Source organism: Crassostrea angulata, chromosome 9 (assembly GCF_025612915.1).
Source record: "Crassostrea angulata isolate pt1a10 chromosome 9, ASM2561291v2, whole genome shotgun sequence".
NCBI classification, from domain to species: Eukaryota; Metazoa; Mollusca; class Bivalvia; order Ostreida; family Ostreidae; genus Magallana; species Magallana angulata.
Window position 1 is genome coordinate 3,348,387 of NC_069119.1, and position 239,578 is coordinate 3,587,964.

Genomic DNA, 239,578 nt, shown 5'->3' on the forward strand with positions numbered 1-239,578 from the left:
ATAAGCATCAGTCAAAAAATGTTATTTATAAAGTTAGCAATGCAGAATCGACCTTTGTAAAGACTAACGAAATTTTAAATGAACTATGTAAGCTCTATGAAAATCTTTATTCCTAAAAAAAATATACCGGTAATTGAAATTGAATCATATCTTTCCCAAATTAATACATCCGCGTTGTTGTCAGAAAATGATAAAAAATTATGTGAAAATTTTCCAACATTACAAGAATGTGCTGAAGCTGTAAATGGAATGAAAAATGATAAGTCACCTGGAATAGACGGTTTACCTGCTGAAGATGTTTTGGAAAAATCTTCCGGAATTTTCTATTTGAAGCTATATCCCAAATTTATATCGAAGAAGAATTAACTTCTACACAAAAATGTTCAGTTCTGTCACTTACCTGTATACATAAAAAAGGGGAATTAGATAAGTTAGAAAATTACAGGCCAATAAGTCTAACTAATTGTGACTATAAAATAATTGCATTAATTTATATTCGCAGAGATTACAAAAATTAATTGATAGGTTAATAAGTAGAAATCAATCTTGTTATATAAAAGGAAGACATATTGGCAATAATGCTAGGCTTATTCTGGATATTTTCGAGTATTGCGAAAATACAAATAAAGGAGGAATTCTCTTATTTGCTTACTTCCAAAAAGCGTTCGATTCAGTTGAATGGAACGTTTTAATAAAATCACTAGAACAATTCAATTTTGGGAATAACTTTATTAAATGGATACAAATTTTGTATACCAACCCAAATTTCTGTATCAAAAATAATGGTTGGATTTCTAAAAAATGTAAAATGCACAGAGGAATACGACAAGGATGTCCCGTATCAGCAATTTTATTTTTTATTTGTAATGGAAATCCTGAATGAAAAAATTAATAGCTCAAATTCAATTCGAGGCTTAGAAAATATGGAAAAAGAAATAAAATGTATTCAACATGCCGATGATAGCACCTTACCTTTAAAGGACATAACCTCTTTAGAAAAAGCAATCCAAATCATAGAAAATTTTGGAAATGTTTCAGGAACAAAATTAAACTTATCAAAACTGAATGTATAGTATTGGGAGAACTTAGAAACATTCTTAAGGAGGATACAGCCATGAAAAAATATAAAAATAAACATAAATGCAGTAAAATGTCTAGGTATTTACACAAGGCATAATAAAAAAGAGTGTAATGACAAAAAACTGGCTATGTAAGCTGAGAGAGATCGAAAAAATATTGGACTCTTAGCGAACAAGAAAGCTAACTCTTCTCGGAAAATGCCAGATAATTAATTCTTTAATTGTTTCAAAGCTTCTTTATGTCGCAACAATATTTGAAAACCCTGATCAAAGTATATTTAAACAAGTAAACAAAATTATTTTCTCGTTTCTATGGGGGAAAAGATAAAGAATAAAGCGTAAAACTCTAATAAGACATATATCAGATAGAGGGGTTGGTATACCTGATTTTGAAGCTAAGGTCAAAGCGTTAAAAGCATCATGGGTTTTAAAACTTATTCATTCTAACAATGATTTAAATCAACTCTTGAACGCTTGTATAGAAAGATATAATTTAGATATCTCTTATCTTTTAAACACTTATATTACAAGACCTAATTATCAAATACCTCCCAAATTTTTATAAGGAAGTAATATGCGCTTTTAATGAGTGTAAAAACACTGATCGAGAAAATATACAGCTTCAGAATATATGGTTCAATAGAAATATAACATATAAAGGAAAAACAGTGTTTTTTTCCAAATTGTATTAAAAGCGGTTTTAAGTACGTGAGTGATTTATTCAATTCAAATGAATTCAAACCAATAAACGAAATCAAAGAGAGTCTGATATCTACAAACAATTACCTATGTGAATATATAACTCTAAAAAGTGCCTTTAGAAAATATGCCGCTAAAATAAACTTACAGAATATAACACATAATAGAAATACAAAGTTGTTTTTCAATTTTCATGGCTATTTCGAACATGTTGAAGGAAAAAAATCTAATTTTTTTTTTACCATATCTTACTACAAAAAAACTCAAAAGAGTCTAGAATGGAAAATGTTTGGTCCAAACTGTTTTGTATTGATGACCGTCAATTATGGGGTTAAATCTACCAAGAAAAGGTGAAAAAGATATTTGATAAAAATGTATCAGAATTTAATTACAAATTAATACACAATATTTTATCTTGTAATAAATGTGTAGGTAAATGGAAAGAAATTTTGACAAAAACTGTCTGAACTGTAATGTAAAAGAAGACATGAAACATCTAATTTTTTATTGTTGTATATCTAACCCCATTTGGACGAAAGTATCTGATATCTTAAATATAAATGTTACATGGAAAGTTATTGTTATTGGTTTTCCAGCATATTGAAACAAAACACTTTTATCTTAATAATGTTCTATCTGTTGTGGCTTATAAAATATACAAATATAAAATGAAATACAGAGTTTTGAACGACATTGTAACATTTAATGGTTTATTATGTTTTTTTAAAAGTGCACTGACACAGTTTTATATGACAGTTAAATCAGCAAAAAACATTATGTTTAATTTTGATATTCTTAATAGATTGAATGAAAAATTGTAATTATATTTCAAATTATGTTTGTCTAAAGGTGACCTGGCCTTTAGATTATTAAACTGGTAGGGGGAGTCATTGGACATTTATACTGATGTCACAGTTCATATTAATTTATTTATTTAATGTTCATCAGCGCGCATTGCCGATAGAACGCATTGCTGTATGTATGAATGAGTGCATGTGTGAATGTTGTGATAAGACACGTGGTTTTTCCATTTTTAGGATTTAGTGACCAGGTACATGTATATAAGTCTTATTGACCAATGACAGACGACTTTTAGCTCATTAATATGCATGTTTTACTAACTTCGTTCACTATATAAGCGCAAGTCCCGCCAAATCCAGTACCCACAGATTCTACCCTTTACGGCGCTAGTATCATTTACTGTTATATTCCATTCATGATCTTCAAAGATCCAGTTATTTATTTATTATTTAAAGTCCTGGATACCTGGTAAGATCACTGTTAAACATATTATTGTAACATCATATTCAGTGATATTGTCGGTAAATCACCGGTATTATAATTGAGAAAACCATTGTGTTTGTAATTTAATTTAATATGTAGTACATGTAATTGTCTTTCGTCAACGTGTGTGTGTTGTGTTGTGAATGTGTTTTCTGTGTTTTCTAGGTTTCTTTGCATATATAATATAAAAGCAAAGTACGAATCCAAGTCTTTGATCGTTATTTATTTAACGACCCTGTGACAATGGCGCCCACGTTGGTTATGCTTTGAAGGAAACCAGGGTCCAGATTCCAGCTCCAGGGACAAGGTTCCAACACCAGGGCCAGACATGTTCGAGGCGGCTGTGTGAAAGTGCCAATATCCTTGTGAAAAGTAGGCCTACAACTTCAGTTTATAAGTGAGCGAGCTCCGTCGACCACTACTACTATTCATCTGTTCATACCATGGCTAGCTATTGTTCATACTCGGAGATGAGTTCAATTCAGGACACCGTCCAGTGATCCGATCATTTGTGGAGATCTCTTGATCTAGTGCGGGAACAGGTGTATTCGCGTCGAAAACTGCGCGCAGTGATAGCATCGATTACAGAATTTCCATCTGTGAAAAATTCCAATTAAATGTGAAAAAGTGCTATCCATTCATTTATATGTTCTATGTTTTGTAAATGTCTCAATTGTTTGTAATGTCAATTGTCTCTGTTGTTTACATGTCGTATGTGTTATGTTGAATGAGAGTAAAGCCGGCTGTGTGCAAGGTGCGTGCTATTCAAGCGTGAAAGTGATCGGGCTCGAGATTCTTTATTTCACGTATTTTGATTTTGTACTTCCGGAAGTGTAAAAACGTGTTTTCCCAAGGTATAATTTCAGTCTGAATCGCGATTGTGAACGATATTTACACTGAAAATATGTACACGTTTACTCAATGATTTGTTTAGCACATGTTGATGTTGTCATATGTGTTTTGTGAACTGTCAATGTGTCTGTCTTAGATTTTTTTTTGTGTTTTCGTGAACAATTTTCCCCACCCCTGCCCACCCCAGCCTATGATCCAAATATTACTGGTCAACTGTGCGCGTTGCATTTCACGATATTTATTTGCAGCCTTGACTAACCCAGAATATAGGACACAAGGACGTTTGGACAAAGAAGATTGACAATCGGGTATTTATTATTGGTATAATGACATAGTGAATACAGTAACTGTTGTCATCAGATATACTTCAAGTCGTGTGTGCATTTGATTTAGTGTGTATGCTTCATGTCTGTATGGTAGAACAAATGCGCATTGCGATAATTATTTTCAATTTGCTTTTGTGTCTGTCTCAGTGTCTGAGGGAAGTAAGTGTCACTATGGCGAGTAATGATGAAACGTCATTGGAAGATCTTATCAGTCAGATAAATTCAGAAAATCATTACAGGGTTATTCCAAAGGAAGAATATCAAATGTTACTGAAGTGTAAAGCTGATAGTGTCAAACAAACTCCTTCTTGTAATCCCAGGTTACCATTTGCTTCTGCAGATGAGGGTGCTAGGCCAAAGTTTAGTCCAAGGGTGAGTTTGCCCTCCCCCAGGTTATTTAACTCTACTATGACTAGTGCTCTGTGTCAGAACTCCAACCCAAATCCAGTCAAACTGCCATCTTTTAGTGGTAGTGAAACATTACAAAAAGGGGATGTCAGTTTTGAAGTTTGGTCTTATGAGGTTAGATGCCTTAAGAGCCAATTATCAGAAAATGCTTTATTACAGCTTGTTCGTAGTTCTTTGAAGGGCCAAGCGCGTGAAATCTTAATCCCTCTTGGTGAAGATGCCACGATTGACAACATTCTCGGGAAATTGGAAGACTTTTATGGGAATGTCTGCACACCTGAAAATATCATGCAGAATTTCTATGCAGATCATCAAAAAGAAGGTGAGACAATTGTTACCTATGGTTCTAGATTGGAACAATGTATATCAAAAGCTGTAAGATTAGGTCACATTGACTCTAGTGCTAAAGACGCAATGTTAAGGTCAAAGTTCTGGTCTGGATTGAGAAGCGCTCAATTAAGAAATGCTACCAGACATAAGTATGAATCAGTTAAAGAGTTTTATTCACTGCTGAGAGAAGTGAGACAGATAGAACAAGAGGAAAATAATTTAAAATCTGTCAATGCAGTTACAAAGCCTAGTGTTTCCATGTTGACAAATATTGATTCTCTCACTATTCAGAATTCAGAATTTGAACAAATGCAGAAACAACTCTCAGATCTACTTGGTCACATGAAAAAGCTTGATGATCGCATGGGTAAATTAGAGCAAAATGTTTCATCAAACAATTATAATCCACAAAATGCTTACAGATCAGACTCCTTTCAGGGTAGACAAAGATATTACCCAAGAGCCAGTGGAAACTACTCACAGCAACATAGGAGACAATTCCAACAGCAGAATCAGTCGCGCAATCAACAGACTAAAAGTGGTAACTCTGGTCAGGTTGGAGGTAACAATTTAAACTAATATCATCTTCTGTTGTGGGGCAAACAGAGGATGCAATTAATGAAAGCCCTATCAGAACAACAAATCAACAAAATACTGACAGTTTATTTTCTAGATTAGTTGGTGAATCCAATGATACTGAAATATTTATCAATGGTGTCAAGACCAAAGCACTGATTGATTCAGGCTCTATGGTAACATGCATTTCAGAAGAATTTTTCAAATGCTTGAATCCAATGCCAACTTTGCATGATATGTCAGAACTTGGACTGAATGTTCAAAGTGCCAATGGCAGTTTGCTACCTTACAGTGGTTATGTAGAGTTAGAAATTTGTGTACCCTGTTTTGGTAACTCATCTTATGCTATACCTGCTCTTGTAGATCCTCAGACTAATTATTCAAAAATTGTGCCTGTTATTGTAGGAACTAATTTCATTCGTATTTGCAGGAATACTTATGAACAGACATTAGATGAAGATGTCCCAGATGAGTGGAGAGTAGCATTTAACAGCTTGAAAGATGAAAGGCCAGTGAAGACAACGAACAAGTATGCCATCCAGATAGCACCAAATGAAACCAAAGTCATAAGAGGTTTAGTAAGAAATGTCAGAAACATTGAATCAACTGTGACTGAACAAGTCAATACTTCTCTCTCAGGTGGTCTTGTTATTTGTCCAAGAGTTGTTTCCCTTACCAAGTGTAAGAATAATGTTGCCATACCTGTTAGAGTGTGTAATATATCTGCTTCCATTGTACATGTTCCTCCTAGATCACTTTTATGTGCATTACATGAGGTTAAAGTCATTGATACTTGGAACCCAGACTCTTCTGAATTGGGTATTAGCAGTAAATCTAAGAAATCTCTACAGGACTTGGATATTAAGATTTCAGAGGACAACCTTACTGCTGCACAAGCAAGTCAGGTAAGACAGTTTCTGTCAAGTTGGACACATCTTTTCTCTGAAGGTCCAACAGATATTGGGAAGACAGATTTACTCAGGCACCAAATTAAATTGACAGATGACACACCTTTTAAGGAACCATATCGGCGTATTCCCCCAGGTATGTATGACGAAGTTAGACAACACGTTAAGGAGATGTTAGACGTGGAAGCCATACAACCTTCCAAGAGTCCCTACTCCTCCAATATTGTGCTAGTGAGGAAAAAGGATGGAACCTTGAGGTTCTGCATTGATTACAGAAAACTGAACTCCAGAACTGTAAAGGATGCTTACAACCTCCCACGCATTGACGATACCATTGACAGGTTGGTTGGTTCCAGGTACTTTACCAAATTAGATCTCACAAGCTCCTACTGGCAAGTGGAAATAGACGAAAAAGACAGAGAAAAAACAGCTTTCTCGGTAAGTGGTGTAGGTCTCTTTGAATGCAATAGAATGGGTTTTGGACTGACGAATGCCCCAGCCACATTCCAAAGGATTATGGAAAGTTGTATGGGTAAGTTGAACTTAACGAAATGTTTAGTTTTTCTTGACGACATTTTGATTTACTCACAGACATTCGACGAACATATGGACCGACTAACAGCTGTGTTTCAGAGACTTGAAAAGCATAACTTAAAACTCAAAGCTAAGAAGTGTGAATTTTTTAAGGACAGAGTGACATATTTAGGACATGTAGTTAGTGAGAAGGGCATAGAGACAGATCCAGAAAAGACTAAGGCAATTTCAACTTGGCCAGTTCCCAGTAATATCAAGACTCTTAGAACATTTTTAGGTTTTTCTGGATATTACAGAAGGTATGTTCGGGACTATTAAAAAATTGTAAAGCCTCTTAATGATCTACTGAAGGGTCATTCTACAAACAAAGGTAAGTCTGGAAAGAAGAAACCAATAGCATGGAAATGGGGCGATGAGGAATCCAAGGCGTTTGAGTGCATCAAGGAGAAATTGATGTCACCACCTATCCTTGCCTATGCTGACTTTGACCAGCCTTTTATCCTTCACACAGATGCATCTAGTAATGGTTTGGGTGCTGTGTTGTACCAGAGACAGAATGGTGAGAAGAGAGTAATTGCTTATGCAAGTCGTGGGTTGCGGAACAGTGAAAGACATTATCCAGCTCATAAGCTAGAATTCCTTGCGCTAAAATGGGCTGTCACCGATAAATTTCACGACTATCTCTATGGCAACAAGTTTGATGTGGTAACTGACAACAACCCACTCACCTATGTCTTAACCACCGCGAAGCTTGATGCTACAGGCCACCGTTGGTTAGCAGCCCTCAGTAACTTCCAGTTTTCAATCTACTACAGGAAGGGTACAAACAACGCTGATGCAGACGGCCTGTCTAGACGACCAACAGAGGAAGTAGAAGTCAGTCCCAAGGTCATCCAGTCCATTTGCAGTGCTTATATGGCAGACCGTGAAAGTTGCCCTTATTTTGAGAATGTATTCCTTTCAGAGGAGGAGGAACCATCATCATGTATGACTGCAAGTACTAACATGCTTATAGGGGTAGATGTTTCAAGTAAATCAGATTTTTTTTTCTGTTGAACCAAATGAATCTCATTCTGAAAACTCGTGTGTCTTCTCCAATATTGACTGGGTAAAAGAACAGTCCTCTGATAGGGAAATAAAGAGAGTTATTGAGCTTGTTCAGTACGGGTTTGCAAAGTCAGATCTGAAAGCAGAGTCAGATGGTGTTTGTAGATATTTGAGAGAGATAGAGAAATTGTTTTTAGATAAGGGTGTACTGTACAGAAGAGCTATTTTACAGAATGAAAAGATTAATCAGTTGGTTTTACCAAGTCATTTCAGAGATACAGCATTTAAACTCCTGCATACCAACCTTGGTCATCACGGACGAGACAGAACCATCCAACTCATGAAAGAAAGGTTTTTCTGGCCAGGAATGTTTTTAGAAATCACAGAAAGAGTAAAAAATTGTGAACGTTGTATTAAGTTCAAAACTCCTGAAAAAAATTCTGCAGAACTTGTTTCTATAGAGAGTTATCAACCATTAGATCTTGTTTGTATGGATTATTTATCACTGGAAAAAAGTAAGGGTGGTTTTGAAAACATCCTGGTCATAACAGATCATTTTACTCGTTACTCACAAGCTTTTCCTTCCAGAAACCAAACAGCGAAAACCACTGCAAAGATTTTGTTTGAAAATTTTATAGTTCATTATGGCTTTCCAAACAGGTTGCATAGTGACCAAGGTAGAAATTTTACTAGCAATGTTATTAAGGAGCTGTGCAGATTAGCAGGAGTGCAGCAATCAAGAACGACGCCCTATCACCCGATGGGTAACGGGATGGTTGAAAGATTCAACCAAACTTTAAAAAAAATGCTAGGTACTCTAGAAGATAAGCAAAAAGAAGATTGGAAAGCATATGTAAGTACTCTTGTGCATGCATACAATGCTACAAGACATGATAGTACAGGTTATACGCCATTTTTTCTCATGTTTGGCAGGCATCCGCGTCTTGCAATCGATGCCTACCTCGGGTTAGACTCTAACGCGGAAAAAATTCGTAGTCATGACAACTATGCGAAAAAACTCCAAAAGCGGTTAGATTTCTCATACAAGATAGCTTCCCGTGAAGCAGATAAAAGTGCTCACCGCTATAAATCGCACTACGACTCGAAGGTAAGAGAGGCTACTGTACATGTCGGAGACCGTGTTCTCATAAGAAATGTTGGCTTAAAGGGCAAAAACAAACTGGCAGATAAGTGGGCCAGAGATACACATATAGTTATAAATCAGCCCAATTCCGACATCCCAGTGTTTCAGGTTAGGAAAGAGTTTGGGAATGAAAAAACTAAGACATTGCATAGAAATATGCTACTCCCCATTTCCTATATTCCCAAATTATCTGACCAGAGCAAACCTAGCCCAACTTTGCCCAAACACAGTAATCAATCTAAAGCTTGTCAACAACCAGAGAACCTCACAAGCAAATCTTCTAGGGTTGATGATGTTGTTTCTCTTCAGTCTAGTTCTGAGTCTGAGTCGGAGGATTCAGATTCTGTATCATCTGATGGTGGTAATGTTTATGTTATACCCCAGAGACGGGTAAATGCTGCACCAGGTGTTGATAGGTATTCACCCCTTAGTTCTATTTATTCTCAAAATCAGAACTATTCCAGTACTCCTAGATCCATATTAGATGCAGGTAATTCTTACAGTCCTTCTACGATGAATCGTAATGTGTCTGTTCACTCTCCTTCTGTAAGAGAATCACCAATTCTCCGAAGGTCCACCAGACAGATTAGGCCACCAAATAGGTATGGTGAGTGGGTGAGTCATCAAATAACTCCTGTGTATTTTGTGTAGTGTATTCAGGGGAGATTGTCACATACAGTTTGATTTCAGTTTTATGAAGTCTGATTTCAGGTGTAACTTTGATCATATTGCGTGTAGTTTGTTGTTGTTATAAATTGTGATTCAATGATTTATTGTATAAAATGTCAGGAGCCATTTTCCTTAGCAGGGGAGATTGTCACAGTTCATATTAATTTATTTATTTAATGTTCATCAGCGCGCATTGCCGATAGAACGCATTGCTGTATGTATGAATGAGTGCATGTGTGAATGTTGTGATAAGACACGTGGTTTTTCCATTTTTAGGATTTAGTGACCAGGTACATGTATATAAGTCTTATTGACCAATGACAGACGACTTTTAGCTCATTAATATGCATGTTTTACTAACTTCGTTCACTATATAAGCGCAAGTCCCGCCAAATCCAGTACCCACAGATTCTACCCTTTACGGCGCTAGTATCATTTACTGTTATATTCCATTCCTGATCTTCAAAGATCCAGTTATTTATTTATTATTTAAAGTCCTGGATACCTGGTAAGATCACTGTTAAACATATTATTGTAACATCATATTCAGTGATATTGTCGGTAAATCACCGGTATTATAATTGAGAAAACCATTGTGTTTGTAATTTAATTTAATATGTAGTACATGTAATTGTCTTTCGTCAACGTGTGTGTGTTGTGTTGTGAATGTGTTTTCTGTGTTTTCTAGGTTTCTTTGCATATATAATATAAAAGCAAAGTACGAATCCAAGTCTTTGATCGTTATTTATTTAACGACCCTGTGACACTGATTTACCCTACACATATCTACCAGAAAAATGTATTGCTGTTACATGTATTAGCTATATTTATGTACAAATCTAAATATTATGATGTTTTGTCTCCATTTTTACATCACCAGAGAGAGCTTATAGTTGAAAATGTACTTGTAAATGAATGCCATTTTGTCTAAAATATTTTGTAACGGAAAAATATAACTCTTAAGGTGACCAGACCTTTAGATTGTAAAACTGGTAGGGGGATTCTCTGGACACTTATACTGTTATTCCCCCTACGCATCTAACAGAGAAATACATGTATACTGTTACATAAACCCGCAAAATACATATGTACAAATCTAGATATATGTATCATGGAGTGAAATTTCAATGAACTATAATTCAAGACATTTTGTATTAAACTTCAAATTCACATTGCTTTATTTGTTAACAATTTGCTATAATATCTTTATCGCATTTTGTCTTTCAAAACATTAATCCCAAAACATTTGTTTACGTAATGCGTAATTGCTTAATCGTTTTAAATTAACTCTTAACTTTGCGGACTTGACATAATTGACTTACTCAATTTGAAGTTTTACTCCTTGTCATCTTTCACTCATGCTTATAGTGCTAATTACTATTGTTTACTATTCTTATTTATATCATTTGATCATTATTATCACCAGTCAAGAATTAGGCTTCGGATTGTTCGGGTGTAGTTTTTGGATTTCCAGAATTCACCCTACCGACCTAAAGTTCAAATAAAGTGCTTTTTAACATCTAGAGCATTTTAGTCTTATTGTCTCCGGATATATAGAAACACACCTTAATTTCCCCGGTGATATATGTATGATATCTATATTTTTTCATGTAGCAACCTGGTTATTTTTTTTTCATTCTATCTTTGCTGAATTAATGACAAACTTAGCCTGAAACATTTCATATGCGAAAAATACTTGTAAATGAATATTTTTCTCCTTTTTCTTCGTGCTAAATTGTAGTACAAAAATTTCCAAAATGTATGTTGCACTAAGCCTTTGCGCAGGCCCACTACCTTCTGTTTTGTTACATATATATGATTGAATAAATGTTTGGAAATAAAAATCGGCTCTGGAGAGAAATACAATTCAAAGTTTAAAAAAAAAATGTAAATAACAAGAAATTGTACTGTGAGATGTATTTCTTAGAGACAAATGAGCAACAGATGTACATAATTAATCAATAAGGGAGGCCAAAATTGACTTTAATTTATATTGGTTTCTAAAATTGATTTACGCATTCAAACCGTTTGAATACACCAGCTTTGTATTAGGAGCTAAGGAACTGAGTGATAAGTGATCATATTCAGCTCGAATACAATCTCTTAAAACTCTGTTGGTATTGTTAACGGGTTTTACTTTGCTTCCGGAAAAGTGTCCAGAACCTGTTCCAATGTTTGTGGAAATAGAATCTGCTTTCGAATTATTGTAACCTTCAATGTGAAATGTTTTGACATGTAAATTATGTAGCATTGCGATTAGAACTATAGGGCGAACCAATTGCATCACTTGTTTTGATTTTGAATACATTTTGTTAAGAATCTCAAATTCCGACCTGTTGTCAGTATGGAAATGTAATGTCAGTTAATAAAGAAAGCCAATTTTCTGGCGAACCAAAGTAAACCCAGTGACCTTGTATATATACACTGCAAGCTGTATTTTTATTACCCTACTATCTGTATATAAATTTTGATCCTGATTTAAACCACTTAAATTTCATAAAATTCTATGTTCCTTTGGACAGTTCTATTAAAATCCAGAAGCAAAAACTTTTCAAGTCCATCCTCAATTCAAGTGCAAAAATTGAAAATGAAAACATAGATATATGAAATATTTTCGTTTCTTTGGTTTGAGTGTGAGTGTAATTAAAAAAATGAAATTAAAACTTGGTCTATTTAATGCATTGAATATGAATTTGATTAAATTTACAAGTGACCTAGTTCATAAAGTTGGATGCTTATTTTTTGCATTACTCTTAGTGATATCATATATATTGTTATCGCTGAATCACAAAGGCGTGCAGGGTGATCCATTTTTGTTTTACTTTTAAAAGTGAATCAAAGAAATGTGGCAAGCGTTATTTTATAGCATAATAAATATGACAAAAAATGATAGTAAGGTACACACCCTAATGAAATGTATGATTTTATCACATTTCGAGGAGAGAACTAAAAGACACTTAGAATTGTATTAATCCTTTTCACATCAGGTTTGAAGATCTGAATAAAGATCACGCCATGCATGACTTGAGATTGCCGCATTCTTTTAACTTTTTAAAACCCGATAGGTTTTTTTTATGCAGCCACGTATAAAAGTTATTGACAGTGATCGGAAAACTAACGGAAGCAACAAGAGCTAAAAATTGTTTTATAAAAAAACAGGCCAGACAAACTGTTGTCAGTTGCATTTTGGTACACTACAGCTTTTAAAGAGCTTTTTAGAGTGCAATTTATATCACAACGACTGAATATATTTAGTAATAATAAAACATTTACATTTTAATTTCATATTTTGATACAACCTATGATCTTAAAAAATTTTAACAGTGCAGAAAAGATGATAAAGTGCAAACATCAAAACATGCTTTTAGATTTAATTAATTGGCTTCAAAATATTTACCTGTTAATCTAATTGAAATTATTTAGCTTGAAAAAAAATTATTGTTGATCTGATATTTTAGATAACATTGACGTATACCAACAATATACAAAACACCCGCTCGACGAGGTCACCATATTTTTTTTTAATTTTTCATTAAAAGTACTGGCATTCTTTTTTGGAAATGCATTAAACTTACCAGTAAAACAAACAAATATTTCTATTGTAACATTTTTATTCTCCACCTACTTTTTAAATGGGTGCAAAGCAAGAACCTACCAGATGCAGCACTTTTCTTGGTACAGTGAATTCTTAGTACAATGATACATATAAAGCTTAGTAAGACATCTCAATCAAATCAACTTATAAACACTTTGAAAGTTATCACAGATTTTTTTTTCATTTGTTTAAGGAATCACATTAAAACTATTTCAGTAAATGTTAAATCAAATATTTGAGTATCTGTTACTATGACATGAAAAACTGGTTTAAAAAAAATTGCAATTCATTTGGTTTCATTTTTCATTATAGCAATATCAAAGAAACATTTTAAACTTCTTTTTGAAGACAACCTAGTCCAGTTTTTACATATGTTGCGCGGGTAGGTTAAGGCAACACAAAGTTTAATGATTGTCGATGTTATTGTCAATTTTATTTTCATTTTTTTAAACAGAGCTGAATATTAATATCAAGTGAATAAATTCAGTTAAATATTATATTTCTACTTCGGGCTCGAGTCTATCTTTGGAGCTGCCATGCATGGTATCACATGACAGTTAAAAGAAGATAATTTTTTTACCTAAACAAAAAGTCAAAGTGTAACACTACTCCGAAGTTTTTTTGTATGTATGATATAATAATTCGATCAACAATTAGTTCATGTTTCTTAGTGTTCTGATAGAATCCTATTGTTAATCGCATAAAAGAGATATTGTCATTGTTTTTCAGAAACCCTCTCAACTTCCTTAATTTAATTTAAAAATACTACGTATTTTTCATTTACATCAACAAAGCAAACGGTTCTAGCAACGCTTTTAATGTATTCGAGGTCATATCCTTATGTAACTTGCCAAATTCATCTTTCGTTAAGTTCGGGGTAGTGTTACACTATTGTCTTTTTTGTACACTCTGATAGAGTAGAGGCTGGTCAAGCCATATAAATCTTTATCGGCTTACCTTATAACAGTCGCTGATAAAAAAATTTAAAAAAAATGTTAAATTTTTCTTATTTTGGCATTGTTTAAAAACTGCATTTCGATGACTTTCCTCCTGACATTGATCTAATCTATTAAACATACTTATGACGTCATCAATGTAAATGAGACGTAATAAAGAAAAATCGAAGATATATTCAAATAAAAGAGTTCAAAGTGACATTTATTATCTGTATTTTTATAATTCAGACCAGAGATAAAGTCAAAATTGACAGGTTTCATAAGTAAAATATGACATCATGCCGCTTACTGTGACGTTATATCAATCAGGAGAATTGTTACTCGATCGATCGCTGAGAGTTGCCTTATCACACCCGCGTGTGAGATGCATCAAAGAGCTTAGAGGAACATAACTCTTACCCGACACAGGACTGCCAACGCTAACGCCCGTTCCCCACCTTTATTTTACATTCAAACATATTTCGAAATCTCTGTCAGATATTCGAAAACAAAGTTATTTACTAAAATGTATTATTTATTCCTCGTGTGATTTATAATACAATAAAATTTGTAGTCAAAATTCTTTTTAAACGAACGTTTCGTTCAGGTGGGGAAGGGGGGGGGGGTCTGAAACTGTTTAAAATGAAATCAGTTTCTATGACTGAGGAAAATGTTTTTAGCGGACGAAATGTGCATAATTTCTTAATCCATATATTTTTGAAACGTTACAATTCAAAAGGCATTTTTTGGAGTGTATTTTGGACTGTAAGCACATGCCCCCCCCCCCCCCCCCCCCCCGGTGAAACAAAAAAAAAACCTTTGTTAGGAATATGCTTGATAACAAGATATAAAACACCTAGAAAGGAATTTTTGTTTCACGAGTAGTGGATGTTTTTTTTTTAATTCAGTTTTCCGTTATTTTTTTTTAAATGATCTATTTTAACCAAAAATTTAAGGTTAGCTTTCTTTTTTTGACAAAGTCATTGATATTTTATCTATCTAATTGAAATATAGATAAATGTTTTCATTATTAAAAAAAACAACAAATATGACAATTATTTAAAATTACTTTTAGTTAGGCGACTAGACAATGCTATCATTCGCAGGCCTTGGCTGTAAGTACACGGACCAAAAATCCGCAAATATTTAGCCAATTTATAAAAAAAATCTTTTTCTCTACTTTTGTACATTTATTACAGAAAATTACTAAATTCATAGCCATGTCGAAGTCGACTGACCTTTTTAGAATTGATAATCTGGTGTATCCTAATGTTAGAATTCTTTACTTTAAGAGCGAGGAAAAATGTTGAAAGAACAAATGCATATAGTTTTTAAAATTTGTTTTGACTGTTTCTGGTACGATTTAAAAACTAACAGTATTTAAGACGACAGTTGGATCTTCTACCAAGCTTGTAAATTTCATGTCCCCGCGAAAGTGATTTTTACTCTAAGGCAGGATTAAAATGGTCTTATACAATTGGTTTAAAAATAAATGATGAATTTCATATTGGTTAGAGGCGAATAGGATCTGTTGAGAATGATTCTTGTTTGTTTGTTCTCCCTTCATTAATCGTAATTTACCTGCATCTATTTTTTAACGCGTTATCGTCATCAAAACATCATCACTTAAACTGTCGATTTTCAATGGATAACTGAGATTTACATGAATTTTCATGAAAAAGGGTTTTGTTTGAGTTTTATCGGCATCGTGGAAATATTTATTTTCTTTATGGTTCATGTAAGTGTATGTATCTTTGTTATTTTGAAAAAAAATTATCTTATGATGTGTTGTTGTTTATAATGATTAACTACATGCACATACTCTAATCTGATCGTTGTTGTTCAATTTGATATGTTTAAGCGCCTTCACGCAAATTGTGTACGGTCGGTATTTGATGTTATGTAACCTTTCAACCAACTCTTACAAATAATTGTTTTATGCACATGTCGGAAAATAATCAGCAAACGTACACGTGCTGTTATTTTCGTGCTCTCAGGCACAAACTTAAATACAGTGTACCTTTAAAAAAGGAACTGTTCATAAGATTTATTTCAATTCAACAGCAACAACCATATACAAATTAATTTAGCTTAGCATGATTATTTCTTAATGTTTATGCGTATATCCATATAATTGTGTTACAAAAAAGTACGTTTTGGACTTGTTTCAGCATTAAAACTAGTTGAAACATGTTTCCATTTAGTAGAAGTGTTCAAATTATGCCACACCCTTTCGACATTGTCACACTCAAAAATAAAATATTAAATATCTTCATATCAGATAACCCAATAGCACATAAACACAATTTGTTTTTATTAATAATCACATAACTTAATAATCACTATCTTTAAGTTCTCCTTAAAGGTGGCTTAAAGATGCTTAAAGGTAGCTCAAAGACGGTCTTTAGGCCACATTCAATCTACCTTTAAGTTTTGATATGGCTCGAAGGTGGCTTTAAGACGGCTGCTAGGTCCTTAAAGGCGGCTTAAAGACGTTCTTTAAGCCACCTTTAAGCCACATTTAAGGAGAACTCAGAGGTCCTTAATGTCCAAACTTCTTCAAGCACCTTTAAGCCATTAAAACAATTCTTTTTTTCAATATTTTGCTTTATTTACCGACAAAATGTATAAACTTTATGTCAATTTAATCAGTTGTGATCAATTGACAAATATATAATCAGCTGCGATCAATGGACAAATATTATTCAACCTATATGCGAAGTATTTATTTTAAAAAAGCATAGCTGTGCGTCTGAACAAAAAACACACCTGTTGTGTATATCCTGTATCTTCTGTGTTAGTTCTAGGGTTTTTCTGGAGTTTATCAAACGATAGATTTCAGTTAGATATCCACAAAGAAATAAAAGCATGTCTAGACACAACACAGCGAGTGAAAAATAAACTGAAAAAAAAAATTCATAACGCCCAATCGAGGATTGAACCCGGGATCGTTCGTTAACTAGCATTACCTCACTCCCTCTGGCCACAGCAGCTCATATCATATAGGCGGTTTTTATATCCAATAAATCGGTGGGTATTGTATCAGTGTAATAGTGTATTTTTTACTTCAAAGATTTTGACTTCCATTAAGTTTGTAACAATCAATCAATTAATTATATCTAATTCATGCATGCACGTATTTAGAATGAAATACGGTACTTATTCTTAAGTGAAAAAAAAATATCATAGCTGAATGGAAACTGTAAGGCTTACTATTACTTTGTTAATAAATGTAAACCGGATAGATAAACGTTCATAACTAATTGGAACGCAAGGAAGAAAATAAAACTGTTTTAAAAATGCATTGTAACTATTATGGTATTAGTTCTACGCATTTTCCTGGTTTTCATGACCACGATGCCGTTTCAGCAAGTATGATTAAAAAAAATATAGATTATTATACATTTACAACAGATCTAGAATAACAAATAAAATTATTTATGTTTAAATATTTAGTAGTATACATGATATTCTATAACAAGCAATATTACCAATTGCCAGTGACTATTAACTGTATTGTAAATGATGTATACATGTACCCGGCTGGGCTTATGACATATTAACCTTTATTAATATATTTAATTAATTAACGATCTCCGATCCTCAGCAAAGTTCGATAACTCTATTCGTACCATAAACCTGACTTTCATACAGACAATTTTTAATTTGTTTAGTATTCTACTGCTAGTATAACCTTTAGTTACACAACTGCATGCTTGGCGTTGTGGATCCACAGGGCACTCCCACTATGCATCTTGGTATAGAGTGCAAGCCAATCGATGCACCGGATTTTTTTAAAACTCAACTAGTTTCTTTATTCTATAATATCCATAGTAGGCAAATTTACAATAACTTTATAAATGCATTGCTACTCTCTAAAAAAATCATTTTATATCATTTTATTTATAAAGGTTGAAAGAAAAATATCATTCTTAAGATGAAAAAATACTTTGAGACTCATGAGGATCGGAGAACCTTCACCCTCTATTTATGATCACCGGTACAGTAATTGATTAGCCTCTATATTTTACTCTTACAAACATGTATCTTAAATTTGTAGACGTAACATTTTTAAAACCCAGATATAAGAAATAATACATTGAGAATGAATTACAACTGTAAATAAACTTTCATTCACTAGACTTATCGTATACATGTACATAGTAACCCTGATGTGCACTTGGACACACAACACACCTGTTGTGTAGGTTACCGTATTGTATATCTTGTATATTCTGTGTTAATTCCAAAAAGAGAGAGAGAGAGAGAGAGAGAGAGAGAGAGAGAAAGAGAGAGAGAGAGCTCACCGATTAACTTATAATAGGAAACGAACATACTTTGATATAATTTCATGCGTTATCATGATTTAGATACAGAAACTGCACTCGTCCCTACAATGATAAGACCAAAAATATTTTTTTTAAAAATCGAAAAAATTTTATATCGGAAATAGCGATCTGTGTTCAATGGAGCGGCTATGTGTTTACACAAAACTTGGGTGTAGATACCTGTTTCTACATGGTGTGTGACAATTAAAACTGCCTGGAACACCCCCCCCCCACCTTGGAAATAATATCATCACTTGGATCATCCCCTCCCATCCTTATAAAAGAGTTTTCATTGCATTTAATTTATATATTTAAAATGAACCTGTTCAGCTTGATCAAACTTGACCTAAGGGAACTTAAAGATGGTGTAAAGACCACTTAAAGGGAGCGTTAGTGCCAGTTTAAGATGCTTAAAGGTGGCTTAAAGATGGATTAAAGGTGACTTGAAGAAGATTGGACATTAAGGTCATATAAGCTTAGCTTAAAGTTGACTTAAAGGTGGCTTAAAGAGTGTATATCATTAAAGCCACCTTTACCTCATCTTTAAGCCACCTTTATGGACTTGTCAAACTCACAGGCAAAATACTGTAAAAAAGTACTCGTCATTTATATTGAGCCTCTACCGACTAAAATTTAATACATGTGCAGGTCTTCGTTGTAAAATATTGCATTTTGGCCAGCCAAAGAACATCCACATACTTCGATGCACAAATTGTTGGAAAACAGGTTATATTAAAAACAATATGTAAGAAAAATTCTTGCTGTAAAGTATGTCAAAACCCTTGTCATTTACGGGACAGAAAGAATGTCCACATTATGAAGTCCAGAAGCGTATTACTCCATTCAGAGAATCACAAGACGTTCTGTGTTTTTATTCGTGCGAATAAGATATCTACGGCATGAAAACATAAATCTGCCGAAAATGAGTTTCAATATACCAAAGCAATTCGCTGTGGTAATATAGATGCTGCGAGTAAAACAGCTGCGGAAGACACTCTTTCAGAAAAAAGAAAATTAAAACGAACGAGCAATAAAACGCCACTAAGGAGGCAGTGTTGGAAACCTCTCAAAGTCTGAACGAATATGTAAAGAATTATTTAATAGGAGATATGAATTTCATTACAATGTACTTAAAATACTTAAAAGACCATGTGATGGACTGTATGTAGATGAGTTTGTTCTTCGAAACTTATAAAAGAAAACAATTTAAAGAATCCCAATGAACATAAATAAAGGCGATAATTAAATAATGAAAAAGGATGAATTAAATCTGATATGAAAAAGCGTGTCTATAAGTAAAAAGAAATTGTTACAACACTCTTGGTTATTCATTCCTTGGAGTGTTTATAATTGGGAAATTTCAGCGACAAGAACTTACATTTCCGAAAAAAATGATACTTGGACCAATTCATTGCATCAAGCATCTAGAATTAATGGATTGGCATGCAGTGGTACAGAAAATGACTGACAGTTTCGTTTTAAGGGCCATGGTCACGATTTTGGTCAAAAATTATTTTGTTCGATTTTATCGTTTACAATGCTTCAGTGAGGCATTTGTAATAGGCAACCAAAATTTGAGCGTCATTTGTTGAGATATAAACGAGTTACAGGGTTTATAATTCTCTGCTATATAAACAAAGCTTTTGTTTACATTTTGAATGTTGAAGTGAAAATTCCAGTTTTAGATCTCAACTGAATGTGTTAATCGTTAGGGACTGTTTATTTATATATGCTTAAGATGAATAAGAAAATAGACAAATCAGCTTAAAAAAGATTTTTTACTGGTATATTGAACCTATGTAAACAAAAAACAGGACACGAGCCTTGTTTACATGACGAAGAATTGTATGCTCTGTATCTTGCTTAAAACTCGTCGACTGACACCCAAATCTAATTTGATAAGAAGAAATACATTTTTAAAGCATTATAAATAATAAAAACAGAAAAATAAAATTTGACCACAATTGTGACCATGCGTGTTTTCTTGAATCGGAGCTTCCAATCGCGATAGCTTTAATGTAACGCAGATTAATGCTTTGCATTTATACATGTTGCAGCGTAGGTTTTGCAATATTAATCTTGGTACTGTCCTTTCTTATATGACTTGTTTCAACAAATAAACTATACCACTATTCAACTATTGTCATGTTGTATAGTTTATTTGTTGAAAAGAATTTTATCAGAGAGGACAATGCAACCCTGTTCCTCATGTTTCATGGCTTTACAAGTAATATCCCGAGTACATCATGGTATATTCATGAGTACGCCCCTGTAGATTTCGCATGTTTATCGGGATTGAGTGGCTATATGTCGTTGTTGTAGATTATTACATCTAACAATTTTACAATGAAACAAAAAAAAATAATAATCAGTCGTCGTTAGAATCCAAAACATGATGAAGATGGCTCATCTTGGACCAAATCATATTTCACGGTACCATTATAGAAATATGTCAAATACTTGAAGAGCTGCAAAAATATTATCATAAAACACATGTACACACTATTGTGACAGATTCCTTTGATGTGTCATTTTGTTGTGCATGATTTTTTTTTTTCAATACTGTTTTGTTTTTAAAAATTTTTAGAATCTTATATTAATGAAAAAATGAAACAAAGATGGGCCATTTAATTAGCTTTTTTATGAAGAAATTAATAGTTTGCTCTTTTAATTTTTATTTATATAATAATTTGCGGATTTTAGAGTTTTATGAGTTTGTTATGAATTCTATTGTCATTCACAGGGATGAACCTCTGCCGTTCAGACAACTTAGAAATACTGAAAATTCTTCAAAAGGTTTGCTTTCCATTGCTTTTTAGTTGACTGCATGGTTTCACCTGTAAATACCAATAATATTAATAAAAATGCCATTAAACTCTAAAATCAGAAAAGTATTATGTAATAGGAGATGCCTGGCCCATCCCTATTTCTTTTTCTAATCTTAGTGTTTATTCACCAGAGAGAGAGAGAGAGAGAGAGAGAGAGCGAGAGAGAGAGAGAGAGAGCGAGCGAGCGAGCGAGCGAGCGAGCGAGAGAGAGAGAGAGAGAGAGAGAGAGAGAGAGAGAGAGAGAGAGAGAGAGAGAGAGACTTTCGATTAAAAGGCAAGCGCAGGGTTATGCCATAAACAACAGGGTTTATTATTGACAGACAGGGTATGTGTACTGTGAATTAGATTGCATGCATTGTGTAAAAAATGAATGTGTACAGAGGGTGACAAAGTCATCACGCGAGGTTACACATGCATAGGAGAAGGCAGAATATATAAAGATGAATTAAGTGTAACATGTAAAAATAATTACATAGCTTGAAATAAATCAAATGTTCATGGGAGTCAATCATCATTAAAGAAGTGTTGACACAGTGATAAAGAAATAAGCGTAATAATTTGAAAAAGAGCAAATTCAAAACCTCGTTTTAAAACATTTGATTAATGATATTAAAGCATCATTTTTTTAAATAAAATCAACAATATATTCACAGATTGATATTTCGGTTTTATTGATAATTCCAATAATCAGAGTCTTTGACAAATATACAATTCCAAAAGCGAGCTGATGTACACACAAGAGCAATTATAATATCAGTCTGTATGAACCTATGCTCATCTCCACAGGGCAAAATTTATTTTCGGAAATTGCCTGCAGCTTTGCCAGTTATTACTGAAATGACAAGAAGAATGTTTGTACAATACACCTTTATGTTTCTTCGTCAGGTGATGTACATATATGGCTTACATTTTGAATGCTCTAAGACAATTATTTTGAATTCTGAAAGTGAAGTCGACAAAGAATAAATAATACACCCCCACATTTACCAAAAGAAACCAAAAAAAACAAAAACAAAATCAGCACAAAAAAAAAAAAAAACAATTAATATAATTTTTTTTTATCTTTTAAGAATCATTTTTCTTATTCTCAAAGCCCTTCTGATCATAAAAAACAACACTGGTAAAGGACGCACAAATACTCATTTAATTTTAATCCAACTTTAAACGATTTTAACACAAAAACCAATGAAAACTGAACAAAAATGTTACATACATGTACTCATTCATTGTTTTGCATTGTATATAAGCGCAAAATAGTTCAACGTAGTAACATTTCATGTACATGTATTTACCTTTGACTGCATAGGTACGTAATGGATTGTTTCCAGGAATTATTGATTTAGCTTTTGTGTTGTCAAAATTGCACAAAATGAAGGCAATGTTTCCCAGACAACTAATTATTAACAACCCAAGTGATGATAAAGGTAAACTATAGACATGTGCGTGATAATGAAGTTAAAGTTACAAACATACTGACCTTGGGCTAAGAACATCGAACACATCAGGTTGGATGGGATCCACTCCTAAGTTTGTACATACAATCTTTGCCAGTCTGACTTTCCTTATTTCTCGTAGTTGAGCTATTAAATCATAATAATTATGTAATAAGAACGAGTATTAATACTTTGAAAAAAACTTGATTCCCTTTGGAAATACTTGTTCTTTGTTTTTACTTAGTTAAAACATTTTATGTCGTGTTTTTTTATGTTATTTTTACAAAGATGTTTTAAAAGCAAGATTGTTCATAGTTATTGCCTAAATGACTTTTTTAATATAAGATAATACGGCGAATCATGGCACCCTCAGTTTTTAGAAGAAAGATAATTTACATAAGTTATTGAAAATTGGACTTTAATATGAAAAAAAGGAGTGCCACTTTTTTTCGGTCAACTTAGTTACAATTGTGTTTCAAACTGTACCTCATTTTGAAAAAAAATAATTGTGCTGTCATACTATATTTGTCATACCACCTATAATTGCCTCTATCGTTCTTTTTTTCTATGAATAATCTAACCCTTCGTGTTTTAATTACTCACCCTGTGTAAAGCCCTCTACTCCTCGGTTCTCCTACCAGTATCTGTCTCCATCTTTAAGGTCTCGGAACTGGTTACCTATGATACAGGAGAACAAGGGACCGACAGCAGCGCCGTCCAGTGGTATTTCAGATACTCCTCCAGCAAATACATCAATGTCATCAACGTTTCTAAATAAAAGTAATGACGATGATAATGAAATATAATATAAATGTGATTAATCGGCGGTCATTATCAGGAGTTATCTTGGTTTCCTTGCTTCAAGAACATATTTTTCTCATGAAAAAAGCAAATACTTCAGTTTGCAGAATTATATTATGTGACACCTTAAAAATAAAAAAAAAACCATATGGATTCATACCTTTGGCATGAATGAAATACATTGGTAATTTGGAATCAAATACTTAGATATCTTTACTAAATCGATATTGTTAGTAGTAACAGAGACTAGATTTGGCTAGCAACTAAACGCTGACAGTACACACGATACGTAGAATATTGCAGAGGAATTCCAAAACCTATAAATACCTCTAGATCTCGGCAAACACCGCTTTTTTTCCCTTACTTATGTCCGGTAGATCGGAAAAGGATGTGCCCACCGGAAGTCCACACCACTGTCGCCACGAGTTATACGGCGGGAGTCCGTGATCTCGTCCTCTTTGTAAATTGAGGGAGGCAAGGTCAAAAGCTCCACCATCCGCATTTTCAAAAAGATGGTCTAAAACAGCACCCTGTATTTGACTAATCTAATGTAGAAAAAAACTAGTGTTATTACGGGTTACTTTGACTCAAGTTAACAATTATATCAAACCCCTTAACTTTGTTTGACTTATGTTAAACATGTAATACTTGTCAAATTTCATGACATTTGCAGTGACGACAAATCGGGTCAGATCGGCCACTCTCCGACCACCCTTTGTAATCAGCATGTGTGGATCTAGGATTGTGGACTCAGTCGGGGTGGAGTTCGCGTTTTAAAGTCATGAAGTAGGTAAGCCATTTTGGGTGGAATCTGTCAAGATTGTCGAAAAAGGATATTGCAATTATGTTTTACTAAATCAATTTACGTGTAAGTCTTTTTATTTTTGAATTCATTAGCATGCGATCAATGATCAATATTTCTTAATCGAGTACTATAACGTTCTTTGATTATTTTCTTTGTAAAACAAGAAGAGACGAACCACACCAGACTGATGGTGATTGGTAATGGAATACACTTCACGTACCATAATAAGTTGTAATTTAATAAATTTTCACTTCTCTTATAAGTTTTTTATTAATATTATTAGTATTATGAACACTGATTATCCCTTTCTCATTATTGTTTTCTGTTATTGGTTGGTTTGGCCAGCATAGTTTCATTCTACTGAACATTTTTTAAAGCAATAGGAGTAAGAAACGTTTTTTTTTTTTAAAGAATTATGAATAACAAAATAATTGTAGCCAAACCTGTGTTTTTGTCCCAGAGCTTTTCCATCTGTTCGTAGGTGTTTCCATAAACTGATCCGCCATCAATTAATGATGTTATATCGGTGATCTGTTCTCTAGTACCTAGGTAAATAGAAAAAAGACGTACAAAAAATAAACTTATAAAAGATTATTAAAAAAAAGATGAATAAACATATGCATACAATGTAAAAATATATTATTATTTGAAATCCAAAATATTAACCGAACCTATCTGACAATCAGACGAAGCAGGGACGGATCTGACAAATTCCATGCAGGTGTCTTTAAAATGGGGGTCGTCAGACGGAATTCGTATAGGAAAACAAGCAGGGCTGAATAATGAAAGAAAAAGGACATTTTATTATACATGCACTTTTATGTATTTTTTTCGTAAAATTACGACAAACAAGCATGCTACTTTATCTAGGAAACATTATATTGTAAATCAGTTTCAATGACATCTTTCCTAGTTAATAGTAATTAATACGGTATACCATAGATAGCATTCAATGTCCATGGTACTTGGTTCCTTTGCTGTAAGAATTGCTGCAGCTAATTGAAAGTTATCTTTTTTACTACTGCATTCCAAATAACTAACCATTCGGACAAGTTCATCGTTCTCCTTGTCGCCATATGAAATAGTTTGATGTGTTGAAGGCAACTACATGTAATAATTCCACTAATCTTATATAAATTAATACACCTTATTTTAACGCAACAGTGAATATGAGAAAACACACGGAGCGTCTATAATTTCATAATGTTCTATGTAATAATATTAAAATCCTGAAATTGTACAATGTATTTGGATTTAAACTTTGTCGGCAAATAAATGAAAAGTATTACGCTCTCTTCTAGAAACGCACAAGTATCCCAAATTAATTAGTTTGTAAATATTGTACTTGTTGTATAGCAGATAATGCAATCACAGTGTAAGTACATTGGCAAAAAAGTAAATATGTTATAGTTTAATATTGCTTCCATGCACAAATTTTATATAAGCTTTGGGGTTAAATAGAACAGCTGTCTAGATGACCAACTTTGTCTCACCAGAAAAAAATGTTCGACAGGAATTCTGAGCTGTTAGCAGAATGGAAATCAAGTTAATGTAATATTGGAAATTGAAGGATCAATCTCCTAGGTCTCAAAATTTTGTTTGGAACATAAAAGTGTTTTGCTAACACTACGGCTTTTTTTTCCAGAAAATAATACGTTTTTCGACCTATGAGGGTATCCTGTTTTCATAAGAATACCTTTTCTGTGCTTCCATACCGCAACATGTTATACGAACCCCTTCCTTGCCTGAAAAAAGGACACATTTATGCACATCCAAGAGAAATGCATCTGGTATGAATGTTGTTTCTAAAGCATGCATGAAAAACATTCAACAATGATGTACTTTTTTTCAAATCGAAGACTGTTGCAAGTTAATCGCATTGACCTAGACAATGGCATTTTATCTATTTTTTTTTAATTTTAATTTTGTTTTCATTTAATTTGTTATGATTTTGCTCCGGTATATATGTTTCAATCTTGTTCTTAAATAAAGTTTTTCCAACTAGAAAATCACCTAAAGTGGGAAGGGTTGAAGATATGTCATGGTCAGTGAACTGTCCCCAGGCCATCACCATCAGGGTACGGGCGTGGTCCGTCTCTGTACAGTCTCCTGGGGCACGGAAAAGTTTGTTACTGATAAGTCGTGGGCTGGGAAGTGTGCTGCCATCTTTTCCGGTCGTTCGTGAAGAATTTACTCCTACCAGGAATAGAAACTATGTGACTTTTTCGGCGCTTAATTTGGAGTTAAAATTACAAAACAAATCAGTGCATTCAAGTGGTAATGAAAATGAAAATTTAAAATAACACGACTGTGTTGCCTGTAAAAAAAAAATATATAAAAAAAAAACACTAGATACCATCGTCATATTGCGCAGGTTGGTAACGAGGCTGAGGTGAGAAAATCGTTCCCCTGTTTTGATGATTTAAGTTGTTGCAACTCCCGTTAATGGATCGATATGGGCTATATTTTGCGTCGTCACAACTTATCTGCGTTGGACAATTTACAAATCGGGCATCATCTTGTACTTCTGCGTTAGAGGCAACATTAGACCTTAACATAGATCTACAAAATATCCAAAAAACCAAAAATGTTTCTTTACTAATGTGAAAAAAAAATTAATTTGTCTTGAAAAAAAAATTCAGAAATTGTTTTGAAAACATTTATTTCTGAAAACAGGACACCTTGCTAGTTCGGAAGAAACTACTCCCATTTTCGGCTGTCTTTCAGTTTCTTTTTGAGGATCTGTCAACATGCTTTTACTGGTTTCAGTTTCTGTTCTCTTGAAGTCAATTCCTGAAAAATAGAGATAATGTGAGTTTTTGCAGTTTAAAAGGAACTACCTCTTACAATAAGATTGAATAATTAGAAAATTTCAAGGATGACTTGGGGAAAATATAAAACAAAAACAAAGAGGAAACAGTAAGAGAAGAAATAACCTATTTCAGCAATACGCGCCTATGGTGGACTTACTTAATCAAAGTACTGAAGAACTGACGGGAGTTGATTTTGTCGATGTTTGTTTATCTTAAATTCAATGATATGTTATTTTGCATGACAAGTACATGTAGTTTCTAATTTGTATTTGAATTACGCACATTTTTATATTAATATGAATTTTTGGACTTTTTCGACAAGAATGTCGAGAAACCCCCATATGAATCATGGTAAATATAATATTTAGAGTAAAATTAAATCAATCAAACTATGTATCAGTAATACAAAATATTTCTCGAAAATTGTATGGATCCAAGCAATGTTGAACACTAGTCTCGTTCAACCAAACGCTCGGCTGACACTGTAAATCTCCGACAAGCATTTACGGAGACAGCCGAGCGTCGAGTTGAACGAGACTATATTGAACTCTGGCGTAGGAATACATACGACTACAAAAAATATTCAAATTGTTCGAACCATTTAAAATCTGACTATTTTCAAGGTATTTATGAATACGATTCCTTGAAAAACAATGCTTTAGCATACATTACATCGAATTCATCAATCATTTTCAAGAACTAAGTCTTGTCAGCAGCAATGATTTGTGCTGAGGTCCAAACACCGTTTCACTTTCGGTTTGTCTGCGTGACTGCATAGGAGAGTTGATTAAAATCAACTCCCAAAAATTATGTTTATGGCAAAATGATTTTCATTCCTCGTTGATTTAAAATATTTTGGGAACCTAACAGATATAGAAAATTACGTTTATAACGAAGCAAACTTGTCCTTTCATTGCACTTTGTAATAAGCGTGCTTTCCTGTACCAAATGTTTGGGAATGTTATTATTCTTACCTTCAACTGGGTACAATAAGAAAAATATCAGGACTACAAGCGAACCGACACGTGAAAAATCTTAAGAAAGTTTTGAAATCAGTGAATATTGAGAAAGCCAACGTCATACTGAGGGTACTGCAAACAAGATTAATCGCAAACATCTCTCATAAGCTGTTCCATATCTGTATTTGTGAAGTCTACAGCGTTTTAAGCACAATAACAGGTCATTGTTCTTGTTTTAATAAACTTGAGTTGTTTATACTGGATGAACAAAATAAATTTGTTTCAATATAACATTCACTTTGATATCTAAAACATTATTCAGCTCTAGTATATGAAATCATTGACAAGTAATGGGGAATACCAACAGCGCTCTCTCTCTCTCTCTCTCTCTCTCTCTCTCTCTCTTATATATATCCGATGTTTCCTTGAACACCTGCATCCCTGCCAAATCTAATGCTAATGAGTCCACATTCAAAAATAAAAATCTGAACTTGTACTTCATCAGAAATAACACAGTTGACTTTAAGAACAAGTGTTTTAAGAGTACTTTATTTCAGGGTTTTTTTTACTGTTTATTCATGGAATTGTCGTGCATTTCAGGTTAAAAACTCTTAATGCATTTATTTTGAATTAAGACTCAACACTTATATATTGATTTTTATGAATCAAAATACTTGTGTAGAAAATAAATTTATCTCCCTAAGCTTTAAACATTATTTAAATAAAATCTGTCTTTCATCAGTGAATTTTATGTCCTCTTTCCCGTATAGACATGTTTTGTTTACACCTGGACATCTCACATGTGTTTTCAGTGTTTTGTTTTAGAATTTGATTTAAAACGGTAATTTACTTTGAAACTTGTTTGATTTGAGACAAATAAGATATGAAGAGATGTATGCATCATTTACATCTTTTAAGGATCTAAGTTTCCTCCCTTTTGTCATACTTATTTTCGCCAGCAAACTGTGTTCAACAGAGTTTTTATATCATAAAAAATATTATGCACTTTAGGTGGTGAGTGACAGTTTTAGGTCTCACCTTGGAAGATAGTACGTTATATTTAGATTTTAATCATACATCCTTTTGAAATTTTAACATTGAACATCTGATGACCTTTAGATGCATTTTAATTTTGCGCTCAAAACTATATTACATAATTCAGTTTAACCAATTGAAATACATTTGAGTAAATAAGAAATTCAAATCATAGCCTCCCTGAAACACAGGGGTTAAGGTGTATAGTTTTTTTTCAGTAGAACTGTCTGTCAGATTAGCATAGATATAAAGTTCCAAATATTTTGCCTCCAAGTGTTTTGGATAAATTATAATGCATAACGTCATACATGTACCCATTTAACATTTAGTTCACTGAATGGCAAATGTTTATCCTGTGACTGGTAAAGTTCTTCATCTTTCAAATAAATTTTTTTCATACAATGTTTTTTTTTAAACGAACTTAGGATCCGTTTATGAAATTGTTGATAATTTTATTAATTCACCTCCTGAAATTCCTAACGTTACAGAGCAAAACAACTTCCACAAAAATTGAACCACCACGATGTATAATGATTCTACAGTAGTCACTTTACCAGACCTTTGAGTTGACTGAAAGGCACGAAGTTAGCCTATGTAGCAGAAAGCTTAATCTATAAATACGTAGAACTGTCTGTCAGATTAGCATAGATATAAAGTTCCCAATATATTGCCTCCAAGTATTTTGGATAAATTCTGATGCATAAGGTCATACCCAGTCACATGTGGTCTCTCATTGGAAACAAGTCATTGAAAATGATTAAAAGTTGCACTTGAAAGAGTGTTTCTTCATATGGTTATAAAGTACATGTATCACCTTTAATCAATCATTTTATCAAGTATTCAAATCTTCCAATATATGAATGAATATTAAGGAGATAATGTCACCCAAAATAAAACCCATATTTTTTTTCTTGTCAAATAAAACGTCTATTTGACCCCTATGTGTACTTTTAAAATTTTACTTGCTTTGCTCATTCTATACGCCACCCTACCGCACTTTATGCAGAGAGATGGATCTCGGGACAGGTTGCAATCTGTAGTCTAACATGTCCCCTATACCTACCAGTCTGTAAAATGTATCGCACCACCTCTCATCCATTTCATTTTCACATTATCTCAGTATAGCCTGCCCTACTTTCTTAATACATGAACAGTGAGCTAACCTGTAAATAGCCACCGTTCTGCATCTGATTCCCACGCACTTTTTTATAACACCATGTGACATACATGCTTTACATCAAAAACAAGGATCTTTATAGATTTTAATTTTTTTGGAGGTTGATATTAAACAACTCACTACTGCATTTTAAATAGATTTTAAATAGATTTTAAAGTCGTGTGCAGGTCTTATTACATGGGTTACAGGGTTTAACATTGACAAAAAGGGAAAATGTACAGTGGATGAGATGGCGTGTACTCTGTATATAGATGAGGGGTACAAAGGGTGACAAAAGAATGACACAGGGCTACAGATATACAGGAGAAGACATATTGTTTAAGGCAAATTCGTGTAACATGTAGAAATAATGAAATATAGAGGAATACAATTTCGAAGTGGTTATTTCCTGTGTAGACATGTATGAGAACATGTACTTTTATTGATAATGCATGAAATACGATTGAAATATGTGCGATGAATTTATTCTTTTCATATATAAAAAATATCTACAGCAAACCTTTTTTGCAAATGTTCTTACACTTCATTTGCGATAATAAACAAGTTAAAAATATTGGTGCAATTTTTAAATAATAATCAAAATACCAAATGTTGGTTGTTATAAATGTCCAATTATAAGCAGAAGACAAACAACAATGCTGTTTCAACGACATGCGGATTTGGCTTATAAATAAGACCTATTAGCTGCTTTTATGAGAATAATTTTAAATCAGAAGATGAATCTCTGCCATTCAGTTAACTGAAATGTGACTGATTGGTAACTGAAAAGTGACTGATTGGCATAGCTATGCAGTCACCTTTCCAGACCATTCAGTTAACATTTAGTTCACTGAATGGCAAATGTTTATCCTGTGACTGGTAAAGTTCTTCATCTTTCAAATTAAATTTTTTCATACAATTTTTTTTTTAAACGAACTTAAGATCCGTTTATGAAATTGTTGATAATTTTATTAATTCACCTCCTGAAATTCCTAACGTTACAGAGCAAAACAACTTCCACAAAAATTGAACCACCACGATTTATAATGATTCTACAGTAGTCACTTTACCAGACCTTTGAGTTGACTGAAAGGCACGAAGTTAGCCTATGTAGCAGAAAGCTTAATCTATAAATACGTAGAACTGTCTGTCAGATTAGCATAGATATAAAGTTCCCAATATATTGCCTCCAAGTATTTTGGATAAATTCTGATGCATAAGGTCATACCCAGTCACATGTGGTCTCTCATTGGAAACAAGTCTTAGACAATGATTAAAAGTTGCACTTTTAATAGTGTTCCTTTATATGGTTATAAAGTACATGTATCACCTTTGATTAATTATTTTATTAAGTATTCAAATCTTCCAATATATGAATGGATATTAAGAATATAATGTCACCCATATTTTTTTTCTCAAAAAAAAAAACCCGTCTATTTGACCCCATGTGTACTTTTAAAATTTCACTTACTTTGCCCATTCTATACGCCACCCTAACACGCTTCATGCAAGGAATTGGCCCTCGGGACAGGTTGAAATCTGTAGTCTAACATGTCCCCTACCTACCAGTCTGAACAATGTACCGCCCCACCTTCTATCAATGTCATTTTAACATAGATTCCCACACATTCCCTTCTTAAAACACTATGTAACATACATGCTTTACATCAAAAACAAGGATCTTTTTATAGATTTTAATTTTTATGTAATTACCCATTTTTGGAGCTTGCTATTAAACAACTCACTACTGCATTTTCTTTCTCTAAACGAATGTGAACCATGTTTGGACAAGCACAACCATTAACCGCTGAATAAATTGATACTTAAAGGTAATCGGGAAATTTGATGTAGTTTATTCAGAAGCATTGATTTACAAGGAAAGTTATTTGAAATACCTTGAATATATTAAGTATTGAAATGGTTCGAACAAATTAGATATTGTTTGTTATTGTACATGTATGTATTTATACGCAAAAGTTCAATAAGACTGGTTTGCTGTCAATTAATCGATGCACCATATTTAAAGCGGTAGCGTTAGAAATTAACGGCAGACTATCCACTCTAAAAATAGAACTAGTACGGGCATATACTAGACTTTAATATTATATATTTGATAACAAATGTTTAGATATATTTTAGAAATATATTAATTGTACATGTAATATTAATCAGTCTTTGTTGCAGGAAAAATGTTTTTTCCTTACAACAGGTGAACATTCTTTGTTTATGGACCGTCACATCCTGTCAGTGTGTACCGCAATGTATGTCGTTACTCTGAGCTTTCTAAAAAATGTAACAAAATAATCAATTTACCACTGTACATGTTAAACATTATTGTATATTTGTAGATACACTAAGCATGGCTATAGTTCATAACACATTAGCAATGGATATTGTGAATAAATACATAGGAAAACCATGTATATTTGTACAAAACCAGGTCATAAATGTAATTTAACTTTTTTTCATATTAAAAAGCACACATTGCAATAATATTCCTCAATTAAATTGTATAGCTTGACTCACAATCTCATAATACACTTTATTTTACTCAAATATCAGAAAAAGCTCTAAATAAACTCTTGGGTTTTTTTTTTTTTTATCATATTCTATGTTTGAAAAGCATTTTTATTCGTACATTGCACAACCTAAATACAAATATTTGGAATAAATAATTTTAATGAATTCATGACTGAATCCAATTTGAAGAAAATTGTATAATGTCGCTTTTTAATTCTCTATGCAATGGCAACATTTATTTGATGCATCAAAATTCATTACTAATGACAAACATAACTGGCAGTTGAATTTTCTGTATATATACACTCAAGCAACTACACTAAATTATTTTAAATCAGACAAATTAAAAGTATGTCACTAAAACACAAATAAACATAACTGATTTCAGAGCCATGTATAGTATAACAGAACGACCCCATAAACATTTTAAATCTACCGTGTTTCAATGGTAGGGTTTTTCACTTTTGGAGCGAAGAAAAATGTTTTTCAAAGTATAAAAGTATATAGTGTTGACAAACTAACAACGTATGTATGAAGACAATTTAGACCAAACTTGTAAATTCAATGTCCCTACCAGAAGGGATTTTTAATTTTGAAGTCAGGCTAAAAATGGTCGTATAGAATTGGTTCGGAAGAAAAAAAATATAATTTTGTTTGATACGTTGTAAATTATTTTTATTGGAAAACACTATTTACAAAATTTTGTCCTCAGAATATTAATAAACCTGTTGACAAATATAGGATTGGTTAAAGACAAATAGGATCTGTTGTGAATGGTTATTGGTTGTTTTACCTCTATTTATTGTAATCTTACATCTAAATTTGTTTTGCTTCATACCAACGCGTTGTCGTCATCAAGATATCATCACTTAAACAGTCGATATTCAATAGTTGACCGAGTAATACCTAACCCTTTTGAATGGTTTTATGTTTTATTAGCGTCTTCATGTCTGTGTATGTATCTTTTATGAAGGGTAATTGCTTGAAATACTATCTATAATTGTAAAATGTACGCTAATAGGAAAAGTTTATTTTAAAATGGGTTGTCTAAAATAGTACCTAAACAACGAGCACCATTGTTGGTAACACTTATATTAAACACTTTTCTACAACTCTCTTTGATATATTTTTCTGAGATTATATACTGTATTTTTTATGATAATTAAAAGCAGCTGAAGTACTTGCGCTGTTATTCACGTGGCATTAATTCAAATATATTGAAAGAGCAACAAGATGAATTAAAGGCACAAAAATACACTACGCTAATTATATTGATCTCCCAAAAATGTATTTTAGTAAAAAAAAAACCAAAAATGGGTCATTTGATTACGTTGGCTATTCGAACAATATTTAAAAAACAAAAAGATGAACAGATACACAATTCTTAAAATCAAGTCAAAAGACTTTCAAACATAATTTCTAACAAAACATCTTTTTTATTATAGAATTGTATGAGTTTTAATGAATTCCATTAACATTTACGTTATGAAGCCATGTAATCAACGTAAAGATAGTTGAAATGTCTTGAAAGGTAAGCTTTCTGTTATTTTAGTTGCCAAAATTGTCAGAGAGTGATTTTTGTTTTGTTTTTAAAGATAAATGTTAAAACCAATGTTTCTAACCAGTCAGAGTCTATGATATAGATTTTAAAGTCGTGTGCAGGTCTTATTACATGGGTTACAGGGTTTAACATTGACAGAAAGGGAATATGTACAGTGGATGAGATGGCGTGTACTCTGTATATAGATGAGGGGTACAAAGGGTGACAAAGAAATCACACAGGGCTACAGATATACAGGATAAGACATATTGTTTTAGGCAAATTCGTGTAACATGTAGAAATAATGAAATATAAAGGAATACAATTTCGAAGTGGTTCTGATCTATGTATAGAAACAATCAAACATTACTAAAGAACTGGTGGCGCAGTGATAAATAATAAGAGTTAAAACAGATTTCAAATTCATTTTTTTTCACTCAGTCTAGTCTATGAAATAAAACAATTATTATTTTGAGTTATGGAACTTTAACAAATTTTGATTAAACCTAATAATCTGAGTTTTAAATAAAACATTTCCATAACAGAACACAAGTACACAAGCATCACTCTTAGTGATATCAAATATATTGATTTCGCTGAGTTACAAAGGCGTGCAAGATGATGTACTTTTGTTTTACTTTTAAAATTGAATCATATAAATGCATTTCGCGTTATTTTATAGCATAATGAATATGACCAAAAAATGTCAGAATTGTACATACCTTGATGAAATGTATGATTTTTTTTTATTTTTTGAGGAGAGAACTAAAAGACACTAAGAATTGTATTAATCCTTTTCACGTCATGCTTGAAGACCTGGATAAAGATTTCGCCATGCACGGCTAGAGATTGCCACGGTTTTTTTTTCATTTTTATACAGCCACTATCATAAATCACTAAAGGGCTGTTGACGCAGGGATAAAAAAAAATCAGACTAAAACAAATTACAAATTCATTTTTTCACTCACTACAATCTATAAAATTAAAGAATCATTCGTTTAAAATATTAATCGAACATTAACAAATTTAGATTCAATTCAATAATCAGTCTTTAACAAAACAATTTCATAAGAGAACTCAAGTACACACTAATGCAATAATGTCAATATGTATGGACATCTGCTCATCTCCATCTGGCGAAGTCTATTTCCGGAAATTGACTACAGCTTTGCCAGTTATTACTGTAATGAAAAAAACCTTTGATTTTATGTTTCGTCGTTAATTTAAAGAGATACATATGTTTTATATTTCGTGAACATTCATTTCACGCACCCCCCCCCCCCCCAAGTTTTTTTTTTTCTAATCTTTGAGAATTTTTTTTGTTTTGTATTCTCAAAGCCCCATCGAGTATACAAAAAACTCCTTTAGTTATTCATTTTTCTTCTCAAGCTTTAAACAACAATTGATAAAATCTAATGAGAATTAAGGGAAAAAATGTTAAACACGTTCATTCATCAACTGTTTCGCATAAACGTTAAAGTATTCAACCTAGTTAAATCGAATACTTGATACTGGATTCCTTTCATAAAATTATTTATTCGAGGTGCAAACTTTTCTGATATGTTCTCATTATTGAACACTACCAAGGTAATGTTTACCAGACAATTCATCATTAAACATTCAAGTGATAACAAAGATAAAACTATAGACACCAAACTGATGATAAAGATAAAACTATAGACACTAAACTGATCATACAGATGGAAATATATACACCAAACTGATGATATAAAGTTTAGGACATACTGACCTTGGGCTAGGAACATGGAACACATCAGGTTGGATGGGATCCACTCCTAAGTTTGTACATACGATCTTGGCAAGTTTGACTTTCCTGATTTCTCGTAGTTGCGCTAGTAAATTAAAATAATTATTATTGTTATACACAAAATTGTTATTAATCTTTGGAACTTATGATATTAATATAACCCAGAAAAAATAAAAAAAATATTTGAAAGTTAAAAAAAATCAAAGTCAACTTATAACAACAATGCAAAAATTGCCTTTGATTACAATCATTAGCATGTAATGTCACACATTGTTGATTTAACAGTTAACATGAAAGGCTTTATCATTCTTATTTTTGTTTATTTCAGAGCTAACGGATAGTTTTCGTATTTCAGAGCTAATGGATTGCTGATTTAGTGATCTCTCTAATAAAATGAAAGTACCTGTTTGAAAGAAATTTAAGATGTTATAAATATTAGAGGGAGCTGGAGTGGAAAACCGACTTTTTCTAGAAATAAAATATAAAAAATAATATAAATTTTGTTAACAAAATATTCCTATACTTTTTCGGGGTTAAACTAAAGGGAAAGTATAAATACCGTCAATATGAAAAGAAACATGTACGAGACCCCCCCCCCCCCCCCCCAACTTTACGGATTGGGATTATGTCAATTTTTGAAGTGATATAACCTAAATCTTTAATCTTTTATAGTTGTTCGACCAGATTTGTGGTCGGTCTGCCGCACCCCATTTTTCTCTCCCCACACATAAAATACGATGTTTGCACAAGCCAGTTGTCCAACCTTCTTTCGAAATAGCATACGTTCATGAAAAAAATATAAACAGGCACGGATAGTCAACAAATCAGACAGCTATACCCTGTCATGCCGGATTTTTAATTGATGACAACCATTTCAATATTTCAAGAAAACAGATTCATTGTATATTAAAGAAATATTATAAGGTAAAGAGGAGAGACAGCTTTGAAACTCGGCGCTTTTAAATAGATTTCATCAAAAAAGTTTTTATTTTTGGTTTAAGAAAATGAAATACTTTTTTTTTCTTTTAAAGCCTCTTAAAAGACGGCTTTTAATAGACATTTGTTTCATAGTGTGTTTCTTTGGTTTTTTACATCATTTATCTTATTGGCCTTTATATAATTGTATTGTAATTTACGTACATACCAACTTTAGCAAATAAATGGCAAAGTACGTGGGAGAGTATTAAAGTAAATCTGAATTTAAACAGAAATACACGAGGATCACATAAATTTAATTCATCCAGCCATGCACATCAAGCCCATGTATTTTGAATAAAATATTAAACAAGAACATTTAATAGAATAGAATGCACTTTATAAATATAAACATGCAAGATGTCGATAACAATCGTAACACAACTTTAAATTATTAAAAAAACATGATTGAAAGCCATACGCTAAAATTCATGCGGAAAAACCTATGTTGCATAGCAAAAATGGTTTTATTCATTATCTCTTAAATTTCCATAAAATTAAAAGTAGTGACTTTTTATCTAAATGAAAGCAGTCAAGAAGTATATGGTAGCTTCCACCAATGATCAGAGCTGGTACGTACGTAGGTATAATGCCGATCTTAATTTAATTGTAGATCGACTAATGATATAATGTAATATTATCTTTCGAGAGAGTTGGACAGAAAATACAAACATCAATGAAACATTCACCTTCCTTGTGATGGCTATTTCTGTCCAGTTTATCAGATAATACTATGTACATGTACTAGCGGCGTTCTCCTGAAACCATGCATTTCAAAGTCAGCAACTGTACTAATTAGTGGTGAATGGTACAATTAAACACGCTCGTCAGATCGCCAAATTTCTTTTGTAGTATTTTAACAGCAAATGTATCTTTGCACATTGCTGCCAACAACCAATTATATAAGACAAAGACATCCCTTTCATCAAGATGTTTACACTGGTACGTAGCGCTATACCTGCTCTTATGGAGAGATAACTCGTGTAACGAACGATAACTCCAGGTTACCAAAAATCCGAAAATGAAGGTTATACATTACATTGAAGAAAAGATAAAAAGTTCACTTGTACTCGCTCAGCTTTGTTAAATATTAAATTTTTATTATTGATTTTTTTACACTGTACCTCATTTTCAAACAAAACGCTGTCAGAAAAATAATGTTTTATGCATAGAGATGAAGATCATACAAGTAAACAATGATGATCGTAGGTGATATTTGTCATGCATGTGAAAGCACAAAAACACCCTGCCATTTATTTGTATGAACACCTTTTCTTATGAATAATTTAGCCTTCGATGTTTTAATCACTCACCCTGTTTAAAGCCCTCCACCCCTCGGTTTTCGTACCAGTATCTGTCTCCATCTTTAAGGTCTCGGAACTGGTTCCCTATGATACAGGAGAACAAAGGACCGACAGCAGCTCCGTCCAGAGGGGTTTCTGCTACTCCACCAGCAAACAGGTCAATGTCATCTACCCCACTGTTATAAAATACAACAGTTTTCTCTGACGATCAAATGTCATGTTTCTCTCAAGACGATCATGTTTTTTTTATTATTCTGAATGAAATTAATTGCTTCTGACAACGACACTCATTTTTGTTTCTAAAATAATAATCTTTATCGCAAAAAATTACAGTGGCGGAAAATTGAAACATTTTAAATGCATGCATACTTTGAAACAATTTATAACATAATTATATCAAGGAAACATTGCATTTTGTAATGATAGCTGGATTTCAACAACAACGATTTAGTTGCGTCTTTGCGGACATGATATCCAATACATGTACCTGTAGAGGTCAGCAAGGACAGCTTTCTTTTCATCAGTAATGTCTGGTAAATTTGAGAAAGAGGTGGCTACCGTAAGTCCACACCATTTGCGCCATGCATTATACGGAGGAAGTCCATGATCACGACCTCTTTGCAAATTAAGAGCCCCAAGGTCCATTCCTTTACCATGCGCGTTTTCAAAAAGATGGTCTCGCACCGCACCTTCTAGTTGACTAAAATGGTACACATGTGTCACATAGTAATATTCAAAGTAGCCTTGATTAAAATAAAATATGATAATTCTGATTTACTCAAACCTATGCCTCTTTATTCGGACTTACTTGTCAACCTTCATGGAATTCGATGTAACAATAAAGCGCGCCAAATCCGACACCCTTCTTCCACCTTCTGTAATCAATAGGTGCGGATTAAAGAATATGGACTCAATTGTAGTGGAGTTGACGCGTGACATAAAGTCATAAAGAAGGTAGGCGAGGTTTGGCGGAATCTGTCAAGAGGCAACAAAAAGATGTAATTGATAATTTTACCATTTTTTTAAAGTATACGTAATGTTTTGCTTAAATTTAAACTCACACTTAAACAATGAGGGTATGGAATATTAAAAGAACAAGGAGTATACGATTAAAGCTAGTTTAAATATTACAAAAACATTTAAGTTTATTATCTATCATTAATTGATCATTGTCTGAACTATAACCAATTCAAGCTTTAATGTTCGATAAGATACTTACCAAGGAATGACCAAATCGAAAAACAGCAGCGTTAAAAGCGTTTTTGGTTGCTGGATTTCTACTGCTATCATAATTGTTGCTGAATCCCGAGTTCCGCAGCTTTAGCTTATGATTCTCAAGATCCTGTTTGCTCAAGATGCTTGGAAGGAACTCTCCGTACGTCACTTGCTGCAGAAGGGCTCCGATTATCTTACGCGCCTCCTGATATAATTTTAAAGAACTCCATTTTGGTTGGACTTTTCGGAGTTCCCCAACAATTCTGTTGTGCTCTCTGACAAACAGCAGGTGGTTTCCACCAAGGGAAGGAATCTCGTTAACCCTTAAGTCGCCTAAAATTGTGTTTTATTATCTTCAATACTAACACTGTGACTTCCATGCATGTCGTTGATTTCAATAAACTTTCTTTCAGACATGAATTGTAACCTCGTTTGGTTAAATATGATTTTAAAATCGGGATATTTTGTTACTGCAGTCAAAAAAAGAAAACATACTCACCTGCATGTTTTTATGTTGCAGCTATATAATAATGATATACTCACCGGCATTTTGACAGAAGTCTGTCTCAGCAGAAGATTCACAAGTGTCATCGACTGCTGGAGGCAACAAATCCCCGGGGGAAGTTCTCATCTGTCCTGAAAAAAAATTAAACATACGCATATAGCTCCATTTATTATTCTGATATATTCCTAAACAATTTTTATTCATTTTTTTTAAATCTGTCCATTATATTTGATCTTTGAATTCCAATTACTCATTACAAACCACCAGAAGGTAGTTGGTTAGATGTAGTTAAAGCAAAAAGTAGTATGCATTTTTCTGAGCAATAATGAGCTTTCTAAAAGGAAGAACTGAAGACTTTAGTAGTGATTTGTGTAGATAAATTGTTATGTTGAACTTAAAGTGCATAATAGATCAACAGAAACATATAATTATGGTATATAAAAGAAATGTAAATTGTGTATTAAAATTCATATTTGTCGACTTTTCCTTTAAATTCATTTTTCTAGATTCTAAAATTTTAGTTAATATAATTGGATTTAATCTGTACAAAAATACAGTAATCTTCGCCAGAAAAATGTATTCTGCTAGCACTTCCTATTGCCATGTAAACCAAGATATAAATGTGATTTGTCAGTTTTGTAAAGTGTTACAGGAGAAGCAATATTGGCCATTCGCAATTGTCAATATTCTAAATTGGCTAAGACTTTATCCCCTTTATAAGTAAAAAGTCACATACTAGTAGTAAATGAGATGATAAAATTGAAATGAGAATATGAGCTTATCATTTTGAACTAACTTTTTAGATATCTGAAGCATTAAAGTGTAATTTTCCAATTATAAAATAATTTGTAAGCTGAACCTGTGTCTGTGTTTTTAAGCTCTTCCATTTTCTCTTTAGAGCTTCCATACACTGAACCGCCATCAATGAATGATGTGATCTGGTTGATTTGTTCTTGAGGACCTAGGTGAATCAAAAATTCATTATGAGAAACAAATCCAAAAATACAGTACCGTTAATACCAACCTAACAGAAAGTATATCCCTACTATATCATGGGTTTATTTTAGATTAATCCTGGATTTACTCTACCTTTTTTAGAGTAGATCTAGATTTAAATAGGCATGGTCACGATTCTGGTTCATTTTTTTCAATTTTGATATTTACAATGCTTCAGTAAGTCATTTTTAACAGGCAATAAAAATGTGTGTGCCATTCGTTGAGTTTTAAGCGAGTTAAAAAGCTTACAATTCGTTGCTATGTAAACATAGCTTTCGTTTGCATTTTGAATGTTTAAGTTAAATCCAGTTTTAGACCTAAATGAATGTATCAATCATTAGAAACTGTTTATTTATGCTTAAGAAGAATAAGAAGATAGACCAAAAAGGTTGAATTTTTTTTTACTGGTTTATTTAATCTATGTAAACAAAAATTTGGCAAAGGATGGTACAGTGTTTGATAAAATACGGTTCTGCTTTAGTGCGTTAAGTGAACCTTAAAAGCAAACCCAAAGTAAAACCAAAATGAAAGCCCGAGTGAAGCCAAAGTAAACCCGGAGTGGACGCATTCTTTTAAAAAATAGATCCAAAGAAAACCCCAAAATAAGCCCTAAAAGTAAACCTTGGGATATACTCTGGTGTTAGGTTGGTTTGATTTGCACTGTATCCAATAAAAGTCGTTTTGCATACAGAAAAAATATATATTTTTGCAAAATGTATTTATCAATTTAATGTTACTTAATGATTTCGAGAAAAAATCAAAATTAAATAAAGATCATAGAATTCATGTTGTCCTAAAAATATATAAGGACTCAAAATCTATACCAAGTTGACATCCATCCCCTGGAGGAGAGGGGGCTGATCTGACGAATTCCATGCAAGAGTCATCGAAATGGGGATCATCAGACGGGATAGATATTGGGAAACACTGAGGTCTGAATCAATAAAGAAAAAACCCAATAGCAATAACAGTAATGGAATAGTGCCATCATACTTGTATCCATAAACTTTTTTGTTAAAGTTCAATTCTTTTACAGATATAAAAGTAATATAATTATTTTTTTACTTTTAAATGTGTTATAAAGAAAAAATATTTTCTAGATTTACTTTTCATTACAATCGGCGTTTTTATATTATACTTAAAGTACAAAAATGTGAAGAAAATGTAATCGTTTTCATGAATTTCTGAGATAAATGAAGATACATATGTATGTTAAATTTGTTTCTCGGCATCAAAGGACTATGTGCAGTATTATGAATGTTTGCCCCCAAAGTACTTTAAATGAGCTTTAAAAATAAGTGGAAGATAGATAAAGCATATTTAAAATACGTGTGTAAAATGTTATTTCAACAGTGACGTCATTATGTATAAATTATATCATGAAGAATGTCTTAATTTGATGAATGTTGTTTAGTAGCAAAATATCAATGGTTTCCGATGGTTTTTCAAAAGGAAAACATCCAGTGAAGGACTCCTCAAGAACAGATTTTAGTATGATGTGTATATTTATATGAAAACAATATGTTGAAATCGTATTAGCAGACCTGCGCTCTAGACTTCCGAATGCATGATATAAAGAAAAAATATTTTCATTAGCCTGTAAAATCGCAGAGGTCTGGGTTATTAAGGTGACAGCATAGATAAACAGCAAATAAACAATGATGACTAAAATCAAAATTAGGTGACAGCATAGATAAACAGCAAATAAACAATGATGACTAAAATCAAAATTAGGTGACAGCATAGATAAACAGCAAATAAACAATGATGACTAAAATCAAAATTAGGTGACAACATAGATAAACAGCGAATAAACAATGATGACTAAAATCAAAATTAAAGAGATAGGCATTTACGATGATTTATGAAGATTTGATTTTCATAGTGATACCACACGATTAAAAAAATTGTTAAAGTTGATGGCAGATATTTGACCATACCAAACATAGTGACTGTCCTTTTAACAAAATTTCTTAGTCTAATGGTATACATCTATCAACGATTATACCTGTTCTGTACGTTCTCGCCGCAACAAGTTATAGGAACCTCACCATCACCTGTAAAAATAAGAATGTGATTAAAAAAAATATTTAATGATAAAGGTTACTTGAACTAAAAAAAATACTTTTAATCACAATAGACACCCTACGGTAATGATAAATTGATTTTAACCTGGTAAAATAATTTGTACTTTGTAGGATATTTGACCGTTTAATTGATTTTAGAATTCTATTTTTTCTCGCTTTTTTCGTTCGATTTTGTCTAGAGCGTGTCAAGGAATATTACATACCGTTCAACATTCGTATAAAGAGAAAAGGAAGGTGCGGGTAAAATTTTACTTTGCAAATTGTGACTTAAATAATGTTGAAATCGTTTAACAAAAATTACATCATATTTCATACATTACTAAACGATTTTAACGAATTTCCTTATGCTCACTTAATGCAAACATTGGATCATTAAACATTTGAATGTCTGTTAAAGCTCATTCCTACCTAAACTTGAATGTTAAAAATAGAAGTTCGTCATATTGGGGTAGCAAAAATCCCCTCTATACCTTAAAGGAAATCAAAAGTCGGTTAAATAGTAACAGTTTGGGCTGCGTTTAGTTCTAAAAATATGGGCCTTATGGCTTAGTGGTCATAGTGTGGAGAAGGTTGCAACGTTAGGCATTAAATCGAAAGGTTGGTAGTTCAAAACCTCCTGTTGTCTGTGGATTTTTGTACAGTGCCGTTTGATAAGACATTTTATCTATATTGTCTCAGCCCACCTACTTGAAATTAGGTACTGGATTACGCTGGCAGTTAAAATGCCATGGACTGGTGTCTTACAAGAACTATTGAATTGAAATCGGTATTGTAATAAATTATTTCAATAGTGATTGGGGATGTATTTTATGATATGACTTACTTTGCACCACTGTTAAATAAATATTTCACAAGTAGTTGGGGATGTATTTAATTATAATAGTCACTTTGCAACCACTGTTCAAATATTCTTTTTTTTAAAATCAAATAAGACTAATAAACTGTCTGTTTACAAAGTGGTAATTATAGTGAAATAATATCGTCAATAGTATTTATATTTCAATAGTAGTTACAGAGTGTTTATTATGATGAAATAAACTGGCCAAATTTTCTAACGTCTCACTTTTATATTTTTATTATTTGCCATTTTAGTCGTTGCCACTGTCGACTGTTGTTTAAAACGATGAACTGTTCATGTCAAAAAATTGTGATCGAGTATGTAATAACTCGACCATGACTTTTTTTGTTGAAAAGCGGGAAACATGAGTTTTTCCCGGATGTTTTGTTTTTTTAAAGTGCTCAATTCGATGGATTTATTATCTTTAACTGATTGTAAAAAACATAAAATCAATGAATATAAATGCGGCGCATGCCTAAGGACCTTCAAGATCAATTGGCGTGGCCAGAGCTGAGCTCAGTTCACAATTCGTTTGTTCCCTTTCACGCTTTTGGCTGTATTTACTTTTAACCTTAACAAATGACATCCAAAACAATAAAACAGCTTCTCCTTATACACAATTTTCAAAACAAAACGCTAGATGTTTTACAACACAGACACCATTAAATCATTCTAAGTCTTGACCGGAATTAAATGCACCCGGAAGTGTTGAAGACTCACCATGAAGGTCAAACGCTGTGTAACGACACGTTAACGTTACTGCTGCATTAGGGTAACTCAACTTTCTGATAGAAACTGTACAGCAAGCGCAACTGCACGGCATATTTTAGACCACATCAATGGCCTTTATGGGTGGGGCAATATAAACCACGGAGTGAGAAAATACCTCAGCATCCAAATTTCGCAGAACTAGACCTTATAAACATGTGAATTTTATTTTATTCAATCATGGGATCTCTATGAGATGCTGTTATTAGTGCAAATATGGAACGCATGATTTGTATATCTAAGGGTACCTGTACCTTCTTTATTTTTGACATAAGCCCTTAAGTAAATTTTGATTTAGTTTAAAAAAAAACACGCTCTCATTTCTTAATTTTCACATTTGATCATTGTCCTTGTCCAAATAATCGGAATTACGAACAGTATGATACAAACACTTGTCTGAGGCGTTAGACATTTTGACTAGTAAATATCCCCAGAGCTCTACTATTGAAATATTTTTTTCAACAGTGGTTGTATTTAGATAATGGTTTCAACACTGGTGTCCCATCGAACGGGAATCAATGGCAGCTATCCTCTTTGCACCACGGGAACTGGGGATAGGCACAGGCCCTATAAATCACCTTGGCTTTTTATCTTAAATTCAACAATGATATTTGTACCTATTTCATAAATACATTATAAGATAGGTCAAACGAAGTCAGTTAATAGTATTTGTTACTTGGAATACCTAAAATGCAAATTGTCCGTTACACGGCACAGGTGTTTGAGGACAGGACCGTGCACTAAATCCCCCTTTCAATTATTTTTAATTTCTTTTTCGTTTTTTTTTTTATTTATTATCGTTAACAACCCCCTATAAATGTCTCAAGTGGAAAAATTACAGAAATATCACGACTCTGTGGCATTTTTATAAGGGTAACGAGTGCGAATACAAAATGCCACAGAGTCGTGATATTTCTGGGTGTTTTCCACTTGAGACATATATAAGGGGTTGTTAACGATAATAAATTTTTGAAAAATAACGAAAATAGGATCAGAGGATAGTGCACGGTCTTGTCTACAAGCACCCGTGGTATACGGAAGTAAAACCAGAATAATAAAGGATTTAAAAGAACAAAAACAGGTTTCAACAGGATAGAACCCAACTTACAGCCCTTGCCCTAGCCCCAAACCCATACTACCAATCTTGTCATCCAATCACTGTATCGTACATTTGATCGAAAGTTCATTTTTTTAAATATTCAATTGGTTGGCCCTGTTATTTTCTTGACCTGAGACCTTTTCTATTAGTAGTATTGTTACACCATAAGGAGCATTTATACAATCGACAATCAGAGTCTGATGCAAAACAAAATGTCTCAATTCGGAGAACAATTTAGATCTTTACAGCTGAGACATGCGCTTCTGTTGCGATGAATTTTAACCACTGCCTTGACTTTGTAATTTATCATAAATGATGTGTTTTAAAGCTTAAACTTTGAATTTGATAAGTTTCGAAAACAAAGTTCAAATTATTTATTGCTTAAAAAATGAAATTTTGTAGAGTAAACATTTTACAAATTAATAAAACTGCTTTTTTGTAAGAAAATTAAAATTTAACATTATTCAAAGTGAGAAATAGTCATACACGTTTGGATTAGATTTTTATCAATCATGTTTAAATCATTTACATGTATAGCAGTACCAATCACCTTTCATGGTTGGGGTATGAGTTAAGTCATGGTCGATGAACTGTCCCCAGGCCATCACCATCAGGGTACGGGCGTGGTCCGTCTCTGTACAGTCTCCTGGGGAACGGAAAAGGTTGTTACTGATGAGTCGTGGGCTGGGAAGGGGGCTGCCGTCTTTTGCCCTGTTACGAGGTGTAGAGATACCTGTATGCAAAACACATGTTCGAATTATTTAAATATGGTCACACAAATATCTTTATCAAGAATTGAGCCAAACAAGTTATAAATACATTTTTAATAGTATTCACAAAGAAGACAGTTTATGTTTTATGCTTTATTAATAGATAATTAAATTATTAATTGGTCGTCAGAAAAACAATTAGTAAAATTTGAATTCTATTCATTGATTGCATATTTACTAATATATACTATATAGTAAAAGAACGACGGCTCTTTTATAGCATATGTTTTTATGCTAATATAAATTACTTATGCCTATTTATAATCGGAATCGGGTGATACAGATACGATTCAGTTATGTACATGTGACTAAATACGAAAATAAAACGTCGCCCGTGAATTGAAATGATGAAGCTTAAATAAGATAAAAAGGTGAAAAAAAATGTATCTTTCCTTGGATGTAACACTGTTTGATAATGCCTGGTACATCGAATGAATACATTTACCAATTTTCAAACAAATACGTTTTTTAAACTATTTAAAACAATAATAAGTCTACTGGGATTACACGTTACTGAAAAGTTTAACATCTACCGGGTTGTGTTTCTCTATATTTTTCGAAACCCGATTATGACTCATATCTCTATGGACACTAACAGGACTAAAATCTACACAATCCATTTCTAACCAGTTTACTGATCGAACTGATCGTCACGAACAGCACGAAATAAAAACGATGATGCCAGACCCAGATTCTTATTTAGCCATGGGTATTTCTTGTATTTAAGATACTCATGTACATTTAAAAATAATGTATGTATTTTACTCTTTACGATCAATTAATTAATTTGTTAAAGAAAGTTGAATATTGAAATATTATTTTATATCAAAAATGACTATAAAGGTAGCGATCACTGCCAAAAAAAATATGTGTTTTATTCCTGAAATTTCGCTTCTTTTTATATCTGCATTAATCTCGAAAGAAAGCATTATATTGTTTCAGCCAGATTGGTGCATAATCATACTATACCGTCGTCATACTCAGCTGGTAGGTATCGTGGCTGTGGCGTAACGGCGGCCCCCCAGGATGGATGGATTAGATTATTACAGCGTCCGTCAATCGATCGGTAAGGGCTTTTACTGGCCGAACCACAGTCTATATCCGTAGGGCAGAATTGGGATCTTACTTTATTTTGAATTTGATCGTTATCCTGAATGTCAGATAAAGTCATTCCAAATCTGATAAGGATGAAGAGATATGATTGCATTTCTATTAAAAATATGTTAAAGTGAGACGACTCACAGTTTAGAACTATGTCTCAAGTATGAGGTTTGATATTTTGAAATCAATTACTCATATATTGCACAGAGAGAGAGAGAGAGAGAGAGAGAGAGAGAGAGAGAGAGAGAGAGAGAGAGAGAGAGAGAAATGACTTACTCGTCATGGAGCGTTTTTAACACTTCGATGTTGATGATACCACATTCCGTCAAATGCTTTGACTCATTTTTATTATAGGTTAACATAAAATGTTTATTCCTCGGAGAATGTGGGACGTTTCTGTCAGTTCCTGCAACACAGTGTTTCAATTTGATACATGTACCAGTGTTTTTAACAAAGATTACTTTATGTATTCTAAACTAAACTATTTTACATATAATAGCATATAATGTTTACCTTTAATGGTTTTTAAACAATATTTGCTTTTTTGTCTATAAATAATTTTTGGTTAGTTCAGTAATTTCGAAAAAAAAAGTGGAGAAGAAAAAATTTCACAACGGAAACTAAAAAAAGTACGGACAGACTCCGAAAAGTAAACATAACATGTGGATAAATCTGTTACCGTTCATTCGGAATTGACGGAGTTCTTCCTTGTGCTGTTGTAAACTATTCTCCCCCTTCAAAAGGGATGATCTCACTGCTTTGTCTATTTCATTTTTGCTCATTGCGACCACGGCCAAAATATTCACCATTACCAGCCAGACGCAATATTGGGCTTTCCCTGCACAACACATGATTGAAAACCATTAAATCAACATGCCACACAGAATGGGTACATTAATGCAACGTAGATTTTAAAAAAAAAACAATTATGCTTACTTTGTTTAAAATGTTTTTTTCTTGCCTTGACCCTTGTATATCTATATTTTCATGAAAGGGTACAATAATGCAACGTAGATTGTAAAAAAAGAACAAAGCAAAACAATTATGCTAATTTTGTTGAAAAAGTGTTTTTTCCTTGACCTACTTATATATTTTCAGGATATTTTATACAACAATAATTGTGCACCTCTTTAATTTAAGTTGCAATCAAAGAATGTTTAAACAATTGATAATAAATTCGCATTCTTGCATAATTTTATTTTAATATTGTTGATAGAAATGTCACGCAAATTAAGTTTTATTATCAAAATTTGATTTGGAGAATAAAAAAATACTTTATTTGAATTTAAGTATAAAGAAATTGATTTTATCAACCATCGTTTGATTTTTACAAAAAGTCATTTAGAATATGTTGCTCACACATATTTTATAAAAAATATTTAGGAAATTTAGATTATTTGTATCGAGGAACATGATATAAAAATGCACAATTCATATTTACCCATGCTTGTGAAGTCTTGTACAATCTATCTCTATGTCACAGGGTATGCGCACACCTTTATACCTTCGCTATAAAAAGATACAGCTAAAAAATGACATAATTTTACCAAGTATGTTTTATTCTCAGTACTGCAGTTTTTTTTCCGGAAAATCCAAGTGGTTTTTTTTTTCATTTAAATACCGAAAAGAATTGGTGAGAGGGACCTTTTCATAATACAAATGAAAAGAAATATCCTATTTCAGATATTCAGTTTACAAATCTTGACTTCCTCCTTCGCGGAAAGAATCAAAGTAAACTCTGAATTTTTTTATTATTTGGATTGAGATTTGGAGAAAACGCCAGGAATGAGCTCTTTTGTGACAATAGGGCATGAGTTGTGAATTATATTGACTGCTCGAACAACGTATCACTTCCTTGTCTGTTCAACTTTTCATAGATCAATAATGAAAGATACCAATACCACTGTTGGATACCCTTACAATTATCATTACTGTACCTACGTTCAGTGGTTTTTTTTACTTTCATAAGACATCAGTTTATTACATACTAGGCATTATATAAGTCTAAAGCGGGTACATACAATAGAGTTACTACTTTCCGGAAGGATACTCATTTCAAACGGATATCTGTAATTTGTCATAGGTGAACTTTATTTTTGAAAGTCTACCTGACTGCAAAATTGCCACATGTGGTCAGTGTACAGTACTGTTTTTCTCTCAGCAAAGGGTGATGTGCACGACTTTTTGTTTCGCTTTTTTTGGTAAACCCTGGTGAGGTGGATTTTTTTTGGGGTTTATTTAAATACCGTGAATGAATGAAATGAATATGGGACATGTGAATGTAACACAATTATAACAATGGTTGAGTGGTTGTCGTTTCGGTTTAGTTGGAAAGGAAGACATTGAATGCTCTGCTATTTAAAGGGCTTAGTAAAACGGGAATACCAGAATATATAGTTTCTGTTTAGAAAAAAAAGGTTCTTATTATTCATGCAAGGATTGCGGAGGTTACAGTACTATATATAAAATGTTTATTTCATCGTGAACAAAACCCATTGCATTTTTTTTTTAACAGGTGTTAGTGAAAGTTATTTTCCTTTTAGTTCGTATGCTTAGCCTGTTTATAAATGGTTAATAAACTTAATTATTAAATTAAATGGTTATTCGTTTTACCAGTGTCATTTCCGTAACTTCAAATTAAACTAGAATAAAAAAAAAGTGCGGAAGTAAATTAAATCAAATGCAAACAATAAAAAAAAATCAACAACAATACAATGTCAAAAAGGGATGTGTTCGGGACTTGCTTTTACAATTCAATATCAGATACGTTATTAACGTATCTGACAATAATTTGAATATCATTTTGTGATAATTGTAAATTCATGAATAGAATCTCTATGATGCTACAATTACTTTTAATTAGCGATGGCAAGATTTTATTAGTTAACCGATTTATCGGTTCGAACGATTGTAACGGATCACAAAATCAGGTTTGACCTATAAAATAATAAGGAGAATATTTTATTTAATTTCAAAGGAAATTTCATTCTATTGTCCTTAGAGTCTATAATTAAATCAATTTAATCTTGAGACGGTGCGAACCCCAGGGCTGATTTCTTGAACGCAAAAGGTCAGTAGGTGTAAGTTATTATGACTGTTAAAACAATATATCACTGCCTTGTCTGTTCAACGTTTCATATCCTTTGCGAGAGATAGCAATATCACTGTAGTCTGTGGCTCCCGGTCTGAAAAAAAAATCGGATGGACGACCAAGGAGCTACAGTGAAAAAATGCATAATTATTGCGCCCAAAAATCTGCACTGTATTTGGACTGATCTTTATCTGGGTCGCATGTTGACTGACGCATGGAAACAATACTTTATGAAATGTTTAAAGTTAACTTTTTGAAAGAAACCAGACACTATCTTTGCAATCTAATCATTTTAAAGTTTTTTTCGCTCAAGCCAGTTTTAATGACTCATACTGGTTTAAACGTTTATTTCAATATAGTAAAATTCCAAGTATTTATTTAAGGAGAATAACGAGAGACGCGTTGCCGCTAAGTCTTGTATTCGCTTATTTGTTCGTTTCTCTTGGTTTTCCTGTTTTAAAATAGACATGATTACATAGTATAGAAATGTTTAAGCATTCATATTTATTGCAGAATCGAGAAATAAAAAAAAGAAAATCAGAAGAATTTGTCTTCATTATTCTTTTTAACGTTTACACATTTGTTTTATGAGTGTATGCAGCATGACTACCTCTTCTAGTAACTAAAAACAATTATCATTATGATATTCTATCTCTTGAATTTTCAGGGTGAAACTTCAATAAAAAAATTAACAATACAATGAAGTAAAATTTTCTTGTAGGAAGCTTCAATAAAAAAATAATATTACTTCTACTGCATATATTAAACGGTGAATAATAGAAAACAGAGTTTCATTATATGTAAACAAAACATATTGATGAAAAGTAGGAAAAATCAAAAACTTTGGTATTTGAAAAATATGATAAAAAACTAAACTAATGTTAATTGTGTCTTCATTTCTTAATATGCAACAACTTAAAAATGTTGTTTCAACTTTGGTCGGATATTAAAAACCTACGCAATCGAACTCATCACGTGAGACATATGCATTTAAAGTTTGCGTTAATTGTCAATGGTTTTTGAGATTTCTTTTTGATAGATTAAACGGTAAATTCAATAAAAAGACATTTTTAATAAAAAAATTATAGAAATTTTTTTAAATATTTGACCATCTATTTATCATTTGTCCGTCTGTCTGTTTATGTTTATGTCTTTCTATTTTTTATACATGTACTTTAAAGAACAAAAAATGGCAATATGCTTACATAAGAAATAGCTTCATGAAAGACACCGACATATAAAGAATAGCTGCACAAATTACACCAACATATAAGGGATAGGTGAAAATATTTTTCTCACAATTTTTTGGTGTGCGTCCTGGTTGACGCCTTTTAAAAAAAAATGTTAAACGTAAACCAACCTGTTCGTTACTTGAATATTTTTTAGCATATCAGATATTGCTGGTCTCTTTCTTTCATGTTCCAGTCAAAAATTCATGGTTGAATTGTATTTATCAACGTTCAGGATTTTGTTTGTGATCCACCTTGTGTTCGGTATCAACACAAGACTTGCTATTACCATCTACCACGATAACCATTCTCATCATGGAATACAATTTTCACTAGAACAGTGTCAACATGTGGCGTCGGTAGGCGAGTGGTTAAGGTGCATGACTCATGACCAGAGGTTGTGGGTTCAAATCCTGGCCGCGGCAGGTCCACGTTGAGTCCTTAAGAAAGACACTTTACATGATTTTCCTCACTCCACCCAAGTGTAAAACGGGTACCTGGCTATAGACAGTGAAAGATATTGCCAGATCGTGAGTGTTTGAGCGCTTTAACGGCTGCCGCACCGAGAAGGCTCTGGAATGCTATAAAGTCTGCCGGGGTGATAATTGTATAAGCGCTTTGAGAATGCTCCGGCATTATAAAAGCACTATAGAAAAATTGCAATTATTTACTGTCGCCAACTACCAGGAGAGTAATCCCCATCGTGGAATTCATTTTGTGCACACCGCATACACAAATCTACCATGATGCCTATTATCACCAGGGCTTATTTAACATCTTTTTTTCCTGGGCTCCAATTTTGGCTACCAAACAAATTGGCTATTTAAAGTCTAGAAAGTTTTTCGCAATATGGAACATGATAGGGATTCTTAGATCTTTGATGAAGGCAACTGTTTCCAGGGCCTGCTTAAAGCTTGTGAATAGGTGAATCACTGCTCCCAAGGTCTACCTAGCCATTAACCCGCTTTAAGCAAAACACTTTATTCAGTATTTGTTCCATTGATTATTTTTTGACTCAGTTTAACAATCAACAATAATGATAATTGGTATTAATAGATAGTTTGAATGATTATCGATTAATTGATAATTAAAAATCCTATTGCTAATGTCATTGATTTATTTTGATTGATTAAACAATTTCATTGATTGATTTTTTATAGATTGATTGCTTGAACAATCCTTTTGCTGATGTAATTGATTTATATTTATTGATTGAACAATTGATTGTGTATGTGGTGATTGATTGTTTGATTTAATGTGCAGCAATATATCTGGAAACCAATTTGGTTTACCTGGCAGTTCGATTGTTAAAATGCATGCTCAATTTCAATAAATAACCCACGACCAAAAACGCCAGTGCTGTTTTTAATAATCGATTATCCAGTAGAATTAGCCAGCCCTTTATATATTTTTACTTGTACATGTGTGTAAGTATATGCTAAACGATCTCAATATTTACAGAACACTTACTTTCAAATATAAAATGCATGTGTGCAGTTTTCACTGATAGCAATCGCATACAAGTAAATGCGTACAGCATTGTTGTTAAATGTACCATTGTGTTTTAACGAAATTTACACAGTACCAAAACTGAGTCTAAACGAATGATAAAGAGGTAAACAAAGTGTCGCAGTAAATATCATAAGACATCGAATAGAAAAAAGCATAGATATCGAGCAGTATATTTCATCGCACTGCAATCGGTATATTTACCGCAAAAAAGGTTTACAATGGGAATCTTTACATTATGTATAAAGTCAACGAAAATGTATATGCATTGAAATCAATCTATAAGATTGAAAAATATAATACAGTCTTGTCAACTGACTTCCATGAATGAAATTCATATTTGCATTAATGGATCATACCTAGATCTCTCATGTTTTGGCTAGTAAGGCAAATACTCATTTATTATTGCTTCCTTAATTTTTTTTTATAAATATGCATGTTTCCTTTGTCTCTATTTACTTATTTTACCCAAGGTATCTTTTTAGTTAGGTTTAATAGATTAGTAAAAAAGAAACCTCTTTGTTCTCAAAAGCGATTTTCTAAAAAAAAAAATTAGTTTACATATCATAAATTTTCTTTAAGGCAATTCAAAAATAATAGAAAGGATCTTTCAAAATGTTAAAAAAGCTTTAGCAAAGAACTGGCTTTTTTGTTAATAAACCCAGGCAAACTTTTTTTTTAATTCAGAAGTTTACATATCATAGCTCTTTCAACATTTTTAAGTTTAACACTGAAAACATTTTGTTGATTAGGTCAGTTTTTTAAAATAAGATTGTTTAAACATTTTTTTTTATTAATCCATACCATTGTGATCCCTACTCAACAATTAGTAAAATGTTGACCCCTTATTGTGGCTCCACCCTAATCCCAGGGATCATGGTTTTTAAATTTGGATTCTATACTTCCTGAGGATGCCTGGAGATATGTTTCAGATTTCCTAGCCAAAAGGTTTTTGCGAAGATGATTTTTGAAAAGTTCCCAAGCATTTTTGATAATTCCTTATCATCTCCCTTCAAAAATGGGCATGGTCGTTATTATTCACAACACTGAATCCATATACCTAAGAATGTATTGTGTCAAGTTTGGTTGAAATTTGCACTGTTGGTCTAGAAAGGATGTTGAGAATGTAAAAAGTTTACGGACAAACGAACAGACGGATAGACGGACACAGAAAGACGACAGAATATGATCAGAAAGTTCACTTGAGCTATCAGCTCATGCAAGCTAAAAATGCTATTTTAAAGATCATTGCAAAACCGATTAAAATCCAAAACTTGAAATATTTTCGTTTATAAGAATTTGAATTAAATCAACATTTATAATTGAAATGTTATTATCATTTATGTTAAGATCAAACAATAAAATACAATTTAGTGATGAATCCATGGATTGTCAGTTAATATGTATAAAATTTACAGCATAACGTGAAGAATTAAGAAAAACAAACATTTTTTGTCAATGCAATGTACACTGAACATGAAGAATGATATAAATCAATCATGCTGAAGGAAATTAAGTAAAAGTCTTTGTCTATAGAATATTAATAAGTTTGGTTCAAAATAGAGCTAGAAGGTATATCATGTCAGTGATAGAATATTTTACATGCATATTTGTGGAAACCAATCCAAATAATGTAGGACTTATCATATGTTTTATATATATATATATATATATATATATATATATATATATATATATATATATATATATATATATATATATATATATATATATATATATATATATATATAAGAAGCACTAGCAAACCAACAACACTCGTTATCTAAAGTGTCGGATCAAAAGATACAAGGTTATAAGATGAGATATAAAAAAGCACTAAAAATAAATGTTCGTGTCGTTGGTTATTTTTAGTGCTTTTATATATATATATATATATATATATATATATATATATATATATATATATATATATATATATATATATATATATATATATATATATATATTCAAAAACATTTTTGGAGGATTAGGAATTAACGAATTTATCAATCATACATGGTTATATTGTGGTATATTCATACTTAAGTAAGCGTGTTTGTAACTTTTAAACAGTATTCTAGTTCATGTTAAAAAGCTAAAGACATATAACTCGGTCGAAAATGCCATTCAGTTATAAACATCATGCTTAAATAACAGCATGCTATGTCAGTATCATCAGTCATATTTGTACACACAAAAAAATCAAATAATGATACAATATATTTTGTCTTGGGTTTCTTTTTCGACATAGCTCAGCGACTTTTCAAACCATTGTTTGCAATAAATATATATCATATTCTTATGTAAAAAAGCGAAATTGTTATTCATTTCACTGTCCCTTGTGATATCGTAAATTGTTATTTTTGATCATCAGCAAAGTGAACCGATTTAGCTTTTCTGTCCAAAAGCTGACCCAGATCGTCTGAAAAAATATCATTAATTCCGATATCCTCGAGTCCCTGGGGATTTGTGTCCGCGATAAAGTCTAACGGCGTGTTATCGATTTTGTTTTGATATTTTTGAATATCTGGGTAAAGGTTGTTGCTCAGGTCACTCATCGGGTTGTGTACCGTTGTGATACACCCGTGGTAGATAGGACTATCAGACTGAAAGATAAAGACAAGCACTGGTTATATCTGAAACACAAATATACAGCTGCTCCTCCAGTTATAGATAATGAGTGAAACTAAACTTGATTAAAGAGTCTTACTTTACCATTACTGTTATATTCATAATTTTGAACATGTACAGTTAACCAATTATTAACATAGAAGTTAAAACGGTTATTGAAATGTATTGCAAACCCTTGCAGAATACACATCACATATTATTAAACATCACAATGTGAATTCTCTATAGCATATACATGTGAGAGACGAGACGCACATCTGATGTAAATATGATATTTAAAAAAGGCACATTGAAATATATTGCTGTCTTTTATAGTATATGATATCGACTGTATTAATACATGTATTTGTTCTCTGCAGTTGTGTCACCCTGCTTTTCATTTGTTTGTTTGTTCATCGATAGGCTAAAACACTATATAATTTTAAGCATAGGCTGAACTGTGTTATAATGATATCAATAGTTTAACAAAAGTCCAATTCTATCTAATTGTTCTTTTTTCTTCAAATTGCCAATTTCTATAAACATTTAACCCTTGTGGTGGAAAGTTGTTACCTTTTCCCAAACTGGATCTTTGATTTCAGCCTCAAACTTTGAATATTCAGCTCTGTCGTAAATTAAGATTAGAATCTTCCATATCACAATAATAATTAATCCAGCAAGGAAGACGGCCCCGGAAATCCCTATTCCTATAGTAAGGGGGTCCATTGGTTTCGGTGAACATCCTTAAACGGGAGTTAAATATCCTCATGTATTATTACATATAATATGATAATGAAAATTGAGAGACTTAAAATTGAAAAATCCTTTTTCGGATTCTTGTTTGTTACTCTGTTAATAAAACTTTAAATATAGCAAAGCCAACGTCAACATTTTTGGAATCATACTTTAAGCTTCCAATTAGCTCTTCTCATTTTGAATATTTCTTTAGAATTTTATTGTTATATTTTTAAAAATAAAATCATTTATTGTGACTATTTTACATTGTCGTTGTTAACGTAAAAGATATATTATAGCGAGTTAATTCTGTGAATTTCTTTTTTAAATTAGTAGACTGTACACAGCTACATTGTGTCAATAATCCATTGTTTCTTACGTTTTGAGGACTTTACATGAACTGTTGTTACTTCATCGGAATCATCTAAATTTTAATATAAAGTATATATATATCAGTAATACAGTTCACTCTGCAAGTTTTGCCAGCCATGAATAATACAGAACACAATTGATTTAAGGAATAAGGAATAAATCATTATTTGAGTATAACGAAGTGATAATTTTTATCGGAGCAGGATTGAATCAAATTAAGTATGATGAGCCTAATGCTAGATTCGATCACGCCCCGACCGAAATGGACACCTCATGATATTCAGAAAATGATTCCTTTTTTTCCTTAGATTTAAATAATATTCATTACTTGTTTGATTGAATACTGTAGATTCCTTATTTCACGCGAGTACTTAATTCCCTGATTCAGATCGCGGGAACATAAAATTGCGAATGCCGATTATTTTCATAGTTTCATGTTGTTTACATATGTCCGAAAATTAAAAGCGATATTTTGAAATTCGCGAGACGGGCTTCTCGCGATTTTGCGCGGATATCAATTTCTCGCGTTTAATTAGAAATTTACAGTATCATATTATTGACACTTTAAGGCAATATCCTTTTTTATGATTATGTAGAACCCGCATGCGCTAATACGTCAGTTGTGTCGTTGATGATATTATTGAATTATTTGTTTAGTAGTCTAATCACAGAAAAAAAGTCAACTCAATAATGTAAATCTATCCGCGTATCATTGACTGGTCTCATAGGTGTATGTCCAAGAATACTCACACACGTCAAAGAATAAAAGACATCCGTACATATCCTTACGAAAGCAAGATATATGGTTTCTTGTGAAATTTGAATCCAAATCTGAAAAAAGTGAATTACCATGTAAACGTTGCCTTGACTATGTGTAACAAAGCGTTTCATTTCAATTGCTTTGTCTTTAGACAATTATTACAAGTAGACACTACTTAAACAGCGTAAATGATTCATCAAGTCCTCTTTTAATAAGACAGATAATTGTCAAAATTCAATTTTATATTTTGAATTAATCGTTTACCTTCACTGTTTAATAAAGGGACTATAGCAACATTTTTGCATCTCTTGCTGCACATCGTACTGTTGAATGGTCCCTGGTTGAATCCAACACACTGTGCACAGTTGAAGTTTTTCTCACAAGAGATTGGGCAAGCCTAAAATTGATCTTGAAAATCAAATAATTAAAAAAAATATCGGCAATAATAAATGAATAAATTGCCATCTTCTCTAAGTTGAATAGTCTTTATCCCTATGGATATTACTTTTAATATGATTTAAATTAGTAGATTTTGGTGAAAATGTGGGATATTTTTTTCCTTTTTTTAAGTCTTTTTTGTCACCCTTCAAAATAAGCTTTCAAAAAACAAAAAAACAAAACATGTGCATTTCCCTATTGTTAATAGTCGTTTCATGTTTCATGTGTCACCCACATCCTATCCCATCCCAACCCCACCCCCAAAAAATCCCGCACCAATTTACTTGTTTACGCCACTAGAAGTATTATTTTAGAGAAATAATGGGATATGCAGAAATTGATCTCATTTTTAATTCGAGTGTATATGTTACGTTTTTCAAACTAAGAACTCTAAACAAGGACTGAATATACATCCCAATTATTATAGAGTATGTTAATAGTAATATCTATGTAAATCATCTACTAATAATTGATAATGCCCGCTGCTGATTCAAATTGTTTTTCAAAACACCGATTATTAGTATGCATTTCTGCTTCATCTTTCAAACTGTGTTATTATTGTCAGGAACAATTAGGTCTCATTTAGACAGTATTCTAAAATATTCTTACAAGACATGTGTCACACAGTGTTCCACGGAAACCTACGTCACAGCGGCACCTCCCACACTCACACACCCCATGGTTTGAGCACATCGTCTACAAAAAAAACTTTTAGAATAAAAAGAAATCTTTAAACTGTGTAACTCTAATATTCTTATATCCAAATAAATCTTCTAACACTCTGCATATATCAGCCCTACGAAAACATCTACAAAGCACTCCGTTATAAACACTATGTTTGTAAAAACAAAACAACAAAATCAAATACTAGTTAGTTAGACAGTTCTGTTGGGTTTTTTATGTAAACATATTAGGTATTCAATAACTCATCTACCTACCCCGTTATGATCCCTGCAACTTTCTTTAGACGTTTGGCAGTCACAAGAAGCTCCGGAGAACTCAGAAGTACACAAACATTTTCCACAAGAGCAGTTCCCATGATCCGGGCCTTTCATTTGATATATAACACATATATAAATAACTTAAGTTACACTGAGAAAACTAGTGAAATACCTGACAATACTTCTATTTGAAACTTTTGTTTTTCAAATAATACAGCATTAACACGAGCTACTTGATATATTTTGAATACACGTCAAGTGAAGTTAAATCTATATATATATATAAAAACAAATGAAATGTTCATTTATACAGACCCTGAAACGTACTACTACACCACACGCTCGCTGCACGCTCGCTACATGCTCGCTAAACGGTTCACACGAAACGCTGCCCGCTTTGCCCGAAACGCTAAACGATTTACACGAAACGCTGAACGGTTTACACGAAACGATTCTCGCACGAAACGATTTGCTCGCTTATCACACGCTTTGGACACACTTTTATTCTGATCGATTCGGGTCCTCTCGGATTTTTACCCTGTTTCTGTTAGTAAGAATTAATTCTAAGAAAACACGAATTAATAGAAATACTGATATTAAAAACATATATGTACATAAGTATTGAATCGATTAATTCAATTAATTTGGTACTTATATTAAAATCAAAAAATTATTTTTTCACAGAATTAGCCAAAAATATTACTTCAATAATTAAAATATATTTATTGCTAAAAAGAAATATCCATGATTCTTATTAGTGCCGTAAATAATAAAAATTCCAAAGAAAAAAAGTAACATAATATTCAATACCAAAAATAAACTCCGCTTGATTCAACGTGAAATCGGTTTTTTATTATTCGGCGGGATTTATTTTTTCTTCTCACATTAATATTTTTATTGGTTTCAGAGAATACGATGTAAGAATACTAACAGTAAATAAACCCGTAATTATTTACATTGATAATTTTGAAAGTTATGTAAAATAAAATTAGTCACATAAGTTAGAAAATGCTATAAAACAACCGATTAATTTTTTTCTTATGTCGAATCATTCGCGTAAATAAATGTTCCGTACATGATATCACAGAAAAAAATCAATCGATTAAACAATAAAGAAAGATGTCATTACTATTTCGGATTTCGGAAAGAACAAAAAACAATAAAAATGATTTAAATTTTTGTCTCAATATTCGTATACAGAACCGGCGCCCCGCATAACGGCGTAAAATATTTCTATCATAATCTATTTGAATTAAGTACCATGCAAGCCAAATAGATTCCCATAATAATTAATTGCATGTTTACATTTTAGGAAAATTTCAGTGTGTTAATTACTTGTTGTTTTCCGTAATCAGTGTTTAAATAATTAAAATTATAATAACTTGTAGAAATATTTTTAATCGGGATTCAGAAGAATTTACTCCCCCCATTTCATAGAAATGAACAGTATATTTTTTTTTCTATGTTTACATTTAATTTTGTTCAAATTAATGTTAAATAATCTATCATTGAAATTGTGTGCATCATCAAATACTGATTACGACTACCTTGAAGTCATTAAATTTCTATTGGCTATTGACAAAAAAAGAGACGCGTGACTATCCAATGAAAAAGTTTGATTGACAGGTTCAGCCAGGTGCAGGTCTTACCAGATGTCGGAGGTTATGTGTACTGGTTGTACACAGCCAAATAGTCTCATGAACTAGTCTTCTTTCAATACGCGTACTTTTCTTTTGTTTGTTAAAAATTAATTCAATTTTGTAAAAAGATACTTAAGTATATCATTTATAGATTTTTTAACGAGAATATCTCAAAGGAGTTTTGCCAATCACAAAGAGTTTAAAGTAATGGTTAACACGAGCGCTATTTTGAAACAATTAAATTGTCAGAGAGTTCCGAATGAAATCAGATGAACGTTTCACACGGTTCTCGCACGCTTTGCCCGAAACGATTTACACGCTTTGCCCGAAACGCTGCACGCTTTTCCCGAAATGCTAAACGGTTTACACGAAACGCTTCACGATTCACACGAAACGCTAAACGGTTTGCACGAAACGCTAAACGGTTTACACGAAACGTTTCTCGCACGAAAGTCGCACGCTTTTTTGGTGCAGTAGTACGTTTCAGGGTCTGTAGCTGCACTACTGAATATCACTTGTTTTTTGCAAAAGACATTTGACCACATATAACTATGCTTGTTATGCCTTGTTGTAACTTGTTTGGTGAATCATCGAATACTTCGGTATCAGCTCACAGATAACATACACGCTGTTTATATCTACCAAATTGTAATCATCTCTTTGTCGACGTCCGGTTAATGTTTTGCCGTTATATTAACTACTGTGTATATTACTTAAAGCCACATTACATAAAGCAATATGATCTATCAATAACGGTTGCATTTATATATCGGTCCGTATGTATCTTTCTATTCTTTCATCAACTGGATATATCCCAGTGAACTTGAAATAAAAGATACAACAGGATGTGAGTTATTTATTTTATATATTAAATAGTTTACTAGCAAAATACATTATTGGTAACCTAACACCAACACTTTATGATAAACGTGTTGACTTTAATTTTCTATTGTCAACTGTTCTTACTTATGTAGCAATTAACCTCCATAAACCAGCAAATAATATTTTCGATTTTCAGTTAATTCAATATTCAAGGTTATGCTCTACAAAAACGAACAATTTCTAAAACGAGACAAGCTACTGACAAGTAACTTTGAATTTTTCTGTTTTTCTGGATGTGAAAATGGGCGTACGGCAGATGTGAATGTTCAGCAGAAGATTCTTACTCTTCTATTGCACCTGATCCTACCACTGATTTTTGTAGAGGTCCGTGTTTGCTCTGCTTCTGTTTTGTGTTTTTCCTTTAATTTTGAACACTGTTCGTTACCGTATTTTTTGCTGTAATTTTGAACACTGTCCGTTATCATATTTACATTCTCAACATGTATTTATAAGACATCAGCTGATAAAGCTGAGTGAGCTACGATACATTGACTACCACTTATACATATGCTTATAATTTAAATGACTAACCGCCACATAGGCTTCCGTTGTGGTAAGGGCAGTTCCTATCGTTGCATTCACACATTTCACCACTGTATCCCTCATAACATTGACATTTACTGCACGTACAATTTCCCACATTGTTACATATTCTATAAAATAAACGGTTGAGAGAACACTTAAATTTTGACGAATAACATACAAATACCTAGTAAAACGGTTAGTTCATTTAATGTATAACCAGTAAATGTTTGTGTAAGTATTTTCATCAATGTACAACACGAATAGAGTATAGTAATTTCTGTTGATCAGATTAACTAAACATTATCTTAAAACTTGTCAATGTTATGATCAGAGACGTTTCTTTATCAACACATATCGTCAAAAGAATGTTAAATGTCTTGGGTTTTTTTTTTTTTGTATATTCAAAAAATTAATTTCCAAAATCTTGTAGATGGAATAACACACGCACACTTTTGAGAATCTTTTTTTTTTTTTATCTCTAATAGTTTTTTACTATATACATATGTTTGTATTTTAATACATTTGCGTATAATTAATTCCCATTGAGATTTACAATGTATGCATTTTTTCTGACTTACCCCGCCTCTGTTCCACAGACCTCCGCCTCTGGCAATCTCTCGTCACACTCACAGCTGTCACCTGACCACCCCTTATTACAGTGACACACCCCGCACTCGTAGGTCCCTCTCTGGTTACAGTTCGTACTATTAGGTTCCTATGTAGATGAAAACACATGCATAGATATATGTAGATTGCTTATTTTATCGAACCTAGCAAAAATACGATTTGCTCTTTAATATGATTTCATTATATAATTGTATATTTCAATCAAAGAAAACCAACAAAAAGACTGATGCACAGGCAGATAGATAGATAGATAGATAGATAGATAGATACCGCCTCTGGCTCCCGCTGACAGTCACATTCACACTCATGTTCAACTTCTATCCGTACCCGATCCTCCAGGCCCTCGGGGAATATTGTCATGTTAAAGGATCTCTGTGACGGACAGGTGGTCATATTCGATTGAAAAGCTATTGTAAAATTAACCTATAAACGAACAACGAAAAAAGTGTCATCTATTTACCGCAGACTTTGCACCTGCTTTTACAATTTGAATAATCTTTAAAAGGCTTCGATATGCAACAATTGCACAACCTTTTTATATGATGATTCCATCAGAAATGTTACTCAAATCATACATATTTCTATAGTTTAGAAGTATTTTATATATTTATAAAAATAACATAATAAATAAGAGGATAAATAAATGGATGGTCATTTAGTGCCACTGTCTGTTAGAGAACATGTTATGCTTCATGTGAAAAATACATAGAGTATTGTAACGTTTTAGTGTTTTAGCACTCACGGATTATAAAAAATATAATTGTGGGACAAAAGATAAACATACGGAGATCAGAATATTGTTAAACAAATTACGTTGAAAAGATAGGTATTTTACTGCTTACCCATGTTTCAAAATTAAGCCTCTCACACATGTTAGTCTGATCAATCTGTCTCCTGTAAAGATTTGAGCATTAAGTTTAAAATAAATTTCAATGAACATCAAAATACCGATATACTTTTTTGTGATTCTGGAATATGACACAAAAGTCACATAGTTACTATAATTTTTAACGGTGTGACTGATGGATTTCTAACTTAAAACGCTCAAAAATGATTATACATGTAATTAAACTCAACATTTATCAGCCGTTTTTCTTTCCTGTGCAGAGTAAAAGTAATCACGAAAATGAAATTGAATGATTTAAACATTACAAAGAAAGATTAAAAAACGCCCGAAAACTGTTTCTGTAACCTAATGACAACCTTTTAAAACTTGCTCTTGGACCAGACAGCAATACGATGCTTACCCCGTTCCACAATTACTGTAAAATCCTAGAACAAGTTCTTCAGGAACTCCGTCGGTCGATAGTTTCACGGTTTCACGCAATTTCTAAAAGAAAAGAGACAGAAAAAACAACATACATATGCAACAGAATTTCTGTTTCATAGTTCAAGAATGCCCTAACATCATTAACATGATATATATAGTGCATCATAGAATCTACAATCAAAGTTCTCTGGTAATGTAATGGTTATGGTGCAATGTAATCTTTACAAACATAGTTCAAGAATGGTACATATACTAGAAGAGTTTTTACATGAAATTGCATTACATCATTAGGATAGAAATAATTATGGATTTACTAAAATACCCGATAATTCTCACGAATGATATCCAGTATGTTGTTTGAGTCGTTAGACAAAGCCGAGGCATTGTGGATGTTGCCTGGTAAATGTCTGGCCAGTTCATCGTAATAGTAAGACCTCATTATACCACTTTCCTTCCCTCCAATCACAAATATAACATTGACGTTGTTATCCCGGGCCTTCTGAATGATTTGGCCGACAGAGGGATAATCCTGTTTTTATAGATAATAGATCTATGGTGAAGTGAATGTACGACATACTCTAAAACCTGACAAGACCCCATTAGCCTGGCCTGGCCTCAAAGTTGGCCTGGCCTCACTTTTGGCCTCAGATTTGGCTTGGCCCCGATGTTTGGCCTGGCCTCAAAAATTGGCCTGGCCTTAAATTTGGCGTTTACAAAAATGTTTGCCCTCAAATTTGTTTTTATATTTTCTTTACATATTTGATGATTTTATTGATTTTTTTTTTATTAATTTATTTCCAATGCACATTAAACATCCTACTTGGTGGCTTTAGTATCTTATAGTGATAGTCTTTTAAAAATAATAGTTACAATTGAAAATATAGTACTCACAATGTATATTTATGACTACAGGTATGTCAAGTAGTCCATTATAATAGATTTTTATACAATCTGTTTTAAATTCATTAGAATGTGATTTTCGCTCTGCCATTGTGTAACTTAGTCATGTTTTTGCAATGTATTTAGATCAAACTGTTCTCAGGATCGGACAAAATTTATGTAAAACTTCTTTTACCAACGAATTGTTTGAGAAAAAAAAAATGAAATAAGCCTATATTTGTTCTAACCAACACTAAAGGTCACAAAATGTTTTGCTTTGTTCAAATGTTGATGAAAATTCCCCGTAGGAAAATAATTGTTTCATATATATACAAGGAGGTGATGATTAAAATCAATCGCTGAGTCGAGTTATCGAAGGATGCAATGTTGCAGTCATCTACAAATGTCATTTATTAAATTAGACCGTGTGAAATATAAAATGACAGGAAAGGCATCTCGCCAACTTTGAGACCAGGCCAGGCCAACGGGGACAGGCCAGGCTAGGTTTTAGAGTGCGTCTGGATATACATGTTATACTAAAAATTGCTTTATTCTACGTTATACTGGGGAAGTTTGTTCCTGATAACCGGAACCCACTATATCAAACCAACACTATAATAGTTTTATTAATTTACCTAATCAAAGTATGTATTGCTGCCTTAAACTATAACTATTCTATGTTGCATATCACTGTTTTTACCATGGAAAAAATGATAGCTTTAATATTTACGATCAGAAAATAAGAGACCGTTTTATGTTCCATAGATTAATTGTACTGTAAATAATATAATTATGTAAAAAAATCTTGAAGTACCTGTATTTCTGCCTTTGTATAGTATCCTTTATCGTCAAGATGACATAAACCATCGTTTGGTTCCAATATCCCTGCTGTCTACAAAATGAATCGTCTTACATAATATGTTATTCTATGAAATAATGAAAATACTTTATGTATTTTTAGATTTCTTAAATAAGATATATCTGTGATAAACAATGCACAGTTATACATGGAACCTACAGAATGCACAAGCTATTGAAATTCTATTTTGAGAGAACCCTTCAGTCCTTTTCTATCATAATTAGATTATAACTAATGTAGATCACCATACCCGACCGTCCCCCGCCTGGTGGAAGTTAACATCTGTCGCGTACACAACCATCCGTCTAGCTTTTCTTCTCCAGCCTATCTTATCCTAAACAATTCGAGAAAATATTTAGGCCAGTCGTTTTAAATGCTTTTATACATGACAATATTCTTTTCAAAGAACTGGGTACGCTAAGTATAACATATCGGCCCTGTCGAAATTTGAAAAATCAAACACATGATATCTTTAAAATGTTCGCCGGAATAATTCATGTAGGACACCCCATGCATGAAAGTAACATTCGTTTGCTAAAATTCACGTGCGTTTGGTAATTGTAAACTCCGAAACCGGACCTTGTTTACGGATTTTGTAAAATATATGGGTTTTTGTAATGTTTGATCTGATATTTCTATAAGGCCGCATTCGAGTACATACACCAATATTTCAGAATAGCACAATTTTAGACTGCTTATTAACATAGAAACGGAAAAAAATATGTACAAGACTGCGGCCACTTTCGTTTTTTATTTTTTTTTCTATTTTCAAGATGCACAAAAAATGAATATTTCATTGGTTAGCTAAGGCGTAAGATGAGTTTCTTTAATATGACAATGCCTAAATAAATACTTAACTGTAAAAATAGACTTATCTTTCAAGCTTACATGCAATTATTTGATACATGTACACTTCAAAATAATTTGAAATAATGAAATAAATAATTTCAAATAATATACATGTACATGCTCCAGGTATTATGGTGTTCCGATGGGGCCACTTCGACTTTCGCCTTGAGGGCGAAGATGCAAGAGTGTGAAGTTGCGAAGGCGAAATTGCGAAGGCGAAGGAGCGAAGGCGAAATTGCGCAGGTGCGAAGGCGAAGGAGCGAAAGTGCAAAGATGCGAAGGCGAGAGTGCGAAGGCGAAGGAGCAATAATACTATCGCTCTTTCGCCCATGCAACTTCGCACTCTCGCCTTCGCAACTTCGCACTTTTGCCTTCGTCTTTTTTTTCTATTGCATTCAGCATGAGGTATCGGTCGATTCCAATGGAATCGAATTTGTTGCAGGCACCGTACTCGCCCGAGGTTTGCCGATTAATCTCAGATGTTATTGATAACCATGCGCTATAGACCATCGTGCTTACTATGAAAGTTAATTAATATTTTGCTGTGTTATGTGACATATATGTTTACCGGTGCTCACTATGCCTAATCATTATATACTCCTCATAAAATGTAATGTCCGCAATAATGTGTACACATACACTTCCAGACTCCCGTCACTTATCAGCTGTCTGTTTACCTTAAACCAACATCGTGGTTCAAACACATTACCATTTTAATTTAATTATGCGACATTCCTTTTTCATGCACGGATGAGCTGGAGAGGGGCCCGGACCCCCCCCCCCTTTTCCCCCACGGAAAATTAATTTCACACAGTAATGGAGAGAGGGTCGGACACCCCCCCCCCCTCCACCCCTGGAAAATTTAGTATTATTGATTTCACACAGTAAAATTACCAAAAATATGCCTCGGACCTCCCCCCCCCCCCCCGACTAGTACAATAGTACAATTATCCCCCTGATCCCCCCCCCCTCCTCCCCTCTAGAAATAATAAAAAAAATATTGATCTGGGCGGGGTGTTGAAAATAAATTCTCAAAAGTTATTCTTCTGCCAAATATGTTATTTTATACAGCTAAAAATATCTTTAAACGATAGAGAGCTCCAAAAACATAAAAAGGCGAAGGTAAAAGTGCGAAGGCGAGAATGCGAAGTTGCGAGGGCGAAAGAGTGATAGTAGTATCGCTCCTTTGCCCTCGCAACTTCGCACTTTCGCCTTCGCATCTACGCGCTTCGCCGTCGCATCTTCGCACTTTCGCTCCTTCGCCTTCGCAACCTCGCATCTTCGCCCGAAATTGCAAAGGTCGAAGTGGCCCTATCGGAACACCATAAGCTATATATCGAAGAAAAAGACTGAATTTTCTACTTCCGTTTTTGAATTTATGAACAACAGCGAAAATTAAAATTCATGTCATAAGATACGGTAGCTCTTGAATTATTTTGTTTAGTCGAGCAAGCTTTTTGGAAGGCTATAACTTGTACAGCTTACACTTCTGTCAACACTGGAGAAATAGTATGTCACATGCTCAAAACAAGGATGACAGGCACGTGTTATTGCTGTTTTCATTCTCTTGTCTAATCATCTTAAAGAGAGGACAAGCATTGTGGGCAAGTTTATAAGATTATAGGAGTTGACACTGCTGCTGATTTCTATAAAACCAGCGATCAATCTGGAGCGGGCAAAACCTGCACTTTCAATTTTTCAAAAATCCGTCAAACTAGATAATGTAATCATGCAGTTTTTAATTTTTACCTCGGCTAAAAAGCTCTTACAGTAACTTTGAAAGAAAGATGGTCACATGCATTAGACATTTAAATTGATTTTAGATTAAAAAAACAAAACAACAAACAAACAAACAAAAAAACTACATTGATATTAAATACATTTTGCCGATCGTCTCAATTTGTACATTAATCTTGTACATTGGGCGTTGTCATAGGTGCAAGCGAAAGTTGCGTAACACGACCTCTGGTGAGAGAATGCAAACTATTATGATGATGATGTATAAATTTATATAACATGAAACATAATTAATTCCTTACTGCAAAAGGCAAAGAAATAATGGATTAAATATGTCTTTATTTACATTATATACCAGAATATCCTTTCTATAATTATTATTTGAAGAACGTTGTCAATACATTTCATGACGTCGTGACGTTTTTGGTTAACTGAATAGCTATAAACAATGCTATGTTTAGATAACTATTATATGGAAACCGGAAAAGATATTTTCAAAAATCAAACTGTTTTGAAACCGGTTAATTCTCCAAATATTTTACTCAAAATTTCATTAACTTTGAAAACAGGGCCGATTTTGCTGCTTACTGTACCCAGTTCTTACCTATATCGTTAATACATGTATTTATACTATTAGGAAGTGTATCTAGTACATTAATACTTACCCCACATACCATGACCTGCATCAGCCCGTCAAAAAGACCCTCTACTATATCTTGATTGCCAGTGCGATTTACTTTACCTAATGCAGCCTGTAATTTGAACAAAAGGAGAAAAGCATAAACACAAAAATTATAATGAATAAATTTGTTTCTTTAAGACCGTAGGCTTAAATGTTATAATCTTCATCTCAACCATTAAATTAATAATTTTCTTTTGACTACTTTTGACAGCATACTCGTATAATACTTTTGGGCTGCATAAATACATATACAAGAAATTCAAAATAAATGTGGTCTTTTTCATGAAGTTAGCGACTTATTTAATATTTTCGATGAGTGTTAGAAAGCCACTGAAAACTGGCAAATTTGTATAAAATAAGTTATTACCTTAAACGCATCTGTATCAGCTGTGAGAGACTGTCGATGTAAAAAGGAATACGGATGGTCGCAATAAATGTGTGGTGTACCGCAGGGATCGATTAAACTACAAATGCATTTGAGAACAGAAACCCAGAATGTTCAGTCATATTAACTAATCGGATATATACAAAATTCATAAAATAAGGAATGTTAAAATCTGAAACCTTTTAAGATTATTTAAACTTTTTTTCCCCAAGATTTGACAATATATCACACACCCTATAGAAAGAGGCCTACTTTTATTGGACAACATATCTAAAGTATCGTATGATCTAAAATGCATTAAATGGCCAATCTGATCATTTTTTGGACTCGACGTATTTAAGATAACAAGATTATAAGATAGATTAAACACATATATTAAAAAAAATAGTTATAAAAGGTGAAACAAAGTGACCTTGATATACATGTAAATATATGAAGATTTGCAAATGCTTATCCATATTTTATAATTATTAAGCGTACTAGTGTTGCATATTATAACAGTTTAGTTCTCGAGAAGGTGATTTTTAATGTATTCCCTAAATTGTTTTTTGTTAAACTTTGATCCTCTTTTTGGGCTCAGTATTTTCCTTGAAATCTTGATTAAACAATATAGAATTTACACAATTTAATTTTTTTTTTTCATTGTAATCTCACAAATTGAAGCATATTATTTCTTCAGACTGATATTTTTCTCCATTCCTCTTAATTCCTATGTCGAACTATGAAACGACTTTTGGGGCTTACATGATATTCCAGGAGTCATGGTTTGACCAATAAGAATAAAAAAAGCATTATAAAGTAATATCAAAATATTTAAAATTGATTTATGAATTTAATTTTTTTTAACTACACAAAGTAGATTATTTCACAGTTTGTTATCATGTATACATATATGTATACATGATAGCAAACTGTGAAATAATCTACTTTGTGTAGTTAAAAAAAATTAAATTCATAAATCAATTTTAAATATTTTGATACTTACTACTTAGGGTCTCTGCGAACAAAGGGACTAATAACTTTGTCCATGGCAGTTCCGAGTCCAAACCTAAAATCTGTTGTGATATTTGATATTTCATTTGCTGAAAAAAAGAAAATGATTTCTTTAGAATTTCTAGCATGAATAAACGGACAATAAGTTTAAATCTCCATGTTCTACAACATGTTCTGAAGTTGTAAGCCATTAATAAAAAACTTCAGAATTTAGATGATACACCATTTACTTAATTTTAAACCCTGCCATCTATCTTTGTTTTTTAACTTGTCTAATATTTCAATAAAAATATACTTTAGGAATTTGTAACAATAAAAAACAATGACATAGGAGTCTATAGTTAATAATTGCTTTGGTTTATCTGAAAAAAAAAATGTAAAAGGTCATGCTTTTGAATATTCCCAGGAACGACAAATTATAACAAAGTCAACATAAAATATTTTTATAAATATATCTGTATATCATCAAATTAATTGGTTTAAATGTAAAATCTATAGATACCTATATCATTTGTTAATTGAGTGAGGCTTGTTATTAGATTCTCCATTGATTTAGAAGGATCGTGAAGAAAGTAAAGATCAAGTGGAAAGTTTCGTGCAACCTTGTAATGTAACATCACATAATGGCGTACACTGTCTGAAATGAAAAAAACCCTGAAGCATATAAAGGCAAACTTTAATCAAACCTTATATTGAAGTTATAAAGTTCATGGTTTTCCAAAAGGCATTATGGTGATTGGCATTATTTTGAGGGATAATCTTTTACCCTTGGTACACCCAAGCCCCATAATCATCAACGCATAATAAGTCTGCCTTTAAATGAATAAAAAAATCATTTCTAAAATGAAAAAAAATCAACTTGTGCCCTAAATCTTTAAAAGAATAAAGATATTTCACAGCAATATTACTCATTCCCGAAGTCATGTAATTGTTTATTCTGCAGGTGAAAGGACAATGTGCAGTATTATGCATAGTTTGCTCCCAAAATTGAAATTTTTAAAGACCTTTAAAAATAAAGTGAAAGATATCTAAAATCATATTGAAAATAAGGATGTAAAAGGTTATCACCACAGTGACGTCATAATGTAGAAATGACGTCAGTAGGATTGCCTAATTTTGATAAATTGATGTTTTGTAGCAAAATATGGGTGTTTTCCGATGGTTTTTCCACTGGGAAACGACGAGCGCAGACTTGCTCAAGTACCATTTTTTAGTATAATATGTATAACTATCTGAGGAAAAACATATGTAAATATCTTACTTAAGCAGACATGGGGTGCGTTTTACAAAAGAACTCACGACAAAGTCATAAATATTTTCAGTCTCATGGAATATTAAATGATATATAATTAAAGAAAAAAAACTTAGACAGAGCTTTATTTAAACAACTACTCTAATGTCCATAATGATATTATACAGCCATAAGAATAAAACATTGATTAGTTTATGATTAATTAGCATTCATTAATTTAGTCGTAAGTTCTTTTATAAAACGCAGCTCTGCACTTTACACTTCCGAATGCAAAATATAAAGCAAACATGATAATATTCTCATTTGTTCGCAAATTTGTGGGAATTAAGTCATTTAGGTGATGCCATAGATAAACAGCGAATGAGTAATGATGACTAAAATCAAGATTGAAGTGATAGGCATCCTCTGTACAATGATCTATGAAGATTTGAGTTTTATACGATACTATTTTAAAATTAGTTGAAATCGGGGGGAGATATTTGGCTCTGCCGCACATAGTCCTTTCTAAAACAGTAATGTATGAATGAACCTATTTCTGAAACTTTTAGGGTTTTTTAACAATAGTCTATCAAATGTATGTTAAATTTGATCACTCTCAATAGTTTTTGATCAACTTTTGATGTTCAAAAGAGTTGTTATTCCTTTATCGTAAAATTACAAACCTGATATAAATACCAAATGTAGAATTTATAAATGCTGACTTACTTGGTACCAGTCTGATTTTAATTCTTTGTGGTTTTATTTGAATTGGATCAAGTCCCGGACCCCCATCAGAAAATTCTTTGTTCTATTAACAAACATAGTTCATTTTAATATTGTCAGCATGCAAACAAATCGCAAGTATACAACTGAACCTAAATATAGTTTACTTAAAAAAGACAAAACGACTCAATATGAATGAACAAGTCAACTTAAACACAGTTTTAAAAGAGCAATGTATTTCAAATAAAAATGAAACAAATAAGATTATGTTCATTGATATCGTATTATCCTAGGTTGTCATTTTATATACAAATTCATTATTGCTGGCATAATATTGTTCTGGGTGCATTTTACATCGTTTTTGTAATATAACATCAATATTTTCTGTCAAATGTTTTGCTTATTACAAATATACGCTATGCGATACAGCTTGTGATTTGTTATAAGTATTTCAATTGTAAGAGGATAGACGGGCTCGAGATTCTAGAAATTATTTAATTTTTTTTTTAAATTTGTAAAATAAATTTATTTATATACATGTATCTTTATTTAATAATTACATCAATGTTAGATTTTGGCAAGAAGTAATTTTGATAATTTTACACACTTGTGACTCTGATTGATGATTGTTTTACGGAAATGAACAGAAGGGATTACTGCGTTTTCGGCTGTATGTTGAAAAGACGTATTGTCAGTTGCAGCTTTGTCTGATAATTGTATGTAAGGATATTTTTTTCTGTCTTGCATACATATTGAGTTAGGCATTTATAACACAAGTAAATGTTTATTTTGATACACATAGAAACATACAAAAAAGTAAATCACCGCTAAAGTTTTTTTTTATTTCTAGTGGGTTTTCTGATGTTATCAGCTGGTCATATATTTATAAATATAACAGACGCCCTGTTATGATTGATTTTAGGATTGCTTGATATTTTCACGTGTGTATAGTTTGAAGAGTAACAACATATTTATTTTTATTGTGCACAATCAAGGCTCTCACTTGGTTAAATATCTACGTATATTGTATTCTTCACCTAGGACCACTGTCAATATGCCAACTTATCAATTTGTAAACTTGTCAACTAACAACTGGATTGATAAATAAACTACCACAAAGACATCACTGTGTTACACAATAATCAGAGATAAGATTTATTTTTATTGTCTTGTATCATATATATGCTACTTTTTCGATATATACATGCATACATATTTTTACCTCAAGTATCTCAACTGTGTGGGATTTTCTTTGTACAACTTCTTTACAACCGGAAACATTTAACTCCAAATAACTTCCACAACGTTGAGCATAAAAAACCTTGTTGCGAAAAAAAATAATAATAACTAGACCACTGTCAAGTGTAAATGAGGAAAATATTAACTTTTGTACATGTGACGATATATGAGTCATTAAACTCTTAGGTTGTTTCAATTTATAAGCAAACAAAGCAAGAAATCTAAAGAAAAACATGTGCTGCGGCTCATAATTAATATTAGCTTATCATATATTGTGTATCAAATGACAATCACTTTCAAATAAACATATTAAATTCCTGTAGTCGTTATTTTTCTACAGCAACACTACAATAAGTATTAAATATCGTGCATAATCCTACAAATGAAATATTTAAAATATGATATTATTTCATTATACCAACGTATTACATTTTTAACACTGTCTTCGGATTTAAACTCGATTGAAAAGCATAATACATATGCGTACTTAAGGAGCGTATATCTTTAATTTTTCATCTTAATTATTGACGCTATTGCATTTTTACACATCCCTACCTGGTCCTTGCACCACAAACACCGTTCATTCATCAAGCAATCACCACACCTCGATCCAAAACATCGCTGACCTTCAATAACTTCATCTGCTACAACTAGAAGTAACACAGAAATTTGTAAAAGTCATCGCGGGGGTGGTAAGGAAGCATATGGAATCTGAGTTACATGTAATTCCGTGAAATCACAAATCTGAGTTATTATGTACATTTTTAAATATCTAAGCAACGAAACGTAGACTAAAACAAATAAAAAATACTGAAGACAATTTTCTTTTCATAAATTAGTTTGTATTACGTAGATTTACACATTGATGACGTAATGACTAAAAGTCGAATGTCGTGTGAATTTGATCGGAAAGCTTTGTAAACTTATTCAAAATATAACTAATCTAATAAAGTATTGTGATGTGATTTATTGAAAATTGAACATAGGAATACTGGGAGAGATGTTAGTTTTATCAATCATTCGCTAAAAGGTATGTAAACTTGTTTTTATTTCTCGGCCAGGCTTTCCTCTGTCGTTGTTTACGATATAGAAATCAGACCAGAACAACACTACCCCGTTTAAATTGAACTAAAAAAAATTTACGTTTCGTTAGTTTGATTAATGCTTAAATTGGAAAGTGCTGCTAGAATCTCATGTTGTGTGTTGTTTTGATGCAACATACCGTTTTCCGTACAAACTTTATAAAAGTTGTGAAGGTTTTACGAGAGCTGAATGAAAAACTATTTAATTAAGAAGAACATAGAATTCTAGCAGCGGTTTTGATTAAACTGAGATGGTTTGCCTTCACTTGGGGTATGTTTATTTTAAAAAACTGCGGGGTAGTGTTGTTCCATATCATTTTTTGTAAAGGAATATACGTAAGCTATTTATAGTTGTCACGTGATAATGCACCAATGTGGCAGTTATGTACTACCCGATTTTATTGCACTGCCGTCTATTTTAAAGGATAATACACATGTACTAAGTTTTTGATTTTTTTTTAAATGGTTATTTAATTTCACGATTTTGAATATAACAGTCAAAATAAGAGGATTAATTGTCCACATGCTTCCTTAACACTCAAAGATAATACATGTTTTAATATTTTTTGTCAAAAAATATTATCTTTAAGCTTTCCCGTGTTGAATCTCAAAAGGGTAACATAATTGTATGGAATTTCGTAGCAAAGAAATGTAATGATTAAACAAGCATTAAAACGTCAATTACATTTGATACAATGGATTTTTAACTGTAGGCAGTGTGCGGGTATTTATAAAATATTTACAAAACTTTTTTGCAATCTAATAGCACTGCGTCCTTAAATCTTCCTGTCTCTTTTTGATATGATGAAGGCTGAATACTGCCCTTTTGAATAACAATACAGCTTTAGAAAATTGCGGGAAAGAAATATCAAGTCAGAATACGTAATACCGTGTATGTATAGTAAGTGCCCGGTAAACATCCGTAATGAAACACACAGTTTATCATTATTTCCCTCTCATATTTAATTACATACACAAATCATATTTTTTAATGAGGTAATATTGCAACAGGTACATGACTCAACATATCAATATCGATATTTTATTTCAGATTTATAGTTTTCCGTCGAAATAATTCTACACATTTATGTAATAAAACCTGTCTTGAAGTAATTAAATATCTTAATTATAGCAAGAAAACCACAATTCAAATGAAATATATGTCTTCCTTTGTCAGACTATTAAAATACAGTTCTGAGCCGTCATCGGAAGTATTGAAGGCTTATTTATACTGATTCTTTAATCAAGTTTTTTCATTTCTGAATATATCTCAAAAGAAACGTTTATCAAAATATGTAAATACCTGTTAGATACACATGTACATTGTAACAAGCTGCTTTGAAAGATGCTTTATATTTAACATATGAACGTTTACTCAAGAATTATATAGCTTTTTTCATAACCACTACAAACCCCATTTCCTTCATAAAAATAAACAACACAACAGACATATAAAAACAATGTAAAAATTTTGATATAAAATGTACTTACACAACGTTGCTATGACAATCCATATATCAAACATTTTGTTTTCGGGAAGGTGTCGGTGTTTAAATGATCGGGTGTTACAAGTACTGAGTCAATATCTACGTTAATTTGCCAGACGAATTTCCTTACAACAAGAAAATCAACACCACCTTCCGCATCAGATGTCTTACTTTTTTGTCACTCGAGCAATTGACCTTCCAAATTGGACTGAAGAAACTGATTCATAATCAGTCAATAGTGTACGTAAATATCTGTTGATAAGGCGATCTAGCAACTTATGTACGTCTCTATAATTTACCATGTCTACCTGAAAAAAAAATTGCTTAGTTAAACTTTGTTGTTTTTCTTTTAAATGGAAATGGTGGCCCTAAATGGAATCTAAATTTTCTGCTGTATACACTTCTTTGAATATCACTTCCAACAATTACAGAGTGTCTTAATTATGTCAATTTAACTAGTAATCCAAACTAAGCAGAAGTAAATCATTCGACTGAAAGCGAAGCCTTTATTGAAATTTAACAACGGTTATAATTTGTTATTATGCTATTATATTTTATTAAAATTTTTGATATTATGGAAATCTATTTGGAAAAACGTTATTTTGAAAATGTACAGCAATTACAGATTTTTGAATGAAGCCAATATGTCGTGAGATGAAGGTTGACGTCACGGGGTCAACACCGCTGAAAAAGAAACAAGACAATCGTACGAAAACTGTTTTGTTTTCTTGCATTTATTATAATTATATGGACAGTTTTAATTTATTTTTAGTTCCTTATCAACTATCAATTACTATATATATGTTTTTTCTTTAAGTTTACATATGTAATTTGAAGTTTGTCTCGTATTCTTCTAACCCCCCCCCCCCCACCTCCTACCTCTATCTATTTGGAGGTCTGTATAGCTCTGCTTTGAATTTGTATTTCGTTTTATGGATTTTTGAAATGGTTCATGGTTCGTTATTGTCATTTTTTGATTTATACAAGTAATTGAAACACGATACTGACATTTTGTTAATTTTTGATTTTTTTTTTTGTAATCAAAAAGTATTCAAAACCAAGAACCACAAATCTGCTTCTGCCAATGTTTAAAGATAAAGTAGTCATCGTTTAAAATGCAATTTGATTTTTAAAATCCTTCAAAGAAAAACTCTGACTCGAACAAAATGTGTGTGGACTCAAAGGATCTATTGCAAATAACAAAAGAATTTACCTATAGAAGAGATGGATTTCCCGGAAAAAATCACTTTTGGAAATCTTGGCTTTTTTTCTGGTAATTTTTTATTGAAGACTGAAGTGCCAGACATATTTCCTTAATAGAAGATATCAATCACACATTTCGCATCAGATGTCTTAACAAACTCCTGTCAATCAACTTATTTATTCATATTCAACTTTCAGATTGGATGTTATATATAAACGAATCATAACTACACACATAAGTAATTTTTGTCCAAACCCTGTTTGTTAAAAAAAACAATCAAGCACAAAATGACATTTTTTTTTCGCTATCATATTTAATGAATAAATTATTGTTTATATTTACTTTGTTTGTGGAGAAATACTCAGCTATGTTAAGGAAGGTCTAAGAATTTTACCACGTGTGATTTAGAAAAATTTGCATAAGCCCCGCCCCTTATTCATGAGATTTTACGAGATATGGGTATTTCGGTAATTAACAAACATCTACCAAAATGAATATGATTAATTATTGGGTTTGAATGGTTCAAGAAAGGTGTACTGAAATAAAATCATAAACTATTTTTTATGTCTCGCGAAATCATGAAATTCCTAAGTCGTCTGATGACGTGTCGAGGCTGACTACGTCACATCGGCGCTTGCAGCTGTGATCAGAATAAACATGTGGACTTCAGTGATATATCTCGGAATTAAACTCGTTTACAACCAGCGTGGACAGAAATCGGCATAGGATTCAACTGAACAAGGTAAGATTAATCTGTACTTCCCCTAGATATTGTTTTATATTATTTAATATTGTTGGATGGAGCGGAAACGAAGTGAAATTCCTCGGCTTCGATTTTGTTTACTTGTTTACATTTGTTTTTTATGTAATATTGTGTTCAAACATCAGTTTGGTGACTCAGTCAGGCAAAGTAATTGTTCTGCGTTTCGGTAGTCTTGATCATAAAGAGCATTGAGGATCATTGTAGCTTTTTACTGGTCTCATATCGCAATAATATTAGATCGCATTTCCTCCAAGTTCAAAGTACACAATAAAAAGTCCATGGCCAAACACTGTATGTGCTAGCACTACAAAGATTACTGTGAGGATCTGGAATGATTATAGACAAGATTGTAATGTTGTTTAAGTAAATCGAAATGTGTTATTTTATTAAGCCTTCTTTTATGAAGATCTAATTAGGCCTAATTTTATTTAAGACAAAATTAAAGTGTCTTCAAACTGAATTTCAACACATTTTAAAGAATAAACATTTGATTATGCCTGTTGTAATATCACTGAAATTGAAACCGCCATTAATATGCCCAATTATAGAGTAATGTTTCATTTTCATGTTATCTTTAACACAATAGCTTGCTAATTATGACACATTATTCATTTTCAGGGTTACTTAGGCAGTAGATGGTCCACTGAAAACACTTCTTGGGATGTTGATAAAAAGTAGGTACTATATATAAATATTTCTTTTACTCACTAACTTCAACTTCATGTATAGTTTGTTGTTTTTTAATATCATATTGATAATGACACTAATGTAACCTATTGTAAAAATTTGCATTGATATCTATTGAAATGAAATTTGAAATTGATATATATTCATCATTTCAGGTATTGGTTTTCTTATCAACTGGACTACCTCCTAATATAAAAAAGACAGAAGAGAAGAACATGTAGTGTGCAAGAAGAATTGTCAATTTCCATAAATTCCACATTATGACTGAAAAATACTAAAAATCAGAAAACACTAGTCTTGTTGAACAGTTTGTCACAGAAAAGCAATCTCTATAGTATTTGTAAAGTTGATTATTAAAAAAAATTCTTGATAATATTGATATATTGTTTCTTCTTGCTTTCTTTAATTAGTATTGAAATATCAATTATGATTACAAGTAGACCTGATTATACATTAAAAGAATTTATTCACCAGCAAAGTAACATAAATTTTTATGAAACATAAATGTGTAAATTACAAACTCAACACTTACACCCCCATCCCCCCCCTACCCCCCCCCCCCCCCCCCCAAATAAAGGCAACTGATGAAATTATTTTGTTCCAATTTCAACAATTTTGTAATGATGATTGGTGTGAACAGAAACAACATTTTAACATTATTTTAGTTAAATTCACAGCGTTTAATTGTTTTAAGAATGAAAATTAAAATCATGATCTTAGTCAGTGTTGCGTTTGAATTTCACGCAAATCACGCTGAAAGTGAAATGGGTCAGATAAAATGCAGTAGTGCAAGGGCATACACTTGATCAAATATATTGAAAATTTCCATGTCTTACCATTGTATCCCCATTATGTCAAAAAGTGCTGGGAGCTGTATGAAGTCGCTACGCATTTCATAAAAATAAGCGTTAAATGCGGGAAATCCCAGTAAATTGCTGTTCATACACTGTTTACATTGAATTTAATAATTGTTCTTACTTGAATATTTTAAGCTCCCAGCACTTTTTGAAATTTTGAAGGTTCATTTTACAAGTTAGAAACAGAAATAACTATATTTGTTTATGTTTTGCCCTTGCACTTTGTATTTTTTCGTATTATTCCTGGTTCATCTATTTTTAGCAGTATCACGTGACAGGGTATCCCCAAGAGACTAAAAAATTGCTCATGCGATAACAAATTATTTAATTTTTATAATCGATAAAATATCACTTTGTTTAACAATTTTTTGGAGTAGAATATCAAGATTGTTCAAAGGCTAACATTTTATGTGATAAATATCGCTATTTTTTTATGGACGCCCTTAACATAGCTGAGTAACATGGAGATAGTCGCAAAGTATGGCATCTAAATCATACGTATATCATATTTTAGTTATCAAACGAACTCCCAGGAATAACAATTGTGTTGAGTTTTGTTGATTGAATGTGAGCTTCTAATCTAAACTAATTATGGGTAATTTATTTTAATGGAAGCCAAACCCTTAATGATATTCAACACATTAATGTTCTGTAAAAAAAAAAGTACGTCATATTCCACTAAATATTTTGCTTTTCTTCTCATTGTAGGTATAACAAATACAGAGCTTTACATTTTATATGTAAACAGAGAATAGGAAATTCATAATCTCAAACAAATTATGAAATTGAAAAATAAGATCAAACTAGATCTCGTTACGAGTAACGAGTAGGTCTTCCGTCCGATTTTGTTTTATGTGATACAATGAAATGTCGATACTCTCTGCCAAATCTGAGATACTGGTGAAACTAGGTTTTTTGTCTCGAGACCGGAAACGGACGAACGGAAGTGATTAATGAAAATAAAAGCTAGGGTTTTTTTATACATTTGCCTAGTGTTAATCACTGTTTATTATCCTAGATGAAACACCAAAGACAATCAGTTAAACTTGTTAAAAACATGAATTGTATGAACTCTTGTCGTGAGTACCGGAAGTGACGGTTGACAAAAGAAACCCGTCAAACACATCTTCAATCAATTGTTTATCATTCACAAATGTTCGTGTCTCAATCACGTACAGTGACTGAAATCTCGCGGGTTTCAAATTTGTAAAAAGGATAGGTACCTGAGATATTTCATATAACTCACCGGAAGTAGAATATGTTTGCTTATTTAACATATATAAATTTTCAAGAATATGTTTGCTTATTTAACATATATAAGATCGTGTAACGATATACCGGTATTCATTCCATGTAAAAAAAAAAAATAAGGAAAAAAATATTTTTAAGTGCTTTCGGTGACGACCAGAAGTGACGACAATTCAAACAAAATAATGTAAACATGGATACATACTTAGGGCTATCATCCCACACAGTCTGGTTGTTCAGGCGATCACTGTTTTTGATATCTCGTGGAGTCATTGTTTTGTTGTCTCTTGACAGGAAACGGACAAACGGAAATGCTCAGTGAAAAAAAAACATTAGACACTTGTACTTTATTGTTTATTAATTGAACTAAAATTGTCAAAGAAAAACAGTTAAACTTTCAAACAGCTTGATTTGTTTTAACCCTTCCGGTGAGAACTGGAAGTGACGGTTGACAAAATGAATACGATTAAACGCATTTTCTATCGAATGTCTATTATCAATATAAGTTTCGTGTATTGATCACTTGACTTTCTGAGATTTCGTGGGTGAAACATTCATTTAAAAAACGCTTTCTGAGATATTTGAGATATCTCACCAGAAGTCGAGTTTTTTGTTTTTATTTAACATCGGATACATCACATATGTAAGGATCATTACTTATATTTCAATTCTATATGAAACAAATTAAATGCAAAATTAAAAAAAAAATTAAAGTGCTTCCGGTGACGACCGGAAGTTATGACGAACAAAACAAAATAGTTGAAGGGCATCTACAACTATAGTTCTATAATCCTTCAAAGTCTGAATGCTCAAGTCCTTATCATTTTTGGAATCTCAATGTCACAAGCTTTTTGTCGCGGGAAAGGAAACGGACGACGGGAAATGCACTTTGAAAAAATTAAAATTTGGATACTTGAGATATAATTTATTTCTATCACTCCTTAAAATTTCAAGAAAATCTATCGAGCCGTCTCTGAGAAATGTTTACAAAGAAGGGGAACAAAATTCGTACCCAATTTTCGAGCCATAGTGAGCTCTTAAGAACGGCGTAAAACAAAAACAATAGGCACAAGTTCAGACTAAGGTCTTCCTATCCTGCAAATTTCATATTCATATCTCAGTTTTCGAGATGAAGCGTCCAAAAAATGGATCGAAAAAGTGACAAAATCAGCAATAAATCGGCACCGAGAGTGACGACGGCAAAAATAATACAAACACAATAAATTCAGATCACTCTCTATCACTTGTAAAAAAAAATGTGTAAATCGGTTGGATAGTTTTCGAGAAATCGCGTGCATAAAATTTGTGGAAAAAAAAATAATAAATAGATACGACCTCGTTACGAGTAACGAGTAGGTCTTCCGTCCGATTTTTTTTTTTTATTTCTTTTTAATGATACCATAAAATATCGATACAATTTAAAAATTAACACCCCCCCCCCAAATTTTAAGATAATGAATAAAAATCCCATATTACGTCAAACATGGGCCTGACGATGACTTCTTCAAATAGATATTGTAACGATCAACAACTTTGATTTCATAATTCATAACAAAATATTTATCGTTTTTAAGTTATTCGTAATAGACTTTATGAGTCTTTTGATCCCTAAATAAACGTGCCAGCCCCTTTTCTTAATTTTGTTGGATAGAACTTTTGATTCGCTACTACTTGTGTTCTATATGTCTTAAAAAAATATCAACTAATAAAAAGATACTGATCAAAACGTATGAAAATTTTGATTAAAAATCGGTACCCCCATTTTCGTGCCTAAGCGAGATCCAAGGAATAGCGCCACTGGTGCAAAACAACTGTATAGTGCACAACTTCAAACCATGGTCTAAGAGAGCTCCAAGAAATAGCGCCACTGGTGCAAAACAACTATATAGTGCACAAGTTCAAACCATGGTCTACCTATCCTGAAAATTTCAAAGTCATATCTCTAATAGTTTCTGAGATCAGCTCTGCACAAAATTGGTCGTAAAAAATTACAAAATCTACCGTTAATCCGGATCGGAAGTTATGACGACAAAAATTTCAAAAACGTATAAAATTCAGATAATGTCCCATCATCTTTGAAAAAATTGTTGAGATCGGTTGAGTAGTTTTTGAGAAATCGCGTGCACAAAATTTGGGGAAAAAATAATAATAAACAGTACAAAAACAATAAGGTCTTCCGTTAGAAACGGAAGACCTTAACTAGATGCGATTTCGTTACGAGTAACGAGTAGGTTTTCCGTTCAATTTTTAAACGATACGATTAAAATATCAATGAAATTTCAGAATTCCCCCTCAACCACTCCCATTCAGAAAATGTATACGATTGTCAACATCCTTTAAAATGCTTCACAAAGTGTTTTGCTTTCTCTCATACAGCACATTAAAGATGAAAGATTTCAGTCCCCTAAAATCCCTTATTACGCCATCAATGGGTTTGGAAATGAGTTTTACAAACTGATATTGTTACGATCAATAACTTTGTTTCTACAATGCATTACAAAATATGTATCGTTTTTAAGTTATCTGTAATAGAGTTTACGAGAGTCTTGGCCCCTAAATAAAGGGGCCAGACCCCTTTTTTTGAGTTCATTCGAAAGGTCTCACGAATAATAACTTTTTTTTTGCTCTTTGACCTATCAGATATTGTTGTTCATTTTTTAGATACAAATGATAGAATATTTTAGGGGCCAGCCCTGTAGATCCTTAAGGGAGTTATTTACTCAGGGTTTGAGTTTTCAAATTCCGATTGTTAGAAAGTTCAATGTAATGAGTAAAATTTGTTCTAAACACAAAAAGTATTTATAAAATGAAATATTAGTGACAAAACATTCAATAGTTTTACTTCATTATGAAATTAGGCTCAAACAAAAATTGACTTTTAGCAAAACAGAGGAAATTCGGACTAAATTTTGCAGATTTTGTTTTCTGCTATAAGTTTTTTGGCAGTAGTCTAATATTAAAAGTTAGGATTTTATATTTAAGTGTATGTAATTTTGCATATTTTCCGTTGGTTTTACCTCACTTATTCATTAAAATAATCTTATGGCACGTATAATAAAAATATTGAAAAATACTTAAAAACAATAAAAGACACCATATCTCAAAATTTTGATCATTGACCTCATATAAATTTTACGCCAACAGAATAAGGTTAATATAAGTAGTTCAATACCATAAATGTTTTTGTATTATCATCATTCAATTTTTTGTAAAATTGAATCAAAAATGGGTAGGGATTTGAAAACTGATAGAGGAAATTCGGACTGAATTATTTTTAAAATTGATGCTGAAATCTTAATGTTGTGTACTTATTTAGTGCCACTACCATTTATAAAATGTATCTTATTTTTAAAAATGTGTAATTATTTGTAATATTTTTATAATTAAGAAATCTCAATCGTAGTGTAAAATTTTAAGGGATTTTTCTTGATTTTTCAATAAATATTCACTGGCCATTAACTCAAAAAGTAGGTCATTGACCTACTTTCCTGAAAGTGAAAAATAACAATACAAGCAAAGGTCTATAACACACAATAGATGGTTTTTCATTATCATCAGTGGATTTTTTTTTCATTCTGAGTAAACGTCATCCTTAATGGGGACAGACATTGGTGTTTTGATTAATGAAATCGATTAGAATCATCAACACAGATATTTTCTCTTCTACAATGCTTAACAATCCTTCTCTAGATATATTGTGTTAAAATTTAAGTACTTTGGCCCCTAAAATCCCTAATTACGTTATAAATGGGCGTGGCAATAATTTTTTCTGATAGATATTGTAGCGATTTACAACTTTTGCTTCTATAATGCATAACAAAATCTGTATCGTTTTTAAGTTATCTGTAATAGATTTAACGAGTGTCTTGGCCCCTAAATAAAGGGGCCAACCCCTTTTTCTTGATTTTGTTGAAAAGAACATTTGATTGTCTACTACTTTCGTTATATATGTCTTAATAAAATATCAACTGATAAAAAGATAGATCAAAACGCTTGAAACATTAGCTTAAAATTTCGTACCCAATTTTCGTGCCTAGGTGAGCTCAAAGAAATGGCGCACTGGTGTAAAGCAATATAATAGTGCACAACTTTAAACTATAGACTACCTATCCTGAAAGTTTCATAGTCATATTTCTGATAGTTTTTTTCTGAGATCAGCTCTGCACAAAATAGGTCGTAAAAATGAACAAAATGGCCGATAAATGGGTACCGAATGTGCCGACAACAAACATTTCAAAAACATATAAAATTCAGATTACATCTCATCATCTGTGAGAAAATGGTTGAAATCAGTCCAATAGTTTTTGAGAAATCGCGTGCACAAAATTTGGGAAAAAAATAATAATAAGAAAAAGTACGAAAACGATAAGGTCTTCCGTTGGAAACGGAAGACCTTAATAATAAGAAACTGTACGTAAACTATATGGTCTTCCCTTGGAAACGGAAGACCTCAATAAAAGATTGCTCATTGCAATTTCAAGGCATACAATTTAATCATACATGTATCTTAGTTGAAATGCAAGTAACAATTATCTTTACAGAGGTAAAACTATACCTAAGTTTATTTTTCAGATCGTATCCATTTCAACAAAGCGAATTTTTTTTCATCTAATATGAACGGGATTTTTTTTTGTTCAGTTACTTTTTAAACGTAATTATTCTTTATCATCATTACGAGAAAACATTATATAATTACGAAATGATTACTCGCAATTTTTCTAGATAATCACGATTCAACTTTTATACTATAGTATAAATGTTATGATGATAGTGTTTAGTTTCTTACAAAATCTGAGTTTAACCCAATCCCCCCCCCCCCCCTTCACCTTTTTCCCAAATTGGATCTCTTATAACCGCCTTATATCTTGAGTACTCAATAGTGTCATAAATAAAAGAGAGTGTTTTCCAAAAAAAAGATGAGGATTAATCCGACTATTACAACGACCCCAGAAATACCAAGTCCTGATATGATGGAATCAATCGGTCTTTGTGGACATCCTACATGTAAATAAACAATAGGCATAAAAATACTGTACAGTGATCAAATTAGAATTAAATTTGTATTTATTATTGTTTTTAAAGATTAGTGCCGGTACACCAAGCAAACCAAGACTTCACAATTTCTACTGTTTTATTTCATTAACAATCTTTTGTCACTTCTATTTATCTTGTATTTTAATAGATTGAGTATTCATTGTTGACCTAAAATTAGTATTCCACTGGCTGTAGCTAACCTTGTAAGTAAATTAAGTTGCATTACAACCTCATACTGTAAAACGAGAAAATATGGCGCACTACAAATTTTAGCGCCTTTGGCGCAACTGCCTCTGAGCGCTAAAATTAATAGTGCGCCAACGATTTCCCATATGTAGTAAATTTCTTCGAGTTGCAAATCAATAATGTCAGTCCATTTTTAATGCTATATAGAAGTGTTCGTATACGTAATATCAGATGCCGTCGATTCTAACAATTACACAGGTAAACGGTATGGGTTATCGGGTATAAGTGCCTAAACATGGATTAATTAATTCAATTTTAATTGCTTTTTAATATCTCTCATTAGCACCTTGAAAACTGGGCTTCTCCCCATGCCACTTCCATTTAGCGCCTCGAGGTGAAAATGTGATTAAGCATGGCAATCGTTAACGCTGACAATACATGATTGATAAAAATTTCTTTGATCTCTGATTAGCGGATATAAAGATAACAAGACGATACCTCTTTCTGTGTTATTTTGATGTAAAATTAATGTAAAAAAGATTCGCTCATGGTGATCGAAACTCATTGTAAATGTAGCATTCGATTTCACTTTTAGTTTCGGGACTCTTCTAGTGTTATCCAAGTCGACACGTTGAATTTAATGTCCGATAACTCAAAATTGTTTACCAACAAAATTTACACATCATCGCCAATAAATGAAGTTTTCATATCTATCTACTGACGATTTCCACAAAAGTAAGTGTATTGTTCATGTAAGATAAAAATCAAAGTCGTTGTGTTCACGTGCTTGAGTGAACGCAGAACTAAATTTGGGCGTGATCGTTTATCAAACAACAACATTTTTGTATTCTTTTTTAAAGAAAACTGACGTGCGCTAAAATATAATTGCGCCAATGTACTAGCACTTGCGTTTGCGCTAAAATAAGTATGCGCCAAATTTTCTCGTTTTACAGTAACACACAACTTCAATAAAACTTCTTTTTATAGAAATTTTCATATAATTAGCAATAACGAAAATCCCCAAGATCACATGTCCATCTCACTGAAGTGTAACCTTGAGAAGGGCATACTTTTTTGGAGGCAGATTTGTCGTTATATTATAGTCTGTAAGTCAAGTGAACTATCATGGTCTTTCAAAGAAATTACAAATCTGTCGGCACTTGCATTACTTTGATGATTTCTATGGCGACCGACTGCATAGCATAATGTAGTTGTATTTCATAACTTCTAATCCCAAGAACAAATTACCTTTGACTTAAAACTTTTAATTATATATTATTGTTTTCATAACTATAGGAGTTCAGCGTGTCCAACAGGTTAATTTATTATAGTCATGTAGTGTCTCGGAATTATTAATTCCGGATTTGTTTGTTTTCACCTTACATTTATTGACTGTATTCCGGATGCGATCTAAGGCATCAGTGCCAACCTCGTGGGTTCCAGAACCAAGCTTATTTTTTCGTCTTTAAAGCCACCTATGAAGTAAGTTTTGTGCCTTTTCATGTATTACGATGTGTAAACATTGCATTACACTCGTTTTCTAGTCATATATAATTTTTTAACTGTCATATTGAGTCAATGAGCATTTGATGCGTTTTTGCCTTTCTATGTTTTGGTCGTTAAATTTGCTTGCAAGTTTTTTTGCTGTTTTTTAATAAGCCGAAATAGGAAACTGTTAAATTTTTACATCAATATCAATGTCCATGCTATATATTTTTTTTTTATGAAAATTGACATCCGTTGCTATGGCAACAAGGCCAAAAAATAGGAAAAACTGAGAAACTGAAGATGTTTTTGGTATGCTTTAATTCCCGATTTTAGAATCGATTTTAGAATTTTTTTGCAACTGTTTTTGTTGGAACTTGTAAAAATTATCTAGATTTTTATTATATACCACACACAGCTTTGCTATGCAACAGTGAAATTTCAGATTTCAGAGAAGTGTCAGTATCGTAAAGGACATACTTTATTTTCTCTCACCATTTGATTTCATATATTTATTCATTATTAGTGAATAATATCGATTCAAAGATGTCTAAACATATTATAATTGTCCTTATTTTTAAGCTTGTTACAATAGCAACGGTTCTCAATTTTCATATTTTAATTCTTAATTGCACAATTATAATAGTGTTTACCAAAAAATCCATTATGAGCACTTTTTATTCAAACTAAATGAAAAAACAGATTTTAGAATTTCGGTTTAGTAACCATGGAAACGCTTTAAAAATATGCCCTTAATTTAGAAGGCCAGCCCTTTTTATTGGTTATAAATGAAAGCCCTTGATATTCTGCACAACTATTATTCTACATGTCTAACAAAATAGTTTTCGTTTAAAGAAATAAAGGAAAATACGTCTAAATTTTCGCACTTTTCGGAATCCTGTTTTTGACCCTCTACCTTTTCCTAAATAAAAAACGCAATCCAAAAACAAAAACCCCAAGAAATCCGATGTGCACAACTACAATGTCTCTGTTGTTAAAATTCGTTAAATTCCCATTCTCTGCTATCATAGTCTCGGAGCCTTCGTCTGGAAACCAAAGGCCCTAATTTTTTTAAAAGGATAATAACTAGTTAACGGAAGAGGATTTCAAAAATGTATGAATTGAATAAGAAGGTGTTTTGTATAATCTATTAGCCCTTAAAATTTGAGCAAAAACCGTTTAGAAATGAGTACAATATGAGGCCTCAAAGTTCGCGTCTAGAAAGAAAAAAAAAGAAAAATAAGAATAATTTCAACCAGCACAATAATAGTAAGGTCTTCGGCTGGAACGGAATACCTTAAATATTCTAGATATAATTTCCAATTGAAAATATATCCAATAGAGTGTATTACAAGAGCTTGATAAAAGTGTTCATATCGATAAAACCATATAGCATTTTCAGTATGTTGAGTTGAAAAAAAGGCAGAATGTTTAAGTACCACTCTGTATTTCTTAAAAATAAAAAGCGATATACGTAACAAACAAGAAATGAGCGTTACATAAATTCATCAATAAAAACTCCTAATAAGTGTGGTAAGTTTTAGACGTTAGTCATTTGCTCTGACCTTAAACAGAAGTTAACGTCTACTAAATGCTGACGTCTACAAAGCATAAATTCAAAAACCAAACTAGCAATAAATGAACAAAATTTAACACACAAAAAAAGCACACAACAGATATGATTAAATATTTATAAAATTTCAGACTTGATGATTAATTGTAATCAAAGATTGCTAGATTGAAACAAATACACTTTAACACTTTACAACGGTAAGCGTGATGACAATTATGTGTTTTGGTGGGTGTGTGAGAGTGTGACTTTGTGCTCGCTACCATGAGGGTAAGTAAGTAAGCGTCGCTTGTTTCTGGCACTGCATCATTTGTTGAAGTAGATGTTTTTCACGTGAAAACCGATCGAATATATTAAACTATTGGTTAAGTTTCCTTTCCTAAATTTGTGAAATTTCCATGTAATGATCTGCCGCAATCTGTCCCTCGTTGATTTCATCGTAATTGTCGGTGATATCAAGTTCAATTTCCTCCGCTTCATCGAGTTCTGTGTATTTGTGAACATCAGCTTGAGATTGATCAATTTTATCATATTTTTTCAATTTTTCCGGAGTATCGGTAGTATCATGATTCGCTTCCTTCATTTCTTCTTCTATTTCCAAATATTCGTGAGAGCTGACTCGTGTCTGTTTCATTTTATCACGTTTATTTTGTGTTTCTGGGATATTAGATTCTTTTCTTTCAAATTCTTCGAGTTTCTTGTATTCATGAACGTCAATCTTTGTTTTCCCGATACCCTCGTATTTGTTCTGATTTTCGGGGTTTATAAGTCTGCTGTAGTTACTAGTTGGATTTTGTGCCGTCGTGGTGCAATCTTTGTAAATGGGATTCCCAGGCTGAAAGTTTCGAAAAAAAAAAACTGTAAATGTTAAGTTACAATGACAATTTGTGCTTTACAATAAGTATCATTTTTTTTTGGTTAAAGCAAATATTCTCATCCTAAATAGACATGGTTACACAAAAAGCCACAATTTACTTAGCAACGTATTTTTACACGATTTCCATATTTTCAGTGTGTCAATCTCACTGTGACTAATTTCAGACAGCAATTGCAACCACATAACTCTCAAATGTGTTCACATTTTTAGCCCACCTGAGCTGAAAGCTCAAGTGAGCTTTTCTGATCACATTTTGTCCGTCGTCCGTCTGTCCGTCCGTCTGTCTGTCTGTCTGTCCGTCTGTAAACTTTTTACATTTTGAACTTCTTCTCTTAAACCGCTTATCCAATTTCAACCAAATTTGGCACAAAGCATCCTTATGGGAGGGCGAATATAAAGTCCGATCTGTATTTAAAGCAGAGAAAACCTTGAAACTGTAGAAAAAGGGGGGTGCATTTTTAAAAATCTTCTTCTCAAGAACTACCGAGTTCAATTCAACGTAGTTTAGCATAATTTATCCTTATGGGAAAGAAAATATAAATTGCAAAAATTAAGTTCTAATTCTGTTTCAAATCTGAGTTATTACGAAAATAATAATAAAGAAAAGGTGTGTTTCAATCAGTTTAATAGCTTCGGGCTCGGCATACGGTAAAATGGGTAGGCAAGACTTGGCCTGAGCAAATCAAAAGATTGGCAGGTATTAATCTGCCAATCTCATTAAAATTTCGGGATATCTGATGGACCAGTATATTTGTATTCGCTGTAAATATTGGTGCAAAATAATGCGTATTTGGAATTGACGATTGCCGATCTGCCCCGGCTTTTATTTTGCCACGGCCCGGGTTTGCATACCCATTTTAACAAGACTCGTATTCCATACTTCTAAAACGAGGTTCTTTGTTTAAAGCAGCCATGACATTATACGAAAAAGGGTCGATCTGACTATGATGAATTTGCTTGCTATGCAACCGTCACGTATGAAGGGAAATTTTTGAAACATGCAAAATATATTGGTGCCGATTTTGTGAAGTAAATTAAGGCTAAATATTTCAATGCGTTGACAGTTTTCACACATGACGTTGGTGTTAGCTTGTTCTGATTTTCGTTTCGTTTTCATTATTTATGCTTTGTAACCTGGGAACTATCGTCTGTATTTCCTGATTTTTACGTATCAAATTAAACAGAGACTTCGGTAAATCAAACAATTAACTGTTTACCTGCGCAAATTAAGCAAAATCTGGTGAAGGGATACTGAAATACAATTCATTCTATCGGTAATTCGGCATTATCTTTTGCGTAATGGTAGATTAATGCAATAGGTTTGGATGAGATGCTCGGCATTTTCTCGAGTTTATTCAGTTAAAATAAAGTTTGATATCGCTGACGGAAATATGTAGGTATATACATGTATATATATGATTCATTTCGAAAAAATAAATTGTGTTCTTTATTTGTTATACATGTAGTGCATGTTTCTTGTGTTTAATTGTTACCCTACAATTTCTATTTACTAACCATATTTGAGTGTTAAGCTTCGAATTATAAGCAAGATACAGAGATTTGCTCACAATTCTATGATTGTACACAGATCTTAAAAGCTAAAGATTAAAAAAGTAAAAGAAATTGTCAATATTTATTACGAAAATTTTCAAAGTCTGTTCTTCCAGTAACCAACTTTTTGAATTGTAAACTTAACCTTTTAAGCTCACCTGAGGGTGGGGCCACAAAGGGGGTCGAAGTTTAACAAATTAATATATAGAGTAAATCCTAAAAAATATTCTTCTCAGAAACTAATCGGCCAGGAAAGCTGAAACTTGTGTGGAAGCATCCTCAGATAGTGTAGATTCAAAGTTGTGAAAATCATGACCCTCCGGGGGTAGGGTGGGGCCACAATGGGGGTCGAAGTTTAACATATGGATATAAAAAGTAAATCTTTAAAAATCTTCTTCTCAGAAACTAATCAGCCAGGAAAGCTGACACTTGTGTGGATGCATCCTCAGGTACTGTAATTTCAAAGTTGTGAAAATCATGACCCCCGGGGGTAGGGTGGGGCCACAATGGGGGATCGAAGTTTAACATAGGAATATATACAGTAAATCTTTAAAAATCTTCTTCTCAGAAACTAATCCACTGGCAAAGCTGGAACTTGTGTGGAAGCATCTTCAGGTAGTGTAGATTCAAAGTTGTGAAAATAATAACCCCTTGGGGTAGGTTGGGGCCACAATGGGGGGTCGAAGTTTAACATATTATTATATAGAGTAAATCTTTTAAAATCTTCTTCTCAGAAACCAGCCAGGAAAACTGAAACTTGTGTGGAAGCATCCTCAGGTAGTGTAAATTTAGATTTGTGAAAACATGACCCCTGGGGGTAGGTTTGGGCCACAATGGGAGGTCGATGTTTTACATAGGAATAAACAGAGTAAATCTTTTAAAATCTTCTTTTCAGAAATAATCAGCCAGGAAAGCTGAAAATTGTGTAAAAGCATCCTCAGGTAGTGTAGATTCAAAGTTGTGAAATTAATGATCCCCAGGGGTAGGGTGGGGCCACAATGGGGGGGGGGGGTCAAAGTTTAACAAGTTTAACAAAGGTTCAGAGTTTGATGTACGTTTATATCCCATATATAAACTATTGTTAGGGATCTTTTTGAGAACTACAATACTCAACATATGATGTGATTATAAAATCATCCTGTTAGAAAAGGGACTAATGATTATAAACATAAGAATATCCAGGGGAAAATGGATTTTACTTATACAGGATCTAAATGTATTATTGTACATTGTCCAGATAGTTTGTATTATGACTCCATTGAGCTGATTTTATCATACCTATTGTTCCTCAGGTGAGCGATGTGGCCCATGGGCCTCTTGTTTATTTACCAGATGATTTTTAACGACTTGTTACTGATTGTTGATGGCTTATAATGCGCAAAATCTTCTTTATGATAACATTCCGTATATTTCATCCTATTGCAGTTGCCATAATCAAAAAATAAAAATTTTGTGTGAGTCCAATAAAAATCCAACTTTTATTTTACACAGTTGGATAAACGTTTTGACGTTTATCCAATCCAAACGTCGTATGGATTGGAATTTTACGACTTACCTTCAGAATAAATATCAATGATCGTAAACCTTTCACAACTCTCGAGATGTCGATCTTACGATACATAATAAAAAGAATAAAGGAATACAAATGTTGGAATCTCCATTTTTAATCGCGAAATATTTTGTAGAAGAAGTGCAAAGCAAAACAGATACCATCTCTCCTAAATCTATGCAAAAAAGCGAGGACAGTTGGAGACTTACAGCCCTTTACGTTTTGATATCGAAAAGTTTTCAACTGAGAACGGACATTCATAATTCCAAATTGGGTGCTAATTAAAGTCATTTAACGATAGAAAAGTAAGTGAAAGTTCAAATAGTAGATTCACTTGAAGATGAAAACACTCGGGAACGCAAACTGGATTATTATGAAGACTCAAATATGTGTATGAACTAAAACCTCACCTCCCAATTTAGTTCTTTTATTTCTGTCTCAAATTTGGAATATTCCACTTTGTCATACACCAAAGAGAGTATTTTCCAAATGATGATGAGGGTTACTCCGACTAAAACAATAGCCCCGGAAATACCTAGTCCTATTTTTAGTGAATCAACTGGTTTTTGGTGGCAATCTGAGCGTAAAAAATCAAAATAAAAGTAGTCTTACTAAATCCTTTTTAAAATATTCAACTGTTTTGTTGAAAACATAAAAGAAACTATGACCTTTTTAAAAAACTCGTGCTGTTAATATTCCTTTGAAATGAATAATTTAGATTGTTTTCTTAAGTCTGACTAGACTTTTACCCGTGCTTGCACGGGTTGACATTGCATATGATATCGGGCATTTACAAAATATACTGTACACTCTGCTGAGTTGGAATAATCTAACTGTGTCTCAGGAAATGCCTTCATCACAGTCGAAATGCCTCCATCGTGGGAACCCACGGGTTTTCTATCCGTTACACTGCAGTATAACGGATAGAAACCCCGTGGGTTCCCACAATGAAATGCCTCCCATATACCCGGCGTAATGTAGCAGAAAATTAGAAAATTCTGAATCGCTCCAAAACGATTTGGGAGAACATTAAGTTGCATTGAATTTAAGAGTCAAATTGTTCACAAAAACCATTTTGAAGCTGTAAATACCTTTTCTCGAAAAGTTTAAATCTGTAATTGCAGAATCCAACATATTTTAACAACGTTTTCTACACATCTTGTTGACATTCAAAACTATCGGGATTTTTTCTAGTAAATGCACTGTCTTAGAGTTATCTCCCGTATTTTCTTTGATGAACATAAAAAAATTCCAGTGAAAATTAACACACATTTGTTTTATCGTTTCCAAGTTTATCCATGCAAATATGATGTTGTGGAAACATAAAATAAAGAGCCTCTAGTGATTAAGCGAGAATGTAATGCGCATGCGCAAGATTATAAAATCCAAAAAATTCAGATGATTTCCGGAATTTTTTTGAGGAATTTTCGTTAGTTATTAATTAAAGAAGCCAGATTGAGAAAAAATTGGTAATCTTCAAGTACCAATGATGTTTAAAATATATATAACAAAAGACAGTACTCTTCCGATTTATCGGTATGAAAACTAAGAAATTCGAGTCTATTATTTTAATATAGTAGTATAGATGTACATTAAGGGTGAGTGGGGGAAAGAGAAACAAGCTATGTTTGACAAAGAAGAATTACAACATGTATCAACTTTATTAAATGTGATCATTCACACCATTTTCTTCTTTAGTTTTCATCAAAATTTATAAAACTTTATGCAATCTAGTTGTCTGCTATTGTCACTTGACCTGTAAGTAAGCTTAGTGGTCAACTAAACTACCCATTAAATTTACCTTGAATTTGAGGGGAATAAAATTCAAATGAAAATAAAAATTCCGTATATTTTGATTGGTTAATTTGAAATCTGTTCTCGAACGCTCTTTTCTTTAGGATATTTAGATATACCAAAATCAAATATTGACACGACCATCCTTATATGAAATTAAACAGTATACAATTTAAATGTTACGTTAAGCATTGGAATACGATTTTAGCGTTAGTTTTATTATGACTAAAGCAATAGGGTTTTTCATACTATAAAAAATATTTTTAGCCAATAAGAAAGGATGCTACAACCGGAAACTTTTTAAATGAAAAAACTCATCTGAATGTAATTAATTAAAAAACACTGTTAAAAAGTATATATAATAGACAGCTCTTACGTTTTCTTGACTTGATCTGAATAGATCTTTCGACACCTGTATAATCTGAAGAAATAGAATAAATTGAAATGCCTTTCTTTTGTTACACAACTAGTAGCATTTAAAACGTATATATATATATATATATATATATGTATTTATATAGAATATAATTTTATATCACATTACTTGTATATAAAATGTTTGATTTTAAACTTTTTCTTAGTTGTTAGTTTAAAAATGTACAAAAACCTTTTATATGTAACAAATTTTTAAGAGCTCTAAATAGCGATGATCAAACGTGTACTTACAAACGTTAAAGTATATAAAACAACCAAATGTGTCCCGCAATATGCAAGATTTACGATTTCCGGTGAAATTTGATTCTAAAAGGAAAACAGTATGTTCAATATACCAAATTGCGATCTGTCCTTAATTTTAACAAACATACTTTACTGATCAAAATTAATCAATTGTCTTTCGAAAACGTTTTAGCATAGTCAGTTATGAATTATGTTCTTGAGAATAAAGTGTGTCCATTCGAGGGCTGTTAATATGGTTAACAATTTGATTTTTATATTTGATTAACTACCTTCATCATACAAAATATTAACGATTTCGATGTTCTTGCATCTTTCTTTGCACATTTTGTCGTTGAATGGACCCTGCCTAAATCCCACGCATTCAACGCAGTTAAAGTGTTCCAAACATGAATCTGGACATGCCTGTAAAAGTGGTAAAACTTTGCCGGATATTTATTCATCGGTTCATTGATTAATTTTAATAAAAATGATGTATCTCACAACTTATTCAAACTGAACGTTGTTGATTTTGTAAATTGTTGGATAACAAAAGATTTAAATCTGTCATAATTCACATGCATATTAAATAATACATCATTTCGTTTTAAAAATCATGAAAATTAAGAACTGCATTATAAGTATGTATTTGAATTGATTCTGATACACTCACAAGACACGTGTCACACAGCGACCCTATGAATCCTTGGTCACAACGGCACCTCCCACATTCACACACTCCGTGGTCAGAACAGATCGTCTACAAAACAAACTATTCATTAATAACCCAGAACTGGAAAGGTTTAAAAAAAAAAACACCCATCAGACGTTGGTAAACAGACATGAAACGGCCCTTAGTATTTGACTCCTAAGCACCATATCATGTTTGAACCTAATATATACCGACGAATACAGAAAATGGCTGTGATAATGAAAAAAAATCATTAGAAAATTGAATAAAAATAAATAAACAAATTAGACGTGAAAAAAGTAAAGCAATAAACGTAAAAATGATCGATCTGCGTGCAATCACATTAAAGGTACTTGCCCTATTATTATCCATGCAAGTTCCTTCAGATCTTTGGCAGTCACAAGCAGCTCCCGAATACTCAGAAGTGCATACACATTTTCCACAAGAACAGTTCCCATGGACATGTCCTTAAATTTAATAAAAACCTGTAGCACTAGATCAATCTACATCACTCATACCCAGCTAGAATCATTTAACATAAACTATTATAAAATAACAAAATAGATTAACGTAGGTTCACTCACAAACAACATTTAGGGAGGCCGATTCGGGGTTTTTTGCGGACAAAACTTCAAAAGCAAAGCTCTTTATTTTTCAGCCATATGTTATTTACACCAACGCTAATTTATTTGCAAAGTTTCAAAAAAATCGACCGTTTGGTTCTATTTAGGGACCATCTCAAAGTAAAGGTACATTTACCATAAAAATATATAGGAAAATGTCATTTCCACATATCAAAGCAGATTTAAAAAATACTACAATAGCTTTTTTTCTCAAATTGATATATATTATTAGTTAAATTATTTCCTACCTTATATGTGAAAAATTCTAAATTCTACTGTCTGGTTTTTAGTGGGGACCATCTCAAAATATTAAAATGCACCAAATTTTGCTAAATATTTGGATCATTACGATTAAAGATTAGTAAAATGGATTCATTAAAACAATAAGGAAAATATCCCCGGGGTAGCATCATTCTGAATATAAAATTTCAACGGCTTACAATGTTTACTTTTTCTTATAACGTGCTCCTATCAATTCATTTAATCATAACGTAAGAAAAGCCCAATGGCAACGCTCCCCTACCCCACTGCGGAAAAATCGTTTAAAAAATAAAAATCCATTATACAATATAAATATTTTTATCAGTATTTTATTTATTGTGTTCAATTTTATAAATGATATCGAAAAAATCTCATAAGAAGTATAAATCAACTATATTATACTAGAATGCGCAAAAACATGCGCAATGAAAACTAAAGTCGACCTCTTTAATAACTTATCATTTTAGGGCGTTTGTATCCTTTGCCTGTATCAAGAACAAATAATCAAAGTACCAAACGTATGCAAACTCAGGTTGATTATTAGTACTTATGTGAGTATACTGTATTTATTTTTATGTATATATTGCGATATCATCTGAAATAATCTAGAGTTTATGTTTTTATAAATAAGATAATGTTATAACAAAACTTTCTGTCACTGAATCGCACATCACACATACTTCGAAAAAAGAGAACCAAGTATCATAGTTCTGTAAATATTTGTGTTCTAATTATTGTCTCTAAATTCATTGGTATTTTTTACTAAATAGTTTCTCAATAATGACTACAGAGTTAAATAAGGATTTTTATAGATTTATTATCGTTTTCTATTTCTCTTTGATTGATAATTAATGCATATTTATATGTTTAGGGTTTTTGGTGTATGACGCAGTTTCCTTGTTTTATTTTTATACATTTGGTATTAGACACGTCAAATAATGATAGGTGAACATCTGTATAAAAATAGGCTTAGTAGGATGCGGAGAAATGACTGTAGTAGCAAACTTTTCAGCAATAAAATATGAGTGTTGCGATAAAGCATGTGCCGTCACCCCTTCTCAATGTCGATGCAGTACGCGTGTGGGTTACTTTCTACTTGCGTTAGTGGTGGTTCCGACGGAGCACTATTTTGTAGTCATCTCTGCTGGTGTTGTAGCCTTTTGGTGCAAGTACGCGGAAACTTCTGCTTGCGTAAGTTTAACATTGTTGGCGCAATCGTGCAGTTATCCCTTATTGCATCAACGTTAGTTATTGTTGGTTGTGCATGTATACTGTCATTTCTGCCTGCGTTAAGTATTCCCTATATAGTTGCAGGCGCAGTGATTAAGTCTGCATTTGTAGATACTGCAGTATTTGGACCTATCCGATTTTTTAGGCGGGAGAAGACAGGCAGTGACTAACTTGTACGTTACAAAACCTTGATTTTTGTTTCGAATAACGCCAAACAATTACCTAAAACCTTCGATTCAAAGTTACTCACCGCCACATAGGCTACCGTTGTGACTAGGGCAGGTTCTATCGTTACATTCACACTTTAGGCCACTATATCCCTCCAGGCAATTACACTCTCTACACGTACAGTTCCCTGCATTGCTGCATATTCTTTAAAATATTTTTGCACTCACAATATTTATCAAAATTATATATATTTTAAAAAAAACCCGTTTAAAGTATTTAAATTAAATATGCTCATAGTTTTAGAACAATATATACATTTTTTTTGATATTGCCTAAAATGTAGGTTATTATGAATAATGGGTTTTAATCTAGTGTTTAATTTGAAAAAAAGCATGATGGATTTCATATATCCATCTATTTTTTGCTTAAGAAAACAAATTAATTCTTTAAGAACAAGTAATTTGTGAAGATTACTATATCAATACAATAAAATTATAACATTGGCAATGTGTAATATAGTGAATTTTAAAATTGCAGTTAAAATTCTTTTTTTACTCCGACAGCTATTTTTATCTTTTTACACATTTACGAGTCATTTTTTTATTATCTGACTCACCCCATTTCTGTCCCACACGCCGCGGCCTCTGTCCCCCTCTCGTCACACTCACAGCTGTCACCTGACCACCCCTCATTACAGTGACACACTCCGCACTCGTAGGTCCCTCTCCGGTTACAGATTGTACTATTTGGTTCCTTTATAAACGTATGTTAATATGTAACAATATCATTTTAGGGAGTTGCATTTTGTTTTATCATATTTGCTTTAATACACGCATTTGATGGGTAAAACATATTTCCAGACATTTGAGCAGGCGGATATTCCGGCAGTTATACAGACGGACATAACAGTCATAGATAGATAGATAGATAGATAGATAGATAGATAGATAGATAGATAGATAGATAGATAGATAGATAGATAGATAGATAGATAGATAGATAGATACCGCCTCTGGCTCCCGCTGACAGTCACAATCGCACTGGTGTTCTACTTCTATCTGTACTCGATCCTCCAGGCCCTCGGGGAATATTGTCATGTTGAACGATCTTTGTGATGGACACGTGGTCAATTTTGATTCAAAAGCTACTGTAAAATTAACCTATAAACGTGGGAAAAAAATATTTATTGTACATCTTGACCTTAAAGAGGTTCGTTACTCTCTTTGAGGGTAATTACTTTATGTCACCTCTTATCTAAAAATTGTGCATTATATATTATTTCCATTCGTTTTTTTATATTTAACAATGCCAAATAAATCATATTTACTAAAATTGCGAAAAGAAAATTATATATTTACAGAGTTTAGTAAGGGACTATATTTTGTGGCAGGTTTTTCAAATGAAAATGAACAATTCAAATAACGCTATTGTTTTTTGTTTTCCCTTGGACTGAAATGTCACATTTTCATTGGTTTAAACAAAGCACGTGATTGCCTCATATATCTCTATATTTGTTCTGTGAGAAATAATATTAGGCAATATGGCCGTCATTGGTCGACGCTTCGCTTACTCATTTCGACATTTCATAGTATTTTATACATAAACTGCATGCTGTAAGTTCTTAAAGTATTTGGAGTTGTTGCCCTTTGAAATTCTTTAAAATTAGAGTAGTTGCCCTTAGAATATTGACGTCACATTGTTTTGTCTGGAGCAGAACAAAATGGCAGCGACGAAATTTGCTCAAATCTCTGCAGAGGAAAGGGAGAAAACATTTGAAATTAAATAGCAACAAAACATTGTAAGTAAACATGGGTAAAGCAAAGATTTTGAAAATGTATTTGAAAGGTGAGATGAAAATTTTGAAGAGTTCAAATGAGTTAAATTGGACGAGATGTAAGGCATCTTGTACGTGGCTTTGCGTAGATCATCGCTATTTGTGAATAAATATGTCGCTTGATAGTCCTCGAGAAAACAAAACACTTATTAGGTTAGTTACTGACTCACTACGGAAATATATTGGGTTGATCAATCTCATAGAATGCTCGGCTTCGCCTCGCCATCTATGAGATTGACCAACCCAATATATTTCCGTAGTGAGTCAGTAACTAACCTAATAAGTAATAATAGTACTGTTATTTTCACTTCCTAATTTGCAGCGCAGACTAACCGTACAAATAGTTTGCGTATTACGATATATCATGTTATTCTGAAAAACACATTTGAACAATATTTATATATTTCTATTGATGTATTGTGGCGTATATAGCCTATATTTCATAGAAGTTAAGGAAAATTAACTCTAATGTTTGCCTAAAATGAGCTTTTTTCATGTCAAATCTTCATTTTCTTAGATATGACTTCTACTTTTGTTTTACTTTTATATGAGACATTAAATGTATGTCTATTTGTATGTAAATGTTTGAAAAGATGACATTTAATTTTTCTTATTTGAAGAATATTTTGATTACTCCAAAATTTGTAACAATCTTTACATTTGCTGTTGTATTCATTATTTACTGGCATTTGAAGCCATCAGTAAAGCAATATTTTCTTAAACTTTGACTTGGATATTACTTTTATAGTCACTACATGTGTTCAACTTCATATTGTATCGAAATAATAACGAAATAACTATTTGTTTGATTGATTCAATTAATCAATTTCCATGCCAAATTTATATTATTAAGCAATAATATCAGAAAAATTATCATTTTTGCTTCGGGCCCCATATTTCCAAAAAATGGCATGTGACATAGGTCACAAATAAAATAAACATATTAGGTTCTCATCTTGATATTCAAGATGTTTCTGGATTATTGACATTACTAGTATTTGAGGTGCCAACCTCCTTAAGCTTGGCATATGCTTTTATTTGAATAATCTTACAGAATTGATATGTTATCCTTTTTCCATCATAAAATCATTAAGAAAGATTAAAAGTACACAAATGATGTATATTTTGATAAATGTTCTTGTATGCCAACTAATTATCATTATAGTGATTATAAGGATAGATTTCTGGATAGCTGATTTGTGCCGTTGGTTATTAAAGATCACATTATGCTTTGGTGCATAGAATTACTAAGGGTGTCCTGTTTTTTATTGTGTCTTAACATTTATCTGATTATTACAATAAAACCGTCTATATCAGAGCATTGTTAAACAAATTTAAATGAAAAAGAATATACATTACTGTTTACCCAAGTGTCAAAGCTGAGCTTTTCGCACATGTTAGTTTTCTCAAGGATCCCCCTGAAAAAAGTAAGTTTAAGAAAATATCTATCAATTTATTGCGGGTATGATAAGGCAACTCTCAGCAATCGATTTAGTAAAAATTTCTCTGATCGATATGACGTCACAATAAGCAAAATGATTTACTTTATCTCTGGTTTAACTTATAAAAGAAACTACAAGCATAAAATGCCTAAACGCATGGCTCAGTGGTTATTGGCGTTAGGCCAGTAACCGAAAGGTCGCTGGTTCAAATTCTGCTGTGGTCACTTGATGTTGAGTGTTGTGCACTTAGACAAGGCACTTTATTTGGAGTTGATTTTAATCAACTCTCCTATGCTGTTACTCAGGCAAACCGAGAGTGAAACAGTGTTTGGACCTAAGCACAAATCAACACCGCTGACAACATTTAGTTCTAATCAATAAATTCGATGCAATGGGTTCTTTAGCATTGTTCTTCAAGGAAATTCATTTATAGATACCTTGTAAATAGTCAGATTTTAAATGGTACAAACAATTACGAACGATATTTTTTGAGGTCGTACATTTTATGTATTCCTACGCCAGAGTTCAATATAGTCTAGTTCAACCAGACGCTCGGCTGTCTCCGTAAATCTCCGACCAGCATAGAGCCTCTCTTGCTTGTCGGGGATTAACAAATACAGCTGAGAGTCTGGTTGAACGAGAGTTCAATTTTGCTTGGATCCATATAAACAATTTCTCATAACTATTTCGATTACTAATACGTAGTTTGATGGAATAATTCTTTGAATATTACACAACATGACTTATATTGGATTTTCACGAAATTCCTGTAGGATTCATATTATAAAAATGTGCGTAATTCAAATACTTATAGGAATTTACTTGCCATGCAAAATAACATATCGTTGATTTTGAAATAAATAACAATCGATAAAATAAACTCCGTCTGTACTTCAGTACTTTGATCTACATTGTCTCAGCTGAAAATGGGTACCGGCTTACGCTGGTGGTTAACCTGCGATGGACTAATGTCCCATCCAGGGGGAGTCAATGGCTCTCACCCGCTTAGCACCACAAAAACCAGAAATATGGCACGGAGAAGGATTTAATTTTTAACTTAAAAAATGTCACTAAAAACTCTTTTAACTGCATATGTCTTCGATTTCTCTATATTACGTATAATTTTCATTGATGACGTCATATGCATGGTAATAGAGAAGATCAATGTTGGGAGACAAATCATCAGAATGCAGGGTAAACAATGCCGCAATATGACCTATTTCATACTGATACACGATATTTAGATAAATGTCAGTTTGGATATCATTAGGATAATACGAGTATGGATATATTGTTTTGTTAGCAAGTTTTATAAGGTAATAAGATAGACATTTATATGGCTTGACCGGCATTTCCTATGCAGTGTGTGCAAAAAAGGCAAAAGTGTAACACTATCCCGAATATCATGAATATCATGAAAGATGAATTCGGCAATTATCAAAAGCATATGACCTAAACTACATGAGAAGTGCTGCTAGAATCCTGTTCTTTGTTGTTGTTAACCAAATATACCAAGTATTTTCAATGAAATTGAAGAAGTCGAGGGGGTTTCTAATAAATAATGACAATATTTATTTTATGCAATTTACAATAGGATTCTATCAGTTATACGAATAAACATGAACTAATTGTCGATTGAATTGTTATATCTTACATACAAATGAACTTCGTGGTAATGTTACACTGTGTTAAGGTAAAATATTTATCTATTTTAAACTGTCACGTGATACCATGTCACGGCAGCTCCAAGATCGACTCGATTCCGAGGTAGAAAAATAATATCGTGGCAAACACATCCCATTGATTTTAATATTCAGCGCTGTTTTCATAAAATTGAACAATTTTTAAATTAATCATAACATTGACGGTCATTAAACTCGAATTTGCCTTAAACTACTAGCGATAATACCATTTTTTTGTAAATTTTGAATATCTCAAAATCTAAATACCATCGTTTGCTATGATATGTTACCGTGTAGCAGATACATTTTATCATTCAGAAGTTGATAGTAACTCAAAATTAATTGGACATTTTTGCTCCAGGTATGTTCGAGTGATTATTGAATCTAAATGAAATAAAGAATAGTAAAACCCTCATGAAAACTTTCTTAATATCTGCATAATGGACATTTTTTGGCTGACAACATTAATATACATGTACCTACCCAGTTCCACAATTACTGTAAATTTTGAGAACAAGTTCTTTAGGAATTCCGTCAGTTGATAGCTTCACAGCTTCCCTCAGTTTCTTAAAGAATGAAACCGAAACACAGTATAAAACATAGTCAGCTTTAATTTGTTTTTAAAAAAGTAAAAAAAAAAATGAATCTGTAAATTTTTGGGTTTTTTGGCGCATAATATTCCTTACATAAAGATTAATGAAAATGGTACTTATGATTGGAACATTGAAGAAAATGATAACGTAAGTATTCAGAGGTTCATTATTTTCGTGAATAACTATCAACAAATTCTAATTAGTATTTACTTTTACATAGGAAGCATTATAAATATGTAAAATACCCGATAATTCTCACGGATGATATCTAGTATGTTTTTGGAGTCGTTGGACAAAGCTGATGCGTTATGGATGTTGCCTGGTAGATGTCTCGCCAATCCATCGTAATAAATCGACCTTATTATACTACTCTCCTTCCCTCCAATCACAAAAATAACATTGATGTTGTTCTCTCGCGCCTTTTGAATAATCTGGCCGATGGAGGGGTAATCCTGTATTCATGTAAATAATTAAGGTGACGGATTTATATGTTATCATAAAAATATGAAGTGTTGTTAAAAAGGTTTTGTTTCACGTCATTCCTTTCAGTTTGAAATAATCTAATCATGTTTTTGGGGTAGTTATAATATTGTAATAATTTACATGTACCATTTTACATCATTGATGGCGTTACCTCATAACATACCAAATTTTTAAAGCTGATTCTAAACATATATAATTCTGTCTGATAAATAAAGCAATCCTGAATGAAGATGGTTTATCCAAGTAAATAATCAAACACTTAAGAAATAAACTCAATGTGTCCCCGAGTTATAAGAGTATAACCTGGGTTGCAGCAGTTAACGCTGTATTATCAGCGCATTGCTCCAACCAATGTTATACGAGTATAACTTTGGAAGACATTGAGTTCTTTCTGTATAATTTCATTTTTTGTTATTTTATATACCAATTGAGTGAAATTTACTTTTAAGAATGGCATTAACCTGGTTAGATTCAAACGTAATATCAAGTGGATCAGTACGTGTTTGACGTTGCTGCATTGAAACGTGTCTTGCTACGTACAAAACAGGTTATACAAATTTAATTAAATTCTATCCACTAAAATCTAAAGCTATTCCCTTTTTATATACTACTGCTCTGACATTGAAAATAATGATAGATTTACAATTTGGATAAAATGTCACTTAACCTTTCATAGATTTTTTTCGTACTGCATAGAATATAATAATGTAAATAGCTTGAAGTACCTGTATTTCTGCCTTTGTATAGTATCCTTTATCGTCAAGGTGACATAAACCATCATTTGGTTCCAAAATCCCTGCTGTCTACAATGCCAATCACTTTCATGCAATAAGTTAAAAATTTAAAATTGAATTATGGATTTAATAATTTCCTTTAATATCTCAAATAGAATATGTCTATAATAATACGATTTAAAATTATATCTAAAAAATTCATAATGCACAGTGTACAGGCTATTGTTATTATTTTTTGAGAGAACCTTTTTAGTCCCTGGTTATTATAATTAGATAAAAACCCATAGAGAACACCTTACCCGCCCGTCCCCCGCCTGGTGGAAGTTGACGTCTGTTGCGTACACAACCATCCGTCTAGCTTTTCTTCTCCAGCCTATCTTATCCTAAACAAATGTAAGAAAATATGTAGATAAGTCCTGTCAAACGTACAGCCTTGTAATGCTTTATATATGGTAAAATTATGTTTCTGCTAAACTATCTATATACTTTATAGTTGTACCATTAGTATATGTAGTACATTAATACTCACCCCACACACCATAACCTGCATCAGTCCGTCGAAAAGACCCTCTACTATATCTTGATTGCCTGTACGATTTACCTTATCTAATGCAGCCTGTGGGTTTAATATAAAGAGAATAGCATAAATTCAATAATTCTGATTTGTAAATTTTTTGGAAAAGGTACAGACTGTAGGAATAAATGATTTAATTTCAAGCACCAGAAATCCATCTCAACCGTTAAACCAACAAGTTGTTTTCTTAATTTGATGCTTTATACAACATATACCCTATTGGATTGCATTAATACATATGCATATACATAAAATTCATAATAAAAGTTGTCTTTTTGATAAAGTTAGCGACCTATTTTATATTTTCGAAGAGTGTCAGAAAGCCACTGGATATTTTGGGGAAAAAAATATTTAAGTGTATAAAATTAGTTATTACCTTAAACGCATCTGTATCAGCTGTGAGAGATTGTCGATGTAAAAAGGAATACGGATGGTCGCAATAAATGTATCGTGTACCGCAGGGATAGTTTAAACTACAAATACATTTGAGAACCGAAACCCAGAATGTTCAGTCATATTAACTAATCGGATATATACAAAACTAGAAAATTCATAAAAATTAGAATGTTAAAATCTGAAACCTTTTATGATTATTTAAACTATTTTTCCCCAAGATTTGACAATATATCACACACCCTATAGAAAGAGGCCTACTTTTATTGGACAACATATCTAGTGTCTTAAGATCAAAAATGCATCAATTGGCCAATCTGATCTTCTTTGGACTCAACGTATTTAAGATACGAAGATTATAAAACAGATTAAACACATATATAAAAAAAATATAGTTATAAAAGGTAAAACAAGGTGACCTTGATATACATGTACATGTAAGTATATGAAGATTTGCAAATGCTGATCCATATTTTATAATAATTGAGCGTAGTTGTGTTGCATATTACAACAGTTTAGTTCTCGAGAAGAAGATTTCTTAATGTATTCCCTAAGTTGTTTTTTGTTAAACTTTGATCCTCTTCTTGGGCTCAGTATTTTCCTTGAAATCACGATTTACCAATATAGAATTTACACTATTTAAAAATTGCTTTCATTGTAATCTCACAAATTGAAGCATATTATTTCTTCAGAAGGATATTTTTCTCAATTCCTCTATATTTCTATGTTAAACTATGAAACGACCTCTGGGGCTTACATATTATTCCAGGAGTCATGGTTTAACTATTTAGAATTAAATAAAAAGCATTATAAAGTAATATCAAAATCTTTCAAAATAATTTATGAATTTAACCTTTTTTAACTACAAAAAGTAGATTTTTTCACAGTTTGCTATCATGTAAACATATAACATACTACTTAGGGTCTCTGCGAACAAAAGGACTAATAACTTTGTCCATGGCAGTTCCGAGTCCAAACCTAAAATCTGTTGTGATATTTAATATTTCATTTGCTGAAAAAAGAAAATGATTTATTAAGAATTTCTCGCATGAATAGACGGACAATAAGTTTAAATCGCCATGTTCTACAACATGTTCTGAAGTTGTAAGCCATCAATAAGAAAGTTCAGAATTTAGATGATACACCCTTTACTTAATTTTAACCCCTGCCATCTATCTTTGTTTTATAACTTGTCTAATATTTCTATAACAATTTACTTTAGGAATTTGTAACAATAAAAAAAAAATGACTTAGGAGTCTATAGTTAATATTTGCTTTGGTTTATCTGGGAAAAAAAATGTAAAAGGTCATGCTTTTAAATATTCCCAGGAACGATAAATTATAACAAAGTTTACATAACATATTTTTAAAAATATATCTGTATATCATCAAATTAATTGGTTTAAATTAAAAATCTATAGATACCTATATCATTTGTTAGTTGAGTGAGACTTGTTATTAGATTCTCCATTGATTTAGAAGGATCGTGAAGAAAGTATAGATCAAGTGGAAAGTTCCGTGCAACCTTGTAGTGTAACATCACATTATGGCGTGCACTGTCTGCAATGAAAAAAAACCCCTGAAGCATATAAAGGAAAATATTATCGATACTTTATATTGAAGTTATAAAGTTCATGGTTTCCCAGAAGGCATTTTTGTGATTGGCATTATTTTGAGGGATAATCTTTTACCCGTGGTAAACCTAGCCTCATAATTATCAACGCATAAGAAGTCTGCCTTTAAATGAAAAAAAAATCATTTCTAAAATGAACAAAAATCAACTCGTGTCCTAAATCGTTTAAAGAATAAAGATATGTCAAAGCCATTTTACTTATTCCGGTAGTCATGTCATTGTTTATATTGCAGATTAAAGGACTATGTGTGTATCATGCATATTTTGCCCCCAAAATCAAAGCTTCATAATGAGATTTAAAAATAAAGTGAAAGAAAGTTAAAATCATATCAAATAAAAGGGTGTAAAAGGTTTTCACCACAGTGACGTCATAATGTAGAAATATCGTCATGAAGATTGCCTAATTTCGATAAATTAATGTTTTGTAGCAAAATATGGATTTTTTTCGATGGTTTTTCGACTGGGAAACATCAAGTGCAGGCTTGCTCAAGTACCAATTTTTACTATAATGTGTATAACTGTCTGAAGAAGAACATGATAATATCGTACTTGAGCAGACCTGCGCTCTACACTTCCGAATGCAAAATATAAAGCAAAAATGAGAATATTTTCATTTGTTTGTGAACTTGGGGAATTAGGTCATTTAGGCGACGTCATAAATAAACAGCAAATGACTAATGATGACTAAAATCAAGATTCAAGTAATAGGCATCCTCTGTACAATGATTTATGAGGATTTGAGTTTTATACGATACTATTTTAAAATTAGCTGAAATCGGGGACAGATATTTGGCTATGCGGCATATAGTCGTTTCTAAAACAGGTATTGTATAAATTAATCTATTTCTGAAATTTATATGTTTTTTAACAATAGTCTATCAAATGTATGTTTAATTTGATCACTCTCAATAATTTTTATCACCTTTTTATATTCACTTCAGTTGTTATTCTTTTAACGTAAAATTACAAACCTGATATAAATACCACATGCAGGATTTCTAAATGCTTACTTACTTGGTACCAGTCTGATTCTTATTCTTTGTGGTTTTATTTGAATTGGATCAAGTCCCGAACCTCCATCAGAAAAGTCTTTGTTCTGTAAACAAACATAGTTCATTTTAATATTATTAGCATGCAAACATGTCCAAAATATACAAATAAACCTAAATATAGTTTACTTTAAAAAAAATACAAAGCGACTCAATATGAATGAATAAGTCAAATCAAACATATTTTTTATAGCAAAATGTATTTTGAATAAAAATGAAACAAATAAGATTATGTTCATTTATATCATATTATCCCAGGTTGTCATTTTATGTACACATTCATTATATCAGTATAACTTTGTTCTGGGCGCATTTTACTCGTTTTTGTAATATAACATTTATATTTTCTGTCAAATGTTTTGATTATTACAAATGTACGCTATTTGATACAGCTTGTGATTTGATAATTATAAGTCGTTCAATTGTAAGAGGGCAGACGTAAGATTAATTAAATCAGGCTCGAGATTCTAGACATTATTCAAATTTTTATCAAATTTATAAAATAATTTTTTTTGTATACTTGTATCTTTATCTAATAATTACATCAATGTTAGATTTTGGCAACAAGTAATTTTGATATCTTTAAACATTTGTGATTGTGATTGATGATTGTTTTACGGAAATGGACAGTAGGGTTTACTGCGTTTTCGGCTGTATGCTGAGGAAAGAGGACGTATTGTCAGTTGCAGCTTTGTCTGATAATTGTAAGTAAGAACATGTCCGTCTTGTATACATATTGAGTTAGGCATTTATATTACAAATAAATGTTTATTTTGAAATACATAGAGACATTAAAAATAGTAAATTTCCGCTAAAGTTTTTATTTCTAGTGGGAGAATTTAGGTTTTGTGATGTTAACATCTGGTCATATATTTATAAATATAACAAACGCCCTGTAATGATTGAGTTTAGGATTGCTTGATGCAAAACATTTTATTATATTATCATTGAAATATATTGGTATAGTTTGAAGAGTAACAACATATTTATTTTTATAGTGCAAAGATCTATATTGTATTCCTCACTTAGGACCACTGCCATTATGTCAACTTGTCAATTTGTAAGCTTGTCAGATGACAACTGATTCAATTAATAAACTCTCACAAAGACATCAGTGTGTTACACAATAATCAGAGAGAAGATTTAGTTTTATTGTCTTGTATAAATATATATGGTATTTTTTTTCGATATATACATGCATACATATTTTTACCTCAAGTATCTTAACTGTGTGGGATTTCCTTTGTACAACTTCTTTACAACCGGAAACATTTAGTTCCAAAAAACTTCCACAACGTTGAGCATAAAAAACCTTGTTGCAAAAAAATAATAATGATAATAGCTAAACCACCGTCAATTGTAAATGAAGAAAACATTAACTTTTGTAAATGTGACGTTATATGAGTCATTAAACTGTTTGTTAGTTGTTTCTGTTTGTTCTGTTGGTTCTGTTGTTATGTCGATATATGAGTCATTAAACTCTTAGGTTGTTTCAATTTATAAGCAAATAAAACAAGAAATTCAAATAATAACACTTATTATTTATTTAATGCTTATCATATATTGTGTATCAAACGACAATCACTTTCAAATAAACATATTAAATTCCTATAGTATTTAGTTTTCTGCAGCAACACTACAATAGGTATTAAATTTCGTACATAATCCTACCAATGAAATATTTGAAATATGATGTTATTTCATAATACCAATGTATAGCATTTTTAACACTGTTTTTTGATTTAAACTTGATTGAAAAAAATAAGACATTTGCGTACTTAAGGAGAATGTATGTTTAATTTTTATCTAAATTATTGACGTTATTGCATTTTAAACATTCCTACCTGGTCCTTGCACCATATACACCCTTCATTCATCAAGCAATCACCACACCTCGATCCAAAACATCGCTGACCTTCAACAACAGCATCTGCTACAACTAGAAGTAACACAGAAATTAGTGAAAGTCATGCTCAAAAACTCATCTTTTCAAGGAATTTATCATTTCGTTCTTTGTGTAAGAGTTACGACATTTCTTCATTTAAATTCTCAAGATTGTTGATATCTATTTCAATATAATATGAACATTAAGATGCAAGTTTTTTTTTTTTCACGTAAATAAGCAACTAACAGAATAAATAATATTTGTTAAAATCATAATTATTTCAATATTACTTAAATCAAACAATAACACGTATTGATTTACCTCAATTTAGTGTGCTTTTACTTTTTATTCTGATCAATCAATCAACGAAATACACAACAAGAATTTCTTTTTTAAATTCAAATTATACAATGCACAATCTCTATGAATGAATACGTTTCCAAAGATAACAGCATATCATGATCATATTTCAAAATGAAAAAAAAAATACAAGAGTTGTCCAAAAAGTGTATCAGTTTTGGATCATTATAAGAATGTGTATATCTAAATGTATAATCTGCAAAACTTTAGATAATTTTGAAAACTTTGACCCTTATCTTGAATCTAAGTGCACAAACGACTTAAAACATTTTGATTCAGTATCTGACGAAGATGTGTTAGTTGAGATCAAAAACTCTAAGTCCACTACATGCCCAACTGACCCAATCCCATCAAAACTGATCAAGCAATATTCCAAGGTGTTATTGCCAACAATTACTTCCATAGTTAATAAATCCCTAATATCGGATGTTTTTGCAAAATGAATGAACAAGAGCAATTATTAGACCCCTATTGAAAAAGAACGTTTTGGATGTAATTTTGAAAAATTATCGTCTGGTGAGTAATTTAGGTTACCTCTCAAAAAATGTCGAAAAGTGTGCTTTAAACCAGTTTATGAAATTTCTCGAATCGAATAGGCTACTACTGGACTATCAAAGTTCATATAGAAGGGGATTCAGTACCGAAACAGCTCTACTAAAATTATCATCAGACATTCTGTGGAAAATGGAGAGGCAGGAAGTCACCGCCTTAGTCGCATTAGATCTTTCCGCTGCATTCGATACGGTTGACCATTCCATACTTAGTAAAGTATTACAAATCACCTTTGGAGTGTCTAAGTCAGCACTTGATTGGTTTCAATCGTACCTTTCCTCAAGGAAGGCGGAAGTGCATATTGATACCTTTAAATTTCAGTCTAGATGCCTGGACTTTTCGGTACCCCAGGGCAGTTTATGTGGACCTGTGCTGTACACTGTATACACAAGTACTCAGGGGTCATATTACTAGGTTATGCCGATGACCATTCCGCATATGATAGATTCAATCCAAACACAATCGTAGATGAAAAGCGTGTAATAACAAATTAAGAGAATATATTAGTTAATATCAATGACTGGATGAATCTAAACAGACTGAAACTTAACCCAAGTAAAACTGAATTTGTGTTTTTTGGAAGTCCGCAGATGCTCTCTTTGTCTTTTTCCACTTCCATAAATGTTGTGGGTGCTAGTGTAAATTCATTTGTGTGTATCAAGTATCTCGGTTGTTATCTAGATGAACATTTAACTTTCAAGAAATTAGTCAGCGAAAAATGCAAAACAATATCCTTCAATTTGTTCTTGATCAATAATATTCGCCAATACCTCACTGACGACTCGTGCAAGCAAATGGTACAGTCCTTAGTTACTAGCCATCTGAACTATGCCAACAGTGTCCTGTACGGATTGCCGGAATGTACCATCAAAAGGTTGCAGTTATTGCAAAATCGTGCTGTGAAACTTGTGCTGAAGTGGAAGTCGACTGAAAGCTCTCTAGAAGCTCTTAGCGATTACACTGGTTACCCGTCTATTTTTTTTAATTATATTTAAAATAGCGTGTGTTGTTTTTAAGTGCCTCAACGATAGTGAAAGCCCAATATACCTCAGAGAAATGCTAAGTGTACGAGAATCACCATGTAGCTGTCGCTTTATAAGTAGTGTCGCTAAAACACTAAATGTTCCTGCCGTCAAACGCAAAACCTTTGCACCCAGGTCATTTGCAATATCAGGGCCGACCGTTTGGAATGAATTGCCGACAGTCATTAGAACCATTCGTGATTTTACTTCTTTTAAGCGCCAACTAAATGCATTTTATTATACGTGTGGTTTTTGATAACTATGTGTAGTTAAGGAAAAAAATGTGAACTCTTCTTAGACAACATTTTTAAATTCTGCATGAATAACAAATCTATGTATTTTATTTGTGTGTACAGCGCCACTGATTACATTTTATCTGTTAAATTGTGCGCTTTATATATTATAATAATAATAATAATAATAAATGAAATATTGATACGCATATCTTATTTTTAAAATTCAATGTATTTTTCCCTCCACAATAAATATTTTTAATTAAAAAGAAGATAACACATGTTTTAATATTTTTTGTCAACAATAATATTATCTTTAAGCGTTCCCGTCTTGTATATCGAAAGGGTAACATAATTGTATGGAATTTCGTAGCAAAGAAATGAAATGATCTAACAAGCATTAAAACGTCATTTACATTTGATATGATGGATTTTTAACTGTAGGCAGTGTGCGGGTACTTAATATAAAATATTTACAAAACTCTTCTGCAATCTAATAGCACTGCGTCCTTAAATCTTCCTGTCGCTTTTTGATATGATAAAGGCTGAATACTACCCTTGTAAATAACAATACAGCTTTAGAAAATTGCGGGAAAGAAGTATCAAGTCAGAATACGTAATACCGTGTATGTATAGTAAGTGCCCGGTAAACATCCGTAATGAAACACACAGTTTATCATTATTTCCCTTTCATATGTAATTACATACACAAATCATATTTTTAATGAGGTATTATTGCGACAGGTACAAGATGCAACATATCAATATCAATATTTTATTTCAGATTTATAGTTTTCCGCCGAAATAATTCTACACATTTATGTAATAAAACCTGTCTTGAAGTAATTATTTATCTGAATTATAGCAAGAAAACCACAATTCAAATGAAATATATGTCTTTTTTGTCAGACTATTAAAATATAAATTGAGCTCTCATCGGAAGTATTGAGGCCTTGTTTTTACTGATTCTGTAATCAAGTTTTAAATTTCTGAACAAATCTCAGAAGAAACTTTCATCAAAATATGCAAATACCTATTAGATACACTTGTACTTTGTAACAAGCTGCCACAGAAGATACTTAATATTTACATATAAACGGGGTTTTTTTGTCATTCTGTCACTTTAATTCATATAAAAAAAATGAATTTATCTTAGAACACTGTTGACAGTTTATCTAATTGCAGTCCTTACCTATAAAACCTGATAAGTTTAATCAATCAATCTAGAAGACCATGCGCAAAAATGGTTGTTACACGTGTAACAACTCTTACATTTTTTTAATTTTTTTTTTCAGATATTCATTTACAAAAGTACATGTTACAAAAACAAATTTCAAATGTATTTGTAGTAACAATGATATAATAATAATAATTATTACAGTAGTGATAATAATAATAATAATAAGAGTAATAATAGTAGTAAAAACAGCTATTATATCTAAGTACCATATATAAATACATATGTGTAAATTTACAATAATATTTTGTACAAAATCATTTACAAACTTAGATAATATTATTATTAATTGATCAAAATATACTGAATAATGAGAAGTGTACAGAAATATTGAAGTTAATAGGTTGTAGGGAGAAAAGCGTTTTGTAGGGAGGTAAATCCATCGTCATCCCTATTTATGTGAAAAACCATGGGCCAGGTCACCCATGGCAACATAAAATTATCGACAATCTATCAAAGAGCGTTTTAGGGAATGAAGTATATCTAGTATTTCCGATACAATGTAGTATTTCTGAATGCATAGTTTCAAATTACATACAATTCTCTTTGATGTTTGTACAATATTTTCTACTCTACAAAACATCTTATATAAATTTTGTAAATCTTTAATGCAACAAAAGATAAAAGTAATTTATACATGACAATGATTTCATTTCTAACAGAGTAAAAACCAATAACTATGTATTTGCATTTAACATAAAAACCAAAAATATTGCTCACTATATTCCATGTATGTTATATATTCAGACGCTAAAAAATTAGGTGATCTGAATTTTCAACTTTTTATTTACATATTTTACACATATAATCACAATTTCTATTAATCTTACTTAAAAAATAATTATTTGAAAGTAAATTTTTTAACAATTTATAATTAAATTCCGAAATCTGTTTGTCTTGTAACAAAACAATTTTATTCATATAAATATTTTCCTAATCGCTTTTGAGAAATTCAAATTCTTCATTGTATTTTGATTGCATGTTTAATTTTTGAAATTTCTTCTTTATAAAATGATATAGAAATCTTAAGGTGAGTATTTATTGTACGAGGGGGTATGTAATTGTACTTGTTTTATATATCGCCAAACTCTAAGATCAAATTTGTTTTAACAATTCTTGAATATTGTTTTAATTATTTTATGTTCGCACAACCGGTTATTTTTGTTTATCAATATGTCTGCTATTAGTTCGGGCGATTTTAAAGTTCCCGCATCAGAGTTTAAGTCTTTGAGAAACAAAATATTACTTTAAGCCAAGTTTTAAAAAATGTTGTTTTCCCTTTATATTAAAACATCAGGTTTGACAATATCGGTTGCTTCAAAAATGCTTCAGGGCTTAATTTGTTTTGTTAGTCTTTGCATGTGTTAAAACATGCAAAAGCTTGTTTATAGAATAGCGGCATCGTTTTAAGTATTTCATAATTATCAATTGTATTTTCAGTTGTATTAATTAGATAGTATATGTCTATGTTGATTGGAGTGCAATAACTATTTACGTAACTTTTAATACAATGTGTTTTTGTTTCTTTTAATCTAGGGACCAAGGAGGCTTTTGATGCTTTAATCTTAGATTCGACGTCAGTAATATGTAGTCCGCCTTCTGTTACAGGGCAAATTAACGTATTTCTTTTAATAATATCAGTTTTATTCCAAATCAAATTATTTATCAATTCATTAATGTTTTTGATATAGTCCTCATCGGTAATTTCCAAAAAACTTGCATCATATATAAGTTTTGATAATGCTGAAGAGTGCATTTCCCAAATAATGTTAATTTTCTTCTTTTCCCAGATTCGAATAAAGTGTCTATATCATGATAAACTTTCATCCAATTTCTATTATAACATTCAATTTTATCATGACCTACATGAATACCTAAACATCTTTGTTCGTGACTGATATACCCTCGATTTCTGTTTTTGAAAGGACCAAGCACAATACATTCGGTTTTACTTATGTTAACCTTAGATCCTGCATGAATACAAAAATTGTTCATTGTTTCTAAAGCATGTTTAAGTGATTCAATATTCTGTAGAGTTGATGTCATGTCGTCGGTATGTTGTATATTTTTTACTTCTTTTTCCATAAAGTTAGTTTAAAAGCCTTGTATATTTTCATTATTCTTTATTTTTTCCGATAAAATTTCGGCAACAAAAAGATATAGAATGGCTGATATTGGACAGCCTTGTCTTATTCTTCTTTTCATTTCGCGTATTTTTGAAATCCATCCGTTATTCTTTAATCTGAATATTGGGCTTTGATATAAATGTTTTATCAAATTTAGAAAGTTTTTCCCAAAAACGAATTTTTCTTGTGTTTTAAATAAAAAAATTCCATTCTACTGAATCTTTTACTGAGGCTTTTTCAAAGTCTAAAAATAACAAGATTCCCTCTCTGTTAAAATTTTCACAATGTTCAGAAATATCAAAATAAAACGGGCATTAATACCTATGGATCGACCTTTTATGTATGCTGTTTGCTCATTACCAATTTGCTTTGAAATAAAGTTTGTAATCCACGTGCCAAAATAAATGCTATGATTTTGTAATCTGTATTAGTATACTTGTCGGTCGGTAATTTTTCAAATCATTCTTTCTTCCCTTTTTATGTCTATGGTACATACATTGTAACTGCAAGTCTTTGAGAAAATGTCATTTTTTCGTTAAAAAAGATTTCCTTTAACATGCTATAAAATAAGGAAGATAGTTGGTGCCAGAGACATTGATAAATTCATTGGGTATACCATCGAGACTCGGGATTGATTTGATTTTAAATTCATAACGGTTTCGTTACAGTCATTCGTTGACGGAAATGCATCACACGTTTTTATCAGTTTCAGATAGTGTATTTTCTTTACATTTCTTTTAAATATAAGTCGATGTCTTCATTTGATATTAGTTTTGAACTATACGTACATTGCACAAAGAATATTGTCATCTTCGGTGAGAAGATTATTTTCGATTAAAACTTCGTGAATAACTTTTTGTTTTTGGTGTTTCTTTTCTAAACTAAGAAAATATTTAGTATTGTTTTTACCATCACTAACAAATTTTGCTCTCAAACGAATTTGTGCCCCTTGTGCTTTTATATCATATAGATTGTTTAGCTGATTTGTTAATTCACGTCGTTTGTTCATATCCATTGCTTTATGGTAAGAATTTTCAATTTCGGAACTTTCTTTTCAATTTGGAATACTAACTGAATATATGTTTTTTTGGCGTTTGATGGAAAAAGCTATGGAAAAAACTTAAATTAATATTTTTAGAAACTCCCATTTATCAAAAGAAGAACCTTCTATTTTACTTACATCTGAGATTATTTTGTTGACATGACGTTTATATTCATAACTTCCTAAAAGTAACGTATTTAGTTTCCAATACCCCTTTCCCCGTTCATAATCATCTACAGATAGATAAAATTTTATTGCTCCATGGTCAGACATTCTGGTCCCGTTATTATAAGTACCGGGAATTCTACGAACGAATACCTATTTGTTTTATTTTTATCAACGAAGATGTGCTAATAAAGAAATAATCTATATGGCTTTTTTGGATGATGTTTGCATTGCACCAGGAGTAACCATTGCTATTTACATACTTATCTTTCCATAAGACATTTAAATGTAAACTAACAATAATGTCGTGCAATATTTTTGAACTTTTATCAATATTTTCCCCATCAAGATGACAGTTAAAATCTCCACATAAGATAATATTTTCTGTGTTTATAGAATTCTTAATGATAAATCGGTTTGTACCTGTCAATTCTGCAGGTTTTTGTTCGGTGCATAAATGTTAACTAAAGTATAGGAGATATCACCAATATTAAAATTGAATGTATGAACGTTATCTTAAAAATTATTTAGCTTTTTTTTCAAAATCACTACAAACCCCATAACCTTCATTAGGAAAACAATACAACATACATATAAAACACAATGTGAAAAGTTTGATATAGAATGTACTTACAAGACGTTGCTATGAAAATCCATACATAAAGCATATTGTTTTCGGGAATCTATCGTTGTTTAAATGATCGGGTGTTACAAGTACTAGGCCAATATCTGCTTTAATTTGCCAGACGTATTGCCTTACAAAAAAAAAAATCAACACCGCCTTCCGCATCAGATGTCTCACTTTTCTGTCACTCGAGCAATTGGCCTCCGAAATTGGATATGAGAAACTGAATTAAATCAATCAATAGTATACGTAAATATCTGTTGATAAGATGATCTTACAACTTATGTACGTCTCTATAATTTATCACGTCTACCTAAGTAAAGATTGCTTATAAATAAACTTTGTTGTTTTTTTCTTTTAGATGGAAATGGTCGCCCTTAAAGGAATCTATTTTTTTTATATACAATTCTTTAGATAATCATTTCCAACAATTACAGCGTTTTTTTAATATGTCAATCTAATAAGCAATCCAAACTACCAAGAAGTAATTCAATCGACTGAAAGCGAAGCCTTTGAGGAGTTTATTCATATTGATTGAATGTCAATACAATTATTTACAATATTTAGAAATAAAATTAAGACCAAATTATTGATCAGCAGAGCTTCTTCCGATTACTTATTTAGATAAACAGTAATATTTTATATGCTGATTTTGTAAAATTGTGTCACTTCTACGTTGCAAATAGTCCCAATTTTCGGTTTACATATAGAAAGCTCTCTATTTGTCATACCTACGATTATTTAAAATGGTTAACTTAATCTAAAACAAAAAAAAACACACAGTGACTGTATCCTGTTTAAACAAACATAGCATTATGAAAATGGAGATTAATCACATTATTCGTTCATATGTACTACAGCCCAAATGCTTTTCTAGCGTGTCCTTTACTTTTGATGTGTTGGAATTTTCATCAGTTATACCAACCACCACAGTGGCTATCGTGTATTTGTTTTTTGTTGGGTTTTTTTTTGGGGGGGGGGGGGTTGCTCTCGACCAGACGGGTAGTAATAAAAAAAATTGATTACCTATGGTGTGCATTCATGATATTAACGATTCTGCATGTGCACGATAAGAATAAATCTTATGCATCTTTTTAACATTTCTTTTCATAATGAATGTTAACATTGACTTTGACACATCAAAAACAGAATAAAAAGAGGAAATCGAATTATTTTTTGTTAGCAAATTTATTAATGTATTTTGTTACACCAATTCAATTTTTTTTAATTCAAGATAAAAAGTAGTAGCATAAAATACATACACAATACGACAAGCAGTACACGCTCTATACAAAATAAATAGATATATACAATTCTTTATCATATATAGATTTATCTAAAATTTCCCTTAATGTCTTCTTCTATTCTCAGTTATTTTATTCTTGTAATTAATTTTCTTTTTCCTAAAACTTTGCAGTCTGAAAAAAATATGATAATCATCACGTTCTGCTTCTTTTGCGCAATGGTATATGTAATCGTATAATGGTGGATTATGTATTAAAGCTGATTCTTTTGGTTGAATAAAATTTGGGTATAATTTTGGTTATAATGTGAAAGCAAATCAAAATCATCAAACTATCTGTGAAGTTTTATTTCCTTGATTTGTTATTTCCATGTAATGATCGTCATCAATCTCTTTCTCGTTAATCTCATCGTAACTGTTCCGATTTTCAGGGCTGTCAAGTTCAATTTCCTGCGCTTCCCTGAGTTTCGAGTACTTGTGAACATCAGCTTCTTTCTGATCAATCTTTTCATAGTTGTTACATTTTTCGCAAGTATCATGACAAGCTTTCTTTATTTCCCCAAGTTTCCTATATTTGTGAGTGCCGACTTGTGTTTGATCGATTTCATCATATTTGCATTGTGTTTCTTGGGTATCAGGATTTGATTTCTTGATGTCTTCAAGTTTTGTATATTTGTAAGTGCTGACGCGTGTGTTGTCAATTTTTACATACTTATTTTGGTTTTTTGTGGTAGTAAATTCGTTTTCCTCCACATTTTCGAGTTTCTTGTATTCATGAACGTCAATTTTGGCCGGTTCGATTCTTTCGTATTTGTTTTGATTGTCGGGGTCTGTATATCTACTGTAGCTACTACATGTAATAAGATTTTGTGTCGTCGGTTTGCACTCCATGTAAATTGGTTTCCCAGACTAAAAGAAATGTAGAAAAAATCATAAACGTTTTATTAGTACATTCCTAATTATAATACATGCATTCTTGATTATTGTCAGATTAAAATTTAAACTGAAAGCGATCAACAAGCCGAACAATTAGATAATTAAGTTTACATGGGTTTTAAAAGGAAAAATATCTGAATATTGTTCATAACGTATTTATACATGTAAGAAATATGTTTCCTAGTTGAATGCAAGTAACAAGTATCTTAACAGAGGTAAAGCTTTACCAACAATTCTTCTTTAGACCGTACCTCTTTCAACGTAGCAATTTTTTTTATCTAATATAAACGGGATTTTTTTCTTTCAATTACTTTTTTACGTAATTATTTCTAGATAGGTAAAGTTAGCTACTAGTAACTGGCTACTAGTAACTGGCTACGAGAAGTAAGAAAACCTAGCTACTAGTAACTGGCTACGAGATAAAATCAAAGTTGGCTACTCGTAACTGGCTACTAGTAACTGGTTTCGAGAAGTAAGAAAACCTAGCTACTAGTAACTGGCTACGAGATGAAAGAAACTTGGCTTCTAGTTACTTGTTACTGTTCATGTGAGAACACATACCTAGGATTTTTATTTGTGTTTTAAGATGTACATTGCACTATATCACTGTCAATTGTCAATATATCTCAAGTAGCTGTATATATAAATTGAAGATATATGCCAGACTTGCTAATATCAACATTATGTCAGTCATCCACATAATATTACGACACAATTACTCCGATATCCCTCTGTGTGTAGTCAGCTACTTGTGAATTTTGTTACAAATATCCTTTTATTTTGACGGTTTTGTCAATAAATTGCAAGTAGCTGTATATTTAAACTGAAGATATATGCCAGACATGCTATTATCAACATTCCTTCAAATCATCCACATGATATAACGACACAATTACTCAGATATCGCTCTTTATGTGGTCAGCTACTCGCGCATTTTGTTACGATTTTGGCGGTTTTGACAATATATCTCAAGTAGCTGTATATTTAAAAAGGAAGATATATGCCAGACATGCTAATATCAACATTCCTTCAAGTCATCCACATAATATTACAACACAATTTCTCAGATATCTCTCTTTATGTAGTCAGCTACTTGTGCATTTTGTTACAAATATTGTTATTTATTGGTGGTTTTGTCAATATATCACAAGTAGCTGTATATTTAAATTGAACATATATGCCAGACATGCTATTATCAACATTCCTTCAACTCATCCACATAATATAACGACACAATTACTCAGATATCGCTCTTTATGTGGTCAGCTACTTGTGCTTTTTGCTACAAATATCCTTATATTTTGGCGGTTTTGTCTATATATCTCAAGTAGCTGTATATTTAGATGGAAGATATATGCCAGACATGCTATTATCAACATTCCTTCAAGTCATCCACATAATATTACAACACAATATCTCAGATATCTCTCTTGATGTAGTCAGCTACTTGTGCATTTTGTTACAAATATTCTTATTTTTTGGTGGGTTTGTCAATATATCACAAGTAGATGTATATTTAAATTGAAGATATATGCCAGACATGTTATTATCAACATTCCTTCAAGTCATCCGCATAATATTACGACACAAATACTCAGATATCCCTCTGTATGTAGTCAGCTACTTGTGCATTTTGCTACAAATATCATCATTTTTTGGCGGTTTTGTCAATATATCTCAAGTAGCTGTATACTTAAATTGAAGATACATGCCAGACATGCTATTATCAACAATCCTTTAAGTCATCCACTTAATATTACGACACAATTACTCAGATATCTCTCTTTATGTGGTCAGCTACTTGTGCATTTTGTTACAAATATCCTTATATTTTAACGGTTTTGCCATTATATTTCAAGTAGCTGTATATTTAAACTGAAGATATATGCCAGACATGCTTTTATCAACATTCCTTCAAATCATCCACTTAATATTACGACACAATTACTCAGATATCTCTCTATATGTGGTCAGCTACTTGTGTATTTTGTTACAAATATCCTTATATTTTGACAATTTTGTCAATATATCTCAAGTAGCTGTATATTTAAACTGAAGATATATGCCAGACATGCTATTATCAACATTCCTTCAAGTCATCCACATAATATTACGACACAATTACTCAGATATCTCTCTTTATGTAGTCAGCTACTTGTGCATTTTGTTACAAATATCTTTATTTTTGGCGGTTTTGTCAATATATCTCAAGTAGCTGTATATAGATTGCTGATATATACAAGTCATATTCATTTTAATATTATATTAGGACATCCACATGATATTACGACATAATTACTTATATATCTTTCTCAATATCATCGGCTACAAGTGCATTTTGTTATAAAAACTTCTATTTTCAACAGTCTAGTTGATAAACCTAAAGTAGCTGTGTAAAAAAATGAAGCTATCTACTAGTGTGGTTGATTTAAACATTTTATAAGGTCACCAACATGATATTATGACACAATTACTTAGATATCCCTTTAAATCTCATCAGCTTCTAAAACATTTTGTTAAAAATATTTCTTTTTTTTTTTTAGGATTTTTCAAGTAGCTTTATGTATAGATTGCTCATATTAACCAGTCTTGCTTATTTCAACATTCTATTAGGTCATCCACATGATATTACGGCACAACTACTCAGATATCACTCATAATCTCGTCATCTACTACTGCATTTCTTTACAAATATCTTCATTTTTAACACTTTCCATGTTACTCAAGTTTCTGCACATAAAGATTAAAGATTAAAAATTAAAGATATCTAAATTTAAATATTGAAGAACAAAAAAAAAATTAAAATCATAAAGATTGTAAAAATCTTATCTGTAAGGGGAGGGGGAGGGGGGGGCAACAATTACTTACAATTTCAATTTCACTGGTTATTTTCTTTTATTCACCTTCATCTTTTTACGTGCACACGAAAAAATGATGGGGGAAAAAAAGATATTTGTAACAAAATGCACAAGTAGCTGACTACATAAAAAGAGATATCTGAGTACCTGTGTCGTAATATTATGTGGATGACTTGAAGGAATGTTACTTTAGCATGTCTGGCATATATTTTCAATTTAAATATACATCTACTTGAGATATATTGACAAAACCGCCAAAAAATTAGGATAGTTGTAACAAAATGCACAAGTAGCTGACTACATCAAGAGAGATATCTGAGATATTGTGTCGTAATATTATGTGGATGACTTGACGAAATGTTGACAATAGCATGTCTGGCATATATCTTCCATTTTAATATACAGCTACTTGAGATATATTGACAAAACAGCAAAAAGATAAAGATATTTGTAACAAAATGCACAAGTAGCTGACTACATAGAGAGAGATATCTGAGTAATTGTGTCATAATATTATGTGGATGACTTGAAGGAATGTTGATAGTAACATGTCTGGCATATATGTTCAATTTAAATATACAGCTACTTGAGATATATTGACAAGACCGCCAAAATATAAGGATATTTGTAACAAAATGCACAAGTAGCTGACTTCATTGAGAGAGATATCTGAGTAATTGTGTCGTAATATTATTTCAATGACAGAATGTTGATATTAGCATTCCGGCATATTTTCTCAATCTATATATTCAGCTACTTGAGATATATAGACAAAACAGCCAAAAAATAAAGATATTTGTAACAAAATGCCCAAGTAGCTGACTACATAAAGAGAGATATCTGAGTAATTGTTTTGTAATATTATGTGGATGACTTGGCAGAATGCTGATTTTAGCATGTCTGGCATATATTTTCATTCTATATATTCAGCTACTTGAGATATATTGACAAAACAGCCAAAAATAAAGATATTTGTAACGAAATGCACAAGTAGCTGACTACATAGAGAGAGAGATATCTGAGTAATTGTGTCTAATATTATGTAGATGACTTTCCAGAATGTTGATATTAGCATGTCTGGCACATATCTTCAATTTGTATATTCAGCTACTTGAGATATATAGACAAAACAGACAAATAATAAAGACATTTGTAACGAAATGCACAAGTAGCTGACTACATAGAGAGAGATATCTGAGTAATTGTGTGATCATATTATGTTGATGACTTGACGGAAATGTTGATATTAGCATGTCTGGCTTATATCTTCAATCTATATATTCAGCTACTTGAGATATATAGACAAAACAGCCGAAAAATAAAGATATTTGTAACGAAATGCACAAGTAGCTGACTACATAGAGAGAGATATCTGAGTAAATGTGTGATCATATTATGTTGATGACTTGACGGAAATGTTGATATTAGCATGTCTGGCATATATCTTCAATCTTTATATTCAGCTACTTGAGATATATTGACAAAACAGCCAAAAAATAAAGATATTTGTAACGAAATGCACAAGTAGCTGACTACATATAGAGAGATATCTGAGTAAATGTGTGATCATATTATTTGAATGACTTGACAGAATGTTGATATTAGCATGTCTGGCACATATCTTTAACCTATATATTCAGCTACTTGAGATATATTGACAAAACAGCCAAAAAATAAAGATATTTGTGACAAAATGCACAAGTAGCTGACTACATAGAGAGAGATATCTGAGTAATTGTGTCGTAATATAATGTGGATGACTTTCCAGAATGTTGATATTAGCATGTCTGGCACATATCTTCAATTTTTATATTCAGCTACTTGAGATATATAGACAAAACAGACAAATAATAAAGACATTTGTAACGAAATGCACAAGTAGCTGACTACATAAAGAGAGATATCTGAGTAATTGTGACGTAATGTTATGTTGATGACTTGACGGAAATGTTGATATTAGCATGTCTGGCATATATCTTCAATCTATATATTCAGCTACTTGAGATATATTGACAAAACCGCCAAAAAATAAAGATATTTGTAACGAAATATACAAGTAGCTGACTACATAACGAGAGATATCTGAATAATTGTGTGATCATATTATGTGGATGACTTGACAGAATGTTGATATTAGCATGTCTGGCATATATCTTCAATCTATATACCCAGCTACTTGAGATATATTGTGAAAACAGCCGAAAAATAAAGATATTTGTAACAAAATGCACAAGTAGCTGACTACATAGAGATATCTGAGTAATTGTGTTGTAATATTATGTGGATGACTTTGCAGAATGTTTATATTAGCATGTCTGGCTTATATCTTCAATCTATATATTCAGCTACTTGAGATATATAGACAAAACAGCCGAAAAATAAAGATATTTGTAACGAAATGCACAAGTAGCTGACTACATAGAGAGAGATATCTGAGTAATTGTGTGATCATATTATGTTGATGACTTGACGGAAATGTTGATATTAGCATGTCTGGCATATATCTTCAATCTTTATATTCAGCTACTTGAGATATATTGACAAAACAGCCAAAAAATAAAGATATTTGTAACGAAATGCACAAGTAGCTGACTACATATAGAGAGATATCTGAGTAAATGTGTGATCATATTATTTGAATGACTTGACAGAATGTTGATATTAGCATGTCTGGCACATATCTTTAACCTATATATTCAGCTACTTGAGATATATTGACAAAACAGCCAAAAAATAAAGATATTTGTGACAAAATGCACAAGTAGCTGACTACATAGAGAGAGATATCTGAGTAATTGTGTCGTAATATTATGTGGATGACTTGACAGAATGTTGATATTAGCATGTCTGGCATATATCTTCAGTCTATATATACAGCTACTTGAGATATATTGACAATTGACAGTGATATAGTGCAATGTACATCGTAAGAACACAGAATGAAATCCTTGGAATGTGTTCTCACATGGACAGTAAGAAGTAACTAGAAGCCAAGTTTTTTTCATCTCGTAGCCAGTTACTAGTAGCTAGCTTTTCTTACTTCTCGTAGCCAGTTAGTAGTTACCAGTTACTAGTAGCCAACTTTTATTTAATATCGTAGCCAGTTACTAGTAGCTAGCTTTTCTTACTTCTCGTAGCCAGTTACTAGTAGCCAGTTACTAGTAGCTAACTTTACCTATCTATTATTTCTTACTTTCATTACGAGAAAACATATTGTAATAACGAAATGATTACTCTAAATTAAGATCGATAATCACGATGCATTTTTTTTATTACAGTATAAATGTTATAATACATGTATAAGTGTTTAGTTTCCTAAACAAAATCAGCTTAAACATCTTCACCTTTTCCCAAAGTGGATCTCTTATATCTGCCTTATATCTTGAGTACTCCACAGTGTCATAAATGAAAGAGAGTATTTTCCAAATAAAGATGAGGATTAATCCGACTAGTACAACAGCCCCAGAAATACCAAGACCTATTATGAGGGAATCAGTTGGTCTTTCGGGGCATTCTAAGTAAACAATAGGCATAACAAATACTTTACAAAGATCAAATAAAAAGTAGATTTTGTTTTAATGTTTAAAATGTTCATTTTCTTTGTATATACATCCATAAGTCTTAAAAATCAATCAATAATGTTAAGAATCTTTTTGGATAAAAAAGATGTTTTTATTTTTTTCTTAATCTGATTATCACCAACAGTTTGCTGTTGCCAATAATAAAATTAGCATGTTGCAATAACATACATCAACTTAGGATGTTAAAGTAGGTAAGATGGTAAATAAATTAACCATCAAACCAACCTGAAAATTCATAATATGTTTATTTAAAATATTAATTTTCATTAGAGAAGATAACAAACATAAATTTTATCTTTAAATGTTGGTATTTTCCTCTATTGTTATAACGACTATCAACTGAAGGCAGTCTAAACAACCACGCCCATGAATTCCTCTTTATTATATTTTACACCATTATCACTTTATCAGTTTTCGAAATTTAATAAAAATGAAATATTTTGAATTTCGTTTAAAGTTTGATTAGTGGCGTTGATATTTATTCTCATTTAATATAAAAATACCCTATGACAGATTTCACATAAACATAATGAATTTAGAAATAAAATATATAGAAGTATTTATTTTAAAAGACTGCTCTTACGTTTTCTTGACTTGATTTGAATAGATCTTTTGAAATCTGTTTTATCTGAAAATATTGTAAAATTCAATTTCATTACAAGCCTCTCTTCTAATAGAAAAATGATGATAGATATTTTTTATTCTCACATTAAATTAATAAATTATGCGGTTTTATTTTACTTTTTATATCAAATGTTTGATTTTGAAAAAATCTGTAAATGCTACCTTATACCGACACTAAATATTTGACAAACTTTAAATATCAGTAATTAACTTTGTACTTACTAATGTTAAAATATATCAAACAACCAGATGTGTCCCTCAAAATGCAAGATCTGTGGTTTTCTGTAAAATTGTACCAATTAACGACATCTTTTGTGCCTAAAAAAGTTTAACATATTTTACGCATAAAAATGACTGCTCTGTGGCTATTTGATTGTTATGTTGTTAAAAAAGGTATCCATTTTTCAGTTGTTATTTTGGTTAAAAGATTAAATTTTCATAATTGAAAACCTTGATGAAAACCTTCATCATATAAAATAGAAACAATTTCAAAATCAGTGCATCTTTCTTCGCATGTTGCATCGTTGAATGGACCCTGCTTAAATCCGACGCATTCAACGCAGTTATAGTGATCCTCACACGAAATTGGACATGCCTGACAAAACAAATTGAGAAAACATCATCCATCTAAATTTATATTTTACCAATACATTTATTATAGTCTGTCCCAAAATATTTATGCAGCACATTTGGACAATTGTTTTGATAAAAATACACATACCTGTGAAAGAAGTGCATTTGAAATCGATAAAAGTGAACATTTCCAAGATAACTTCATTCACAAATTGTCATTTTTTACTCGGAAATATTCACAGGAACGAAAGCAGATTACCTCCGGAGATTTATAATGGGGAATGTTGACATGTTTATTCGGACGTCAGTCGGAATACCTCACACACTTTTTTAACGTTATCATCCGGGCTTAACAATGGCTGATGCAATGCGAAATCTCCTTATACTCTCTATTTTTACCCGTGTATTGAAGCCTGACAAGCTGGAGGGGGCAATCTTGGAATTTTTTAATACCATTGAATGAACATCGTCTGAGTCAAGTGGTACTTATAACTTATATTGAATAATTTAAGAAAATATGGGGCAAAAATAACTTGGGACTGACTATAATTGATCAATTCTATCAAGATTGCTGTTTTCAGACAGCGTTTACAAACTCAACACTGTTTGAAATGTAAATTTAAATTATCGGATTACATTTTTTTGCTAATTACATGTTATACCGCATGTAGTTGAAAGTGTAGATATTTTTTTTAATAATGAAAGACAAAATACTGCATGATATGTATGTACATGTATTTGAGTTGATTCTGGCAAATTTACAAGACATTTGTCACACAGCGCTCCACTGAATCCTGGGTCACAACGGCACTTTCCACACTCACACTCTCCGTGGCTAGAGCAGATTGTCTACAAAACAATACTATCAATGAATAAAACACAGCTTTTAAAGTTAAAAAACGCTTTATTAAATAGATATGCAACGACTTTTTGTCTTTTTGGTATCATATGTTGTTAGAACTATATTTCAAAATGTATAAAATGGTGGCAAAAAAAAAATGATGTTTGGAAAACTTACGTAAAATTAATAAATATTACAGAAGTCTTCGGTCTGCGTCCGTCTACTCTGGAGGTACTCACCCTGTTATAATCTCTACACATTTTGTCAGACTTTAGACAGTCACAAGCAATTCCAGAAAACTCAGAAGTGCATACACATTTTCCGCAAGAACAGTTCCCATGTGCAGGTCCTAAAAAAACACAAAACCTGTTTGTATTGTAGCATTGACTTATATAACTAAGAATGTGCTCGAATAAAAATGTTTATGTAAAACAGTATAGACAACATGATGTAAACTTATGTAAGGTGTGTTTAATATTTAAAAGAATATGATATTTTAACTTTTAACGTGGATTTTATTATTACTTGATGTGCCAATTCATCTACATATACTTGAAATCCTCATATATATATATATATATATATATATATATATATATATATATATATATATATATATATATATATATATATATTTATATATATATATATATATATATATTGCTGTTGTTGAAATCTATGAAAATTATAACACTGTAACTCACACAGGGTACTCAAAAGTTGAAATGACGGGTTATTTTTATTATGACGTCATTAACGTTAATCGCTCTTTACCGCAAAACCCCAAACCAAAAAAAAAAAATAGATAAAAAAAAAGCTCACAATTGTTAATGTTACAGTGACTCTTTCATTAATAATAAATTACCTTTCGGATAAAAAATGAATACCAAGGACACATTATATTTGTAGACAAGGCAAGAAAAAATGTATTTTTAAGCATGGAATAACTTTTTTTCTAATTAGTCTCAAAACTGCACCGATGTCTACATGCAAATTTTTTTAACCCGCTAACGCGAGTTAATCAATTTGTATGCACACATAGCGGCACTAACAGACTGTATCTTTCAAAAAATAATGATTCAATATCTGAATATATGTTACATAAATTTTTGCTATGTACTTGATTGAGCAGATGCTGTTTTTTATAAGAACGCTAAATAAAATACACTGTCAAATGTAGTGTCGTTATTGCCTTAACTTGATAATAACTGTCTTGGCATTACAAAGACCCCTAAAAAACCCTGGGTGTACTTTCGGGGTCTGATTTGGGTTTACTCCGGTTTTACTAAAATAGACTCAGAATTAATCCCGAGTAAACCCAAAGTAGACTTAAAATGGATACACCGTATAGAGAATAAACACCGATCGGATTTAACCCCGTGTGAGCAGACGCTTAAAGTAAATATGAAAGAAACAAGGAGCGGTTTTTATAGGCGCTAGGATAGTAAGATAATAGACGGGTCTGCTCAACATTTTGAACAGCGTGTAAAGAGGACCATATAAGCAAACTCCGATTTAAGCATAAACAAGTAGATCCGCAGAAAACCCTAAGTAGAAGCAGGTTTTCAAAAGGCAGACCCGGTGTAAATCCATGGAAAACCCGAAAGGTTGACCTAAAGATTAGTTGGGGTCTGCTCTATTGTTATGTTAAATATGGTCGGTACTGTATACTTTCTTCTATATAAGTACCCTACCGCCTAAATTCTGGGTATGAATGATGCACACATCATTGCAATACTTATGTAAGCCATTTGATGCATAGATATATTGTATTTATCATGTAAACTAAATGAAATTAACATTTACTGAATTGCATATCACACGTGGTTCGGTTTTAGTTCACCTGGAAGTATTATTTTGATTAATCTAACAGAGATACTTTGAGGTGTGATACTCACCACCACATATGCTTCTGTTGTGACTAGGGCAGGTCATATCGTTACATTCACACTTAAGGCCACTGTATCCTTCAAAGCAGTCACACTTTCTACACGTACAATTTCCAACATTGCTGCAGATTCTTTGAAATATATTTGCACTTACATGTATATTGCTTATCGTAATATTTTAAAAGTATTGAAACCTTATTGATTATTTTACAGCTTCAGATCGGCAAATAATTTATAAAAAGTTGGGTTTTGTTTTCTTTTATTTGTTATTTAAAACAAAAACAAGTGTTTTATATATATTTATCTTTAGTTGCAATTCTTCCATTTTTTGAACAAGTTCCTCAGTTTTAAAAAGTTATATTTCGACACACATATTCGTCTAGTAAGAAATTAACGTGATTCTTAAATATCAATTGCTTTTTACAAAAACAAATGTATCAACTATACATTTATGCATACTTGATAATAATAAAAGGACACTAAAGGGTGAGTTGACAATATGTACGGTGATTCAAAATATCTATTTTTAAATTGTAAGTTTTTCTTAAGAGAAAAGTCATGTTTTTATTTCATTACACATTTTTTGTTGTTGTTGTTGGTTTTTTTTTACAACTGATTGATTCAGTGTATAATTACCCCGCCTCTGTCCCCCACGCTTCCGCTTCTGTTCCCCTCTGATCACACTGACAGCTGTCACCTGACCACCCCTCATTACAGTGACACACCCCACATTTGTACATCCCTCTCTGGCTACATTTCGTACTGTTTGGTTCCTTTATAAACGTATGTTAATATGTAACAGTATAATTTTAGGGAGTTGTATTATGTTTTATCATATTTGTTTTAATATACGCATTTGATGGGTACAACATATTTCCAGACATTTGAGCAGGCGTGTATTCCGGCAGTTAGACAGACGGACATAGCAATAGATAGATAGATAGATAGATAGATAGATAGATAGATAGATAGATAGATAGATAGATAGATAGATAGATAGATAGATAGATAGATAGATACCGCCTCTGGCTCCCGCTGACAGTCACAATCACACTGGTGTTCCACTTCTATCTGTACTCGATCTTCAAGCCCCTCGGGGAATATTGTCATGTTGAACGATCTTTGTGATGGACATGTGGTCAATTTTGATTCAAAAGCTATTGTAAAATTAACCTATAAACGTGGGGAAAAATATCTGTAGTACATCTTGACCTTAAAGAGGTTCGCTCCTCTCTTTGAGGGTAACTATTTTATGTCACCTCTTATCTAAAAATTGTGCATTATATATTATTTCTATTTGTGTATTTATATCTCACAATTCCAAATAAATCATATTTAATGAAATTGTTAAAAGAAAGTTATATATTTACAGAGTTTAGTAAGGGACTATATTATGTGTCAGGTTTTCAAGAAGAAAATGAACAATTTATATAACGCAGTTGTTTAAGAGAACTGTTTTTTTCGCTTCCTAATTTTCAGCGCAGACAAAACGTACAGATAGTTTGCGTATTACGATATATCATGGTATTCTGAAAAACATTTTTGAAAAATATTTAGATATTTCTATTGATGTATTGTGGCGTATATAGCCTATATTTCATTGAAGTTAAGAAAAAAATTAACTCCAAAGTTTGCCGAAAATGAGCTTTTTTCATGTCAAATCTTAATTTTCTAAGATGTGACCTCTACTTTTGTTTTACTTTTATATAGGACATTAAATGTATGTCTATTTGTATGTAAATGTTTGAAAAGATGACATTTATTTTTTTTTATTTGAAGAATAATTTGATTACTCCAAAATTTTGTAACAATCATTACATTTGCTGTTGTATTCATTATTTACTGGCATTTGAAGCGAACAGTAAAGCAAGGTTTTCTTAAACTTTGACTTATATATTACTTTTATAGTCACTACATGTGTTCAACTTCATATTGTATCGAAATAATAACGAAATAACGACCGTATAACGGGTAATTTTTACTGCTGTGATTTTTTTACGAATTTGTCTTAAAATAGGGCGATTTGAATTTTTACGCGTAATTTTTTTTACGAATTGGACATGTCTGTAAAAATTATAATCATCTGTGGTAAAAAGGGGTGAATTTCACCGTGGTTTTGTTACAGTTAACATACATACAAATCAGAAAATCGTGTTTCAGTTAACGAGTCCTTAATTATCATGATTGTGTTTATTCATTTTACCATTATTTCATATGTGATATACATTTTACTTATTCCTATTAATCTGGGTATCATCATTGATGTACACCATGTGCACGCGGATCGTCTCAGTTCGATTTACCGAGATTTTCTCTCTCTCTTTTTCTTTCTCTCCCAAACAATAGAGACAATTCCATCTCAAAAATCAAAGTTTTTATTCGGTGTTCTTGGTGAAGAATTAACTGTGGAAACCGCTTTATTTAAAGCAGTTATAACTTCCTTTGGAATCATTTCACTAAGCGATCCATTTGGATTTAGCATTGTTGACACTGGTTTAAAATAGCTTCGTATCCCCGCCATAGTTATTGACTGAGTGATTGAAATCTAGCTACTAACGCGTTATTATTCGTAGTTTTAAAAAATATTAAAGACTGAATAGAAAGATCTGAACTGTTATCACCACATGACTAAAAACACTCAAATATACATGTACAGCCGTCAGGGACTGAGCTGAAGGTCATGAACATTACTCTCAAAATGGTACGATGTACAAAATTTACGTGCGGTGTTTTTTTTTACTTCTGTGAAAATTTACGCGTTTAATTTTTACGGATTTATTAACCTCGTAAAAATTAGCAGCACGTAAAAAATACCCGTTATACGGTATTTGTTTGATTGATTCAATTAATCAATTTCCATGCCAAATTCATATTATTAGGCAATACTATCAAAAAAATATCATGTTTTTTTTCGGGCCCTATATTTCAAAAAATGGCATGTGACATAGGTCACAAATAAAATAAACATATAAGGTTCTCATCTTGATATCCAAAATGTTTCTGGATTATTGACATTACTAGTATTTCAAGAGCCAATCTCCTTAAACTTGGCATAATTTTATTTGAAATATCTTACAGAATTGATATGTTATCTGTACAGTCCCTTTTTCAATCATAAAATCATTAAGAAAGATTAAAAGAACACTAATGATGTATATTTTGATAAATGTTTTTGTATGTCAACTAATTATCATTATAGTGATTATAAGGATATATTTTTGGATAGCTGTTTTGTGTCGTTGGTTATAAAAGATCACATTATGCTTTTGTGCATAGAATTACTAAGGAGGTACTGTTTTTTATTGTGTCTTAACATTGTTTGATTATAACAATAAAACCGTCGAGATCAGAGCATTGTTAAACAAATTTAAATGAAAAAGAATATACATTACTGTTTACCCTAGTGTCAAAGCTGAGTTTCTCACACATGTTAGTCTTCTCAAGGATCCTCCTGACAAAAAGTAAGTTAAAAAAAAATATCTATCAATCCATCGCGGGTATGATAAGGTTACTCTCAGCGATCGATTTAGTTAAAATTTCTCTGATCGATATGACGTCACAATAAGCAAGATGATCCCATTTCTTAAAGATGTTAATTTTTACTTTATCTCTGGTTTAACTTATAAAAAAAACTACAAGCATAAAATGCCTAAGCACATGACTCAGTGGTCATGTGCTTTAGGCCAGTAACCGAAAGGTCGCTTGTTCAAATTCCGCTGTGGTCACTTGATTTTGTGTGTTATGCACTTGGACAAGGCACTTTATCTACATTGTCTCAGCTGAAAATGGGTATCGGCTTAGGCTGGTGGTTAACCTGCGATGGACCGGTGTCCTATCCAGGGGGAGTCAATGGCTCTCATCCGCTTAGCACCACAGAAACCATATATATGCACCGGCCTTACGTGCCTTCATGGCACGGAGAAGGATTTAATTTTTAACTTATAAAATGTCACTAAAATCTCTTCTTACTGCATATGTCTTCGATTTCTCTATATTACGTATACTTTTCATTGATGACGTCACATGCATGGTAATAGAGAAGATCAATGTTGGGAGACAAGTCATCAGAGTGCAGGGTAAACAATGCCGCCGAAATATGACTTATTTCATTCTGATACACGATATTTAGATAAATGTCAAAAAGGATATCATTAGGATAATACGAGCATGAATATATTGTTTTGTTATCAAGTTTTATACGGTAATAAGATAGACATTTATATGGCTTGACCGGCATTTCCTTTGCAGTGTGTGCAAAACAGGCAAAAGTGTAACACTATCCCGAATATCATGAAAGTTTAATTCGGCAAATATCAAAAGCATATGACCTAAACTACATGAAAAGTGCTGCTAGAATCCTATTCTTTGTTGTTGTTAACCAAAAATACCAAGTATTTTCAATGAAATTGAAGAAGTCGAGAGGGTTTCTAATAAATAATGACAATATTTATTTTATGCAATTTACAATAGGATTCTATCAGTATTACGAATAAACATGTCGATTGAATTATTATATCTTATATACAAATGAACTTCGTGGTAATGTTACACCGTGTTAAGGTAAAATATTTATCTATTTTAAACTGTCACGTGATACCATGTCACGGCAGCTCCAAGATCGACTCGATTCCGAGGTAGAAAAATAATATCATGGCAAACACATCCAATTATATTAAAATTCAGCGCTGTTTTCATACAATTGAACAATTAAAAATGATCATAATATTGACGGTCATTAAACTCGGAGTTGCCTTAACCTATCAGCAATAATACTATTTTTTTTTTGTAAATTTGGAATATCTCAAAATCTAAGTACAATCTTTTGATTTTTTACCGTGTAGCAGATACATTTTATCATTCAAAAGTTGAACAATCGTTATACAGCTTACTCCACTTATATTGAAATCGCTTATTTTATATTTCCGCTTATTTTGAAATAGAAATAAATTCCCAGTTTTAGCCTCTCATATACTTTGCATTTACAGTTATAATGAGATCGGCTATTTTGAAATATCGCTTATATTGAAGTCATTGATCGATCCCTAGAGGTGATAAAGAGTTGTTTTCATAGCGGTTATATTGAAGTACTCTCTGGCGGCTGTCGTCACGGTTGGTGACAGTAATTATGACTGACCGTAATATACAAAGGTGATAATTAATAAGTTCTCATCTTATCGGTTTATATACTGCTTTTACAAAATAAAATTTATTTGATTAAAGTTATTGTCGAGATGTATCGCGAACAAGATAACACTAACGAGAGTGACGATGAAAGTGCAGCGATCCCCGGGGGAGAGGACGTCACAGAAAAAGAAGCCCAGTGTTACATGAATAAAATTGAAACTTATGTGTAGAAAAAACCTAATGTTACTGACAAAATTTTTGCAAACCTGCAGGAAATCGAACTTTTTATCGACAATGAATGCAACAAAAAGAAACAAACAAAACTAAGTGATTTTTTCATTTAAACTTTAAAAGACTATCATTCCATGTTTAATACATGTATCTATAAGGTAAACGATGAAAAAATTAATGTGTTCGGGTTTATTCTTCTTTATTTAAGATCGGGATTGAACTTTTACAAAATGGCGGCTTCATGTCAGTCGATTTCGCTTATATTGAATTACGGACATATTGAAATAACGTGAATGGTCCCCTAAATTTCAATATATCCGGAGTAGGCTGTAGTAACTCAAAATTAATTGGACATTTTTGTTCGAGGATTATTGAATCTAGTTGAAATTAAGAATAGTAAACCCCTCATGATAACTTTCTTAATATCTGCCTAATGGACATTTTTTGGCTGACAGCATTAAGATACATGTACCTACCCAGTTCCACAATTACTGTAAATTCCCAGAACAAGTTCTTTAGGAATTCCGTCAGTTGATAGCTTCACAGCTTCTCGCAGTTTCTTAAAGAATGCAACCGAAACTCAGCATAAAACATAGTCAACTTTAATTTGTTTTTAAAAATGTAAAAAAAAAATGAATCTGTAAAGTTTTGGGGTTTTTTGGCATAAAGATAACGATTTTTGAAAATGGTACTTATGATTAGAACATTGAAGAAAATAATAAAGTAAGATAAACGTATATTTATTCAGAGGTTCACTATTTTCGTGAATAACTATCAACAAATTCTAATTACTATTTACTTTTACATAGGAAACATTATAAATATGTAAAATACCCGATAATTCTCACGGATGATATCTAGTATGTTTTTGGAGTCGTTGGACAAAGCTGATGCCTTGTGTATGTTGCCTGGTAGATGTCTCGCCAATCCATCGTAATAAATCGATGTCATTATAGTACTATCCTCCCCTCCAATCACAAAAATAACATTGATGTTGTTCTCTCGGGCCTTTTGAATAATCTGGCCGACGGAGGGGTAATCCTGTATTCATATAAATAATAAAGGTGACGGACATGGATTTACATGTTATCATAAAATATGAAGTGTTGTTAAAAGGTTTTTGTTTCGCGTCATTCCTTTCAGTTTGAAATAACCTAATTATGTTTTTGGGTAGTTATAATATTGTAATTATTTACATATACCATTGTACATTATTGATGGCGTTTCCCCATAACATACCAAATTTTTGCAGCTGGTTCTAAACATATACAAAACTGTCTGATAGATGAAGCATTACTGAATAGAAATGTTTTTATCCAAGTGAATTATCAAGCGCTTAAGAAATAAACTCAAAGTGTCCTTGATTTATTAGAGTATATCACGGGTTGCTGTAGTTTACGCTGTATTATCAGCGTATTGCTCCAACCAATGTTATACGAGACATTGTGTTCATTCTGTATAATTTAATTTTCGTTCATTTTAGGTACCAATTGAGTGCGATTTACTTTGAAAAATGGTATTAAACTGGTTAAATTCAAACGTAACGTTAAGTTGATTAGTGACGTTGCTTCATGGGGACGTGTCTTTTTACGTACAAAACAGGTTATACAAATTTAACTAAATTCTATACAATAAAATCTAAAGCTAGTCCTTTTTTACATACCACTGCTTTTGCATTGAAAAAGATAATAGATTTACGATATGGATAAAAGATCATTTAACATTTCATAGATTTATTTTCGTACTGCGTAGAATATAATAATGTAAATAGCTTGAAATACCTGTATTTCTGCCTTTGTATAATATCCTCTGTCGTCAAGGTGACATAAACCATCATTTGGTTCCAAAATCCCTGCCATCTACAATGCCAATCGTCTTCATGCAGTAAGTTAATAATTTAAAATTGAATTATGGATTTAATAATTTCCTTTAATATCTCAAATAGAATATAATGATACAATTTAAAATTATATCTGAAAACTACATAATGCACAGTGTACAGGCTATTGAAATTATTCTTTGAGTGAACCTTTTTAGTCCCTGATTATTATAATTAGATAATAACCCAGAGAGAACACCTTACCCGCCCGTCCCCCGCCTGGTGGAAGTTGACGTCTGTTGCGTAGACAACCATCCGTCTAGCTTTTCTTCTCCAGCCTATCTTATCCTAAACAAATAGAAGAAAATATGTAGATAAGTCCTGTCAAACGTACAGCCTTGTAATGCTTTATATATGGTAAAATTATGTTTCTGCTAAACTATCTATATACTTTATAGTTGTACTATTAGTATATATAGTACATTAATACTCACCCCACATACCATAACCTGCATCAGTCCGTCGAAAAGACCCTCTACTATATCTTGATTGCCTGTACGATTTATCTTATCTAATGCAGCCTGTAGGTTGAATATAAAGAGAATAGCATAAATTCAATAGTTATGATTTGTAGATTTATTTGAAAAAGTTTAGACTGTAGGAATAAATGATTTAATATTAAACATCAGAAATCCATCTCAACCGTTAAACCAACAAATTGTTTTCTTAATTTGCTGCTTTATACAACATATATATCCTATTGGATTGCATTAATACATGTACATATACATAAAATTCATAATAAAAGTTGTCTTTTTGATCAAGTAAGCGACTTCTTTTATATTTTCGATGAGTGTCATAAAGCCACTGTATATTTTGGGGAAAAAACTGATTTAAGTGTATAAAATAAATCGTTACCTTAAACGCATCTGTATCAGCTGTGAGAGATTGTCGATGTAAAAAGGAATACGGATGGTCGCAATAAATGTATGGTGTACCGCAGGGATGGAGTAAACTATAAATTCATTTTGAAACCTAGAATGTTCAGTCACTTTGACTTATCGGATAAATACAAAACTAGAAATGTGATCAAATAAAGAATGTTAAAATCCTAAATCGTTTAAAATATATAAACCTCACTTATGTTTCAACATTTGACAATATATCACACGTACACCATGTAGAAGAGAGGCCTACTTTTATTGGACATCATATCTAAGATATCTTAAGATTTAAAATGCATCAAATGGCCAAATTGATCTTCTTTGGACTCAACGTATTTAAGATAACAAGATTATAAAATGAATTAAACACATTTATTAAAAAATATAGTTATAAAAGGTAAAACAAGGTGACAAAGTGACCTTGATGAGGACTTGTATGAAGATTTGGAAGTGCTGATACATATTGTATAATAATTAAGCGTAATAATAATTAATTTTTTTAATGTATTCCCTAAATACTTTTCTGTTAAACTTCGATCCTCTTCCTGGGCTCATTATTTTCCTTAAAATCACAATTTACCAATATATTATTTACACTATTTAAAATGCTTGCATGGTAATCTCAGAAATTGTAGCATATTATTTCTTCAGACGATTATTTTCCCCATTCCTCTATATTTCTATGTTTAACTTGGAAACAACTCCTGGGGCCCACATTTTATTCATTGAGTCATGGTTTAACCATTTCGAATTTTTAAAAAATGCATTATAAAGTAATATCAAGATATTTCAAAATAATTTATGAATTTAAACTGTTTTAGTTTTTGTTACTACACAAAGTAGATATTTAACAGTTTGTTATTATGTATACATATAACATACTACTTAGGGTCTCTGCGAACAAAAGGACTAACAAGTTTGTCCATGGCAGTTCCGAGTCCAAACCTAAAATCTGTTGTTATATTTGATATTTCATTTGCTGAAAAAAGAAAATGATTTAATAAATAAAAGGATAATTAGTTTTAAACTCCATCTTTTTTAACATCTGATGAAGTTGTAAGCTATCATTAAGGAAGTTCAGAATTTCGATAATACGCTATTTACTTAATTTTAATCTCTGCCATCTAAATTTGTTTTATAACTAGTATTGTTGTGGTTACGTATATTGGTTACGTAATGTAACGTAAATAAAAATATCCGGTTTTAAATTTAGAATTTCTTAAAGTCCAAAATCACAATTAAAGAAACATCATTTTAAAAAGAAATCCAAAGTGAGCGTGTAAAATAATTATCAATCCCGCATGTCTCATCTTTGACAACTCCTCCCCTTTTTCTATAAAGGACCAATGAAATAACAGATTGAACCAAAATTTGGGGAACGCTCAAAGACATAAATTCTCAAAACAGGATACAGGAGGGAATTACGATTATAAATTCAAAGACTTGCCAGTCTAAGATTTGACCATCAATCCGATAAACGAAAATAAACAAATCACAAACAGATGCAGCAATGTATTTCTAAAATGATCAAACAAATTAAATTTCAAATATAAAATACCACTCGGTTTACAAAAGGAAAGTAATTCAATATGAATAAAATATATAAGAAAGTTGTCTTTATCGATAAGATATACGTAGATATATAATAGTATAATGTTTCAATAAAAATTCACTATGGGAATTTGATACAATAAAAAATCATTGATTTAGGAGTTTATAAATAATATTTGCTTTGGTTTATCCAAAAACAAAAATTAAGGGGAAAATCATGTTTTTAAATGTTCCCTCTAACCAGCATAAAACATTTTTCTTAAAAAACGAAATATGTATATCATCAAATTAATTGGTTTAAATTAAAAATCTATAGATACCTATATCATTTGTTAATTGAGTGAGACTTGTTATTAGAGTCTCCATTGATTTAGAAGGATCATGAAGAAAGTAAAGATCAAGTGGAAAGTTCCGTGCGACCTTGTAATGTAACATCACATAATGGCGTACACTGTCTGCAATGAAAAAAAAACCCTGAAGCTATAATGGAAAACTTTAATCATGCCTTATATTGAAGTTATAAAAATCATGGTTTTCCAGAAGGCATTTTTGTGATTGGCATTATTTTGAGGGATAATATTTTACCCGTGGAAAACCTAGCCTCATAATTATCAACGCATCTTTTAAAGAATAAAGATATTTCATAGCGATATTACTTATTCCCGTAGTAATGTCATTGTTTATCTTGCAGATAAAAGGACTGTGCGGTATTATGCATATTTTGCCCCCAAAATCAAACTTGCATAGAGATTTAAAAATAAAATGAGAGAAACTTAAAATCACATTGAATATAAGGGTGTAAAAGTTTATCACAACAGTGACGTCATAATGTAGAAATGACGTCATGAAGATTGCCTTTTTTTAATAAATTGATGTTTTGTAGCAAAATTTGGATGTTTTCCGATGGTTTTTCGACTGGGAAACATCGAGCGCAGGCTTGCTCAAGTACCATTTTTTACCATAATATGTATAACTGTCTGAAGAAGAACATTATATAAATAGTGCCTGTTTGGGAGGGTAACAGTTGAAATTGACACCCCGAGAAAACCATTGTCAACCGACGCGAAGCGGAGGTTGACAATGGTTTTCGAGGGGTGTCAATTTCAACTGTTATCCTCCCAAACAGGCACTATTTATTTTGTTATACTGAATGTCTTTTTTTAAATTTTTAAGAAAATTTTACTGCTTTTATATAGGAATAACGTGAATTCTACAGCGAACCGTACGCGCAAAATTTTCGCGCATGTAACATTTTTTAATGTTACCCGTTGCCAAGTGCGTTGCTAACGCTGAGGGTAATAGTAAATATTATTAACTGCGTCTTAACCAATCAGATTTCAGTATTTAACATGAAAGTATAACAAATGATAATATCGTACTTGAGCAGACCTGCGCTCTACACTTCCGAATGCAAAATATAAAGCAAAAATGAGATTATTTCATTTGTTTGCCAAATTTAGGAATTTAGTCATTAAGGTGACGTCATAGATAAACAGCGAATGAGTAATGATGACTAAAATCAAGACTGAAGTAATAGGCATCCTCTGTACAATGATTTATGAAGATTTGAGTTTTATACGATACTATTTAAAAATAAGTTGAAATCGGGGGCAGATATCTGGCTATGCCGCATATAGTCCTTTCTAAAACAGGTATTGTGTGAATGAATTTATTTCTGAGTTTTTTAGGTTTTTTAACAGTAGTCTATCAAATGTATGTTAAATTTGATCACTCTCAATAATTTTTCATCACCTTTTTATATTCACTTGAGTAGTTATTCTTTTAACGTAAAATTACAAACCTGATATAAATACCACATTTAGGATTTATAAATACTGACTTACTTGGTACCAGTCCAATTTTTATTCTTTGTGGTTTTATTTGAATTGGATCAAGTCTCGGACCTCCATCAGAAAATTCTTTGTTCTGTAAACAAACATAGATCATTTTAATATTATTAGCATGCAAACATGTCCCAAGTATACAAATGAACCTAAATATAGTTTCCTTAAAAAAGACGAAGCGACTCAATATGAATGAAGAAGTCAAATTAAACATAGTTTTTAAAGAGAAATGTATTTTAAATAATATGAAACAAATGCAAATAAGATTATGTTCATTGATATCGAATTATCATAGGTTGTCATTTTATACACAATTTCATTATATCAGTATAATTTTGTTCTGGGCGCATTTTACATCGTTTTTGTAATATACCATCAATATTTTCTGTCAAATGTTTTGCTTATTACAAATGTACGCTATTTGATAGTTATAAATCTTTCAATTGTAAGAGGGCAGACGTAATGATTAATTAAATCGGGCTCGAGATTATGGAAATTATTTAAATGTTTATTAAGTTTGTAAAATAAATTTATTTGTATACGTGTATTTTTATTTAATAATAATGACAATGTTAGATTTTGGCAGTAAGTATTTTGGATATATAATTCTTTACATATGTGATTCTGATTGCATGCTGATTGTTTTACGGGAATGGACAGTAGGGATCACAGCATGTTCGGCTGTATGCTGAATATAACAGACTCCCTGTTATGATTCAGTTTAGGATTGCTTGATGCAAAACATTTTATTATATAATCATTGAAATATATTTGTATAGTTTGAAGAGTAAACATATTTATTTTTATAGTGCACAATCCAGCATTTGTGAGGCTCTCACTGGGTTAAAGATCTATATTGTATTCCTCACTTAGGACCACTGCCAATATGTCAACTAGTCAATTTGTAAGCCTGTCAACTGACAACTGAATCAATAAATAAACTTCCACAAAGACATCACTGTGTTACACAAAAAGCAGATATAAGATTTCGTTTTATTATCTTGTATCAATATATATGCTACTTTTTTCGATGTATACATGCATACATATTTTTACCTGAAGTATCTTAACTGTGTGGGATTTTCTTTGTACAACTTCTTTACAACCGGAAACATTTAACTCCAAATAGCTTCCACAACGTTCAGCATAAAAAACCTTGTTGCAAAAAAAAATAATAATAATAATACTAAACCACTGTCAATTGTAAATGAGGAAAACATTACCTTTTGTAACGTGTAATGTGACGTTATATGAGTCAATAAACTCTTAGGTTGTTTCAATTTATAAACAAATAAAACAAGAAATTCACAGAATAACACGAGCTGCAGCTTATATTTAATTAATGCTTATCATATACATGTATTGTGTATCAAACGACAATCACTTTCAAATAGACATATTAAACTCCTGTAGTCGTTATTTTTCTGCAGCAACACTAGAATAAGTATTAAATATCGTGCATAATCCTACCGATGAAATATTTCAAATATGATATTATTTCATAATACCAACGTATAACATTTTAACACTGTTTTCGGATTTAAACTCAATTGAAAAGTATGACATCTGCCTACTTAAGAAGCGTGTATCTTTTATTTTTTTATCATAATTATTGACGTTATTGCATTTTTACACATTCCTACCTGGTCCTTACACCACATACATTCTTCATTCATCAAGCAATCACCACACCTCGATCCAAAACATCGCTGACCTTCAACAACAGCATCTGCTACAACTAGATTTAACACAGAAATTAGTAAAACTCATGCTCAAAAACGCATCTTTTCAAGAAATTCATAATTTCGTCCTTTGTGTAAGAGTTACACTATTTCTTCTTTTTAATTCTCAAGATTGTTGAAATATATTTTCAATATAATATGAACATTAAGATGCAATTTTTTCACGTAAATAAGAAACAAACAGATGGCTTAATATTTGTATATTTATTTAATTATTTAAATGCTACCTTAATCAAAGAATAACACGTATTCCTCTATCAAAAGGTCTGCCAAACAAATCAAATTACCATGCATTGCTTGAACGATTTATTTACTTTCGGAATTGAAGTAAAGTGGATGGTGATTTGCAGGTCAATTGTATTTGTATGCAAGACAATTATGAATATATTATCACTATTTTTTTAAATGAATCTTTTGAATATGACTCAAACTGTTTACGGTTGTGGGTAAAAGATTGTACATCAGCTCAATAATGCAAAAAAGTTGAACTGATACTGCTTTTCCTATAAGCATTTGTATATTATCGAAAAATATTTCGAGTTGCATTACAGTTTATTTTTTTCTTTGCTTCTTTTATGGGGGGGGGTAACAATATATATTTTTTTTCAAATATTGAAACTGGTGGACATTAAACCGTGTTAGGTTTTTTTTTTTTATCACGCAACGCATTTTTCACTTGATTTACTTCAATTAAGTATGCCTGGACTTTTTATTCTGATCAATCAATTAACGAAATACACAACAAAAAGTTATACAATGCACACTCGTTATGAATGAATTTCCGATGATAACATCATTATCATGATATTTCAAAATGAAAAAAATACGAGAGTTGTCCAAAAACTGTAATAGTTTTGAATCATTGTAAGAATGTGTATATTTATATGTATAATCTGGTTAAATTGAATACGTGCACACGTATTGTATACAATCTTCTATAATAATTAGAAAAGTAAAAACCGTAGATGGATGAGTGCTCCGCGTGAATGGCAGCACGTTTTTCGCTCTCTGCTATTATCAAATTATCCAGAGTTATTTTGTGTGCAAATCAGTGAATTATTATATCATCACATTGGTGACGACTTCAGGAAAACGATTCAAATGTTTATGTCACAGGTGGTGAAAAGTCAAGTCTCAACCGGGACTCGAACCCAGGGCCTCTGGCGTACCGTGCCAGCGCTCTAACCACTGAGCTATTGAGACCCGATATATTGACTGACAGTCACACACCTGTGAACCCCGTGACATATATTTCCGGATTATTTAGCATTTTTATGCATATTCTATGAATTTGTATACAAACATTCGTCGGTAAACAACAGTGAGATGAAATTATGCAAAGTTCCTACCGTTACGCCTTTTGTGTACACCCCAGTCGAGTTAAAGTCACTCAGGCATAATAGTAGCATGTCGACTCTTAGACTTGGTGGAAATGTATGGCACAACATAAAACTCATAGGAATAAAAAAAACGCTACTGTGGTCATAGGTCTAGAAGGAGAAAATTCAAACAAAAGGACTGGAACACTGGAGTCCATCTGGATTTGTTGCGACCTCTGAGCAGGATATTGATTGATTACTCGGTGGACAGAAATCTTTCTTTTTCAATTGTAAATACGCAGTCAATATGTAACAAAGTTGATGAATTTCTACAACATATTACTGAAAGCAAATGAGACACTTGTGGTGTAACTAAAAGTTAGTTAGTAGACAGTAATCCAAAACAAAGAATGATAAGATCCGATCTGAATATACCTAGCTATACTTTTATTGATGTTCCCCGTAAATTTCGATCTGGTAGCGGAACTGGTGTTTTGTTTAGAAACACGCTTCAAATAAAATAAGTTGACTCTAGGAAGAAAAATTCTTTCAAATATTCATTGTTTGAATAAGACTTTTATTCGAAAACTATACACATTATGATGGTTTATCGACCCCCATACTTAAGAGCGCATCCCGTGACCACACCAACATTTTTTGATAAATTTACACCTTTTCTAGAAGAGATAATAACAACCCATCGCACAGTTATCCTTTCTGAAGACTTTAACATTCATGACAATGAAGTTAATGACTTAGATACGATTGCATTAAATGAAATGTGTGATGTCATGGGGTAGTGTCAGCTTGTTAACTGCCAAACACATCTATCCGGAAATATACTTGATCTAATCATGATACGAAACAACGGTAAAAAAATTTTGTCCGAACCAATCGAAAATTTTCAGAATATTGAATATAGTTTCATTCATATCTATATATCTCTTCCAAAGCCTTGGATATTCAGGGAAACGAGGAAAGTTCGGAAACTCAGTGCCATAAATTCGACACAATTTATGAACGATCTCGCCCAATTCAATAAAAATGCAATCAAACATGAACCGTTGGAAGATTTAGCAAAATTTTACAATTCTGAACTCCGAAATATCTCCTGAAAAGGAGAAAATAGTGAAGATCCGACCGAGGTTACCATGGTTTACAGAGGAATCATGTGATCTGAAGACGCGCTGCAGGTCAGCGGAGAGAAGATGGAGAGGGAAGAAGACTGCGAATAACGACCACGCCTTCCGATGTGCCAAACGGGCCTATAGAAAACATCTCAGATACAACAAATACAAGCACATCAACTCGAACATTACTGAGTGTAGAAAAGATGCATCTAAAATGTATAAACTAGTGTTGGGATTGATAGGTAGAACTAATAGTCATTCCATGCCGCCAAGCACAAGTGACGAATCACTAGCAGACGAATTTAGTTCATTTTTTATGGATAAAATTCTAACCATTCGCAAAACTTTAGATAATTTTGAAAATATGACCCAAATCTTGGATCTAAGTGCAAAAACGACTTAAAACATTTTGATTCAGTATCCGACGAAGATGTGTTAGGTGTAACCAAAAACTCAAAGTCCACTACCTGCCCAACTGACCCCATCCCATCAAAACTGATCAAGCAATTTTCCAAGGTGTTATTACCAACAATTACTTCCATAGTTAATAAATCCCTTATATCGGGTGTTTTGCAAAATGATGGAAAAGAGCAATTATTACACCCCGATTGAAAAAGAACGGTTTGGATGTAATTTTGAAAAATTATCGTCCGGTGAACAATTTAAGTTACCTCTCAAAAATTGTTAAAAAGTGTGTTTTAAACCAGTTTATAAAATTTCTCCAATCGAATAAGCTACTACCGGATTAACAAAGTGCATATAGAAGGGAGTTCAGTACCGAACCAGCTCTACTAAAATTATCATCAGACATTCTGTGGGAAATGGAGCGGCAGGAAGTCACTGCCTCAGTCGCATTAGATCTTTCCGCTGCATTCGATACGGTTGACCATTCCATACTTAGTAAAGTATTACAAATTACCTTTGGAGTGTCTGAGTCAGCACTTGATTGGTTTCAATCGTATCTTTCCTCAAGGAAGGCGGAAGTGTATATTAATACCTATAAATTTCAGTCTAGATGCCTAGACTTTTCGGTACCCCAGGGCAGTTTATGTGGACCTGTGCTGTACACTGTATCCGCAAGTACTCAGGGATCATATTACTAGGTTATGCCGATGATCACTCCGCATATGATAGTTTCAATCCAAAGGCAATCGTGGATGAAAAGCGTGTAATAACAAATTAAGAGAAGGTCTTAGTTAATATCAATGACTGGATGAGTCTAAACAGACTGAACCTTAACCAAAGTAAAACTGAATTTGTGTGATTTGGAAGTCCGCAGATGCTATCTCTGTCTTTTTCCACTTCAATAAACGTTGTAGGTGCTAGTGTAAATTCATTTGTGTGTATCAAGCATCTCGGTTGATATCTAGATGAACATTTAACTTCCAGCGAAAAATGCAGAACAATATCCCTGAATTTGTTCTTGATTAATAATTTTTGCCAATACCTCACTGACGACTCGTGCAAGCAAATGGCACAGTCCTTAGTTACTAGCCATCTGAACTAAGAGCCAAGAGTGTCCTGTGCGGATTGTCGGAATGTACCATCAAAAGGTTGCAGTTATTGCAAAATCGCGCTGCTATGCTTGTGCTGAAGTGGAAGTCGACTGATAAATCTTCGAAAGCTCTTCGAAGAACACTGGTTACCCGTCTATTATTTGAATTAGATTTAAAATAGCGTGTGTTGTTTTTAAGTGCCCCAACGATAGTGGAAGCCTAATATACCTCAGAGAAATGCTAAGTATACGAGAATCACCATATATCATTCGCTCTATAAGTAGTGTCGCTTAAACACAAAATGTTCCTGCCATCAAACGCAAAACATTTGCTGCCAGGTCATTTGCAATATCAGGACCGACCGCTAGGAATGAATTGCCGACAGACATTAGAACCATTCGTGATTTTACTTCTTTTAAGCGCCAGCTAAAAGTATTTTATAATACGTGAGCTTTTTAATAACTATGTGTAGTTAGGATTAAAAGTGTGAACTCTTCTTAGACAACATTTTTAAATTCTGCATCTATAACAAATTTATGTATTTTATCTGTGAGTACAGCGCCGTTGATTGTATTCTTATTTGTAAAATTGTGCGCTTTATATATTTTAATAATAATAATAATAAATAAAATATTGATACGCATATCTTATTTTCAAAATTCAATGTATTTTTCCCTCCACAATAAATATTTTTAATAGAAAAAAGATAATACATGTTTTAATATTTTTTGTCAACAATAATATTATCTTTAAGCGTTCCCGTGTTGAATATCGAAAGGGTAACACAATTGTATGGAATTTCGTAGCAAAAAAACGTCATTCACCTTTGATACGATGGATTTTTAACTGTAGGCAGTGTGCGGGTACTTATAAAATATTTACAAAACTCTTCTGCAATCTAATAGCACTGCGTCCTTAAATCTGCCTGTCTCTTTTTGATATGATAAAGGCTGAATACTACCCTTATAAATTACAATACAGCTTTAGAAAATTGCAGAAAAGAAATATCAAGTCAGAATACGTAACACCGTGTATGTATAGTAAGCGCCCCGTAAACATCCGTAATGAAACACACAGTTGATCACTATTTCCCTTTCATATGTAATTACATACACAAATCATATTTTAATGAGGTATTATTGCGACAGATACATGACGCAACATATCAATATCAATATTTTATTTCAGATTTATAGTTTTCCGCCGAAATAATTCTACACACTTATGTAATAAAACCTGTCTTGAAGTAATTATATATCTGAATTATAGCAAGAAAATCAAAATTCAAATGAAATTTATGTATTCCTTTGTCAGACTATTAAAATATAGTTTTGAGCTGTCATCGGAAGCATTGAGGCCTTATTTTTACGGATTCTTTAATCAAGTTTATAATTTCTGAACAAATCTCAGAAGAAACTTTCATCAAAATATGCAAATACCTATTAGATACACATGTACTTCGTAACAAGCTGCTAGAGAAGATACTTAATATTTACATATGAACGGTGTTTTGTTTGGTCATTCTGTCACTTTTTATTCACATACGAAAAAAAATGAATATATCTCAGAACACTTTTGACAGTTTATCTAATTGCATTCCTTACTTATAAAACCTGATAAGATTAATCAATCAATCTAGAAGACCATGCGCCAAAATTGTTGTTACACGTGTAACAACTCTTACAATTTTTTAATTTTTTTTTTCAGATATTCATTTAAAAAAGTACATGTTACAAAAACAAAATTCAAATGTATTTGTAGTAGCAATGATATAATAATTATTATAGTACTGATAATAATGATTATAATTAGATACGATCTCGTTACGAGTAACGAGTAGGTCTTCCGTTCAATTTTTAAACGATACAATTAAAATATCATAAAATTTCTGAATTCCACCTCAAACACTCCCTTTCAGATAATGTATACGATTGTCAATATCCTTTAAAATGCATAACAAAGTGTTTTGCTTTTTCACATTTTGCATATTAAAGATTTAAGAGTTTAGTCCCCTAAAATCAATAATTACGTCATCAATGGGTGTGGCAATGCGTTTTACAAACTGATATAGTTATGATCAACAACTTTGTTTCTGTAATGCATAATAAAATCTTTATGGTTTTTCAGGTATATGAAAAAGACTTTACGAGTGGCTTGGCCCCTAATTTAAGGGTCCAGCCCCTTTTTCTTGAATTCGGTCGAAAGGTCTCACAAATTCTAACATTTTTTGGTATAACACGTATCTAAAATTGTTGATCATATTTGAGATACAAATGATTGAATATTTAAGGGGTCAGCCCTCTAGATCCTTAATGGGGACAGATATTGGTGTTTTGATTGATGGAATCGATTAGAATTATCAACGCAAGCAATTTCTCTTTTACAAAGCTTAACAAAATATGTCTCCTTCTCTAGATATATTGTCTCAAAGTTTAAGTACTTTGGCCCCTAAAAATCCCTAATTACGTAATAAATGGGCGTGGCAATGATTTTTCCTGATAGATATTGTTACGATCAACAACTTTGCTTCTATAATGCATTACGAAATCTTTATCATTTTTAAGTTATCTGTAATAGAGTTAACGAGTGTCTTGGTCCCTAATTTAAGGGGCCAGCCCCTTTTTCTTGAATTCAATTGAAAGGTCTTACAAATTCTAACATTTTTTGTTCTTACATCTATTAAAAATTGTTTATCATTTTTGAGATACAAATGTTTGAATATTTAAGGGGCCAGCCCTCTAGATCCCTAATGGGGACGGAAATTCGTGTTGTGATAAGTGGAATCGATTTAAATCATAAATTCAAACATTTTCTCTTCTACGATGTCTAACAAAATATTTTTACTTTTCTAGTTATATTGCGTCAAAGTCTAAATACTCTGGCCCCTAAAAATCCCTAATTACGTAATAAATGGGCGTGGCAATGATTTTTTCTAATAGATATTGGAACGATCAACAACTTTGCTTCTATAATGCATTACAAAATCTTTATCGTTTTTAAGTTATTTGTATTAGAGATTATAAGTGTTTTGGCCCCTAAATAAAGGAGCCAGCCCCATTTTCTTAAATTTGTTGGAAAGAACTTTTGATTATCTACCACTTTTGTTATATATGTCTTAACAAAATATTAACTGATAAAAAGATACAGATCAAAATGTATGAAGTTTTTGATGCAAAATTCGTATCCAATTTTCGAGCCTAGGCGAGCTCAAAGGAATGGCGCCACTGGCGCAAAAAAAATACGTTCTGCACATCTTCAAACTATGGTCTACCTATCCTGAAAATTTCATATTTATATCTCTTATAGTCTCTGAGTTTATGTCTGCACAAAATGGGTCGTAAAAATTTACAAAATCGGCCGTAAATCGGAACCGGAAGTGACGATTTCAAAATTTCAAAAAACTTCTAGAATTATGACCACTGGCAATCATCTGTGAAAAAAGGGTCGAAATCGGCCGAATAGTTTTCGAGATATCGCGTGCACAAATTTTGTGGAAAAAAAAAATAATAATAATAATAAGAAACAGTACGAAAATAATAAGGTCTTCCGTTGGAAACGGAAGACCTTAATAATAATAATAAGAGTAATAATAGTAGTAATAAAAGCTATTATATTTGTCTAAGTACCATATATAAATACATATGTGTAAATTTACATTAATATTTTATACAAAATCATAGTTATTTTTAACAAACTTTAAGATAATATTATAATTAATTGATCAAAATATACTGAATAAAGCGAAGTGTACAGAAATATTGAAGTTGATAGGTTGTAGGGAGAAAAGCGTTTTGTAGGTAGGTAGATCCATCGTCATCACAGAGACTTTATTTTACCTCCCTATTTATGTGAAAAACCATGGGCCAGGTCACCCATGGCAACATAAAATTATCGACAATCTATCAAAGAGCGTTTTGAAGAATGAAGTATATCTAGTATTTCCGATACAATGTAGTATTTCTGAATGCATAGTTTCAAATTACATACAATTCTCTTTGATGTTTGTACAATATTTTCTACTCTACAAAACATCTTATATTTGTAAATCTTTAATGCAACAAAAGATAAAAGTAAATTATACATGACAGTGGTTTCATTTCTAACAGATTAAAAACCAATAACTATGTATTTGCATTTAACATCAAAACCAAAAATATTGCTATCTTCCATGTATGTTATATATTCACACAATCAAAAATTAGATGATCTGAATTTTCAACTTTTTCTTTACATATTTTACACATATAATCACAATTTTTATCAATCTTACTTACAAAATAATAATTTGAAAGTAAATTTTTTAACAATTTATAATTAAATTCCGAAATCTGTTTGTCTTGTAACAAAACAATTTTAGTCATATAAATATTTTCCTAATCGCTTTTGAGAAATTCAAATTCTTTATTGTATTTTGATTGCATGTTTAATTTTTGAAATGTCTTCTTTATAAATGATTATAGAAATCTTTAGTTGAGTATTTATTGTACGAGGGGGTATATAATTGTACTTGTTTCATATATCGGCAAACTCTAAGATCAAATTTGTTTTAATAATTCTTGAATATTGTTTTAATTATTTTATGTTCGCACAACCGGTTTTTTTGGTTTATCAATATGTCTGCTATTTCCTCGGGCGATTTTAAAGTTCCCGCCTCAGAGTATAAGTCTTTGAGAAACAAAATATTACTTTTAAGCCAAGTTTTGAAAAATACAATAATTGTTTTCCCTTTGTATAAAAACATCAGGTTTGACCATATCTGTTCCTTCAAAGATGCTTCAAGGCTTAATTTGTTTTGTTAGTCTTTGCATGTGTTAAAACATGCAAAAGCTTGTTTATAGAATAGCCCCATCGTTTTAAGTATTTCATAATTTTCAATTGTATTTTCAGTTGTATTAATTGGATAGTTTATGTCTATGTTGATTGGAGTGCAATAACTATTTACGTAACTTTTAATACAATGTGTTTTTGTTTCTTTTAATCTAGGGACCCAGGAGGCTTTTAATGCTTTAATCTTAGATTCGACGTCAGTAATATGTAGTCCGCCTTCTGTTACAGGGCCAATTAACGTATTTCTTTTAATTCTATCAGTTTTAATTCCAAATGAAAATATTTATCAATTCATTAATGTTTTTAATATAGTCTTCATCGGGAATTTCCAAAATACTTGCAACATATATAAGTTTTGATAACGCTGAAGAGTGCATTTCGCAAATAATGTTAATTTTCTTCTTTTCCCAGATTCGAATAAAGTGCCTATATCATGATAAATTTTCATCCAATTTCTATTATAACATTCAATTTTATCATGACCTACATGAATACCTAAACATCTTTGTTCGTGACTGATATACCCTCGATTTCTGTTTTTGAAAGGGCCAAGCACAATTCATTCAGTTTTACTTATGTTAACCTTAGATCCTGCATGAATACAGAAATTCCATTCTACTGAATCTTTTACTGAGGCTTTTTTAAAGTCTGAAAATAACAAGATTCCCTCTTTGTTAAAATGTTCACAATATTCAAAAATATTTGCATTTCCATTGTTCTTTCCCACTGTAAGGCCATACGGAGGAGCTGCAATTATTTCTCTATAATCGCAATTGCTCTGTCAGTATACTATGACGTCATAAAGGTGTAACGTTATATATACTTTTCCATGACGTTATGGATTTAAACCACTATACGATACATCATGTGGTTTTTTTCCAACTCGATTAAAATTGACGATTTTACATGTAATATTAAAACATGTTTTTGATAACATTTTAAAGGAATTACTGTTATAACATATCATTGATTCTGTTAACAAATCTATGTGCATTAAAAATATACATTACAGTCTGAATGTTTACTTTTGATGTAATAGCTAAATGTCAAGGTCTAAGCTAATACAGGGTATTTGCGAGTGGTAAAATGCAAATATAAGTAATAAACAACGATTATTTAGTGAACATGGCGTTATGAATAGCAACTGCTCTGCTGGTATATTTTCCATGATGCGCTAGCGCGCATCATGGAATATGCCAACAGAGCAATTGCTATTCATAACGCCATGTTCACTGAATAACGTTGTTTATTTCTTAAATATCTAAAATAAAACGGGCATTAATGCCTATGTATCGGCCTTTTATATATGATGTTTGCTCATTACCAATTTGCTTTGAAATAAAGTTTTGTAATCCACGTGCCAAAATAAATGCTATGATTTTGTAATCTGTATTAGTATACTTGTCGGTCGGTAATTTTTCAAATCATTCTTTCTTCCCTTTTTATGTCTAAGGTACATACATTGTAACTGCAAGTCTTTGAGAAAATGTCATTTTTTCGTTAAAAAAGATTTCCTTTAACATGCTATAAATAATGAAGATAGTTGGTGCCAGAGCCATTGATAATTGGGTATACCATCGAGACTCGGGATTGATTTGATTTTAAATTCATAACGGTTTCTTTACAGTCATTCGTTGACGGAAATGCATCACACGTTTTCATCAGTTTCAGAGAGTGTATTTACTATACACTTTTTTAAATATAAGTCGATGTCTTCATTTGATATTAGTATTGAACTATACAGGTTTTCATAGTAGTCACATATTGCACCAAGAATATTGTCATCTTCGGTGAGAAGATTATTTTCGATTAAAACTTCGTGGATAACATTTTGTTTTTGGTGCTTCTTTTCTAAACTAAGAAAATATTAGTATTTTTTTACCATCACTAACCCATTTTGCTCTCGAACGAATTTGTGCCCCTTGTGCTTTTATATCACATAGATTGTTTAGCTGATTTTCTAATTCACGTTTTTTTTCGTTCGTATCCATTGCTTTATAGTTAGAATTTTCAATTTCGGAAATTCTTGTTCAATTTGGAATACTAACTGTTTATATGTTGTTTGGCGTTTCATGGAAAAAGCTGTGGAAAAAACTTTAATTAATATTTTTAGAGACGCCCATTTATCAAAAGAAGAACCTTCTTTTTTACTTATATCTGTGATTATTTTGTTGACTTGACGTTAATATTCATTACTTCCTAAAAGTGACGTATTTAGTTTCCATTAATCTTTCCCCGTTCATTATCATATACAGAAAGATGAAATCGTTATGGCTCTATGGTCAGACATTCTGGTCCCGTAATATAAGTCCCGGGAATTCTACTAACAAATATTTGTTTTATTTTTATCAACAAAGATGTGCTAATAAAGATATAATCTATACGGCTTTTTGGTATATTGTTTGCATCGCACCAGAAGTAACCATCGCTATTTACATACTTATCTTTCCATAAGTCATTTAAAGGTAAACTAACAATATTGTCGCTCAATTTTTTTCAATTTTTATCAATATTTTCCCCATCAAAATGACAGTTAAAATCTCCACATAAGATAATATTTTCTGTGTTTATAGAATTCTTAATGATAAATCTGTTCATACCTTTCAAAAAATCAATTCTGCAGGTTCTTTTGTTTGGTGCATAAATATTAACGAAACTATAGGAGATATCACCAATATTAAAATTGAATGTATGAACGTTAACTTAAAAATTATTTAGCTTTTTTCAAAACCACTACAAATTCTAAACATAACCTCCATAAGGAAAACAATACAACATACATATAAAAACAATGTGAAAAGTTTGATTTAGAATGTACTTACAAAACGTTGCTATGAAAATCCAAACATAAAGCATATTGTTTTCAGGAATCTGTCGGTGTTTAAATGATCGGGTGTTACAAGTACTGAGTCAATATCTACGTTAATTTGCCACACGTATTTCCTTACATAAAGAAAATCAACACCGCCTACCGCAACAGATGTCTTACTTTTCTGTCACTCGAGCAATTTGACCTTCCAAACTGGATTGAAGAAACTGATTAATAATCAATCAATAGTCTACGTAAACATCTGTTGGTAAGGTGATCTAACAACTTATGTACGTCTCTATAATTTACCATGTCTACCTGAGTAAAGATTGCTTATAGATAAACTTTGTTGTTTTTCTTTTAGATGGAAATGGTCGCCCTTAAAGGAATCTAAATTTGTTGTTGCATACAATTCTTTAGATAATCACTTCCAGCAATTACAGAGTTTTTGAAATATGTCAATCTAATAAGCAATCCAAACTACCAAGAAGTAATTCAATCAACAGAAAGCGAAGCCTTTGAGGAAATTCTGCTCCTGAATATTTTGTGGAAAACAGCATGTTATTATATTTTATTAAATATCTGATACTATGGAGATCTAATTGGAAAAACGTCATTTTGAACTGTACTACAATCACAGATTTTTGAATCAAAACTTTTTTGTCGTGAGATGAAGTGTGACGTCACGAGGTCAACACTTTTTAGTTTCCTTGCATTTTTTAATAAATGACCAGTAACATTTTATTTTAAGTTCCTTATCAACTATATATATATATATATATATATATATATATATATATATATATATATATATATATATATATATATATATATATAAGTTTTTTATCAAACTGAAATTTTATCAAACACTAATTACCATCTTTGTCAAAAATTTAAAGTTTATTCGTAATAATTGAATGTCAATGCAATACATTACAATATTTAAAAACAAAATTGCTGACCTGCTTACGCTCGAAAGGAAATTTTCTTTTTTAATAAGAAACTAAGACTAAATTATTGATCAGCAGAGTTACATCTTATTACTAATTTAGATAAACAATTATATTTTAAATGGGTATTTTGCAAAATCTTGTCACGTATGCTGCAAGTAGTCCCCAATTTTTGGTTTACATATAGAATGTAAAGCTCTGTATTTGTTATACCTACGACTATTTTAAATGGTGATTTCAATCTAGAAAACAAAAACAAAAACAAAACTGTATCCTGTTTAAACAAACAAAGCATTATAAAAATGGAGATTAATCACATTATTTCTTTCATATTTACTACAGCCCAAATGCTTTTCTAGCGTGTCTTTTACTTTTAATGTGAAGGAATTGCATCAGTTATATCGATCACCACAGTAGCCATCGTGGTTTTCTTTTTTGTTGGTTTTTTGGGTTTTATTTTTTTTTTTTTTGCTCTGGACCAGACGGAAAGTACAGAATAAATAATTTGATTACCTATCGTGTACATTCATGATATTACTGATTCTGCATGTGCACGATAAGAATAAATCTTATGCATCTTTTTAACATTTCATTTCATAATGAATGTTAACATTGACTTTGACAGATCATAAACAGAATAAAAAGAGGAAATCGAATTATTTTTTGTGAGCGAATTTATAAATATATTTTATTATACCAATACAATTTTTTTTTATTCAAGATAAAAAGTAGTTGCATAAAATACATACACAATACGACAAGCAGTATACGCTCTATACAAAATAAATAGAAATATAAAATTCTTTCTAATATAGATTTATCTAAAATTTCACTTAATTTTTTCTTCTATTCTCAGTTATTGTATCCTTGTAATTGATTTTCTTTTCCCTAAAACTTTGCAGTCTGAAAAAATATGATAATTATTACGTTCTGCTTCGTTTGCGCAATGGTATATGTAATCGTATAATGGTGGATTATGTATTAAAGGTGATTCTTTTGGCTAACTAAAATTCGGGTATAATTTTGGTTATAATGTGAAAGTAAATCAGAATCATCAAACTATCTGTGAAGTTTTATTTCCTTGATTTGTTTAATTTCCATGTAATGATCGTCATCAATCTCTTTCTCGTTAATCTCATCGTAACTGTTCCGATTTTCAGGGCAGTCAAGTTCAATTTCCTGCGCTTCCCTGAGTTTCGAGTACTTGTGAACATCAGCTTCTTTCTGATCAATCTTTTCATAGTTGTTACATTTTTCGCAAGTATCATGATAAGCTTTCTTTATTTCCCCAAGTTTCCTATATTTGTGAGTGCCGACTTGTGTTTGATCGATTTCATCATAGTTGCATTGTGTTTCGTGGGTATCAGGATTTGGTTTCTTGATGTCTTCGAGTTTTGTATATTTGTGAGTGCTGACGCGTGTGTTGTCAAGTGTTACATACTTATTTTGCTTTTTGGTGGTAGTAGATTCGTTTTCCTCGACATTTTCGAGTTTCTTGTATTCATGAACGTCATTCTGTGTCGGTTCGATTCCTTCGTATTTGTTTTGATTGTCGGGGTCTGTATGTCTACTGTAGCTACTACATGTAATAAGATTTTGTGTCGTCGGTGTGCATTCCATGTAAATTGGTTTCCCAGACTATAAGGAATGTAGAAAAAAGCATAAACGTTTTAGTAGTACGTTCCTAATTATTATACAATGTCACGTATTATTGATGATTGTCAGATTCAAATTCAAACCGAAAGCGATAAACAAGCCGGACAATTAGATAATTAAAGGTAAAAGAGTTTTAAACGGACAAATATCTAAATATTGTATACATGCAAGAAATATGTCTCTTAGTTGAATGCAAGTAACAAGTATCTTTAAAGAGGTAAAACTATACCAAAAAGAATTTTTTAGACCGTATCTGTTTCAACGAAGCAATCTTTTTTATCTAATATAAACGGGATATTTTCCGTTCAATTACTTTTTTACGTTATTATTTCTTACTTTCATTACGAGAAAACATTTTGTAAAAACGAAAAGATTACTCAAAATTAAGCTAGATAATCACAATTCACCTTTTCTATTATAGTATAAATGTTATTATTCATGGATAAGTGTTTAGTTTTCTGAAGAAAAAAAATCACTTTAAAACCCCCTCACCTTATCCCAAAGTGGATCGTTTGTATCTGCCTTATATCCTGAGTACTCCACAGTGTCATAAATGAAAGAGAGTATTTTCCAAGAAACGATGAGGATTATTCCGACTAGTACAACAGCCCCACAAATACCAAGGCCTATTATGAGGGAATCAGTTGGTCTTTGGGGGCATTCTAAGTAAACAATAGGCATAACAAATACTTTACAAAGATCAAATAAAAAGTAGATTTTGTTTTAATGTTTAAAATGTTCATTTTCTTTGTATATACATCCATAAGTCTTAAAAGTCAATCAATATGTGAAGAATCTTTTTGGATGATAAAGATGGTTTTATTTTATTCTTAATCTGATTAACACCAACAGTTTGCTGTTACCTATACGTACAATTTCCAACATTGCTGCAGATTCTTTAAATACATTTGCTCTTACATGTATATTGCTTATCGTATTATTTTAAAAGTATTGAAATCTTAACGATTATTATACAGCTTCAGATCGGCAAATAATGTATAAAAAGTTGGGATTTTTTCCTTTGTTTGAAATTTAAAACAAAAACACGTGTTTTATATTTATTTATCTTTAGTTGCAATTCTTCCATTTTTCTTAAACAAGTTACTCAGTTTTTAAAATGTTTTCCTTCGAGACATACATTCATCTAGTAAGAAATTAGCGTGATTCATAAATATCAATTGCTTTTTTTTCAATTATGCATTTATGCATACTTGATGATTATAAAAGGACACCGCAAGGGTGTGTTAACGGTATTTACGGTGATTCAAAATATTTATTTTTGAATTATAAGTCTTTCAAAACAGAAAATTCATGTGTTAATCTTATTACACGTTTGTTTTTTTAATTGATTGATTCGGTGTATAAGTACCCCGCCTCAGTCCCGCACGCCTCCATCTCTGATCCCCTCTCGTCACACTCACAGCTGTCACCTGACCACCCCTCATTACAGTGACACACCCCACACTCGTACGTCCCTCTCTGGTTACATTTCGTACTGTTTGGCTCCTTTATAAATGTATGATTGCATGTAAATAGATAAATTAAACTGAATTGTTTTCTTTATATTTGCTATGATAAAATATAAATAAATAATTTAAAAAATGAATTGAATAACACACACTTAATGGTTGCTAAGGACAACTCCTGGGAGTTGGATAGACAGTTGGATAGACAAACAAACAAACGATAGAAAGATAGACGGATGGATGGATAGATAGATAGATAGATAGATAGATAGATAGATAGATAGATAGATAGATAGATAGATAGATAGATAGATAGATAGATAGATAGATACCGCCTCTGGCTCCTGTTCACAGTCACATTTACATTCATGTTCCACCTCAATCTCAACACGATCTTTAATGCCCTCAGGGAAAATTGTCATGTTAGAGGATCTTTGTGATGGACAAGAAGTCATGTTTGATCGAAGAACTATTGAGAAGTTTGCCTGTTTATAAAGAAAGTTACGTGCTTTACTCGCTTTTCTGTGATGGTATACAACAAACAAGTAGATAAGAAAATTGACATCGGTGATTTTATTAACATTTTGATAGTAAAAGGACAATTTAGGAATCCATATAAGATGAGTTCACGTATTAATCTGCATGTACTTACCCATTCATCCAAGGCCAGTCCTTCACATATGCTAGTTCTATCAAAGAGTCGCCTAAAAACGTTCATAGGTATTAATTTTATTGGTGTACATTTGTGTTGTTACATCAACTAATACAATGTTTTTTACCATATAAAATTGATTTAGGAGATAATTAGAAAAATTTATGTTTTAAGCAATCAATTGAAATATTGTTAGAAATACGGCCATTTATAAAAGGTTGATACACTGAGCAAACCAAAAATATCAATTTTATTTTAAATAAATAGGAACGTTATTATCACCTTTAAACAATTTGAATTGTGTTACTTTATTTGGCGCGCATAAAAATATCAATGATAGTTGAAACTGATTCTCTTTTCTTTAGAAAAAATGAACATTTGAGCCATACAAACAATGCCTAACACATACTTATTGTTTCGTAGTACTGTAAGTACTTTGCACTTACCCATTAGTTCTACAGTTACTGTAAAGACTTAGGAGAAGTTCATTAGGAACACCGCTTGTTAATAATTTCACAGATTCACACAAACTCTAGAAAAAATGAGCTATTGTTCATATTTTTATCGATTCATAATGCAACAATTGTTCGCTTTTTTTATTGTGTTTCTAAATAAAAAAAAATAGTACCCATAATTGCATGATTGTATGACACTTAATGTATGCTTTAGATTAGAAATAAAATCATCGATGAAGAGAAGTACCCGATAACTATCACGAATAATGTCAACAATGTTCTTGGAGTCGTTGGACAACGCTGATGCTTTGTGGTTACCGCCAGGTAAATATCTGGCCAGTTTATCATAGTAGTTGGACCTTATTATACTACTTTCATTCCCTCCAATCACAAAAATAACATTGATGTTGTTCTCGCGAGCCTTTTGAATGATCTGACCAACGGATGGGAAATCCTGCATTTTTGACAATAACAATGTAAGAAATTGAAGTTTGAAAAAGAAAACAAAAAATAACGTTGATGCTAACTTACTAAACTATTTACTGATTAAAACTATAGTTTAGAACAAAAGGTTTAAATTTTATACCAAAAAAATGGTTTTCATTTATTCAAAAATAATAACGCCAACTGAAGTTGTTACAAAGTATTTCTGTCAATTACAATAAAATAAACTCCTTGACCTGAATTTCAGCCTTTGTATATTTGCCCGTATCATCAAGGTGACATTCGCAATCATTTGGTTCCAATATTCCCGCTGTCTACCGATCAAAAACTTCATAATAAATTATTTGAAAATATTTGGACAAATATGGTTATTGATAAAAAAAAATCATCGAAATTTATCAATTGTTAAATGTTTCTTTTATTTGTAATAAACAAAAAATTAAACAAAAAGGGTGTACATGAAAATAGTGAATTTGTTGGGATTGTAAAGATTGAATAAAAACACCATTTCCCTGCCCCCCCCCCCTCCCCGGAAATAAAGCTAAGAATTACTCTAGCAGATTACATTTCCAATTGAATACGCAAGAACATGTTTTTAAAAACGCGTCACCATAACATTGCGGTGACTGAGGTAAAACAGAAACAAACAAACGATGGAAGAAACAGGAAAAACATCGAAATAGTTCGAGTTCACTTATCCACAAGTGGCACAAGCGATGTTTTGCTGGAGTATACAATTGTACCCTCTGACCAAACGGTGAATGCGGCATATTACTCTCAGGTAGACCCAGGATTACAACGTTATCGAAACGTCGTTATAACTTGACGTCAGACAGAGCCGTGCAGCCTGAATAGGCACTGTATATATAATGATAATTCCATTAATGGAATTACAAAAATGTACATTGCTGTGATTTTTATACCTATACATTATTATACTCTATAGTAAAATATTTTTAAACTTTAATTCCTGATAATGGCGCCATTATTTTGATGAAAATTGCATGTGTCCACGAACGTTTTGGACAACCCTCGTACATGTAAAGCATTTTAGTGATGTTCTTGACTTAGCGGAAACTGCATACCGTCATAAACTCTTCATAGAAAACACAGACAACCGTCGGCTAATACGTTTACTGTATTCTAATTGTCATGATTTAGTAGCTCAGATCTCATAACTAATTGTCCCCATGTCTCTTCCTAAGTTAAAGTTAATAGCCTTCCAAAGGAATAACATTGTACATACATAGTTTCTTTTTTTATCAGTACGATAATGTGTTCGATAAATAAATTGTCAGAATTGAACCGAGTGCATCTAGGTTCACGGTCAATGTAACACAAATACTGTATATACTGTATGTATATACAGTAAATTTAACTAGTTAGCTTCAGCATATCGAGATCAGACAAGACTGTTTATTTTTAACATTTAAACACTGACATTATAAAATGTACTTTAATGAAACAATGCCGACACTGTTCATGCATATGGTACTTGGAGAGAACTCACCCGACCGTCCCCCGCCTGATGAAAGTTGACGTCTGTTGCGTAGACAAGCATCCGTCTAGCTTTATTCCTCCAGCCTATCTTATCCTTAACAGTTGCAGAATTATAAATACAAGTCAGTCAAAGATATAACATATATTTGGGAAAGATGTTAAGAAATCAACCTAAAACCAATAATTGTCAAATGGTCATTTTTCCGTATCAATAACAAAATATATCTATATGATAACGATATGGATCAACATTTTCACTTACCCCACACACCATTACCTGCATCAGCCCGTCAAACATCCCTTCTCCAATATCCTGATTACCAGAATGATTAACTTTGCTAAATACATCCTGTAAAAAAGAGGATGTTTTAAAAACAATAAAAATGATTTGGGGTTTGGATTTTTTCTTTCTTTTTTTTTCATTTTGAAAAATGTCGTTCGTAAACCAAAGTTTGGATGCAAGTATGATCATTCAACCCCAGAAATTTATCCCACTCTTGCATATTAAATTTTGTTTAAGTATTTTCAGGTTTTTTAGTATAAGAACTTCAAGGTAGTCTGAAAAAGATATTATAGATGATATATGGCAAAAGTAAAAAATTAAATTCTTACCTTAAACTCAGCTGTATTAGCTGTGAAAGATTTTCTATGTAAAAAGGAGTACGGGTTGTCACATTCCATATTTTGTATATTACATGGATGGAGTAAACTAAACAAAAAACGTAAAATTTAATCATACCGACAAATTTGATATGTACAAATTTAGACATTTGTTATGCCCAGAATACGCCATTTTGATATTTTTTTTTTAAAAGACAATTAATACAATTGATTAAATATCAAAATATCAATCTAATGCGTTTGAAAGAGCCCACAGTATTTAAATAACGTAAACTCTAACGTTAGATTCTTTGATATCATTTTCTCATGATGTAAACATAGCATACTATTCAGGGTCCCTGTGAACAAAAGGAGCGATAACTTTATCCATGGCTGTTCCGAACCCAAGCCGAAAATTAGTTGTGAAATTTGATATCTCCTTAACTTGATCAAAGAAAAAAAATTATTTCACATATCAATAATATCATAAAACGTAATGTATCAATAAAAAAAAACTATCTCATTTTACAATTAAGATAACATTCCACTATTTGGTTTTTTTTTTACAAATAGATGACAGCAAGAGTAGGAATATTTGTTCAGTAGCTACAAATCTAGTTACATGAACCAGTCTGTTTTTTTATTCTTGTTATTTGATATTGTTTATCATATTTGGAGAATCAAAACGGGGGATAAGCTGAATGAGTTTAATCATTATAGTCCTTTAAGGTAGAATCGTGTAATTAATCTTTTTTTAACTTGTTTTGTTTAAATGGCCGGTTGAATGTGCCACAAAATGATAAAAAAAAAAGTACAGACCAATATGCAAAATCAAAACTAAAGCACACCAGCAATTTCTTTAGATAAAATTCGTGGTTGGGTACGGAATAAGTTTACCTTTAGAGTCAGTATTACCATGCCGAAAAAGTTTTTCATTTTATTTAAAATGATTGTTGTTCAAACAAAGAATCAATCCTTGCACATAACATTTAAAAAAAAAACCAACTATTTACTGTGGCTTAGTAATACTGAATACTAAAGAAAATGTTTTAATCACGATTTAGTTAGAAAAGTGTATTGAACTGTGAGGTAAAGCAGTTGATATGGGAGAAAAATATCCACGCATATGCACAAAAATGACTCTTTCAACAAAAATATAATTGAGAAAGAAATGAAAAGAGTATCCGACATGGTTTGATGACAATTTAACCTGGCTGATGGGGGGAGGGGGGTTTCCGACTTATGATATTTGCCTGTAAAACTAATTGATACAATCTTCCAAAGAGAAGGAATTGTAGGAAAGCCATGGTTGTGGCAATGCTTTTGTTATTTCTTGTTTTATAATTAGGTTTATATAACTCGACCAACCTTTCGTCGAATTAATGGATGGGTCAACATTTGGTATAAATACCTATATCATCTGCTATTTCAGTGAAATTTGTGACTAAATTCTCTAATGACATAGAGGGGTTGTGAAGAAAGTAAAGATCAAGTGGAAAGTTTTTTGCGACCTTGTAGTGTATCTTCACATTTCGGAGTGCACTGTCTACAATTAAAGAAAAGTAAAGTTACAAATCAACATTGATTTATTTTGATACTATTAGTCCATGGTTAGTTATTAAATGAAGATAAGTTAGTGGTCAAAAACATTTTTGTGACGATCACTATTGTTTTGGCTTATTTGAGGGTGGTTATATCCATTATTGCACGCAAATTACGTTTAAAACATCTCTTGTTGAATATTTTACTCTTTATTCCCCATAATGCATTATATTTTCTTCGAAAATACTGTTATTTGAAATAAGTATGAATCAGCCTGGGTTTTTTTTTCATTGAATATATTTTTTTTCTTTGATCTTTTCGGTTAATATAATGATTAAAAGTAAAACGCCTTCAATTTGTACAGTGAAATAAAGAAAATTGAACTATAACGAATGAAGTCAATATCCAGGCAATACTTGCATAACTTGGGTAGATGTTGAGTCAATTTCTTTTATGATGTGCCAATAATATGCTTCATTAACACAAAATAAACATAGTATGGATATTCTAAGATTTTATCGGAAAGCATTTGATTCTCAACTTACTTGGTGCCAGTCTGATCCTTATTCTCTGCGGTTTGATTTGAATGGGATCAAGCCCCGGACCTCCGTCAGAAAACGCATTGTTCTATAAACAAACATAATACACCCCCAAAAAATTAAAAAGCATTATATCGTAAATTTACAAATATACCAAGAAGTATACATACATCCATAGTAAGGTTTCTTCGAGACAGCATTATAATTGTGATTTAAAAGTACCATGTTTATCTACTATATTCACCATTTAAAAAAGAGAAACAAATGTGAAAATGTGTTGAAAACAATAGATAAAAATAAGGTATTTTTCGTGTATCGATACGTATGTTTGATGCATATCTTTTTTTTAATGATAAGATATCTTTTACCTCCAGTATCTCAACCGCATGGTTTTTTCTTTGAACAACATCTTTACACTCATTTTCTTTCATCTCCGAAAAACTTCCACATCGTTTAGCTTTAAAACCCTTTGTTATACCAAAACATATTTATGAAAATGCACCAAAAAAATATATTTCTATAATCATTCCTTAAAAGTCCGTAGTTCAAACGAATCGGATTCAAAAACAAGATTGTTTTCATAATTACCCAAAAATTTTCAGTAAAAAAGCTTGTTTGTCACTCGATACAATTGCCACATGCTTTGTAAAAGTACATTTTTTATAAACATTGAAATGTTTTTAATGTTAATGCATCGGCAAACAGTAGTCTGCAAATGGACGTCCATACCTGGTCTTGGCACCACACACATCCTTCATTTATCAAGCAGTCACTACACTTCGAACCAGAGCATTGCTGACCCTCAACAACGACATCTGCTGTAACTAAACAGGTACACTACTGTTTAATATTTTTATATTATTATAGTGTTTAGATTCATAAATACTATTCAAACAATTCCTTTTTGGGATTGATACAGCTGATATACCATGCAGTTAGATTGATAAGAACTATCAAAGTTGTTATTGATAAGTGAATACCCCTACCATTTACAAAATCAGCTAAATTTTAGAGGCAGGGGTTTTTAAGTAATGGATTAAACATCTGTCAACTATTGTTTAAAATATATCTCTTGTTATTGTTGTATTTTCTTCATTTTTAGAATGTACAACAACTTATATAATCAACACATTGTATAATTGAGCTCTAGCTCATTTACTGTGTTGTATAGAACTACCTTAGACAGAGTATATACCTATTTTAATGAAGTCTGGCGAAAATTAATATGCGGTTCGAATTCTCTTTTAAATGCTGCTTAAGTTCGCTAATTACAACGCATTATAAATGAATTGGATGTATTTTAGTGTTATAAAAAACTTAACAGATGTGGAAAGTAACAACACCATATGTTCTGAAAATTCGAGATAGAAAAAAACTTTCAAATTCTAGCATTTTTCACGAAAGAAATGTATGATGTATAAAAAGATAGCACAATCACATTTATTGTATAATACGTGTTACTTTTCTTTTTAAAACTGTTACATGGTAATGACATTGACATTAAGTTTGACCCAAATAAACCAGGAAGAACCAGATAATCTAAGACAAATTGCGTAATTGTAATTTGAAAAAGAGATGAACTGTCATTAATTGTCAATTTAAGTTTAAGTTTCCGTCTCATTCAAAAATAAGGAAGGCAGAATAATACTAATATCAATGTAGCTTTAAAGTTAGAGAATTATTGTCATTGAAATATTGTCGCCTCTTACCTATACTTCAACTTTTGATACCTCAGAAAACATCCGTAATAATACACTTCATTTTCTTTTATTTCCTTACGATGTATACATTTGTATGTAATTTTGTTTCACTTATGTCATACTGATATCTTTTAATAAGCTGTTTCTAAAAATAAAAGACATGAACGCCTTAACTTGACTGTATGCATTTATATTCCTTCATTGTATGTCACTGGGTTTACAGATGTGTGACTGTCATTCAATATGTATCAGGTCTCAACAGCTCAGTTGTTAGAGGTGTGCGACTCAGTCAATATATCGGGTCTCAAAACCGCAGTGGTTAGAGCGCAGGCCCGGAGCACCAGAGACCCTAGGTTCAATTTTCTGTTACATGTAAGACTTTTTACCACCTGTTACATGTATTTCATCGATTTCATTCAACAAAGTGTAATTGAGGCTTACTTGTAATAAAGTAAGTAAACGGAATGAATACGACTTGTTAACCATACTATTATTGCGTCTGCCCTGCTAAACTGAGTTTATATTTGGAAAAAAAAGGTGCAAGCTCCAAACACACTGATGTATATATGTGACATAATAAAGCACACATCAGGGGACACTATAATCTCGGCATGTTCGTTCAGTTTTGTGTGCAAAACGACATGCTATATCGAAAGAATGATTTATCTATGCCCATGTAATGTACAATGAAAATAAACATGTTTAATATAAAGAACATTCGATGCATAAAAAAAAATCTTGGAAACAGTTATCATACATTACCTTTATATTAAATTTCGCAGATGATATTTAAAATAAAGTTAAAGCTTCAGTGCAAAGCACTTTGTCTACGACATTTTATCTTCATTTCTACTATCCATACAACTACCTAATAAACCGCAGACCTCTGTAAAGTTCACAGTTTTTCGCTCGCTGTAGAGGTCTCACCTGTTTGAACATACACCTGCAGGTATCACGTTTTCCGCACTTTTTTCGGTTCAGGAGAAATAAAGATTAATTCTTAATTGTCATACAAAGAATACCCCAAAAACCAAGAAATATATGCAGAAAATCTAATTTAACGTAGCTAATACATGAACGACACGGCGGTCACGAGTCCCAGGTGCGTAATCGGTAGAAATGACATCAAAGTGTTCTTATACAAGTATGGTAGTACATGTACCTATTACTGAGTCTTCTTCAGCTTTAACACCGACTACTACACTTTCAGAATTTATCACTTTTATAAAATAATGTTTATGATATATTACATTGAATGCATCTTTTAAACAAATGTAAATGCTGTTTAAATACATTTTAGTCGTTTACTCTTTTTTGATTGCGATATGGTTAAGTGCCATCTTTTAGTTCTATCTGTATTTTTAAAGTTTCGTACATTGTAGAAAAAAGATCAATTAAATTAAACGAATAAGTAGACAAAAGATTGAGGTGTTAATATATTTCCCTTTATCATAAGGTTTAGCAATTGCAGATCACATTTAAAGATTTCCTTCTGTAATGGTCAAGTGTTCCTATCTTAAAAACCTCAAAATATATTGTGCTAGCAGAGAAAACAAAATTTCTTTTTTTTTTAAATAAAATAGATATGAATCACAATGATGTTTATCGTTTTGGAAAGGGATTGCATAGAATTTGCATGTTACCCAAACCATTTGAAGTTCCAATGAAATGTGTTTAGATTTAACAAAAATTTTTAACCTTTGAAATGTTAAGTAAATTAAACTTACGGAATGTTGCTATGAGATACCACACAAAGGACATATTACATTCAATCGCATGCCCCTAGTTAACGTTTTTGACTCCGCATGTCAATATCGACGGCAAGTTGTAAAATCCTTTTCGTGAAAAGAAAACCGAAACTGAGTATAACCTTTTGCGCATTCCACTATTATTTGATCTACCAACCTCGGTTGTAGATCAGATACACGAAACAATGATTTTCGTGGTCGGTGCATCTGAATACATGCATGGTTAGGAAAATCAGGTGGTTGAAGTTCAAATTCTGACTTGTATCCTGATTTCTAGAAGATTCTAGCTGATGTTGTTTATATAAAAATAATTAGATAGTGACTGTCCAGGCATTTGGGAACAATATCTTTTTGAACATTATATTTGAAAGATCATTTTTATGTTTTATGTTTTCAGCTATGATACAAAATACTGTACTCATCGCCTTCTAATAGAATTTTTACGTCCTGTGTTAAGAGAATTTTGTCTTTCTGCAATCTAAGCATATCATCCGGTTTTAAAATTCTCACTTATTGCTACGATTTGAGTTGCGTCAAGAATTCTATTGGATGATCATTCTAAGGTGCAAACAAGTAAATCGTTTTTTAACAAAATTCAAGGATGGGTTAGAAAATAGGCTTAACAAAATTATTACCACTGATGTGACCTGACTGCATTACTTTGAGTCCAAAATAAAAGAGCTGTCTACCAGCACAAAAGAAAGAATGTTTTGAAACATTTTACTTTCCAGTACGTCAATTAATGCATCACTATTTTTACAGTACTTTGTATGTAATATGCTACATGTATATCAAACTATCTGAAAAACAATGATAGATCATGGCTGTGTATGTACATGACATGTACATGACATTGAACAATACATTTTTAAATAAAAACACACAGGTTCGTAGCATCCGAAGGGGAGGGGGGAGGAAGGGGGCAGGCTTTGCGCAGCAGAGACTTTTCTTAAATTAACTTACAAAAAATTGGATTAACATGGAGTTGCCCCCACCCCCCCTTATATCGGGCCATGAAAATAAAAATAAGAAATTAAACAGTGAAATTGAAGTTAAGGTAGAAAGGTAGAAGTAACGTCACACATTAAAAAAGTTGACATTTTGTTAAAGGTACAACATTTTAAGCCATTTTAAATATGTTATACAGCTGTATATTGATCTTTTTGGTTTTGACATTGCCCATTGTTTTAAACCATATTAAATATTATTATAAAGGTTGATAAAAAGTTTGAAAAAAATGATGTTCGATGCTACAATGCTAATCTAGTTTTTGTATTTAGTTCGCAGTTCAAACAAAATAAATTTCCTTAAATTAGGGCCTATATGCGTAATATCAATAATAGTAAACGGATTACTTTTGACGACTCTTTCCTGATCAACTTAAATCGATTTACATGGTTTTTTTTTTTCATTGATTTGTTTAACTTTGTTCGAAAATTAAATTAATTATTTACCCATTTCAAGTTAGGCGTTCAGTAAATACGGCAAATACACACAAATTATTTTAGAAGCCTTTAACCCTGTAAAAGGAGTTAGTCACATGAAAATGTGCCCTAAAATACATTTGCCGTAGTATTTCTTTTGTCGGATATCTATAAGATGGAGCTAAAAATAAAGCTTTTCAAAAAAGATAAACAAAATCATTTTACAAACTTTAGAGCATTAAACGTTTGTTTAAAAATCTAAACTCTGAGCATGAGCAATGACTAGTGAGCATCAACCATTTAATGTCAAGCCGTATAATGCAATACAGAGAAATCAAATATCTATATTCATTAAATATTTTTTCTTGTAACTTTTATAATGGCTTTCCAATTCTACATAGTCTGAAACCAAAAAATGACAGTTGACATATATCACTAATAATGCACATGTTGAATATTTTAAATGCATCGAATACTAATAAAACACTTGTTTTACCATGTGTAAATTGAAAAATCACAAATGCCACAGGTGACATAATACTTAATGGCTTTCCTATCAATAAAGTATTAATTCAACTTGTGATTTATTGCTTAAAACAAGTCTACAGGTCTTATTCAGAATACATCACAACAACAAAAAACCCCACAAGTGTTAGCGCAGCAAAGAAGTTATCAACGTGGTTTATTTTTAAGTAAACACGTCTTCATATGGTTCATTCTGTTGCAATAATTAACGTAACGTAATAGACTTTAATGATTAACAGGATTAGTAAGAATTGTTATATATGGGTGCGCCTTTTCATGTGACAAATTTTCATTTCACCAATAGGAGCAAAAACACGTCAGCTGTACGCTGTAAGCTTACTAGTACAACTTTCATCTTTAAAATATTTTGGTCAATGATCACTTTTGATGCTGACCATGTTTATCTATAGACACATCCTTAAAGCTGCAATACGAAGATACATTTAAACATATGTTTGAAAATGTAGCTGAAAATAAAAACAAAATGTGTCAATGTTAAGAAATGTTTAATGTAGATACAATTAATACAAGCATGAAACAGGTTTAGAATAATGAAATGAAATTTCAAAAAAGGCATAATGCATGATGACCAGTCTGCATCGTATTGAAATGTAGGCGACATACTTTACCACCAATTTTTTATATTTATTTAGTGATATATTGTTGTTTCACATAGCCTAGCGTTATAACCCCCGCTAAGAATTGTGAGTCTCAGACGTTAAACAGATGCTAAACCAAATTACTTTAAACAAAATTTTCAATTCCAGTTTACTAGTTGTTGGATTATTAATTAATTAATAATTAAATAAAGCGCATGAAATCAGTTCAAAACAAAACTGAAACATAAAAAAACAAATTTTGACACAAACAATATCAACAAATATTTTTTAAGTACAAAACAGTCATACTTTACGATTGCAATTAAAGAATGTTATATTCGCACAATAAGCATTTTGTAAAGGTGAGTGTCTTGACAATGTGTATAGGTGAGTTTGTTTTATTTGCGTGTGCGTGCGCACTATCATGAGCGAAAAGTCTGAGTTATATATATCCATGTATTTGTATTATGCAAAAAAATTGATACATGTAACATTGACATTTTAGTCAACAAATATTGCATCACGGTCAACAAACCTTCAACAAGTGTTTAGATTAGCAATGACACGATAAAGCTTTTGATCAAATTGGTTACAGCTGAGTAAAGTAAACATCTTACTTTACTACTAACACGAGCTTTGGTCGTTGCTGTCTTGATTTTTATCAGCAAAGTGGACAGATTTAATTGTTTTATATAAGAGCTGATCCAAGTTGCTGGAACTCCTTATCATTCCAATTTCATAGTACTCTGATGATCTTGCGTCAATATGTAGGTCGATTTGATTTTCATCAGCAGAGCAAACAGATTCAGTTGTTTTGTGTAAAAGATGATCACTATTACTTGAACGTCTGATCATTCCAATTTCATTGTACTCTGGTGTTATTGCGTCCAAATATAGGTCGATTCGAGTCTGGTCGATTTCCTCGTAATTTATTTGATTTTCGACGGAAAATAGTTTGCTATAGTCATGTCTTTTGTTTTGTCTCAACGTAATACTGCTGCCCTCCATGTAGACAAGATCTTCACACTGAGTAAAAAAGACAACAGTTAAAAGCAATTCATTGTTTTTCTTTCGTAATAGGAAGACACTAAACATAGTAAAGGGTCTGATTTATTCTAACTGTTTTCTTGAAAGATGAAGCGGGTTGATAATCTTTATAGTATGCAAGGCCTATTTATCTTTATTAGCTCACCTGAGCCAAAGGCTCAAGTGAGCTTTTCTGATCACAATTTGTCCGTTGTCTGTCGTTGTCGTCGTCGTTGTCGTCCTTGTTGTAAACTTTTCACATTTTAATCTTCTTCTCAAGAACCACTGGGCAGATTTCAACCAAATTTGGCGCAAAGCACCACTAGGTGAAGGGGATTCAAGTTTGTTTAAATGAAGGGCCACGCCCTCTTTAAAGGTGAGATTTTTTGGTATTTGTTGGTATTTTTCAAAAATCTTCTCAAAAACTATTCGGCCTGAAAATCTTAAACTTGTGTGGAGGCATCCTCAGGTAGTGTAGATTCAAGTTTGTTCAAATCATGGTCCCCGGGGGTAGGGTGGTGCCCCAATTGGGGGATACATTTATATACAGAAATATATGGAGAAAATCTTTCAAAAATATCTTTTAAAAACTATTTGGCCAAGAAAGCTTAAATTGGCGTGTAACCATCCTCAGATAATGTAGATTCCAGTTTGTTCAAATCATGGTCCCTGGAAGTAGTGCAGGGCCACAATGGGGGCATTTTTTATATATAGAAAAAAATCTTTAAAAATCTTCTTCTCAAAACTATTAGGCCAGGAAAGCCCAAATTTGAGTGGAAGCATCCCCAAATCGTATAGATTCAAGTTTGTTTAAATAATAGTACAGGGGTAGGGTGAGGCCACAATGGGAGATGAATTTTTACATAGGAATATATAGAGAAAATCTTTAAAAATCTTCTTTTTAAAGACTATTTGGCAAGAAAACCTTAAACTTGTAGAGGCATCCTCGGGTAGTGTAAATTCAAGTTTGCAAAATCACAGTCCCTAGTGGTAGGACGGGGCCGTGATGGCGGTTTGAATTTTTACATAGGAATATCTTTAAAAATATTCTGGGAAAGTTGTCGGTCCAAAACTCAGTACTTAGTGTGAAAGCACATGTTATGCAGATTTAAGTTTGATGAAACCATGATTCCCTAGAGAAAAGTGGGGCCACGAAATAGAGGGGGGTATATAGGAATGGAGAAAAATCTTCTTACAGGTACAACAACAAAAGGGGCTTCGTATTTACCAAAAAAAAAGAGGTGGATAAAAATTGGCAGATTTTCAATTTTTTTTAGCAAGATCTACTGTACTTAGTTGTCAAGATATTTTGATACTGTAATGCTTTTTTGATCAGAATTAAGGCAATTGTTGCTCAGGTGAGCGATGTGGCCCTTGGCCTCTTGTTAAATTATAATGTACATACCCTTTCCCATATTGGGTTCTTCATTTCAGACTCAAGTTCTGTATATTCAGCGTTGTCATAAAGTAAAGTAAGTATCTTCCATATAATAACGAGGACAAATCCAGCCAACAAAACTGCTCCAGATATACTCAGCCCGATTAGGATTGCATCAATAGGCCTTGAAGGACATCCTTCGGAGAAAAAATGATTTCATGCTTCATGATACTTGTTTATTAAATAATAAGACATTTAAGGTAGTTGATGTTGTGACCAAACATATTCATGCGCATTATAATATACATAAGTTGTATTAATGAATAAAGGTAATGTAAGAAGTCTAAAATCTGCCTACGTTTCATGGCCTTTACTTGAATAGTTTGATTGTTGCTTGCATTATCTATATTAAAAAAAACAAATTTAGTAAAGAAAAGATATTTGACTGTTGAATATGCATGTGGAAAATTTGTTTAGCTGCTGTGAATATTGTTATGGTAAAACCTGAACAATCCATTCTGAAAACATAAAGAGAAGATTTGTAGAAAAAAAATAAAAGCCAGTTAACATCAAAGCTAAAGTTAAACATGTTTGGTTATTATATCCTGGTTTTCTTTCTGATTTTCAAACAAATTCATGAATATATATCTTTTTAAATTTACACTAACACTATGATATACAGCTACATGTAGCTGTGCTCCTACATCATGCCAGTGTACTTACAAACGTTAAAGTGGATTATACAACCGAAACTATCCTGAAGAATACAATGCTTGTAGTCTTCAGTCAGATTAGTATCTAAAAAAGACAAAACACACGCAACACAATTAGACAATACAGAGGAATGTATTTGTCTTGTATGTTATCTTTTTGCTTTGACTGTTTTCGGGGGAGAATGCCGATTAAGTTTATTGGATTTAGATTAAGATGAAATAATTGTTATACAGTTTTGAACATTAAATTTTCATTTAAAGGCTCACTAAACTGATTTACCCTCGTAATACAGCAGAGGAACAGTGTTAATGTTGTGGCATCTGTCCTTACACATTGTATCATTATAAATACCCTGTTTAAAACTAACACATTCTATGCAGTTATAGTTTGCCTCACACGATCCTGGACAGGCCTGCAAAACGAGAAACAATATATATTGAATGATTCTATTCCTCTATTTCTTACCGTGTAAAAGATTTTTTTTTTCGATTTTTATGTAGGTTCACATGTTTATTTACGTTATAAATCGCTAACAAGTTATCTTTTTATTGAGTTTAAAATATATACATTGTGTAAACCACTGTTTCCCTTTTTTGAACTAAAGGTGTTGAAAAAATGAAACAACGTGGTTTCATCTGTTTTGGGGAGCAAAGTTATATCGAATAAGTGTTTCAAGTCTTAAGTTTGAAGTTTAAAAATTTTAAAAATAATAAGGCTATTAAGTCAATGAACATATTTAATTTTTTGGGTAAACCCTGAAACGAAATCCACAAAAGTTAGTATTCTACGAATAACCATGATAGATACATGACATTCTTCACACATCGTTCCCCGGAACCCTTCGTCACAGCGACACTTCCCACACTCACACACTCCACGGTCAGAACAGATCGTCTACAAAACAAAAACTAAAGATTGAAAATACCAGTAACATTTGACAGGTGTTAGTTATAAAATAAATGTTTCGTTTAGCCAAAAAGTTGCGTATTTACCCTCATTTTTATAATTGGGTGTACTTTGCAGATAAATTGAAACAATGGCAAAAAGTTTTGCTGATTTTGATTCTACTCACTCCATTTTGACTTCTGCATGTTTCTACAGATTTAGGACATTCACACATAACTCCCGAATACCCGGCGGTGCATGCACATTTTCCGCAGGAACATTTTCCTCGCTCATGACCTGTAATTGTACCTTATACTTTAGCTTGCACCTTAACTTCATTCTAACTATATCTTTATAGGTAACAAGTGTTTGAATTATACTCGATATTAAAAAAAATTAACAAGTAAACTTTGAGAGTTTCTGAACTTAAAAAGTTTTTTCATGTTTGAACGTTGTTTTAAAGGTCACGGTCCGAATGTATATTGAAAAGAATTTTTTAAAACATACATGCAGTTGAAACATTGATATCAATTTCTTTGTAATATCCCTATATGTGCAAGAAGCATGTTAATTAAATTGTCAATTCTTTTTGGAGGGTTAACATTAAAGTTCTTAACAAAACAATGCTACAGATATGCATATTACCATCGTTCTCCACAGCGATTTTTTTAAAAACAAGAGGCCCGTGTGCCACATCGCTCACCTGAAAAAAAACAATTCCTTGTAACATTCCGTTTTATAGCATATGTTATTACCATTTTAAACTTTGAGTCCCTTTCTGTGGAACCAGCATTGGTCTATTGTTTATGAATGGCTTTAACAGAATCTACATTATTTGAGGATCATTGCATAGCAGTCTCACAAACTGTAAGAGTTTTGCTTCTCAAGAAAACAAAATTTTAAAAATCAATATATTTCTATGTTAAACTTTAAACCCCTCTCGGGGTCCCAGTATTAATCCGGCGGTAAAAACTTTATTAATTTAGAGTTAAATTACATTAATGAAGGATTTGTGCAAAGTAATCTCACATATTGAAGCATTTTAGTTCTGTAAATATTGGCATTTTTGATGCAGTAGTCCTTGAGAAGTACAATTTTGAAGACACACACCCTATACTCACTCGTTCGCGATTATCTCTCCTTTATAAAAAGTTTTGCCCTTTAGTTTACAATTAAAAATTGTCTTACCATAAGAACGCTTTGTACCAAGTTTGATTAAATTTGGCCCAGGTATTTAAACGATGAAGTCAAAAATATGAAAAGTTTACAGACGTACAGACGAAAAGACAGACGGACGGACAGACGTACAGACAACAGGTGATCAGAAAAGCTAACTTGAACCTTCACTTCAGGTCAGCTAAAATCAATGTTACGTTAAGCATTGGACGTCTTGGTTTGAAATAAACTATTACAAATCTCCATTTGAAATCATTTTTAGATATTAAAGAGATGGTAAATAATTCAATTGTGATTTGTTTTGTTCATCAAAATTTGCTTCACCTTATTTTATATAACTTATGCACCGTGATGCTGATGATGTTCAAAACAGCATAAATATATTGATGATACATTTTACCGTGTTTATTATTTATTATCTGCAGTTTGACTTACCGCCACATAAGCTACGATTGTGGGTTGGACAAATATGATTGTTACATTCACATCTGTCCCCACTATATCCCTCAAAACAAACACATCTCCTGCACGTGCAGATTCCAGCGTTACTGCATATTCTAAAAACATAATATGTTTGAATCTATAAAACTAATTGATAATGAATTAAATGAATGAAATATAATTTAAATACGAAACAACTCAACCAACAACAACAATTGCGATATAACTTTATTACCATCGTTTCCTTACATCAATCAAAGAACTGAAGTACTGGCAAGAGTTGACTTTATCGATTATTATTTATCTTAAAATCAACGATATGTTATTTTGCTTAGCAAGTAGTTTATAAACTGTATTTGAATTGCGCACATTTTTATAATAGGAATTTTTGGACTTTTCCGACAAGAATTTCGAGAATATCTCTTATGAATCATAATGTGTAATATTCAAAAATAGAATTGTTTCCATCAAACTATGTATCAGAAATCAAAATATCTTAAAACTTGTATGCATCCAATCTATAATGAACTTAACTTTCGTTCAACCAGGCGATCGGATATCTCCATTAATATCCGACAATCAAAAGATACTCTCTGCCAACACCAGGTCGCGTGATAGCTTGATGAAGCGACCTCTAAATAGAGACTGACTCTCTGCTTGTCGAAGATGTACGGAGACAACCGATGGTAGAACGAAATTATGTTGAACACTGTCGTAAGAATACATACGACTGCAAAAAATATCTAAATTGGTCATACTATTTAAAATCTATTTTAAGGTATTTATAAATAAGATTCATAAAAAAAATGCTTCAGCATGCATTACATCGAATTTATCAATTATTTTCAAGAACTAAATCTTGTCAGCGGTGATGATGCTTGTGCTTAGGTCCTAACACTATTTCAGTTTCGGTTTGCAAGAATAACTGCATAGGAGAGTTGATTAAAATCAACTCCCAAAAAGCATCCACTATTCCTACATAGAAAATGATATAAAGCGGCTTGAAATAAGGTTTCATTTCTTAGAATTTTCGGTTAATATTAGCTAACAGCCGCCTGAAGACTACTGGGTATATAAAATAAAAGTATAAAGGAGTTGTGATGTGATTTTTTATAGAACTAATATGAATTGTTCTCTATGTATAAGACGCATTGTTCACTCAATGTTTTACAACGTTTACACATATAAAGAACGCTTGGTTGCACATTACTGATTACGTGCATTGGTTTGTAAACAAAACAGTAATAAAATTAAAAGATTTACTAGATTTTGACCCGTGCGTGCACGGGTTGCCATAGCATATGCATCGACACACCGTATTGTTGACATTTACAAAACCAAGCTTTAGGACTACAAAAATGCTATTATTTTTACGACCCTCTGCTTAGTTAGAATAATCTAACTGTGTCTCGGAACAGGCCTTCATCCCAGTTAAGATGTCTCCCATATATCGGTCTCAAAAAGCTCTTATTCCGACCCTCGCACGTTATATTCATACATCTCGTATTTCTATCCCTCTTAGTGTATAATTACCCCGCCTCTGTCCCACATGCTTCCGTGTCCGTCCCCCTCTGATCACACAGACAGCTGTCACCTGACCACCCCTCATTACAGTGACACACCCCACACTCATAGGTCCCTCTCTGGTTACAGTTCGTACTGTTTGGTTTCTTCAACAATACAATGACATCAAAGTATGTAATAGCGATAATTTTACAGAGTCACAAAAGTATTCAATTTCTTAATCTACTCACTTTACTTCTTTTAATTAAAGAGATGCAAAGAGTTGTGTTTAAAAATATAATTCCTATACTTGCATAATTTCCCAATTTATTATGAAATTTGAATTTAACCCTTAAGAAGAAAAATTGCAGTCTTAAGGACAACTGTTTTATTTTTGAAATGACATATAATTTTAACTCTTTGATGCTCATTTTTCCCTCATAATGAAAACATTTTTAAGGAGGCCGACTTTAGTTTGCATTGCGCATGTTTTTGCGCATTCTAATATAATACAGTTGATTTATACTTCTTATGAATTTTTTTCGATATCATTATTAAAATTGAATACAATAAACAAAATACATATAAAAATATTTAGATTTCTAAAGGAAATTTTTATTTTTAACACGATTTTTACTTTGTGCGGTAGGGGAGCATTGCCATTGCGCTTTTATGACGTTATGATAAAATGAAGCTTTTTAGGAGTACGTTATAAGAAATAACATAAAAGAAAAAGTAAAAATTGTACGCTGTTGAAATTTTATATACAGAATGATGCTATCCTCGAGGACATTTTCCTTATTTTTGGGATGAATCCATTATACCAATCATCATTCGTGATGATCCAAATATATAGCAAAATTTGGTGCATTTTAATATTTTGAGATGGCCCCCACTAAAAACCAGACGGTAGAATTTTGTGTTTTTTACATATAAGGTAGAAAATGATATTGCAAATCATGTATAACAATTTGAGAAAAAAAGCTATTGTAGTATTTTTTTAAACTGCTTTGATATGCGGAAAATGACAGTTTCCTATTTATTCCTGTAGTAAATGTACCTCTATTTTGAGATGGTCCCTAAAAAGAACCAGACGGTCGATTTTCATGAACCTTCGCAAATAAACTAGAGTTGGTTTAAATTACATATGGTTAAAAAATAAAGAGTTATGCTATTGTAGTTTTTCCGCAAAAAAACCTCAAATCGGCCTCCTTAAATATTGTTTTTTCTAATTACGGACTCGTTTTGAAAACAAAAGTGTTAAAAATTTCATTCAAGGGTTTCATCACTGCTAAGGAAATACTAGGAGCGGACCTTCAAAACTGTATGTCTTGGTGAATATTTTATAAGATATAGGGTACTGCTTTATTGCTACTTTAAAGTTCATTTAGGGTTTGGAAAGCAGATAGATAGATAGATAGATAGATAGATAGATAGATAGATAGATAGATAGATAGATAGATAGATAGATAGATAGATAGATAGATAGATAGATACTATCAAATCATTGACTCAGTTTTCGTGTTTTTTAGGCTAATCCTCACCCACGAATTTTAATCGTCGACGAAAACTGATTATAGAAGATTTTGTTTTCCTACTGAAATTAAAAAATCATATTCCCATTATTAAGCAAAAATCTATTAACCCATGAAAATTGACCCCCTCAAAATTATATGATTCCAAAGTAGATAGATAGATACCGCCTCTGGCTCCCGCTGACAGTCACATTGACACTCGTGTTCCACCTCTATCTCCACTCGATCATCCAGGCCCTCGGGGTATATTGTCATGTTAAACAATCTTTTCGATGGACAGAAAGACAAGTTTGAACGAAAAGCCAGTGAAAAGTTAGCCTGCAATAAAAATTTCTGACTATTTACAAGAAGTTTATTTTCAAAATCATCAAACCTACGACGCCAAATTTAAAGAAATAATACAAATGTTTTGTTCTTTTTATTATACAAAGTCATAAATTTCATATTTTTTTCTGAAATAATAGGAAACATACTTTAGGAAAAACAAACTTTTTTTTTTTAAACTTAAAGATATATAAAAATGCTTGTTGCTTAACTACATGTAAATAGACGCAATAATGTTACATAAAATGTGTTTATGATAGGTATGTGGAAAGATTATGAAGTCTGACTGTATTTCATACTCTCCAAATTTTATAATTATTATACTCATTGAAGGTTATAGTGTATGAGTCTAAAGTACTTATGGTTGGTATCTATAACAGCAAAGATAATCTAAGTGTATGAAACAAGCACTTTTTACGTTGTATAACAATCAATTAATGCTACAATTATAGCAAAATAATACTGTTCGTAAACTTAAAACACTTTTACACATATCATGAAAACATCTTAGGAACGGTTATTAGAGATTTATATAATACTGAAAACTTACCCACTCGTTAACGGCAAGGTTTTCGCATAAGTTAGTTTTATCAAGGATTCGTCTAAGAGAAAAGAAAAAACCATTTTTTTAAAAAGAAAATCATTATATGAAGTAATTTTGATGGATGTTCTGATAAAGGTATATATTTACATTCCACATATTTTTGGCTTGTAAAGTGGGTTGAAAGCAATGGCAGTTATAACACTGTAATGCACACAGGGTACTCAAAGGTTAAAATAGCGAGTTTTATTATAACGTCACAAACGTTGAACGCTTTTAACTGCAATGTCACAAACGAAAATCAAAGTTCACGCTTGCGGCTGTTACTGTGGCTTTTCCATTAATATGAACTTACCCTTAGGATAAGATAGGAATTTTAAGGTATAAATCACATTTTCAGATAAGGCATGAAGTTAAAATAATGTAAATAAAAGCATTGAATCATGATTTTTTGAAGTATACAGTCTCATAACTGCAGCGATGCTTGCATACAAATTTTCATAACGCGCTAACGCGCGTTATTCAATTTGTATGCACACACCGCTGCAATTATGAGACTGTATACTCCAAAAGCATGATTCAATGCTTTAATATATGTAACAAACCGTACGTCACTAAAGATGAATTTAAAAAGTCCTCACTGAGCAAAACCATAGTTAGAAATAACATGGTGCAGTTTAATGTTCCAACACCCGTTCCATACAACGTAAACTATATCGAGTTGTCGAATTCATTTATCCTGATTTTTTTTCTCCTTGATATCTTTGGATTTTTTGTGCAACTCAGGATTGTGCGTTGCTATGAAGTGATAAAGTATTCTTGTAAAGCAGTGCAAAAGCAAGTGTTTGATCCTGTAAGGATTAACTGCGTGAATGTATGGCGTGCACTCTGTAAAATTATTTTACGAAAATACACAGTTAATGGATCTTACCCCTCAGTTCTGCAGTTTGTGTAAATGCCTAGATTTAGTTCGTCTGGTCCTCTGCTTGTGGAAAGTTTTACTGTTCTATGCAGTGTCTGTAAAAGACTTGATATTTTACTTTATATATTTTATCTTTTTTTAATATTACTCTTTTCAACGTTTTGCTATAGTTTACTTTTTGTGATCGGCTTCGGTCGATCACTTTTGTGTCCATATGAAGCATCCGGCAAATGCTTCCACGTGCGCACACATTCCGCTTACAAAAGTAGTAGTTCTTATAAAAACTTGAAGCTTTGGTTTACTATTTATATAACATTTTACTCAGTTTATTTCAATTCATTTACCTTAAGAGATGCAAACATACATTAAATACAGTTCTATCTGTTAATTCAAGAATGCACATTTTGTCTCACTCGTAAGAATTTCGATCGAAAGATTCATTCAGTAATGCAGTTGACATCGATGAACTGACCTCAATCATAAGAAGATGCTCCATGAACTGACATCGATCTATTGATGTTGCATAATAGTAGCTAGGAAGACGGCTTGATTTATAAACAAGGTTACGTTATAATGCGATCTCAATAGCAAGTTATGATCGCATTAAATGTTTTTCAGTCGCATTAAATTATTTTACTACAACTCTTTCTTTCTATGCTCTTTAAAGAGCCCTTCTCAGTATTCTGAAGAAGAAGATACATTAACATTTGATAATTACGTTAAAAATATAAAACTAGACTAGGAGTTTACGAACGGCTTTCCCAAAATTTATTTCAAAATTAAATTTGTTGACGGTTTATAATGATGAAATTATGGTGTACAGATTCAAAATAATCTATATTTTGTAAAAATACAGTGCTTTTTTAATTATTTTATATCAAACTGATCATGTTGATTGCTTCTAGCTATCTATATATCATTATTGCCGATCATTCCTTTAAAAGGAATACTTGTTTATCATATCAGACCAATAATCAGTTGACTTCTTCCATTAGAGAGGAGTAAATGTAATGTCTCAATGATATTCCAACAACCTTCGTAAATCATGGCTACCAAGGGTTAATCATATAAGCTGGTTATAACAAGTATTCTAAGTAATTTGCTTTGATAAATCTAAACGACAAATGGTTCAAAGCCAGTTTAGATTTTTATAAATTTAGGAGCTATATAATTCATTTGTAAATTTAACCTACATGCAGTTTTCATATAATATAATAATTTGCGCCATTTACCCGATAACTATCACGAATGATACTCAGTATATCATTGGAATCAAAACCCAAAGGAAATGCGTTTCCGATTCTTCCAGGAAAATGTCTTGCCAGGCCATCGTAGTATCCTTGCCTTATATTGGTGTTGTTAACTCCTCCAAACACAAATATGACGTTCATGTTGTTTTCTCGGGCTTTCATAATGAGTTGACCGACAGATGGGTAATCCTGCCAAAGGATGTTTCGTAAACAATATTTTTGTTGGTACACAATATATTGTAAAAAATATTGAAACGAACATAATTTTTTGTGTGTCCTGTGCATAGAATATGATGTTAAAATAAATAAAATCTCTTTATTTTATTCTGAAAAGTAAAAGAAAAGTGTTTGTCCTTGTTAGTCTTTGTTACAAGATATGTGTAACCGAAGGTATAAACAACATCATGACATTCTCATTATCTATTTCAGAACAAAAGGGTCATTAACAGTGAGGTCGCACAGAAGATCAGTAAAGAATGTATACATGCACTGTTCCACAAATGCGATGTTACAAACTCCGTATAAATATGTATTATTTTTTAGTTACGAATTAAAGACGGGTAATCAAACATTTTCGGAAAAATAATGAAACGTATTAAAAATATACATGTAATGGGAAATAGAACACTTTTTAACATATGGAAACAATGTACGGAAGAATAATTTTACATTTTATGTATCACTTTTGACATTTATCATAAACTATATATGTAGCTATTGACCACTTTTAAATAGAAATCATTAAGGTGAGGATTCCTGCTATACTCATTCGAATTCACGCTTAATTGCTACTAAGCTATATTTGCTCTTATCTCAACACTTTGTCACTATTAACTATGGGTAATATTACATTTATATAGCTATACTCGCTCTAATATCAACACATTAAAATTATATTATGTACCTATATTTGCTCCTATCTGAACACTTTGTCACGGTTAAATAGAGGTAATATTTTCTTATTCTGTTTTTAACAAAATTAAGCTCTCACATACCATATCAAGCACTCCTAGAGATTATTAGTTCTTTGCTGCATTTTACAAAAGAACTTAAGACAAAGTCGTAAATATTTACAGTCTCGATTTTTACAGAACAAAATTGACATAAAACCATTTGTTTACAAATATTTTTATTCCCATAATTATATTTTCCAGCCATAATATTGAATCATTGATTAGTTGGCGATTAATTAGCATTCATTAATTTGGTCGAAAGTCGTGAGTTTTTTGTGAAACGCAGTCCAGGTGTTTAGCACAAGCATGAATTAGAAATGATTTACCTGCATCTCTGATTTGATATACCTGCCGTTAACATCCAGGTGACACAGACCATCGTTTGGCTCCAAAATTCCTGCAATCTTTAAAGCGCATCTCAATCAACATGTACATCAAATTTTCATTTAAATTCAACTTAAATAATAAAAATCAATGAATTTGCGTTGATAAAATCATCATTTAATTAACAATAAAACTATTTATATACAAGAGGCTAATTGGCCTTAACGGTCACCTGAGTAGCATATAACCCATATACAAACTTGTCGAGGAGTCTCATATATGCATTTAATTAATTAGGTTTCATTCTGGAGTAGAAAAATTATAAATTTGTAATGACGACCACCTCCCTGCCTGAAATCTTTCAAAAAGAACTGTGAAACCTATACATTTGGTAAAAAACTTAAGATCTGGTCTAAAAAATCATGCATTTAGTTTCCCTTTTAGGTGTGTGGGAGTTAAGAGGATAATTGTTTGACATTATATGTATTAACACCCATGCATCCATGTTGGCCCTGCCCTAGAGTGAAAACCCCAGAGGACATGAAAACTAAAATTTCAGTGGAGGACTTCCTGCTAAACATAATTGTAAGTCAGTTTTTTTATAAAAATGTGGGAGATTAAAGAAGAAAAATTTTAAACATTATATGCATTAACACTATATTGCCGCCCCCCCCCCCCCTGTCCTGTACCCTGTCCTAGGGGCCATGAATTTAACAATTTAGGTATAGGAGTTAGTGGACATCATAACCATGTATTCAGTTTTTGGCCCACATGTCTGGGAGTAGAGAAGATTTTTTAAGATTTAAAACATTTTTACTATATGGCCTTATTGGCCCCACCCTAGAGCTAGATCCCCTGACCTAGGGGCCATGTATTTCACAATTTTGGTACAGAACTTCATGGACATCATAACTATGCAACCAGTTTTCCCCCCACATGTGTGGGAGTAGATAAGATTTTTTTAAAATATGGCCTTTTTTGCATATTTGGCCCCACATGTGGACCAGGGGTAGGCAGAGCCATGAATTTCACAATTTAGATTTCTCTTACCATAGAAATGCTTCACACCAAAAATGGTAACAATCAACCTTGTAGTTTTTATGAAGAAGTTAAAAATGTAAAATTGTTAACGCACGACGGACGACGCACGACGACGGACGAAAACGGAAAGCAATAGGTCATTTGAGTCTACTCAGGTGACCTAAAAAGTTATGTTCCTTAATAGTAGGAAAAATGGGTAAAGCATAAATAGCTTTAAGATATTTGAGAACTATTTTGTATCGTTTCACCTCTGAGTAAGTGTTTTACTATATAAAATTCATGACCAGTGACTTTTAATACAGAACATGTTATTTTTCATTATTTAATCATGGTTAACCGTTTAGATTACTTTATGACACCGCATGTATCCTTTTGTTTGTTTATCATATTAAGGGTAAAATGTTTAAACATAATGCGGAAAGTCGTGTATTTTCATGTTTTTTATGACTTTGAATATGCAGACAGTTCGAAAACATTAGGTTTTAATAGGAAATCAATTTGAATCTTTTAACACTTGTAACTATATTTAAACAAGCCTCGTGCACTAATGAAATAAACATTCAACGATTTATTATTTCTAACAAATTGTCAAACATTGAACAATAAAAGATTAACGCCCTTTCTTGATTCAAGCACAACTCACTCGACCGTCTCCCGCCTGATGGTAGTTACTGTCTGTAGCGTAGATAATCATCCTTCTCGCTTTCTTTCTCCAGCCTATTCTATCCTACACAGTTACGTACACAAATTCAAGAATCACACTTGTCAGCGTAGTTATCATTTTTTTTTATTTATATCATCAGAAATCATAATGTGCATCTACATAAATCTTATGCAACTACTTTTCCTAATGTTGTACATGTGTTGCTTTTTTTAACAATTGTAATCATATTACTACCGAAAGGTATAAGTATACGTACCCCACATGCCATTACCTGCACCAATCCATTAAACAAACCACCTACTGTATCCAAGTCTTCCGTTTGCTTCAATGCATTCTAAAAAAAGAATTACAAATGAGACAGTGTACTTTTAATACCAAATATTTTAAAGTACATAAATTTGTAACAAATAATCATACATCTCCACATTCCTGGTTGACAGTCCAATTCAATGCATTCTACAAAAAGGTAAAACTAGTAAGTAATTAGTTAATGAAAAGTAAGTGTTTGAGATAAATACAGAACTCGAATTTTATCAGAATATACCTTATTGTTTGGCATAGAAATATAACATACAATGATATTATAAATCTTACCTTAAAAGCAGATACATCGGATATAAGAGGTTGTCGGTGTAGAAAGGAATCAGGTGTGATGCATTTTGTGGGCGGTTTTTCACAAGACTTTTGAGAACTGAAAAAAAAATGTTGCTAGCCTTCCGATGTTAAGCAACTGTTTGTGAGACAGTTTGTATGAAAAAGAGTATATAAATAACAGTATATGTCTTGGTAGATAATCATTTTGAAATTGTACCAAAAAAAAAATAGATTACGTTTTAGATATTTCCAATAAAGCTTTTCTAATAGGTAACCAAATTTAAAGGGTTAGTCAGTGAGTTATAGGCGAGATAAAGAGCTTAAAAGGCTTTGTTATGTAAACATAGCTCGGGTAATTTTTTCCTTGCATTTTGAATATCCCTTGTCAATACTTGAAATGAATTTTATAAGCTCTAGGAACTAGTTAATAATGTTTTTAGATGTCAAAAGTGACACCACACCGACATTTATTCCTTATTCTCTTCAAATTTTGTAGAGAATGGCGGTTAAAACATATTTTATCGTGTTTAACAATCATTTAAACCCCAGTTCACCCAATTACATTGTAAACAAAGCTATTGTTAGGAATCATGATTAAAAGGATCTTATATCTAAAATTTCATAAACTTGTTGGCATTTTTCATTAAATAGATGTTGGGTTTTAATTTACATACCATTATATATACATTGTTTACTAAATATAAAAATTTTCCCTTAAGAAAGTTGCAGCAAACAACAGGGAAATCGGTTCTATTGTTACACTTCAATCAACTACCTGGCGCTACATCCATGAACACAAAACGTAAATGTTGTTGGTTTTATACATACATGTACCATGAGTTTAAATGCAAAGGTACTTTACTATTTAAGGATTTGGGCCTCACTTTTTAATGCAATTCTACCAAATTAATAAAAAAAAAAAACCTTAAGCACCAAGTTACGGGATAATGTTTTGCATTGAATGACAAATGCAACAAATTAATGCTTGTCAGTACTAAGCATAGTACTACCTTATTTGAAGATATCAATGAAGTGTTAGTACATAGAGAACAAAAAGTACAAAGCGTAATATTCAAAAGGGATATATTCCAAATGCGTCGTATGAAATTTATTGTGAACCTTCATCGACCGAAGTTGATAACGAACATTTATTTAAGAAACTCGAATTGGATTATCCGTTAATATTTAATGCTTGAATCCGTATTTTTTTACTTACGTTGACCTTTCTAGATTGTGTTTCATGTTCAAAGATTTTATCTAATAGTATTATTTTAAGAAAAGAAAATATAATAAATGATGTACATGTAAGATTTCAGCAGTGGTTCTTCTTTAAAAATTCATTCCAGTGCAACTGCTTTAGAACAACGGTTATTTACAAAGCTTTATCTAATCTAATGAAAAATAGCTGTTCAATATATTCTTTACTAAAAATGTTTTTGCTCTGAGTAAACACTAAGTTTTATAGATAATTTAATTGTAAAGTTCTAAGATAATTCATAATGCTAGAATTCCTGAATCCAAATTACACACATATGCAAACGGAAAAAGCACACACTAACAAAATAAACTTAAAGCATAGGAAAATATAGAAACGATGTACTATTTAGGGTTTTTGCACGAGGTAACTTTGTCCTTTGCTGTTCCGAATCCAAACCGGAAATCGGTTGTCAGACCAGAGATTTCTTTTGCTGAAATAATACAAAAAATCATGGTGTAACTTAATACAAAACTTACAAAAGTTAATGACACATTCTAAATCTGTATAATTTGAAGTGTAAAACCTAAAACGTAGGATTTATTTTGATAGATATATACAGTTAGAACCATTATGATTAAAGCTGACTTGAATTCATAAAAGCATTTGGTCGCCATATTAGTTTCGATCGCTCCTCTACTGACACTGGGGTATATATACCGGACGAGAAAGTAACGGTCGGTTGCTTTCCGATCGAGGCATTCAGGTGCCACGGACTTCAAAATGCATGAACTACACATAGTAGTAAAATGTTTGTGATCAAGAATAACGGAAACAGCAATCAATAAAATACAAAATATATTTATTCTTTGAAAGAATTTTAAAGGTATCTGTATTATTTTGCACAGACAGTGCCGCCTTGCTTTACATGTACATCAAACACGTGTGTCGTTCACACAAAGTGCATAACGTCTGCATCTTTTTGAAAACCCCGGCGGCGCTAATTCAAACACAGTAGCGAAATAATAGTATACCAGAAAGTAACAACGTAACATGTTTCCCACGGTTTCTACAAAAACACTCCGTTTCTAAAATCCATGAGATCATTGACATTGCTCGATTTGCCACAGTGGGGGGTTGCGCATGTGCAATGTTATAACATACACAGGAAAATGGTCTACAGTTATCGAGGATTTTTAAGTATCTGTGCCTGGATTTCAGTCAGTCTTGTTTCTTCGTTCATTGCATGGATATTCCTTGCCAGTGCCGAGGTTGTCATATTATTTTTTTTTGTTTAAAACGCGTTTCTACACGTTGCAACCAAGGTATCGTGTTCGGGTGTATGAAATTCCTGAATGCGGTGAAGCATGAATAGTGCTTCCGGCCTTATATAGGAGGTGTGTAGCAATGAGCAGAACAATAGAAATCGACAACAATTTTATCAATATATAATTTTCGTTCCAAAAAGTGTTCATTATCTCATTGCCATGAGTTCGAATCTCTCCGTATAGTTTTAAATTTGACGTTTCCAAAAATATTATATAGTATTTTGTATGTTTGTAATACATGTAGTGTTGCGTACTCACGGTTTGAGTTCACAAATTTGGATTGTTATAAAGTTCAATTAAATCAGTAAAATTTGTTCTAAACACAAAAAGTATTTATGAAATGGATTATTATCGACTTAACATTCCATATTTTTACCTTTATGGAATTAAGTTAAAACGAAAATAGACTTTAAACCAATCAGAGGAAATTCGGACTAAATTTTGCAGATTTTGTTTACCGCTAAAACGTTTTTGGCAGTAGTCTAATATTAAAAGTAAAGCTTGTATTTTTTAGTCAATATAATGTTGCATATATTCTGTTGGTTTTACAACACTTATTTATTAAAATAATGGTATGGCACGAATTGCCAAAATATTGAAAAATGCTTCTAAACGATAAAAGACACCATATCTCTAAATTCTGATTATTGACTGCATATGAATTTTATGCCAACAGAACTAGGTTGATAAAAGTAGTATATAATTAGTAGTATATAAAAATAGTATATAATACTTAGAATGATTAACAGTAAATCAAATTAAATCAGGGGTTGGAATGGCTTTAGACTGATTTATTATATAGGACATACAATGCAAATCAATCTTTCTTTTTAATCCAAACGACATAATATTTCATATCTCTTATATCTCAGATAAAAAATACCTATATCGCTTGTCAGTTCAAAAAGACTAGCAATTAAATTGTTCATAGATGGGTCGATAAGAAAGTAAATATCCAGAGGGAAGTTCCTGGCAATTTTGTAGTGTATCATCACATAGGCCAGTGCATTGTCTACAATGAAGATAAACAATCTTTTTTGTAACTAAATATCAGATAATATAATGAAGAAAGATGAAATTTTACTACCAAAAATGCATCATGAAACTTTGACCGGTTATGTATGCAGTAAAGAGATATAATTTGAAATATATCATCACAGATGATATGATCTTGTCAAAATTGAGAAGATTTTCAAATAGCGTAAAACAACACAATTTTACATTCTGTCTACATTGACGAAAATCATTTAACAAAGAACATTAAGTGTATCAACCTGAAGAAGTGTATTACTTGGTTTAGATTATTTTTTACTTGTGGTTTTATTTGTTCACTTACTTGGAATTAGTTTAATTTTTATTCTCTGTGGTTTTAATTGAACTGCATTTTGCCCCAGATCTCCTCCGTCAGAAAAGTCGTTATTCTTTCCAAAGAAAACAACAGTATTAGACAATAATTACACTCATAAACAACATAAAAGAAAACATATAATACCCACGAGAAGGAACACAAGCATTTTCTCTGTTGATATGTATATATAGTATTTCTGTTAAGTAGTTCTCTGGAGTTGAATTATATGTGACACGTTATTGTGATGTGTTAATTTTTCTTTATATAAGGGTACTGTTGCATTTCACATTATAAAGTCATACCATTCAGTTATCTAAATGTTAACTGAATGGTCTTGAAAGATGACTAGAGGGTAGAGTTATACCATTGAACAGCTCTTAGAAATCTTTTAAGACACATTTTTGAAGGGCACATCTTCATCATCGGCATTGCGTATTTTTTTATCTGATTATGTGTACTATCTCTACAAAGATTCTGCCACTATATTTGTAGTCGCGGAAACAAACTAAATAGCATGTTGATATGGCTGTTTCATGTATGCTCAATATCGTTGACTAAGAGGGTATAAAATGGCTTTAAAGTGACAATACATAAATACCTGTTTCACAAAACCCTAACAGTATAAATTTAACTATTAGGTACTCCAAATGTAAATGGTACAACCAAAGTTCGATGGTCTACCAGGCCAAAGTTCGATTACGTCACGTCATGACAACGTCAATCGTGACGTTGCTGCTACATATTTAAGATCAACGCATAGTTATAGACAATGGTAAACTGCGAGTAAAGAGAATATAACGTTATGTTTTATTAAAAAAACAAGATGTATAAGCTGCCCCAAAATATGTTGTAATTAATGTGTAATGAATTAATTAATTAGTCAATGATGAAATATCATAGCAATCAAAATGGAAGGGACTGTCAATTAAATATAACTATCATATTTTTTTTTCGTTTTACTCACGATTTAATTTGAAAATCATCAGATTTGGGCGTATCAAACCATCGGACTTTGGCCACTGCACGCAGACAGTCGGACCATTGGCTGTCAAATTATCGTGCTTTTGCGCAAATTGTCGGAATTTGACATGACCAATATTATGGATTTTAGAGTCATTTAATTTTAGATGTCCAAATATAGGCTATATCATATATTTACCTCTAATATATCAACTGTGTGAGCTTTTCTTTTTACAATTTCTGTACATCCATCTTTTAGTATCGTCAAAAGAGCACCACAACGTTGGAAGGCAAATTCCTTTGAAATGAAAAAAAAAATGTCAGCGTGTTAAGTCTGTTTGTTTGAAAAGGTCTTATTTGTTATGCTTAGATAATGATGCAAAATATTTCTGCCTTGGAATTTAGCAATTCGTTTGTTATGAACCCACACTACACATATATTTTTTACATTGTTTAGTCAATTCAAATATGCCTCTTACAGCATACACCATAGGATAGCATACCATTGAAATCTCATAGCATAGCATTACAACCTCATATCATAACATTGGAATCTCTCTCTGTAGCATACTATCTCACAGAGATTCAATCTCATTCTCATTCGTCATATCAAGCCATAGCATACAATAGCCTAACATACAACGTGGTTTTAACACGGTTTAAAATGCTTTTATTGAAAGGAACAAACCTCATTGCAGATTAGTGGAAGACTTGGGCTTCTTATCATTTTACTTCAAAATGTTTTGAACTATTCTAGATCTGTTTATGGAGGCGTTTTTTTTAATCTCATAGCACAGCATAACTTAGCATACCATATCATTTAGTGCTTCATTACAATTCATCATATCATAGCATACAAATCTCTTAGAATATCATTAAAATAACATATCATAAAATTGTGAAAGATTTGTAAGAAATGATGTATGTATTGTATCATTTTATTATTTACTATGAATATACATGATTATTAAAACACCTAATACGATTACATGATTACATAAGTAATATTAAACGCCGGTACCTTGTCTTTGCACCACGTGCATCCTTCGTTGACCAAACAATCTCCACACCTTGACCCAGAACATTCTCTACCTCTGACAGAGTGAACTGCTGAAAAGGTTAAAAAATATATTATACGAAAACTGTTTTTTTTTAATGTTACTGTTCATGAAAGTATAATTGTTAAACAGAATAAGGTATTGCAAGAAGACGATATGACATGTTTAAAGTAATATGAGAAACAAATACATTTTCTACATCTATATTGATATATTGGCATATATTACATGTGTTTTTCCCTTTTTCCTAAGCCTTAGGATAAGAAGAATATAAAGGTACTAGTACCTGATGATAATGTTTTTATTACTACATGTATTATTATTGTTATAAAATTCTTTTTTTTTCTCACAAAGTGGGAAGAAAAAAGGTATTGTTCATTGTTGTGACTTTTAAAGTTTAGACTTAACAAGATTGCACAGTAAGCAAAGTAAAAAATGGGAAACATCAATATACTAAATTACAACAGTTTTCAAGTTAGATCAAATGCATTCTTTTGACTATATTTAGCATGCCTTTCAAAAATCTGCAAACGCTTGAGCTTCTGCTAATAGATGCTATCAATTGTATATGCCAAGCAACAAGTGTATTATTGAAATTGGTGGCTTCTTTGAGAGATTTCAAAATATTTTCTTTAAATCAGAAATGCCTGAAAAGAAGTATTTCAAATTAACACCTACGTCTTTTTAAAAAGTACGTTTAGAAAAAGGGACAATTTCATGTCTGGTTTTTTTTGACATATAAATAAAACATGATTCTACGTATAAGTATGACATAAGTAAAATAAGTATAACAACGAATATATTAACTTCTACGTGAACGTTTTTAATGACGTCAAAATGGTTATAACCCGCGCTTATCACTTGACGGTTGCATTATTGTAAACCATTAAACTGCGGCAAAATGATTCGTTCAGAATCAATAAGTTTATGATATTTCTACGTGCTTTCAGTTCACCAACGTTGATCACATTTTGCAAGTAAATTAGTAAAATAATTTTGGCTGATTGCCATTTTTGCACTTATGCGTTATGAACGAAATGAAAACAATCGTAAAAATTAACAAGCAAAGTACACGGGGAGTGATACTACACACCAAACTGGTCTTACCCCATGATTAATAACAGCTTCATTTTCTTAATTAAAACTTATTAAAATCATACATTTTTTTGTTACTGTTATAATGCTCTTACATTGCATGTTTTTAAGGGGGAGCGTGCAACAATCGCCACAAGTTTTAGCCCATACGAACACCAGGGACAGTAATATATCGTTTTTTTATACTTTCATGATAAACACTGAAATCTAATTGGTTAAGACGCATTTAATAATCCGTACTATTACCCTTAGCGTTAGCAACATACTTGGCAACGGATAACACGACGAATTGTTACATGCACGTAAATTATGCGCGTACGGTTTGCTGTAGAATTCAACGCCATTTATATACAAAAGCAGTAAAAATTTTCTCTAAAATTAAGACATCCAGTTTAATAGAAAAAATAATGCCTGTTTGGAAGACCATTAATAAATATATGACAAACCACTGCCAAACTATTGTCAACTCCGCTTCGCGTCGGTTGACAATAGTTTTCTCGGGGTATCAATTTCAACTGTTACCCTCCCAAATAGGCACTACTTATATAATATGAACATCTTTGTTAGAATCGTTCTGGTTCTTCATATATTCATTAAAAGTAAGTAAACTATGATTGATCATTAAACACAATACAAAAGAAACATCATATTATTTCAAAGTTACATTGTACCACTGTTAATACAAAACGTCTAAAATCCGTGGAGTTCCTGCTTTATAGCTTATGTTTCTTTCGAACTAAAAAAAAATAATCAACGCAAATTCTACATCAAAAGTATCAAATAAAAAACCCCTATGCATTACGTTAGATTATGTATTTAAATTAATCATAATATTTAATCTAAAAAATTGATTTTAAGACAATATCAAAAAGAATTATATTAATGCGCATATGCATACATATATAAGCAATTACCAAACTTCTTGTTAGAAACTAGAATATTAAAATTGTTCTCAAAAAGGGTTTGTTATATCCTGATAAGAAATTAATTTAAATTAACTTGCGTTAACAAATTTTACTAGGAATTCAAAATATGAATATTACACAAAATACTTACAAAAGACAACTATGAAAATCCACACATAGAACATTGTATTTTTAAGTGTTTGTTGCTTTAATCACCTGTCATGATAGGAATACTAAACAAAAAGGTATGGAAAGTAATTAAGTTCTCATGTTTGCTTTGCAAAGAAAAATTTCCCTAAGGAAATGAGTTCAAAAGCTCTCTTATGCGGCACTTTTACATGAGAGTTGTGTTGGAAAAAACAAAATATTAATACTTTCTTGAAGAACTGGGTGTTTTACTACGACGTATTTAAACAACAATATTCCATATCAATATATGATAGTTTCCTTGTGTGTTTGATCAACTAATGCTGAAAGCTAAAGGTGTACTAGGTTATCACAGAACGCTGATATCAAATGGTTCCAAAATAAACAAGAAATAAGATTACGTTTAGACGTGTTTTTTTTTTTACTAAACTTTGACCCGTGCGTGCACGGGTTGACATTGCATGTAATATCGGACATTTACGAAATAGATACATCGACACACCGTATGTTGACATTAATTTTACACAATCAGGCCTTAAGCCTACAATAATGATGTTAATTTCGCTACAATCTGCTTAGTAAGAATAATATGTGTCTCGGTACAGGTCTTCACCACCGTTAAAATGCCTCCCATATAACAGTAAATAGCCATGGTAGCAAAATATTGCAGAATCGCTCCGAAACGATGTTGAAGAAAATTAATGCATTCAAAATAACAGTCAAATTATTCATAGCAAACCATTTTGAGGCTGTAAATACCTTTCATCTAAAAATTTAATTCATATTAATACAGAATTCCACACTTTTTCATCAACTTTTTCACTCGCTTCGAATTTACCCACCATGTTAACATTCGAAACTCTCGGGATTTTTCATATTAAATGCACTGAGTTAGAGTAATCTCCCGTATTTCCTTTGATAAACATTTGTAATATCGTTTCTGCTTTCATCCATGCAAATGTGATATTGTTGAAACATAAACTAAAGAGGTTCCCGTGATTAAGCGTGACTGTAATGCACATGCGTAACATTGTAAAATCCAAAAAATCCAGATGATTTCCGGATTTTTAAAAGAAATTTCGTTGATTTTTAATTAGCGAAGCTTGATTAAGAAAAAAATAAAACAAATTGGCTATCTTCAAGTACCAATGATGTTTAAAATATATAAAACAAAAGACAGTACTCTTCCGATTTCTCGGTATTGAAGCCCAAAAATTCGAATCTTTTATTTTAATATAGTAGTATAGATATAAATCGTCTCGCTGGTTAAAAAAATGTAACTATTTTAAATTGGACAATAACAAAGTCTGATTTTTGTTAGAAACTAAATAACACTTGCTGGCTATAACGTTGTTCTGTAAAATATATTATATTCATATTGAAGCATCTCAATTTGTCATGCATTTACAGAAAAGTATATTTATTACATTTTTAGTATAAATAAAAACGAAGACATCATTGTTGTTCAGCTAGTTAGTACTTTCATTTATATGTAGATAAGATATTCTTTATTCAGTATTATGTTGTTGAACATGAAACTAATTTTTAAAAAAAAATTAGGAAAAAAAACCACAAACTTAAACATATTTACAGTAATATTTACAATCAGTTTAGGGGAAAACAATATTCAATTTACTATTTTCTAAAGTCAATTACAAAGTGACCTCATAATGAATATACAATTGTTTCCCCCTTTTCAAATGTAATTTGAAAAAAAAATATTCTGGCATTCTCATTGCACAGTTATAGAGAGCCAGGTATTGGATGTTGGTGTCTTTCAAATCAAAGGAGACATACTGGAATACATCTAAGATATCTAATAGATTCTATAAAAACCTGTCTTTCTATTTCATGAATAATAAACAAATGAGCATTGCATGTATGTTGATTTTGATTTTCATTATTTTACAGTGGGTACACATTTTGGAGATCGTTTTTATAGACAATAATGTAAAAAAAAAAAATTTTAAAAATTCTCAGCCCAGAGTTTTCTTAAAAATGTGCCCATCAATGAATTGTTAAACGAATGTTTCCATTTTGTTTCCCCTTAAAAAAAATCCTGACTACTTGTTTCGAACTTGTTTCGAAAATATAGTTTCGTTGCTTTCAGCATAAATCGAACTAATTTGACAAATATACTCAATTGCTGTTTTTTGAAGAGTCTTGGAAACAATATATTATCTGGAACATCTTAGGAAGATGAAAAGATAAAAACCATATAAAGAGCAGTGGTTTCTTCCGCTCTCCTTTGTCCACCGAGAAATACATACAGAAGGCGGCAGTGACATTTATTTTTTCTGACCAGAGACCGAGATTTGCTGTACAGGATAGAGAACGCTTTTGGACATTTCTTAAAAATTGGCGTTGTGTATATTTAAACGATATACTGCTTTCTTTGGTGATTCATACGGGATATGAAGGTAGCGACATTACAGAAAAAATACATAACCCGTGTTAGCGGGTTATGGAAATTTTTTCTGCAATGATCGTTACCTTCATAACCCGCATGAATCAGAAAAAAAGTATTTTATTGTATTTCATAACTTATCTCTTTTAAATAATTTATAAATTGATTATGATAAGTTATTTAAATTATTTAAATTACTGTTTATGTACATAAGTACATTAGCTAAAAGAAATAGCCAAATCGTATCCTGTAAGAGTTTAAGTCTGACATCATCATGATTATTTCGTGCAGTCCGTGATGTTTCGTAGATTGCTATAAGTTTAGACCAATCGATAAACAGGGCGTGTCAATTTAAGACCTGTCAGTTTCTTATCAGTTTCAGCAGCTATAGATTTCGACCATTTGATAAACGGGGCGTGTAGATGTCAGTCAGTTTCTATAAAGCTATGAATTTACTATACGTTTTCCTAAGAATAGAGGGAATAATACTTGGAAGATGTAAATATTCCATTATGTGTTGTTCCTTTTTTCATAAGATCTGCCAAAAGAACATGAATAATTAGAAGAAGAATGAACGACCCTTATCGAAATTTTCGCTGATACAACTTGATTTATTTGGAAACTATTAATACCAAAAGACTAAAGTAAATACATTTTATTTCCTGTGAGTTTTTAAAGCTCGTTTACAAGTATATCGCTTTTCACATAAGCCTGCAGTAAACAGGCAGAATAAATAATGTCATTGCAATTGGGTATATTATGCTGAAGAATAAAAATTAAATTTGTGACTGTTTGTTGAAGTCCAAAGAAACACTTTTATTTGAAATGTACTGTTATCTCCATTTGTAAGCATATTATTCTACAATGTATAATGAACCTTAGAGAGATCGAGGGGAGTTAATAATAAACGCTGTATTATCAACAGGCAGAATCCATGGATTATGCAAGCTGCCCAATAGTACATGTACACAGTTCGTAGGTGTAGATAATTCATACAACAAGTCATTATACACAGGAAACATAAAGGCGCTGAGCTTTCTGCCTTTGTCAACGCTTGAGATTGTTATAAAGTTCAGAATTGACTCCAGCTAGAGATACAAAACATTTGCTATCAGAGTACCAACTTGGTAAAATTTGCCACAAGGTATTGTCAATTTCAAGTTCATATAACATTCAACTTTCAAGATCTGCGTAAAAGTCTTTCCACAACTTACATAAGTCAGATATGTTGTTTGCTGACTTGCCCTCATCTGATTATGAACTAGACAATTTAGATGAGGATCGTTTCATGTTTTTCCATGCCGTCTTATAGAAAGTTCCAGGTCCATTTCCGCCCCTGCCCGATCTCATCAGATACAAACTAATACCATTGTTTTGTCAACTGTCGATGTAGTCTTCGAGAATTTCGTGTTTCCTTTTTATAGTTAAAAAATGAAAGAGCATCCCTTGATAGGGATGACCCGACATCTTTCAAGGGTCGGGAGGCATATCTCATATCTTTGTGAGGTTCTCATAGACTGCCGTCCCAGTATGGCATTAGGTACGGTCTAAACTCTTTGTGTGGAATATGTTGGTCTGATGCTGATAGTAGAGACAAGCTGTAATTTTGATCAATTGTTGAATGATGTCATTTTTGAAGTATGCATCTTCCTGTATTAAACTCGGAGTTCTCCTTCTTGCAGGTATTTCTCCTGAAAGTTTCAGTTCTTAAAAAATACAACTCTTTTTTTATAACTCGTAGAGACAACGGCCTATTTTCAAAAAAGTTTACATCGGCTAACCAAAATGACATTCAGGGCAAAGATCAAAAAGAATAAAATTCATATTAAATCTTTTGACATAATTTTTATTGATGTAATGCAGAGAACACATTTTATTGATTATATTTAAGCAGAAAGGTTTTGCACATAAAACTGATAATGTTGAAAGACGTCTAATTGTTCGAGAAAAATAAGTCTACTTGTTTTATTTACATGTTTTATTGAGTAAAAAATTTGCAAACTACATTAAAGAACTATATATAATATGAGTCAAATTTAGCCCCCATAATTCACCATTTTTTAAAGTGTTTCGGTTACAATAAAATGTTATGTTATGATTTAGAAGAGTTCATATAAAATATATTTTTCACATATTTATTTGATTTATTTGCACTGACTTGCAGTATATGACGTCAGAAGTGACGCTATTTCAAAAATTCAATCAAAATCAGTCGAAATTGACATTTTTCACATCTATTTACGAATAATTTAATTCTGGTTGTAACACGCTTTCTGATTGGTTGAAAAATTTATTTTATATCGTATAAAGAATGTTGCCTACGTCATAGTAAGACAAACGTCAAAAACGTATCAATCCGCCTGACGTTACGTTTGAATTTTGTACAATTTGATGTCATTTTATAGATCAAATGACCGTTTTTATCAACAATTGATAGCAAATAAATTAAATTATAAGGAATGAATTCAATATTTATTAGTTTTATACGATATAAAATGGTTTGGAATAGTTTACGCTTTTTTATAAACCGCTTCGCGGTTTATAAAGCGTAAACTGCCCCAAACCATTTTATATCGTATAAAACTAAAAAATATTGAATTCATTCCTTAAATGGAAAATATAGAGCGCATGCTTGAACCAGGACAAATTTTTTGTCACTTATTAGTCTTGGCTAAATACATCTCTGATTAAAATATTTTGTTGGTTCAAGCATGCGGTCTATGTTTCCTGAAAGAAAATCTTCTTGAAAACAAGCTTTTTTTATGCTAAAATGCAAAAATGGCGGGAAAAGGCTGTCTTTACAATGCCATATTTCTAAATTGTGGGCACTTGAATCAAAATGAACATTAAGTTAAAACATCACATATATATCTGTACAAAGAAAACAAAGAATTACAGTAAAATAATGATATTCCTTTTAAGGGGGCATTTTAGGCCCATACCATATGTAGTCCTTTCCCAATAACACCAATTTTAATATTGTTCTAAATGCTGATCTGATTATATGTGATAAGTTGACAGTTTGTGTTGATTTTTATCAATAATATACAAAGAACAGAACATATTATGCATTAAATTGATTATTATATTTTCCTTTACTTTATTTTCACTATGAATCTACACACAATATATTTATATGATATGTGAACTGGACAAGGAGAACGAATATATTCATAATACACAAAGCCTTCGTTTAATTTTTACCACAGAGCAGGACTGTCCAAATCTCCTCATGCATCTTACATTCGATTATTGATTTAGTCAAAGTATAAACAGCATGCTCATGTAGAATGCATTGTCTACATAGCATTGATAAGAGAACAAATACAATTTCTGGAGCTTTTTTGGAGAACACATGAGTCAATGACCTATATATCTAAATGTTTAACGTAGTACAACTACTATACGATAACAATCACTATACATGAACCACGAAAATTTGTGTTTTAAAATTCTCTTTCTCGGCAGTTATCAGTGTTTCCATCCAAACAAACTTATATATGCGAAGTTTCATTCGCTATTTCATCATGCGACACATCCGCAATGTCGTGCATTGGGTTCTGTACCGTGGTCACACACTCCTTGTATATCGGATTCTCAGACTACAACAGAAAATATCAGATGCCAATATTAAGAGGATAGAGCAAATTTTCTGTATAACAGAGCACCTCTTTAACAGATAGAGATACATGTAAATAGGTTGACAAAATATTGATTCGACTTCACCGATTTCTCAATATATTACTTATCTTTACTGCTGTGTACAAAATAGGTTAAGACAATTCTTAACTCAAATTGAGAAAGGCATAATTACACAGAATTTCAAACACATAACTTATCCGTCGTTTTTCAAAAGTTAAGTTTCTTTAGATAAGTCTCATTTTTGCAATTTCATTAGGAAAATATCATTATTTCAACTTATTAATAAAATAATGAGGGAGGCTTAAAACTTCTTTAACAAATTCTCAACCGTTTATGATTTTTTTAAAACTGCACTTAGAAAAGTAAGCTGTGTTTTGATGCATATTAAAATATATATTTAGTTTACCTGTAAATCAAATTGTGCATTTTATTATTCTAGTTTACCTTTTCCCACACTGGGTTTTTAATCTCTGTCTCGAAATGGGAGTACTCCAGTTTATCATACAACATCGTCAGTAGCTTCCAAATCAACAGCAGAATGATTCCCACCAGGAAGAAGGCCCCGGATACACTCAGTCCGACCGTTACCGGGTCCGCTGGTCCAGGCGGGCAACCTAATTAATCGTTTATAAATATATTGCGTGTGAACATAAAATGAAAGTAAGTGCAATTATAGTTTACCAAAACTGAGTGATAAACGCAATTTGCGGGCAACCTAATTAATCGTTTATAAATATATTGCGTGTGAACATAAAATGAAAGTAAGCGCAATTATAGTTTACCAAAACTGGGTGATTAACGCAATTTGCGGGCAACCTAATTAATCGTTTATAAATATATTGCGTGTGAACATAAAATGAAAGTAAGTGCAATTATAGTTTACCAAAACTGAGTGATTAACGCATCTTGTATGTTCTTACTTGAAGTAAAATAAAATGATGTTTACTATTAAGTGTGTTGGGAAGAGATTTACGTGACGTGACATATAAACCTTTTACAATTAAATCATCTTTCTTGATCGTCCTTGATACGTTATTATATTATAGTATTATTCATATCTACATGATCTTTCAAATAAACAATTTTCTTTCTTTTAAAACCAAAACATTTATAATGAAAATAAAATGCTTACGTTTGACAGAACGGACTTGAACAAACCGACCAGTATCAGTCTCATCTAAAACAAAATAAAAACCGACTAGTATCAATGCCATTTAAAGTGTCAAACCGACCAGTATCAATGTCATCTTAAATAACAAACCGACCACTATCAGTGCCTACTAAAAAAACAAACCAACGAGTACCAGTGCCATCTGAGATAACAAACCGAACAGCATATCAATTGTAATCTAAAATCACATTGCAACAATTTGTAAAATCATACATTATATAAATAGTGCCTGTTTGGGAGGGTAACAGTTGAAATTGACACCCCGAGAAAACCATTGTCAACCGACGCGAAGCGGAGGTTGACAATGGTTTTCGAGGGGTGTCAATTTCAACTGTTATCCTCCCAAACAGGCACTATTTATTTTGTTATACTGAATGTCTTTTTTAAAAATTTTAAGAAAATTTTACTGCTTTTATATAGGAATAACGTGAATTCTACAGCGAACCGTACGCGCATAATTTTCGCGCATGTAACATTTTTTAATGTTACCCGTTGCCAAGTGCGTTGCTAACGCTGAGGGTAATAGTAAATATTATTAACTGCGTCTTACCCAATCAGATTTCAGTATTTAACATGAAACTATAACAATAGGCATTATTTAATCGCCTTAACAGCAAAAGACAAAGTTTTTCTTACAAACGTTGTAGTATATGAGGCATCCAAAGTTGTCTTGCAGAATACACGATGTCGTCGTCGTCTCATTACCTGCCAGGAAAAAAATTAAATATGCTAATAAAAACAGAAAAGAATTCTGATAATCTCTTTGTTCGTTTGTATGGTTCTAAATGTGGAGAAATACACATTCCTTACGCCAAATACGTTTGGTCTTAGATTTTGACGTTTAAATGCAGGAAATGAATACAATTGGTCTTAGGTGAGTTTGTTTGGTAAATTGTACCTGGCTCCAAGAAAATGGCCACTGCCTCCACGTTCCCACACTTGGAGACACACACAGACTGATTGTATGCCCCCTGGTTGAAGCCCACACACTCCACGCAGTCATTGTTTGTAGAACACGTCCCTGGGCAACTCTAAAATATAACCTCTGTAAAATCAGTATTTAAAGAAACTTGATGATCAACTTCCCAATAGGTTAACCGTAAAATGTTTAGAGAGTGATAATGCTCTAAGCTATTGGTAAGTGAGATTACAGACATTCGATTTTAAAGTTATAGTTTTAAAGATTTAAAAAGTTAAAAATTTAGATAACTTTAATAAATTTAATGCAAAACTATCCTTCTAGCTGAGTTAAAATGGTCAAAAACATCTAACCATCCCATTATCTTTGGTGTTTTGACATCGAGGTATGTAGTTGATGATGTTATGAAATACATACCTGACAACGTTCACAAACTTCGCCCCTGAATCCGGCGCTACATTCACACGTTCCACACACACAGTTTCCATTGTCAGAGCAAAGCGTCTATCAAAGAAATCAATGCTGCTTAAATCAAACTGTTGTGTATATGAAATTATATAGTAAGGTACGCATCTACATATATCAATCAAAGTACTGAAGTACTGACGGGAGTTGATTTTATTGAATATTTTTATGCTAAAATCAGCAATATATTATTTTGCTTGGCAAGTAGTTCCTTAGCTGTATATGAATAATATTCCACCATTTTTTCTAATATTTTTGGGCTTTTTTAAGAATTCCGAACTACATGTATAGTCGAAAAAAAACGAAAAACCCATGTAAATCATGTTACATGATATTCAAAGAGAGAATTAATGCCATAGAACTCTTCGATATGTATTTGTATCAGTTATCAAAATATTTCTAAATAATTGTATCCATGCAATATTTAACTCTGGCGTGGGAATACATACGACCACAAACAAAAAATGTTAGTACCATTAAAAATCAGTCCATCTTGTATCGGCAGCAGACATAGACATGAACCATGTTGGTAAACCTAACTGTCTGTACTATCAGACTATTTTAAGGTGTTTATTATAAATAAGTTTCCTTTGAAAACATTACTTCTAAATACATTGCATTGAACTTATATATTATTTTAAGTACTACTTAGTTTTGTCAGCGGTGTTGAGCGAATATGGAATTCTAATTATCATGATCTTGAAATAGATATATCTACAGATGAAACCTAGCTCGTTTTCAGGTCAGATCAAATTTTCAGGTCTTTTGTATTTCTGCGCAAAAAATAAAAAAAAGATATGTAATTTCTTGAATGTAATTTTCTAACACATATCACATGGAGTTATAAGAAAACCCGACACATCTAATCTAATTTGACACAGTACATAGAAAGGTATCATTTATATAAAATTTCAGGTCACCTGAAATTTTCAGGTCAATTTGTTGTCGTTTCATGATTTTTTCTATCACATTTTATATGGAAATATAATAATTACACAAAAAGTCATTTGATTTGACGCAAAACCTAAAACTATATCATTTATTTATGTTTCATGTCATTCAGGTCCATAGTATTTCAGGTCTTTAGAATGTCCCAGTACAAACACTGTGATACTTTCGGTTTGCCAGAGTAACTGCATAAGAGAGATGATTATAATCAACAGTTATTCCCAAAAACCACCAAGGCACCTAGTTCAGTATGTGTATAAAATAGAATTTTATATCCTATATAGCCCTGGGTATTGATTGCTTATAGGTTTTTTATTGTAATAAAAAAACATAGTAATGTGTATAGTATTGCGGGGTAGTAGTTTATCATTTTTCTGTTATATTTTAGTTCACGTACCCCGTTGCTGTCCTTACAGGCCTCTGTAGAGGTCATACAATCACAAGCTTTGCCCGAGTACGCGGGATCGCAGACACACGAGCCACACGAACACCGCCCATTACCGGGCCCTGTACAAGAACGGTAAAGTCAGTGATGCAAAGTGTTTATACAAAAATGTAATACAGCTGTATGTTATTTACGTGATAGCGCTGATTTCTGAGCAACCAATAATCTTCAATTTGTGCTGGAGCCATCTTCTTTTATTTTTCAAATTTATTTTCTTTCATATGTACCTAATACTTCAGGTTCAATAAAATGGCAAGGTGTTTAACTCATTTACACTGAATATAAGTTGTTCAAGATGATGAGAACTGTTCGCTGCTTATTTTTAAAACTTAAAAACAGTGTTGGAAATCAAACACAGTGTGGATCTCATATGCAGCTGTATGACACATAAGACTGACCTCCGCACAGTTTCCCGTTAAAATATGGACAATTAAGGTCGTTACATTCACACTTGTCTCCACTGAATCCCTCAAAACAATCACACTTCCTGCAGGTACAGTTTCCAGCATTGCTGCAGATTCTATAAAGAATGGGTTATCTCCTTTTTAAATGAAAGAGCAATGCAATAAAACAGCTCTTTTTTTACATATAATAATAGGCCAAGTGTTAAAATTAATCAAAAAACACAAATTTCTTTTAACTTTTACATTTTTTCTTAAAGTTACCAGATGTATTTCTTCGTCCTACAATCTAAATCCGTCCTATTTTCTGACTTACCCCGCCTCTGTCCCGCACGCTTCCGTCTCTGATCCCCTCTCGTCACACTCACAGCTGTCACCTGACCACCCCTCATTACAGTGACACACCCCACATTCGTACGTCCCTCTCTGGTTACATTTTGTACTGTTTGGTTCCTGAATTGAAGGTAAATAAAATAATTTAATTATTAAGAAAGGAGTATTGACAGGATACTACATTGTTAAAAAGTTTAATATCCACATTACGCTTATCAATATACTAGTAACATTTAAAATTTAAAATATAATATTCCTTTTTCAATTTGGTGATGAAATCATGCACAAAAAATCTGAAAACATGGTTGCTAAATATTGCCACTTTTAATGAAGTTACAGATTTCAGTTCAGCAGTGTTACTTAAAAGATAGTTTGATGAATTATCTTAAATGCAAAAGAAAAAATTAAAGTATGATAAAGGCAAAGAAGTGTAGGAAAAATAAACAAAAAGTAGGTGTGATATGACTGACTTCATCTATTCTATCCTTCAATTTTAACGTCACTTTGTTTGAAAACTAGGATGTAAATGTGATTTAATCTATTTTATTATTAGATCTACTACCCGTCTGAAAAGAGTGAAAACAGCAATAAATTTTGCAACAATAAACATGATACAAATCATGTTTTCATTGAGGCTTTGAACGGTCTTTAAAGCATTTAAACTGATTGGCAAATATACAATAATATTACAATAATTTCACTGAATGATTGAGCAGTTCATCATGCATATTCTACTAATAGCGGGTTTTTTTTTTAAATTAATAGTGTTTTACAATTTAATCTAGAATACTATTAAAATTACCATCCATCTAGTATTTACTAAATACTATTCAAATAACAATGACAGATTATTTCTGTTTCTATCCTTTCAAAGCTGGGGTTTTTTTTTCAAACATATTCAATAATGAAAGGCGAATAGTTTTTAAAATAAAAACCTACATTAAAAGGACAATGACAATTCAGAATGTTTGCAAACATAGAAAACACATTTGTAGAACATTTTGGTGGCATCCAAGTAAAGACCTATTTAGTATTAATTACCGCTTCTGGTTCAAGTTGACAGTCACAATCACACACGTGTTCCACTTCTATTTCAACTCGTTCTTCTAGGCCTTCGGGGAAAATAGTGAAATTCACAGTTCTCTGATCGGGGCATGTGGTCATGTTGGAAAACAAAAATAAAGTAAAGTTTGTCTGCAAATTAAAAAAAAACATGTCATCATTCCGTTTTAAATCAACTGAATATTTGTTTTAAAAAATGATATGGTTTTAGAAGCTGTTCGATTTGGTTTATTTTGTGGTCATATTTAAACAACATTTTAATGTAGAACTATTTTAAACTGCTGATTGTTATATACCGTAGCCAAAATTGAAAGACAACAAACAGAAATGTCCTTTTTGTAGGAAAAGCCATTATCATACTTTAATGTAAGCAATTGAAAAGAAGTGGATTTTTTAAAAATAGTATACAATGTAGAAATATTAAAGAAAAATTATATCGAAATACTTAAACAAGATGCAGCAAATATTGCAATTTGAGAAGATAAACCTCATCTTTAATTGGGGGTTAGAGACTTTTTTGTAAAAGCATATAACATCGTTTCACATAATATCAAATACTGCTAGTAATCTTATCTTCTTATTTCTGAGAAGAAATCTTCAACATAATCTAGCAATACATGTATCAAATAAAAGACCAATTTAATCCTTGGTGTATATCTTACTTACCCACTTCTCCAATGTCAGACCTGTACAGTTATTTGTCTTGTCAAGGAATCGTCTACAAATGAACAATAATTGAAAACAATCTACTTTTAAAACGTAAAATTACAGTTACTTATCCTTTTTTTAATTTTCTTTCAATGCACATATGAATACGTTTTTTTTTTTGTTTTTTTTTTTTTTTTTGGGGGGGGGGGGTTCTTTTAAATGTATATGAAGTTTTTATCGTGTCCTATCTTATATCATGTATCAATCCAGCTCAAAGTTTTAGACAATATCAATATGTCAAAATCCATATTACCCAGTTCTGCAGTTGCTATAAATCCCAACATCCAATTCCTCGGGAACTTTAGTCATCACTAATTTGACAGTTTCTCGTAGACGCTTTTAATGATAAAAAAAAGCTTACATTAATCATCATTATTTTACTCTTAAAGTTCTTTTACAAAGTCACTTGCTTAGCTATTTAATTAATACCAAATGCTAGCGTCTTTACATTGTTATATAACTCAAAAAATGATTAATGTATTGAAGAATTTTGATAACCTAATCTGTTAAGAAATCTGAAATCAATGTGAATTAACATATATATGGTATGAAACGCAGTTAACATACATGTACCCTGGTTGAAAAATTTGAAACACTGTTAAATGTCCCAACATAAACCAGCTTACCGGTATTTGTAAACTATTAGATACTATATTTGAGAGAGTTAGCTCTCTTGGTTAAAGTATCTATTATCCTTTTACTATGCCTGTACCAATTGTTTTCCTCTTTTGTATTGTAATTTTTACATACTGTTCATAAGTATTTTTGATTCACTGTGAATTCAGTTTTGAGAATAAAGTGTATTGTCATTGTTATTGTTTACCTTTCCTGTCATTAATTATTGTCAACATTGCAATTATTTTATAGGAGGCATCAATATGTTTACCCTATAGCTGCTGCCAACTATATTTAAAATATTTGAAGCGTCTGTAGTCAGTTCGGAGGCATTGTTGAATCCCCCAGGGAGATAGGTAGCGAATTTGTCGTAATAATTATTCCTTATAAACTCATTTTCCGTTCCACCGATCACAAAGATTATATTGATGTTGTTTTCTCGTGCTTTCTGTAATATCTGACCAACAGAAGGATAATCCTAAAACACAAAAAACATAAATGATCAGTTTATATTACAAACTTTAAAAAAAACGAGGATGAATTATCATGCCCCTTAAAAAAATGATTTTGAAATATCGTTAATCTTCATATTTATTTCTTTAAAAGCATTCTTAAGCACAAGAATGTTCTGATTCAAAATAAAGGAGGCTAGATTGTCAACAAATGACCCGTCAGGTCTTCTTCAAAATTGTTAAAATGGTATTTTTCATCACAAACAACAATTTAAGAAAAAAAACACGTATGATAATTTTAAAATTTTCACAATTTTTATATCTTTATACAGAGATCTTCATCTAGAGAATATCAATAGTCCTACAAATGGCCACAAACACCCATCTCTCTGAGTATTTTGAGAAAGACGGATCTATGGCCATACAAATTTAACTGGTATCGCTTTCCTTAAACACTCACAGTCATAAGCTTTCTGTCAGTACTCTTTATTTATTTCATTGTGTAGAAAAAACTGTTTTCGTTGATGAAGTCTTAATAACACATTAATCAGGGCTCATAACTTTAGTTTGGGTACACGCCAATGAAGATTTATAATATCTAACTGAATATTAGTATAAATCCCGATGATCTACACAAGAAATAAAAACATCTTTCTATTCCAATAGCTTATGAAAAGGTGATACAAGCAAGGTAACTTATTCTTCTATTTTTGTCATCTGAAAGGGGAGAAAGAAAACAAAAAGAGTTGGATGTATATTTCAATTACATGTATTCTCAAACAATATATGATAAATACAGAATATTTGTAAAAATCACGATGATCTAGACAAGAGATAAAAACATCTTTCTATTCCAATAGCTTATGAAAAGGTGATACAAGCAAGGTAACTTCTTCTTCTATTTTTGTCAACTGAGAGGGGAGAAAGAAAAGCAAAGAGAGATGGATGTAAATTTCAATTACATGTATTCTCAAACCATAAATGATATACACATAGTTTAATATTTTTGTACCTGAACTTCAGCCATTGTATATTTTCCGTTACCGTCAAGGTGACATAATCCATCGTTTGGTTGTAAGATTCCAGCGACCTGCAGAAACAACCGAATCGTATTTAGATATGAGTTTCTCTTTTTTCAACTACACTACATCAAATGTGTGTTGAAAAACTTTTATGGAACATTCTTTATCTAGAATTGCATTGTGAAATACTGTCTGCATCGTTGCAACACAACGGTTCCTTTATTAAGATTTAAAAGGTTTAGAGAAGATTTTGTACAACAGTTGGTTGATAACGTTTGAGTACTGATTTTTTACATGAGAATCACGATCATTGTTTGGTGTTTGCTCACCCTTCCGTCCCCAGCGTGATGGAAGTTGATGTCCGTGGCATAAATCACCATACGCCGGGATTTCTTTCTCCATCCAATTCTATCCTACGATAGTATATTAATTCATACAGATGTATGTAGTTTTTTTATAACTAACTGGGCCATTAGAAATCCATATTTAATCAATATAATAGTTGTAACAATCAAACAATAGATTAATTCCTACTGTCTGATTGGTTTAGATTTAATCAATCTATCCTACAACATACATTTATAAAGATTTATGTAGTTCTTTATGACTAATCGAGAAAAAAATCGATAAATAATCAACATTATATCTGTAACAAGCAAATAATAGATTAATTCCAAGCTGTCTGTTTAAAACAGATATAACAATTTTTAAAAAAAAAATTAACTTTTATATGAATTTTCAAATGACACAATTTGGTATAATTATAATTTCTGTGTTATTCAATAAATTGGACTTTGACTACTAATTAGATATAGGGGACGAGGTTGTCCTCTTAACTTCTCATAACACGTGATTTTTGGTGTCCCTGTATCAATTTGTGAATGACTCATAGAATATAACAACTGTTTGTATTGGGTTTTTTTTTATTTCAACAATTCAATGATTTAGCTACCGCCAAAAAGTATAATATATGTATTGTTTTGATTTGTTATCATAACTCCTGTCGTCCAATAACACATTGCGTTTCTCTGAGTTCGGCAATAACATTAACCTGAGGTTGAACAAACTTAGTACAATGAAAGGAAAGCACTTAGTCTGATATATCAAAATGTCATTAATCGTATCAAACAATTATCCAGGCCTCAGTGAATATTGTACTTCTAGCGCAAAAATTATATAATGGAATATATATAAAAACAATCTTTGTATGGAAAAAGGGAAGGCAATATTAATGCTGAGATTCCTTTGGGTGTTTGACCACATCTTTAATTTGATACTTACACCGCACACCATGACCTGCATCAGTCCGTCAAGTAAGCCCTCTACAATATCCTGGTTCCCAGTAGTATTAACACCTCTTACAGCATTCTACAATACCAGAAAGGAATAAAAACAAAGGTAAAGAGCAATATCCACTAGATATCAGCTTAATGTCTGTAACACAATACCTGAGTTGGTCTTCTGCATTTTTGTTTTTGCAATAGGTACTCTTAAATATTTCTTCATCAAAAACATTTGGAAACAAAGGTTACGATGAAAACATTTATTTAAAGGGGCATGGTCACGATTTTGGTCAAATTCTATTTTTCTGTTTTCATTATTTACAATGCTTTAGTGATCAAATGAAATTTGAGAGTCAGTCGTAAAGTTATAAGCAAATCAGAGGGCTATCAATTCTTTGTCATGTAAACAAGGCTCGTGCCATGTTTTTGTTTACATAGGTTCAATATAGCAGTAAAAACTCTTTTTAAGGCTTATATGTCTTATCCATTTTAGCATAAATAAACAGTTTCGAACGTTTAACACGTTCATTTTCGGTCTAAAATTGGAATTTTCAGTTCAATATTCAAATTGTAAACAAAAGCTTTGTTTACAAAGCAAAAAATTGCAAGCTCTGTAACTTGCTTTTAACTCAACTAATGACGCTCAAATTTTGGTTGCCTATTAAAAATGCCTTTCCAAAGTATTGAAAACATTAAAATTGAAAAAATAATTTTGACCAAAATCTTGACCATGCCCTTTTAAGCACATCGACAATACTGTAAATTATTATCCAAGTATTACGAAACGTATTGCGTCTAAGTTAACCTACAAGCCGTTATGTAGTGATTGACTGATGATTGGTTTAACTTACTGTGAAGGCCGCAATTTCGTGAGATGGTTGTGGCCAGTTTAACTTTAACTGTGAAAACATGTATTGCTGTGTGATTTGGTTGTATCTGATCCTACATAAAGTGAAGACGGGTGTGTCCTTATTTGGCTGCGACTGGTTTAACTTACCGTGAACGCTGTTATGTCGTTGGTCAGTGACTGTCGATGAATAAAGGAATAAGGGAAGTCACAAGGAATCGAGGTGGTCCCACAGGGAGTAGCCAAGCTAAACGGAAAACACAGACTGGGTATTTAAGTTGTAACGTGTTGGGATTTACATGTACATCATACCGTTACTTTTACACTTTTAAAGGATAGCAAGCTCTCAGATTTACAAGTTTTACAAATATTATTTTTCTAACCATACTGATATACTTTTCACTACGAGAAGTAATACATGTACTACTACTAGTGAATGTAATCTTAAAGTAGCCTATCATACAAGCCTCAACAATGTTGTGATAACAATATTATTCAATGCTTAACAAAAAGAATTTTCAATTTTTGATACTATGGTATAGAATTGATCACCATTAGAATTGGTTTGATCAGTGTTAAAAGTACGCACTATTTTGGATCCTGTCGGGTAAATGGTGAAACGACTTTGTCCATGGAAGTTCCGAGTCCAAAAGTAAAGTCTGTCGTTAATGTCGCTATGTCATTTGCTGAGAAAAGATGAATAAGACAGCTTGCAACTCCTTTGATTTTTATGAACACAGAATTAATAACTATTTTACAGCTGAAACCACCCCTAGTGTGATATCATGTCATCATCACATTATGTACAAGGTCAATTCGTTAATACAATAATGTACATTGATTTTTGCCAGATTTTCTATTAACCCTATATAATCAAAATTGTGAAGTAAAACCATCAATAAATGTAATTGAAAATAATCCAACCGGACATTATTGAGACGGTGACCATCTCAAAGAATAAAGCTTATATTAAATAACGGAAATAGGATAGAAGCATTTTAGAGGATCTTACTTTGACATTGCCTTTATGACTTAGAAATGTCTCAATTTGGCATATACATTGTAACTTTACGATTTTTCTGAAATCCCTTACCAGTATGCATTTTAGGTTTAATCAGAGCAAGATTAAGTCAATGAAAATAATTTATGCTTTAAAACTAAATTTTATAGATATTTGTTATGAGTTTCACATTTGGCCTTGGAACTTGGTTCAATGCAACACCTTTTTACCCAAAGGCTTTGTTTATGTGGACTAAGAACAAGATAGGGCTACGTGGATAGTAAGTATGCTTCGAAAAAAATAGTGTGGTCTGATATGACCTTGACCTTTGACCTAAAATTTTAATGTTACACTGCCTATACCTCGAGTTAAGGCACTATATGGTTGAAGTATGAGCCAAATTGGACCAAGGGGAGATAATAAACGATATACGGACAAGGGTTTTTCAGATAATTTTGCTATGTCATAATGACCTTAACCTTAGACCTAGAATCTTGGTTTAAAAACACTAAGCATCCTTTACCAAATTGCACTCCGGGGGGGGGGGGGGGGGGGGTGACGTATTAGCCAGATTGAACCAACGGGAGAGAAGATGCAGGTATACCCCCGACGAGTGATCTCGGACGGACGTACGGACGCCAACAGAACGGGGCCCTAATAAAATAGTATATGGTGTCATAGGGTACGTCAATGTTAAGTATTAACATTGTTCATACTTTAACATTATCGATTTATATCACGAGTCACAAACTTGTCATTAGTGATGAGCAATTCACTTGTTTCTCGTTAAAACACCTAGAAACACAATGTAAAACCAACATACCACCTAGTGGATGTCTATGATCTTTTACCTATGTCATTGGCTAGAAGATTGAGACTCGACGTCAGTTGTCTCATGGTATAAGATGGATCATTCAGAAAATACAGATCTAGCGGGAAATTCTTTGCAATCTTGTAGAACACCATCACATTTCTCAGCTGGCTATCTGATAAGATATTACATCCATAATTCAAACCGGTAAAGCAAGTAATGAGTAGTAACATGCATATAAAGAATTAAACCACAAGTTATTAAACTGCAGCTTTTTGACACTTTTTTGAAGGAAGTTTATGTTTGAAAGGCATTTTCTCTTTGCAAATATGGCCGACTTACTGGGCGTCAGTCGGATTTTGATTCTCTGCGGTTTGATTTGCACTGGTTCCAACCCTGGTCCTCCGTCAGAAAATTCATCGTTCTTATCAAAATATATGTTGAATATTAGCAAATAGAGAGCGTTTTTTATGAAATTGTTTAAATTGAAAAAAAAGTTTATTATTATCCAAACCTGTTATAAATACAGTACTGATCAGACCCAACCTAACAGAAAGTAAACCCTAACTTAACCCTGGGTTTACTTTCTGGGTTTACTCTGGGTTTACTAGAGTGGACCCAGAGTAAACCCCATGTAAACCCAGAGTGGACACAGAGAGTAAACCCCGATCAGAAGTATACCCTGAAAGCAGACGCTACATGTTCATTCGGAATATACAAGGGGCAGGAATCACAGGCAGTAGGATGATTAAATAAAATACAGGTCTGCTTCACACTTCAGTGCGTATAGTTGACTCAAAAAAAAAAATTCTCGAGTAAACCCAAAGTAAACCCCCGAGTAAACCCAAAGTAAACCCCGAGTGGACCCTAATTTTCAAAAAGTAAACCCAAAGTAAACCCAGAAAGTAAACCCGGGATTTAGCTGGGGTTTACTCTGGTGTTAGGTTGGGTCTGATCGGTACTGTTATCAACCTTCTCTGGCTGTTTTTATGCCTGTACTAAATCTTGTTCTTGTTACAAGCACTGCACGGTCGATAATACGTTATCAATTATTCCCTCAACCCGAACCAAAACTAAAGACCTACTGTACAGATAGCTGGTTTGAATTTCGCAGCAGTTATTTTTACCTGTGCGTGTAAATATACTTCCTGAATCTGTTTTTGTCCCTCTTACCTGCAGTAACTGAACGACATGCTCCTTTCTTTTGATCACAGCGACACATCCATTATCTGTTAACTGATTGATTGGCGCACATCGCGGGAATGAAAACTCCTATATAAATGGTTAAGAAAATTATTATATATCAACAGATTCATGAGAAATATATAATTGCTTTCATTTAGTCCATATCATTTGTTTCGATAAAAAGACATACCTCAGATAAATTTGAAAGTTTTAAAAAGATTTGTGTTACAGTTGGTAAGTTGTAAAGAGTTAAACACATAAATAGTGCATTAAACATCTTTTTATATATGCATGCGCGGGTTCAGATTTTTTTGCTGGGGTGTGTGATCCAAAGTATCATTTTGTTTGTCCAAAAAGGGGATTCGAGGCTTAAATTTTTTTATAAATTTTATAAGATTGAACATCCTTTCCGATGAGTCCCCCACCCCTTCCCCAACATATGCACATAACGTTCATTGTACACAATGACTGTAAAATAACATCATCACAATTGTGTCTCATATAACCGGGGAAATTGGTCACGCGTCTCACATAGCAAAACGGAAAACAATTCAGTTCACAAGACACATGCACTAACGCCTATTTTCGGTACCTGACTTTATGTAATTAAATACATTTAAAATTTTTCAGAGTGTCTGAACCCACTGACATCTAGATCCGCGCTTGATAGATCCGCGTACGACGATTTTAGTTAACGGTGCAGGCACGTTGCATCGTTTTTGAAAGTGTGTGTGTGTGGGGGGGGGGGGGCAGAACCATCCAAAAAATCTTGACAAGCACAAAAAAAAAAAAAAGGAAATTTAGAGTTTCCAAAAATCTTCAAAATCCTAATCCGTGGGGGGGGGGGGGGGGGGGGGGGGGGGGGAGAACCTAAACTCTAAACTATTCTTCCAAAAAAAATTTTCTTCACTACCAAAAATTGTTTTCCTCCAAATCATCAAATTCCTAATCGGTGGGGGGGCCAACTCCGTTATAATTCATTTTTTTATATGTAAATTTTAAAAAATTGGTTGCGGCGAGAAAAAGTGGGGGGGGGGGGGGGGCAGGCCCCCCTGCCCCCCCCCCCCCCCCCCCCGGATACTACGTGCCTGCGGTGACAAATGACGAAATGACAACTATGTCCTGGGGTATTAAAATATAAATTTGTATTAAAGAGTTTCCTGCAATAAAAGCGTCGGTTCGCATTCACTTATTGATTATTTTGGGTTTAAATCATCGTAGCGCGCATCTCCTGTCGTCATAATGGTACATTTTTATACAAATCGCGAATGGCGCAAATACAAATGTCAAACTTGCATCCAGCGCAATCAGCAAATTACCAAAAAAAAACCCGATAGTTCTAACAAATCACGATTTACAAATGGTGATATAAAATGTCTGAAGACCCAATAACAGAGTTAAGAATTAACATTTCTCCATTTACATTTAATAAATAACACATTTAAAATCACAAACTCATAATTTTATATATAGATGTTGAACCCTTTGGCTCTCCATAGATTGAGGGGGGATTTAATATTGATGGGTGTAATAAACTGTTCCTGATAAACCTAGTGTAATCTTATGTTTTGAATGACCGATCGGAAGACGGAGGTGATCGCAAAAAATTTTTACTGAAGAGTTTTAAGCGAAATTTTCACCTGATTGGGCAGTTTGAAATAAATCCAAGATTGTGGCGATGTGTACCTTGTGTATTATATTAGGTAAAGGGTACATGTATATATGTTTAATGATAAAACATAGGTTACGACAGGTACCTGTGGTTTAAGATTACCTTCCGAATCATCAACCCTGAGCAACCTAATGAAAGTTAATAAAATGCATGCGCGGATCTATAGAGTGCCCTCCCGGCAAACTCAAATAACCGTCGGACCCTCCTGAAAAAAATTTCTGGATCCGTGCATGAACATTGTTAATATGTTCCAATGCCCTATCTCTCCTGAGTCTTGATTACGCGAATTAAGTATAAGTTTTTCCGAAAAAAAATTCTTATTTCATGTATTTTTTCACCCTTCAAAAAGTTTCAAAAAGGTTAACTAATCATGGATTCATCAACAGTTGAAAACAGGTAATATCTAAAATATCGTAGCTAAATACAGGGGAAAGGGGAAAAACCTGCTTTAAATTAAGAGAAAGGCTAGCACATTTCCCACTATGTTCATCTTATCTATCGTTTTCAATTAAAACAGACTGTGTCCTTAGATGATATTCTAAAGAGGGGCATCATATTTCATACGGCATAGGTTCTGTGTTATCATGAATACAATTGAAACAGGAATAGAACGGGAATGCAGTAACAATCACAGACCGAGTCCTTGCACCAGCCACACCCCTCGTTAATCAGGCAGTCGCCGCACCTCGCTCCTGAACAGGCTTGAGAGCAGACGTTAGCTGATGAAGAAATCGGTATATATTAGTGGAGTTAAACATCAAATATACATGTATAGTGTACTGTTGTAAACATCAAATATACATGTATAGTGTATTGTTGTAAAATCAGGCACATCTTATTCCTGAGTGGTGATACACTCTCCATAAACATCAATAGGGCAGTCTATTTTTATCAAGTTTTTACATGTATTAAGGATGTTCCGTCTCCATGCATACAATTTTACATCGGTATTCAAAATTAACTTCAATGATCAGCATTAAATCTTTAGAATAAGGATTTTTTCTAGAGGTCAACCAAAATTAGCGTAACGCGTAAGGCTTATGATTGAATATTTACATCTTGATTTAGAACAAAGTTTCGGCGGAACATTACACGTCACTAATGAATCAACATACATGCAAGTAAATTTATTTGCACGTTATTGTCAATTAATTTTCTAATTACTTAATAGTTTGATAAAGTTTTCATATACATCATTTTTGTGACATGTTAAAATGGACAATATTCTAAAGGAATAAACTGGGGTTACTTATTTAATAAGTTGAATACATCATTATCCCCATCATCATCATCACCATCATCATCATCATCATCATCATCATCAACAACATCATCATTATATACATACCAACCAAACAGACGATAATCAGTCCAAACAACAACATCTTTCCGTTCAGAGTAAGCCTGTAGAAGCCGTGATTTCACTTATATTATTGACTTTCACTTGGATTTTTAAATGATTTACTTCCTGTCTGTCCGGAAAGATCGCGGCATTGAACTGGAGAAAACATCACTAACAATACCTAACTCTGTCTCTTTATCTTAAACTTGTTAAACGTGTGACTTTTCTCTACACCGTGTTCTTGTTTTTAAGTATACACGGCAATCAGTGACCCCTGATTAGCGCTATAAGTTTCCTGTTGGGATGTTTTTTGTTTGCATTAGAGGGCACAAAAATTCGCGGCCTTTTATAATTATCGATAATTAATCACTTCTCTGGACACATAATACGTTATTTCTTTTGTTTATTTTTTTATGTTTGTGGGTGGGTTAGATGGAAGTGTGTGTATGTGGGGGGGGGGGGGGTTCGGTTCCCGTTAACACATCAACATCTAATAAATCAATATTGAATATTCAAATAAGACTAATACGTATTTTTTTTTACGTTTGTACCTTCTTTTACAACAATCGCTACGGCATTAAAAAATATCATTTCTTAAAAATATCCGTGTTTATCGATGCCCCCGTTTAAAATATGTAGTTGTTTATACAAAACAGGATTCTTTTTTTCTGATACGAGTCAAATGTTCTTCGTGTAATCTAATTAAGTAATAAATAATTTGTTGCAGTAATGCTTGCGTAATATGCTGTGCCGAAAGTTTTTTTGATTTTTAGAAATTTACATGCTTACATGTACCAAAACCGCTAAACTTATTGAATATTTACCGAGGAAGATGGAGTTTCTATTTTAATTTAATTTCCCTATACCTTGGTGGAATTACTAGTCAATCTACTCGAAGCAATACAAACATGCATGCTATACTCGTGATATTTTAAAAAGCTGCAGAACTAGTCATGCACAAGTTACATCCGTGTTCTAAAAAGATGTTATAAATACGGAAGAGTATTAGTGCTGAATTTGCATTTCACATTTTTCTGGTTTATTTTGTACACCATCATCTGCATTTGCACTCTAATGTGTAAGATTAACAGTTCGGTCTGTAACGTTAACACTTTAATCTGTAAATTTTATTCAAACTTTTAAGTGCACAACTAACACTTTAATCTGTAACATTCACACTTTAAAATGTGATTTTGCAGATTAAAGTGTAGATTTTACAGATAAACTTTAACGTCTAAATTTTGCAGATTAAAGTGTAGAAAATATAACACTAATACGCTTCCGTAGTAATATGACACACCAGATATCCGTTTTTTACTTTTTTGGTAATTACTCAATTCATCAAAATTTACAACCGCTGAAATAAAAGCTGACTGCACAAATGTGTAGCTAAGTCTATACAAGTAACTTCCTGACCTATTGGTTCATCAGACTCATGTATCACATCATGTATAACTTTATTGATCAGTCCAGTGATCTCTAGCGCCTAAAGTGGACGACTTCCTTCTCGGTAGATTCGACCAAGTCAATGAAAAAGAATAACTTTGAATATAGTAGAAAAGTTCTTTTGTTTAGTTCAAATTACAGCGTAAAAAGTCATACTTTTATATGGTTTTCAAAACATGTAAACAATTTCAATCGTCAGGAAAACGCTAAATTAAAAGCCTCTTCATTCACATAAACAGCTACGAATCTAAAATAAAAATGCCCATGTTTATAACTTGAGATATTTAGGAAGAAAAAATAATAAGCTATCAAATACTTAACACTGATGGAAAATCTGAAGTACTAAGTACAGATAAACAAACATATTACATTATCATATGAAGAATACATATATATATATATATATATATATATATATATATATATATATATATATATATATATATATATATATATATATATATATATATATATTCATTTATCGTTAAACAAAGAGAGATAACTCTGCATTTTTGTTTTATTTGCAAAGCTAATTTGAATGCACAAGACTTTAAACTCAGCACCCGTATGTCAATCGAGTAAGATGAACACCATTTTTGAAAAGAAGTTAATTAAAGGTATTGCGAAATCATGGCCTATCTCCCACCATCTTTCTCCAGAAATATTTTTCTATTAGCTATCTGAAGACTTTATAGACGGATATTTATCTTCCCAAGTCTTCCCCGCTCTGTGAAACAGGGCTGATCAGATATCCTTGACTTTAGAAGATGGCGGATATAAAATACAGTTGTATTCGCCCCTTTCCCAATCCGGTTATTCTTTGAAAATTATTAAACAATATGTAAACAAAATCATTAAATTCTGGGCGGATGAATATTTTTGGGGTTTTTTTTAATACTTCTTTCAGTTACAGTTCAAAATACATATTTTCAAACTGAAATATGTATTTAACTATTAAATTTAAACTGAAAAAACATTTTTGTTCCGTGTTCTAAATGCACAAACTACCCTACCTGCGCGTCGTGCATTTAAAAACACCGCTGATGCGCTGCATTATCAATCATGTTTCAATGTTACACATGTTCTATAAAAACCTATTATCATTTTTAAACTTTGGTGGACAGTAAGATCCTTCTTAAAAATCCTAAAACGTGTACATTCACTACAATCTATGTTAAACGGAAGCTAAATTATTGACAGTTACAATTTTTTAATTTATTTTGATTTATATTCTAGATTTTGGACTCTTTTGCTAACTACTGATAAAAATACTTTTAAAAGTAACCTCATATCATTCCGATTGGAATTGGTCTACATGAAGGTACAATGCTCATAGCATCTGAATAAAAGACAGTGTTCTCCCAATCGCCGGTATTAAGCATAAAAGATCGGGTCCATATATATTCTCTATATGGTCGGATAAGACTAGCTGCAATAATGTACCCCTCTCCCGATTTTTTTTTTGGGGGGGGGGGGGGGGGGAGAGGGCTACAACTCCATAGGATCTCCGTGATGGTGCAAGTGCGGGAGTGATTCACTCCCGCAACGATTTCGTGTCAAATCGTACATAAATGACAATAACATTTGGATTTCTTACCTGAACTCAAACATTATAGATGTCTATGGCATAAATTAATCCAAAAATATCAAGTATAGTCAATATATCGGTTATTTTTCGTGTATGTCAACAACGAAAGTTGATTTGTCCGCCATGTTACTGACCTTGACCGGTTTTATTTTGGGACAGCCAATGAGAAATCAGGAGCGGATCTTGAACTGAATATAGGAATTCCCCTATTTTAAACATAATCAACGCGGTAAATATGAATTTTCCATTATGTACCATTTCCTTAAATGATGTTTTAGTGATATAACCAGGTAAGAACGATTATTTACACTGACATTCACGTTAACAAGCCCATCAAAACTCCAAGCGTACATCCCATAAAATCACGCGAGAACTGTCATGGCTGCTGAAAAAGACGACTGGTAAACATGCTGATGTGTTTTATCTGGTTTTGGTTTATATACGGTTAATTTGTTCAACCTGAATTAAAAAATCATTTTATCTAAAGGAAGTCAAATATAAAATCGATCTTTTTAAACCGAAGTCAGCTGCATTAAAAAATTAATTTTGCACCATTACGGAGATCCTGTGGAATTGTAGCCCTCTCCAGTAAACATCAGATATAAAAAATCGGAGAGGGCAACATTATTGCAGCTAGGATAAGACGCATACATGTACATACAACAATTTTCCCTCTATTAACTTTCAATTACCATTAATTATGGGTTTTTAAAAAACAAATAATTGGCTCACAATCTGATTAAAATCGGATCCTCGACACGTTCCTTGGTGTTTTGTTACTACACAAGGAGCAGATCGAGGATCTGATTTTAATCAGATTGAATGGGCTCAAATGGACCTAGAGCACATTGATAGAAAGACACAGATCCAACAGTATATGCAAAGAACTGGAAAATCGATTTCGGGATTAAGAAATTGACCTCAACAAAAACCCTATTCCTGCAAAATCCATCTGTTCTTCGGAAACTTTGTAAATATTGGCATCTGTACACCTACCTGTACGAAAGACGAATAAGGCCAATAAAAAATATTTTATCTCCTAAATACGAGAAAAGATATCGTTATAACGAGTTAATATCTCGTTTTTACGAGAAAAAAATCTCGAAATTACAAGAAAAGATCTCGTTATTACGAAAAAAAAATTTATATAAAAACGTGCGTTTCTGAAAAGGCCTCCAATTCGACTGGTTCACCCTATCAGTCTTTTTTTTTCTTTTAAGAAACGTTTACTTAATTCAATTTTGTTTAGTTTTTATTAGACGGAGGCTGTTACATCATCCGTATATTGTGATTGTCTTCCCCGTGACGTCAAATTATGATGATTCCTTAAGCACCATCTAGCGGTGGACGAAATAATGAATAATTATGAGGTTCGATGAATAAACATGGTGTGCTTCTTTGTCTCTGTCGTATATCGTTCGCATATTATCAATTAATTATCAATCAATTAAACTTCACAAACACAGTATATCAATCTTTAAATCAAACATCACAAACAGTGTATAATACGTCATTGTTAAGTATGCTTCCTTTCTCTTTATTTGAAATCAAACATCACAAACAGTGTAGAATACATGTACTTCATTGTTAGACATACTTTTTTTTTCTCTTTGCTAGAAATCAAAACATCACAAACAGTGTAGAATACTTCATTGATAGGCATGCTTCCTTTCTCTTTAATTGAAATCAAACATAGTAAACAGTGCAGAATACTTTATTGTTAGGCATACTTCTGTTCTCCTTACTTGAAATGAAAACTATTAGAACGTCACTTTTCCCCCTTATCTTGGAAGGAACACGTGGTGCACCTCGCGAATTGATTTGATTAACAGGGGTAACACGTGGATTCGGACTGAAACTGCATGCTGGATTCAATCACAATGTACTCTATTCTTTAGTGGATACTAATTTTATGAATATATAATATTAGTATATTTCAAATGAATGTACGTAAAATTACGCCTAAAACGCTCTCTCTCTCTCTCTCTCTCTCTCTCTCTCTCTCTCTCTCTCTCTCTCTCTCTCTCTCTCTCATAACGATCATAATAAGGGAATATCTAGATCGACGATACTCATTGATCAAGAAATCCCTTCAGTGAGATAGAAAAGGAGAGGGGGGGGGGGGTGTTGTACAGTTAGACAAAGTAGTTTGCAATTTAGAGGTTATCTTTTGTCTTGAACAGGTGTGGAAACCTCTAGGATATGGCGTTTTCTACCTTGGGTTTGCAAATCACTATACACAAGAAAAAATATCGACTTAAACTAAATATACACCAGAAAAGAAATGTGTACATAAATAGTTTGCATTGTATTTTTCAAGTTCGAATTGTATGCATTTAATTACATGTACAGTTTCCCATGTTGTTTTGTGATGCAAAATAATTTCCTCCTTCCTTTTTTGCAAAGAACAAACACCTTTAAGTAGTAATATAAAAAGCCTATGAGGTTAAATAAGAGAACAACACTAATTATTTTTATATTATCTACCTAACTCTGATGTCAACCTGACAAATATCCTCGCGGCCTTAAATTGCCATAATACTAAACCGCTTCGCGAATATTCCAACATTATAAGCGGTTTACGCGCTGTTTTTCCTTAAATAAAAAAAATCATGTAAATTTTCTTTAGTTTAATTTCCTCCAAAAGGATGTCTTGGTCTATCGATCAATACTTTCAGTACTTTGATTTTAATAACAACGGCCATTTTTCATAAGTTTTTTTTTTACATAAAATGATCGGATTTGGCATTTTATCTTATATGAATAAGTGGAAAGAACTTCGTGTAATTCTACTTTTCATCTTAAATATTATAATCCCACTCCGAAGTAAATACCAGGTAGTCCTAGTCGTAAAAACCCAATTCTTTTACAGATGAAATAAATGACTAAAGTTCCTGTCATGGATATACACGATTTAACCAAATTGTGGTTATATGTTCATACACAACCTATATGTATATTGAAAACAATTGATTTTGTATATTAACATTTTGGAGTTTGAAAACAAATTACATCTATCCTTCTTATTAATGAATAGTTCAATATTAGTAATCAATCAAATCGATATCATATCAAATTTTGTGTAGGCTTTTAAACGATGACTATGCTTAGTAAGTGTATAATAAAACATTACAGTAGTTAATACACTTTGATTAATGAGAATAGAGCAACGAAACGCGCAATTTTAAATATTTCTTTTCTAGTTATTACGAGATCTTTTCACGTAAAACAAGATAATTAGTTCCTAATAACGAGATCTTTTCTCGTAATTACGAGATAATTGATTCGTAATAACGCGATCTTTTCTCGTAATTACGAGAAAATTAACTCGCTATTATTTTTTTTTGGGGGGGGTATGAGAATGGAACTATTAGAGTAAAAGTAAGAGGTAGATTAGAAGTTATGAGTTATAGAATATTAGTGAACAAGATGTAACTATTCCGGTAATAACAATTAGAACATTTTGAATCATCGTGGAATACATATTATAATAGATGTTTAAAATTTATCAATTTAGACTTGATTTTTAATATGGATTCACAAGCTAATATTTATAACAAATGTTAGACTTGTAAAATGTATCTACAGTGACTGCATTGTTGGATATATAGCATGTGTGTTCATATTTCACAGATTATTCGAAAGAACAAGTTCAAGGATACATTATACTTGTAAAGTCAAGTCGGTTTGTATGGGGACAACAGCGGCGATTAATGAATGTCTTTTTCCTGAAGCCGGGAAAGATATACATATACACCCTCGCAATTATAATCATGCTGGTATAATAATAACCTACGTACTCATCCACAATATATCACAATGTACACATAACAGAAGCATGCATGTCTCTCTGTCTGTGTGTAAATCCTGTTCCTACGTGACGCTGTGTGGATGTTATTACAATGGCTGCTCGTAACGAGAGGCCTCGGACATCCCGAAGGAGATCCGGAAAAAGTAGGGCACGCGGCAACACCGTCAGTGTAAAATTCTTAAACAGTGACTATAGACAACACAAGTGGATGATTATATTTTTCAAGTTGGGCCTGAGTATTTCAGTAGGAATGTATATCCACGCCGTTGTTTGCATTTCCTGAAGGGAAGAGAGATACTCGGTCAACAGTTGTTGTTTTTATATAAACGTTTTATTCAAACTTGATCAATTCTCTGTGGTCTTGGTAAGTTGAAAACATATTTGTCTATTTATTTGTCAGAAAAAAAATATTTTTAACAAGAATTTTGAACCAGTCGTTATTAGTCCCCTGCCGGTTTTCATCGGAGGGGACTATAGCTTTCCTCTGCGTCCGTCAGTCCGTTTGTCTGTCCGTCCGTCCGTCTGTCCCACTTCAGTTTTCCACACTTTTTTTCTTTATGCGTTTGAGTAATAATATGAAATTTGCTGAATAGCTTCAAAATGTCAATCTACAGATCAAGTTTACATTGCTCTACAATAAGTATGCCTAAGGTACTAATTTTAATGGTTATGATACATACAGCGCAACCCCCTTCCCAGAGAGAGAGAGAGAGAGAGAGAGAGAGAGAGAGAGAGAGAGAGAGAGAGAGAGACCGGTACCTGTTTGTATGTGTGTAATTTTCCACTTTTAAATTTAATGTTCTGACTATATGCAATCAATCGGAACCCCCCCCTTTCTCTGGGAAATATGAATTTTTTTGAAAACGTTTAATGCCTATTTAAAGACAATTTTTCCCATTTATAATAGAAATACTGTAATTATCTCAAATAAATGCTTTTAAAATTGCTTATTTAAATAATTTCGTACTACGTCCCATAATTTTGTTCTTATATAAAAAAAACCCCTATCGATTTTTTATCGAAATAAAGTACATTGTACTCCCCTTAAGCATCCGGTGTTTACTACACTGAGTAAACATGTGGAAAATTAAAGAAAAAATACATAAAATTAAGCAGTATTATAGATTTATAATAACATTTACAATGTATTTTCTACTCTATTTCTTTTTTTTTTTTAATCGAATATAGTTCGTACAGTTTTGAACTGACAAGCCATCGAGTAAAACGACTTAACGGTTCAAATACGAGTACACGCATTCGTTTTACTTTAAAAAGCCGCTTTCAAATGTATTGTTTAGTTAATTAACCTAAATAATTATAATAGATGAGTTTTACTTCGTTTCATACGAAAAATACAAAGAAAACTACATGACCCGCTTATGCGGGTTATGCTATTTTTCTGGAATGCTAGCTACCTTCATACCCACTTTTAAACACAAAAGAAAGCCTTTTTTGTTTTGTTTCCATAAATCGGAAATTCTGTTACAAACATACCTTGTAAATGGTTTATATGTAAACCATTATGAAAATGCACAACTTTTCAATTTTTTTTAAAAAAATGCTCGCGTCTGTACCAGTCCGGATGATGTAGCGCACCCATTACAGAGGTCACATCAAGTTCCCTGGGACGACAATTGCTTTTACCATTGTATTACACACGTACCATCTTTTTAGCAGATAAATTATCCCGATTCTTTTGTCATATCATGTCATTTAGACCTTTATTTAAGAAGGCAATCAATAGAAATCAAAATCGATAAATAGTTCAGAATTTAAAAACATCAAAGACATAAAAAAATTTACCAAAATATCCATTTATTAATAGTTTGTCATAATTAGTCTGAGTTGTGTTTTGTTTCTTAGTGTTTCTTTTCTATCAAGCATAGACGCACTGAATTTATCATTGCTGGAAAGTTGGGTTTCTTAAGGGTAGATATAATGCAAATCTTCCTTACCTAAACCAAAAAGGCAAAACACTCAATAATGCAGTGCACTCTAATGTTGATATAGATGTGAAATAGATAGTGATGAGATAAATGACTGCCGTCACGAGAAAAGGGCCCTTGAGGTCAAAATTTCACAAACTTACTTTTTTATCAATTCCGATGAGACAACTCTTTCTGAATACAAATATACAAAGATATCCAAGATCTTGTATGTTTTAAGCATTTTATGACTATTTTAGTAAGACTTGTTAACACGACTTTGACGTAGGTGGTCGAAAACGTCACGACGTCACGAACGTTAACGTCACCTTTTGTTTTGCAATTATTTTTTTATTTTATTCTTCCTTCCACATCGTCTTTAATTGTTTGAAGTAGAAAAAATTTATAATTTTATACAATTTCTAGATTTCTTACAATTTTAACAAAAGAGAGCAAAACATTTTTAATATCCAGATATAGTTAAAGCTATGCAACTAATCCAGATACACTTCCGATAAATCCAAATGCAACCACCACCCCCCCCCCCCCAACCCCCGAAAATAAGATATATAGACAGATGAAGGATATTTAAAGAAAACAAATATCAACTTCTCCCCAACCTTTGAATGCATCAAAGTTATTTAAGCTGCAGAGAGACAAATTAGCAAACATATAACAAAGATAAAGATTGTTAAATTCGATGCCTAGGTTTCCTCAATTTTGTGTCATACACCAGTTTCTTTTTAAAAAGAGAAACATTTATTCTTTTTGATCAACCTTTTGCACGGAATTTTTATCGCATTTTACTGATATTACTTTTTAAGTATCTTTACAGTTCTACGCAAGTTTAAAATCAATAGCTGTTTTTGACACTCGGAAGTTATATGGTGTTGAATTATTTTCCCGATTTCTATTCTCTTTCATACGTTATCAATACTTATTTCTTATGAAATTACCGGTGAAAAAAATCGGCTTTGACTATCTCACTGAAGTTCCCACAACAAAAATTTGGAAAAACGATTTTAACAAAAATGGCATCTTATATTTCTAGATTTAAATTTACATCCACTTAGTATGATTCCCTCTATTTCTAACGAAAATTGTAATTCACAGCTGTAAAAAACTGAAAAAACTGAAATCTCCTCGGTCCAGTTCTAACCATGCAGTTTATCGATAGGTCGAAATCACATTGACTGCAGTATCATCGAAATTTGTTTAAAAAAGGAAAGACGAGAAACCATCATCTATGAAGGTGAATTGTACGTCCATGCATGTTATCAATTGTAAGTGTCGCACATCTAGTGTTTTAATTATATTTATAGATAAACGTGAATTCTTTATTTATAAAACGGCAATTTTATCGACTTGATATCAAAAGTATGGTAGTATAATGACCGCATTTACATGTACAAACCTGTTTAGTATAAGGAATTTTGAATCATGTACGATGAATACTAATAATCATATAAAAATGCTAGAAATCCATGAAAATGTGGTGAGTTTTTTGGCATGTTATAATTGATTTTTTATAATTTTACGGAAAATAGCTCAAAAAGTACACACATGACGTGAATTTGGGTTGTTAAGTTGCTCAAGAATATGTTGCGTTCAAATGATACACAAGTTTTTCATTCGTACAGACAGATATAATTTTATGTTGTTTTATTAAAGGCACTTTACATAAAAATGTATAATAATTGAGACATAGCCCTTCTCTCGTGTTCCTTCTGACTTATTAAGATGTAGATTCGTCTCCCGTGAGCTGAACTATTAAAATCAAAGTACCAAGAAATAACGGGAGTTGATTTTATCGATGTTTTTTTTTATATTTTAAAATCAATGATATGTTATTTTGCATGACAAGTACAGGTAGTTTCTAATCTGTATTTGAATTACGCACATTTTTATAATATGAATTTTCGGACTTTCTCGACTCAAGAATTTTGATAAAACCCCATATGAATCATGTAAAGTAATATTTAAAGATAAAATAAATTCAATTAAACTATGTATCAGTGATATAAATATTTCTGGAAAATTTATAGATCCAATCAATATTGAACTCTCGTCTCGTTCAACCAAACGCTCGGCTGTCGCCGTTAATCTCCGACAAGCAAGAGAGACTCTCTTGTTTCACTGTACATGTAATTACTGCGCAGATAACTGTTGATTTGAAAAATACTGCTCTGCATTGACTCGGCATGTCTCGGCCTTCAACCCCTCTTATCAACGACGAGTATGCATTGTAGTTTTTGTTTTCACTTTAATAAATCATACATGTATTGCTAATGCAAACTTAAGTTCTACAATTTTACTCAGAATACTTTATAAATCATCATCGTAAATCAACGATTAGTCGCATTCAATCATACGCAATAAGTAAGCGTATGCTAGACGGGCCTTTGGTTACCAACGATGATTTATTTAAAAAAAGTGATGTCCCAATATTAGAGGATATATATTTTCATCACACACTAAAATGGAAAATGTGGTGTTTAAGTTTTATAGCTGATGCAAAAGCAGCATTTTTATGATATTTCAGCTAGCATCAACGTGTGTGCAATACCACGCGTTCGAAGTGTTTAGATATTGACGTTACATATGTATATTTCATTTATTTAATGTTTATTTTTTAAATCAACATGTAATATTTGATTGAAAAAATATTAATCGCCGTACTAAAACAAGACCAGACTCTAGTTATTCAAAAAGCACAACACAGACGCAGACAAAAATAGAAAGAGCGAATAGAAAAACTGCGTTTACAATGCCGCTACTTTGACGTCGTTTGCTGAGCATTGTGACGTCAAAAGATAAGGGCCCTTTTCTCATGACGGCAGTCAAATGTTTATTAAATTAATATGGAAGCATGCAACAAATCTTTTGAGTCTCGCCAAAGCATATGCGGTACTCAAAACGTGTCTTCAAACTCTAAGTCACTGTAAATTACGAGTTAAAAGTCGGCCATTTTTGGCATAGCACCACGGGTGAAAACATTAGAGAGCATTATGGGACGTAGACAAAAAATTTTGTTTGATGAACTGTAGGTTTAGCTCGTTCTTTTTCCTGCGCACACTGGTTCTTAGAGCTCGCTTCGCTCGCCGGCGCTGCGCGCCGGCGAGCTGCGCTCGCTATAAACATATATTTGGATGTGCTATGTTATTAAATATTATACATATGCTATAAAACGTTAAATGATCTATTTTTTGCATCGCCTTATCTTTAACGACTACACCCAAAAAGCATAGACATAAACCTCTTACTACTGTGTGTCTATTGTTCATGCATGCACGTGTATCCATATAAATACGTTTATTGTTCTTTACTTAGCGTCTGTCCCAGGATCTTGTTTCCGTCACTTGTTGTGCAATATTTTGATTATCTGGAATAAAACGTCCAGAAATAATGTTCTGTTACAATGTTCTATTTGTCGCGTCAGACTCCAGGACACGGTTGAATAATTAAGGAGGCTGGGTGGCCAACAAATTAACCATCAGATCTACCTAAAATTTAACATATGATTTGTTTAGCAATAAATTAATGTTAAGGAAAGAAAAACTTTATGTAATTTACCTTTTAAATTTTGGTATTTTGCTATATTTCTGTATATTTCTTCGTCAGGAGATTTATACAGTTTAGAAATGGTTACGATCATCGCACACTCTTAAACAAAGTATATGGAAATTTTGGACTGCTGACGACTTGAAAATAACGGTATGCTATTTCAAAATTTATGTTCTGAAAACTTTCTAATTGACAAAGAATCACAAAATTGTGAAATTTTAATCAATATAACATTTTTGCAACTTTCTGATATTTAAAAGGACATGTCATTTACAAAATTATTTAGAATTTTTACTAAAAAAAATTTAATGTTCTTTGCTCATAAGAATGTTTTTAAGTATTTAACAAGAAAATAAACAAAAGATGACGGAAATAGAAGCTTTGGACAGCTGTTGAGTGTTAACTTATCTAAGTGGTGTGGCGTTTTACCGGTAGTTTAACAGTCATTGGCATAAGTGTAAATTGTAATGGGGTGAATTTGTGTGACATTCCAGAAGTGTATTTAGCAGCTTATAGATATGCTTCAGATGTGATTAACAAACAAACACCTATCGCAGTGTCCATGCCTATTTGACATTCTAGTAGAGTTCAGAAAACCATCTAATAAATTACCGGACAAAGTGCCATTCAAAACAAACATGTTTATACCAACTAAAGAAATAGTAAAATGGGAATCTTTAGTAGGCAATAACGTATAAAGTGTTGACTGTTTTGTAGGAGCAATGGATCCGTCAAACAACACCTCGGGTCAATCTCTACATCTAGAGGAGTTGGAGTATTCAGAGTTTATAGCAGAATACTTGCCTATCTTCATCTACCTGCTTATTCTTGGAGTGGTCGGAACCTTTGGGAACCTCCATGTTCTTGTTGTGTATTATCAGCGCTACAACCCGTCAAACCATCGCATCTTCATCTTATGGCTGGCGGCCGTTGATTTCTTTTCATGCACGGTCAGCATTCCGTTTGAGATGTACGACATAAGATATAGGTATACATTCACCGCCTCTTGGACGTGCAAAGTATTTAGATTTCTTAATCACGCAGCCAGCGTTTCCTCTGGGTTTCTGCTGGGACTAATAGCCTTGGAGAGGTTCCGAAAGGCTTGTCAGCCGACAAGTAGTCAAATGACGGTCAAACAAGCGAAGATTTCATGTATCGTTACGTTGCTCATCAGTTCAATTCTGGCGGTGCCGGCCATTGTGATTTACGGCGCCAATGTGTCCGAAACATTTCATCCGGGTATTGTGGGATCAGACTGCACGAGTCTGACTAAATACAAATCTTACTTCAAAATATACAGCGGCGCTTTACTGCTGTTCTCTACCTGTGTGTTTGTCATGTGTATTATTGTATACATTTTTGTTGGAAAGGTTTTATACAGACAGATGCAGTTTCGGAAAAAGGCTCAGCTTCGCAGGAATAAACTCAACGCTTTGTCATCAATATCTATCAATGCTCATTGTTCAACGGCCAAACTGACCAACGGATCCGTGGCCTCTCTCGATAAGATTGAAATTGAAGAGGATCCGTCAAGTATCAACAATGACCATTTAAGGGTGAATAAAAACAACTCTGGAAATAATTCTGGATCACAAGTTCAAAAGAGAAAAACCAAAATCAGCCGTTCGAGAAGAATCACGCTGATGTTTCTAGTCGCCACGAGCGTGTCTTACCTCGGGTATTTACCCAACACCGTGTTCTCTGTCATTAAGGCGCTTGACACTGAGATGTTTAATGCTATAGCTCTGGAACTTGGAGCTTCTGTTTATATCTTTCTTCGTTTGTACTTTATAAGTAATGTGACAAATCCGATTGTTTATAGTTTCATGGACGAACGATTCAGAGAGGAATGTTGGATGTACTATAGAAGATTTCATAGGAAACTTTTTAAATGTTGTCGTGGTACAGAAACTGTGGATGTTACAAGATAATAGATAATGTCCTAACTTAACCATAAAGACACAAAATACTAATGTACACTACATTACAATATACTTTACAAACCGTTAAGGAAGCAGCGGTCATGACCACTTTAAGTTGGAATGTATCAAGATTTTGTCATAAACAAAAATGTTCCCTTTTTGATGATTACATGTATATGTATTTCTAGTGGGTTAAGCTCTTCACTGCAAAGTTTAAAAGGCAATGTATGGTGATTAAATCTGAAATAAATGGATATGTCTACTTTAATTTTGTGTCTTTTTCCGTCTCATTTGATGGTTTCACAACCATCTTAGCAATGTTACATCAAAAATGAGGTTCAAGAGATGTGTTTATAATTTATGACCACTGAATGACTAACTCAGTTTTCCGGCAGGGAAAGACTTACATTGCAAATGTGATGATATCGCTTATGGAGATTTCGGAAGATAATTCTTTTTAAATTAGTTCAGATTTGCATTCTTAATGGGCACACGTTTTACCTACTCCGACTTTCAGACTCTAAAATTAGTCAACGAATACACATTGCATAGGCGTCGGAACCGGGGGGGGGGGGGGGGCTTAGCCCCCCCCCCACTTTTTTGCAAAGTTATACCTAACCATTAGAAACATAGCATGATAGAGGGTTCAGCCCCCCCCCCCCCCACACACACTTTTTCTAGCAGGATTAGTCTAGCCCCCCACTTTCAATTTGCTTCCGACGCCAGTGCATTGTTATAGCTGTGATCTTTAATGTAAATTAATTTTCGACTGTCAACGTATCAAAGCTTATTCAAGATATCAATGAACATTTATAATTTAAATAGTCGTATATGTATTGTATATCAGTGAATTATACCGCTCGCTTAAAAACAAAAACAACAAAAAGCACATGGGCTACACAGCTCACCTGAGCACCGAGATCCCTCTAAAATATCAAACACAACTCTATTTAGTGACTGTTAAAGTAAAGTGGCTAAATAGTCAACAAATTAACCATCAGATCTATTGTCTGTCCCAAGATATTTTTGCCGCATATTTTCTTAAATAATTCTTTATTTATTAATACCTCTTGTTTCAGACGATGTTCATTCAATAGTATGAAAACATTCCCAAGATTTTCGTTTTGAAACGTCCCTTATAGCTTTTAATGTTTCAATACACGGCTAAAAATAAAAGGTCTACGGGGATTTACCATTGCTAAAGAGATGAAGATACCTGGATGATAACGTTGAAAAATTGTGCGATATAATCCGAGTGACTTCCGAATGGAGAAAAGATGTTTACGTTCCCCATTATTAATCTCCGTAGAAAATCTGTTTTCGTTCCTATGAATTTTTAAGAGGGAAAAATTAAGAAGTTTGCATAAAGTTATCTTGGATATAACGCGTTACTTTCGTGAATTAACGCGAAACTTTCGCGATATAACGCGTTATTTTCGCGATTTAACGCGAAACTTTCGCGATTAAACACGAAACTTAAATATTAATATTGTTGTTACATAGAAGAACACATATGAAGAATAATTATTGAAAACAGAATTATTAACTTAAATAAAACAAAATATCATAGAAAGATGTAAATGAATTAGATTTAACCTTATACAAATTAACATAAATTCAAATGTTGGACAGCTTTTAAGTCTTAGTACTGATTTTCAAAGGACATAATGCATCGCGCTTCTCACATTCTAATGGGCGCTGTATTATTGAAAATGAGGCAGCAACATATTTCAATTATAACAACTTTTATTCGAATTAAACGTTTTATTAAGTATCATTTTATAATTTAAAGGATATCTTTGTTTAAAACCTTATAATATATGTTATATCGCTGCGACATAACTTTACGTCTAGTTTAATATCAGAAAGATAAGTCAAGCTGTGAATTGAAATTTTCAAGTTTTTGTTCAAATCTAGATGACGTAAATTCGTCCTCCAAATATAACACATCTATCATTTGAAAATTAATACTAAGATTTTAAAGGTTTCTGACGGTTGAATTTATATCAATTTTATAAGAAAAAGATCATCAATGAATGCATGTTCGAACACAGGGCCGGCAAACAACTGGATATCGTAATTTGATGCCCAAACTTATTATCTACTTTGGACATATAACATATAAAAATGTTATAAAGTTTTATCAGATTTATTGATATCTATATGCAAAAAAGATAATTTTGTCTTCATAAATCAACGTAACAAGGATACATGTATAATAAATATAATGAATAATAAGTATTTTATAATATAAAAATTAAAATGTGTTTGTTTTCAATCGTCTTTCTTCATAAGGGACCTGTATGAAATGACAATATTTATATAATGGTTCCGCGTTATATCGCGAAAGTTTCGCGTTATATCGCGAAAGTTTCGCGTTTATTCGCGAAAGTTTCGCGTTTATTCGCGAAACTAACGCGTTATAACGCAAAAGTTTCGCGTTTATTCGCGAAAATAACGCGTGATATCGCGAAAGTTACGTGTTTATTCGCGAAAAAAATATTATATTTACCTACGAAAATGAGCTCAATAGGCTTTCGTAATTTAGCTATAAACTATTATTTAGTTAAGAAAAGATCTACACATTTTGCTTTTTAAATTTGGTGTTTTCCTATATCTTAAGTAAAGCTCGTCTTCTTAAGAAATCAATACAGTCTAAAAATGGCTAAAATCACCGAGCCCTCTAAAATAACACAATTTCATTAAACATTTAAGTGCTGTTCATGAAAGATGGCGACACAGAAGACTGCATCATCCAATTCTCATCAAGAAAAAGAACAATGATGTTCTATTGGGTTTTTATTTATTTGTTAACCCAATTTCACAATAAAGGAAATTATTTGGCTACTTATATACACTCAAATGCCAAAAGTATGTCCTTTGTTCCAAGGTGGTCTCCGATAAAAAATTATTCAATGTTTATCATCAATAAAATCTTATTCAATTACGATTCTCGTTATTTTTATCACCAACGAGCCACCGTAGGCTATATTTATCCTTTGAAATCCGGAAGTATTCATAACTTCTGCTATTTTTACGTCGTCAATGTAAACAACAATGATGGGTAGAACGGGCAGAGAACTTACTCTCCGTGAGAAAAAGGGCATTAAGTCACTTATTGAAAGTGGATTAAAGTCGGCAAAAGTAGCAGAAATTCTGCATTTGACTCCTTCAACCATCAGTAAATTTTTTAAGCGATTTCGTAATCGAGGCAGCGTCGAAAATAAGCATCGAAGTGGGCGACCCTGATCCATGACACTTCGCAACCAAACGGTACTATCAAAGATTGTAAAAAGAGACAGGAGGAAAACTTAAACGGACTTTTGCTGGGGATTTTAATAGATCAGTGCCTAAACATGTTTCATGTAGAACTATCTAGCGAGAATTACATCGTCAAAAATATCAGGGGGGGGGGGGGCGTAGCAAAAAATAGGGGGTGAGGGAAGTTAACAGGAAAAAAAGAATTCGTTTTAAACTTCGTGTTGGTCCTTTTCCGAGGTATCCCAAACCTGAGCCTTTCCATTTCTCTTCTGTTTTTCTCCAAACTTTGATTTTATCGTCAGTTTTATTACAATCGATATCTCATCACTGAAAATCACATTTTGCACGTGTTGCTTAACTTTCTAGGTTAATTTTACCCTGATTATTTGCATATTTTGGCTTTTGTTAAAGGTAGTTTGAACTCTCAAAAATATATCAGTTCTATGGCCTGTAATTGTGAAATATTTTGGAAATTCGCCTTGGCATTTCATGGACAACAACTGTCCCGTTCATCGTTCCCGAGAGAGGGAATATTGTAAAATGAGATTCCATATCCCACATTTCTTTTGCCCCCCACAAGCCCCTGACTTAAATCCGATTGAAAATGTTTGGCTTTAAAAATAAACAGCAAGTAAAATGCCGTATTTTCAACATCCGTACCATGGATGACTTGAAACAGGAATTGCTGTGTGCTTGGAATAACTTTTCAAAACTTACCTCCGATCCCCGTATTCTAGTTTTCCGAAACGATGTCGGAAAGTGATTACATCCAAAGGATTCATCACAAAATATTAGGTCTAAATACGAAAGAATAAGGTAACTGCTTCACTTTTATTCAAGATGTAAACAAACGTTTTGACGGCCAAATTTGAAAAAAAATTGACATATTTTTGGCACGCGAGTGTACACTTTGCAAAATTATATAACAGTCAGCTTTCATTCAATGATATAACAATTCAAGGTGCATAAGTGTTTCTTAAACATTTCAAAATGATTTCAGAGCATCAGATATAAAACGAAAACTAGATTTTAGCTCACCTGAGCTGAAAGCTCAAGTGAGCTATTCTGATCACATTTTGTCCGTCGTCCGTCTGTCCGTCCGTCCGTCTGTCCGTCTGTAAACTTTTTACATTTTGAACTTCTTCTCTAAAACCGCTTATCCAATTTCAACCAAATTTGGCACAACGCATCTTTATGGGAGGGCAAATATAAATTGCAGAAATTAAAGTCCGATCTGTTTTCAAAGCGGAGAAAACCTTGAAATTGTAGAAAAAGGGGGGGGGTGCATTTTTAAAAATCTTCTTCCAAAGAACTACCGAGGCAAATTCAACATAGTTTAGCACATATTATCCTTATGGGAAGGAAAATATAAATTGCAAAAATTAAGGGGTAATTCTGATTCAAATCTGTTTTATTACGAAAATAATGATAAAGGAAAGGCGTGTTTCAATCAGTTTAATAGCTTCGGGCTCGGCATCCGGTAAAATGGGTAAGCAAGACTTGGCCAGGGCAAAACAGAAGATTGGCAGTTATTAATCTGCCAATCTCATTAAAATTTCAGGATATTTGATGGACTAGTATATTTGTATTCGCTGTAAATATTGCTGCAAAATAATGCGTATTTGGAATTGACGATTGCCGATCTGCCCCGGCTTTTATTTTGCCACGGCCCGGATTTGCATACCCATTTTACCTAGACTCATATTCCATACTTCTAAAACGAGGTTCTTTGTTTAAAGCAGCCATGACATTATACGAAAAAGGGTCGATCTGACTATGATGAATTTGCTTGTTGTGCAACAGTTCGCGTATGAAGGGAAATTTTGAAACATGCAAAATATATTGGTGCCGATTTTGTGAAGTAAATTGAGGCTTAATATTTCAATGCGTTGACAGTTTTCACACATGACGTTGGTGTTCGCTTGTTCTGATTTTCGTTTTGTTTTCATTATTTATGCTTTGTAACCTGGAAACTATCGTCTGTATTTCGTGATTTTTACGTATTAAATCAAACAGAGACTTCGGTGAATCAAACAGTTAACTGTTTACCTGCGCAAATTAAGCAAAATCTGATGTAGGGGTAGGTGCCTACTGAAATACAATTCATTCTATCGGTAATTCGGCATTATCTTTTGCGTAATGATAGATTAATGCAATAGGTTTTTTTGAGATGCTCGGCATTTTCTCGAGTTTATTCAGTTTAAATAGAGTTTGATATCGCTGACGGAAATATGTAGGTATATACATGTATATATATATGATTCATTTCGAAAAAATAAATTGTGTTCTTTATTTGTTATACATGTAGTGAATGTTTCTTGTGTTTAAGCGTTTACAATTTCTATTTACTAACCATATTTGAGTGTTAAGCTTCGAATTATAAGCAAGATACAGAGATTTGCTCACAATTCTATGTTTGTACACAGATCTTAAAAACTAAAGATTAAAAAAGTAAAAAAATTGTCAATATTTATTAAGAAAATTTTCAAAGTCTGTTCTTCCAGAAACCAACTTTAACAACTTATTGTATTGTAAACTTAACCTTTTTAGCTCACCTGAGGGTGGGGCCACAATGGGGGTCGAAGTTTAACAAATGAATATATAAAGTAAATCTTTAAAAATCTTTTTCTCAGAAACTAATCAGCCAGGAAATCTAAAACTTGTTTGAAAGCATCATCAGGTAATGTAGATTCAAATTTGTGAAAATCATAACCCTCGGGGGTAGGGTGGGGCCACAATGGGAGATCGAAGTTTAACATAGGAATATATATAGAGTTAATCTTTAAAGATTTTCTTTCTCAGAAACTAATCAGCCAGGAAAGCTGACACTTGTGTGGATGCATCCTCAGGTAGTGTAAACTCAAAGTTGGGAAAATCATGACCTCCGGGGGTAGGGTGGGGTCACAATGGGGGATCGAGAATATAGAGTAAATCTTTAAAAATCTTCTTCTCAGAAACTAATTAGCCGGCAAAGCTGAAACTTGTGTGGAAGCATTTTCAGGTAGTGTAGATTCAAAGTTGTTTTAAAGTCGTGAAAATAATAACCCCTGGGGGTAGGGTGGGGCCACAATGGGGGGTCGAAGTTTAACATGATTATATTGAGTGAATCTTTAAAAATCTTCTTCTCAGAAACTAATCAGCTAGGAAAGCTGAAACTTGTGTGGAAGCATCCTCAGGTAGTGTAGATTCAAATTTGTGAAATTCATAACCCTGGGGGTAGGTTTGGGCCACAATGGGAGGTCGATGTTTTACATAGGAATAAACAGAGTAAATCTTCTTAGAAACTAATCAGTCAGGAAAGCTTAAACTTGTGTGAAAGCATCCTCAGGTAGTGTAGATTCAAAGTTGTGAAAATCATGATCCCCAGGGGTAGGGTGGGGCCACAATGGAGGGTCAAAGCTTAACAAAGGAATATATAGGGTAAATCTTAAAAATCTTCTCAGAAACTAATCAGCCAGATGATTCTTTATAATTGTTAAGACTTTGGCCCCAGGACAATTCTTTGGCCTCACGAGAAGGTTCAGAGGTTAATGTACGTTTATATCCCATATATAAACTATTGTTAAGGATCTTTTTGAGAATTGCAATACTCAACATATGATATGACTATAAAATCATCCCGTTAGAAAAGGGACTAATGATTATAAACATAAGAATATCCAGGGGAAAATGGATTTTATTTATACAGGATCTACGTGTATTATTGTACATTGTCCAGAAAGTTTGTATTATGACTCCATTAAGCTGATTTTATCATACCTATTGTTCCTCAGGTGAGCGATGTGGCCCATGGGCCTCGTTTTACTCAGGAGACTTGTCGTAGGTAATTATATGTAATGTAAACAGTCGTTCACAAAAGTTTCATGTATACCGAACTTAAATGTTTCAGCACATTTAATCTTATTTTATGTTATAGATGACGTCATCTATTTGCTTGGTTGA

At 32.1% G+C, this 239,578-nt stretch overlaps 7 protein-coding genes, 1 long non-coding RNA gene, 1 other non-coding gene and 4 pseudogenes across 11 annotated transcripts; 4 read left to right on the forward strand and 9 right to left on the reverse strand.

The window, feature by feature from the left end:
• The first annotated feature begins 2,692 nt into the window (after positions 1–2,692).
• Positions 2,693–8,387, forward strand: LOC128163244 (uncharacterized; annotated as a pseudogene).
• A 411-nt stretch (positions 8,388–8,798) lies between these two features.
• Positions 8,799–10,622, forward strand: LOC128162517 (uncharacterized). Its single transcript, XM_052825752.1, has 2 exons — positions 8,799–10,364; positions 10,545–10,622. Exon 1 carries the CDS (start codon positions 8,804–8,806, stop codon positions 9,836–9,838), a length of 1,035 nt encoding a protein of 344 aa, XP_052681712.1. The 5' UTR covers positions 8,799–8,803; the 3' UTR covers positions 9,839–10,364; positions 10,545–10,622.
• A 10,925-nt stretch (positions 10,623–21,547) lies between these two features.
• Positions 21,548–32,261, reverse strand: LOC128163245 (eosinophil peroxidase-like; annotated as a pseudogene).
• A 3,283-nt stretch (positions 32,262–35,544) lies between these two features.
• On the reverse strand, positions 35,545–49,627 carry LOC128163552 (eosinophil peroxidase-like). Its single transcript, XM_052827182.1, has 15 exons — positions 49,472–49,627; positions 48,710–48,868; positions 48,307–48,436; positions 47,899–48,107; positions 46,710–46,892; positions 43,376–43,424; positions 42,192–42,301; positions 41,231–41,332; positions 40,410–40,502; positions 39,871–40,199; positions 39,460–39,626; positions 39,139–39,351; positions 38,661–38,827; positions 36,355–36,457; positions 35,545–35,785 (listed from the first exon to the last, which is right to left on the reverse strand). The coding sequence occupies exons 1-15, from the start codon at positions 49,473–49,475 to the stop codon at positions 35,728–35,730; spliced, it is 2,076 nt and encodes a 691-aa protein (XP_052683142.1). The 5' UTR covers positions 49,476–49,627; the 3' UTR covers positions 35,545–35,727.
• Positions 49,628–55,811: 6,184 nt separating this feature from the next.
• On the reverse strand, positions 55,812–119,037 carry LOC128163109 (integrin beta pat-3-like). 3 transcript variants are annotated; one of them, XM_052826614.1, is made up of 23 exons: positions 118,911–119,037; positions 111,499–111,593; positions 110,868–110,966; positions 109,620–109,701; positions 108,398–108,532; positions 107,888–107,984; positions 106,956–107,052; positions 69,649–69,735; positions 66,648–66,731; positions 66,353–66,430; positions 64,982–65,188; positions 64,637–64,719; positions 64,232–64,283; positions 63,660–63,812; positions 63,341–63,477; positions 62,769–62,890; positions 59,713–59,822; positions 59,384–59,470; positions 58,601–58,733; positions 58,327–58,407; positions 57,584–57,628; positions 57,043–57,212; positions 55,812–56,465 (listed from the first exon to the last, which is right to left on the reverse strand). In XM_052826614.1, exons 1-23 carry the CDS (start codon positions 118,942–118,944, stop codon positions 56,217–56,219), a joined length of 2,517 nt encoding a protein of 838 aa, XP_052682574.1. In that variant the 5' UTR covers positions 118,945–119,037; the 3' UTR covers positions 55,812–56,216. The 3 variants fall into 3 exon arrangements, with proteins under 3 accessions (XP_052682574.1, XP_052682575.1, XP_052682573.1); XM_052826613.1 differs by lacking the exons at positions 106,956–107,052; positions 107,888–107,984; positions 108,398–108,532; ... (2 more) ...; positions 111,499–111,593; positions 118,911–119,037 and adding exons at positions 70,033–70,129; positions 71,036–71,132; positions 71,546–71,680; ... (2 more) ...; positions 74,792–74,886; positions 76,810–77,104 and having other exon boundaries at positions 55,814–56,465; XM_052826615.1 differs by lacking the exons at positions 64,982–65,188; positions 106,956–107,052; positions 107,888–107,984; ... (3 more) ...; positions 111,499–111,593; positions 118,911–119,037 and adding exons at positions 70,033–70,129; positions 71,036–71,132; positions 71,546–71,680; ... (2 more) ...; positions 74,792–74,886; positions 76,810–77,063 and having other exon boundaries at positions 55,813–56,465.
• Positions 78,585–79,856, forward strand: LOC128163116 (uncharacterized). Its single transcript, XR_008240762.1, has 3 exons — positions 78,585–78,751; positions 79,391–79,446; positions 79,615–79,856. It is a non-coding gene; the product is annotated as an uncharacterized LOC128163116 (long non-coding RNA).
• LOC128163115 (uncharacterized) lies at positions 90,105–97,419 on the reverse strand. Its single transcript, XM_052826618.1, has 5 exons — positions 97,309–97,419; positions 96,934–97,024; positions 95,987–96,031; positions 94,227–94,393; positions 90,105–90,674 (listed from the first exon to the last, which is right to left on the reverse strand). Exons 1-5 carry the CDS (start codon positions 97,417–97,419, stop codon positions 90,219–90,221), a joined length of 870 nt encoding a protein of 289 aa, XP_052682578.1. The 3' UTR covers positions 90,105–90,218.
• Positions 119,038–120,066: 1,029 nt separating the features above from the next.
• LOC128163114 (integrin beta pat-3-like) lies at positions 120,067–156,434 on the reverse strand (annotated as a pseudogene).
• Positions 145,832–145,904, reverse strand: Trnat-ggu (transfer RNA threonine (anticodon GGU)). Its single transcript has one exon. It is a non-coding gene; the product is annotated as a tRNA-Thr (tRNA).
• A 1,535-nt stretch (positions 156,435–157,969) lies between the features above and the next one.
• LOC128163247 (integrin beta-PS-like) lies at positions 157,970–169,650 on the reverse strand. The gene is made up of 18 exons (XM_052826788.1): positions 169,514–169,650; positions 166,816–166,910; positions 166,455–166,553; positions 166,093–166,174; positions 165,417–165,551; positions 164,353–164,449; positions 164,018–164,114; positions 163,668–163,754; positions 163,416–163,499; positions 162,142–162,219; positions 161,709–161,915; positions 161,453–161,538; positions 161,007–161,058; positions 160,687–160,839; positions 160,258–160,394; positions 159,759–159,784; positions 159,381–159,550; positions 157,970–158,870 (listed from the first exon to the last, which is right to left on the reverse strand). The coding sequence occupies exons 1-18, from the start codon at positions 169,545–169,547 to the stop codon at positions 158,292–158,294; spliced, it is 2,298 nt and encodes a 765-aa protein (XP_052682748.1). The 5' UTR covers positions 169,548–169,650; the 3' UTR covers positions 157,970–158,291.
• Positions 169,651–172,027: 2,377 nt separating this feature from the next.
• On the reverse strand, positions 172,028–195,686 carry LOC128163251 (integrin beta-6-like). Its single transcript, XM_052826793.1, has 24 exons — positions 195,394–195,686; positions 193,206–193,294; positions 192,384–192,482; positions 191,213–191,297; positions 190,760–190,888; positions 188,954–189,041; positions 187,354–187,450; positions 187,177–187,215; positions 187,016–187,093; positions 186,739–186,822; positions 185,057–185,134; positions 183,760–183,966; positions 182,537–182,622; positions 181,615–181,666; positions 180,906–181,058; positions 179,236–179,372; positions 177,697–177,818; positions 176,273–176,382; positions 176,008–176,094; positions 175,480–175,612; positions 175,210–175,284; positions 174,845–174,889; positions 174,514–174,683; positions 172,028–173,108 (listed from the first exon to the last, which is right to left on the reverse strand). Exons 1-24 carry the CDS (start codon positions 195,425–195,427, stop codon positions 172,707–172,709), a joined length of 2,679 nt encoding a protein of 892 aa, XP_052682753.1. The 5' UTR covers positions 195,428–195,686; the 3' UTR covers positions 172,028–172,706.
• A 4,725-nt stretch (positions 195,687–200,411) lies between these two features.
• Positions 200,412–218,329, reverse strand: LOC128163111 (integrin beta-3-like). Its single transcript, XM_052826617.1, has 23 exons — positions 218,126–218,329; positions 217,414–217,496; positions 215,094–215,192; positions 214,263–214,344; positions 213,961–214,095; positions 212,699–212,795; positions 212,260–212,356; positions 211,261–211,347; positions 210,309–210,392; positions 209,970–210,047; positions 208,777–208,983; positions 208,144–208,226; positions 207,849–207,900; positions 207,162–207,314; positions 206,104–206,240; positions 205,785–205,906; positions 205,339–205,448; positions 203,946–204,032; positions 203,508–203,640; positions 203,246–203,314; positions 202,571–202,615; positions 201,883–202,052; positions 200,412–201,398 (listed from the first exon to the last, which is right to left on the reverse strand). Exons 1-23 carry the CDS (start codon positions 218,160–218,162, stop codon positions 201,291–201,293), a joined length of 2,355 nt encoding a protein of 784 aa, XP_052682577.1. The 5' UTR covers positions 218,163–218,329; the 3' UTR covers positions 200,412–201,290.
• A 12,201-nt stretch (positions 218,330–230,530) lies between these two features.
• LOC128163113 (cholecystokinin receptor-like) lies at positions 230,531–232,643 on the forward strand (annotated as a pseudogene).
• The last annotated feature ends 6,935 nt before the right edge of the window (positions 232,644–239,578 follow it).

What these genes read in the sequence shown, in the direction of transcription:
- LOC128162517 (XM_052825752.1), top strand. Translation starts at nt 8,804, where the DNA reads ATGGGTAACGGGATGGTTGAAAGATTCAACCAAACTTTAAAAAAAATG.
- LOC128163552 (XM_052827182.1), bottom strand. An exon ending in TTAAAAACGCTCCATGACGA is followed by an intron (nt 48,108 to 48,306) that starts GTAAGTCATTTC and finishes CATCCTTATCAG; the next exon opens with ATTTGGAATGACTTTATCTG. An exon ending in AGACTTCTGTCAAAATGCCG is followed by an intron (nt 40,200 to 40,409) that starts GTGAGTATATCA and finishes ACACAATTTTAG; the next exon opens with GCGACTTAAGGGTTAACGAG.
- LOC128163115 (XM_052826618.1), bottom strand. Translation starts at nt 97,419, where the DNA reads ATGTCCATGGGAACTGTTCTTGTGGAAAATGTGTATGCACTTCTGAGT. An exon ending in CATGGATAATAATAGGGCAA is followed by an intron (nt 97,025 to 97,308) that starts GTACCTTTAATG and finishes TTTGTTTTGTAG; the next exon opens with ACGATCTGTTCTGACCACGG. An exon ending in TCAGATCAAGTCAAGAAAAC is followed by an intron (nt 94,394 to 95,986) that starts GTAAGAGCTGTC and finishes TTTTACGCTCAG; the next exon opens with ATTGCCACCAAAAACCAGTT.
- LOC128163109 (XM_052826614.1), bottom strand. Translation starts at nt 118,944, where the DNA reads ATGCTTTATGTATGGATTTTCATAGCAACGTCTT. An exon ending in TACAGTAATTGTGGAACGGG is followed by an intron (nt 64,284 to 64,636) that starts GTAAGCATCGTA and finishes AAATCTTTACAG; the next exon opens with GAGACAGATTGATCAGACTA. An exon ending in GGCTTAATTTTGAAACATGG is followed by an intron (nt 63,813 to 64,231) that starts GTAAGCAGTAAA and finishes GTTCGTTTATAG; the next exon opens with GTTAATTTTACAATAGCTTT.
- LOC128163247 (XM_052826788.1), bottom strand. Translation starts at nt 169,547, where the DNA reads ATGTCCTTTGTGTGGTATCTCATAGCAACATTCC. An exon ending in ATGCGGTTGAGATACTGGAG is followed by an intron (nt 166,175 to 166,454) that starts GTAAAAGATATC and finishes GTTTGTTTATAG; the next exon opens with AACAATGCGTTTTCTGACGG. An exon ending in TTATTCGTGATAGTTATCGG is followed by an intron (nt 161,539 to 161,708) that starts GTACTTCTCTTC and finishes CATTTTTTCTAG; the next exon opens with AGTTTGTGTGAATCTGTGAA.
- LOC128163251 (XM_052826793.1), bottom strand. Translation starts at nt 195,427, where the DNA reads ATGTTCTATGTGTGGATTTTCATAGTTGTCTTTT. An exon ending in GATTTTCATAGTTGTCTTTT is followed by an intron (nt 193,295 to 195,393) that starts GTAAGTATTTTG and finishes TAACCTTTTCAG; the next exon opens with CAGTTCACTCTGTCAGAGGT. An exon ending in AAAAATTAAACTAATTCCAA is followed by an intron (nt 190,889 to 191,212) that starts GTAAGTGAACAA and finishes TCTTCATTGTAG; the next exon opens with ACAATGCACTGGCCTATGTG.
- LOC128163111 (XM_052826617.1), bottom strand. Translation starts at nt 218,162, where the DNA reads ATGTTGTTGTTTGGACTGATTATCGTCTGTTTGGTTG. An exon ending in ACGACATAACAGCGTTCACG is followed by an intron (nt 211,348 to 212,259) that starts GTAAGTTAAACC and finishes CTGGTATTGTAG; the next exon opens with AATGCTGTAAGAGGTGTTAA. An exon ending in GCGTGCGGGACAGAGGCGGG is followed by an intron (nt 205,907 to 206,103) that starts GTAAGTCAGAAA and finishes CATTCTTTATAG; the next exon opens with AATCTGCAGCAATGCTGGAA.